This window comes from Tachyglossus aculeatus, chromosome 11, assembly GCF_015852505.1.
Source record: "Tachyglossus aculeatus isolate mTacAcu1 chromosome 11, mTacAcu1.pri, whole genome shotgun sequence".
NCBI lineage: Eukaryota > Metazoa > Chordata > Mammalia > Monotremata > Tachyglossidae > Tachyglossus > Tachyglossus aculeatus.
In genome coordinates, this window is record NC_052076.1 from 53,413,299 (window position 1) to 53,664,582 (window position 251,284).

Sequence of the window (251,284 nt, forward strand, 5' to 3'; positions counted from 1 at the left end):
TATTACTCTATTTCTTTCTTTCTTTCTTTATTTATCTTACTTGTACATATCTATTCTATTTATTTTATTTTGTTAGTACGTTTGGTTTTGTTCTCTATCTCCCCCTTCTATGTGAGCCTGCTGTTGGGTAGGGACTGTCTCTATGTGTTGCCAACTTGTACTTCCCAAGCGCTTAGTCCAGTGCTCTGCACACAGTAAGCTCTCAATAAATACGATTGATTGATTGATTGAGGTTGTCCCATGTGGGATGCACAGTCTTAATCCCCATTTTACAGATGAGGGAACTGAGGCTCAGAGAAGTTAAGTGACTTGCCCAAGGTCACACAGCAGATGTGTGGCGGAGCTGGGATTCGAACCCATGACGTCTGACTCCAAATAATAATAATAATAATAATAATAATGGCATTTATTAAACGCTTACTATGTGCAAAGCACTGTTCTAAGCGCTGGGGATGTTACAAGGTGATCAGGTTGTCCCATGTGGGGCTCACAGTCTCAATCCCCATTTTACAGATGAGGTAACTGAGGCACAGAGAAATGAAGTGACTTGCCCAAAGTCACACAGCTGACAAGTGGCGGAGCTGGGGTTTGAACCCATGACCTCTGACTCCAAAGCCCGGGCTCTTTCCACTGAGCCACGTGGCTTCCCTACAATTCATTTATTCAATCATATTTATTGAGCGCTTACTGCGTGCAGAGCACTGGACAAAGCGCTTGGGAAGTCCAAGTCGGCAACATCTAGAGACGGTCCCTACCCAACAGCGGGCTCACGGTCGAGAAGGGGGAGACAGAGAACAGAACAAAACATGTGGACAGGTGTCAAAATGGTCAGAACAGTTAGAATTAAAGCTATATGCACATCAACAAAATAAATAGTAAATATGTACAAGTAAAATAAATAGAGTAATAAATCTGTACAAGCATATATACAGGCGTGGTGGGGAGGGGAAGGAGGTAGGGCTGGGGGGGATGGGGAGGAGGAGAATCCAAAGCCCGTGCTCTTTCCACAGAGCCACACTGCTTTCTATTTGTTCTGACGACTTGACACCTGTCCACATGTTTTGTTTTGTTGTCTGTCTCCCCCTTCTAGACTGTAAGCCCATTGTAGGGTAGGGACTGTCTCTATATATTGCCAACTTGGACTTCCCAAGCGCTTAGTACAGTGCTCTGCACGCAGTAAGCGCTCAATAAATACGATTGAATGAATGAATGAATGAATGAATGAATGAATGAATGAGAGGAAAAAGGGGGCTCAGTCTGGGAAGGCCACCTGTTGAATGTTTAAGTCAGCATTGAACAGTGACATTCCCTGCCCACAGTGAACTCACAGAGTAGAGGGGGGGAGACAGACATAAATACAAATAAATAAAATTACAGATACACACATGGGGGCGGGAAGGGGCGGGGGAAGGACAAAGAGAGCAAGTCAGGGTGGCACAGAAGGGTATGGGTGATGAGGAAAGGTGGGGCTTAGTCTGGGAAGGCCTCTTGGAGGAGATGTGCCTTCAATAAGGCTTTGAAATGGGGGAGAATAATTGTCTGATGATGACACGTGGTCTAGTAGATACATATTACAAACATATTAACAAAATAAAATAAATGGAACAGATATGGACAAGTAAAATAAATAGAGTAAATAAACAGAGCAAATAAATAAATAAATAAATAAATAAATAAATAGAGTAGTGAGCCTGTTGTCGTGTAGGGACCATCTCTATCTGTTGCTGATTTGTACTTCCCAAGTATTCATTCATTCATTCAATCGTATTTATTGAGCGCTTACTGTGTGCAGAGCACTGTACTAAGCGCTTGGGAAGTACAAGTTGGGTGAATGGATGGCTTCTAGACTGGCTTCTAGACTGTGAGCCCGCTGTTGGGTAGGGACCGTCTCTATATGTTGCCAACTTGTACTTCCCAAGCGTTTAGTACAGTGCTCTGCACACAGTAAGCACTCAATGAATACGATTGAATGAATGGATGGATGGATGGATGGATGAATGAATGGATGGCTTCTAGACTGGCTTCTAGACTGTGAGCCTGCTGTTGGGTAGGGACCGTCTCTATATGTTGCCAACTTGTACTTCCCAAGCGCTTAGTACAGCGCTCTGCACGCAGTAAGCACTCAATAAATACGATTGAATGAATGAATAGATGGATGGATGGATGAATGAATGAATGAATGAATGAATGGATGAATGAATGAAGCCAGCCCCCACGGGGCCCTGCCACTTTCCAGGGCTCCTTCCCCTTCCTCTCCAGGAGGGCCACTTTCCCGCCTAAAGATTCAAATTGAAGAGGGCGGGACATCGGGCCGAGCCGTATCCAATAAGGAGAGCGGGCCTCCCCCCTTCCCGCGTGACGAGCACCCGCGCCGACCAATGGGAGGACGGCCCGGGCCGGGGCGCCGAGCGGTGTTTAGCCACGTGGCTTGGGCCGGCCAATGGGGGCGCGGCGGGAGGGGGTTGAGTGGCAGCACCCAGGGGGCGGGGCGGGGGGCTAGCTCCTCCTGGCGGTCGGTAAGGAGCGTGCGGGTGGGAGGGCGTGCGGGGCGGTAGGCCGCGCCGAAGCCTCGGACTGGGAGTAGCGGCGCGGCCGGGTTTGGTGGCGGCCGGCCGGCCTGCTCCGCCCGCGGGGCCCGGAGGCACGGCTCTCCTCCACCCATCGAGCTCGTGGAGCCCAGCCTGCGACGGCTTAAAAATTAAAGCAGGTAAAGGGATGCAGCAAGAGGGATTTCAGTTCGACTCAGGCCTGGCCGTCTCCCGGGAAACTCAGGGCTAGGCGCTCTGCTCGTAGTAAGCGCTCAATAAATGCCATTGATTGATTGTGGGCAGGGAGTGTGGCCGTTTATTGGTGTACTGGGCTTTCCCCAAGCGCTTAGTACAGTGCCCCTTGCACACAGTAAGCGCTCAATAAATACCATTGATTGATTGTGGCCGTTTATTGGCGTACTGGACTTTCCCAAGCGTTTAGTACAGTGCCCTGCGCTCAATAAATGCCATTGATTGATTACGGGCAGGGAGTGTGTCCGTTTATTGTGTACTGGACTTTTCCCAAGCGCTTAGTACAGTGCCCTGCACACAGTAAGCGCTCAGTAAATACCATTGATTGATTGTGGGCAGGGAGTGTGGCCGTTTATTGGTGTACTGGACTTTTCCCAAGCGCTTAGTACAGTGCCCCCTGCACACAGTAAGCGCTCAGTAAGTACCATTGATTGATTACGGGCAGGGAGTGTGTCCGTTTATAGGTGTACTGGACTTTCCCCAAGCGCTTAGTACAGTGCCCTGCACACAGTAAGCACTCAATAAATACCTTGGATTGATTACGGGCAGGGAGTGTGTCCGTTTATTGGTGTACTGGACTTTCCCCAAGCGCTTAGTACAGTGCCCTGCACACAGTAAGCGCTCAGTAAGTACCATTGATTGATTACGGGCAGGGAGTGTGTCCGTTTATTGGTGTACTGGACTTTCCCCAAGCGCTTAGTACAGTGCCCTGCACACAGTAAGCACTCAATAAATACCTTGGATTGATTACGGGCAGGGAGTGTGTCCGTTTATTGGTGTACTGGACTTTCCCCAAGCGCTTAGTACGGTGCCCTGCACACAGTAAGCGCTCAGTAAATACCATTGATTGATTGTGGGCAGGGAGTGTGGCCGTTTATTGGCGTACTGGACTTTTCCCAAGCGTTTAGTACAGTGCCCTGCGCTCAATAAATACCATTGGTTGATTACGGGCAGGGAGTGTGTCCGTTTATTGGTGTACTGGACTTTCCCCAAGCGCTTAGTACGGTGCCCTGCACACAGTAAGCGCTCAGTAAATACCATTGATTGTGGGCAGGGAGTGTGGCCGTTTATTGGTGTACTGGACTTTTCCTAAGTGCTTAGTACAGTGCCCTGCGCTCAATAAATACCATTGATTGATTAGGGTAGGGAGTGTGTCCGTTTATTGGTGTACTGGACTTTCCCCAAGCGCTTAGTACAGTGCCCCCTACACACAGTAAGCGCTCAATAAATACCATTGATTGATTGTGGGCAGGGAGTGTGTCCGTTTATTGGCGTACTGGACTTTCCCAAGCGTTTAGTACAGTGCCCTGCGCTCAATAAATACCATTGGTTGATTACGGCAGGGAGTGTGGCCGTTTCTTGGTGTACTGGACTTTCCCCAAGCGCTTAGTACAGTGCCCTGCGCTCAATAAATACCATTGATTGATTACGGGCAGGGAGTGTATCTGTTTATTGGTGTATTGGACTTTTCCCAGGCGCTTAGTACAGTGCCCTGCACACAGTAAGCGCTCAATAAATACCATTGATTGATTATGGGCAGGGAGTGTGGCCGTTTATTGGCGTACTGGACTTTCCCAAGCGTTTAGTACAGTGCCCTGCGCTCAATAAATACCATTGATTGATTGTGGGCAGGGAGTGTGTCCGTTTATTGGTGAACTGGACTTTCTCCAAGCGCTTAGGGCCCTGCATACAGTAAGCGCTCAGTAAATCAATCAATCAATCGTATTAATTGAGCGCTTACTATGTGCAGAGCACTGTACTAAGCGCTTGGGAAGTACAAATTGGCATCACATAGAGACAGTCCCTACCCAACAGTGGGCTCACAGTCTAAAAGGGGGAGACAGAGAACAGAACCAAACATACTAACAAAATAAAATAAATAGAATAGATATGTACAAGTAAAATAAATAAGTAGAGTAATAAATATATACAAACATATATCCATCTATACAGGTGCCGTGGGGAAGGGAAGGAGGTAAGATGGGGGGATGGAGAGGGGGGCGAGGGGGAGAGGAAAGAAGGGGCTCAGTCTGGGAATGTGTCCGTTTATTGTGTACTGGACTTTCCCAAGCGCTTAGTACAGTGCCCTGCACACAGTAAGCGCTCAGTAAATACCATTGATTGATTGTGGGCAGGGAGTGTGTCCGTTTATTAGTGTACTGGACTTTCCCAAGCGCTTAGTACAGTGCCATGCACACAGTAAGCCCTCAATATATACCATTGATTGATTACGGGCAGGGAGTGTGTCCGTTTATTGGTGCACTGGACTTTTCCTAAGCGCTTAGTACAGTGCCCTGCACACAGTAAGCACTCAATAAATACCATTGATTGATTACGGGCAGGGAGTGTGACTGTTTATTGGTGAACTGGACTTTTCCCTAGCGCTTAGTACAGTGTCCTGCACACATTAAGCACTCAGTAAATACCATTGATTGATTACGGGCAGGGAGTGTGTCCGTTTATTGGTGAACTGGACTTTCCCCAAGCGCTTAGTACAGTGCCCCTTGCACACAGTAAGCACTCAGTAAATACCGTTGATTGATAGTGGGCAGGGAGTGTGGCCGTTTATTGGTGTACTGGACTTTTCCAAAGCGCTTAGTACAGTACCCTGCGCTCAATAAATACCACTGATTGATTAGGGCAGGGAGTGTGTCCGTTTATTGGTGTACTGGACTTTCCCAAGCGCTTAGTACAGTGCCCTGCGCTCAATAAATACCATTGATTGATTAGGGCAGGGAGTGTGTCCGTTTATTGGTGTACTGGACTTTCCCCAAGCTCTTAGTACAGTGCCCCCTGCACACAGTAAGCGCTCAATAAATACCATGGATTGATTACGGGCAGGTAGTGTGTCCGTTTATTGGTGTACTGGACTTTTCTCAAGCGGTTAGTACAGTGCCCCCTGCACACAGTAAGCGCTCAATAAATTCCATGGATTGATTATAGGCGGGGAGTATGACTGTTTATTGGTGTACTGGACTTTTCCCAAGCGCCTAGTACGGTGCCGTACACAGAGTAAGCGCTCAATACATACCATTGATTGATTATGGGCAGGGAGTGTGTCCGTTTATTGGTGTACTGGACTTTTCCCAAGCGCTTAGTACAGTGCCCTGCACACAGTAAGCGCTCAATAAATACCATTGATTGATTATGGGCAGGGAGTGTGACTGTTTATTGGTGTACTGGACTTTCCCAAGCGTTCAGTACAGTGCCCTGCACACAGTAAACACTCAATAAGTCCCATTGATTGATTATGGGCAGGGAGTGTGTCCGTTTATTAGTGTACTGGACTTTCCCAAGCGCTTAGTACAGTGTCCTGCACCCAGTAAGCACTCAATAAATACCATAGATTGATTATAGGCAGGGAGTGTGACTGTTTATTGGTGCACTGGACTTTTCCCGAGCGCTTAGTACAGTGCCCTGCACACAGTAAGCGCTCAATAAATACCATTGATTGATTACGGGCAGGGAGTGTGTCCGTTTATTGGTGTACTGGACTTTTCCCAAGCGCTTAGTACGGTGCTCTGCACACAGTAAGCGCTCAGTAAATACCGTTGATTGATAGTGGGCAGGGAGTGTGGCCGTTAATTGGTGTACTGGACTTTTCCCAAGCGCTTAGTACAGTACCCTGCGCTCATTAAATACCATTGATTGATTAGGGCAGGGAGTGTGTCCGTTTATTGGTGTACTGGACTTTCCCAAGCGCTTAGTACGGTGCCCTGCACACAGTAAGCACTCAGTAAATACCATTGATTGATTACGGGCAGGGAGTGTGTCCGTTTATTGGTGTACTGGACTTTCCCCAAGCGCTTAGTACAGTGCCCTGCACACAGTAAGCACTCAATAAATACCTTGGATTGATTACGGGCAGGGAGTGTGACTGTTTATTGGTGTACTGGACTTTCCCCAAGCCCTTAGTACAGTGCCCTGCACACAGTAAGCGCTCAATAAATACCATTGATTGTGGGCAGGGAGTGTGTCCGTTTATTGGTGAACTGGATTTTCCCCAAGCGCTTAGTACAGTGCTCTGCACACAGTAAGCGTTCAGCAAGTACCGTTGACTGATAGTGGGCAGGGAGTGTGGCCGTTTATTGATGTACCGGACTTTTCCCAAGCGCTTAGTACAGTACCCTGCGCTCATTAAATACCATTGATTGATTAGGGCGGGGAGTGTGTCCGTTTATTGGTGTACTGGACTTTCCCCAAGCGCTTAGTACAGTGCCCACTGCACACAGTAAACACTCCGTAAATATCATTGATTGATTGTGGGCAGGGAGTGTGTCCGTTTATTGGTGTACTGGACTTTTCCCAAGCGCTTAGTACAGTGCCCTGCACACAGTAAGCACTCAATAAATACCTTGGATTGATTATGGGCATGGAGTGTGACTGTTTATTGGTGTACTGGACTTTTCCCTAGTGCTTAGTACAGTGCCCTGCACACAGTAAGCGCTTAATAAATACCATTGATTGTGGACAGGGAGTGTGTCCGTTTATTGGTGTACTGGACTTTTCCCAAGCGCTTAGTACAGTGCCGTGCACACAGTAAGCGCTCAATAAATGCCATTGATTGAGTATGCGCAGGTGTACTGGACTTTCCCAAGCGCTTAGTACAGTGTCCTGCACACAGTAAGCGCTCAATAAATGCCATTGATTGATTATGCGCAGGGAGTGTGTCGTGTACTGGACTTTTCCAAGCGCTTAGTACAGTACTCTGCACACAGTAAGCATTCAATAAATGCCATTGATTGATTATGGGGAGGGACTGTTTCTGTTTATTGGTGTACTGGACTTTCCCAAGCACTTAGTTCAGTGCCCTGCACACAGTAAGTGCTCAATAAAATGCCATTGATTGATTATGGGCAGGGAATGTGTCTTTTTATTGGTGTACTGGACTTTCCCAAGCGCTTAGTACAGCGCCCTGCACACAGTAAGCGCTCAATAAATGCCATTGATTATGCGCAGGGAGTGTGTCTGGTGTACTGGACTTTCCCAAGCGCTCAGTACAGTGCTCTGCACACAGTAAGCGTTCAATAAATGCCATTGATTGATTATGGGCAGGGATTGTGGCTGTTATTGGTGTAGTGGACTTTCCCAGGCGCTTAGTACAGTGCCGTGCACACAGTAAACACTTAATAAAAAAGGATTGAATGAGTGACTACCCCTGTTCTCAAAACTGGATTTCTGGCAACCGTGTTCTCCCTACCAGGAAGAATTATTGACAGTTGAATGGCTTGCTAATGAGTGATTCTTCATTCAGTTGTATTTATTGAGCGCTTCCTGTGTTCAGAGCAGTGTACTAAGCGCTTGAGAGGGTACCGTACCAAAGTAAACCCACGTTCCCAGCCCACAACAAGCGTGCGGCCTAGAGTGGTGAGACCCTCCCATCGGGAAACTTTTAAAAAGTAGCAATAGGGCTGATTCTGTATCATCAATCGTATTTATTGAGCGCTTCCTGTGGGCAGGGCACTGTACTAAGCGCTTGGGAAGTACAAATTGGCAACGTATAGAGACGGTCCCTACCCAACAGTGGGCTCACAGTCTAGAAGGGGGAGACAAAACCAAACATACTACAAAATAAAATAGATATGTACAAGTAAAATAAATAGAGTAATAGATATGTACAAACATATATACATATATACAGGTGCTCTTGGACCAAGGAGAAGGGGATACGCTATAGGTTGTGCCAAACACCCTTGTAAAAATCTGGTGATTTGCAGTGAGCGCAAGGTGATCGAAATTTATTGCTTTTTCCCTGCCTAGGAAACATTAATTCATTCATTCAATCGTATTTATTGAGCGCTTACTGTGTGCAGAGCACTGGACTAAGCGCTTGGGAAGTCCAAGTCGGCAACATATAGAAAAGGTCCCTACCCAGCAGCGGGCTCGCAGTCTAGAAGGGGGAGACGGAGAACAAAACCAAACATATTCACAAAATAAAATAAATAGAATAAATACGTACACTCTAGGTGCTCTAGGGAATTTGTGTATGTGAAAGCACTTATGGAAATGTTAATGAGAGACGCCCAGTTTACATCACAATGTGGCCTGGATTTGGGGTTTCCAAGTTCACTAATAATAATAATAATAATATAATGTTGGCATTTGTTAAGCGCTTACTATGTGCAAAGCACTGTTCTAAGCGCTTGGGGGGATACAAAGTGATCAGGTTGCCCCACGTGGGGCTCACAGTCTTAAGCCCCATTTTACAGATGAGGTAACTGAGGCTCAGAGAAGTTAAGTGACTTGCCCAAGGTCACACAGCAGACATGTGACAGAGCCAGGATTCGAACCCATGACCTCTGACTCCAAAGCCTGGGCTCTTTCCACTGAGCCACGCTGCTGCAGTGGAGTTCTGGGGAATTAGAAAGGTTTAGCTACTGGATGCCTTTTCACAAGATCCAAGTTTCATTAAAAATGCGTTGGGTAGCCTTAGTTTAGTTCGGTGTGTATTAATAATAATAAAATAATAATAATGACGGCATTTATTAAGGGCTTACTATGTGCAAAGCACTGTCCTAAGCGCTGAGGAGGTTACAAGGTGATGAGAAGCAGCATGGCTCAGTGGAAAGAACACGGGCTTGGGAGTCAGGTCATGGGTTCGAATCCCGCTCCGCCACATGTCTGCTGTGTGACCTTGGGCAAGGCTCTTAAAGTCTCTGGGCCTCAGTTACCTCATCTGGAAAATGGGGATGAAGACTGTGAGCCCCACGTGGGACAATCTGATCACCTTGTACCCCCCCCCCCAGCACTTAGAACAGTGCTTGGCACATAGTAAGCCACTGGATAGTAATAGTAAGCTTTTAGACTGTGAGCCCACTGTTGGGTAGGGACTGTCTCTATATGTTGCCAATTTGTACTTCCCAAGCGCTTAGTACAGTGCTCTGCACAAAGTAAGCGCTCAATAAATACGATTGATGAGTAAGTGCTTAACAATTACCAACATTATTATTATTATTATTATGAGATTGTCCCACGGTGGGGCTGACAGTCTTATTCCCCATTTTACAGATGAGGGAACTGAGGCCCAGAGAAGTGAAGTGACCTGCCCAAAGTCACACAGCCGACAAGTGGCGGAGCCAGGACTTGAACCCACGCCCTCTGACTCCAAATCCCGGGCTCTTTCCACTGAGCCACGCTGTATTGGTAATGTGACTTTTTATGCCAATAGGACAGCAAGGAATGTGTCTGCTTATTGTTGTATTAGTGCTTAGTTCAGTGCTCTGCACACGGTAAGTGCTCAATAAATACGACTGAATGAATACAATCATTATTCACTAGATACCTGTAGTGGAGTTCTGGGGAATTAGAAAGGTTTAGCTACTGGACACATTTTTCACAAGATCCAAGTTTCATTAAAAATGCATTGTGTAGCCTTAGTTTGAATATATTTCGGTGTGTATTGGTAATGTGACTTTTTATGCCAATAGGACAGCAGGGAATGTGTCTGCTTATAGTTGTATTAATGCTTAGTTCAGTGCTCTGCACACAGTAAGTGCTCAATAAATACGACAATGAATACAATCATTCACTAGATATCTGTAGTGGAGTTCTGGGGGATTAGAAAAGTTTAGCTACTGGATTCATTTTCACAAGAGCCAAGTTTCATTAAAAATGCATTGTGTAGCCTTAGTTTAGTTCGGTGTGTATTGGTAATGTGACTTTTTATGCCAATAGGATAGCAAGGAATGTGTCTGCTTATTGTTGTATTAGTGCTTAGTTCAGTGCTCTGCACACAGTAAGTGCTCAATAAATACGACTGAATGAATACAATCATTATTCACTAGATATCTGTAGTGGAGTTCTGGGGAATTAGAAAGGTTTAGCTACTGGAAACATTTTTCACAAGATCCAAGTTTCATTAAAAATGCATTGTGTAGCCTTAGTTTGAATATATTTCGGTGTGTATTGGTAATGTGACTTTTTATGCCAATAGGATATCAAGGAATGTGTCTGCTTATTGTTGTATTAGTGCTTAGTTCAGTGCTCTGCACACAGTAAGTGCTCAGTAAATACGACTGAATAAATACAATCATTATTCACTAGATATCTGCAGTGGAGTTCTGGGGAATTAGGTTTAGCTACTGGATTCATTTTCACAAGGTCCAAGTTTCATTAAAAATGCATTATGTAGCCTTAGTTTAGTTCGGTGTGTATTGGTAATGTGACTTTTTATGCCAATAGGACAGCAAGGAATGTGTCTGCTTATTGTTGTATTAGTGCTTAGTTCAGTGCTCTGCACACAGTAAGTGCTCAATAAATACGACTGAATGAATACAATCATTGGTACCAAGTGCTTAGTTCAGTGCTCTGCACACAGTAAGCGCTCAATAAATACGACTGAATGAATACAGTCATTGGTACCACTAAAGTAGTGGTGGTTGGTTGGGGAGAGACAGTCCGAGTTTGATTTTTAGCAGGTTATCTTATTGGTATCCTAAAAATGAAAGGAATAGAGTTTCTTGCATTTAGGCTTAGAAATTCAGCTTTGGTGTCTGATCTATCTTAGATCTGTCCCAGCACTTAGTACCATGCATGGCCTATAAGTGCTTAATAAAAACTATTATTATTATGTTTTTTGGTGGAAGTTGAAAATCTTTCCACCCTGGCCTGACTGATCCTTTTAAACCCACTCATTTAAACCTTATAAATAAATAATAATGGCATTTGTTAAGCGCTTACTATGTGCAAAGCACTGTTCTAAGCGCTGGGGGGGATACAGGGTGATCAGGTTGTCCCACGTGGGGCTCACAGTCTTAATCCCCATTTTACAGATAAGGTAACTGAGGCTCACAGAAGTTAAGTGACTTGCCCAAGGTCACACAGCAGACGTGGTGGAGCCGGGATTCGAAACTATGACCTCTGACTCCAAAGCCCGGGCTCTTTCCACTGAGCCACGCTGCTTCTCTAATGTTCTCTTATGTTTATGCCAGGTGATTCATCATAACCCCTTTTTTAAAATAATAATAATAATGGCATTTATTAAGCGCTTACTATGTGCAAAGCACTGTTCTAAGCGCTGGGGAGGTTACAAGGTGATCAGGTTGTCCCGTGGGGGGCTCACAGTCTTAACCCCATTTTACAGATGAGGTAACTGAGGCCCAGAGAAGTGAAGTGACTTGCCCACAGTCACACAGCTGACAATGGGCAGAGCTGGGATTCGAACCCATGACCCCTGACTCCAAGGCCCGGGCTCTTTCCACTGAGCCACGCTGCTTCTCTGCTTCTTTAAATAATCTCTATGCCCAAATTGCTTGAAGTTAATTCAGGCAAGAGATACCATCTGAATTCCCTGGAATAGGCTACACTCTAACCGTCGTCTTTTGGGGGCCTTTAGACCTCATTGTGTTTTAACATTTCTATTCTCTGCAACACAGCCACTTTGTTCATCTGGAGTTCCTTGAGGTTAAACCTTATTTATGTGAAATTCTGCAACATAGTCCTCGGAAGATGACGCTATCTCTAATACACTTCCATTTTGAGCGTTAAATCTTTCGAAGGATAATAGTGGCCATGAACCTTTAAAAAAGGGGCTCAGTTGCCTTGCAGCCATGGCCCTCCCCAGGATGGCAAGCAGAGAATGTCTTGGCTTCTGCCAGTAGCGTTCATCACAGGGACACCCCAAAACGCTTGGAAGAAGGCCCTACTTCCCTTCGAGGCCCTACTGAGAGCTCACCTCCTCCGGGAGGCCTTCCCACACTGAGCCCCCTCCTTCCTCTCCCCCTCCTTCCCCTCCCCACAGCACCTGTATATATGTTTGTACGGATTTTTTACTCTATTTTATTTGTACTTATTTATTCTATTTATTTTATTTGGTTAATTTGTTTTGTTCTCTGTCTCTCCCTTCTAGACTGTGAGCCCACTGTTGGGTAGGGACCGTCTCTAGATGTTGCCAACTTGGACTTCCCAAGCGCTTAGTCCTGTGCTCTGCACACAGTAAGCGCTCAATAAATACGATTTAAATGAATGAATGAAAGAATGGAAAACTCGTTCACAGTCTAGAAGGGAAATCAATCATGGTCCCTGACTGGGACAGTTGGGGGTCGGGAGGGGCTCCCGATCTAAAATCTGAAGTTCCTCGGCGGCTTTACTAATCATTTCGTCCCTCCCTTCCCCCCTTCTCTTGTCTGTGCGGCGTAGCTCAGTGGAAAGAGCCCGGGCTTTGGAGTCAGAAGTCATGGGTTCAAATCCTGGGTCCGCCAATTGTCAGCTGTGTGACTTTGGGCAAGTCACTTCACTTCTCTGTGCCTCAGTTCCCTCATCTGTAAAATGGGGATTAATACTGTGAGCCCCCTGTGGGACAACCTGATCACCCCAGCGCTTAGAACAGGGCTTTGTACATAGTAAGCGCTTAATAAATGCCATCAAATAAAAAACAACCCTCTGCTTTGTTTTTCTAGTCATCCAAGGTGAATCTGCCCATCACTGCGGATACAAATAACAGAAGTAGGGCAGAAGCTCAGCTCCCCTCCCAGCCAGAGAAACAGCTGGACTAGCGGATAGAGCACAGGCCTGAGAGTCAAAAGGACATGGGTTATAATCCTCCCTCCGCCACTTGTCGGCTGTGTGGACTTAGGCAAGTCACTTCACTTCTCTGTGCCTCAGTTACCTTATCTATAAAATAGGGATTAAGATGGTGAGCTCCATGTGGGACAGGGACTGTGTCCAACCTGATTAGCTTGTATCTACCCCAGCGCTTAGTAGAGTGCCTGACACGTAGTAAATACATAACAAATACCATACGTAAAATGAAAACTCTGCCACCTGTGCCTGCCTCGTCCAGAATATTTTCTTGGTGTTTGGTTTAGTGCCTGTTTTCGGCTCTTTGCTATCTCATCAATCGGTTGTATTTATTGAGTGCTTTCTGTGTGCAGAATACAATATAACAGAGTTGGTAGGCACATTCCCTGCCCACAGCGAGCTTTACAGTCTGAAGGGGGAGACGGACAGTTGTAGAAATTAATTTTGGATATGTACGTAGTGCTGTGGGGCTGAGGGAAGGGTGAATAAAGGGAGCAAATCAGGGTGATGCAGAAGGGGGTGGAAAAGAAGAGATGAGGCCTTAGGGAATCAGTCAATCGTATTTATTGAGCACTTACCATGTGCAGAGCAGGGAAGCCCTCTTGGAGGAGATAGGTCTTCAATATGGCTTTAAAGGTGGGGAGAGTAATTGTCAGATATGAAGAGGGAGTGTGTTCCAGGCCAGAGGCGGGACGTAGGCGATAGGTCGGTGCAGAGATAGATGAGATCAAAGTGCAGTGAAAACGTTGGCGTTAGAGGAGCTAAGTGTGCTCTGTGTTGTAGGAGAGCAGCGAATTGAGGTCGGAGGGGGCAAGGGGATTGACCGCTTTAAAGCCGACTGTAAGGAGTTTCTGTTTTGTTGGGCAACCACTGTCTGATGGGAGGTGGGTGGGCAAACCACTGGAGGTTCTTGAGGAGTGAAGAAATATGAACTGAATGTTTTTGTAGAAAACTGATCCGGGCAGCGGAGTGAAATACGAACTGGAGTGGGGAGAGATAGGAGGCAGGTAGGTCAGGAAGGAGGCTGATTCAGTAATCAAAGCAGGATAGAATAAGTGCTTATCTTCCCTTGGTAGCAGTTTGGATGCCTGCATCATTTCAGTGTACGTTAGGTTTCATTCTCCGGTCAATTTGGGGAATTGTTTCGTTAAACCGTGTTATTTAAAATGACTTTTCCGTGGAGGATATTGAGATTGCAGTGTTGAAAAGCCTGTTTTCTGGAGCAGTGAGGAGCTTTACATATTTTAACAGGGATGTCGTAGATTGTTGAATCGTAACTAATTGTCGTTTGTAATTTCATTCTTAGTGTTTCTCTGTGTCCAATCTAATTATCTTGTATCTGTGACGATTTTGACACCTGTCTCCATGTTTTTGTCTTGTTGTCTGTGTCCCCCTTCTAGACTGTGAGCCCATTGTTGGGTAGGGACCGTCTCTATGTGTTGCCAACTTGTACTCCCCAAGCGCTTAGTACAGTGCTCTGCACACAGTAAGCGCTCAATAAATATGATTGAATGAATGAATGAATACCCCAGCACTTAACACTTAATCAGTCCATCCTTCAAATCATATTTATTGAGTGCTTACTGTGTGCAGAGCACTGTATTGTGCTGCCTGGATTCATTCATTCATTGTCGTATTTATTGAGTGCTTAATATGTGCAAAGCGCTGTACCATGTGCTTGGAGGAATATAATGCAACAGACACATTCCCTGCCCACAACAAGCTCACATCATTTCTCTAAACAAGCACTCAGTCCTTGTTCCCCCCCCGCTTCAAGATTTTTCAGTGGTTGCCTATACAGCTCCACATGAAACAGAAGGTCCTTACCTTTGGCTTTAAAGCACTCAATAACCTTGCCCCTCCCATCTTACCTTGCTGATTTCCTCCTGCAACCCAGTCCTCACTCTTCGATCCTCTAACGCCAACCCAGCACTGTGCCTCGATTTTTGTGCATCTCGCCGCCGACTCCTGGCCCGCGTCCTCCCTCTGCCCTGGAACTCCCTCCCTTTACATATCGGACAGCCCACCCCTCTCCCTACCTCCCTACATCTCCTCCAAGGGGCCTTCCCCGACTAACCCCTCATTTCCCCTACTCCTTCTCCCTCCTGCGTCGCCCTTGCACTTGGATCTGTACCCTTTATTCACCCCACCCACAAGCACATATGTTCTTCTCCGTAATTTATGCCAGGTGCTTTGGTCGAGCTGCTGATTTCCAAGGTGGCGATGTAAAGAACAATCTGAAATGGGCCTTAACCTCAAACGTCAGATCAATCAATCAGTCATATTTATTGAGTGCTTACTTTGTGCAGAGCACTGTACTAAGTGCTTGGGAAGTACAAGATGGCAACATATAGAGACAGTCTCTACCCAACAGTGGGCACATTTGTTAACAGGTTTCCCCTCCATTTGTTCATTCATTCATTGCCGTACTTATTGAGCGCTTACTGTGTGCAGAGCACTGTACTAAGCGCTTGGGAAGTACAAGTCGGCAACATATACCTACCCAACAACGGGCTCACGGTCTAGAAGGGGGAGACAGACAACAAAACAAAACATGTAGACAGGTGTTGAAATCATCAGAACAAATAGAATTAGAGCCATGTGCACATCATTAACAAAATGATTAAGGGGATTAAGACTGTGAGCCCCATGTGGGACAACCTGATCACCTTGTATCCACCCCCAGCGCTTAGAACAGTGCTCTGCACATAGTAAGTGCTTAACAAATGCCATTATTATTATTATTATTATTATTATTATTAAAATAAATAGGATAGTAAATATGGACAAGTAAAATAGAGTAATAAATCTATACAAGTGCTGTGGGGAGGGGAAGGAGGTAGGGTGGGGGCGATGGGGGGGAGGAGAAGAAAAAGGGGGCTCAGTGTGGGAAGGCCTCCTGGAGGAGGTGAGCTCTCAGTAGGGCTTTGAAGGGAGGAAGATGTGCGGAGGGAGGGCATTCCAGGCCAGGCGAAGGAAGTGGGCCGGGGGTCGACGGCGGGACAGGCGAGAGCGAGGCACAGAGAGGAGATTAGCGGCAGTGACGTGATGTTTGGTTTTTTGCTTTTTGTTCCTTCCCCACTTATGTCCCTTGTTCTCCCACTGTCTTCTCAGAAATGGCCCAAGATGCAATGGATGTAGATGTTCACCTAGACGCAGATCACGCTCCAGAAAGCCCCGAGGTTGGCCCTGCTGAAGCCACCGGTAGTCAATCTGGGCCGCCCCCCTTGCCCGCTCCTCAGGAACCCCGGGAAGTAGCCGAGGAAATAGTCGTGCTCTCTGGTCCTGAGGATGAAGATCCAGGCCCCGGAGCGGCAGGAGAGGAGGCGGCGGACGGAGCGACTGCATATCCCATTCTCCAGGATTCTGCTCTGAGCTCCTTGAACACTTTTATTGATGGATTACAAAGGCTGCAAGGGGCCCTCGGACTACTGAGGCAGCAACCCGCCGGGCAAGTGGCCCGGCAACCGAGGACGAGGAGGGCTAGCCGCCGGCAGTTGAGACCACGAGCATCTCAGGGGCCAGCCACCAACAGGTAACGGGAGGCGTGAGGGAGCAGGAAGGGAAGGAAACGGGGATCCCTGGATCCCAAGTGCCTCCTACTGCCAGATCTACCCCGATCTAAATGAAATAAATGCCGGCAGTTGATAAACAGCATATTTGAAATTGCCTGAGGAGGTATGATCCTTCTGGGTATTTCAATTCCCTCAAGGTTCGTATTTGCATTTGTGAAGAAAAGCTGTGGATTTCTCCTTTGGGGAAAAGCGACGCCTGGCATCCGAATCGCTAGCCATAATATCTAGCTGAGGAGCAGCATGGCCTTGTGGATGGAGCACGGGCCTGGGAGTTAAAAGGACCTGGGTTCTAATTCCGGCTCTGCCACTTGTCTGCGGTGTGATCGTGGACAAGTCACTTCGTTTCTCTGTGCCTGTTACCTCATCCATAAAATGGGGATTAAGATTGTAAGCCCCAGATAATAATAATAATAATAGTATTTGTTAAGTGCTTACTATGTGCAAAGCACTGTTCTAAGCACTGAGGAGATACAAGGTGATCAGGTTGTCCCACGTCTCACAGTCTTAATCCCCATTTTACAGATGAGGGAACTGAAGCACAGAGAAGTTAAGTGACTTGTCCAAAGTCATACAGCTGACAATTGGCGGAGCTAGAATTTGAACCCATGACCTCTGACTCCAAAGTCCATGCTCTTTCTACTGAGCCATATGAGACATGGACTGTGTTTGACCTCATTGGCTTGCCAGCGCTTAGTACAGTACCTGGCACTTAGTAAGCACTTCACCAATTCCTTAAAAAAAATCGGCCTGCCCTACTCATTCATTCATTCATTGTCGTATTTATTGAGCGCTTACTGTGTGCAGAGCACTGTACTAAGTGCTTGGGAAGTACAAATCGGCAACATATAGAGCTGGTCCCTACCCAGCAACGGGATATGTTTCCCAAGTCTTTTGAAATCTGAAGTAAACTCAGTTCTTTGTGCCTTAGACTGTGTTTTCAGTCTGCATTTTGGCTAGGGCATTTGGGGCTTTGGAAAATGTCCTTCCACTGACATGATGCTGATTTGGCTCGATGGCCTAGATTACCATGCACACAGCCCCGTGGCATCCAAATAGTCGAGCATGAGTTTTCCTTAGTGTGGTGCTTTGCAAGTATGCCATCCTTGCCCACCAGAACTGCGTGTATTGTTTCATACATATGTATTGTTTCCTCCCTTCAAATCCCTACTGAGAGATCACCTCCTCCAGGAGGCCTTCCCAGACTGAGCCCCCTCCTCATCCCACCTGCCTTACCTCCTTCCCCTCCCCACAGCACCTCTATATATGTATATATGTTTGTACGAATTTATTACTCTATTTTATTTGTACGTATTCTATTTATTTTATTTTATTAATATGTTTTGTTTTGTTCTCTGTCTCCCCCGTCTAGACTGTGAGCCCACTGTTGGGTAGGGACCATCTCTATATGTTGCCAACTTGAACTTCCCAAGTGCTTAGTACAGTGCTCTGCACACAGTAAGTGCTCAATAAATATGATTGAATGAATGAATGAATGAATGAACATAGGCTGGTGGCTTTCATGGAAGCTCCAAATGCTACTTTTCCATTGGCATGAGAAAATAAAAATAATAATAAATGGATGTTTAAGCACTTATGTGACAAGCATAATAATAATAATGATGATGGCATTTGTTAATTGCTTACTATGTGCAAAGCACTGTTCTAAGCACTGGGGGAATACAAGGTGATCAGGTTGTCACACGTGGGGATCACAGTCTTAGTCCCCATTTTACCGATGAGGTAACTGAGGCTCAGAGAAGTTAAGTGACTTGCCCAAGGTCACACAGCAGACGTGGCGGAGCCGGGATTCGAACCCATCACCTCTGACTCCAAAGTCCGTGCTCTTTCCACTGAGCCATGCTGCTGCACTGGCATAGCTACAAGAGAACCAGTTTAAACACAATCCCTGACCCACAACAGGCTCACAGTAGAAGCAGGTGGGAAGATAGGTATTTCACCCCCATTTTACGGATGAAGAAAACGAGACACAGAGAAGCTAAGTGAATTGCCGAAATCATCCAGCAGGCAAGTAGTGGAGCCGGAATTAGAACCCAAATCCTTTGACTCCCAAGGCTGTGCTCTTTCCACTAGGCCATGCTGCTTTGATCCAGGTCGCAAGAGAAGGGCTGAATTCACGTCGACCATTAATTTGGATTAAAAACTTCAAATAAATATCCTCAATCAGTCAATCAGTCAGCGTGTATTGAGTGTTTACTGTGTGCAGAGCACGGTCCTAAGCACTAAGTACCCTGGGCGAGTACCCTGAACATACGTGCAAGATTTTGGGGGTGAGAAGCATGGCATTAAAGTGAGATGGCTAATATCTCATTTTAATTGTTCCCGCTGTCGAAGTCCACTGACTGTTTTCTGGTGGCTGAAATAGAGTAATGAGATAAATCCCTAGGTATCCTTCATTGTGCCGCTTTCAGCTCACCCATCTGTTCCATCCAGAGAAAGCATTTGTTCTCTGTTGGAGCCACCCAGGCTCAACTTTCCTTCTGAGAATCATTCTTTCGGAGTTCCCTAGATGAACTGCTGTCAAACCAGCTATTAAAACTAAAAAATCGGTAGCCTTTCAAATTGCTCAAAGCATTCTAGATTAATCGATCGTATTTTATGGAGCACTTAATATGTGCAGAGCACTGTACCAAATGCTTGAGACAGTACACTGTTACAGCGTTGGTAGACACAGTCCCTGCCCATGTGAGTTTACAGCCTGGAAGGGGAGACGGACATTAATAGAACTAAGTTTCGGATATGTCTGCTTTAAAGCCGAAGGAGGGCTGAATAAAGGGAGCAAATCACGGGGACTCAGAAGGGAGTGGGAGAAGAGGAGATGAGGCTTTAGTCAGGGAAGGCCTTTTGGAGGAGATTTGACTTCAGTAAGGTTTTGAAGGTGGGGAGAGTAATTATTTGTCAGATATGAAATAGAGGGCATTCCAAGCTAGAGGCAGGACGTTGGTGAGATGGACGTCGGGGGCGAGATAGACGAAATCAAGGTACAGTGAGTAGATTGGTGTTAGAAGAGCAAAGTTTGCGGGCTGGGTTGTTGTGGGAGAATAATGAGGTGATAGGGTCAAGATGAGGTATGGAGAGGTGGCCGGACAACCACTGGAGTTTTCTTGAGGAGTGGAGAAATGTGAATGGAACGCTTTTGTAGAAAAATGATCTGGGCAGCAGAGTGAAATATGGACTGGAGTGGGGAGAGACAGGAGGCAGGGAGGTCAGCAAGGAGGCAGATACAGTAATCAAGTGCTTGGATTAATGTAGCAGTTTGGGCATGTGCGTTATCTCGGTTTACATTATGTTGCGGGATTGTTTCGTTAAAACACGTAAGCTAAATGGCTATTTTCCATAGAGAGTATTGAGATTCCAGTGTTGAAAAGTATATGGTTTTTGCTTTTAACTCGACAAACGCTCATCTTGGATTGCCGCTGATTGTCTTGAGAAACTTTGGGTTTGGGCTAAAAGTGTCAGTATTTTGTTAAAAATAGAACCGTGTGGTTTCAGTAAGCAGCCCTCTTTGGAAACATTTCTTTATGTGGCTAGGACTCCTTTGGCTAAGGAGGCAGGACTAGAAGTATTTGTAATTAGAAGGTCTGGGGATTTATGTGAGTTCATGTTTGAGGATTATGTAGGGGAATGCCATCACCCTTACGAGTTCTTGGCTTGGGAAAAAAGGCCATATTTGCTCCTGAAAACTAGACTGTGCCAGAAAGAACTGGAACAGAACTGTTTACCTACTTATTTTAACAGGGGTATCGGAGAAGCAGCACGGCCTATTGGATTGAACCAAAGGACCTGGGTTCTAATCCTGGCTCTGCCACTTGCCTGCTGTGTGACCTTGGGGAAGTCACTTCACTTCTCTGTGACTCAGTTACCTCATCTGTTAAATGGGGATGAAGACTGTGAGCCCCATCTGGGACAGGGACTGTGTCCAACGTCATTAGCTTGTATCTTCCCCAGTGCTTGACGCATAGTAAATGCATAACAAATACCACATGCTTATTGAATGCTGTAGGGCTGAGGGAGGGGTGAATAAAGGGTCCAAATAGATGCCCCATTTATCTCCTCAGTTCTGTCCTAAGGCCTTGCTTAGTAATCCGCATGGCGGGAGTTAAGAGGTCATGGGTTCTAATCCCCGCTCCGCCACTTGTCTGCTGTGTGGCCTCGGGCAAGCCATTTCACTTTTGTGCCTCAGTTACCTCATCTGTAAAATGGGGATGAAGACTGTGAGTCCCATGCCGGACAGGGACCGTATCCAACACAATTTGTTTGTATCCACCCCAGCACTTAGTACAGTACCTGGCACATAGTAAGCGCTTAAATACCATAATAATAATTATTAGTATTATTATTAGCGGAAATGGAGGCACAGTTCTGTCGTGACCTGTCAGCTCAGGCAAGAGGCCTAAATGTCAGACTTCACTTCTTCTTTGTCAGCTGCTTTCTTTGCACTCTGCTATACTTCCCGTCTGATGTTGAATTTGAGTTTCAGCATAGGGCCTCGGGGGGGAAAATAAAATCTGGTCCAAAAATAAAGGATAGGCTCTTGGCTGAAGTCAGACTTGGTATTTCTCCTTGCAGAATTTTTTGTCTCGCAGTCTCAGTGGGAGAACGTGGAGCAGCTTGTTTCATTCGTTCTCCGGCCCAGCTGGTTCTTCCTCCCAAGACTCAGTGTGGACACATTTGCTCAGCTTGAAAAGGTTTAACAGCGGAGCTCTCTGAGGGCCCATTAAAGAGCTCGAAGACAGCCAGGTTGCATTTGATCCCACCTGCAGAACACACATTTTGTAGTTTCTTGTCCAGTGGTTCCATCTTCCGGGGCCTGGCTCTAATGAGGTCGCTGAGAATTTCATCAGTCAGTTAGTGGTATTTATGGAGAGCTCAGTTGGTGCCCTTGGGCGAGTACGGTACGATTGGTCTAATCCCCGCCCCCGAGGAGCGTACACTTCAGACTCTTTATCCGTGTTATAATATGATTTCGCCTCCTTTCGGAACAGATCCAGAGCACCGCTGGACAGTTATTTTCAGATCAGCAGGACTCAGCAACCTTCCTCGGCCCGCTCCCGTCCTGACTCTGAAAGTGTCCAGGAGCTGAGCAGCTTAGACAGTGACAGCTCCACCACTGAAGAGGAGGAAGAGGAGCAGCAGCCAACCCCACGACCTGCTCCCACCGGATTAGGAGGTTGGTGCTTTTCAGAATTAACACACATCACAGAATCCTTTATACTACACTTCTCACTTCATCTTGGGGTTTTATGACCAGAAGGAGACAGCCTGCCCACTCTCAAAGGTACTTGGGGATTCCTCTTCTCCTCCTTCCCGCCCCCACCCCATCATCCAGCGGCCAGGAGCCCCATTCAAGACGCAGGGCTGGGCAGAAACCCATCCCTCCAAACTACTTCGGGCCTGAATGCCGCCAAGACCCGGCACTTTAGATGGACCCAAAGGCCTCAGCTTCTTCCCCCTCCCCACCCCTGGCACCTCACTCCAGGAAAGAGCCAAGGGTGCCAGAATAATAATAATATTTTTATTATTAAATTATTTATTTATTAATTAAATTATTTATTTATTGTGAATTATTTATTTATTTTACTTGTACATATCTATTCTATTTATTTTATTTTGTTAGTATGTTTGGTTTTGTTCTCTGTCTCCCCCTTTTAGACTGTGAGCCCACTGTTGGGTAGGGACTGTCTCTGTATGTTGCCAACTTCTACTTCCCAAGTGCTCTGCACACAGTAAGCGCTCAATAAATACGATTGATGATGATGATGATAATAATAATAATAATGGTATTTGTTAAGCACTTACTATGCGCAAAGCACTGTTTTAAGCGCTGGGGAGGTTACAAGGTGATCAGGTTGTCCCACGGGGGGCTCACAGTTTTAGTCCCCATTTTACAGCTGAGGTAACTGAGGCACAGAGAAGTGAAGTGACTTAACCAGAGTCACACAGCTAACAGTTGGTGGAGTCAGGATTTGAACCCATGACCTCTGACCCCAAAGCCCGTGTTCTTTCCACTGAGCCACACTGCTTCCCAACGGATGCCACACGACCCATCTGCCTGAAATTTCTCGTTGGGCACGTGCATGCCCAACCTTAGCTAAAAAGTAGTCATTTCTGGTCATTTTCCTCTATTTACTGCCGAAGGGTAAATGTACAGATATCGATGGTCATTATTTTTTAGGCTACTTGGGTAAATGGACAGTAATGACAGGATATTTAGTATGTCGGGATAGACTCTTCCTTTCCCCCCTCCCCCCAACCCGGAGAACCCCCAGAGTCTGGTGTTTGAAAATTCATCGAGGCAATACCGCTCCTCATCTGCCATTGTTCATTTCTGAAACGTACCAGTTAAAAGCAGAAAAAAGCATTCGGGTCAGTCCCATCTCTCCGCAGGCTGTCAGGTCAGCCCCAAATAAAAATCCTCCCTTTTATTTATCCGTCGTACAGCGTCTGGCGCTATCCCAGCGGATCCTCCCGGGGAGTCTTCAGTGGGAGCATCTGCAGCTGGAGCAGAGGCCCAACCAAAAGTGGTAAAGTGGTGTCTTTCTTAGAAAGAGGAAACTGGGTGGGCAGATGTACAGGGACTCTGACTGAGTGTGCTTCTTACATTCAGCCCTCTCCAGTGAAGCCTGATCCGCCGTCTCCTTCTGCCGCCGTTTCCACCGTCCCTTTAGATGAGGAAGAAGGGGACACTTGCACCATCTGCTTTGAACAGTGGACCAACGCCGGGCCTCACCGGCTCTCAGCGTTACGCTGCGGGCATCTTTTTGGATACACTTGCATCGCTAAGTGGCTTAAGGGACAGGCGGGAAAATGTCCCCAGGTAAAGAGCACCATTCCCTGTAACTATTCTTTTGTTTATGGTATTTGTTAAGCACCTACTATGTGCCAGGTACTGTTCTAAGCACTGGATTAGGTACAAGTTTAGTCTCTGTCCCGCATGGGGTTCACAGTCTATAAAGGAGGGAGGGTAGGTATCTCCATTTTACAGTTGAGGAAACTGAGGCACAGAGAAGGCAAGTGACTTGCCCATGGTCACGCAGCAAGCCATTGGAAGAGCCAGGGCTAGAACCCAAGTTCTTCCAACTCCCAGGCCCGTGCTCATTCCACTAGGACTCACTGTTTCTCCATTTCTCCTTGCAAATTTGTCATCAAGAGGAATGATTGGGGGCCCACTTCTTTCAGAGCATTGCTGTAGGCCCTGGGAAAGTTATAAATCCCCTTAACTCACAGTCCTTGGGTCTCTTTTGGGGCCTCCTAAAATCCCATCCCCTCCCCTAAATCTCACGGACTGCTTAGTCCTCGCTGCCACCGCAGTGATTCTCATATAATAATAATTATTGTGGTATTTGTTAATTGCTTACTATGTGATTCTTATATAATAATAATTATTGTGGTATTTGTTAAGCGCTTACTATGTGCCAAGCCTTGTACTAAGCACTGGGGTAGATATAAATTAATCTCACAGGCTAAGGAGGAGGGAGAACAGGGCTCGAATCCCCATTTTATAGATGAGGAACCTGAGACCCAGAGAAGTTATATCCAGCAGTCCCCGGCATTCCAAAACTTGGACTGCTTGTCAATACGGTTTAAATTTTTGGCATTCTTCTTCTGTCTGTTATGCAGTGCGCCCAAAACCTTCCCCCAGTCATGGCAGGGGAGTAGACTACGGTTGCATCAAACAGAGCCCCGGGTGAGGAGTTAGGACTGTTAGGACTTGCCTAGCCCAAACCGGCAGAAGAGAGCGTCAGTAAAGAGATGAAAAAATCCAGAAGAGGTATAAAACCTGCGGACCCACCCAGTTCTAGAATGTGAGGGTTGTGTTCTCATAAAAACCTCACGTGGAAGGAAGACATCCGTTCCAGTCCTGCGTGCACGCATGTGTATGGTTTTTCCCAGTGATGCAACACGCCAAGGCCCAGCCGGCTCTCGTTTTCTGCAGAATACCCGCCCTAAGCAGTACTCTAGCCAAAAACACATTCTGAAAATATGATGCAGGCCAACTGTGGACTCTGGATTTAATAGAACAGTTGAGCTGTTCATGAAGAGGAACTTTGAGATACTGAAAATGTCCCACCTTTCTCTTTAGTGTAACAAAAAAGCCAAGCGCTCCGACATCGTGGTCCTCTACGCCCGAACTCTGAAAGCCCTGGACACCAGTGAACAGGAGCAGCTGAAAAGGTAGTGTTCATTCCCGGCTTGTGGTCCCTCATTTCCCACAGGTGTATGTTCCCCTGAGGCAAGCAGCTGCTGAACCATCTTGAGTTTTTCCAGCTAGCCCTCTGCCCTGCCCTGAGACTAAATGCTGACCTCTGGGGTTGTCCTGCAGCCTCATAAAAGATTTTTGGCATGTTAACCCCATATGCTGTTTCATTATCTTTTTTTTTTCTTTTTCTTTCCATCGCTCCAAGCCATCCTTCAGCAATCTGCTTTCTAGTCTTAAATGCTGGGAATATGGCTCCAGACAGAAAATACTGTAAACATTTCTGATCATTTCCCTCCGAGAGGATTGTAATGACACGACAGCTCCTGCTGTAGCCTGTACTGTAGCCCTCCAGGGCCGCCGGTTCAGTTCCATTTGCTAACATTAATTTCCTCTTCGAGGTTAAAAAAACAAAACACAGAAAACAACCTTATGAAACAGGCTTTGACCTTCTCTTGCTAGAGAAGACTGAATTCAGATGTCACATTTAAAGGGACCAGTTTAGCTCTTGAATGAGCGTTTGAGAAACTTAAATACTTGGGGGGGAAAGGTGTGGTAGGATTTTGAGGAACCGTGAGAGGTCTGAGACTCGTTCTGAGGCTTGCTGAGTACGTGGACGAGTAACACTTCGAGAAGCTCGAGGCTGCCTGGAAGGCGAGATCCTGCCGTGGCAAAGAAGGACGGGAATCCCAGTGCTGAACTGCAGCAGACAGTTCTAGGGGTTGTGCTAAACATTTTAATGACTTTAAACGTGAGTGTTGTCCCAAAAGTACAGCGGGCTGCAGCTCGACGGGAGATCTTATCTCCCTTGCTTTTATGTGGCTGCTATGTCTCTGCAGTTCTTTAGAGAAGGAGCAGATGCTGAGGAAACAGGCGGAGTTAGAATCAGCCCAGTGCCGACTCCAGATGCAGTTCTTGTCTGATGAGTGTACTAAACTGCGCAATCAGGTGCAGGTATGTATACTAAAAAACCCCTCGGGTTTTAGACGGTAAGCCTGTTGGGGGCAAGGAGTGTATCTGTTATACTGTTAAATTGTAGTCTCCCAAGAATTTAGTATAGTGCTCTGCATGCAGTAAATGTGATTGATTCATTAATTCAATAGCATTTATTGAGTGCTTACTATGTGCACAGCAATCAGTCAATCGTATTTATTGAGGGCTTACTGTGTGCAGAGCACCATACTAAGCACTTGGGAGAGTACAGTGAAACGATAATAACAATAAACAGACACATTCCTTCCTCCCTTCAAGGCCCTACTGAGAGCTCACCTACTCCAGGAGGCCTTCCCAGACTGAGCCCCTTCCTTCCTCTCCCCCTCATCCCCCCTCCATCCCCCCCATCTTCTTCCCTTCCCCACAGCACCTGTATATATGTATATATGTTTGTACATATTTGTTACTCTATTTATTTTACTTGTACATATCTATTCTATTTATTTTATTTTGTTAGTATGTTTGGTTTTGTTCTCTGTCTCCCCCTTTTAGACTGTGAGCCCACTGTTGGGTAGGGACTGTCTCTGTATGTTGTCAACTTGTACTTCCCAAGCGCTTAGTACAGTGCTCTGCACACAGTAAGCGCTCAATAAAAACGATTGATGATGATTGAACTGGGCGGAGAGATGTATTTTGGAAATTGTTCACAGCTGGGTCTAGCGGTCGGGCTTTGCACGGCCACGCTGGCTTCTGGAACAGAACAGGGCCACTCCACCCGGCTATTGGGTCAGCAAACTCAGACCTCTGGTGGGGAAAAGAACACTTGACTGATCCATTGAAAGCTCCGGGCCGTGCCGCTGCCAGGCACCAAGTGAAACAGCGTGGCTCAGTGGAAAGAGTCAAGGGTTCAAATCCTCGCTCTGCCGATTGTCAGCTGTGTGACTTTGGGCAAGTCACTTAACTTCTCTGTGCCCCCGTTACCTCATCTGGAAAATGGGGATGAAGACTGTGAGCCCCACGTGGGACAACCCGATCACCATGTAACCTCCCCTGCTCTTAGAACAGTACTTTGCACATAGTAAGCGCTTAATAAATGCCATCATTAAGTATGATGTCTATTGTATTGTCCTCTCCCAAATGCTCAGAACGGTGCTCTGCACGCAGTAAGTATACATATATGCCTGTATATATGTTTGTATATATTTATTACTCTATTTATTTATTTATTTTATTTATTTAACTTGTCCATATCTATTCCATTTATTTTATTTTGTTAATTTGTTTATTTATTTATGTATTCATCTTGTACATATCTATTCTATTTATTTTATTTTGTTACTATATTTATTTATTCATCTTGTACATATCTATTCTATTTATTTTATTTTGTTGCTATATTTATTTATTCATCTTGTACATATCTATTCTATTTTATTTTGTTAATATGCTTATTTATTTATTTATTTTATTTGTCTTGTACATATCTATTCTATTTATTTTATTTTGTTAATATGCTTGGTTTTGTTCTCCGTCTCCCCCCTTCTAGACTGTGAGCCCACGATTGGGTAGGGACCCTCTCTATATGTTGCCAACTTGGACTTCCCAAGCGCCTAGTCCAGTGCTGTGCACACAGTAAGCGCTCAATAAATACGATTGATTGATTGAAAAGGGCTCGATAGAGCCCACGGACTGATCGTCACCCATCCAGCCAACTGGGACGGGTAGACTGTGGGCTTAGTGTAGGGGAGCTAGCTACACTAAGAGGACTTTTTGCATAAAGCGGCGCTCTTTGGCTTTTCAGGAACTGAAGATGCTCTTGGCCCAGCACGGACCCAGTGGTTCTCAGCAGGCCGGCAGCTCCCGAGCCTGTTTCCCCAGCTGCCTGACCTCCAGTCAGAGTCAGCACCAGTATCAGCTGGAGAAGTCCTTCATCATATCTCAGGCAGGAAACTGCCGGGTGATGGCCTACTGTGATTCTCTGAGCTGTCTGGTGGTGTCTCAGCCCTCTCCGCAGTCTACCTTCGTTCCGGGTAAGAGCCTCAAATCTCGCCGTGTTCAGGATTTATAGAGCAGGCGCTTCTATTACAGGCTGCAGACTGTGTGATTTGTCATTTCCCGCCCCGTTACATGCTAATGTTGGTGTTCCTTGCCTGTCTTGGGAGTGGAAAATAATAATAATAATGGCATTTATTAAGCACTTACTATGTGCAAAGCACTGTTCTAAGCGCTGGGGATGTTACAAGGTGATCAGGTTGTCCCACGTGGGGCTCACAGTCTCAATCCCCATTTTACAGATGAGGTAACTGAGGCACAGAGAAGTTGTGACTTGCCCAAAGTCACACAGCTGACAATTGGCAGAGCCGGGGCTTGAACCCATGACCTCTGACTCCAAAGCCCGTGCTCTTCTCCACTGAGCCACGCTGCTTCTCTAGAAGCCTCTTGTAGGTCTCGGATGAAATTAGTAAATCCAGCAAGTCAGTTCTCTTTCTACTGCGTTTGATGTGCTGAGGGACTTCTCCTGGCTTCATAATCATCCTCATTGACACGATTTTCTTATGCTCCCACCCCTGTCTGAAGGCACTGTTACCAGGGCTCAGAGAATGTAGTGTTGTCTTTTTTAAAAACACGTGTTTAGACGGCTGTGTTGAACTGAAGACTCTATGAAGGGCCCTGGGCTCAGACTAGCTTCTGTAGTCTTTGCAAAGTCTAGAACATGGTGGAGACTAAAGATAAAAACTTCAAAATAATGAGTCTATAAAATTCCAAAACCCACTTGTCCTAAGGTCTTAGTTACGGCAGTAGTAGAGTACGCACTTACTGTGTACAAAGCACTGGAAGCCCCCCAGTGGGGCTCACAATCTAAAAAATCGAAGGTGGGGAGAGGGGACTGCCAACAGATACATTAGGAGAGATGAAGCAAAAGTAGTAAGACAGCATGATGACAGAGATCAGTAGTTTGGGGTGGCAGAAGGAGCAGAATTTTAGACTCCTCACGGCTCAGCGCCCGCAGTTTTAGCCAAAGGTTATGCAGGTCAGGCAAGTTAATATTGAGATTCCACCTTTCGGAGTAATTTACCACCAGATGTTCTCCAAAGCACCTTGAACTCTGGGTTTGACAAGTATACGGTCACCAGAAAAATTGCATATTATTGCACCAGCTCACCTCCGTCTGTCACACCTCACCGCCTCCACCCATCCGATCTACAGTCATCAGGGGTCTTTGAGCCAGACCGGGGCCCACTCCAGGAAACCCACCTTTTTTCCATTTGTCTCTTTCACACCCTGCAGTTAAGCGTCAAAGGTTGGGGCCTGAATTGCTGTTCAAGAAGAAATTGGCTTTGAACTTGGGTGATTTTTTTATTTTTCTTTCAGTGGTTAAGCTTCTGCTTTCATTTTTCTCCTCACCAGGCTGTGGCGTTAAGATGATGAGCGCAGCCAACATGAAAAGCAGCCAGTACATTCCAATCCACAGCAAGCAGATTCGGGGCTTGGCCTTCAACAACCAGGGAAATGGTCTGCTGCTGTCTGCTGCTCTGGACAACACGATCAAATTGACGAGGTACATTCTCGGAAAACAACTTCTGATTTTTCTTTTGAGCTGTGTGGTATTGGGCCCTACCTGTCTTGGAAGGGACGATCGTACATTTTCTCTTGAACTCAAACCACTCCTGAATCCCGCAGATTTGAAGTTAATCACTCCATTTCCGCATCTCTTTGATTGCTTCGGTTTACCTTTTAACTTTCTGGATATCGGCTAGGAAAGATGGGGAACCGGTATGCAGAAGAACTCTAATGGGCATTGTGGCTTGGAAAGGAGGGGGAAACAGAGCAATCTAGAACAGATCGGCACCATTTTGGTCAGCTTGCCAGGGAAATGGGTGGGGGAGAATAGGAATGTTAATCAGTGAAAGGTAAATTACAGATGAAATTGCATCACGACAAGTTCATTAGATATTGAAGTTACCTAATTGTGGAAATTTAGTGGTTCTAGTACCAGGATCTGCTTCTTTGGGGCTCTTGTCCTGGGCCTGTGGTACCCAGAAACCAATCAATCAGTGGTATTTATTGAGCACTTACTACATGAAGAACACTGTCCTAAGCACTGAGGATGATGATGATGGCATTTATTCATTCATTCATTCATTCAATCGTATTTATTGAGCGCTCACTGTGTGCAGAGCACTGGACTAAGCTCTTGGGAAGTACAAGTTAGCAACATATAGAGACGGTCCCTACCCAACAGTGGGCTCACAGTCTAGGAGGGGGAGACAGATAGCAAAACAAAACATGTAGACAGGTGTCAAAATCGTCAGAACGAATAGAATTAAAGCTATATGCACATCATTAACAAAATAATAATAATGGCATTTGTTAAGCGCTTACTATGTGCAAAGCACTGTTCTAAGCACTGGGGGGATACAAGGTGATTAGGTTGTCCACATGGGGCTCACAGACTTAATCCCCATTTTACAGATGAGGTAACAGGCATCGAGAGGTTAAGTGACTTGCCCAAGTCACACAGCTGACAATTGGCAGAGCCGGGATTTGAACCCATGACCTCTGACTCCAAAGCCTGGGCTCTTTCCACTGAGCCACGCTGCTCCTACTGTACTGCTCCTTAGGAGAGTACAGTATAACAGTTGGTAGCCACATCCCCAACCCTCACCACCAAGGCTTGCAAAACAAGACCGCAAGGGAAGTCTCCCAGCCTCTCCTGGACCGTGGCAACCCTCGGCCAACTGGGGGTGCTTTTTGGGGCTCCATTGGAGAGAATGAATTACCTCTTGTCAGTCAGGGTGGGCACATTCTCACTGCTTCCCTTGGTCATCAGTCTCTGGACGTGAGAAAAGGGACCACTAGGGCAAAGCAGTAGCCCTAGCACCCTCTCCGCTGGCTAGGAATTCCCCCAAATGGAACCACCACAGGCAGGGCTGCCGGAGTTCTCCTGCCAGACCGTTTCATCCACCTTCCTCAGCGGATGAGGTCCCCTCTTCAAGGAGGCCGTGTGGGCAGTGCCGTTAATTTCACCCTTGCAGCTTTGTGGATCGGGTGGGCCACCCCACTTAGCCCCCCCCGCCCCGTCAGAGTCGGAAGAGGACCCGAAATAGGCGTGAGGGGAACAGCTTGGGCCTGGCCCCAGTGCCTAGTGAAGACTCTCTCCCCCTTTCAGACTGTGAGCCCACTGTTGGGTAGGAACTGTCTCTATGTGTTGCCAACTTGTACTTCCCAAGAGCTTAGTACAGTGCTCTGCACACAGTAAGCGCTCAATAAATACGATTGATTGATTGATTGACTAGAGGGGCAGGGCTGGAGGAGGAGCAAGAGAAGGCACTTTGAACCTTGAGCTTCCTCCTCTTTTTCCCCCCTTCTCCTCTTTTTTCCCCCCTTTTTCCTTTCCCTTTCTCCTCTTTTTGCTCCTTTTCTCTTTCCATATCTCCTCTTTTGGCTCCTTTTCTCTTTCTCCTTTTTCCCCCTTTTCTCCCTTTCCCCTTCCCCTCCAAGGTTGTCCCCATGTTCTAAATGAAAAGTCATTACTCCTGCTGAAGGCAGTGCAAGATGTCCTTGTAACTTTGCTATAATAATAATGGGTGAATGACAAAAGTAAAATTAAAAAAAAATCTCGTTCCCCACCAGTCTGGCGACGAATACTGTGGTCCAGACGTACAACACTGGTCGCCCTGTCTGGAGCTGCTGCTGGTGCCTTGATGATACCAACTACATTTACGCCGGGTTGATCAATGGTTCCGTCCTGGTGTACGATTTGAGGGACACAAGCTCGTATGTCCAGGAATTAGTGCCTCAGGGATCCAGGTAGGCTGGAGGGGAGGAACACAGTTCCTTTCCCTCACCTTCTTGTTCTCTCTTGAACTGCCTGAATCGTGTTCTTTGTCCCCGGGACCCAGCAAACTCCACAGCAGACTAGCAGAAGCTGAACTCGTCAGGCCCACTGGAGGCTTAGTTGTGAGCGTTGTTCCTTGTGGTGTTGTCCAGCTCCCTGTAACCAGAGGCTGTTTTGTACGCCCGTGTGTGTGTCCAGTAGATATTACGTGGATGTGTTGCTTGATGTACTTCTTTTGAGCCTCAGGACAACTCTGGTTTTCCAAGTCTCACAAAATGAGTGCAAGTAAAGCCACCGGTCCCTTCTCCAGTTTTGTTTTGTGGGGCGGGGTGACAAGGGTTTATGGTCCAAGGGAAACTGGAGGGCTCCTGGAGGTGAAATAAAGTTGAGATGAAGCTGGAGAAAGCAGCAGAAGGAACAGTGTGGATGTCAGAACTTGGGAGACTCACTTACCACTTCTCTGCAGGTGTCCAATGGTGTCTCTGTCGTACCTACCCCGAATGGCCTCAGCTGCATTTCCATACGGTGGAGTACTCGCTGGGAACTTAGAAGGTGCCTGCTTTTGGGAGCAGAAGGCCAGCAATGTCTACTGTCCTCACATCCTGCCTCTCGAGCCAGGGGGCTGCATTGACATCCAGACAGAGAGCAGCACTCGGCACTGCCTTGCAACGTACAGACCCAGTAAGTGTTTTGTTTTTTGATGTGTGTGTGTGTGTGTGTGTGTGTACGTGAGTCTCTTCCCCACCGCCATGTGGCCCTCTGCTATTCGGCCTCTAGCTCCTGAAATCAGGTAGTGGGAAAATTCTCTGTGCTCTTGCTTGAAGCCAGGAGAGCCGGTGGCAGTCCTCTCCAAAATCATGTCCTCCACACTTAATACTCATAATGGAACTCTTCCTTTGCTCATCTCTTCTGATTTAGTAGTGAAGCAGCCGGGAGCTAACAGTTGTTGCTACTTAGTGGCAGTAATAGTAGTGGTAGTATCTGTATCTATAATTATATGTAATATCTATAATTCTGTTTATTTATATTGATGCTATTAATGCCTGTTTACTTTTTTTGATGTCCCGCTCTCCCCTTCTAGACTGTAAGCCTGTTGTGGGCAGGGATTGTCTCTGTTGCTGAATTGTACTTTCCAAGCGCTTAATACAGTGCGCTGCACAAAGTAAGCACTCAATAAATGCGATTGAAAGAATGTGAAGTGTTTATTAAGCACTAACTGTGTGTACGGCACTTGTCTTAGTTCTGGGCAAGAACACACAAGCAGGAATTAGACACTGTCCCTGGGCCTCAGGAGGCTCACAGGCTAAGCAAGGAAAGTGAATGGTGACAAACCCAAAAGCAATCATCAATTAAAACACTAAGACAATATAGGAGACAAGGACAGATACACAAAATAAAACCAAAAAGCAGTACTGTGGCTAGAGGAGCTGAATTTCAGGTACCTCACAGCTCAAGAGTCAAGCAGTCCCAACCGAAGCCAACTTGAGTGCTACAACAGCCGCCACAGCCTCCCCCAGCTTTTGTAAAGACCTGCTGCACCTGCTTTTCTCCTTCCCGCCGGGGTGATGCAAGGAAGGTTGAAATGGGGGTTTCTGGAGGCCGCGTGGCTGTCGGATAGAGGGGGACCCCAAGGCCCGGGGTGGGGGTCTTGGTGGGAAAGCGGTAAGGTACCCGGAATGTTAGCCAGGCCACACAGTGATGGGAAAGGTGAGCGGAAGTCAGGAACCTGGCAGTGGCTCTGAAGAACCTCAGAAGAGACAGGGCAGTCTTCCCTTGTGTTAAAATTTGGGGGTGGAACCAGAGAGCGGCACCTGAACCCCTATATGATCCTGCTGCCCTAACAATAGACCCCAAGAAACTTTTTATACTCATCATCAACCTCAATGGAATTTGAGTGCATGCTACCTGCAGAGCACTGTACTAAACGCTTGGGAGATTACAAAACAATGAGTAGATAGACATGTTCCCTGCCTACAGGCTGCGAGCTTAGAGTTGAGATGGGGAGACAGATATTAATATCAATAAATAATGTATGATATTTGTCATTTACATTTTATATTGCATATAATTTATAATACTCCAGGAAGTAACTTTTCCATTGAGGAAATTTAGCCCTGAATATTGGTCAGGGATGAAAAACTCACTCTTTTTCTTCTTCTTCAAATCCCTCAACTACTGCTAATTAGGGCAAGCTCATGCTCCAGTGCACTGGAAAGCTTCTTTAGCCGCCCTCATGTTACCTGTATTGCTGTGGAACCCTTAGCCTAATAGCCACACTGTAATCAGTGTGTAAAGCCCAAACAGGCCAACCTAAGTGTGAGGTGGTAGCTTGGGAAGTCTTGCATTTACTCTCTAGGTCTTTATTCTTCAGTAAAACCTTAAGTTTCCCCCATCCTGACTTATCTAGACTTATATCAACTTGAGGTGGAAGTTGGGAATGAAGATTGAGGGTAAGCCTTCCCGTTGGAAATCCTAAGAAGGCCTCAAGAGACAAAAATCCCTGTGCCAAAATTTGACGAGAGCTTTAGGCTCATGCTAGAACAGGAATTCCCCAATGCAAGGCTGCTTTCTCTCTAAATGGAGGCCTGCCTGGGCCTTCAAATGCTGACTGTCTTCACCCCAGCTTATCCCAGGGCTTTGCTTCACACCTTTCAAATCCTCTATTTGATCCTGGGGATAAACTGCATTTTCTGCTTTAGAATCAAAGCTTTTGAGGGCGGGAAGCTGTGCCTGCTTTGATGTCCGGTAGAATGCCTAGCGCTCCGAACAATCTGCCTGTTGACACATAGTAAGAGAATTTGATTTTTTCTCCCTCCTCATAGACAAAAACCACCATTCCCTACGCTGCGTGCTGATGGAATTATCATATGTCCCGGACTCGGCCGGAAACCCGATTTGCACCTGTCAGCCCATCCAGACTTTCACCGGTGGGCCAACCTGCAAGCTGTTGACCAAAACAGCCATCTTTCCCCATCCAGAGGAAGACACTAGCATCTTGGTTTGTGCCGGGGATGAGGCTTCCAACTCTGCCATGGTAAGCCACTTCTCAAGTGACAAGCGAGCCAGAGAAACCCTACGGCTGGCACTAGAAAGTGGTTTTAGTGCTTTTAAAACCAGTTCTCAAGTAAGAGACCTTCAGACTGGAATGGGAGATCTGTAGGCCTTTGTTTTCTCATCATTCCCCTGTGAGGCTAATTAGCTCTGTAGGTTGGCATTGCTAAGCTAGCAAACAAGCCTGGGGCAGCATTCAGTCTCCCGTGCTTAAGCACTTCTCAATTCAGAAGGTTGATATCTTTCTAAGATGTACATTTTTCACTTCTGGGACCGTTGATTTTAAATTCTTAACAAGTTGGAAGCCACCGGATGCCCCCACTCTTTCAGGAATGGCTGCCCCTTTCTTAGATGAGTGACCTAAAGGGAAACTAAAATTTCTGTGGCATTAGAGATTTTCCTCCTGAACTATCTGGGACTGAGAGGAAAGGAGCCAAATTCTTAGATTTTTTTTTTCTTCTCATTCATTCATTCATTCAATTGTATTTATTGAGTGCTTACTGTGTGCAGAGCACCGTACTAAGAGCTTGGGAAGTACAAGTCGGCAACATATAGAGACGGTCCCTACCTAGCAATGGGCTCACAGTCTAGAAGGGGGAGACAGACAACAAAATGAAACGTGTAGACAGGTGTCAGAATCGTCAGAACAAATAGAATTAAAGCTATATACAGGTGCTCTGGGGATGGGGAGGAGGAGAGGACAAGGGGGGCTCAGTGTGGGAAGGCCTCCTGGAGGAGGTGAGCTCTCAGTAGGGCTTTGAAGGGAGGAAGATATGCGGAGGGAGGGCATTCCAGGCCAGGGGGAGGACGTGGGCCAGGGGTTGACGGTGGGACAGGCGAGAACGAGGCCCAGTGAGGAGGCTAGTGGTGGCAGAGGAGCGGAGGGTGCGGGCTGGGCTGGGGAAGGACAGAAGGGAGGGGAGGGAGGAGGGGGCCAGGGGATGGACAGCCTGGAAGCCCAGGGTGAGGAGTTTTTGCTTGATTCGTAGGTTGACAGGCAGCCACTGGAGATTTTTGAGGAGAGAAGTAACATGCCCAGAGCGTTTCTGCACAGAGATGATCTGGGCAGCAGAGTGAAGTATAGACTGAAGTGGGGAGAGGCAGGACGATGGGAGATCAGAGAGGAGTAATCCAGTCGGGATAGGTTGAGAGATTGAACCAGCAAGGTAGCGGTTTGGATAGAGAGGAAAGGGCGGATCTTGGCAATGTTGCGGAGGTGAGACCGGCAGGTTTTGGTGACGGGTTGGATGTGTGGGGTGAACGAGCAGGTTTTTTAAAACCCAATAAATAATTTTAGCAATCAGTGGTATTTATTGAGCGCTTACTCTGTGCAGAGCGCTGTATTAAGCGCTTGGAAGAATACAACTGAATTAGCAGGCACTGTTCCCTGCCAATAACGAGTTTACAATCTAGAGAGGAGCTTACAGTCACTTAGTGATAAGCTTGTTGTGGGCAGGGACTGTCTTCCAACTCTGTTAGGTTGAACTCTCCCAAGCGCTTAGTACAGTGCTCTGAACAATCAGTTGTATTTATTGAGAACTTACTATGTGCAGAGCACTCTGTTAAGCGCTTGGGAGATTATGGTATAACAGAGTTGGCAGACACATTCCCTGCCCACGACAAGCTTACAGACTTGAGGGGGAGACAGTAATGGGAATGAATAAATTACGTATAGGTACAGAGGTGCCGTGGGGCTACATACAGTAAGCGCCCAATAAATACGATTGACCGATTGCGTTGGTCGCTATCACATGCGTGAGTGCCCCACAATCTGAAGCCACCTCAGGTTCTAGAGGGCCCCAGAGTGAAACCCTTATGCTTTTCCCATCCTCTTTGCTGAGGGTCTTGGGTTTTGAAATCTGCAGTCAATCCCTCATCTCAATGGTGACACCGACGTGTTAATTCAGTGGGGCCAGAAAGAAGGGAAGCACGAAGCCAACTGGTTGTTCAGGGCCCAAGTTTTCTTATCGCCAAGTCCAGGTTTCCTTTCCCCTTTTAATGAGGTTGCAATCACCATTTCTGCTCTTTTTCCAACGGAGTGTCCCCCTCAAGATGCTCTTAAGAAGGTAATGCAGGGTGCATCTATTGAGAAAGGGGATTAGGTAGAGATTTCATAGCCCCGGGCAGTCAGGAAAGAGCCTGGGAACTAATTTATAAAGGGATGCTGGTTTCAGCACTTCATCCCTAGAATCTGATGGGCGGCCTCAGACTGTGGAGTTGCCGGAGGGTGAACCCCTGGAAGCAGGTGAAGATCCCCCTGCTGTCCCGCCCTTGTGTCTGGGAAGGGAAATAGTTCTCTCGAATTATCAGGATAATGTTTTCCTCAGGGAGCCGTGGGATAAATTGCCTTTCAGAAGTGAAGTACAGTCATTTAGAAACCAGATATTACCGGAGAGCGGGAGAGGAAGAAACAGCGGAGCTATTAATTGTCTTTCTGACCTTTGCCATTAGCTGTGGGATGCTGGGAGTGGCTCCTTGCTGCAGAAGCTCAAGGCCAGCGAACCTGTGCTGGACATCTGCCCCTTTGAAGTGAACCAGCACAACTACCTGGCTACCCTGACGGAGAAGATGGTGAAGATCTACAAATGGGGATGAAAGCCATTCCGAATCTTCCAAAATGACGCTGCTAGTGAACTACTGAACTTGGGAGCTGCTTGGCATCCGGTGGCCCTGAGAGCCCCATTCGGGTACTGCTTCCCAGTTACAGAGATTCTCACACGCCTTGGATGGGTAACGACCAACACGTCTCGGGTTTTTCTGACTCTTGGGGCTTGGAGAGCTTGCCACTGAAATGGGGAGAGAGAGGATGGATGTCTGATGCCTAGAAATCATTCCATATCCTTTTTATTTCTTTGTAAATCTATGCGTGTCCTCATCCCCCCCCGCCCCCCCCGGCTCTGCTCTTTATTCTAGTTTCAATCCGACTCCCAAACCTTGTAAAATAATGCTCTCAAGTGTTGGTCCTGATGACACTAGGGCTCATCGACCGTCTTATCAGTTAAGCTACAGGGAATGGGAGTATGTAATTTGAAGGACTCAGGAAAAGGGGTTGATTAATAATGTTGGGTTCCTTAGCCCTGCCCTCCTGTGTTTGGATTTTAATGAACCGTCACCGTGGTTTCTCTCAGCAGATACAAGGGGGTGCTAGGGAATCATAGGAGCGTCTCTGATTAAACAAGCGACCTGAGGGGAACCTCATAAAAATCAAATATTTCACTCTCTTCTCTCCCTACCTCCCGCAAAATTTCCATTTTGCCCAACTACCAAATTACTTTCTGGCATTGGATCTTCATCTGTCCAGATTATGACCTACAGTTTCATCGCAAGGGCCTCACAGTTGCTATGTGATTGATAGACACATCCCACCTGGGCCAGCGTGGACCACGGGTGATATCCCACTGCTCTGGCGTGGCTGTGCAGGTGAATTATGCAGCCTGCCTTGGGCAAGAAATCTGAGTTGGCAGGGAGCAGGGAAGACATTCCTTGTCACTTTGGTTGTATTATCCTAGCACAAGTTGCTTATCTTCTGACTGATGCAAGCTGTAATTATCACATTCATGAGGGAAAAGTGAGAAAGAAATGGGTGAAGTATAATGGACAATTATTGGGTCTCAACCTGCAGCAAACCCCAGGAACAAGTAGTTAACCAGCTGAACTCGTAAGAGAAAAATCCAGGTTTTTCTGCACAAGCTGGAGGGGCCTATCACCAAAACAAAAAGAGTTTTTGAGTTTACTTTTAGCAGAAGAATCCCAGTCCCTTCTTCTAGGTACAGATCTTTGCTTAGGGACGAGAGAGTGATCTTCTGATTATTTAAAAACAGCAAGACGTAATATTGGCGTCTGTCTAGGTTTAGGAAAGCCTTTCTCTTTTGAAAACTAAAGTTAGATTCTGAGTTCACCTTAATCCTTGAGTCCTTCTGCTCCCTAAAAGTATTTTGCTAGCGGAGACATTTATAAAACTGAGCAAGTTCTCTTTGAGAAGTGGCGCTCTGGGTAATAAACATTTTTGTAGCCAGTAAGAATTCCAGCTTCACTCCATAAATTCTCATTCCCAAAAGAAGTTTTTTAAAACTGCTGACTTTTCTCTCCAGCAGGTGAATTTTTCAACTGTTTATCCCCTTAACAGACAGCCTTGAGCCTAAGAAACTGATAAGGCATTCCAGGGAACAAATGAGATAGCAGAAAAGGCTTCTTCAAGTTCTAGCTGTGGGGGTGTTATCAGCTGGAATTAGAAGCAAAATGACCAGCTTGGTGATTTTTCTTCTTTTTTTTTTTCTTGTTATTGAAGTTCTCTGGTCCAGAGCCCTTTTTCTACTGTCTGGGGGTACGGTGGGGAGCAGGGGTCTGTCCCACTCTCAAAGATTTGTTGCAATCCCAGTTCTTCCCCCTCTCCCATTCCTTTCACGCTGTTTTTTGGTACTTTCACCCAGTTTGGGGGTGAGTAAGTTGAGTGGCCTTTCTCCAAATCAGCGTCCATTTACCTCTTGCTAGGGGGAGAGGAAGCATCCCTCTTGTTTTTAGTCAGTATTTTTTGGCTTTTCTTTCACTTATCTCTTTCTTCCTTGTCTAAAAGGTGTCCCATACACCCCCTGGGGACATTTTTTAAATCCCAGCTTCCTAGCTGTCATGGAAGGCCCCCTTTTATCCAGAGAATGGGCTCCAGTGACCCTTGAGTTGATTATCTGCTCTTGGCTGAGGCTCAGGGGGCAAAAAGAAATTGAACTGAAGACCTCACCTGGGCTTCCAACAGGCAACAAAGTCTATGCTTGGCTTTCTTTTTTTTTTTTTCCAGCAATCTAGGATACTTGGCTCCTGAAGCTGCACTCCTATCGTCGGAGTAGTTTACTCCTCCTTCTAGGTAAAGAATTTAAGATGCCTCTAGGAAAGGTGGAGGTGGGTGGTCTGTTTTCTTTAGTATATTGCAGATCCTAGATTACTGAAGCAACTATTGGGTTTCACTTTCTGACCCAGGGTTTGAGATGCACGTTTGCGAAAGAGAGCACAGAAAAGTTATGGAAATCAAGCGAGAAAGCCTTCATGTATTATTGGGACTCAGCATTTCTAGACCCATCAGCAACCAGTGTCAATGGCAGTTTTTTTGTGTTGCTAAGCACCAGAAGGGTAGCTAGAGTTGAAGTCAGTTAAATTCTTTTCTCCCAACTTAAGAATTTAACATGTCCTATGAGCTGTCGGTCCTTGCTTTGAAAACCCAATTGTAAAATAATGCTCCTCTATTTAATTCTCTTTTTGTATATATGCCTTATTTCTCCATTTTTATGCAAAGTGAAGAATAAAGAATTTATAGTTAAAAGTAGGCTACGTCTGTAAGTCTTTTGTATGTTCAAGCCTTAAAAATATATCTTGGAGGGATTTCCCCTCTCCCCCCATCCCCCTTATGTGAAGTTTAATCTCCACATGGGGGATTTCTCTTTTTTTTTTCAATTTTAGGTTCTGGAAGCTCTCATCGGGAGGAATAAATCTTACTGTATATTGACCTTGGCAGTATTGAAGTAAAACACTTGTAACACTATAACTAAGGTGGCATATGAGGCTGTTCCTGGTAGTGCCCATCTTACAATAACCTAGCGCCAGCCTTTCTATTCTTCTCAATAACCCAAAGCTATTCCTTAGGGACTTCTCGAAAAAAGGCCCGGGAAATCGTGGAAGGTGTCGGTTATTCTGGAAAGTTGGTCTTGGAGGAACTGAAGGCGAACTGAAGCCGTGACTTGGCAAAGTAGGAAGTGCAAAACCCAGGTGCTGAGGCTGGAGGTGGCTAGCTAGTGTCAGTCTTAGCCGGCCAAGATTTCCACACCGCGCTGGAAGCTCTGGTCTCTATATGTTACCAACTTGTACTTCCCAAGCGCTTAGTTCAGTGCTCTGCACACAGTAAGCTCTCAATAAATACGATTGATGATGATGGTCTGGCGGCAGTCTTGCTTAGCTTCCTGTACCTTAGACGTTCCTTCTGTTCCAGCTTTTGATTAGGACTGCTTCAACCTTGCGGCTTGCTTCACGATAAGGCCGAGGGTGACCGGGGTTAGGCAGGGAGGGCTAAAAAATACTCTCCGGCTGAACAGCAAGTGCAGTATACTGCACGCGGTGGGGACTTAATCCAGAGTAACTCAGTGATCCCTTAATTTATCAATCTTCGGGACACAGAATAGACTGCCCTGGGCAGAAAGGAGACCCCCTGGGTGGCTTTCAAGCAAAGTGCAGGAGGAGTGAGATTTGAGAAGTAAACCTTGATCTTCAGAGCACCCAAACTTCGGAAGAATGTATTTTAAAGAAAAACAATGAATCTCCTCTAGTACAAGAGTATGGTACCTTTGAATGGAAACACTGAAGAAAGCACAAGGGCCGTGCTGACTGCGATTTTGGTCTTCTCGTGCCCCCTGAGGGTCTCATGTTAGGATGGGCGAATATGTGTAGGAATACCATTCAATGGTATTTATTGAGCGCTTACTGTGTGCAGAGCATTGTACTAAGCGCTTGGGAAGTCCAAGTTGGCAACATATAGAGACGGTCCCTACCCAACAGTGGGCTCACAGTCTAGCAGCAGATTGGGGACAGGTGGGCAGATCACATAGCAAAACCCTGGTGAGATAAGGTGGAGTGGGGCTGGTGTTTGGTGATCAGCTCGGAGGCTTGTCCCTCCCCTTACTGTGGGAGGTTAAAGAAGCGGCAGGGTTTCGAGGGGTGGTTTCCAAAGGACCTTATTAAAAAAACATGAGATCTCATCATCTTGTATCTACCCTGTGCTTAGAACAGTGCTTTGCACGTAGTAAGCGCTTAATAAATGCCATCATTATTGTTATTATTATTACCCAAGTGTTCAGTGCAGTGCTTGACTCATAGAAAACGCTTAATACCACAATGATTATTCATTCATTCAATCGTATTTATTGAGCACTTACTGTGTGCAGAGCACTGGACTAAGCGCTTGGGAAGTCCAAGTTGGCAACATCTAGAGATGGTCCCTACCCAACAGTGGGCTCACAGTCTAGAAGGGGGAGATTATATTGTGAAGTATGCACTTAGGATATTTTTATGTGCCAGACCCATTTATGGCCAATGGGACCATGGTTCATTCATTCTTTCAATCATTTATTGAGCGCTTACTGTGTGCAGAGCACTGTACTAAGTGCTTGGGCAATTACAAGAATAAACAGACACATTCCCTGCCCACAACAAACTTGCAGTCTAGAGGAGGGGAGACAGACATTACAAATAAATAAATTAGAGATACATACGTATCTAGACTGCGAGCCCACTTTCTAGACTGTGAGCCCACTGTTGGGTAGGGACCGTCTCTATATGTTGCCAACTTGTACTTCCCAAGCGCTTAGTACAGTGCTCTGCACACAGTAAGCACTCAATAAATACGATTGATTGATAAGTGTCATGGGGTGGGAGGGAGGAAGAACAAAGGGAGCAAGCCAGGGCAATGCAGAAGGGAGCAGGAGAAGAGGAAAGGAGGGGTTTAGTCTGGAAAGGCCTCTTGGAGGAGATGTGCTGTGACTAAGTAGTTCTGAAGTGCCATGACACACACACCCCGCCGTAGCTGTTACTATCAGTGGTACCATCATGGAATTTAAAAATGGATGTACAAGTATAAATATTCCATATATATTAATATCAAAAGATGTCCCAGAAGCACTCCACACGTATATGGAATTTTTCTGGGGCGTCTCAATTTAGAAACTCAGCCACGCAAGAGAACTGTCTATGGTTCCTCCCTCCGCAGAAGGATATTTCTTCCCACTACATTAGTACTGGGATTGGTGGGAGTGGTACTAATAGTCTAGGGGGCAACTCCATGGGGAGCGTTTTCTCCTCACCGTACCTTGTTCTCGCCTGTCCCGCCATCGACCCCCAGCCCACGTCATCCCCCGGGCCTGGAATGCCCTCCCTCTGCCCATCCGCCAAGCTAGCTCTCTTCCTCCCTTCAAGGCCCTACTGAGAGCTCACCTCCTCCAGGAGGCCTTCCCAGACTGAGCCCCTTCCTTCCTCTCCCCCTCGCCCCCCTCTCCATCCCCCATCTTACCTCCTTCCCTTCCCCACACCACCTGTATATATGTATATATGTTTGTACATATTTATTACTCTATTTTACTTGTACATATGTATTCTATTTATTTTATTTTGTTAGTATGTTTGGTTTTGTTCTCTGTCTGCCCCTTTTAGACTGTGAGCCCACTGTTGGGTAGGGACTGTCTCTATGTGTTGCCAACTTGTACTTCCCAAGCGCTTAGTACAGTGCTCTGCGCACAGTAAGCGCTCAATAAATACGATTGATGATGATGATGATGAGCGTTTGCCTCTGTGGGCATCCACCTGTGTGGGCCAAGTCACTTTTGATCCCACAACCGTGTGGTCCACTTGTAAGTAAAGTGAAGACCGAGCAATTAGCAAGCAACAGACAGTGCCTCGCTAAAGGGAAGTTAGAGAAGCTGTATATCTAGTGGACTGATCTTTTTTTTAAGGTATTTGCTAAGCGCTTACTATGTGCCAGGCACTGTTCTAAGCACTGGGGAAGATACAAGCTAATAAGGTCGGACAGAGTCCATGTCCCACAAGGGGCTCATGGTCTTAATCCCCATTTTACAGATGAGGGAACTGAGGCACAGAGAAGTTAAGTAATTCGCCCAGTCACCCAGCAGGCAGGCAGCGTGGAGCCAGGATTAGAACCCAGGTCCTGACTCGCAGGCCGGTGCCCTCTCTGCTTCTCTGTGAATCTGTGAATTTAGAAGGTCTATGAAGTGTTTTCCCTCCTGTGCCTCTCCCTTGCTCTAGGGTACCAGCCAGGTAACAGGAATGTTCTGAGGGTTTTTAACAAATAAATCACTGTCATGCTCTTGGCAAGGGCTAAAAGCCATAATACCAACAAGAAGCCCATTCATCTCCAAGGGACACAGGGCGGTATCGGCGGATCCATCTCCTGTGAAATCTGCTTGGGTCTTTTGGGTTCCCTGGGGTAACAAGTTTGCGTTTCTCACAGCAAGGGCACCTGGAATAGCATGGGATTTGGGAATAGTTTTCAAGAAAAAGCATACTGCCCCATGTTCCCTTCCTCTCCCTCTCTTGCCAAGAATGTCTTAGCCACTGGCTTTGCGGTGTCTGTTCTTCCTCTCTGCCTTTGGAAACTCCCTGGCATCGCTCGGTGGAAAGAGCCCGGGCTTGGGAGTCAGAGGTCATGGGTTATAATAATAATAATAATAATAATAGCCTCAGTTACTCCATCTGTAAAATGGGGATTGAGACTGTGAGCCCACTGTTGGGTAGGGACTGTCTCTCTATGTTGCCAACTTGTACTTCCCAAGCGCTTAATACAGTGCTCTGCACACAGTAAGCGCTCAATAAATACGATTGATTACCTTGTATCTACCCCAGTGCTTAGAACATTCATTCATTCATTCAATCGTATTTATTGAGCGCTTACTGTGTGCAGAGCACTGTACTAAGCGCTTGGGAAGTCCAAGTTGGCAACATCGAGAGATGGTCCCTACCCAACAGTGGGCTCACAGTCTAGAAGGGGGAGACAGAACAAAACAAACCATATTAACAGAATAAAATAAATAGAATAAATATGTACAAGAAAAATAAATTAATAGAGTAATAAATACGTACAAACATATATACATGGCACACAGTAAGTGCTTAACAAATACCATTATTGTTATTAATAATTCAAATGCATCAGAAACATTAATAAAAAAGGACTCTTCTCCAGTTAAACATTTCCTTGCATAGGTTAGAATCCATCCCCACCTGTCAGCATGACTGGAAACAACCAACCTGCTTGTTGCTGTCTATAGTAACAGTAATAATAATGGCATTTATTAAGCGCTTACTATGTGCAAAGCACTGTTCTAAGCACTGGGGAGGTTACAAGATGATCAGGTTGTCCCATGGCGGGGCTCACCGTCTTGATCCCCATTTTACAGATGCGGTAACTGAGGCCCAGAGAAGTGAAGTGACTTGCCCAAAGTCACACAGCTGACAATTGGCGGAGCCGGGGTTTGAACCCATGCCCTCTGACTCCAAAGTCCAGGCTCTTTCCACTGAGCCACGCTGCTTCTGATCCCAGCTCCGCCACTTGTCAGCTGTGTGACTTTGGGCAAGTCACTTCACTTCTCTGTGCCGCAGTTCCCTCATCTTGTAAAATGGGGATGAAGACTGTGAGCCCCCTGTGGGACAACCTGATGACCTTGTATCCCACCTCAGCGCTTAGAACAGTGCTTGGCACATAGTACGCGCTTAGCAAATACCATTATTATTATTGTTACTACAGACAGCAAGAAGCAGGTTGGTTGTTTCCAGTCATGCTGGCAGGTGGGGATGGATTCTAACCCATGCAAGGAAATGTTTAAGTGGAGAAGAGTCCTTTTTTGTTTACGTTTCTGATGCATTTGAAGTAATAATAATAATGGCAGTATTTGTTAGGCGCTTACTGTGTGCCAAGCACTGGGGTAGATACAAGGTAATCCCACGTGGGGTTCACAGTCTCAATCCCCATTTTACAGATGGAGTAACCGAGGCACAAAGAAGTTGTGACGTTCCCGAGGTCACACAGTAGTAAAAATCCCTTCTGTTCCCAACACCCTCTCCCACTCCCCCTACTCCAGTCCCTTTTAAGTGGTCTGTGTGGTTAGGAATTCCCATTTACGAAAACCACACGTTCAAGCTTTTCCTTTTGTTCAAGCTTTTCAAGGGCAACTTTAACTTTGGTATGGGGCCCAGTGTGTTCAGTTACACTTTGTTCTTGACCTAAAACCCTGTTTGGCGGTCCACCTGTTGATGGCATCTCTTCAGATCCATCTCCCGTCACGAGTGTCCTGAAATAAGATCGTGTTCTGGTCCACATCCTGCTCAACCAGTTTCATGTTGATATAGTGGATGGCCAACGAGGCACTTGGATCGTGGAGAGAAGATTCATTTTCTCTCCGGAGGCTCTTTGGCTTGAGCAGATCCAGCTTGTTGTCCAGGGGAGACGCAGGCTGAAGCAAATGCAGCGGCCTCCTGTTTTGGGATTCGAGTTACGACGCTTCCAGATCTGGGGCAAAACTATTAAAAGTGAAGTCTTTGGACTCCAGGTTTGTACCTCCCTCCTACACAACTGGATTTGAACCTAGTGCATGCTGCTTGCACAAGCCGTAGTACTGTGTGCAGAGCATTGTGCTAAGTGCTAGGAAAGAATACACAGGTGGTAATTACAATTAATAATAACAATAATAATCATCATCATCATCAATCGTATTTATCGAGTGCTTACTGTGTGCAGAGCACTGTACTAAGTGCTTGGGAAGTACAATCAATCAATCAATCGTATTTATTGAGCACTTACTATGTGCAGAGCACTGTACTAAGCGCTTGGGAAGTACAAATTGGCAACAGTCCCTACCCAACAGTGGGCTCACAGTCTAAAAGGGGGAGACAAAACCAAACATACTAACAAAATAAAATAAATAGAATAGATATGCACAAGTAAAATAAATAAATAAATAGATAATAATGGCATTTATTAAGCGCTTACTATGTGCAGAGCACTGTTCTAAGCACCGAGGAGGTTACAAGGTGATTGGGTTGTCCCATGGCGGGCTCACAGTCAATTCCTACCTCGTCTGTAAAATGGGGATGGAGACTGTGAGCCCTCCCGTGGGACAACCTGATCATCTTGTAACCTCTCCGGCGCTTAGAACAGTGCTTTGCACATAGTAAGTGCTTAATAAATGCCATTAAGAAAAAAATCCCCATTTTACAGATGAGGGAACTGAGGCATAGAGAAGTGAAGTGACTTGCCCAAAGCCACACAGCTGACAATTGGCAGAGCCGGGAGTTGAACCCACGATCACTGACTCCAAAGCCCGGGCTCTTTCCACTGAGCCCCGCTGCTTCTCTTTTCCCACTCCTCCTGAATTCGCCTCTGTGGCAAGAGCGACTTCTACTGAAAACTGGCAGACTCCCAGCAAGATGTGCCCTTTTCATATGCCTGCCTGTCTCACCCCTTCTTCCCCAAGTTTTTCCTCACTCTAAGAAGAGGGAAGGGTCTTCATAATAATAATAATGTTGGCATTTGTTAAGCGCTTACTATGTGCAAAGCACTGTTCTAAGCGCTTGAGGGGATACAAAGTGATCAGATTGTCCCACATGGGGCTCACAGTCTTAATCCCCATTTTACAGATGAGGTAACGGAGGCTCAGAGAAGTTAAGTGACTTGCCCAAGGTCACACAGCAGACATGTGGCGGAGCAGGGATTCGAACCCATGACCTCTGACTCCAAAGCCCGTGCTCTTTCCATTGAGCCACGTTACATGAGGGGTCTTGTCTTATGCTGTGGAGTTGTTTCTGACCCATAACGACTGCATGCACACATAATAATAATAATAATAATCAATCAATCAATCAATCGTATTTATTGAGCGCTTACTATGTGCAGAGCACTGTACTAAGCGCTTGGGAAGTACAAATTGGCAACACATAGAGACAGTCCCTACCCAACAGTGGGCTCACAGTCTAAAAGGGGGAGACAGAGAACAGAACCAAACATACCAACAAAATAAAATAAATAGGATAGAAATGTACAAGTAAAATAAATAAATAAATAAATAAATAGAGTAATAAATATGTACAACCATATATACATATATAAGCATATATGGTTATATGCTATATATGCTATATAAGCAAATAATAGCATTTGTTAAGCACTTACTATGTTCAGAGCACTGTTCTAAGCGCTGGGGGGGGGGGGTTACAAGGTGATCAGGTGGTCCCATGGCAGGCTCACAGTCTTAATCCCCATTTTCCAGATGAGGTCTCACCCCTTCTCCCCCAAGTTTTTCCTCACTCTCAGAAGCGGGAAGGGTCTTCATGAGAGGTCTTGTCTTGTCTTAATGCTGTGGAGTTGTTTCTGACCCATAACGCCTGCATGCGCACATAATAATAATAATAATAGCATTTGTTAAGCGCTTACTATGTGCAGAGCGCTGTTCTAAGCGCTGGGGAGGTTACAAGGTGATCAGGTGGTCCCATGGCGGGCTCACAGTCTTAATCCCCATTTTCCAGATGAGGTCTCACCCCTTCTCCCCAAAGTTTTTCCTCACTCTCAGAAGCGGGAAGGGTCTTCATGAGAGGTCTTGTCTTAATGCTGTGGAGTTGTTTCTGACCCATAACGCCTGCATGCGCACATAATAATAATAATAATAATAATAATAATAATAATAATAATAGCATTTGTTAAGCGCTTACTATGTGCAGAGCGCTGTTCTAAGCGCTGGGGAGGTTACAAGGTGATCAGGTGGTCCCATGGCGGGCTCACAGTCTTAATCCCCATTTTACAGATGAGCTAACTGAGGCACAGAGAAGTGAAGTGACTTGCCCAAAGTCACACAGCTGACAGTTGGCGGAGCCGGGATTTGAACCCACGACCTCTGACTCCAAAGCCCGTGCTCTTTCCACTGAGCCAAGCTGCTTCTTTTTAATAATAATAATAATGATGGTATTTGTTAAGTGCTTACTATGTGCAAAGCACCGTTCTAAGCGCTGGGGAGGTTACAAGGTGAACAGGTTGTCCCATTGGGGGCTCGCAGTTTTAATCCCCATTTTCCAGATGAGGTAACTGAGGCCCAGAGAAGTGAAGTGACTTGCCCAAAGTCACACAGTTGACAGTTGGCGGAGCCGGGATTTGAACCCATGACCTCGGACTCCAAAGCCCGGGGTCTTTCCACTGAGCCACGCTGCTTCTTTTTAACAATAATAATAATAATAATGATGATGGTATTTAAGTCCTTACTATGTGCAAAGCACTGTTCTAAGCGCTGGGGAGGTTACAAGGTGAACAGGTTGTCCCACGGGGGGCTCACAGTTTTAATCCCCATTTTCCAGATGAGGTAACTGAGGCCCAGAGAAGTGAAGTGACTTGCCCAGAGTCACACAGCTGACAGTTGGCGGAGCGGAATTTGAACCCATGACCTCTGACTCCAAAGCCCGGGCTCTTTCCACTGAGCCACGCTGCTTCTTTTTAAGCAGCAGATTCTGGGACATCTGTCCCAGAACGCCCCACCTCCATCTGCAATGGTTCTGGTAGTGTATCCATAGAGTTTTCTTGGTAAAAATACGGAAATGGTTTACCGTTGCCGCCTTCCACGCAGTAAACCTGAGCCTCTGCCCTCGAGTCTCTGGTGTCGCAGCTGCCCCGCACAGGTGAGTTTTGACTTGAGGCAGGTTGCCTTTTATCATCATCATCATCATCATCAATCGTATTTATTGAGCGCTTACTGTGTGCAGAGCACTGTACTAAGCGCTAGGGAAGTACAAGTTGGCAACATATAGAGACAGTCCCTACCCAACAGTGGGCTCACAGTCTAAAAGGGGGAGACAGAGAACAAAACCAAACATACTAACAAAATAAAATAAATAGAATAGATATGTACAAGTAAAATAAATAAATAGAGTAATAAATATGTACAAACATATATACAGGTGCTGTGGGGAAGGGAAGGAGGTAAGATGGGGGGGATGGAGAGGGGGACGAGGGGGAGAGGAAGGAAGGGGCTCAGTCTGGGCAGGCCTCCTGGAGGAGGTGAGCTCTCAGTAGGGCCGTGAAGGGAGGAAGAGAGCTAGCGTGGCGGAGGGGCAGAGGGAGGGCATTCCAGGCCCGGGGGAGGACGTGGACCGGGGGTTGATGGCGGGACAGGCGAGAACGAGGTACGGTGAGGAGATTAGCGGCGGAGGAGCGGAGGGTGCGGGCTGGGCTGGAGAAGGAGAGAAGGGAGGTGAGGTAGGAGGGGGCGAGGGGATGGACAGCCTGGAAGCCCAGGGTGAGGAGTTTCTGCCTGATGCGCAGATTGATTGGTAGCCACTGGAGATTTTTGACTTTTACTCGCTAGCCACTGCCCAGTTAGGAATGGAATGGGTATACCTCTGCTTGACTCTCTCCCTGCCGTAGCCGAGGGTTAGGAAACTCCAGGTGCGACCCTGAGAGGGGTCACGAGAGGTAGCGGGGTCTAGAAATGGGAGAGCCTGGGAATGAGAACCAAGAGATCCAAGTTCTAGTTCTATATCTGCCCCTGGATTGCTGTGGGAATTTGGGCAAGTCACAACTTCTCTGGACCTCGGTTTCCTCATCTGTAAAATGGGACCAATATCAGAGAAGCAGCGTGGCTCAGTGGAAAGAGCATGGGCTTTGGAGTCAGAGGTCGTGAGTTCAAATCCTGGCTCCGCCAACTGTCAGCTGTGTGACTTTGGGCAAGTCACTTGGCTTCTCTGGGCCTCAGTTCCCTCATCTGTAAAATGGGGATTAAAACTGTGAGCCCCACTGTGGGACCACCTGATCACCTTGTAACCTCCCCAGCGCTTAGAACGGTGCTTTGCACATAGTAAGCGCTTAATAAATGCCATTTTTATTATTATTATTATTATCACCCATCTCTCCTTACTTCACGAGATACTGTGAGAATAAGATGAGAAAGCACTTTAGAAATCAAAATGTGCCCTACAAAAAGCAAAGTATTATTATTACTTGATGACGATGGTATTTGTTAAGCGCTTACTATGTGCCAAGCACTGTTCTAGGCGCTGGGGTTGATGCAAGGTAATCAGGTTGGCCCACATGGGGCTCACAGTCTTAATCCCCATTTTTCCAGATGAGGTAACTGAGGCACAGAGGTGGCTTGCCCAAGGTCACGCAGCAGACAAGTGGTGGAGCCAGGATTAGAACATTTGTCCTCTGACTCCAAAGCCCAGGCGCTTTCCACTAAGCCACGCTGCTTCTCTATTTGTTAAGCGCCTACTGTGTGCCAGGCACTGTACTCTGCACTGTACTTTACTGCGTGGAAGGCGGCAACGGTAAACCATTTCCGTATTTTTACCAAGAAAACTCTGTGGATACACTACCAGAACCATTGCAGATGGAGGTGGGGCATTCTGGGACAGATGTCCCAGACTCTGCTGCTTAAAAAGAAGCAGCGTGGCTCAGTGGAAAGAGCCCGGGCTTTGGAGTCAGAGGTCGTGGGTTCAAATCCCAGCTCTGCCAATTGTCAGCTGTGTGACTTTGGGCAAGTCACTTCTCTGGGCCTCAGTTACCTCATCTGGAAAATGGGGATTAAGACTGTGAGCCCGCCATGGGACCACCTGATCCCCTTGTAACCTCCCCAGCGCTTAGAACAGTGCTCTGCACATAGTAAGCGCTTAACAAATACCATCATTATTATTATTAAAAAGAAGCAGCGTGGCTCAGTGGAAAGAGCCCGGGCTTTGGAGTCAGAGGTCGTGGGTTCAAATCCCGGCTCTGCCAATTGTCAGCCGTGTGACTTTTGGCAAGTCACTTCACTTCTCTGGGCCTCAGTTACCTCATCTGGAAAATGGGGATTAAGACTGTGAGCCTGCCATGGGACCACCTGATCACCTTGTAACCTCCCCAGCGCTTAGAACAGTGCTCTGCACATAGTAAGCGCTTAACAAATGCTATTATTATTATTATGTGCACACAATTGGGTTGGACACAGTCCCTGTCCCACATGAGGCTCTCAGTCTTCATCCATTCATTCATTCATTCATTCAATCGTATTTATTGAGCGCTTGCCATGTGCAGAGCACTGTACTAAGCGTTTCTTAATCCCCTAAATCTTAATCCCCTTTTTATAGATGAGGGAACTGGGGCACAGAGAAGTGAAGCAACTTACCCGAGGTCACACAGCAGGCAAGTGGCAGAGCAGGGATTAGAACCCACAACCTTTTAATTCCAGACCCATGCTCTATCCAAAATGCCATACTCCATTCCTTCCCTCTGCGGAGCCCAAGGCCCCAGCTCCGCACACACCTTTCCTTCCCCGCTTTTGTGGTTTCACCGTGGAGGACCTGTCAGAGGATGCGGCTGAACAGTCCGCTCAGGTGGTCCTCGATGACTTTAGGGGGTACGTTTGGGGCCCTGTCATCTGGGGGTTCTGGGCCAGTGACCAGTTTTCCAATAGGAGAGGATGCTCTTGGAGGGCTGGGGGGCGAGCTCTAGTCAGGCAGTCGAAGGCAAAGACAACAGCAACAAAAAAGCCAAACACAGACACTTGCTTTTTTTAGCTACTTTTCCGTGACATTTTACATCCTCAGAATCCAGACGGAATTCTCCAGCCACATCAAATGGAGAGCTGGCTGAGTCACTCGTTTGGAGTCAAACAAAGGAAATGGAAATGCTTTTGCTGACACCAACATTGGTCAATGGTTCAAAGCCATTGGAGAATAAATCTCCCGCCTGCCGGGCAAGGACCTTCCTTTCTCTATGTCCTGTGGCCCTCACAGCAACATTAATTAGCCAACAGGAAGACCTGGGATTTGCCTGGGGCAGAGGAGCATTGTCCTTTCCCTCTTACTCTTCCCTGCTCTCTTTTCCTTTCCTCTTCTGGAATTTCCCTCCACCGTTCCCCCTCCTCTCCTCCTCTTTGTCCTTCAAATCTTGTGGTGGTCTTTGTCAGTTTCTTCCTCTCTGCTAACCTGTCTCTGTCCTTCCTCTCTGCCCTTACCTATAATCCTATCTCTCGACTCTGTGACTTTTGTCACCTCTTGACAAAATGCCTCTCCTAATTCCCCCTGCTCATTCTGTTCTGTCACTCCTCTTCTGATACCCTTTCCTTTCTGTCTCTTTGTTCCTGGGATCTTTAACCCTCTCCATAGCCTCTCCTCTTCTCCTCTCTCCTCTTTTTAATTGCATAGTAGCCTCTCTTCTTTCTGCCCTCCCCCCTTGAGCTGTGCCCTGCCCCTTCCATCCTGCGCTGCCCTTACATTTAGATTTGTACCCTTTATTCACCCCTTCTCAGCCCCTCAGCACTTAAGTCCATATCTGTAATTTATTTGTATGAATGTCTGACTCCCGCTCTACACTGTAAACTCGCTGTGGGGAGGGGACACGTCTACCAACTCATCTCCCACTCCCTTCTGCATCACCCTGACTTGCTCCCTTTGCTCTTCCCACCCACCCGGCCCCACAGCACATCAATCAATCAATCAATCGTATTCATCGAGCGCTTACTGTGTGCAGAGCACTGTACTAAGCGCTTGGGAAGTACAAGTTGGCAACATATAGAGACAGTCCCTGCCCAACAGTGGGCTCACAGTCTAAAGGACTGTCTAAAAGCACATATGTATCTGTAATTTTATTTATTTGTATCGATGTCTGTCTCTCCCGTCTATACTTGAGCTCGTTGTGGGCAGGGAATGTCACTGTTTATTGTTATATTGTTCTTTCCCAAGCACTTAGTACAGTGCTCTGCACACAGTAAGCGCTTAATATATATGATTGAATGAATGAACTCTGTTGTAGTTTACTCTTCCAAGGGTTTAGTTCAGTGGTCTGCACATAGTAAGTGCTCAATAAATACGATTGATTGATCCCCTGAACTGCAAGCCAGCTCAACTCACACATTTAGCACTGCGTATCGTTTCCGAACACTTCCCAGGCACCAAGCTCCTGTTGCCTGTGCCCCATGTTAACGATGGTGGGTTACTCTACTGGTGAGTTAACAACATTCCCTCCAATGGACATTCAGTGCTTTGGAGTCAGAGGTCATGGGTTCGAATCGCAACTCCGCCACATGTCTGCTGTGTGACTTTGGGCAAGTCACCTCACTTCTCTGAGCCTCAGTTACCTCATCTGTAAAATGGGGATTAAGACTGTGAGCCCCACGTGGGGCAACCTGATCACCTTGTATCCTCCCCAGCGCTTAGAACAGTGCTTTGCATATAGTAAGCGCTTAACAAATGCCATTATTATTATTATTATTATTCAATCCCTGCCAGAGGCCTCTCTGGGAGATACACTCAGTTGTATGGGGCATCTCTGGAAAAGAGTTGGACATCAGCTTCCTGGTGATTGCCCAGCTCCTCTTCAGTATAATAACCTTGGAGAAGCAGTGAGGCCTAGTGGATAGAGCACCATTCACTAATTCATTCGATCGTATTTATTGAGCACTCACTATGTGCAAAGCACTGTACTAAACACTTGGAAGAGTACAATATCACAACAAGCAGACACATTCCCTGCCCACAACTAGCTCACAGTCTAGAGAACCATGACATAGTGGATAAAACACAGGCCTAGGAGTGAGAAGGTCATTAATAATAATAATGATGGCATTTATTAAGCGCTTACTATGTGCGAAGCACTAATGCTGGCTCTGCCACTTGTCTGCTGTGTGACCATGGGTAAGTCACTTTACTTCTCTTTGTCTCAGTTACCTCGCCTGTAAAATGGGGATTGAGGTTGTGAGCCCCATGTAGGACAGGGACTGTGTCCAACCAGATTTGCTTGTATCCACCCTAATGCTTAGTACAGTGCCTGGCATATTGTAAGCACTTAACAAATACCACTGTTATTATTATTATTATTATTATTATTATTATTATTATTATTGTTACAGCATGGACGTGGACTTGGCAGTCAGAAGGACCGAGGTTCTAATTTTGGTTCTGCCACATCTGCTGTGGGAATTTAGGTAGGTCACTTCACTTCCCTGTGCCTCAGTTACTTCATCTGTAAAATGGGGATTAAGACTGAGCCCCATTTGGAACATGGACCGTGTCCAACCTGTATTAGTTTATATTTACCCATATTTAGACTGTGAGCCCACTTTTTAGACTGTGAGCCCACTGTTGGGTAGGGACTGTCTCTATATGTTGCCAATTTGTACTTCCCAAGCGCTTAGTACAGTGCTCTGCACATAGTAAGCGCTCAATAAATACGATTGATGATGATTTACCCCAGCACTTAGTGCAGTGCCTAGCATATAGTAGGCACTTAACAAATACCATCAAAAAAAAACATGGCTCGCTTTCTTTAGGACTCTGGAGTGGTGACCACTTGGTAGCCTTTTGAGATGTTAAAAGTGGCTGGGCTTTTGCATTGCATTGTGATTCTGGGTTTCAAGGGTGTTAACAACAAAAGTTGCTAAACAAAGCCTCAAGCAACCTGCACTTCCCATTCCTTTATTGCCTTCTTTATTGTCTATTGAAAAGAGCGGTTTCTGTTTCCCCAAGACACCTATCCACCCATCTTCACAGTCTGAGAAGCTCACCTCAAGTCTGTTCTAGGCCAACAACTTCCTTCTGGATCACTAAATTCGTTTCTAATTCTGCTGTTTAGTTGGCATAATAGCCTTAATTAGAAAGAATGAAAAATATCGGCTAGAAAAGCCATCTGAATTGATCAACAAGAGGCAGATTTTTGTTAACCCGATTCCAGATTAGGCATTTTTACATTACATTTTTACATTACATTACATTCCTCTCTTCCCCTTCTCCATCTCCCCCCCACCTTACCTCCTTCCCCTCCCCACAGCACCTGTATATGTGTATATATGTTTGTATGTATTTATTACTCTATTTTATTTGTACATATTCTATTCATTTTATTTTGTTAATATGTTTTGTTTTGTTCTCTGTGTCCCCCTCCTAGACTGTTAGCCCACTGTTGGGTAGGGACCGTCTCTATGTGTTGCCAACTTGTACTTCCCAAGCGCTTAGCACAGTGCTCTGCACACAATAAGCACTCAGTAAATACGATTGAATGAATGAATGAATACGGGAAATGCTGGTGTAATTCTGAATACAATCACCCCCACCTCAACCAACCATAATATAGACTGTTTCAGCTATTAGGTGGTTTCTAGTTCACTGTGGGCAGAAGACATGTCTACCAACTCTGTTATAGTCTCCTCAGCGCTTAGCCCAGTGCTCTGTACATGGTAAGTGCTCAGTAAATACCACTGATTAACACTAATGAAAAGTTCCCGAATTGCTAATAATGACTAACTCTTTTATTCTAGACTGCAGAAAGGAAGTTCAAGCAGACCGTTTTCATTCAGTCCATTAATCAATCCATCATATTTATTGATGATGATGGTGTTTGTTAAGTGCTTACTATGTGCAAAGCACCGTTCTAAGCGCTGGATGATGGTATTTGTTAAGCGCTTACTATGTGCAAAGCACTGTTCTAAGCGCTGGGGGGTTACAAGGTGATCAGGTTGTCCCACATGGTTGTCTCACAGTCTTAATCCCCATTTTACAGATGAGGGAACTGAGGCCCAGAGAAGTGAAGTGACTTGCCCAAAGTCACACAGCTGACAATTGGCGGAGTCGGGATTTGAACCCATGAGCTCTGACTCCAAAGCCCGGGCTCTTTCCACTGAGCCAAATGCTTACTGCTTGCAGAGTACTGAACTAAGCACTGAGGAGAGTACACTAAAACAGATTTGGTAGCCATGTTCCCTGCCCACAAGGAGCTTCCAGTCTTTCTACTGGAAAGTGTCAGAACAGTATTCTGTCACTGACTTTTCCCTTCATCTCGGTCTCCTGAAAGGAACGTCTCTGTGTTTTCTCTTTTGTACTAGTAGTGGTAGTAGCAGTATTTATTATTTGTTTAATAAATACTTAGGCCTCTGTCTAAGGCCTAAACAGAGCTGGGGCCTCACTGACCACAGTCCTTGAGGATCATTCCTTACTGGCACAGTGTTTTTTTTTACCACTCCCCAGGAACAAACTGACCGAATCTTCTAGGGGACTAGAGGTATTTTGAAGTGCTTTGTCAGGGGACTAGAACTAGGTTCCAGTTTTCTTCTTCTGAAGTATTTTCTTTGGAAAAATAGCAAGTCCCTTCAGACAGGGGCTCCTTTTTTCTGTCCAAACACTGCCATCTCTGTCCAAGTGTTTTGGATTCAGCTGCTCAGGCAATTTCGGGAGAGTACGGAAATGAGCTGAAGAGGGCCTGCCTTAGGGACCCCGGGGATGGAGTTGTGAAGAACTGGAGATGGAGAACAACTTGACTGGAATTCATTCATTCATTCAAACAATCGTATTTATTGAGCACTTACTGTGTGCAGAGCACTGTGCTAAGCGCTTGGAAAGTGCAATTCAGACAATCTGCCCACAACGGGCTCACAGTCTAGAAGAGGGGAGACAGAAATCAAAACAAGTAAACAGGCATTGGTAGCATCATTATAAATAAATAGAATTATAGATATATACACATCGTTAATAAAAATAAATAGTATTATAATTATAAATATGTACACAGATACACAATCCAGGAATCCAGGATGTAGGGACATAGCATGGTTGAAGGTCAGTCAGTGTGAAGAAGGGAGTCTTGTTGTTTTCCTAGATTCTGCATTTTGACATGCAGATCAACCTAAGATGCCAGGTATGCCAAGCATTAGGTTGTAAACATCTTGAGGGCAGGGAATAGTACCTTCATTCATTCCTTCAATTGTATTTATTGAGCGCTTACAGAGCACTGTACTAAGTGCTCTTATGCAGAGCACTGTACTAAGTGCTTGGAAGGTAAAATACAGCAATAAAGTGTTAATGTTCCCAAGGACTTAAAACAGTGCTTGGTATAAATGAGGAAGAAAACCAGAGATATGGGGATTGCCCCCAGACTTTTGATGCTGAGCTGAGTGATATTCATGGGTTCACACTACACAGAGTGACTGAAGAGGCAAGATGGCTCTGCCCTCATCTTGGACAGGGAGAGTATTTTGGAGATAAGGCAGCAAACCCGTAACAATATCCTTAACAAACCCCCGCAGCTGTCGGCTGTCTTAGCTTCTTACTAATAGGAAGAACCTACCAAGATACTTCCCGTGAACTTCACTCCAACCTCCAAAGAATGCTGCGGTAATAGCTTCTGTTTTAGTCCATCTATTTTATGCATCTTTGCATGGGGAAACAACAAGAAAACTGGAAGCTAGTTCTAGTCCCCTGAGAAATTCTTAGTCAGTAGACCATGAGCATCATTAAAAGTCCTTGAGGAAGTCCTCCAGGAACTGCCGCTGCTGGAAATGCATGCACAAGCAGATATTCAAGAGACCACGGATCACTTTGCAAAGTAAGGTGAGTAAAATACTAACGACCGATAGTGCGAAGGAAACCAAGGTCATACATCATCAAGGGAACGCTATACCCATTCAAAGAGCTTCCATGGAGATTCATATCAGAAAGCTGAATTCTGTTACCCTGGCAGATGCAGTCGGATAACAATGTGCTGATAGATCTGATAACTGGATCAAGAAGATCAAGAAGCTGAAAAGCCAGTTCCAGCTTATCCTTTGGGAAGACCAACTGGCAATATAATACCTCTAAATTACTTTGAAGTCCACAGATTATGTCCAACCATGTATGTGGCTTGAAGTCTTGAATTTTGCTTCCATTTCTCTCCTTCGACGGTCTGCAATCTGAATTTTGCCCGCTCCACTTTTCCGAGGCCATGTTCACCAGTAACTTCCTTCTGGATAAATTTAATGGGTTCTATTCTGTCCTAATCCCCCTTTACCTCTTTGCTATTTTTGACACGTTATCCATCTCTCTCTAACTTTAGCTTAGCACTCTTCTGGTTCTCTTATTACCTCTCTGACCTCTTCTTGGTTTCCTTTGTTGGCTCTGTATCGCCTCCCGACCCCCTTCCTTAATTGTGAGTGACCCACAATGGTCAGTCCTGGGTCCTCTCCTCTTTGATGTTCTACCTTCAGATATCACCTCTTCAGGGTTGTTCTCCAAATTTACATCTTTAGCTCGACCTCTCAGTTGTTTATCCATCTCAACCTGAGAGTCCATTACCACCTGAAGTTCAATATATCCAAAATTGAACTCCTTCTCTTCCTCCTCCTTCTCCTCCTCCTCTTCAGTTGTGTTTATTAAGTACTGACTACACGCAGTATGGACCACGCTGTGGTCTCTTTGGCCATAAATAGGTCCTACAGATGACAAAAAGGCTTCTTGATCTCAGCATGTTCAAAGCTATATTTGTGGTGACTCAGTTCTGGTAGCCTGACATAGCAGAAGATGAAAGAGTGCCAGGATAGCCAAAGGGCTTGTGTGTGGTGAGCATAATAATAATAATAATAATAATAATGGCATTTATTAAGCACTATGTGCAAAGCACTGTTCTAAGCGCTAGATAAGAAGGTAAAAGAAAGAAAATGAAAAGTTGCAGAAGAACTTTGAGATCTGCACTATAGATATTGACCTTTGGGAAGCAAGAGCAACAGACAGCTCGAAGTGGTTTGTAAATATTCCGAAAGAGGCTGGTTGAATTGGAGAACGTATGTCATTTAACCTGTGAAGCTGAGGCAGAGAGAAAACAAAAACTGGCCTCGCAAAGAGAGGCAATAGCTGAATCAGTGGACACCCTATACAAAGGGCCAGTATACCAAACTGGGAGGGTGGTCACACATTGAACTTTAAAATCCAACGTACAGCAGTAGCCACAGCCTGGTATACAGCGATCAAGAAGGGTCTGATGCAAAACCTTTATTTCCGCTGCTCTTCCCGAACTCCCTCAACATCATCAGTGGTATTAATTGATTGATGGATGTATGTATTTAGGGTATTTGTTAAATCACTGTGCTAAAATGGATTCCGCATGGGGCTCACCTTCTTAATCCCCTTTTTACAGATGAGGTACTTGAGGCAGAGAGAAGTTAAATGACTTGTCCAAATTCACCCAGCAGGTAAGTGGCGGAGCTGGGATTAGAACCCAGGTCCTTTTGACTCACAAATCCATGCTGTACCCACTAGACCATGCTACTGTGTGCAGAGCCCTGTACTAAGCACATGGGAGAGTACAATACAGCAGAGTTGCTAGACACATCCTCTACCCATAACAAGCTTACAGTCTAGAGGAGATACAGTCTACAGTTACTTGAGAAGCAGCGTGGCTCAATCAATCAATCGTATTTATTGAGCGCTTACTGTGTGCAGAGCACTGTACTAAGTGCTTGGGAAGTACAGGTTGGCAACATATAGAGACGGTCCCTACCCAACAGTGGGCTCACAGTCTAGAAGGAAAGAGTGGAAAGAGCACGGGCTTTGAAGTAAGAGGTCAATCAATCCATCAATTGTATTTATTGAGCGCTTACAGTGTGCAGAGCACTGTACTAAGCACTTGGGAAGTACAAATTGGCAACATATAGAGATAGTCCCTACCCAACAGTGGGCTCACAGTCTAGAAGGAAAGAGTGGAAAGAGCACGGGCTTTGGAGTCAGAGGTCAATCAATCAATCAGTCGTATTTATTGAGCGCTCACTGTGTGCAGAGCACTGGACTAAGCGCTTGGGAAGTATAAATTGGCAACATATAGAGGCAGTCCCTACCCAACAGTGGGCTCACAGTCTAGAAGGGGGAGACAGAGAACAAAACCAAACATACTAACGAAATAAAATAAATAGAATAGATATGTGCAAGTAAAATAAACAGAGTAATAAATATATACAAACATATACATATATACAGGTCATGAGTTCAAACCCCTGCTCTGCCAACTGTCAGCTGGGTGACTGGGCAAGTCATTTAACTTCTCTGTGCCTCAGTTACCTCACCTGGAAAATGGGGATGAAGACTGTGAGCCCCCCATGGGACAACCTGATAATAATAATAATAATAATGATGGTATTTGTTAAGCGCTTACTCTGTGCAAAGCACTGTTCTAAGCGCTGTGAACGAGAGGGGGGAAAAAAAACCTGATCACCTTGTAACCTCCCCAGCGCTCAGAACAGTGCTTTGCACATAGTAAGGGCTTAATAAATGCCATCATTATTATTATTATTATTATTCTGCCTAAAGATATTTTCGGGAACTGGATTAGTGAATGCACAAGGGGCACAGGGGTAAACTTGCTGTTAAGAGGGTTTAGGGGGGGACAATGAAAGCAGAAAAAATAACCCCCTAAAAAGAGAAGGACAGGAATAAGTAAGATGGAAACTAGAGCACAGTGTGACTAAATGGAGAGGTTCGTGTTCCCCACTGCCCAGGCCGGGTGGCTTAGATCCTGGCAGTCACAGCCAGCCTAACCTCAACATTTGAGAAATGCAGGAGGGATTGTCCTTGCCCTAGCCCTGCCGCAGCGAAGAGCACAATCAATCAATCAATCGTATTTATTGAGCGCTTACTATGTGCAGAGCACTGTACTAAGCGCTTGGGAAGTACAAATTGGCAACATATAGAGACGGTCCCTACCCAACAGTGGGCTCACAGTCTAAAAGACTGGGTGGGCCCTGGTGTCGAGGGGAGTTGTCTTCTGGGCGGTGGGTCGACGGTCCAGTAGCAGGGGAGCGGCTGGACTTGATCAATCAATCAATCAATCGTATTTATTGAGTGCTTACTGTGTGCAGAGCACTGTACTAAGCGCTTGGGAAGTACAAGTTGGCAACATCTAGAGACAGTCCCTACCCAACATTGGGCTCCCAGTCTAAAAGACTGGGTGGGCCCTGTCGAGGGGAGTTGTCTTCTGGGCGGTGGGTTGACGGTCCAGTAGCAGGGGAGCGGCTGGACTTGATCAATCAATCAATCAATCAATCGTATTTATTGAGTGCTTACTATGTGCAGAGCACTGTACTAAGCGCTTGGGAAGTACAAATTGGCAACATATAGAGACAGTCCCTACCCAACATTGGGCTCACAGTCTAAAAGACTGGGTGGGCCCTGGTGTCGAGGGGAGTTGTCTTCTGGGCGGTGGGTCGACGGTCCAGTAGCAGGGGAGCGGCCGGACTTGATCAATCAATCAATCGTATTTATTGAGCGCTTACTGTGTGCAGAGCACTGTACTAAGCGCTTGGGAAGTACAAGCTGGCAACATCTAGAGACAGTCCCTACCCAACAGTGGGCTCACAGTCTAAAAGACTGGGTGGGCCCTGGTGTCGAGGGGAGTTGTCTTCTGGGCGGTGGGTCGACGGTCCAGTAGCAGGGGAGCAGCCGGACTTGATCAATCAATCAATCAATCGTATTTATTGAGCGCTCACTGTGTGCAGAGCACTGTACCAAGCGCTTGGGAAGTACAAGCTGGCAACATCTAGAGACAGTCCCTACCCAACAGTGGGCTCACAGTCTAGAAGGGGGAAGACAGAGAACAAAACCAATCATACTAACAAAATAAAATAGAATAGATAGGTACAAGTAAAATCAATCAATAAATAGAGTAATACTGGTAATAGGAATATCTCACAATTCCTCTTCATCCTACCAGGGTGGAGAGAGTGGGATGGACTCAGTGTCCGCTGGTCAGTGTCTGCGGGGCGTCTTCTGGGCTGTGGGGCTTTCACACAATCTGGACATTGTGGAGCGGAATGAGGCCGGAGGCCGCTCCAACATTATATATGTATATATGTATGAACATATTTATTACTCTATTTATTTATTTATTTTTCTTGTACCTATCTATTCTATTTATTTTATTTTGTTAGTATGTTTGGTTTTGTTCTCTGTCTCCCCCTTCTAGACTGTGAGCCCACTGTTGGGTAGGGACTGTCTCTATATGTTGCCAACTTGTACTTCCCAAGCGCTTAGTACAGTGCTCTGCACACAGTAAGCGCTCAATAAATACGATTGATGATGATGATGATGAACATTTCCTTGAGAAGCAGCGTGGCCTAGCAGGGCCTTGGAGTCACAGGACCTGGGTTCTAATAATACCAGTTCTGTCCTTCCCTTCCCCACAGCACCTGTATATCTGTATATATGTTTGTGCATATTTGTTACTCTATTTATTTATTTTACTTGTACATATCTAGTCTATTTATTTTATTTTGTTAGTATGTTTGGTTTTGTTCCCTGTCTCCCCCTCTTAGCCTGTGAGCCCACTGTTGGGTAGGGACTGTCTCTCTATGTTGCCAACTTGTACTTCCCAACCGCTTAGTCCAGTGCTCTGCACACAGTAAGCGCTCAATAAATACGATTGATTGATAATACTATACAATGTAGCACATACAATCTCATAATATATAACATAAATATAATACATAGCATAACATAGTACTATACAATGTATCATATACAATATTATCACATATAATACAAATATAATATATAACGTAACATAACACTATATAATGTATCATATACAGTATTATAATATAGAATATAAATATATAACAATACAATACTATACAATGTATTATATACAATATTATAATATATAACATAAATATAATATATAACATAATATAATATACAATGTATTGCATACAATACTATGATATATAATATAAACATAACATATAACATAATACAATACTATATAATGTATTATATGCAATATTATAATATACGATATAAATACAATATATAGCATAATATAACAATATATTATTGTTATTTATTATTATTGCCAATATATGACGCACCACATACAACATTACAATGTATAATATAAACATAATATGTAATATAATATAATCATATAATATTGCATGCAATATATAATAATATATAATATTGCATGCAATATATAATATAAATATAATATATAAAACAATATAATATTCAATGTATTGCATGCAATATCATAATATATAATAAGAATATAATATATAACACAGCATAATAATATATAACCTATTGTATGCAATATTATAATATATAGTATAAATATAACATATAACACAATATAATAGATAACACATTGCATGCAATATTATAATATATAATATAAATATAACAAATAACACAATATAATAATATTTAATGTATTGTATACAATATCATAGTATAGAATATAAATATGATACATAACACATAATAATATATAACGTATCATATGCACTATTATAATATATAATACAAATATAACACAATATAATATTTAATGCATTGCATACAATCTTATAATATATGATATAAATACAATATATAACACAATATGATAATGTATAATGTATACAACCTTATAATATATAATAAAAATACAATATATAACACAATACAATAATGTATAATGTATTGTATACAATATGAATATAATAGATAACATAATATAATAATATACAATGTATTGCATGCAATATCATAATATAGAATATAAGTATGATATATAACAAATATAATAATATGCAATGTATTGCATGTAATATAAACATAATATATAACATAATATAACAGTATACAATGTATTGCATGCAATATCATAATATATAAGTATGATATATAATATAATAATATGCAATGTATTCATGTGATATAAACATACTATATAACATAATATAATAATATACAATGTATTGCATGCAATATCATAATATATAATATAAGTATGATATATAACATAATATAATAACATGCAATGTATTGCATGTAATATAAACAATATATAACATAATATAACAATATACAATGTATTGCATGCAATATCATAATATATAATATAAGTATGATATATAACATTATATAATAATATACAATGTATTGCATGTAACATAAACATAATATGTAATATGAGCATGATATATGACATAATATAATAATATGCAATGTATTGCATGTAATATAAACATAATATATAACATAATATAATAACGTACAATGTATTGCATGCAATATTATAATATATGATACAAATATAATAGATAACATAATATAATCATATACAATGTATTGCATGCAATATTATAATATATAACATAAATATAATAGATAACATAATATAATAATATACAATGTATTGCATGCAATATCGTAATATATAATATAAGTATGATATATAACATAATATAATAATATGCAATGCATTGCATGTAATATAAACATAATATATAACATAATACAATATACAATGTATTGCATGCAATATGATAATATATAATATAAATATGATAGATAACATAATATAATAATATACAATGCATTGCATGCAATATCATAATATATAATGTAAGTATGATATATAACATAATATAATAATATGCAATGCATTGCATGTAATATAAACATAATATATAACATAATATAATAATATACAATGTATTGCACGCAATATTATAATATATAACATAAATATAATAGATAACATAATATAATAATATACAACGTATTGCACGCAATATCATAATATATAATATAAGTATGATATATAACATGATATAATAATATGCAATGCATTGCATGTAATATAAACATAATATATAACATAATATAATAATATACAACGTATTGCACGCAATATTATAATATTTAATATAAATATAATGTATAGCATAATATAATAATATACAATATATTGTGTGCAATATAATACAGATGTAATATATAACACAATATAATAATATATAATGCATTATACACAATATTATAGTATGTAATATAAATATAATATATAATAATAACACTAATAATAATGTAGGGAAAGGGCAGAACCCTACCGGTATGTAATATAAATATAATATATAATAACACTAATAATAATGTAGGGAAAGTGCAGAACCCTGCCGGTATGTAATATAAATATAATATATAATAATAACACTAATAATAATGTAGGGAAAGGGCAGAACCCTACCGGCATGTAATATAAATATAATATATAATAATAACACTAATAATAATGTAGGGAAAGGGCAGAACCCTACCGGTATGTAATATAAATATAATATATAATAACACTAATAATAATGTAGGGAAAGTGCAGAACCCTACCGGCATGTAATATAAATATAATATATAATAATAACACTAATAATAATGTAGGGAAAGGGCAGAACCCTACCGGCATGTAATATAAATATAATATATAATAATAACACTAATAATAATGTAGGGAAAGGGCAGAACCCTGCCGGTATGTAATATAAATATAATATATAATAACACTAATAATAATGTAGGGAAAGTGCAGAACCCTACCGGTATGTAATATAAATATAATATATAATAATAACACTAATAATAATGTAGGGAAAGTGCAGAACCCTGCCGGTATGTAATATAAATATAATATATAATAATAACACTAATAATAATGTAGGGAAAGGGCAGAACCCTACCGGCATGTAATATAAATATAATATATAATAATAACACTAATAATAATGTAGGGAAAGGGCAGAACCCTACCGGCATGTAATATAAATATAATATATAATAATAACACTAATAATAATGTAGGGAAAGTGCAGAACCCTACCGGAATGTAATATAAATATAATATATAATAATAACACTAATAATAATGTAGGGAAAGTGCAGAACCCTGCCGGTATGTAATATAAATATAATATATAATAATAACACTAATAATAATGTAGGGAAAGGGCAGAACCCTACCGGCATGTAATATAAATCTAATATACAATAATAACACTAATAATAATGTAGGGAAAGGGCAGAACCCTACCGGCATGTAATATAAATATAATATATAATAATAACACTAATAATAATGTAGGGAAAGTGCAGAACCCTACCGGCATGTAATATAAATATAATATATAATAATAACACTAATAATAATGTAGGGAAAGTGCAGAACCCTACCGTCATGTAATATAAATATAATATATAATAATAACACTAATAATAACGTAGGGAAAGGGCAGAACCCTACCGGTATGTAATATAAATATAATATATAATAATAACACTAATAATAATGTAGGGAAAGGGCAGAACCCTACCGGTATGTAATATAAATATAATATATAATAACACTAATAATAATGTAGGGAAAGTGCAGAACCCTACCGGCATGTAATATAAATATAATATATAATAATAACACTAATAATAATGTAGGGAAAGTGCAGAACCCTGCCGGTATGTAATATAAATATAATATATAATAATAACACTAATAATAATGTAGGGAAAGGGCAGAACCCTACCGGTATGTAATATAAATATAATATATAATAATAACACTAATAATAATGTAGGGAAAGTGCAGAACCCTACCGGTATGTAATATAAATATAATATATAATAATAACACTAGTAATAATGTAGGGAAAGTGCAGAACCCTACCGGTATGTAATATAAATATAATATATAACAATAACACTAATAATAATGTAGGGAAAGTGCAGAACCCTGCCGGTATGTAATATAAATATAATATATAATAATAACACTAATAATAATGTAGGGAAAGTGCAGAACCCTACCGGCATGTAATATAAATATAATATATAATAACACTAATAATAATGTAGGGAAAGTGCAGAACCCTACCGGCATGTAATATAAATATAATATATAATAATAACACTAATAATAATGTAGGGAAAGGGCAGAACCCTACCGGCATGTAATATAAATATAATATATAATAATAACACTAATAATAATGTAGGGAAAGGGCAGAACCCTGCCGGTATGTAATATAAATATAATAATAACACTAATAATAATGTAGGGAAAGTGCAGAACCCTACCGGTATGTAATATAAATATAATATATAATAATAACACTAATAATAATGTAGGGAAAGGGCAGAACCCTACCGGTATGTAATATAAATATAATATATAATAATAACACTAGTAATAATGTAGGGAAAGGGCAGAACCCTACCGGTATGTAATATAAATATAATATATAATAATAACACTAATAATAATGTAGGGAAAGGGCAGAACCCTGCCGGTATGTAATATAAATATAATAATAACACTAATAATAATGTAGGGAAAGTGCAAAACCCTACCGGTATGTAATATAAATCTAATATATAATAATAACACTAATAATAATGTAGGGAAAGGGCAGAACCCTACCGGCATGTAATATAAATATAATATATAATAATAACACTAATAATAATGTAGGGAAAGGGCAGAACCCTACCGGTATGTAATATAAATATAATATATAATAATAACACTAATAATAATGTAGGGAAACTGCAGAACCCTAGCGGGGAATGCCCCGACTGAAGAGACCCCAGGCTTTCTCCTGTCGATGTCGCCTTTTGTGAGGGAGGTTGGTTGAATAAAGCTCGTTGAGTTTGAATAAGGAGGCCTCGCTGGGGGCCATTTTGGGAGTGGCGACCTTGACCCTTCTCTCCCCTTTTTCTCTTAAACGGTGCCGTGGGGCGCCTTTATTCCGCCCCCGACCGGAAGAAAACCCTCCCCTGATGTTTCTGGGACGAGAAGGGGGGGAATCCTCTCAGCTGGTCACTCCTTCTCCGTAATCGGATTCAGCGTCTAGCAGGAAGGGTCGGCCATCTTGAGCGTGGCGCGGCGGGCGGAGCGACGTGGACACGCCCCCTCCTCATTTGAATACGTGAGGACGTCGGGTGCGTCGAGGGGGCAAGATGGCGGCGTGTGGACGTGTCCGGAGGATGCTGCTCCTGCTCCTTCTCGCCGCCGCCGCCCGCGCCGACATGGCCCTCAACGCGGCGCCCGTGCAGCAGCAGCAGCCTCAGTTGCAACCTCAGTTGCAGCCTCAGTTGCAACAGCTGCAGCAGCAGCAGCAGCTGGCCCCCGCTGGGGGTCCGTCCTCTCGGCGGGGCGGCGGCGGCGGGTGGAAGCTGTCGGAGGAAGAGCTGTGCCGCGAAGACGTCACCCGGGTCTGCCCCAAGCACACCTGGACCAACAACCTGGCCGTGCTCGAGTGCCTGCAGGACGTGCGGGAGGTGAGGGCCGGGACGGACGACGGGGACGGAGGACCCAACCCACCGGGGCCCTCAAAAACACAGCCTCCTCCTCCTCCTCCTCCTTACAGTCCTATTGACTGAGCGCCCGCTGTGTGCAGAGCACTGGACTAAGCGTTTGGAAAGTCCATTTGGGCGACAGAGAGGGACAGTCCCTGCCCACAATGGGCTCACACGCTAGAAGGGGTGGGGGTGGAGGCAGACATCAAAACCTCGTGTTCCTCCTCCCTCCCGTCTTCTTTCTCCTCCTCTTCTTTCCCCTCTTCCTCCTCCTCCTCCTCCTCCTCCCAGTCCTATTGACTGAGCGCCCGCTGTGTGCAGAGCACTGGACTAAGCGTTTGGAAAGTCCAGTTGGGCGACAGAGAGGGACAGTCCCTGCCCACAACGGGCTCACACGCTAGAAGGGGTCGGGGTGGAGACAGACATCGAAACCTCTTCTTCCGCCTCCCTCCCTTCTTCTTTCTCCTCTTCCTCCTCTTCTTTCTCCTCTTCCCCCCTCCTCCTCTTCTTCTTCAGCTCATTCCAGTCCTATTGATTGAGCAATTGCTGTGTGCAGAGCCCTGGACTAAGCGTTCGGAAAGTCCAGTTGGGAGACAGAGAGGGACAGTCCCTGCCCACAACGGGCTCACACGCTAGAAGGGGTGGGGAGGGGAGACAGACATCAAAACCTCTTCTTCCGCCTCCCTCCCGTCTTCTTTCTCCTCTTCTTCTTTCTCCTCTTCCTCCTCTTCTTTCTCCTCTTCCCCCCTCCTCCTCTTCTTCTTCAGCTCATTACAGTCCTATTGACTGAGCGCCCGCTGTGTGCAGAGCCCTGGACTAAGCGTTTGGAAAGTCCAGTTGGGCGACAGAGAGGGACAGTCCCTGCCCACAACGGGCTCACACGCTAGAAGGGGTGGGGAGGGGAGACAGACATCAAAACCTCTTCTTCCGCCTCCCTTCCGTCTTCTTTCTCCTCCTCTTCTTTCTCCTCTTCTTCTTTCTCCTCTTCCTCCTCCTCCTCCTCTTCTTTCTCCTCTTCCCCTCTTCCTCCTCCTCTTCAGCTCATTCCAATCGTACTGATTGAGCGCCTACTGTGTGCAGAGCACTGGACTAAGCGTTTGGAAAGTCCAACTGGGCGACAGAGAGGGACAGTCCCTGCCCACAACGGGCTCACACGCTAGAAGGGGTCGGGGTGGAGACAGACATCAAAACCTCTTGTTCCTCCTCCCTCCCGTCTTCTTCCTCCTCCTCTTCCTCCTTCTCCTCCTCCCCCTCCCCCTCTCCCTCCCCCTCCCGTTACAGTCCTATTGATTGAGCACCTGCTGTGTGCAGAGCACTGGACTAAGCGTTTGGAAAGTCCAGTTGGGCGACAGAGAGGGACAGTCCCTGCCCACAACGGGCTCACACGCTAGAAGGGGTGGGGGTGGAGGCAGACATCAAAACCTCTTGTTCCTCCTCCCTCCCGTCTTCTTTCTCCTCCTCTTCTTTCCCCTCTTCCTCCTCCTCCTCCTCAGCTCGTTACAGTCCTATTGATGATTGAGCGCCTGCTGTGTGCAGAGCCCTGGACTAAGCGTTTGGAAAAAGTCCAGTTGGGCGACAGAGAAGGATAATCCTTGCCCACAACGGGCTCACACGCTAGAAGGAGTGGGGGTGGAGACAGACATCAAAACCTCTTGTTCCTCCTCCCTCCCGTCTTCTTTCTCCTCCTCTTCTTTCCCCTCTTCCTCCTCCTCCTTACAGTCCTATTGATGATTGAGCGCCTGCTGTGTGCAGAGCCCTGGACTAAGCGTTTGGAAAGTCCAGTTGGGCGACAGAGAGGGACAGTCCCTGCCCACAACGGGCTCACACGCTAGAAGGAGTTGGGGGGGAGACAGTCATCAAAACCTCTTCTTCCGCCTCCCTCCCTTCTTCTTTCTCCTCTTCTTCTTTCTCCTCTTCCTCCTCTTCTTTCTCCTCTTCCCCCCTCTTCCTCTTCTTCTTCAGCTCATTACAGTCCTATTGATTGAGCACCCGCTGTGTGCAGAGCACTGGACTAAGCGTTTGGAAAGTCCAGTTGGGCGACAGAGAGGGACAGTCCCTGCCCACAATGGGCTCACACGCTAGAAGGAGTTGGGGGGGAGACAGTCATCAAAACCTCTTCTTCCGCCTCCCTCCCTTCTTCTTTCTCCTCTTCTTCTTTCTCCTCTTCCTCCTCTTCTTTCTCCTCTTCCCCCCTCTTCCTCTTCTTCTTCAGCTCATTACAGTCCTATTGATTGAGCACCCGCTGTGTGCAGAGCACTGGACTAAGCGTTTGGAAAGTCCAGTTGGGCGACAGAGAGGGACAGTCCCTGCCCACAACGGGCTCACACGCTAGAAGGGGTTGGGGGGGAGACAGACATCAAAACCTCTTCTTCCGCCTCCCTCCCGTCTTCTTTCTCCTCTTCTTCTTTCTCCTCTTCTTTCTCCTCCTCTTCCTCCTTCTCCCCCTCCCGTTACAGTCCTATTGATTGAGCGCCTGCTGTGTGCAGAGCCCTGGACTAAGCGTTTGGAAAGTCCAATTGGGCGACAGAGAGGGACAGTCCCTGCCCACAACGGGCTCACGCGCTAGAAAGGGGGGGGGGGGGGGGGGCAGACATCGAAACCTCTTCTTCTGCCTCCCTCCCGTCTTCTTTCTCCTCCTCTTCTTTCTCCTCTTCTTCTTTCTCCTCTTCCTCTCCTCCTCCTCCTCTTCAGCTCATTCCAATCGTATTGACTGAGCGCCTACTGTGTGCAGAGCACTGGACTAAGCGTTTGGAAAGTCCAACTGGGCGACAGAGAGGGACAATCCCTGCCCACAACGGGCTCACACGCTAGAAGGGGTCGGGGCGGGAGACAGACATCAAAACCTCTTGTTCCTCCTCCCTCCCGTCTTCTTTCTCCTCTTCTTCTTTCTCCTTCTCTTCTTTCTCCTCTTCTTCCTCCTCCTCTTCCTCCTTCTCCTCCTCCCCCTCCCGTTACAGTCCTATTGACTGAGCGCCTGCTGTGTGCAGAGCCCTGGACTAAGCGTTTGGAAAGTCCAGTTGGGCGACAGAGAGGGACAGTCCCTGCCCACAGCGGGCTCACACTCTAGAAGGGGTCGCGGTGGTGGTGGTGGTGGTGGGGAGACAGACATCAAAACCTCTTGTTCCGCCTCCCTCCCGTCTTTTTTCTCCTCCTCTTCCTTCTCCTCTTCCTCCTCCTCCTCTTCATCTTCTTCAGCTCCTTACAATCCTATTGATTGAGCGCCTGCTGTGTGCAGAGCACTGGACTAAGCGTTTGGAAAAAGTCCAGTTGGGCGACAGAGAAGGATAATCCTTGCCCACAACGGGCTCACACGCTAGAAGGGGTGGGGGTGGAGACAGACATCAAAACCTCTTGTTCCTCCTCCCTCCCGTCTTCTTTCTCCTCCTCTTCTTTCTCCTCTTCCTCCTCCTCCCCTCCTCCTCCTCCTCTTCAGCTCGTTACAGTCCTATTGATTGAGCACCCGCCGTGTGCCGAGCACTGGACTAAGCGTTTGGAAAGTCCAGTTGGGCGACGGAGAGGGACAATCCCTGCCCACAACGGGCTCACACGCTAGAAGGAGTTGGGGGGAGACAGTCATCAAAACCTCTTCTTCCGCCTCCCTCCCATCTTCTTTCTCTTCTTCTTTCTCCTCTTCTTTCTCATCTTTCTTCTCTTTTTTCTCCTCTTCTCCTTTTCCTCCTCTTCAGCTCAGTCCAATCGTATTGATTGAGCGCCTGCTGTGTGCAGAGCACTGGACTAAGCGTTTGGATAGTCCAGTTGGGCAACAGAGAGGGACAATCCCTGCCCACAACGGGCTCACACGCTAGAAGGGGTGGGGGTGAGGGGGAGACAGACATCAAAACCTCTTGTTCCTCCTCCCTCCTGTCTTCTTTCTCCTCCTCTTCTTTCTCCTCTCTTCTTCTCTCTTCTTCCCTCTTCTTCCTCCTCCTCTTCTTTCTCCTCTTCTCCTCCTCCTCCTCCTCCTCTTCAGCTCATTCCAGTCCTATTGATTGAGCGCCTACTGTGTGCAGAGCACTGGACTAAGCGTTTGGAAAGTCCAATTGGGCGACAGAGAGGGACAATCCCTGCCCACAACGGGCTCACACGCTAGAAGGGGTTGGGGTGGAGACAGACATCGAAACCTCTTGTTCCTACTCCCTCCCGTCTTCTTTCTCTTCTTCTTCTTTCTCCTCTTCTTCTTTTTCCTCCTCTTCTTTCTCCTCCTCTTCGTTCTCCTCTTCTTCCTCCTCCTCTTCCTCCTTCTCCTTCTCCTCCTCTTCCTCCTTCTCCTTCTCCTCCTCCTCCTCCTCCTCCTCCCCCTCCCGTTACAGTCCTATTGATTGAGCGCCTGCTGTGTGCAGAGCACTGGACTAAGCGTTTGGAAAGTCCATTTGGGCGACAGAGAGGGACAGTCCCTGCCCACAACGGGCTCACACGCTAGAAGGGGTGGGGGTGGAGACAGACATCAAAACCTCTTGTTCCTCCTCCCTCCCGTCTTCTTTCTCCTCCTCTTCTTTCCCCTCTTCCTCCTCCACCTCCTCAGCTCGTTACAGTCCTATTGATGATTGAGCGCCTGCTGTGTGCAGAGCACTGGACTAAGCGTTTGGAAAGTCCAGTTGGGCGACAGGGAGGGACAATCCCTGCCCACAACGGGCTCACACGCTAGAAGGGGTGGGGCGGGAGACAGATATAAAAGCCTCTTCTTCCGCCTCCTCCCGTCTTTTCTCCTCTTCTTCTTTCTTCTCTTCTTTTTCCTCTTCTCCTCCTCCTCTTCAGCTCATTCCAGGCCTATTGATTGAGTGCCTGCTGTGTGCAGAGCCCTGGACTAAGCGTTTGGAAAGTCCAGTTGGGCGACAGAGAGGGACAATCCCTGCCCACAACGGGCTCACAGGCTAGAAGGGGTTGGGGGGGGAGACAGACATCAAAACCTCTTCTTCCGCCTCCCTCCCGTCGTCTTTCTCCTCTTCATTCCCCTCTTCTTTCTCATCTTCCTCCTCTTCTTTCTTCTCTTCAGCTCAATCCAGTCGTACTGATTGAGCTCTTACTGTGTGCAGAGCACTGGACTAAGCATTTGGGAAGTCCAATTGGGCAACAGAGACAGACAGTCCCTGCCCACAGCGGGCTCATACGCTAGAAGGGGTTGTGGGGGAGACAGACATCAAAACCTCTTCTTCCTCCTCCCTCCCGTCTTCTTTCTCTTCTTCTTTCTCCTCCTCTTCTTCTTTCTCCTCTTCTTCTTTCTCCTCTTCTCCTCCTCCTCCTCTTCAACTCAATCCAGTCGTGTTGATTGAGTGCTCACTGTGTGCAGAGCACTGGACTAAGCGTTTGGAAAGTCCAATTGGGCAACAGAGAGAGACAATCCCTGCCCACAACAGGCGCACAGGCTAGAAGGGGCTGAGGGGGAGACAGCCACGAAAATCTCTTCTTATTCCTCCTTCCCATCTTCTTTCTCTTTTTCTTTCTCATCTTCATTCTCCTCTTCTTCTTTCTCATCTTCCTCCTCTTCTTTCTTCTCTTTTTTCTCCTCTTCTTTCTCCTCTTCTTCTCCTCCGCCTCTTCAGCTCAATCCAATCATATTGAGTGAGCGCGTACTGTGTGCAGAGCACTGGACTAAGCGTTTGGAAAGTCCAGTTGGGCAACAGAGAGAGACAGTCCCTGTCCACAACAGGCTCACACGCTAGAAGGTGTGTGTGTGTGTGTGTGTGTGTGTGTGTGTGTGTGTGTGTGTGTGAGACAAACATCAAAACCTCTTCTTCCTCCTCCCTCCCGTTTTGTTTCTCCTCCTCTTCTTTCTCCTCCTCTTCTTTCTCCTCTTCTTCTTTCTCCTCTTCTTCTCCTCTTCTTCTTTATCCTCTTCTTCTTTCTCCTCTTCTACTTTCTCCTCTTCTTCTTTCTCCTCTTTTTCTTTCTCCTCTTCTTCTTTCTCCCCTTCTTCTTTCTCCCCTTCATCTTTCTCCTCTTCTTTCTCATCTTCTTCCTCTTCTCCTTTTCCTCCTCTTCAGCTCATTTCAATCGTATTGATTGAGCGCTTAATGTGTGCAGAGCACTGGGCTAAGCGTTTGGAAAGTCCAGTTGGGCGAAAGAGACAATCCCTGCCCACAAACCTCTTCTTCCTCCTCTTCTTCCTCCTCCCTCCCAACTTCTTTCTCCTCTTCTTCTTTCTCGTCTTCTTCTTCCTCCCCTCCTTCCTCCTGTCGTCTTCTTCCTCTTCCTCCACCTCTTCCTCTTCTTCCTTCTCCTCTTCCTCCCCACCACCATGGCGGAGGTCAGAGGGACCTTTGTGATGACTCCCATTGCAGCTGCCTGGGAGCCAGGGGGTGACAGGGGGAGCTCAGGAGGAGCGCACTCATTCTTATTTATTAAGAGGTTACTGTGTGCAGAGCACTGTACTAAGCACTTGGAAAAGTACAATACAATAATGAGTGACATTCATTCTGTTGTATTTATTGAGCACTTCCTGTGTGCAGAGCACTTGGGAAACTACAATAGAGCAATAAAGAGAGACAATCCTTGCCCATAGCGAGCTGTGGATCTGTGGGGGTCAAGAGAGAGCCCTGTCCCGTTCTCCCCCAGAAAGGGAAGAAGGGTCATGGTCGGTATTAATAATAATGGTATTTATTAAGAGCTTTTGTGCCAAGCACTGTTCCTAGCCCTGAGTTAGATACAAGGTAATCAGGTTGGACACAGTCCCTGTCCCTCGTGGGGCTCACGGTCTTCACCCCCATCTTACAGGTGAGGGAACCGAGGCAGAAGTGAAGTGACTTGCCCAAAGTCACACAGCAGACAAATGGCAAAGCCGGGTTTGGAACCCATGGCGTCTGGCTCCCGAGCCTGCGCTCTTGCCACAAGGGCATGTCCGGAAAACATCAGGAACCTCAATCAATCAATCGCGTTTATTGAGCGTTTACTGCGAGCAGAGCACTGCGAGAGAGTACAGTATCACAGAGTTGGTAGAAACGTTCCCTGCCCACACTGAGCGTACAGTCTAAAGGGTAGACACTTCCCTTGCTGCCTTTCTAGGGAGATCATCATCTCCTCTTGCACCCCTTTCACACCTCAGCCTCTCGGTGGCTGGGGGTGGGATGCAATGAGAGGGAAGAGGGGGTGGTCAGCAAAGGCTCGGGGGGAAATTGGGGTGATGCCCCTTCATAGGGCTTGCAGTACGCATCCTCCTACCTGCTTTGGTCTTTACAACTACCCCCGACCCTCGTTGCCAACTCTGCGAAATCTTTTAAACATCACTTAGCGAACAGAACGATCTGCCGATTAGCCAGGAGTACTGTCTGTTTCTGTGACACAGATTAAATTCTCTGTCCATCCCATCCGAGTTGTAAAGAGCCGTCGGATTCACCAGTTCATTGAGGGCCAGGAACTTCTCTACCAACTCTGTTGTATAGTACTCTCCCAAGCGCTTAGTACAGTGGTCTGCACACAGTAAGCGCTCAATAAATATCTCTGATGATGGTGAAACTGTACCGGTCCTTTTTGGCTATCCAGTATAAAGTTGGATGAAACCCTTTCGGTGGCTTGGGAGTAAATCTCACATTCAGAATCATTTTCCCAGAGGCCAGAATTCCTTCAAGATTACAAAAGCGTGAAATGTTTGGACAGAATGTAAAGGTGAGTCTTACAGCTCACCTTTGGGAATGGCGAGCCCTCATTCAACGGATGGCTTCAGAGGGCTCAATATGTGAGCTCCCTGGGTGTCCGACCATAATTTAAACAGTAGTACTTGCTTTAGTTAAATTTGGCAACGTTGAGAAATTTTTCACTCCGTGTCCTGTAGATATATTGAATGGGCCTCATTTCCTCAGTAAAGCTAAAGAGAGGAAAATCTAGGAAGGATGCTTTTCCCCAAGTTAACCTGGATTCTTTCCTGATGAGTTGCTCAATCGTCTAGTCCAGTGCGCCCCACTAACGTTTTCCAAAGACAATCTATAAGTGACTTTGCCTTTCACCAATGCAGATGCCATCATTATCTTATCAGGCAGTTTTCGGGTTAAAATCATATGACTCTTCTAACATTGCCTTTCGCTCGATTTTTTTTTTCATGCTGTTGCATTCATTGACGCAAATCTTTAAGCCAAAAGTGTATAGTGGGGCAGATTTGTAATCAATGGGAGGTCGAGAGGTATAAGTAACAACGGCCCCTAGATACTTTTGAAAAGGTTTCAGATGGTCTAGTGGCCATAGCTTTGATAACAGTGTAATTTAGAGATGATTATCCAGTCCCCTTCTTTAGACATCAATTTGTCCTCACTGCAGCCTTTTGTAATGTTAGGTTTTCTTTCCTTCTGCTAAAGCACGTGGTATAATTGGGGTTTCTCAAATCATGGTTTATAAATTTATCAGTGATCTGTGAAAGATCTTTGTGGTCTTCAGAAGCCGTCTCCGCAATGCAGGGTGGTTTTTCTAGAAGTGAGGAAACCAGGGGAAAACAGAACAGGGCCCCATTTACAGAATTTTAATTCTTTCGCACTCAGTATCAGACTGATATCTGCGAACTACTTGGGGAAAATGGCCCAATGATAGGCCCAAAACACATGGGGCTGCCGCTAATGAAAATCTGTGGCCAGTGTTGCGAAGAGCAGGCCCAAGATAACGAAGCTTGGGGTAATGCCAGTTTGCGTTTAGGTGGATTCCAAGAAGATTTCTAAACAAAGGAGGACAAGCCAGAGCTGTTACAAATAGTGTAATTCAGTCCAGAAGATTACAAGTTCTAGCGAAGCTTAGTGGATTCAGAGACCTCAGTTCTAGCTCAGTTCACTCTAACTCTTTCGGTTCAGTTTTTTTTTTCCGTGATAAGATAGTGAAAGCTCTTCTAGTCAGCTGCCTAGGGTTGTTGAGAGCAGGGAACATATCAGCGCTTAGAACAGTGCTTTGCACATAGTAAGAGCTTAACAAATACCATTATTATTATTATTATCATGTCTTGTACACTCAGCTCTCCCATAATGTGTGCTTCCCCCCCCTCACTGACTGTGAGCTCGTTGTAGGCAGGGATTGCCACTCTTTATTGTTGTAGTGTACTTTCCCAAGTGCTTAGTACAGTGCTCTGCACACAGTAAGCACTTAATAAATACGATTGAATGAATGAATGAAAGGGATCAGGTGATTTTTTTTCAACAGTCTGGATAGAACACGATGTCATAGTGGAAGAAATGGTTTTGTGCACATGGGCTTTATTGGTCAGGGGGACTGTCAAGAAGGCGGCGTTTGTCAAACACACAGCCCTTGCATTTTAGTAGAATTGAGGCGTCCTCTTCCTACTGTGCCACTTAATTTTCTCAGCCCCAGGTGGCTGGGAAATTGGAGCCTGTGGTGAGAGGGTGGAGTGCTTTTGGTTTATATCTGGATGAAAATAGGAGTTTGACCAAAAGTGTGATATAAATTCCAGAGGGTGGTATTCTTACCACATTTTTTTAAGGCAACTCCTGGGACTGTTATTTTCTTCAGAGTTCCAATTGAACAAATCAGATTTACACACTTGAAGGATAGGAAATAAACCTAAATCATTTAGGATTTGAAGTTTATTTTGCTCTGTGTTTTCCAGTGAGGAGGGGTCTCTGGCAAGCAAGTTCTTAGCTCATTTCTTTTATTCCTTTTGGCTACGAATCTTGAAGGAAATCTTTCTGTGTCTGCACCCAGGTTGGCCACCAGAATGCATGTCTTCTCCCCCCAATCCCCGCACTGTAGGTTGCCCTTGGCATCAGAAGACATGGCTTGGTGCCAACCTCATGTGTGTGTCGTCAGAGATCATGAGTATGGCAGTGCAAGTTTTCTTAAGTGTGGGGTTTTGTGAGAATACAACCGTTATGTTTCAGGAAAAATGGATGCACTTGTTATAAGACCGTTGAAAGGACAGATCAGAAATTTAGGAATGTTTAATGGCGACGTGGAATAGCTGATTAAAGTGCCTGGCACATAATAAACGCTTAACAAATACCATAATTATTATTAAGTATGCAGTCTTCACCTCGGATTTGGTTACGGCTACATTATTTCATTCATTCAATCGTATTGAGCGCTCACTGTGTGCAGAGCACTGTACTAAGCACTTGGAAAGTACAATTCAGCAACAAAGAGAGACAATCCCTGCCCACAGCAGGTTCACAGTCTAGAAGGGGGGAGTCAATGTGATTGTAAACTCGTTATGGGCAGGGAGTGTGTCAGCTCATTCTGCAATAGCGTACTCTCCCAAGCACTTAGAACAGTGCTCTGCACATTAGTAAGTGCTCAATAAATGCCATTGATTGATTGGATATGTCCAAAGTTCAAACTGGAGTAAGGTTTTTTTAAGTTTTTTTTTAAGTTGGGAGTTAAAAATTTATGTAGAGGCTCACGTTACCAAATGAATTTAAAGGTAATGATTAATACCAGTGATGTAGACTGCTATGTAGAGTCACTTTTCAGATTTGCCTTACGAATTGTTTGGTGCCGATAACTTTGGCATCTTTACATGAACTGTAAGGAGTTCTCTCTGTATTCAGGATTCTGTCCGTGTTGCTGTTTTTCTTAGTTAACGGCTTTCTCAGCTGGTTTTAGTCGTGACTTCTAACTCCTTAGATGCTTTTGAGAATGTTTAGACTATATTCAGTCAGGCACAGTTTCTATTGTGAGTGGAAATGCTAAAGAAGGTGTTGGATTGCCATCCTGAAAATCCAAGTCTTTTCTCCTGAGGGAGGATAAACCGGGCAAATTTATTGGGCTTCCCCAGTATAAAGTTGATAGGAGAAGCTTCCCTTAAGATCGGAAGGGCAAATCGTTTCCACATTGCCTACGGCTTCTTTGCTGATTGCGTGTGTAGATTCTAATGGTTAGAATTGGTCTTGGCTTAGATGTGGACATTTCCCCCTGGTTTTTGTGTTTCCTTCTATTTTTATTTTTGTTTGTTAGGTGATTCCCGGCTTTTGCATTTGATAAAAATGCCACTCGGGATTTGTATCTGGTTTGTATTTAGTCCTCTGCTGCCGTTTTGCTCTGGGTATCTGTGCTCATCTGTGAAGCTTAAAGTGTATCCCCGGGAGGGCTGAGACCGTAGTTTCTTTGATTCTCTCTCTCTCTTGCCACAGGCCCTACCCAAGTAGACACTTGCTATTTGTTTATAGTTAATGGAATTGGCAAGTCTTCCATTGAAAAAATATTTCCCAATCTAATATGGGCCTGCTCTCACCCCACCTCTCTTCTCTCCTCAGGAAGTAAGAAAAGGTTACTAGGGAAAGGAGAAAGCTTTAAATGAGAAAGCTGGTAACGGTCACATGGAGTTGAAGTTGTGGTCTAGCACCAACTTTGGTTCACCCACCTTGAAAAAAGGGTTTGAACAATGCGGGAGAGGCTGTTTTTCCAGTCACTGGAAATTTCTGACCTTGGGCTTCAAGTCCAGCTAATAACTTGCTCCCTCTTATCTCATTCTCCCCCCACCCTCCCAAAACTACGTGGCACACCACATATTTTGATCTGCCCAAGGAAACCTGTCAACGGTCCCTAAACAAACAAAGTAACAAAACTCTCAGGCCACTGAGTACACATTCCCTACCACCCCCTCCCCGCCAACACCTTCCCTTCTCTGCTCTACTTGCCCTTTCTTTTGTTCATTCATTTCAGTCAGTCATATTTATTGAATGCTTACTATGTGCAGAGCACTGTACTAAGCCCTGGGAGAATACACCTTTCTCTCCTTCAGCCCAGCTCTTTCAGGATTCCTTCCCAGATTAATTCCCCAAGACGTTTGGGCATGCCTCTCCTCCCCCAACTACCCCAGCCCTTTTGCATATCCTTGCAAGTCTCCCTCTGACTTCTGTTGTTTGTGTTCTTAAGGTTTATGGCCCTGGCAGTTGCCCTTTGAGATGTAATTGTAGGTCTGTGTTGTATATTTGTTCGGTGAACTCCTTAGCCTCGAGGAGCACGTTGTCTTCTTCCTTTGTACTTCCCCACAGCGTCTAGTTCAGTGCTCCAGCAAACACTGAATGCTTTGCGAAGGCTGACGATGGGTTTAATGTTTGTAGCTGTCCTCCCTGATCAAAGATGAGACTTCTCCTAGGCGGGTCAACAAGCTGTTCCTTCCTCATCATGCTCAGTCAGTCAGGAGTGTTGGTTGAGCATCTGCTGTGTGCAGAGCACTGTCCTAAGTGCTTGGGAGAGCACAGTAGAATTCATAGTCGTGATCCCTGCCCTCACTGAGCAGGCACTGTATTTGACACTGCCTACTTTAGCCACTGTCAAATGCTATTTGTTCAGCTCCCAAGTTGTGGCTGCCTAAAAGGGTAACATTCCCGTTCACCACTAATAGATGCATTTCTTTTGAAATCTGGGAAAACAACCATTAGGGATGCAGAGAGATGGAAAGAAGCCTTCATTGGCTCTCACCCTTGCATTCTGCCGGTGCGTAGTTGGCGCTCTTCGACTCGCCTATAGGAAGCCTGGATCCGAAGCTTAGATTTTTAATAAACTGGATTTAATCACATTCTCCATGGCAGGAGTGTGCATCTCATCTTAGGCAGGCTTTGCCTGCAAGTGGAACTGAAGGTTGCTGACACTGAATTTGCAGCAGCGCTGGTGTAACGTGTGTAACGTGGTGGTTGGGGGTGGGGAGGGCGACAATAGGTGGCAAAGGGTTCTCGCGTTCCAGAAATGTAAAATTGGAGGCAAGGCTCCAAGTCCATAGTCTGGACAAAGTCCTTGTGGCAATGAGGGCATTTGAATTCCAATTAAGGAGCAATAACTCTCGAGGCACCAGTTAGCACGAGGCATATGTTTCCTCTGTGTTTATAGCTCTGCTGCAGTTGGAAAACATTTTTAGAGTGGGAGAGCTGAATTTGCCCTGGTTTTCGGCTTCGTTTATTACGGCCTGAAGAAGTGGACCGGAAGCCAAGTTGTATAATACCAGTTCTGAGAAGGCATTCGAGGGAGAAATGGCCATGCCATTTGAACTTTCTCGGGTCCCTAAGTCCATGAAATGGAAAACAGCCCTGGACTTAAAAAGCCTCCCACCAGCCGAAGAGCCTAATCCTGGAATTTCAGAAACTCCCACTTAGAGCCGGGAGGAAGTTCTGGAATTCTGGGGTTGAAAATGGAATGGCTCAAATTCTATAAGATCACCACCTTAAAATAGACCTGAGGCTGTCCTTTAAATGGATCCTGCTTGGAAGGCACCAGGACATTCGGAAGACGGGAGGAAGGCGGCTCACTCTCTGAAAAACTGAAGAATGGGCGTTGACAGTGTCTGTGTGTTCCAAGAGGGGATGGATATAAGAACACTGCAGATTTTTTGAAAGACTTGGGTCGGAATTTTGCTAAACAGGAGTAATAGTGGTAGAGAGCCTTAATCTTTCTGGCGTTGTGGCACAGATTAGGTTTTCTCGCCACTGATGTAACATAACTAAATTTAGCATTTTGAGTTTGAGTCAGAATATCACAAAGAACTCTGAAGTAAACAATTTCAGGCTCACTGTAGTTACAGATATAGCATAGGGACAGTTGAAATTGTGCTAAAAGATTGAAGGTCATTTAGCAGAAATCGATTGAATTTATCACTAAATGTGTTGGCCCTGAGATCCTAGAAATGCATTGTTCAGCACCAAGAATGTGCAGGGACCTTATCCTTTATCTCCATTGAACTCTCTGAAATTCATCATTTGATCAAATTTATTGAGCACTTACTCAGTGCAGAACACTGTACTAAGCGCTTGGGAGAGTACAGTGTAACAATAGACAGAGGCATTCCGTGTCCACAACGAGCTTACGGTCTAGAGGGAAGGTGTTTCTGTCCGTTTTCAAGCCACGGACCTTTTGCGTGTTAGGTGAATGTGATAACCATATGCTACAGAAACTAAGTGTATAGAGCAGTGCTTTGCCCACAGTAGGCATCGATAAATATCAATTATTATCGATTATTATAATATGATGAGAAGCAGCGTGGCTCAGTGGAAAGAGCCCGGGCTTTGGAGTCAGAGGTCATGGGTTCAAATCCCGGCTCCGCCAATTGTCAGCTGTGTGACTTTGGGCAAGTCACTTCACTTCTCTGGGCTTCAGTTACCTTATCTGTAAAATGGGGATTAAGACTGTGAGCCCCCCATGGGATAACCTGATCGCTTTGTAACCTCCCCAGCGCTTAGAACAGTGCTTTGAATATAATAAGCGCTTAATAAATGTTATGGTTATTATTATTATTATTATTATTATTATTATTATTATTATTATTATTATTGACTGAGTGTTGTTTTCAGTGGTATGGGTGGCATTGGTGATAGACCCTGGAGGAAAAGAGAGCTATCATTACAGTTTATCCATGTGGGGATCCCCCCACCCTGCCGTGAGCCTGCTGGATCATTCAGATCATATGGAGAGCTCTCTCCCTCCGTTATCTCTTTGCCGGACTGCAGCCCTGGCTTGCCTGATTGGTGTTTTTGTTTTTTAAAGATGCAGGGAATCTCTGCTTTCCCCATCTGTCCCTGCAGAGAGGGAGTAAGGATATATACTCACTCCTGGTACCATTGGAAAACATCAGTCGGGTTGTCAGAAAGCAGTCCAGCCTCGGAACTGAAAATCATCCAGGGAGCAAGGGCCTGGGACTCAGGACTTGGGTTGTAATCCCAGTTCCACTCCTTGTCTGCTGCGTGACCTTGGGCAAGTCACTTAACTTCTCTGGGCCTCAAATACCTCATCTGTAAAATGGGGATTAAAACTATGAGCTCCATGTGGAACCTGGACCGTAGCCAACCAAATTATCCTAAATCTCCTTCAGTGCTTAGAACTGTGCCTGACACATAGTAAGCACTTCGCAAAAAGCATAAAAAAAATAAGCCAGCATGTTCCTGATGGTGTCAAATTGACAATGAAGTGAAAAGTAACATCCCAAATAGGCTTTGCACAGAAGGTGTGACCAAAGACAGGTTTGTTGTAACAGAAGGTGAACAAATACAAATGAATGTACTTTACCAACGAAAATGCAAAGGGACCAGCTTGAGATTTTAGAGCAGGACATTCCATAATGCTGTTATTTAGTCTTCACAAATTGGAGTTCACTCTGGAGTGAAGATGGGGTGTCCAGATGTCCCCTTGATTGTTTCCATGAGCTTGTTTAGGTGGCTGATGAACAAAAGACTTTCTGTTACTTTTTTTTTCTTGCTCCTCTGTGGGGAATCTGTTGGGTTGTAATTCATGCAATATGTGCAGCACCCCTTTTTTCTTCCAGGATGACTCCATCCCTCTCCCTCACCCTCTTTTCCTCCTCCCGCTCACTGTTACAATTCTTAATTCCTTCTTTTGGAATTGCTAGTTGGGCCAAAGGTGGTACTTTGCGATCTTTAGCAACTGCAAAGATGAGAGTCAGTATCAGGTAAGCGCATGGTGATTGGAAAAAGGGAGAGTTAGAATAAGTAAAACATTCATAGGTACCAACTAATTTTATGGACTGGTTTCCACCCCCTCCCCGCACCCCAAGAGTCTCGGGGAGGAGCAGAAGTCGGGTTGTCATCTTTCCGTTTCCTTGCTCACACTCTCGGAGATATTAAAGACCTGAAAACGGGCAGCAGAAAGGTAGAGGGCAAGAAACTAGGTAGTTCACAGAATGGCTGAGCAGCACCTGAACAATCTGGAAATGAATGTGGGAGTTAGCTTTGGGAATTCCACGGAAGGCTGGCTGTGTGGGCTGTAGTGTTTCACACAGTTCAATACTAATCATGATTTTTTGGTCCTACATCACTGCAGATCTTTGTGGTTGATGGCAGATATAATTGGCTTAGGAGTTCCTGGTCCCAAATGGGAGCAGGTGAAGATCTAGTTAGAGGTCTTGAGAATGGGAAGAATTGAGCAGGCAGAGGAAGTGGAGAGAAAACACGGCACTGCATTGTGCCACCCCGACAGAACAGACTGAATTGTAAGGGATGCTGTCATGTGTCTTAAAAAAGTACAGTCTTAATAATAGCTGTGGTATTCGTTAAGCGCTTACTATGTGCCAGGCACTGTACTAAGCACTGGGGTGGATACAAGGATGTCAGGTCGGACACAATCCCTGTCCCACATGGGCTCACCGTCTTAATCCCCATTTTACGGATGAGGTTACTGAGGCACAGTGAAGTGACTTGCCCAAGGCCACACAGTAGAAAAGTGGCAAAGACAGGATTAGAACCCATGACCTTCTGACCCCCGGCCTGCCGTTTTGTCATAGTACCGTTCTTCTGTTGTTTACCAGGGATTAAGTGAACACAGATTGGTTCTCAGTTAACTAGAATAAGGCAGATTAATGTCACAGTGAGTAATTATGACTTACACAGTCTATCAGTCAAAATATTATCACTATATATAGAAGCTGTAATTGAAACATTGTTTGACGATTGATCTCTCATTGAAAATTTTTGAGCCTGGCCAGAGCTTTACAGTTCTTAAAGTTTGCCTCTTCATTTATGTATGTCAACTTAGTCCCCACAAAGTAGCTAAAATAGTTATAAATGTAAGAGTCATAATTACTCATTGTGACATTAATCTGCCTCATTTTAGTTAACTGAGGACCAATCTGTGTTCACTTAACCCATGGTAAACAACAGAAGAACAGAATTATGACAAAACAGCATGGCCTAGTGGAAAGAGCCCGGGCCTGGGTTCTAATCCCAGAGCTGCCATTTGTCTGCTGTGTGGCCTTGGGCAAGTCACTTAACTTCTCTCTCAGTACCTCATCCCTAAAATTAGGATTAAGACTGAGCCCAATGTGGGACAGGCACTTGGTCCAATCTGATTATGTTGAATCTACCCCAGCACTTAATACGGTAACTGGTACAAAGTAAGAACTTAAAAAATACCATTTTTTTTTAAAAAAGATACCATAGGGTGCCTCTTCTAAGGAGGTGAGGAAAACAGTGAGGGGACCATTTGGGGTGAATCTCAGATGGTAGTGGAAGGGGTCTCTGAACCACTCTGGCTCCTGGTGAGGGCCTGCCATTTTCCCTGTTCCCTTCCCCTGGGTTCCTGTTCAGAATGCCACAGCAACAATTGTTTTGGTGTGGTAGAGGATGCTCCTTGGTTCTTAGTTGTCAATGCCTGTTTAATTTGTATAATGAAACTTTTTGGTGTTGTCTAAAGGGGGTGTTAACATACACACACACACACTCTCTTTCCGTATGATTTATTTCCATTGCATCAGTATCTCATTCATCAAGCTATCAGCCGGCGAGCAAAACAATCAGAAATCAGACTGACCTGAACTTTCTGTATCCGAATTGGAGCAGATGTACTAGAAGTGGCAGTATCCGACCTGCTTTTTCATTGACCAGATTTGATGATTCTTTGAACCCGTCTCCCGGGGAGGTATTGCTATAGAAGGTTTTCGGGAAACTAGGTAACAGCTGTGCAAACTTTGGATCAAACCTCACGTGCTGAAATGGTCTCTGAAGGCTTCAGACCGAAAGTCTTTCGGCTTCATCAGGCAGCTTCAAAGCAGAGCTTAATGCAATACCAGTTTGCGTTGCGGGGGTCGGGGGAGTGGGCTGCAGAATTCATTCCGTTAGGCTGCCGTCAAATGTGCATTCAGGCCGGTGAAATGCTGCCCATTCTCCTAGCAGACGTGGAGTTTTAGATGTAGTGAAAGTAATGGCAAGAATCAGTAGTGTAGTGTTCTGGGAAAGAACAGTCCTCCACCACTCAAAGTAACTTCTCGGTGACTTTATCAATCAGCCAAATTATTGCTCCCTTAGGTTTTCATTCCTTCTGTTTCCCAAGACATTTGAAGGGAGGGCAGCACCGTAGCCTTGGGATTGGGTCGAGAGTAGGATTTGGAGACGGAGCTTGAATACTACACCGCTCCGGCTTTTGTTTTCAGGTTGCCGAAGGGAGGATAGTTCTGCTGACTTGGACCCAAGATGGGGCCTGGGCACCCCAGTTCTGTTGTAGGCAACACCACCGACTAAACTAAGAGTCGCAGGCTCATTAATCGGGGACAGGCTATTTTGGCTGGGGGTTTTGTCCAAAGGTTGGGGTGACAAATGGACTGTTTTTCATGGAGTTGAAAAATACTTGTGGTTTCAGTGCACTTTCGACTACAGGATGGGCCGAAAATAGTAACCTGAGGGAAAGTTAACCCCAAACCATGTGACTGAACAGTTGTCACATTTGAACAGAATCAGTAAATATTTTATTGAAAAAGAGCCTTTTCCATTAGAATGCTTCGGTCTGCCCAGTTTGAACACATTAAATTCACCTTTTACGTGAAAGTTGTTCAAGAGGCTTCGATATCCACGTAGTTAAACCACATGTTTCAGGCTGACAGAACATTTAAATGGTAATAGTAACAGTATTTACCAATTTAGCCAAACACCTTTATCATTTTTGGCACACCCTGCAGTAAGCATGAGCTTGATTTCAAGGTCTGCATCTGATTTGGCCTGGAGCGGGAGAGATTTAATGGTAAGGAAGGATCTTTTTTTTTTTATGGTCTATGTTAAGTGGTTACTATATGCCAGGCACTGTACTAAAGCACTGGGGTAGGTACAAGCTAATCAGGTGGGACACAGTCCATGTCCCACATGGGGCTCACAGTCTTAATCCCTATTTTGCAGATGAGGGAAATGAGGCACAGAGAAATTAAGTGACTTTCCCAAGGTCACACAGCAGACACGTGGCAGAGCTGGGATTAGAACCTCTTGACACCCAGGCTTATGCTCTTTTCACTTAGCCATGCTGCTCGACAAGACCTTGAATCTTCAGTGTTGTGGTGGGACTGTCATTATGGGCAGTTTGCAAACTGCACTTCTGATTTAGTGATAGACACATTCATCAGTGTGAATGTGAGCTCATTATGGACAGGGAGCGTGTCTGCTAATTCTGTTGTATTGTACACTCCCCAGTGCTTAGTACAGTGCTCTGCACATAGTAATCATTCAGCAAATATGATTGATTGGGACATTTTCTGTTTTTCACTGTTTGGATTTTAGTGGGTTTGGATTGTAGCAGCTTTACAGAATAAATTCCAGAACCCATTTTTCTCCCATTTGACATTCAGCACACAGATACCAAACGGTTGGGGTCCATGCCTTTGGAAAATCTAATTGGCCCACAGAGTGCAGCGTGTGAATTCTAGTGGGCTTTTCATGTGTTTCAGAGTGAGGAAGTAAAATTGTTCCTAAAAGATCTTTCAGAAAACTTCTAAGGGGCAGAGTTTCAAAGACAGCTATGTCATTAGCAGCCGTAGAGTTCAAAAATTCAAGCCTGGTTAGATCATAAACCAAGCCTTGCCAGTGTGTGGCAAGGCTGACCAGGGTTTAGCCCTGGTCCCTTTGGGCAGAACCCATTTTCTCTCAATTGTAAGAGGGCACCACAGGGCTTATAATAATAATAATAATAGTAGTAGTATTTGTTAAGCACTTACTATGTGCCAAGCACTGTTCTAAGCATTGGGCTTATGCAGGCTTAGACCTGTGACTGTATTCCTCTCCCCAAAATAGAGGCTCTTTCCCGTCTCAAACAGCACCCAATCGAGCCTTCTGACTGGAAAAAAAACTTCACTTCAGGGCAGATAAAAGGAAGAGTTATTATTGGCGTGCCCTCTGACCCCTCTCCCAGTACAAAGAGCAGTGAGGCCTAGTGGAAAGAGCCCGGGCTTGAGAGTCAGAGAACCTGGGTTTTAATCCCTGCTCTGCCACTTGTCCGCTGTGTGACGATGGGCAAGTCATCTACCTTTTCTGTGCCTCACCTATAAAATGGGCATCCAATACCCGTTCTCCTTTCTACATACATTGTGAGCCTAATGTGGGACAGAGACTGTATTCAATCTGATTTTGTATCCACCTGAGGTATTAGAATAGTGCTTCACACACAGTAAGTGCTTAAACAATTATAACAATAATAATAATAATACAAACGACATACTGGGGATGGCCAGTTCTTAAGATCTTTGCAGGTAGGGATCATGTTTTCTGCTCTCCCAAGCGCCTAGCACAATGCTCAACCCATAGTAGGTGCTCAGTAAAATTTTCTTTTTCTAAGGTTAGTGAACATTTCTGACCCTTCAGTGGTATGGTGCCTTTTCCAATGGTGCCTTACTTCTCTGATCCCTATATCTCCCAAGCAGTAGTCTGGTTTCAGTAGTTTGCCTTGCTTTTCCAGTCAAGAAACCCTCTGGATTGAGAGATGTCATCAGGTTCTGGAGAGGACACTTTCAAAAATGGTGAATGCTTCAAAACTATGACCCTCAGAAAGCCTGGCAGCATTTCCTTCTCTCTAGCTAAATGATGTGTACAGTTTCCCTGGAAACTGCCACCGTTCTTTCCGGTAGGAGGCCCAGCCTGAAGATTTAGAAGAGGAGTATGGGAATGAAGAGACATAAGAGACCCTGTTGTATTAAATAATGTGTCCTGTAGGTAACCATCCAATTTTTCGAAACCATTCGAAAGGCCCCTGGGTTTCCATCCAGTCAGGTAGTCTGTTAGACAGCATATCGTCCCTGGCAGCTTTTTTGTGTGTTTCATAGAAAATCATCTTTTTGAAGAAGAATTCTTGGTAATGGGATTTTCATGGATATAGAGAAAGGGAGCTGGGTCCTTTTGACAATTAGTGGACCTTCACCTTATGAAATAGAAGAATTGTGAGGGTAGACATTCATTTAGTCCTTTTTATTCTGTGTCAAGCCTGTGTAAGTTAGTTGGTGTGTTTTCTGTAAGGTAACCTGTTAAGAACAGCTGCTCTCCATCCTTGGTGATGGGCTTTTGGGGAAAGGAAAGTTCCGTCTAATTAACTCTTCTGAGAGTAGCAGAAGTATTGGTCAGTAAATACTCCACTGCCTGGATCATCACCCTAAGATGCCAAACGGTACTATGCTTTGCACACAGTAAGCACTCAATAAATACCATTGAATGACTCACCCCCATCCTCAAAAATCTTCCTGTCTCGTCACAACTGAGAGACTCCCCTGCCCTTTGGATTTCAGGTGTGAAAGCAGGACGCTCGAAGGTAAGGTTATGGTAAGATCTGGTACCTTAAACGTCAAAGTGGGGCACCCTTGTTTCTCTACCTGAAAAAGCAGCCTAGAGTCAGCTTGCGTTGATGTTGATATTTACTGAAACTGCACCAAGGGACTTAAACAGTGCTCTTTGAAATTGCCGCACTATGGTGGATATTGGCTTGTAGCTCTTGATTTCTGTAGAGGAATGATTGTACGACCTCATGGAAATAGGCAGGCTAGTTTAGGTTGGCGTGATTTAAGAGCCCATTCTGTTTTATAAGCTTGTCCTGGGTCCCATAAAGAAGTTTCCCGTTAAGTGAACACTCCGCCGTCTTTCAGGTATCGGTAATATTGTTAATGGTTACTGCTGCTCCAGTGCTGCCCTGCAAGTCCTGGCCTGTGTGGGGATTTGAGTGAACGTTCTTTTCTTCGGTTACTTAAAATTGCAGGCTGGAAGGATCTATTAGGGATGTGGGAAACCCTGTTGGCCATGATAATTGGGCAGGGGGGCAAGAGTAACCATGGTGATGAATGTTGCATGACTGCCTTTAGGGTGGAGCCAAACAATTGGGGCTTTATGCCCCACAAATGTTTAGTAAGCCTTGAAGCCTTTTTAGGGAAGATGGCCAGAAATGGCTAAACACCTCCCTGAAGAAACAGAACCCAAACAGTTGGGAAATATACCAAATACCTACCGGGTGGAGGAGTTATAACTTGCAGTGGGCCGTTGGTAGCTTCTGGAATGCAACCGGGCCAAAGTTGGAAGAAGAGCGTGCCTGGTAAGGTTTCTGGATGGAGAGGAGGTATAATTCTGGGTGCCCCCACTGAGGGATGCAGCCAGAGGGGTCCAGGGGAGAGCTGGGGTAGTGTGCATTGAGGAAACTGCTGGGCGAACCAAGAATTTCAGTGACGTTACTCTTCCTGTTTTCATTGGAATTTGGAATCCGGGCTCTTTCTGGAGCAGGGGTCAACGCCGGCGGAGTCTCCTGTCGGGAACGACGGGCGAGCCTCAAGTCCGAGACTTCATCATCAATCGTATTTATTGAGCGCTTACTATGTGCAGAGCACTGTACTAAGAGCTTGGGAAGTACAAATTGGCAACATATAGAGACAGTCCCTACCCAACATTGGGCTCACAGTCTAAAAGGGGGAGACAGAGAACAAAACCAAAGATACTAACAAAATAATAGAATAGATATGTACAAGTAAAATAAATACATAAATAGAGTAATAAATATGTACAAACATATATACAGGTGCTGTGGGGAAGGGAAGGAGGTAAGATGGGGGGATGGAGAGGGGGACGAGGGGGAGAGGAAGGAAGGGGCTCAGTGTGGGAAGGCCTCCTGGAGGAGGTGAGCTCTCAGCAGGGCCTTGAAGGGAGGAAGAGAGCTAGCTTGGCGGATGGGCAGAGGGAGGGCATTCCAGGCTTCATGCCTGAGAACCCACTCGAAGGAGTCGATTCTGGTGAAGCAGCGTGGCCTAGTGGAAAGAGCGCGAGCCAGGAAGTTAGAAGACGTGAGTTCCAATCCCGGCTCCACCACGTGTCTGCTGTGTGACCTTGGACAAGTCACTTCACTTCTCTGTACCTCAGTCACCTCATCTGTCAAAGGGGGAGTAAGACTGTGAGTCCCGTGTGGGACAGGGACTGTATCCAGCTGATTACCTTGTACCTACCCCAGTGCTTAGAACAGTGTTTGGCACGTAGTAAGCGTTCAGTACCAAAATGATTATTAATAGTAAGTGCCAGTTTTTATTATTATTAATGACTGTGCTCTGCACAGGGCCAGAGAAGTGAAGTGACTTGACCAAGGTCACACAGCAGACAAGTGGCAGAGCCAGGATTAGAACCCAGGCCTGTGTTCTTTCCACTAGGACATGCTGCTTCCCAGTTGCAACTGAAGTGGCCATAGCAGGGTCTCATTAGATGTGTTGGAGTGCCATAGCCCGGCAAGTAGTTGTCTTGGTAGCCGCCGCCGCCGCTACTGGACCAGACCAGTGGCAAAACTGGGTTTTTATTTGGTTTCCCCTGCATGCCCTTCCCGATTATTTTCTTAATGGAATATTATACAACTACACCTGCCCCAGAGCACGACCTCTTGCGAAGTAATTCTGCTCTGAGCTGAACTTGCATCACAGCACAGCGAACAGTAAAAAGGGAATTTTAAGGCGCTTTCAGACCGTTGCCAAGACCCATCTTGTATTGCTGCGCTCTTCAAATTGTATATTTATTCTACGATTTTATCAAGTTCAGTTTCTCCAGCATCAGTGAGTACAAGAGCCCTCACTCCCTCCACCCCACCCCTTGTACATTTATACTTTTTCGTGTGCTCGAGTGGGACTGATGTGCAAATTATGGCATAAAAAAGCCGTTTGGATTACCCAAAGGGCTGCTACTGGGAAGCATAGCCAACTAGAAGTTTACCTGACTGAACCGGTGGAAAAGTAGACTAGGGAACACGCCATCATCCCAGCATATTCGAGTCTAAGTTCATTTACAAAAATTCCTTGAGACTCAAGAAAAAAAATCATTTGTATTGAATTTGTTAAAACTTAAGCGCACCAAGATATTCCTGAGACAGTAGTGTGGCGGGGGTTGGTGCAGCATCCTACAGCTGCATGCATTTGGATCATTTCCAAATGATCTTGTCTTGGGATTCAGTGACATCACACATGCTAATCATCAGTTTTGTTTTTGGTCAGGACTAGGATGGGAAAATCCTCCCAACATTGCATTCCCAGCTCCTCAGTTGAGCACTTCCTTATAACTACTAGGTTAGTATCTCAAAGTATTGCTAGTAAGGAGTGCAGTGTTGGATCTTGGATCTCATTTAAAGAGATCAAACTTTTTAGAGTTTAAAGATTCCTTTAAACTTCCTTTCTGAGTTGTGGTCTTTTGATAGTCTTCCAGATGGGATTGTTTTCCTCTCTGCACTGAGCATTCCGCCTCAGATGCATTTTATATTGTCTCAACTCTACCGATCCCCTAGTTCTTGGGGCCCTTTCTGGACATGAGGATGGATCCCAAGGTGAGGAGCTGGCCACACCTGGTTCAGGACTTGGCCAAGGGGCCCAGAAAGGGATGGGGAAAAATGTGATAGGAATAGAGAAGCAGCGTGGCCTCGTGGAAAGAGCCCGGGCTTGGGAGTCAGCAGCCGTGGATTCCGGCACTTGTCAGCTGTGTGACGCTGGGCAAGTCTCTTCACTTCTTGGTGCCTCAGTTACCTCATCTGTAAAATGGAGATGAAGACTGTGAGCCCCACGTGGGACAACCTGATTACCTTGTGTCTACCCCAGCACTTAAGAACAGTGCTTGGCACATAGTAAGCCCTTAAAAAATACCATCATCATCATTATTATTATCTGGGGGACAGTGATGCCATGGCAACAGCGATCCTACAGAAGTATTAAGGACAACAGCCTGTTGGGTAACACTGATGTGTGAAACAGGATCTGTACCTTAGGTGTGCGCACTTACAATCCAGCGAGACTTCATTTTGTCATAGATTAGGCCTTCCTAACTCCCCACCCCCACAAAAAAACCAAACAACCAACAAAAACCCAACTCAAATCCAAGAACTTTTGCCTGAGTTTGAAAATTAAACCTCCATTCTCTCATTCATAGTGGCATACCTAACGAGCGGGACCCAACCTGATTATTTTATACCCGCCCCAGTGTTGGCACACAGTGCTGAACAAATACTCTATAATAATGCAGTTATAACTTATAAATGCACATTTATTTTATACAATAATAATGATGATGGAATGTAACTGTCTAAAGGCAGCAGGGAAGAGGACAAGAAGCAGGAGAAATAAAGGACTTGGATGATCCTTGGATAATCACAGAATAAATTAGATTATTTTCTGATCTTTTGAAGTTGATTATTTCACTCAGAGTCTTGTCATTTTTGTTGTAGATTAGTGTCAACTCAGATTAATCACTGGTGCACAAATATTTCCCTAACTCAGTTTTAAATTTTCCCATCTAGGAATGTGTAAACCTGGGTAGAACGCAGGTGGAATCATATAAAATTAATTTTCATCCATTGTACTTCCCTGAAGCCAATATAACAGAAGGCATTTGGGTGACAAATGTTGGATGTTGTTAGTTACATCAGTTCCATGCCACTAATAGGGCAATTGATTAGATAACACATCTGTCGTTTAACCAAAAATAATTGGGTAATAGATCCTCCTTTCTCCCCCACCCTCTAGCCAGTGTTTTAATTTATTCATGCAAGATCTTAAAATAGTTGAGGGTATAGGCACACATTCTCCGCAGTGAGCCAATCATTGAGGCTTCAGTCTGTTGGGCCATAATTAACTGCAATAGTGACTTTAGTGTCACGACTTAAATTGTCACTGTTAGAAATAATGGCTTCAGAAAACTAATGATTAATAGACTATTAAAGGCTGCTGAATTTTGTAAAAAGTAGCAGAAATAAAGTGTAATTTTGGAATTTCAGGTTCGGAGTGTAGACAGGTTTAAGAAGAATTTTGATTAGTTTTGTTAAAATCTGTTTTGAGATCTAAACCTTCCACCTTCAAAGCCTAAGGTCACATCTGTGACCTTATACGTTGCCAACTTGTACTTCCCAAGCGCTTAGTACAGTGCTTTGCACACAGTAAGCGCTCAATAAATACGATTGATGATGATGCCTTCCCTGATTAAGCCCTATTTGCCCCAGCTCACTCCCCTTTCTGTGTAGTTCTGTGCACTTCCATCTGTGATCTTTGGACAGTTGATATTTGCCCCAACCCCACAGCACTTATGTACATATCTTTAAAGCATATATTATAAATTACTTATATTAATATCTGCCTCCCCCTCAAGCCTGCAAGCTCCTTGTAAGCAGGAAACATGTCTGCTAATTCTGTTGTACATGCTCTCCCAAGTGCTTAGTATAGTACTCTGCGCATAGTAAGCACTCAGTAAATATGATTGATTGATAAACCATAAAGGAAGATGATAGAGACGCTTTTCACGTATTAACAAAGTAAAATAACCCGTGTTTAGATTCTGCCGATTTGCCGCCAAAATTCACTTATCTAGCACAACTGTATTCACAGCCAGCGTACATTCTTAACTGGTTGTTCCAAAGGACTCAGTTAAGGACGATACTGATGAAAAGCATTGTGACCTGGGTTCTAATTCTGACTCCACCACTTGTCTGCCGTGTGACTTTGGACAAGCACTTAGTTCTTTATGCCTCAGTTACCTCAGCTGTAAAATGGGGATTAAGAGTGTGAGCCCTGTGTGGGACAGGAACCATGTCCAACCCAATTATCTTATTTAGTGCAGTGCCTGGCATGTATCAGCTGTGTGACTTTGGGCAAGTCACTTAACTTCTCTGTGCCTGTTACCTCATCTGTGAAATGGGGATTAAGAGTGTGAGACCCACGTGGGACAACCTGATCACCTTGTAAACTCCCCAGCGCTTAGAACAGTGCTTTGCACATAGTAAGCGCTTAATAAATACCATTATTATTATTATTAGTAGTAAGCACTTAACAAATACCATAAAAGAAAAAGAAACACGGACATCTTAACATGCTTTAGAGGCAGCTTGAGTCAAAATAATAGTCTTTTTATAGAGTGCTTCTAAATCATGAGTTCAGCACGGTACATAATTGTCTAGCCATATTCAGTTCTTTTTACAACATTTTTCACTTTCCCGAGGTAACCCACATTCTGTAACATGAGAAATAGCATAGTCTAATGGAGAGCACATAGATCTGGGAGCAGGAAGACCTGGATTCGAATCCTGACTCCACCACTAGTCTGCTGTGCGACTTTGGACAAATCACATAGTTTCCCTATGCCTCAGTTATCTCATCTGTAAAATGGGGATTAAGACTGTGAACCTCATGTAGGACATGGACTGTGTCCACCTGATTTCCTTGCATCTGCACCAGTACAGTGTCACATAGTAAGCAGTCCACAAATGCCATTTAAAACAAAACACAAGAGGGTTGTGTTCTTACTAAACCTCGCACTGTGGAAAATTCTGGTTGAAATGATAATGCTTAATATTACTATTAATATTAGCATTTACTGTGTAGAAAACACCAAACTAAGCACCAGGGAAGAAGGATTCACAAGTGCGTAGTTTTTAAGGATAATTTCATCATTTTAATTTTGGGGCTTTAATGAGTTGCTGAAATGGATAGGGGTGTTAGAGAGGCATCTGCAGATTTTAAACTGCTTGGAGGAAATTTTGAAATACCTTATACTACACCTTGAGGGCAACTGTAAAGTTGAGTAATTTGCTTTAAAAAAGCTTTTTTGAGTTGGCTTTTCAAGTTAAAAAGGCAGTTTAGCAATGAAAAGAGTCTGTCCTGAAAAATAGTGTTTAGTGTGAATGTTTGCATGTGAACTGACTTTTCATTTTCATCCATGAATGCACATTTCTAGAATTAGAAAATACTTTTTCGGGTTTTATATAGATTTTTGTTTCCTGCCTCGTGTGCTAAAAATATTTCTAGTGTGTCTATTAAAGTACCCTGTGAGTGGTTATCGTTACTTGATGCTTTTTCAAGATTTGGAATTTGTCATCTCTACTTTAAGAAGCAATGTTTACACTTAAAAAAACCAATATTCCAAAACAATTTGGTGATCCTAGGAAAACAATTTCATGAACATTTAAAAATTTTAAATCCAAGGTTAACTTTGGGTAGTGGACTAGAAATGATCACTGTTAATTGTTCCTACGCCTGGGTATGTCTTATTCCCCCAAAGAGGCCCTCCCACCGCTGGCATTGAGAAATTTAGAGATTTCAGCAAGTGACTTTTTCTTTATTTTAAAGAGTCTCGTACTTACACTACTAAGTTCTTTGGCCAAATTGGAAGAACTGGATTGGAAATAGATTTCATTCAGTTGGGCTTGGGCCCTGTCCAGAATTCAGTTGGTAAATTCCTGATGCCATCAGATGTGGATTCATGTTGTCTCTTAGGAGCGTAGGGTAGGGAAGTTTTGTGGCATTGGAGAGTCCATCTTACTTTCCTGCTTCTCATTTTTTACTCTGTGTTCTTAATTTTCAAATTGCTGCCACCTTAGGGAAGATAGTCTCCGCTGAAAAAAATTGCAGTGGTTTTCGAAGAAGTTGAAGCTTGTAGGGATATGACCGTATTTTCTAGATATAGTGAGGTCAAAAAGAAAGAACAAGGAAGTGTCACGAGAGAAAGGAAGGGAAAGAAACAGGCCCACACACGGAATGAGGTGAGGCCCACTGAGGATGGGCAGGGAGTGCACAGGGAATTAGGAAGAATAGAGGGGAGGAGAATAATAATAATGATGATGATGGCATTTGTTAAGCGCTTACTATGTGCAAAGCACTGTTCTAAGCGCTGGGGAGGATACAGGGTGATCAGGTTGTCCCAAGTGGGGCAGTCTTAATCCCCATTTTATAGATGAAGTAATTGAGAGGCACAGAGAAGTTTAGTGACTTGCCCAAAGTCACACAGCTGACAAGTGGCAGAGCTGGGATTTGAACCCATGACCTCTGACCCCCACATTCTAGTCACCGGTAAGGGGACTTTGGGGATGACATTCAAATAGTGTTTTGGTGGGCAAAAAGGGTACCTTAAAATTAAAAGATTATTAGGTAGGTATTCTACTTTGTGAAGCTATTTAGGGTTAAGGAAAACTCACTAAGTCATGCTTTGTAATTTTACTAAATTCAGGCCTATTGATCAGTTACGGGAATCTGTTTTTTTTTTTTTTTTTTTTAAACAGCATGATTTTGAAAGCGGTCTTCCTTTTCCTCTCACTTGCCAGATATTTTCTAGTCAAAATTGGTTAGTTTGGAATTCCTGTGGGCTAAAAGTTTACTTAAGGATAAGAATGCAAATGTTTTCCTTTTCTGCAGTGAAAATTTGTGTGGGGACTTTTATTTGTATACTGCTTGCTAGTCGAGTGTTAAGAACCACCCATATCGAGTCAGCAGGACAGTTTGGGATTACAAATGTTTAACACAAATACACCCAGATTTCAGTGGAACAGTAACTTAACGTCTAACTGGTTAACAGATGGCCGGCAGCCATAGCCCTTTAAATGGAGTTGGTTTGTCAAAATCTGTGCAAACCAAGAAAATTAGCCAGAAAATCTGTTAGCCGGAGTTGGTTTGGACGGAGCCTTCTTGTTCATGTGGCTAGTGAGTGCACTGGGAGTTTCAGGCTCCTGCAGGCTAGGGCGGTCACAGCTGTGGCTGTAATAATAATAATAATAATAATAATAATAATAATAATAATAGCATTTATTAAGCACTTACTATGTGCAAAGCACTGTTCTAAGCGCTGGGGAGGTTACAAGGTGATCAGGTTGTCCCACAGGAGGCTCACAGTCTTCACCCCCATTTTACAGATGAGGTAACTGAGGCACGGAGAAGTTAAGTGACTTGCCCAAAGTCAGACAACTGACAATTGGCAGAGTGGGATTTGAACCCACGACCTCTGACTCCAGAGCCCGTGCTCTTTCCACTGAGCCATGCTGCTTCTCAAGGCTTTTGTTTGGCTATACTCAGTACATAGACACGGCGGCAGCCTTCACAGCGTCCTGAAAGTTGAGCTAATCCCGGCTGTACCTCTTGTCTGCTGTGTGACCTTGGGCAAGTCACTTTAATTCTCTATGCCTGATACCTCATCTTTAAAAATGGGGATTGAGACTGGGAGCCCCATGTGGGACAGGGGTGCTTAACAAATGTCACAGTTATTATTTATTATGGAGGCAACCTCATTGGGCTTGCTGCCACCTCACCCTAAGAGTCTCTTTGGTTTTGGGGCGTGGGGAAGGGGCTCCTCCCCGCAGGAGTCTCCAGTGGCCTGGGATCAGGGGACCTTTGGAGAAAAAGGGACAGATGGAAGTCTCCCACAGGTCATCATCATCATCAATCGTATTTATTGAGCGCTTACTATGTGCAGAGCACTGTACTAAGCGCTTGGGAAGTATAAATTGGCAACATATAGAGACAGTCCCTACCCAACAGTGGGCTCACAGTCTAAAAGGTCCTGGGAGCCGCAGTGGAAAGGTGTCAGCGGTTCCGGGACTTTTGTTTGGCAGTTGGTGGGAAGAGAAGCCTAGGGGTACGCCACCCAGCACATTGCACAGTGCTTTGCACATAGTAAGCGCTTAACAAATGCCATCATCATTATTATTATTATTACTGCGATTTAAATCCACCCCCACCGACCCCATAAGCACAGGGCATGTCGGACCGTGAGGCTGTGGCGACGGCAAGGGTTGCCGGTCATTTTGCTCAGCAGTCATTCAAAGCGGCCCTCTCAAACAGCATCTTTAAGCTCCCGATAAGTACACCAGGAGTTTTGAAAGACTCCACATCAGGATTCCCACCCAGAGCCTCCACCTCCTAAGAGAACATCGCCAATTCTGTGGTCTAATGCTTTATCTTCTTGGAATGACCGGAGAAGGGGAGGTCTCCAGCTTAGGTAGAAAAAAATCCCGCTTCATCGGCCCTGCCCAGCAGAGAGGCCGGAAATGACCTGACAGGGATATGTCTATCCTGTTGAACCCTCCCAAGTGCTTAGCACAGTGCCCTTGCCAAAGCACAGACTCCACAAATCCCAGTGGTCAAGACCAGGGCCGAAGCAGAACTCTCCTTCGAGGGCGAGTTCTCTCCTTCCCACTTGGGGACCAAACCTCTGCCGCTCTGACTTGAAGGGGTGGCCCACTCCCATCCACAGGCATGGCATCGAAGCACTCCTTCCCTGCCACTCTGGCCACGGTCAAACACAGCCATTTGGGTGGTCTCCCAGGTTCATTTTAATAATAATAATAATAATGGCATTTATTAAGTGCTTACTATGCGCAAAGCACTGGGGAAGTTACAGGGTGATCAGGTTGTCCCATGTGGGGCTCACAGTTTTAATCCCCATTTTACAGATGAGGGAACTGAGGCCCAGAGAAGGTAAGTGACTTGCCCAAAGTCACACAGCTGAGAAGTGGCAGAGCGGGGATTTGAACCCCTGATCTCTGACTCCAAAGCCCGGGCTCTTTTAACTGAGCTATGCTGCTTTTCTATTTTCCCGTAGATGCTTGTTTCCATCCCCATCGGTTAATGTTCTGGCTCTTTTCTGAGGTTTGCCAGTAAGCCGATCAAGGAACAGCTGTAATATGCCAGTTCGGGACATTTTAGATTGGTTGTCCAAATAATCAATACAGGTAGATACATTTTGTCTCGTCTTGTGTGTCCGACCCATAGCGATTCCATGGACACATCTCTCTCAAAACACCCCATCTCCATCTGCAGTTGTTCTGGAAGTGTATCCTTAGAGTTTTCTTGGTAAAAATATGGAAGTGGTTTACCATTGCCGCCTTCTGCACAGTAAACTTGAGTCTCTGCTTTCGACTCTCTCCCATGCTGTGGTGTCCGACCCGTAGCGATTCCGTGGACACATCTCTCTCAAAATGCCCCAAGAGAAGCAGCGTGGCTCAGTGGAAAGAGCCCGGGCTTTGGAGTCAGAGGGCATGGGTTCGAATCCCGGCTCCATCACATGTCTGCTGTGTGACGTTGGGCAAGTCACTTAACTTCTCTGGGCCTCAGTGACCTCATCTGTAAAATGGGGAGGATGACTGTGAGCACCACGCGGGACAACCTGATCAACTTGTATCCCCCAGCGCTTAGAACAGTGCTTTGCACATAGTAAGCGCTTAACAAATGCCATTATTATTATTATCTCCATCTGCGGTCGTTCTGGAAGCGTATCAATAGAGTTTTCTTGGTTTAAAAAGTGGTTTACCATTGCCTTCTTCTGCCCAGTAAACTTGAGTCTCTGCTTTCGACTCTCTCCCATGCTGCTGCTATCCAGCACGGGGGTGGTTTGACTTGTTGCAGGTGGCCTTCCACTCACTAGCCACTGCCCAAGCTAGGGTGGAATGGGTATCATCATCAGTCGTATTTATTGAGTGCCTACTATGTGCAGAGCACTGTACTAAGCGCTTGGGAAGTACAAATCGGCAACACACAGAGACAGTCCCTACCCAACGGTGGGCTCACAGTCTAAAAGAGGGAGACAGAGAACAAAACCAAACATGCTAACAAAATAAAATAAATAGAATAGATATGTAGAAGTAAAATAAATAAATAAATACATTGCTTGACTCTCCCTCCCATAGCCGAGACCGGTAGAGTACTGGAAACTCTCCAGGTGCGATCTTGAGAGGGGAGGTACATCTTACAAAGCAAATTTTGTCTAGGGTGGCTGTCGGCGGGACACTTTTGGGGTGGAGTTGAACTGCAGTCCAGGTTAGTCTGTAGTAGAATTGGGCCAACTTGAGGTGGTGCAAAACTGAACATCTTAGAATAAGATGGGAAATAAGAGTCACGTTTTGATGCGACCAACTCTTCAGAGCAAAGATTAAGCTTTTGCTGTCCTAAGTTCCTGAAAACCAGGTCCTCCCACATTGTGCCAAGTCATCACCAGTTTAGTTCTAGAATATAATTATCTTCCTTTTGGGTTGTCGACAAAGTCTTTTGGCTTGTCAGCCGAGAGAACAAGCCTCTCTGCAGTTCGTAGTTAGTGGCAGCCCCCCTCAGGATCACGATGCAGGTCTTCATCTATCTGGACCATCCAGAATGAAAAACATTTTATTTTTAGTGACCATGTAAACCCCGTCCCACGCACAGCCATACCCCACCCCAAGTGATTTGCTGTGGTGGTAAAATGATCTATTCCTGTCTTCTTCCATTTAGCCTCCCAGCGTGCTGTATCCTTGAGCTGATAGTAAGAATCTAATACTAACATTCTAGACTGTGAGCCCGTTGTTGGGTAGGGACCGTCTCTATATGTTGCCGACTTGTACTTCCCAAGCGCCTAGTACGGTGCTCTGCACACAGTAAGCGCTCAATAAATACGATTGAATGAATGGATGAATTTTATTTAGCTGAGCACTTACCCTCTTCCACTGTAGACTAGATTTCAGATAAGCAGTTGAAACTTGAGAGCTTCCACTTAGTTCTCTGGAAGTCTAAGGCGATCTAAGAGACTTAACAAAGGAAATTTAGCATTGTGTGCAGGTTACTCTTTTTTGGTTTCTTCTTGGCTTCGTGGCTTCATATGTAGGGGTTTTTCTAACCCCTGGTGGGATTTACTCCCATAGGCAATTTTCGTGTCATAGGTCCCTTTTCCACTTAGTCACCTAGCCCCACTGTAAGTTTGGTTTGAAATATTTTTTTAAGCATGTCTTGTATGGACACCGTGGTTGCTTTTAATTCCTTGAAATTTCTGTCTGGCACCGAAAGCAAAAGCAACATATTACTAGAGCAAAGCAAAGTGTTATACCTCTTTTTTGGGGGGTGGGGGGGAATGAAGGGGAGGTAGAGAGGTGTGTATGGAGCAGGGTGGGCTTCCAATCACATTAGATCTTAGCTGCAAGTTTACCCTGGAGGTGCAAGAATGAGCTTGGCGCCACTTAAGCCGAGTCCTTGGCCTTATTGTTTTTGATGGTCAGTCCATTAAATATCCGATTTGAACGAGTCCAGGACAGTTTTTAAAGTGGCTTTAAAGTCATTCTTAGTACAGTGCTTTGCCCATAGTAAGTGCTCAATAAATATGATTGAATGAATGTATTGGATAAACAGCCGCAGAGTTAAAATAGAATTGGAAGCAGGATGATGAAAATTATGAGCTTCCAGTTCATCAAAACTGGAATTGGATTTTTGGATGAACATATAGCCCATGTTTTCTTGGGTTTTGGTGGTTTTGGGGTAGCTCTTATTGCTGGTTAGAAATATATTTTTATATGCTTTTATTGAGAATTAAAACTCAATATTAGGAGCTCAACAGTATTCACAATCTTATACTCAAAATCACAGAACATTATGAGTTTAAGAATTGCAGCCAAGAAATTAGAATTGCTTGAACAAAGATTGTTAGAACTAGTCCTTTCAAATTATTAAACAAAAAGGTAGTCTTTGGGGGATTATTCAGGTAGTGTTGAAAAAGTCAGCCATGTATGCAGGGAGAGTCCTGGGAGGAAAAGAATAAATATGTTATCATTGTTCAGGAAAAAAAAGAGAGAGATATTCTGGCTATTATTATCCACAAAAGTGCATTTCAGCCATATCACTGGAACAAATAAATATCTATCTTCACCCGACTGCCTCTTAGCTAACTGCCTTCTCAGATTGCATTTTCTAGAGCAGCTAAGCAAAGTGGCTTACTGGTTCTTACACAAGGCTCTCATACCTCCGAGATTATTCACACAATACGCCCACCACAAATGCTCTAATAGTAATTAAAATAATAATAATAATTGTGGTATTTGTTAAATGATTACCATGGGCAAAGCACTGCATTAAGCACTGGGACAGGTACAAGATAATCAGGTCGGACACAGTCTGTGTCTCACTTGGGGCTCTCATTCCCCAAGTAAGAGGGAGGACTGGAATTGAATCCCCTTTTTAAAGGTGAGAAAAGTGAGGTGCAGAAGTTGTGACTTTCCCAAGGTCTTATAGCAGACAAGTGGCAGAGCTGGGATTAGAACCGAGGTCCTCTGGCTTGGACTTTTTCCATTAGGCCACACTGCTTATCTCTGGCACCTAGCGCTTAACGAATACCATTTTTAAAAAAATCTGTTTTTACCAAACTGCCAATCTCCTCTCCTTTAAATTCAGTTTAAATTTCATATTCTTCAGGACGCCTTTCTGGATCTTCACCTCACTATCATCCTTCAATGTCTACTCAAGCATTATTTTGTGATAGTGTACTACAAAAACACAATTGGATGATATGAAAAGCTTGCTATATAAGACTGGCATATTCACCGAAATCAAATGGAAACTCCTTGACTTAGCCTAGCCTTTCACATCTTAAATTGGTATGAGACCCCCAAGTGGGGGCTACCGAAGCAGAGTTCTCTTGCCTCCTTCAGAACCAGACAGACAATTCACCAACTTTGCAAAAGCCAACTTTATGCCTTACTGTACCATGCCAGATGTGGGGAAGGTGCAGGAAACTCAGGTGGCTTCCTGTGAGCACAGAATGCAGGAATTAATCAATCAATCGTATTTATTGAGCTCTTACTCTATGCAGAGCAGTGTACTAAGCGCTTGGGAAGTACAAGTTGGCAACATATAGAGACGGTCCCTACCCAACAGGAATGAAGCTGCTCTCAGTAATTGGACATGTTGCTTTCAGTGAACGAAATTCAGTACTGTATGGCATTAAATATGACTTCAGTATATTTCAATGCTAAAACAGTATTTCAGATAAAAATTTGTGCAATAAAATGCTAAAACAGGATTTCAGATAAAATAATTTGTGCAATCCTGGGAAACTCTTTAAACTGGTATTTTGTGAAAGTTCTCTAGAGCCCAGTCTTCTAGTTTTCCATTGAGTCAATGACCTATACCTTGGCTTAACGTTTTCCAAGAATGCAAAAAGAGTGTTATCACTCAGTGGTATTTATTGAGCACTTACTGTGTGCAGAGCACTGTAATAAGCATTTAAGGCTTTTACTGAATGTCCCGGAATCTGGTTTATCTTCTTCTGTTCCTTTTATTAAGCTTTAGTCTCCTGGCACGTGATCATTTGGATTGGGTTTTGTTTTTACTCCCTCACAAGATTGTCAGCTCCTCTTTTTTTCAGTGAAGGCCCCAAAGTGCTTCTAAGTGTGATTGACAGTCTTCATCTGGAGAAAATAGAATCAGGACACTAAACACACTGTTGGGTTAGCGTGCAAATATAGGTTGCTTTTTATTAAAGCCCTGATGTGTCAATCTTAAAAATGAATTTATATTGATTTAGATATAAGCACTGTCCCATGGATATGAAGGTAACTGATGAAACTGTGACCAAAATGTTTAATAATGTAAAGGTTTTGTCTTAATTACAATGTGTATTGGTTAAACAGTCTATCTGATATGATTAGAAGGGTTAAATTAGAGGAGGAAGCTAGGGTGTGTGAATGAACTCCAGATTGCATAGGAGGCTTACTCACAGCACAACACAAAGTACTGGGGAAAGAAGCTGGAAATCAGGAGTACTGAAAGGTTTTAAGTTTGGTGATAGGCATTAGGGTTTACAAAACACTGAGGCAGTCAGAAAAGAGACCACTTGAGATACTCTTATGCTAACCTCACTGTGTCTCGATCCCACCGTCTCGCTGCCAATTCCTAGCCCACAACCTGCCTCTGGCCTGGAATGCCCTCCCTCCTCAAATCGGACAGACAATTACTCTCCCCCCCTTCAAAACCTTACTGAAGAAATATCTCTTCTGCTTCTCCCTGACTTGCTCCCTTGGCCCCCACCCCTACCTCCCAAGCCCCACAGCACTTACGTACCTGTCTGTAAACTTATTTATGTGTACTGAGGTCTGTCTCCCCACCTCTAGACTGTTAGCTCGTTGCGGGCAGGAAATATCTGTTTATTGTTATAGTGTGCTCTCCCAAGCGCTTACAGCAGTGCTGTGCACACAGAAAGCGCTCAATAAATATGAATGAATGAACGATGGTGTTTGTTAAGCACTTACTATGTGCAAAGCACTGTTCTAAGTGCTGGGAAGGTTACAAAGTAATCAGGTTGTCCCACGGGGGGCTCACAGTTTTAATCCCTATTTTGCAGATGAGGTAACTGAGGCACAGAGAAGTGAAGTGACTTGCCCAAAGTCACACAGCTGACAGTTGGCGGAGCCGGAATTTGAACCCAGGACCTCTGACTCCAAAGCCCGGCTCTTTCCACTGAGCCATGCTGAATGATACTCCCTTTTCTCTGGAGTTAAGCAGCAGGTGATGAAATAGAAATGATATGCAAAGCCTGGAGTGCAGCTCTCATTTAGCAGCCTTCTATCCTATAAGCTGCCTAAATTCAGGCACAAGGGTACTTACCCATTCTGCTCTACTCTTCCTTCCTCTGCCCCTCTTCACTTTTGCTTCTTTCCTCTCTCATTTCATCTTTTTCATTTTACCCTTTTAGACTGTGGCTTGTCTCCAGAGTTAATTTAAGCTGCTTGCCCTTGTCTACCTCCACAAATCCACAACAGATTTGTGCTACGCGTGACAGTGTTAAGGAGGCTTCAGTTGGTTTTAATTATTCCTGTATATATTATAAATTATTTATGTTAAGGGCTGTCTCCCCCCTAGACTATAAGCTCGTTGTGGACAGGGAATGTCTGCCGACTTTGTTGTATTGTACTCTTCCAAGTGCTTAGTGCGGTGCTTAGCATACAGTAAGTGCTCAAGTACCTTCATTTATTCATTCATTCGTATTTATTGAGCGCTTACTGTGTGCAGAGCACTGTACTAAGCGCTTGGGAAGTACAAGTTGGCAACATATAGAGACAGTGCTTTGCACATAGTAAGCGCTTAATAAATGCCATTATTATTATTATATAGAAACAGTCCCTACCCAACAATGGGCTCACTTTTAACGATGATAAGGTTGCCATTGGTTTATTAGGTTCAGTGATGTGCCTAGGTCTTGTTTTTATGTGCATCAGTGTCAGTGTGTCGACAGCTTCTTATGTTAGGCTTTCATGTGTCCTGACTTAATCCCAGACCACGGCAATTACAAGCAATTTAAAAAATATATGCTAACGTTTAGAATTGGGACTCTCCCAGCTAAGTTGGTCATCCTACCCTGCACCAAGCCCTCCTTGCTCACTTTAAATACTTGGTCATGCATGCTGTGGCTACAGCAAGCTCAGCCTGTGCTCGTGCTCAGTTGAGGTCCCACCATGTCCAGGACTTGCATTACAAAGTGCCCCGAGAATTCAAAGGAGCTAACACCAGCCTTCCGGTCACTGAGAGAGAAGAGGGAAGACATAGTAGCTTGGGAGGTGTGGTTTCAATACAAAACCATAAGGGGTAGCTTGTTTATACCTGACACAGGGCTTGGCACAAGTCTTTGAAGGTGGAAAAGTCAGGTTGACTAACTGAGATGGCAGTTCTGCCAATCAGAATAGTTGTTAAAATTAGAGACGTTTAAAACCACCCAGGAACTGATTTTGCAGCTAGATTCCACATTGGACCTTGGAGAATGATTTGATAATCTCCATCATCTGTTCATTCAGCCCCCAACTACCACTTTGATTCAAGGCATCCCTTTATTTGAACTGTTACCACCTCCCTGCAGCATACTTACTGTACACCAGAAACATGCTGATTGTTATATACTAATTACTTAGCCTGTCAGCACCATATAAGACAAGGGACTGTGCCCAACCTGACTAACTTTTGTCTACCCCAACACTTAGAACAGTGCTTGATACAGAGTGAGTGCTTGACCAGTACAAATGGTACTAATACCAATACTAATACCAATGCAAATCCAATAAGGACTAGGACTCAGGGCGTGTCTAAGTAGTCTTGGATGCCATTTGGAAGTTCCCCTGGGGGAATTTTTAATACTGGCATCCCGAGAGCTTCAATTTGTCTCTGCTCTGCCCAAGACCCAAGCACTTAGTGTTCCATTAAGATTTAGGAACGAAAAGAGGAAACCACCGTAGTAACTTTGAAATTCCATTTGTGAACAAAACTGGGCTGCCAGTTTGAAAGGACAAAAGTCCTCCTTCCTGATTTTATCTTCACACAATGGACCGCAAATCCTCCTCCCACCCAATTATACAGAACTTGAATGTTCCTGTGCTGGGCGAAGGTAAGCACAGTAATTATGTCCATTTAAAGCTGTTTGGATCAGAGTTGCCGTGGTCTGCCTCCACAAGTTCACCACAGACTTGTCCTTAGTGTGACAGTATTAAGACTTCCATCAGTTTTAATGACTACAAATCCCGATGGCCTCAGGCTTATTAACTCAATTTAGATATGTTCTCTGTGGCCGCCTAAATCCTCTCTTGAAAGTTTGGCTGGGGAAGTAGGTAAAAGTTGCTGTACCATTGTGGCCATGAAAGCCAAGACGGGTTTGGCCTGACTGGAGAGGGGTGTTGCACAAAAACAAGACCGCCAGTGGTCAAGGACTCTCTCACTGGGAAAACTGCTTTCCCAGAGACTAAAGTCGTTGTGCAGTAAGACCAGCGGGAGTTGAAGATGTGAGGGGGGAGAACTGACTGATTCCAGGAAGCCGTGATATCGAGTCCCGGCCTGCCCCTTGGGATGTAGCACGGTGAAACTGGATCAGGCTGGCAAAATGCTGAGCCTATAACGGGTAGCTGCTGAGTCCTTGGCTGCCACAGGGCTTTCTTTGATGCATTTCCCTTCAGGAGAGCTGCTGCCAAGGTGGCAAAGATGTTACTGTGCACGTGCAGTTCTTCCAGCAGGTTATTGGAACGCCTCACATGTTTCGCTACTGCCAGCCAGGATTGAGGGTTGGATGCAGTTTTTGTGGTCTTTGTAAGTGGCCCAGGGAGGGGTTGCAAAATTGCGACCTGTATAGGGCTCATTTGAGGTGTGCCATGAGTGTCCACACCTCTGTCCATCACCTCGCCCCCTCCTACCTCACCTCCCTTCTCTCCTTCTCCAGCCCAGCCCGCACCCTCCGCTCCTCCACCGCTAATCTCCTCACCGTACCTCGTTCTCGCCTGTCCCGCCATCGACCCCCGGCCCACGTCATCCACCGGGCCTGGGATGCCCTCCCTCTGCCCATCCACCAAGCTAGCTCTCTTCCTCCCTTCAAGGCCCTGCTGAGAGCTCACCTCCTCCAGGAGGCCTTCCCAGACTGAGCCCCTTCCTTCCTCTCCCCCTCGTCCCCCACTCCATCCCCCCATCTTACCTCCTTCCCTTCCCCACAGCACCTGTATATATGTATATGTTTGTACATATTTATTACTCTGTTTATTTATTTTACTTGTACATATCTATTCTATTTATTTTATTTTGTTAATATGTTTGGTTTTGTTCTCTGTCTCCCCCTTTTAGACTGTGAGCCCACTGTTGGGTAGGGACTGTCTCTATATGTTGCCAATTTGTACTTCCCAAGCGCTTAGTACAGTGCTCTGCACACAGTAAGCGCTCAATAAATACGATTGATGATGATGATGAGTGCATCCTTGCCCCGTTAGGCACTGAAGCTCTTTTGCACCTAGAGTTTGCTTCGTAGTAATAATAATAATTATGGTACTTGTTAAGCGCTTACTATGTTCCAAGCACCGCTCTGAGCACTGGGGTAGATGCAAGTTAATCAGGTTGGACCCAGTCCCTACCTAACAAAGTGCTCATGCTCTTAATTCCCATTTTCCAGATGAGGTAACAGGCACAGAGAAGTGAAGTGACCTGCATACAGTGTGGCTTAGCAGAAAGAGCACGGACTTGGGAGTCAGAGGTCATGGGTTCTAATCTCGGCTTTGCCACTTGTCAGCTGTGTGACTTTGGGCAAGTCACTTAACTTCTCTTTGCCTCAGTTACTTCATCTGTAAAATGGGAATTAAGACTGTGAGCCCCATGTGGGACAACCTGATTTCTTTGTATCTCCCCCCAGTGCTTAGTATAGCTCTTGGTACATAGTAAATGCTTAACAAATACCATCATTATTATTATTATTATTATGTCGTGGAGCCAGGATTATTACTGTTATTTATTAATAATAAATAATTAAGGTATTTGTTGAGGCCTTACTGTGTGCCAGGCACTGTACTAAGCGCTGGGATGGATTCTAGACTGTGAGCCCACTGTTGGGTAGGAACCGTCTCTATATGTTGCCAACTTGTACGTCCCAAGCACTTAGTACAGTGCTCTGCACACAGTAAGCGCTCAGTAAATATGATTGAATGAACAAATACAAGCAAATCGGGTTGGACACAGTCCCTGTCCCACATGGGGCTCACAGTCTCAATCCCCATTATCCAGATGAGGTAACTGAGGCCCAGAGAAGCGAAGTGACTTGCCGAAGGCCACACAGCAGACAAGTGGCAGAGCCAGGATTAGAACCCACGTCCTTCTCCCTCCCAGGCCTGTACCCTATTCACTAGGCCACGCTGCATCATGCATGACTGGGGACTGGCAGTGGCTCCCCACGGGCCTAACAGGGAAGGGAGACGTAGATTAAGGCCTTAGCTTGTGAACCTCAACAGGTTTTTGCCGCCTTGTTCCTGGCTGTGCGGCTTGCCCTCTCTCTGCCTTTAAATCCGTAGCTTCCTATGCCCTCTTTCTTCCTGGTGCACCTGAGAGGGAATAGGGAAACGTAATCTGTTTCATTCTGTTTTTTCGTTTGGGAACAAGAGCGGGGTAAAGCTCATTAATCCAGAGCAATACAGAACCAGGTACTTTCTGGATAGCGGGCTTCTTCTGGATAGAGAGACTCTCTAGATTGACTGCGGAGCTGCCTTTTCTGAGCAGCTGACAGCCCTGTACCCCGTGCTTGAGCCCCGCCTGACTTGTAACCCAGCCTCTTCAATTCTGGGAATAGAGAGATGAGATCAGCCAGTGTGGAAGCCAGTAGAGAACCCGGTGGTGACCGTGGAGATAGATTCCCGAAGAAAAAGTGCTCGGGACAAAAAAGATTTGATTTTTTCCTAAGGAGCAACACAAAAAAATTTGGCCATTAAAACAGATTTTTTTCCCCACACCCCCAGCCTACATAGGAGAAACGGAATCTATTTGCAGTTTATGCCTTTTACACCAGTGAATGATGATCTGATCAGCACCAATCCAAAATTGCACTAATGAATCAGCCTCTTTCTAGGACCGTGGATTGTTTGGAGTAATATAGTATGTTCTCTTCTTGGTAGATGCTGCAGCACCTTCAAGAAGGATGAAGATGCTTTGTAGCAAGCAGATTTCCTGCTGTAATTTGTTGCCGTGCATTCCAAATGACTTTTGCTTGCATATCGTCACAATTTTGAGAGCCCGCAGGGAAGGAACATTGCGAAATAAAGGGTTGTGGTATGGTCAGTGAAAGCACAGAGGGATTTAGCATGGGGAATGATCAGTTGGCTTAGCAGGCAGCAGGAGCTCCTAAAGAGCCAGCCACAAGAGGTGCATGCCCTGTTCAGAATGAGTTTCAGGGGATCCTTAGGAATCAATCAATCAATCAGTCGTATTTATTGAGCGCTTACTATGTGCAGAGCACTGCACTAAGCGCTTGGGAAGTACAAATTGGCAACATATAGAGACAGTCCCTACCCAACAGTGGGCTCACAGTCTAAAAGGGGAAGACAGAGAACAAAACCAAACATACTAACAAAATAAAATAAATAGAATAGACATGTACAAGTAAAATAAATAAATAAATAGAGTAATAAATATGTACAAACATATATACATATATACAGGTGCTGTGGGGAAGGGAAGGAGGTAAGAAGGGGGGGATGGAGAGGGGGACGAGGGGGAGAGGAAGGAAAGAGCTCAGTCTGGGAAGGCCTCCTAAAGGAAGATGTAAAACAGCACAAAGAAATACATTTTGATAAAGCGACACAGGAATTGAGCAGTAGAGAGATTTTCTTGGCTCTTGCCAGCCTTGCTGCTAAAATGATTCTCAAAACTGAGGTTCAGAAAGATTTTTAACTTTGTTTTTTATTGGGGTAGAGTGGAAGGCAAAACGTTCACCACCTTTCTTTGCCCACCTCCGTCTTCTTTGATTTGGATTCTTAAAGACATTTTGGGTTGACCCGAAAGAAATGGCTGTGTCATGCGTTGAAAGAATGAGCATTCTGCTCCAAATGTATTTCATTAGGAAAATGATTTACTTCCCTTCGTGTAAAACATCTTAAGATCAGTGGGAGGTCTCTGGAAGGATTTTCTGATAACTTTAAAAAGCGAAGGTATTAATTTACTACTTGGTTCAAGATGATGTGGGTTGGAAGTGCTATGCGTCGATGTGTTTTTCTGGAAAATCCGTAGAATACTTACTCAGCCTTAGCACATATTCTGAGGATTTTGGAGGCTTGTTTTGGTGTGTCTGCTGCAGGCCTTATTTTCAGATCAGTAATGACATCAGTGTTACCGGGCACAAAAGAACACAAAAAACCATGGTTGAATGTGAATTTAAAGCATTAGTTTATCAGTATTCATCAGTTGACAAGGGAATTTTGAGAATCTGTGTAGTTTTTAAAATAATATTTGTAAGAATTAAATCTTAAAGCACAAAGAATAATTTTTTTTTATTCCCCAAAAGAGCAATTTCAAAGGTTAAGTAATTTCAGTTCCTTGTGGGCAGGTGGCACACATGGCTTAGTGGTTAGAGTTTGGGCCTGAGTCAGAAGACCAAGACTGAACTCCTTATCTTCCCTCCCAAACCCTGCCCTCTCCCTGAATTTCCCATCACTGTTGACGGCACTACCATCCTTCCCGTCTCACAAGCCCGCAACCTTGGTGTCATCCTCGACTCTGCTCTCTCATTCACCCCTCACGTCCAAGCTGTCACCAAAAACTGCCGGTCTCACACCTGCAACATAGCCAAGATCCGCCCTTTCCTCTTCATCCAAACAGCTACCCTGCTGGTTCAATCTCTCATCCTATCCCAACTGGATTACTGCATCAGCCTCCTCTCTGGTCTCCCATCCTCCTGTCTCTCCCCACTTCAATCTATACTTCATGCTGCTGCCCGGATCATCTTTGTGCAGAAACGCTCTGGGCATGTTACTCCCCTCCTCAAAAATCTCCAGTCAACCTATGAAACTCCTCACTCTCGGCTTCAAGGCTGTCCATCATCTCGCCTCCTCCTACCACACCTCCCTTCTTTCCTTCTCCAGCCCAGCCCGCACCTTCCACTCCTCTGCCGCTAACCTCCTCACTGGGCCTCGTTCTCGCCTGTCCCGCCGTCGACCCCCAGCCCACGTCCTCCCCCTGGCCTGGAATGCCCTCCCTCCGCACCTCTTCCTCCCTTCAAAGCCCTACTGAGAGCTCACCTCCTCCAGGAGGCCTTCCCACACTGAGCCCCCTCCTTCCTCTCCCCCTCTCCATCCCCCCACCCTACCTCCTTCCCCTCCCCACAGCGACTATATATATGTTTGTACAGATTTATTACTCTGTTTATTTTACTTGTACATATTTACTATTCTATTTATTTTATTTTGTTAATATATTTTGTTTTGTTGTCTGTCTCCCCCTCCTAGACTGTGAGCCCATTGTTGGGTAGGGACCGTCTCTAGATGTTGCCAGCTTGTACTTCCCAAGCGCTTTCTGCACACAGTAAGCTCTCAATAAACGCGATTGATTGAATGAATGAACCTGTGTTCTGATTCTGGCTCTGCCATTTGCCTGTTGTCGAACCTTGGGCAAGTCACTTCACTTACTGTGCCTCAGTTACCTCATGTGGAAAATGGGGATTAAGACTGTGAACCTCATTAATTCAGTCTTACTTATTGAGCCATTACTGTGTGGAGAGCCCCATACCAAGTGCTTAGGGAAAGTACAAAACAATAATAGAGTGTCATTCCTTGCCCACAGTGAGCTTGCGGTATTGGGGGGAGGGGAGTGGAAGACAGATATCAATACAAATAAATAAAATTACAGATATGTACTTAAGTGCTGTGGGGCTGGGAGCGGGAAGAAGAGCAAGGGAACAAGTCAGGGTGATGCAGAAGTGGGAGGTGAGGAAAAGTGGGTCTTAGTCTGGGGCGGCCTCTTGGAGAAGATGTGCCATCAATAAATCTTTGCAGGAGGGGAGAGTAATCATCTGTCAGATTTGAGGAGGGAGGGCATGCCAGGCCAAAAGCCGGACATGGGCTGGGGGTCGGCGGCGAGACAGGCGAGTTCGAGGCACAGTGAGAAGATTAGCACCAGAGGAGTGACGTGTTTGGACTGGGTTGTAAAAGGAGACAAGCAAGATGAGGTAGGAGGGGACAAGGTGATGGACTGCTTTAAAGCCAGTGGTGAGGAGTTTTTGTTTGGATGGGCTGAAGGTTTGAGGGACAGGGACTGAGTCTATCTGGATTTTCTTGTATTCACCCCGATGCTCGGTAGAGTGCCTGGCACGTAGTAAGTGCTTAACAAATACCACAGTTATTATTATTATTACTCTCCCAAGTGCTAAGTGCAGTGCTGTGCACACAGTAAGTGCTCAATAAATCCCACTGATTTATTAGGTTTATGTTGTGAACTCCTATGTCTACCAAGAAAGTGCAGTAACCAAAATTTTTAAAGCTGTAAATTCCAGGTTAAGAGCAATTTTGCAGATAGGTACAAACATTTTCTTCCCACATATATTTACCAGGTTCCCATCACCGCCCATCATTCATTCCCATCCACGGCAGGCCTATGGACACTGTCTCTCTGATCTCTCCTTTTCACTTTTCGGCAGTCTCTACAGGAAAACAACAATATGATAGTAGATTTAAAACTGCTGAAACTTTGGGAATTTTTGAGAGTCAAGGAAAGCCAAGAGAAATGTAGACTATGAATATTGACTCACTCTCTGGTTACAGATACTTACTAGAGCAAATCAAGTAAATGAATTTGTAGGGGAATTTTGAAGGGATTGTTCAAAGGGAGGGGTTTGCCGCTAACTTTCTGTGACCATGTTCCACTACTATCCCTCTCGCTCAATTTCCCCATCTCTGAAATGGGAACAACAGTATTAACTGTCCTCCTCAAGTATTGATTGCTAAAATCAAATGCCCAAAGTTCTCTGTAAGCAATGCCGTACAGAAACGAACAATATTTCTGAATGTTGACTATTTGATTAGTAGTATAGGGCAACAAATTAAGTGGACCATACTTGATCTGGGGATATCGTGGCTCCCTTTCCCCTTCCCTTCCCCCTTTTAGACTCTGAGCCCCCTGTGAACCATCAACCCTGGGTCTTTCCCCAGCACAGCGCTCTGCACAAAATAAGTACCCAAAGTACAGTAACTAAATTTTAGATCCACCCTGAGCAATGTGAAGGTTAACTCTGTTACAGTCTTTGCTTATTCCATTTGTAAATAGTTTTAGGTCTGTCTCTCCCGTTAGCTCGTTTTGGGCAGAGAATGTGTCTTGTTTCTTGTCGTAGTGTACTCTCCCAAGCGCTTGGTACAGTGCTGTGCACACAGTAAGCGCTCAGTAAGTATGATTGACTGACCATTAGTGTAATGTGCTTCCCGAGCAACTTAATACAGTGAATACATACCGTTGCTACTAGTACTAATAGTAATGGGGAGGAGTGTTAATTTTCTTTTGTCGCCTCTGTCCCAGTTTTTCTCACGCCTTAATCCTCACCATTGCTACATCCTAAACAAGCACCTTAAAGCCCATTAACCAAAGTGTATTACCTGATCTGATCAAAGGCAAGAATGAATGGTTGTTAAATGGCAGCTCCTTATTGAATTTGATTTTGACATACCGAGTTGCATGATATGGCCCTGGTGAAAATTTTACAGTGAGTTTTCCACTTAGCAACACAATATTTTTTGAATGTACTCCTCCCCTGTTTTGCTTAGCGGCGTTGGGGAAGAGCCTCAACTTCTGTTTCTCAGTCTAAAATATAAATATAAGATGAGAAAAGAATGAGTTGCTTCTTAAAAGGGAAACTTGTGAATTACTTGTTGTCTCCTGTGGTGAAAAATGCTGGAAAATGTTTCTCTTGTTCTAATGCTAAAGTTATTCTTAAATTCTTCTGTTTCTCACATTTAAGAATCAAGTCCAGAATTTGGGGAAAAAATAATAATTTAGTTTCCTATTGCAGTTTTTCAGGGGCTAATGAAATATTTTACAGGACAGAATATTCAGTATTGTGGCACAAATAATTCATATAACTTGGGTGATAATGGCCAAGTCACCAGGCCTTCTGAAAGTCTCTTAGTTTTCATGCTTTCATTTGTAATCTCTTTCAAGGCTAGAATTGTTTTTAAGATCCTGCATGACTGATGGGAAATTTGGATGAATTAAAAGACAGGAAGTTGACAGCAATCTGCTGTGCTTATCTGGCCTAGAACTATCTGTCAACTGGATTACTTCTTCTTTTCTTTGAAATCTTTCAGTTAAGTGCTTAAATTTCCATGACTACTTGATTAAAATGCTATTACTTAACACAAAGTGAGCGTAACGGCAAACTTATTTTTTCCAAGCTTCTCTATTTGAGAAAGTTTGCATCTTTTTGCATTACCATCTTATTTTCTCTTGGATATTTATTAGCATGGATAAATATGAAGTGACAAACAGTAACACAATTGAATGTTCAAATTAAAGAAATTAATTTTAAGAAAAAACTTTGGTCAGAAGGCAATTTCACGCATACAGTTTTCCAAAGCCCTGGTTCATAGCAGAGGTCTTTTCCTGACTGTTCAGTCTAATAACCACTGATAATGCGAACTTTAATCAGTTCAATGAGCCACACATTATCAGCAGAATTTTGGTTAGAGTTCAAGCAAGTTGGAGAGGCAAAAATGGGAGGTATTTTTTGAGGAAAGTGTGGAGACAACGCCTTTCTTTGGAAAAACTCGCTTTCCAATTCTTTCTGAGGTGGAGTAATATTACTCTGGGCATCACCTGCAGATTACAATTTAGAGTTATCTTTGAAACCAGATTACATTGTATTCTTGAAGTTTTCATTGTGGGAACTCAAATCAAACTATGCACATATTTTTGTAAGGGCTTCTGTTATGCTTTAATGTTTTGATGTTTTTACATGCAAAATAGACGTCTCATCCAATGCCAGCTATTTGAAGATTTTGCTGTCTCAAACTTTGAATGACAAACAATATTGCAGCAGTTCTCAGACTTAAATAACGTGGAATCTATTTTTCGGTCAAGTTTCTCATGCGCTGAACCACCCCAACACTCCCTGACCATCAGCAACCCCAACAACCTCATCCATTAGTTCTCCAAAATGAAGTTAAATGAAGTTTAATTCAACTAATCATTCAGTGGTATTTATTGAGCGCTGACTATGTGCAGAGCAGTGTTCTAAGCAGCTTGGGAGAGTTCAATTCAGCAGAGTTAGCAGACAGGTTCCCTCCCCATAATGAGCTTAAAGTCTAGAGGATTGATATCAGATAATTTTTTGGGGAGCTGACAGCCTACCAGGGAAATAGGGGAACAGATACTAACACTCCCTCTCCCCACCCTCCCCACTTTTCATGGTGGACACTTACCCAAAGGGTCAAACGGCCTGTGGGCCATAATAATCGCCCATTTCTGCTCTAGGTGCTCTTTCCTTTAGACTCTCTGAGCTTGGCATTCCCTTGAGGTGCTGTCTTGCCACTGCTCTTCCCAAGCCCGTGCATTTCCTGGCTCCCTGCTGTTTCCCAGTTTTTCAGTGGAAAAAGAGAATTGGTGACTCCCATCTAATAGCTTTAAATTGGCAAGAAGCTATATCTCTGGAACGGAGTTATTTTTCCTGCTAAATGAGGTCACTTGTGATGCAATGGCAGCATCTATTCGCCGCACATACTGTGTGGAATTGAGAAGGGAGCTGAAGAGAGTAAATATTGGAATTATTGTGGGATTTTAAAGCAGAGGGCAGTGGCCTAAGTTGAAGTCTCCCTAGGTATCAAGCATCTTGGGGAATGTTCTAGAAGGATGTCTTTTATTGGGTTCTAGAGAGGTGGAAGCTACTGAACTGGTTCAAATTAGGAAGTAGTCCATTTTTTGATGCAAGAAGAAGGATTTCTAGTATTTTGGTTCTTCAGCTTCAGATAGGCAACATAACTAAGTGATGTGAGTAACTTCTTTGCAGCTTTGTATAACAGATCATTATTATTGAATCTAAATGCTTACCGTGTGTCAAGCTCTGTAAGCTCTGGGGTAGATACAGGTTAATCAGGTCAGACAAAGTCATCTTATATGGGGCTCATAGCCCAAGTAGGAGGAAGAACAGGCAGAGAACTCCCATTTTACAGATCAGGAAACTGAGGCCCAGAGAAGTGAACTGACGTGCTCAAGATCACAGCAGGCCTGTGGCAGAGCCAGGATTAAAACCCAGGTCTTTTGATTTTTCGGGCCCGTGCTCTTTCCATTGCCCACTTCCCTCCATGGCAGTAAGAATCCTTCTTAAGCAGTATCTCTGATAGTGCCTCGCCGTACTCCCATACCAGTAAGGTCAAACACCCGAGGAAAAATTGCAAGTAACTGGAATTACTTGTGCCATTCTCAGTAGCACTTTTGTCTTTCACTTGCATGCTGACAGACAGGCTTATCTGGTCAGGGCCGGAGGTAGGCTTGCGCTCCAGCCTGGTATTTTTTTGTAACACTGATCTTTAGGAATGTCCACCTCAGCTGTTTGCCAGTGACTTGTAATAAGGTGGAATAGTTGTGGACTGAACTGCTAACTGTTCCTCATCCTGCTGCTGAAGGAAGCCTTTGCAAACTTTCTGGGAAGGTACCATGGGCTGTAATTTTGACCATGAGTAATTCAGTTGCATTGATTAAATTATTTCCAGTTTGGAGGTAGAGAGCAAGTTGCCCCAAACATTAAATCGGGAATGCCTTATGGAACAGGGACAGTGTCTGAACTGTTTATTTGAAGCTAGCCCAATGCTCAGCACAGAGTAAGCATATAGTATGTTCCAAAACTGGTGAGCCAAACTGATCTTGGCTCTTAGCTGTATATTTGTTTTCTGAAGCATTTCTTCAACAGGAATTTGAGCAACTTTCTTTACCAGAATTCATTTTTCCCAGTGAGCATTCATTTGTACAATAATTATCTGAGTACCTACTCTATGCAAAGCCTTGTTCACCAAGTCTGGAAAAGGGTGCCGCCTTAGTTAGGTTTGCTGCTGTCCCTGGCACTCAGGAGGCTCACACTTTAAAAATGGGGGGCTGGGAGATTGGTGACAAGCTTGTAAGGAAAGCCCAATGTAATGGACAAAATAAAATACAAACACCCGTAAAATAGCACAGAAAAGCTGCAGAACTGGGCCACTAACGGGACCGATTTCAGATCCCTTACAGATACTCAAACCGAGGCGGCCAGAGTCCAACATTCCCAGCAACCACATCTGCCCCACCTTCAGCTGGGTAGCTTAATGGATAGAGCACGGGCCTGGGAGCTAGAAGACCTGAGTTTGAATCCCAGCTCCACCACTTGTCTGCTGTGGGACTTTGGACAAATCACTTAGTCTCTCTATACCTGTGACCTCATCGGTAAAATGGGGATTAAGTCTGAATTCCACGTGGGACAGGGACTGTGTCCAACCAGATTAACTTGTATCTACCCCCAAAGCTTTGAACAGTGCCCGGCACATAGTAAGTGCTTAGGAAAAACCATAAACAAACGAACAATCACCTTTAAAGTGAGTTTCAGGCCTGCTGCTTTCGGTCCTACTCAAGTACAGCAGGTTGGGGATCCTTTGGCGGCAAGGGGGTGGGAGTGGGGATGGGGGCTGAGACGCCTGTCCCAACAGGTGGCCGGCGGCTTTCCGCTGCCAGGATCGTGCACTGCGGCCGCTTCAGCCTCAACTGAACCTTCAGGAGGTCTTTAACGTGCCAGTCTAGTGTAAATGGTTAATTTAGCCAACAGCGGTGGAAGCTAACTTAAAAATACAGAGGAGTCTGTTTTCAGCTGACCCAGGAGAAGAAACAGAGGTTTTTCACAAAACAGCCTTTGCTCTAAAGGAGACAGGAGAAAGGATCTGATGAAGATTTAAGCCCATCAGAGAATTGTTAATTTCCCGTAGACTACCGTGTTGAAGCGAAATTCCAGTAGTCTTAGAAACAAGCCCAAAACATGGCCTGCATTTTTTGCCAGCCCACAACCTTGAAGGTCACAAAATGTATTCCTTCATGAATATGTCAATTACCAATCCTAAGGGAACAGGTTACAGGCAGCCCAGGAATCTCAAGGACCTGACTGTGCCTCAGGGATGCTAGTGGGGTGGGAAAGAACTGAGGAAAGAGCAGCCCAGAGAAACAGTCCAGCCTAGTGGTTAGCACACAGGCCTGGGGGTCAGAAGGATCTGGGTTCTAATGTCAGCACCCCCACTTGTCTGCTGGGTGACCTTGGGCAAGTCACTTCACTCCTCTGGTCCTCAGTTCCCTCATCTGCCAACTGGGGATTCAATACCTATTCTCCCTCCTACTTGAATTGTGAGCTCCCTGTGGGACCTGATTAGCTTGCAGCTACCGCAGCGCTTAGTACAATCCTTAGCCCATAGTAAGCGCTTAACAAATACCACTATTATCATCACCATCATCAATAATAAAATTTAACCCACGCCTTTAGAACAGGATTTTGTATTTTTGTCCATATTTCTGTGGCCACTTAACTGTTTAGTATACTAGTTACAGCTCTTAAGTATTTGTGGAAAATCCTAAGGTATAAGAGCTTAAGGTTTCCCACAGATAGAAGGACCAATCACTTCATTGAATTAGTGGTACATTTTTTTTCCACATGAGAAGTCTCTCGAGTATTGTATCACTAAAGAATTGAAATTCCAGTTTTGTGCCAGAAATCAAACTTTAACTGGGCATTTTGCTCCTCAGAAATGATTTGTAGTAATGGTACATGGTTTGGCTAGTACTTGGAAAGTGTTAATTATTTAATTTACTGTCATGGAGCTGGTTCCTTGGTATTTCTGTTACTCTTCTCACTTTGATCTAACAGAAAACGTGAATATTCCTTCAACATATATTTAACCTTATTTCTGGTCTGTGAATACTCAAGACAGATTTTCCCCCAAAAGGGCAAGAAATTGTGCATTTCCCATCCTGATTTTGAAGGACAAAACCATTACTCCAGTTGTTCTGTGCTTACTGAGCCAATAGTTTCATACTCTTTCTTCCCAGAATAGCCACTCCAGCCAAACTACTGGCCACTAGGATATTGACAGTTTAAAAAAGAGACAGGTTAGAGACAAAAGGATTAATTCTGTCATCTCTGTTCTGTAGAGAAGCTTCAGAATGGTGATTCTCATGCTGTCTCTTTTATGCAGAGAAAGAGAAAGGGGAAAAGGATCCATCCATCATCCTTCCTTTGGGAACTAAGTTTGGGAATTTGAGAACAGGACTGGTTATTTTGGCTTTTATTAGCGCTATTCCATTTTATTTCTAACTTGTGATTTTATTTTTAAACTGGGGAAATGACCCGCCTGTGAAACCCACCTCTCCCACCCCCAAACACGTGCATGGACACACACACCTCCTCTCTCCTTCACACCCCCAAGCACTCCCCTCCAGAACTCCATCACCGTTCTTGTGGTGGAGTGGAGTGGCTGCTAAGAATAGAAATCAGTCCCTGGCACCGTCTCCAAGAGATTGGTTTTCTTTGTTGCTCCAACTACTCCACTGCTTTAGGGGGTTTTCCCCAACAAATCAATCAGCAGTACTTATGAGACACTTACTGTGTGTGAAAGGCACTGTACTAAACACTTGGGAGAGTGCACTAGAATTGATATTCATTCACCCTGCCCACACCAGGTTTACAGTCTAGAAAGGGGAAGACAGACATCAAAACACGTAAACAGGCATCGATATAAATAAATAGAATTATAAATATATACATATGTACAAAAGTGCCATGGAGTGGGGAGGGAAGAGCAAAGGGAGAGATTCCCGGTGACGCGGAAGAGAGGGGGAGCTGAGGAAAAGGTGGGGTGGGCTTAGTCACAGTTCCTGTCCTCGAGCTTACAATCTAGTGGGGGAGATGTATACATTACACATAGGGGAAACAGCAGAATATAAGGCTATGCACATAAGTGCTCTGTGAATGAGGGTGGATTGAATATAGCAATGCATAGAGGTGTGAACTTCAGTGCACAGGTGATGCAGAAGGGAGGGAGAATAGGGTCAGGGAGTTGAGACATTAATTAGGGATGGGTCCTGGAGCTGTTGTGATTTTCGTAGGCTTTGAAGATGGGGGAGAATGGTAGTCTGTTGGATATAAAAGGGTAGGGAGTTCCAGGCATGGGGGAGGTGTGTGAACAAAGGAGTGGGAAACAGATGAGACAAGATCAAACAATCGATCCTATGTATTAAGTGATTGCTTTGTACAGAACACTGTACGAAGTGCTTGGATTGAGGCTCAGTAAGTAGGTTGGTGTTAGAGGATCAAAGTGTGTGGCTGGGTTGCAGTGGGAGAGGAGCAAGGACATTTGGAAGAGAGAGAGAAATGGAGAGCCTTAAAACCATGGGGAGGAGTTTCTTTTGGTTGTAGAAATAGATGGGCAACCACTGGAAGGTTTTTGAAGTGAAGAAAGTGCAGAATGATTTTGTAGAAAAATGACCCAGGCAGCAGAGTGAAGGATGGACTGGATCGGGGAGGGGCTGGAGGGAGGGAGATCATGAGCAGGCTGATGCAGTAGCCAAAACGGAATATAACAAAGTGCTTGGACCAGCCTGGTAAGCAGTTTGGCTGGAGAGGAAAGGGTGGATTATAGAGATGCTGGGGAGATAGAATCAGTAAGATGTGGTGACTGACTGACTGTGCGAGGTAAAGGAGAGAGGTGAGTCGAGGGTAATGCCAAAGTTACAGTAGGGTTGAGAAGCAGCGTGGCTCAGCGGAAAGAGCAGGGGCTTGGGAGTCAGAGGTCATGGGTTTGAATTCTGGTTCTGCCAATTGTCAGCTGTGTGACTTTGGGCAACTCATTTCACTTCTCTGTGCCTCAGTTACCTCATCTGTAAAATGGGGATGAAGACCGTGAGCCCCTCGTGGGATGACTGGATCACCTTGTAACCTCCCCAGTGCTTAGAACAGTGCTTTGCACATAGTAAGCACTTAATAAATGCCATTAAAAAAAAACCAGAAAAAATGATGAGAAAGTTGAGAGGGCAGGATCTGGGTGGGAAGATGAGAAGTTCTGTTTTGGGTATGTTAAGTTTGAGGTGTTGGTGAGACATCCACGAAGAGATGTCTCGAAGGCAGAAGCATATGTGAGATTGCACCTGAAGCAGGAACTCTAGAAAGCCGGGATAGACGAGGCCGGTTTCTGTTCTTAGCTGCTTCAACTATGGCTGTTTTGCTTTGTGGCCAAATTCTTTGCCTGAGGAAGAAGCAGATAAGTCAGTCAATCAATCCCATTTATTGAGAGCATCCTCTGTACAGAGCATAATTCCAAGTGCTTGTCGGAGTACAATAGAGTTAGCAGGTCAGCACAGGAGCCGGCTAGAAGAGAAGCCCCTGGCAACGTGGACATAGTAATAATAATAATAGTAATGGCATTTATTAAGAGCTTACTATGTGCAAAGCACTGTTCTAGGCGCTGGGGAGGTTACAAGGTGATCAGGTTGTCCCACGGGGGCTCACAGTCTTTTCCCCCATTTTACAGATGAGGGAACTGAGGCCCAGTGAAGTGACTTGCCCAAAGTCACACAGCTGACAATTGGCGGAGCTGGGATTTGAACCCATGACCTCTGACTCCAAAGCCTGGGCTCTTTTCCACTGAGCCATGCTGCTTTTCTGCTTCTCTCTTAGGAAGATAGCAGCTCATCTTCCTTGGTGCCTTTTTCCTCCAAACTAAAAGTTGGGAGATCCTAATTTGAAAATTAAGTTGAAACGGACACTGTTCCGCACTAGTGTAGGAGAAGAGGCTAAAGGTCAAAACTCAGTAGACTCAGCATGATTTTCTTCCCCCCTCCCTGACCTGCAGGGGAACATACCAAATTACTTTACCCTTTACCTCAGATGCCGTTTGTTCCCCTGAATTTTCTTTTCTTTATTCTTTTCTCTTTTTTTGTGGTATCCGTTACACACGTACTATGCACCAGGTATTGTACTAAGTACTGGGGTAGATACAAGCTTATCAGATTGGACATACTCCATGTCCCACACAGGCTTATCCCCATTTTACAAATAAGGAAACTGAGGCCCCGAGAAGTTGTGATTCGTCCAAGATCACATGGCAGACGAGTGGCTGAGCTGGGATTAGAACCCAGGTCCTTCTGACTCCCAAGTTTGTGCTGTATCCACTAGGCCATTGCTTCTTCCTTGGAGAATCGTTTCCCCCTCACCCGTTCCAGCATTTCTCCTTTGAGTATTACAGCAGCCTAAGGAGTGTCCTTTCCTGGGGATTTTTTGTGGCTTCTGCAGGCTGATTGTAGCTCATAGGTGAGTTATGCAAGCACACCAATTTTTTCTGTCCATGCCAGCGAAGCTTCATACACACAAAAGGGCTCATGGTATAAAGCTTTTGGCCTGCTCTCTCATCAGAGAGGTGGACAGAAGAAATGCCAAATTTACTCCTTAGCTCTTAAAAAGTCATAAGGACAACTCATTCTTCTGGCTCCCACCCTCTAATACAATTTTACATGACTTTGTATTTCCATTAACATAGAAAAATGTCACTCAAAATCGAACATCTGGATGCTGAATAAACTTCTTTGCTGCTCTTGAGCTGACATCTTTATTTAAAGAAGAGCAAATGTATTCCAATTTGAGGATAGGGCAAAAGCCCCCCAGAGTAGGGAAAATATCCGGAGATATGCTAGATATTCCTTCCTAATTGCAACAAATTATCGAAATCCTGGTGTCCCATATCTCGTGTGGGGGAAGGTTTGTTTGCTTTTTAAATATTTAGGCACTTACTATATGCCAGGCACTGTACCAAGTGCTGGGGCAGGTACAGGATAATCAGGTTGGACACAATCCATGTCCCACACAGGGCTCATAGTCTCAATCCCCATTTTATAGATGAGGTAGCTGAGGCACAGTGTAGTGACTTGCCTAGAGTCATACAGTAGACACGTAGTGGAGCCGGGATTAGAACCCAGGTCCTCTTACTCCCAGGCATATATGTCACGCTGCTTTCCAAGGTGGTTTTAGTTTCCAGTAGTTGGATTAACTGCTGGACAATCAAATTCCTCTGAAATAACAGATCAGCCAGCTAGTCTCTCACAGCAGTGTTGTGAACTCCACTGTGCTGGGCACTTTTGGGGCATTTTTCCTACTTCCAAAGGTTGCACTGTGAGAGGGAGAGTGGGAGAGAGGGGGAAAGAAAGATTGAATTGTGAGTGCCTGTGCAGATTTTTATTCCTCTCTTTTTTTCTTAATGGTATTTAAGTGTATGCTAGGTGCCAGGCACTGTACTAACCACTGGGGTAGTTAGAAGCTCATCAGGTTGGACACAATCCATGTTCCACGTGGGGCTCACAGTCTTAACCCCCATTTTGCAGATGAGGTAACTGAAGCCCAGAGAAGTCAAGCGACTTTCCCATGGTCACATAGCAGACAAATGGCAGAGCCGGGATTAGAACCCAGGTCCTCTGACTCCCATGTGCTCTTTTCGTGCTCTCTTCTCTTCTACCCTGAAGTGAGAAGTTTCTCCCTCGACCTGAGGGAAGCAGGTTAACGCAAATATTCCTTGGGCAAACATGTCTAAATTGCAGTTCACCTGTTGATCAGTGCTTCTGTTCTTAGGGACCGAGGCTGGGGAGACTGCTACACCAGTCACAGCAAAAAAACCTCCCACTGGTTGATTATTAGCAACACAGTATAAGGTTATTTCTAAGGAGAGAGCTGGCTTCATTCACCTCCTGGGTTTCACGTCCAGTCCACTCCATTCTTTCTCTGTCATTCAGGTTCGCCGAGCTGTAATTCAGTAACATTGATTTGGTGCTCCCAGGGGGCAAAGTGTGTTTCTAAGCATTGGGGGAGAGAAAACACATAGTTATTAATTCAGATCCCACCTCTGGTCCACAAAGGAAGACTGATGGAGAGGAAAACAACAAAAACTACAACTTGAGGCTAAATGCAAGGACTTCAGAAGTAGAGGGGAAAAAAAATGTAACCAACCATTCATTCCTGTTTGGAGGAGATGGGCAGTGAGTGAACTTCTCACCGCTGCAGGGGAGATAGGGTGTGTCTCTTATATTGTGTTGTGTTCTCCCAACTGCTTAGTACAGTGTCCTGCACGTATTAAGTGCTCAATAAATATGATAGATCTTCCCTCCATTGGGTGTGAGTCAGGAGGGAGAGTGTTGTCTTGGCAAGAGGGGCCCAAGCCAAAAGTGTGTGTGATGTTTTCTGGGGGGGAGGTTTTCTGTGTTGGGATTTTTTTAATGTAGAAAAGTAAAGGGTGCCGCTTGTCGTAGGAAATGAGAGCTTTAGGGGATAGTGGGCTCAAAGTGTTTGCTGTAGTTTCAGCTCTGCAGGTAGACTGTGAGCCCACTGTTGGGTAGGGACTGTCTCTATATGTTGCCAACTTGTACTTCTCAAGCGCTTAGTAAAGTGCTCTGCACAAAGTAAGCACTCAATAAATACGATTGATTGATTGTTGGTTGCTCAATTCAGTGTACGTTTTGTCAGGAGGGCGTTAGACCTCACAGCCTAACTCTATGAAGTTCTTGCTTTGTAAAGCCCATTTTTGAAAAAGCCAAATCACTTCTGCCAACCCAGGCAGATGAAAGGCTATTTTTACTACCTATACTCAGGCTAATTCAAGGAAAAGGAACCAGACATGCTTGGGACAAGATCCAGAACTAACCAAGTCTTTTCAGATATTGTTTCCTGAAATGCATTATGCTTTTGAAAATACCGTTTTTAGAATTCTGGCTGGAAGCTCCGTAAAGAAAGGTTAGGTTGCCAGACTTGAATAATTTGAGGTACACTATTTAAGTTTGTTTGTTTTTTTTTTCAAGCTGCTTGTTTGTTTGTTTTTTGAGGAAGGGGAAAAATTGGGTGAGATTTGGAGAAATGGCAAATTGTGAACTTCGGTGTTTTCTCTTTTCCCTATTCCTAAAGCTCATATGAAGTTTGGTTTGTTTTTGGAATTCTGCATTCCCAAAGCTATTTCTGTAAATCACACTCTTCTATTTATAGGGCAATCTTTAGTGGTCTCATTTACATTCCTAAAAAAATAAAGCAAGAAAACGTGTGCTGGGTTTATCCTCCATCTGTTGACTTTTGTCTGGATCTTTGTCTCATTTCTAAAAACTGTTGGCACATCACTAGGCAACTTCACAATGCACCACACATTGGGGTGTGGGGGGGGGGAATGTGTTGAAATGCTCACTAATTTCAGGGTTTTTTAGAATTTTCTTTCACCTTTGTGTTTTAAAATACTAATGTAAGTTTAAAGTTTTCACATTTTGCAGTTGAGACAATTAGTCAACTTCAGGGTTCCTTTACCGGGCCAGTGGGAATGAAAACCATGCCTCACAACAAGGATGGTGTTATTCATTCGATTGCATTTATTGAGCACTTACTGTGTTATGCTAGAACAACTACTTTAGAACTATTGTGTATATATATGGAAATATCCTGGAATTTTTCTACTAAACAGGGACTGTAGGTGAGGAGTGTCTTTTCCAGTTTTAAAAATGGATATTTAGAATATGGAGCTTACACCCTAGAATGAAGAGGAACTATTGCTCACCACCAGGGAAAACTACCTGCTGGTAGGAATTCAGGGTGCTGGAAATGTCCACCCCAAACCTCAGGCTCTTTGAATTATGGGGAATGAATCCCTCCTCCTTCTCCCCCTTCAGTTAGGACAGCTTAATTGTGCACACTGTTTGGACACTACCCTCCTTCAGATTTCCTCTTTGTATTTAGGAACAGCCAGTAAACCTCCAGATTTGCTTCAGCCTACACCAGATAAGGCATGGATATACTCTGTTTTGAGCTTGTGACTTGTTTCAAATCTGGTTGTCATCACGAACTAGCCACGTTCTATGTTTTACAACTTGGACTGGTTTTATTTTGGGACACCGCAGTTTTCCTGAGCTTGCTTAACTTAATCAACTGCCATTTAGACATTACTGAAATTCATTCATTCAGTCGTACTTATTGAGCGCTTACTGTGTGCAGAGAACTGTACTAAGCATTTAATGAACCCTGACACTTTGGAGTAACAAAATGGCAGAAAGTTGAGACTCAATGGAAGACTGTTCCTGCTCGTCTAGTGCCTTCATTCCTTCTTGGCTTTTTCCTCATTCAGTTTCAAATAGGTCTCTTCTACTTTCCCAGACCATTAACCAGAGTAACCATTGCTTAGTTATAAACCACCACACTTTTTCTACATAGTACATGTAAGAAATTAACATAGGGAACTTTCTGAAAACTCTGTCCCCCTTTCAGAATGCTTAAACAACCCGACTACAAGAAAGTAGGGTGGAAGCTCGGAGTAGTATTTTGAAAATTTGACCTAGATATTCTTTGGATTTTTGCTGCTCCTTCAGTGGCACCAAATTTCCGTAAATTGAATATTGTATAATAGTACTTCTCTACAAGAGAAATGGTCCCTTTTATCTCCCACATGGTAATACTTTAAAATGTGGACCATTTACATGTAGCTGGTTACACTGATTTTTGTAACACATTACAACTAACGTTTATTGCATGCAAATCCAAACACTGAAGGATGGGTTCACCAAACAGAACCTTTTTTAGTTTGTTTTGACAAAGCTCATGTTGAAAACAGGGCCTAGGTCAAAGGGGTGAAACTCACCTTGTACTGAGGCAGTAATAATAATAGTAATAATGGTATTTGCTAAGCACTTACTATGTGACAAGCACTGTTATAAGAGCTGGAATTAATACAAGCTAAGCAGTTTGGACGCAGCCCCTGTCCCACATGGAGATCGCAGTCTTAATCCCCATTTTGCAGATGAGGTAACTGAGGCACAGAGAAGTCAAGTGACTTACCCAAGGTCACACAGCAGACAAGTGGCAGAGCCAGAATTAGAACCCAGGTCCTTCTGACTCCCATGCCCGTGCTCTATCTACGAGGCCATGCTGTACTAGTATTTATTAAGCACTTTCTGTGTGCAGAGAACTGTAGTAAACACAGAATAAAAACTACAAAGATGGGAATTAGACATGGTCCCTGACCCTCAAGGAGCTCGCAAGTTAAAAATAAAAAGGGGGAGAAGGGACTGGCCACAGACAATTAAGGAGAAATGAAACAAAACCCTGACAACATAAAGACTAAAAGAAAGACCAGTACGGTACTGTGGCTAGAGGAGCGGAATTTCAGAGTCCCCAGTCACAACCGTAGCCGCCCTGAGGTTCTGTGGAGGTGACCTTTTGCACGTATTTATTACTCTATTTATTTATTTCTTTTACTTGTACATATTTATTCTATTTATTTTATTTTGTTAATATGTTCTGTTATGTAGTCTGTCTCCCCCGTCTAGACTGTGAGCCCACTGTTGGGTAGGGACCGTCTCTATACGTTGCCAACTTGTACTACCCAAGCACTTAGTACAGTGCCCTGCACACAGTAAGCGCTCAATAAATACGATTGATTGATTGATTGAACTCAGACTGTGGCTGTAGGAGGCTGATTGAGATGAGGGTTCCTTGGCAAAAAGGAGAAGAGAGTCTTTCATTCAGTCGTATCTGCGGAGGCGACCCCAGGCTGCGGCTGCTCTTCTCATTCCCAACGGGGTGGTGTGAGGCAGGTTGGGGTGAAGGTTCCTCGGTAAAGTGGAGAAGAGAGCCATTCATTCAATTGTATTTATTGAGCGCTTACTGTGTGCAGAGCACTGTATTAAGCACTTAGGAAGTCCAAGTTGGCAACATCTAGAGACAGTCCCTACCCAACAGCAGGCTCACAGTCTAGAAGGGGGAGACAGACAAGACAGAACATATTAACAAAATAAAATAAATAGAATAAATGTGTACAAATAAAATAGAGTAATAACTACGTACAAACATATATACAGGTGCTGTGAGGAGGGGGAGCCTGTAAAGCAACAAAAAAAAATATGCTCCTCTTCTCAAACAGCCCCAAGAAACACTGCCTGAGGGACTGAGTGCAGCAGTATCAGGGCTACGGGCCTATGGCTCCCAGCGCTGCTAGAGGCATTAGGTCCCAGAAGTACCCAAGGCTTCTCAGCTACTTCTCCCACAGCACCTGTATATACGTATATATGTTTGTACGTATTTATTACTCTATTTATTTATTTTACTTGTACACATCTATTCTATTTATTTTATTTTGTTAGTATGTTTGGTTTTGTTCTCTGTCTCCCCCTTCTAGACTGTGAGCCCACTGTTGGGTAGGGACCGTTTCTCTATGTTGCCAACTTGGACTTCCCAAGTGCTTAGTACAGTGTTCTGCACACAGTAAGCGCTCAATAAAGACGATTGATTGATTGATTCTCCTCTGGGCTTCAGGACTCCTCCTCTGGCAGCTCTTACTCCTAGGACTAGGGCCAGGCTTACAGAGTCACCTGGTATTACTGCACCGCTCCTCCAGGCCGGAACAGTTTCCCTGTTGTGTTCTGTTCTGCTTGCCCCTTAGCTCATGAACCCCCAAGCCTGTGGTGAACAGTGAATCCCTGGGCTAGAAGCAGTTGGTTTTTCACATCTAATATGAAGGCTAATTTTTCATCATCTTCAATTTTTTTTTTAATTAGAAAGGAATTTGAAAAGGCGAGCTGACCAAATGCTATTCTTAGGACCGTAGTCTTTGTATTGTAGCTGAAAGACCAACTCCGGGGTCCACTATTCGAAATGAATTGCTAATGATGCAGCTGCGGGAGAGTTTCTGCAAAACCTTTCGACATTCAATAACACTGCCATGGAGTCTATATGAGAACAGTTTTTAATCAGAATTAGTAATGGAGAGTCCCTGGTTGTAGCTGCGTATAATGCCTCAAGCATCCAGAGGGACCGTTTATAGGGACTCGGCTTTATTTACAGCAAGGTTCTGCAAAAGAAAGCAAGACTATTCTTCCCCAAATATATACCGTTCCTATATACTTTATTACTTGGCTGAGTTCCAGTTTAGTCAACCGGTGGTGTTTATTGAATGCTCACTTTGTGCAAACCACTGTTAATAATGGTGGTATTTGTTAAGTACTGTGTGCCAGAAATCAAACTAAGCACTGGGGTGAGTACAAGTAAATTGGGTTGGGCACAGTCTCTGTCCACCTTGGGGCTCACAGTCTCAATCCCCATTTTACAGATGAGATAGCTGAGGTCCAGTGAAGTGACTTGCCCAAGGTCACACAGCAGACAAGTGGCTGAGCCAGGAGTAGAACCCATGACCTTGTGACTCTCAGGCTGATGTACTGTCCACTTAGCTAAGCATTTGGGAGAGTAAAAAAGAACGAGTTAAACTAATCCCTGCTCTCAGGGAGTTTACAGTCTAGCAAGGGAGCCCGACACTAAAATCAGGCAGAGAGGAGGCAGGCGAAGATGTGCGTAAGTTGTGCTTAAGCTATTAGGGTCTGGAAGATGTATTAAACTGCCACAGGTTAGGAATACTTCAATCAATCAATCAATCAGTCAATCAATCAATCGTATTGAGCGCTTACAGTGTGCAGAGCACTGTCCTAAGCGCTTGGGAAGTACAAGTTGGCAACATATAGAGACAGTCCCTACCCAACAGTGGGCTCACAGTCTAAAAGGGGGAGACAGAGAACAAAACCAAATATACTAACAAAATAAAATAAATAGAATAGATATGCACAAGCAAAATAAATAAATAAATAAATGGAGTAATAAATATGTACAAACATATATACATATATACAGGTAAGAGCTTCAGAGCTCAGATGATGCAGAAGTGCTGAAGAGCAGGGGAGAGTGTTTAGTTCTCCATCACTCCATCACTCAAGTTGATTGATAGATAGCAAGCCTTAACAGTTTAACTACTCCTTTACCTTAAAGCGACTTAATGGATATCTAAAGCAGTATCCTGGCAAGCTAATCAAACATCACCCATCTGTCCATCACTCAGTGACATTTATTGAGGGTATGCTATGTGCAGAGAACTGTACTAAATGCAGAAGCAGCTGTGCTAAGTGTATAACTAACTGCACACTAGCTGTACACTGTGTACACTAACTGTCCTAAGTGCAGAAGCACGAGAAGCAGCGTGGCTCAGTGGAAAGAGCCCGGGCTTTGGAGTCAGAGGTTATGGGTTCAAATGCCGGCTCTGCCAAATGTCAGCTGTGTGAGTTTGGGCAAGTCACCTAACTTCTCTGTGCCTCAGTTACCTCATCTGTAAAATGGGGATGAAGACTGAGAGCCCCCTGTGGGACAACCTGATTGCCTTGTAACCTCCCCAGTGCTTAGAACAGTGCTCTGCACATAGTAACTGCTTAATAAATGACATCATTATTGCTACTAAGTGCTTGGGAGAATACAGTACAACCCCATGCTATAGATAATATGCCCCCCTTCTAGACTGTGAGCCCGCTGTTGGGTAGGGACCATCTCTATTTGTTGCCAGTTTGTACTTCCCAAGCGCTTAGTCCAGTGCTCTGCACACAGTAAGTGGTCAGTAAATACGATTGAATAAATGAATGAATGAATGAATGAATATTGAAAAAGCACTGGTTTGGCTATGAATGTTTCTCCCGATACCTTAGAGCCTGTTGTTCTGCCACTCCTTGTTCTTTTCCTTTGTCAGATTGGTATTGGTGCTGGGTGCAGAACAAATAGTAGTCATTTAAGTCAACATGGCATTAATGTACAGACTCAGTCAGCTAACTTCACAGGAAGTTCTAGCTCTTAAAAGTAGAAGTTAAAGCCGGCCAGTTTCAGATCAGTTAATTCCCCAGAAAATCAGAGGCACTTGGCATTTACTCAGAATGTAGGCCACCATCATTAATTTTGAGTAACTTGGACTAGTCACATTACATTAAAAATTCAATGAAAGACATTTGAGATGAGTACCCTTATGCAATGCAGGAAACACAGATAGGAAAAGTTGTAATGAGAGTACTGTACTCATTTTGGAGGGAAAAATGGATTCCAGAGGAAATAGCTAATTTAGCACCAGGTAGGGAGTTGCTCAAGTTCAAAGGGAGTGTCAAATATTGAGCCTGGGGTCTACAGAGTAGAATTTTAGAGTTTAAAAAGTCAAGTGTAAACATTTTTTCCAGATTTGAATGTCACCTTGGTTTTTCAGTGTTTCCTATCACCAGGAAGGTTTTAATGGAAAATGATGTTGCAGTCTATTTGAGGATGACTCAGTATTTTAGAATTGATTCAGATGCCTCTGCTGGTAAACATCTTTGGATGTGATTCTCTCTGCAACACTAATTTTTCCTTGTAGCATCCGTGAGGAAAATCATGGTTTAAGCCATCTGCTGTTGAACATATATGGCTTCGCTCTGTGGGAATGCATACTAGGGAAGCAGCGTGGCCTAGTGGAAAGAGCCCATGCCTGGGAGTCTGGGAACCTGGGTTCTAGTCCCAGCTCTGTTGCTTATGTGTTGGGTGACCTTGGTCAAGTCACATAACTTCTCCGTGCCTTAGTTACTTCACCATTAAAATAGGGATTAAATCTTCTTCCCTTCTTCTTAGATTGTGAGGTCCACATGGGACAGGAAATATGTCCAACCTGATTATCTTGTGTCTAGCCCAGCGCTTAGTACAGTGCGTGGTTCATAGTGCTTAGTAAATACCATTTTATGCGTGTGTATTTGTGTGTGTGTGTAAGAGAGAGAGAATGAGAGAGAGAGAGAGAATGAATGAGAGTGAGAATATATATCTTTTCTGAATGATGGTCTGACTAGTGATAGATAAACTGATTGCATTCATAAGGGTGGGTACTCCACATAGTTTCATTCAATCGTATTTATTGAGAGCTTACTGTGTGCAGAGCACTGTACTAAGCGCTTAGCGTATTTGCCACTTCTGGTTTGCCACAGATTTTAGTTTCACCATCCTGCATTGCACTAAGCCTGATTACAGCTTTAGACCTCTGACATCATCGGTTTGGAAGATGCAGTAGCTGAGACCAGATGTTTGAAGCCAATGTTGCCAGCTGTAAAACTAGATTTTTCAATATTTTCGTTCAGAATTCTTAAGAAACCCATCATGATCTTAGAAGCAACATATCTCATTGGCATTCTTCTTCTGAATTAAGTTTTTTCTGTCTTCAGGCCTTTTGGCTATTTTGGATGGAAGTGGTCTCATTTGTGATTTTTAAGAAAATCTTCAGTGGATCCTGTTGAATTGATCTTGGTTCTTTTGGGCATAATTTTCCACTGGTTTGCCATTGGCCCTGTTATAGTAGCACCAGAGGGCATTCCACAGTTTCATTAACAAATTGAGCATAATGTGGTCTTTTTTTTTTTTTGTTTGGAAAAAAAAGTGTTAGTCCAAATTGTGGTTTGACTAGGTGCTAGCAGATTTTTGACCAAAAAGGAGTTTCCAATGCAGCACACTGAATTGGATTTTCCCTGTTTGGAACAAAAGAATATCAAGAATCCAAAGCCACCCTGGAGTTGAACTATGTCCAAGTCGTAAGAAATTGAGATAACTGAACGCCATTGGGAGAAATACCCATCTGCAAAAGGGCCTGCCTTTTCGGATGCCTTCAAACTTGCAGTTACTTCTGCTGGAAATTGGACTCTTTTTCACAGCGGGGTGTATACGTTTAGAGAGGAAAAGGGTACATTTTGTCCAGACAGATTCAATCAGTGATATTTATTGGGTGCTTACTGGGTGCAGAGCACTGTCGTGAGTGCCTTGGAAAGTACAGTGCAACAGAGTTGGTAGACACGTTCCTTGCCCAGAGGAGTTTACAGTCTTAGAGGAGGAGCTCAGTCTAGCGGGAAGAAAAGGATACCAAAAGGAAGAGAAACTGAACAAGCATTTGTTTTCATAAGTTTCCTGAAGTGCTGTCAGAACCCATGCCAATTACCTAAATATTTGAAGGCATTTATAACAAAAAAAAAAGAAATACCGATATAGTAGAAGTGAAAACAGCAAATGACAAGCATTAGAATCCGACTCAGTTACAGAGTAGTGGACTTTCTTTAGGCCCTTGGAGATTGAGGGCCTTTGTCTTTGAGAGCTGGTTGTCTTTGTCCTTTTTCCCTTTGTCCCTGTAAGGATTCTTTCCCCCTGTTGGTTTCTGTTTGTTTTGCTGCCTTTGGAAACAAGGGAAAAGCATTCATAGAAGGACCCCACTCAGTTTTCATGCACCAGAAACTAGAAAAATCTCCAGGGGCCATCAATCAATCAGTGGTATCAAACAGATACTCCCCAGCTCACATACTTCAATCCTTCCAAGCTCACCTGTCAACTGTACTTTGTTCTTGACTCTTCCACCTCCCTCCCATCAATCACTCTAGGTCCTGATGTAGAACTCCCTCCCCTTCCAGATTTGCTCAGAGATATCCCCTCCCCATTTTCAAAGCCTTCCAAACCCACCCCCAAGGAACCCCCCCCAATCTCCTCCAGGAAGCCATCCCTGATTAGCTCACAGCACTCCAGTTGAGTCACCCCATCTAAGGGTGGTCCCTCAGCACTTATATATTTTATTCCATATATATGTATTTTAATTTTTATTTGCCCATTCGGTTATTCAGCCTTTTGACCCTGATAACATTTGCACAATTTTATGTTATTTTATTCTTCTTGGTCTTAATATCTGTCGATGATTTGTAACTGCCCACTCCCGAGTGTCATGATTTTGTGTCTTGCATCAAATCTTAATATCTGTAGATGATTTGTAACTGCCCACTCCCGAGTGTCATGATTTTGTGTCTTGCATCAAATCCAACAGAGAATTACTCTCCACCTCTCAAAACTTTTCTGAAGGAACATCTCCTCCAAGACACCTTCCCAGACTAAGCCCCACTTTTCCTCATCTCCCTCTCCCTTCTGGTCGCCTTGACTTGCTCCCTTTGCTCGTCACCTCTCCCAGTCCCACGACACTTATCATCATCATCATCAATCGTATTTATTGAGCGCTTACTATGTGCAGAGCACTGTACTAAGCGCTTGGGAGGTACAAATTGGCAACATATAGAGCCAGTCTCTACCCAACATTGGGCTCACAGTCTAAAAGGGGGAGACAGAGAACAAAACCAAACATACTAACAAAATATAATAAATAGAATAGATATGTACAAGTAAAATAAATAAATAGAGTAATAAATATGTACAAACACATATACATATATACAGGTGCTGTGGGGTCTGTAATTTTATTTATTTGTATTGATGTTTTTCTCCCCCGACTCTAGACCGTAAGCTTGTTGTGGGCAGGGAATGTCACTATTGTTGTATTGTATTTCCCAAGCGCTTAGTATAGTAGTCTACACACAGTAAGTGCTCAGTAAATGCGATTGATTGAATGAATGATGAACATTCCTAAGCATTCATTTACTCTGTAGCTTCTTACGTAGGGGTCATCATTGATGATCGTGATGGTGACATTTTCATTTGTGTTCCTAATGTAACCCTTCATCCATTCCACCGATGCCTCTATGCAGTCGAAAAGGGGAAGAGTATGAAGACACATCTTTTCCTGGGTCCAGGAAAGGAGATTGTAATGGCTCGGCAGGTGAGAAGTGAAGCAATAATGGGAAATAAGCTTGTAAGCTCTTTTAACTAGAGAGAGCCTGTCAGCGGGCAGGTAGAGGCACCAGGCTTGTCTTTCTGACTGACCTTTCCTTTCTCTCCATCCCACTACACCCTGCAGGTCCTCCAACTTTTCCCTCATAACTCTCACAAAATTTATAAAACTCCAAGTGAAAGTTGCCACTTTTTGAAATGGAAAATTAGTCCCCAGCCTTCAGTTATTTTACCTCAACCATGCATTGTCTCGCTCAGGCTTTCTGGAAAACCCGAAAAAAATGTGTTTTTGAAGAGGGCTTAAAGAAATTGGACAGTTTGTTGTCACAAAGCGACCACCGTGCCCCAAAGTTCATTCAGTGGTTGCCTCGGTTTACAGAGTTGGTCTGGAAGTGTCTTACTCATTTAGGTTCCTTTTTTCTTGATCAAATGACATTTCTAAACACTTCATTTCAGGGCTGAGCAGTTTCTGCTGAGGGAGGTGGATTTAAATGAGGAGCAGTGATGAAATCTATTCAGAGACTACTGGAATGTCTTTCCTGATAACTTTTGATTTCTCCCCCACCCTAGTGGTTTTCTACCAGGAGTGGCTTTCATTTATATAGTTCTCATTCAAAAAAAAGTCTGTCTTTATTCCTTTCCTATGTGGCTGGGTACTAAATTCCCAAATTATGCCTGAGTATGTTATGGATCATAGGGCTGATTTGGAAACCAAAGCAGTTAGGGTATTGGTAAGATCAGAGGATGCTAAGAAAAATAGCACGGCCTAATGGAAAGATAAGGGTCTGGGAATCAGAAGACCTGGGTTCTAATCCCAGCTCTGCCAGTTGTGTGCTGTGTGATTTCGGGCAAGTAACTTCTCTATGCCATAGTTCCCTCAACTGAAAAATGGGGGTTAATACCTGTTCTTCCTCCTACTTAGTGTGTGAGCCCCATGTGGGATGGGGACTGTGTCCAACCTGATAAACTTGAGTCTGCCCCAGTGCTTAGAACATTGCTTGACACGTAGTAAGCGGCTTAACAAAAGCCATAAAACAGGAGGGTGCCATGGGGGAAGGATGAAGGATACAGTAGTTGACAGTCAAAGCCCGTAGCATCCATCACAGTGCACGTGGGCCACTTGCTGCCCATCAGATTGCTCTGAATAGCCAGTTGTGGTATGAGTGGCCTGTCTTCCACCACCATTAACCCGGATCTTATAGGCTATTCTGCCACCCTCCTGCCCAACTCACTGCCATCCAGCTGATGGTGGGGCTGAGTCTGTTTTTGTTTCCAAAGCAACATGGCATGACTCCACCTCAGCTTGCAGGTGGGTATTGGGAAAAGCCAGGGGATGGGGTCCAGTAGAGGATAGGACACTGGAAGTTGCGTGTCTCGTCAGCCCCCATCTCCATCCCCCCTCTTCTTCCTGCATTCTTCCTATTCCGAGCACATGTCCTGAGATGGTCCACCCTGATCTAAGCCATTGTGCTCTTCTGGCCAAGTTAGACTACGCCTGGCAGTTAAAGAATATTACTGCACTCTGAATACTAATGACAAACCATGCCATCTGTACTAGGGATGGCATAAAAACTGGACAAACCCATAGAGCCTTAAGCCCAGATGTATATTTTGAAGGCGATTTAGGGCATGGCCAACAATGAAAATTTTCACTGAATCCCTCTATCCTAGAATTTTCAACTACAGCCCCCAAATTGTTATGTCTGGACATTTTAGATTTTCAAGGAGCAGAAGCAAAGAGATGGTCACAAGTTCTTCCCCGTGTCCAAAGCCCTGCCCCTTGTTCTCAGTTTTGAACAATGTCAACAGCATTCAGTGAACACCTACTCCAGCAGTGTGCTCTACTGGTGCTTGGAAACCGAAAATAGACGTATAAGACAGTCGTCGCCCTTGAGGAACAATATCAGGCTCTCAAATTGATGATGGCTTTTTGCCGGTACCTATGATGTTTAAACAGAATTCAACGGATTACTCTCACTTTCTGAAAAAAGCGATGGCAAGGAAATAATGAATTAGCATTTTCTTATTTGGTTTCTGGTCATTAAAAATGCCACATCCTGTTTGCTGTGACGTACGTGTCTGAGTGGGAAGAAGAAAATAATGGCACTGTTAACTTCGGAGAACTGGCTGTGCATCAGTTGCATTCCTCCTTTTTTCTACAGTAGTTTTTAAAATCTAATTCCAGAGAAAGTGATGAAGCTATAATTATGTAACATTCATCTCCAGTAGCTATGGTAGCATAAAATCTAGCAACAGTTCAGAAGCAGAGGCCAATTTTCCACTATGACCTGCCACATCCACTAGGAATTTTACCAAACAAAAAAAAGGGTCTGACCTTCTTTCTGACATAATAGAGCACAAACAGAGATTGAAAGGGCCCCCCAAAAAGCTCTGTATGCTTTAAATAAATAGAAGGCAAGGTAATCTGTCACCATCAACCACCATGATTTCTGACAAAGCTTTGGGAAGGTGAGATTCACTTAATTGGTAGGGGTTATAAGACCTCGTCTGTGCTAATCTTTCTCCATCAGGGACAGCCCCAAGTGGGTCCCTAAAAGAATTCTCTTTTTCTGAGGTAATGTCTTTTGACTTTTTCACCTGTTAATTTCAGGTTGAAATTATGTTGGCAGTATTGCGCATCAGTGCTATTCATACCTGTACAAGATACTCATCCAGCGAGGCTTCCATTTTTATTGTCAAATGGTTTTGTGCACCTGTCCGAGAACTGGAAGCTTAATTCGGTTGATTTGCTGCTCTAGAAATTCACAATCCAGTGAAATTCAAGCCTCGATACCAATTTGTAAATGATGACCGGGCCAATTTTTAAACTCCCTCCTTCCGCTGTACAAAAACCATCTACCTCAAGAACACCATGCTAATATGAATTTCAAGATCATTTTCAAATTTTTCCTTGTTCACCCAATGTACTTCAGAGCTCCTTTTGCATTAATGATATAGTTAGGTAGGTTTAGCTTCAGTCCTGTCCTTAAAGATCTTGGAATTATGGACATTGATTGAATTGAATCCTATTGCGAACCTCCAAGTTGAGAAGAAAAACCCAACCTCTACTAATGTTTTTCCTGTTATGGTGAGTGAAGATACTGGATTTCAAGTCTGAAAGACTTCATTTCCTATAAGATTCAAAGGGGAAACTGCTCATTACTGACTTATCAAGCTGTTATAGGTGTATTCATTATCAGCAATTGGAATATTTTTAATGAAAAATCAGCAGTTCATGAGAACCTTTTTGAACATCGGAACAACCATTGAGGAATAGTTTTGTCAGAGTGCAGTGGAAAATACTGACAATATATGGATATTGATTTTTTTAAAGAATGTAAGAAGTAGAATAAGCAAAAAGAAAAATACCTTCCATATATTTGACATTGAAGTCCTGTATTAAATAAGTTAAAATGGTTAAGTATTTTTCTTGTATTTCTTTTCCTCTGACTTTTGCGGCTGAAATAATCTGATAATTAAAAGCTACTTTTATCACTGCGGATTCAACTTTCACATCTCGATAGACACCACCATCCTCTTCCGAACACCGAAAGACCTCTAATTTGAGGCCCTGCAGTCTTAATAGGCAGTCTCCCAAATGTAGAATTAAACTCTAGTGGCAGGTGGTGAATATGGCCCTAATAATTTACTTGTGTGTTCTCTATTGTGTTCCATTTAAGACATTTATCTGTTAAAAACTAACTTAGCTTTTGTCAAAAATTTGAATTTAAATTTCTCCCCGTAGCTCAGATTAGGATTTCTTACCCTGTTATTATTCTGCTACTGCAAATAGTAGGGCGGGGGTACTAAAAAATAGTTCCTTTTCTGCTGAACATTTGCAAAGAACTGGAATCTAGATTGCTGTCCGTGAAGGTTGGCCTCTGCTTTTCGCTGAACTCCCTTAGGATGGAGCCAGTCGAGGATACAGAAACGATCTGGAATCAGGCAGCAGATTGACTCAAATCGTTGGAATAATTGCTATTAAGGGCTCACAACTAGCTCTTTGCCGCCAGAAAACGTGCCTACCAACTCTGTAGTGTACTCTCCCAAGCACTTAGTACACTGCTCTTCACACAGACGCTCAATAAATACAATTGTTGCATGATGATACCTACCCATTAACAGTATCTGTGGTTGATTTGGGCGTGGGTCTTGGGAGTTAGCTGCATATACACTCCGTTCCTTGGCTTGCATCTGCTGTCCTGTTGATGAGTTCCCTCTGAATTGTAAGCTCATTGTGCATAGGGAAAATGTCTGGTAACTCTTGTTGTAGTCTCCCAAATGCTTACTTAGTACAGTGCTCTGCACAGAGTAAACGCTCAGTAAATACAATTGATTGATTATGTCATTCATTGCATTTCCATTCCGGCCCCTTTTTACAGGTCTCATCTTCAGGCCAACTAGCTAGCAAACCTCCAATCGTGGATTTATAAGATATTTGGAAAATCTCCAGATGCTTAATTGAGAGTACTCTGGGAAATTACCGTAATTGCACCTAATTTAGGTTATTTGAGGTGATAAATCCCAGTGGATGGCATTTAGCAGTATTGGACTACTAGGACCTAGGCTTGTGTTTTTCCACAACTTGGGGGATTTTAGCAGGACTCAGTAAGTGCCCTGACAATGAGTGTCAAGCAGCATTTGCTTTCACAGAACAAATCAACTTTGTGTTTGCACTGATGATGGACACAGGCTGGCTGCCTTGGCTGAGAGCTGGTTGCCCACCTACTCAACTGTACCTCGATCTCGTCTATTTCGCCACTGACCTCTCACCCACGTCCTGCCTCTGACCTGGAATACCTTCCCTCTTCATACCCAACAGACAATTACTCTCTCCACCTTCAAAGCCTTCAATGAAGGCACATCTCCTCCAAGAGGCCTTCCCTGACTAAGCCCTCCTTTCTTTTTCTTCCATTCTTACCTGCGTCACCCAGACCTGTTCCCTTCATTCACCACCCTCGTCCCCAGCCCCACAGCACTTAAGTACATATCTGTAATTTATTTATATTAATGTCTGTCTCTCCCTATGGCTGTAAACTTGTTGTGGGGAGAGAATGTTTCTGTTAAATTGTACTCTCCCAAGCACTTAGTTCAGTGCTCTGCAAAGTGCTCAATAAGTGCAGTTGATTGATTTCCCAAGGGATACTTCCGAAAGGGTCCAGAGAAGAATGAAACCATGGACTTTGCATATTCAGGCTCTGAACAGCTGAACAGTTTGATGAACAGCTGAACAGTTTGACGGTTGCTTCAGAACATTAAAGGAACTCTGCGGCTTTGAAGCATATGGTGTAAAACTAAGGCTACCAGACTTTCTCCATCACTGTTTACTCAATACAAGGACAGAAAAGAAATTCAAATATGGCATATGAATCAGGATTTAAATGTGAGTAATAGGATGGCATTTTTCTCAGAGAAAAAAAATCAACAGAGCTGAGGGCAGTTAAAGCAAAAAGAATGGTTGTAATCTCTCTTCCAGCTCTCTGTAGTGTACTGAAATAGATACCGGCTTCGGGCTCTGAATCTAGGTGCCTCGGCAAAGCTGCTTTGTGGAATTTTGGAATAGAAAATTATTCTTCCCGTTTAAGATTTATGCTTAGACTAGTGCCCTTGGTACCCAGCATAATGCCTGTGTGCTTTAAGTGTTTTGTGAATTCTTGGAAATATGCAGGGCAATTTTACTTACAGTGGCGGGAGTGGAAATGGCATCTCTTTCCCTAGGAAGCCCTAACTGCATTACTTGGTAAATCCTTTCTGAACTAGAAAATGATTTGCCTTGAATGGAAGGCCTGGAGCTGTTCCTTTGAGTTTCTTCCCATCTGCCTTTCCACCAGTGTATACTTTTCCTCCTAAAGGAGTAGTCCAGGATTTGCAAATAATTCCCTCCTTCCATTGAACTTTCCAACATTTACTAATTTCCCAGGTGACTTGTTGGAAGCCTTAGGGATTGGTGACTTGGTTAAGGTCACACCATGAATCAGAGGCTCAGCTGGAGCCCAGTAGACAGGGCCAGCCCTTCTGTCTCTGGGTCCTTTGTGTTTTACCTTTTAGATGGAAAACAGTTGTATAATGGAAAATCACCGCTTTAAAGGCACACTTGGATTTGGAAGAATGATTCTCATAAAATGTCCCACTTCCATGAATGTTTGCATTGGCTTCTTGAAATGTTTTCTTCTAAATCCCATTGGAAACCGTTCATCTTATTCGAAAACAATTATAGCAGGAACCAGACCTATCAAAAGCAGTCGTGCTGACAAGCTATTTCCATGCAATTAATTTCATTTTTCTTTAAATATTTCCTAGTTCAGTTTGGTTTAATTCTTCCCACCAGAGCAATTAAAGTTTAAAATAGTGGCATTTATCAAAGTATTCCTAGGGAGCACCTTTCTAGAGCAACTGAACTTTTCTTAAAATTTCAAATCCTTCCTCAAAACTTCCCTTTTTAGATTATTCCAGTCGTTTACACCTCTAATTTATTGAGCATAAAAAAGCAGTCAAATAGTCTCAAGAAGAGACAATATAAAGAAAATACAGAGTTTATTATTTGTCCTAAAACAGTCCCGCAAGTCATTGACAAGTTATTCAGACTCATATTTTATAATCCCTTGAAATTTTTGATCGGCTTTTAACTGCCTGTCTGGTGTCATAGAGATGATCTATTTGATGTAAGCATTAACAGCTAAAAATATTTCTGACTACCTCTTTAGGTAGCATTCTCGCTTTTTAATGAGATCTTTGCTCCCCCAGCATGATTTCTTTAGGCGTAATCTGTGGCCTCTAGGGCCATGGGCTGCTCTTAGTTGCATGGCCAAAATTAAAGTATGACAGGTTGGAGCCTGGAGGAAAAAAATACATTTAATTTCTTCATGCTTCAAATGACATTAGGGCTTAAGGGTATTTGCTTTTCACCGTATCAAAGTCCTAAAATCGTAGATCCGCAAGGGACCTCCTCCCTCCTCTGCTTCTTCCCCCTCTTCCCCGAATCCCGAGGGTGGATCTGGGCATCTGGATGGCACCAGGATGGCGGAAAACAGGAAGAGGGTTGACTAGCTGATTTTTGCTTCCCTGTAGCGAGGCCCCGCCGCTGGACAACTCCGGGTGCCTTGCCACGAGTCAGAGAGCTACCCTGCAGACTAAAGCAAATCTGTCTACATCCACAACCAGGAGGAGTAGCAGTTCTGGAACCTGGAATTCTTGACCCTTCAAAGGGAACTTTACATCCTGCATGCCCAGAACAGCATGGTGAAGTGGATAGAGCATGGACCTGGGAGTGTGAAGGTCGTGGGTTCTAATCCTGGCTCTGCCACTTATCTGTTGTGTGGCCTTGGACAAGTCACGTCACTTCTCAGTGCCTTAGTTACCTCATCTGTAAAATGGGGATTAAGACATGAGGTACAGGGACTGTGTCCAACTCGATTCGTTTATATCCACCCCAGTGCTTAGTACAGTGCTTGACACATAGTAAGTGCGTAACAAACATCACAGTGATTATTATTAGCATTTTCTGTGTATGTTTGGGCCATCAGAGCAGATTGCTGTCAGAACACTGTTTCAGCATCCCAGCCAGAAATGCCCCCTCTTCACTACCGCAATTCCTCCTCAGCTTTGCTCCCAACTTCCTTGGTTCCACATCATCCTCTTCCCTGCTTCAGCTGTCCCTCATATCGGAAGCCACGAGAGGAAAAAATCGCCTTCTGGCATCCATCCAGATCCAGAGCCATGCAGGCCTGCCTTAACATCGATACCTGTTCTCCCTTCTGCTTAATCTGGGAGACCCAGGTGGAGCAGGGACTGTGTCCAGGCTGATTATCCTGTATCTACCCCAGCGCTTAGTTGAGTGCTTGACATAGAGTAAGCACTTAACAAATGCAGTAATAATAATAATAACCTCCCCAAAGCTCAGTGAATCCCACTGAGTGAAGTTTTCCGGGCAGCTACATGTTTTTCTGTCAGCGAAGAACTCTTGCTTTTCTCAACTTTTCCACATTCCATGCATTTATGTGTAAAGCATTTCAGGGAGTCATGAGTTTTTCCTTCTGTTTTCCTCCTTGTTACCTTGGACCCATACTGGAATCTCCCAAGCCTTGGAACAGTTCAGTTTTCCCATTCCTTGGAGTTTTATTGATCTATCCCCACCCGACCTTAAAGCTCTCCTCACCAGCCGAGGCAGTTCAGTTCCACAAAGATGTCTTTCCTTGTCTGGGTGAGATGAAACCCTTTCAAGCTCAGCAAACAGTCTTCTCCGAGAATCATGTCTTCGTCGGGGAGACAGAAGCTTTCTGTGCCATCCCCATTCTTGCAGCCCTGCATTCATATTCAGTATGTGTTTGTCCTTATGCGAATCCTTTGCCTCAACTGAAAGAATTGACAAGAACACCCCTGGAGTCTCTGCCACTTCCACTCTCGAGTCTTATAATCACTTTTCTGGAAGATGCTGTGCAGTGTCATTCTTCACTAAATAAATGGAGCAATAGTTGTGCCTGCCTAAAATCAGGGCCAAACCGTCTGGGCTTAGTGAAGGACTGGAAATTTGCTACCTCTTTCCCACACAGGCAGGATAATGATAATAATTATTATTGTGGTATTTAAGTGCTTACTAGGAGCCAGGCACTATGCTAAGCACTGAGGTAGATACAAGCAAATCAGGTTGGACACAGTCACTGTCCCATTTGGGGCTCACATTCTCAGTCCCCAGGAGGGAACTGAGGCACAGAGAAGTAAAGTGACTTGCCCAAGGTCATGCAGCAGACAAGTGGCAGAGCCAGAATTAGAACCCATGACCTTCCGACTAGCAGGTCCCTGCTAGTGCTCTGCACACAGTAAGCGCTCAGTAAATACGATTGATTGATTGTATCCACTATGCCATTATGCTTCTCAAGGATTTCAGCTACCTTTCCCTTCTGGGGCCTGCTAGGATCAGGTGTCCGACCTGGTGTCTTTATTTCTTCTGAAGAGAGGATGAGCAGCAGCATGGCCTAGTGGTTAGAGCACGGGGCTGGGAGTCAGAAGGACTTGGGTAGCGTGACTTATTCATTCAATCGTATTTATTGAGCGCTTACTGTGTGCAGAGCACTGTACTAAGCACTTGGGACTTAGTGGAAAGAGCCCGGGCTTGGGAGTCAGGTCATGGGTTCTAATTCCGATTCCGCCACTTGTCAGCTGTGTGACTTTGGGCAAGTCACTTAACTTCTCTGGGCCTCAGTTACCTTATCTGTAAAGTGGGGAATAAGACTGTGAACCCACTTGGGACAACCTGATTACCTTATATCTACCCCAGCACTTAGAACAGTGCTTGGTACATAGTAAGCACTTAACAAATACCATTATTATTATATTATCCCAGCTCTACCTCTTGTCTGCTGTGCGATCTTGGGCAAGTCATTTAACTTCTCTGTGCCTCAGTTCCCTCATCTGTAAAGTGGAGATTAAGACTGAGAGCCCTGTGTGGAGCAGGGTCTATATCCAACCTGATAATCTTGTATCTACCCCAGTGCTTAGAACAGTGCCTGGAACACAGGCAGCCCTTAAATACCACAAATAGTGTTGTTATTATTGTTAGAAAGGGAACGGTTGTTATTTCTCCCTTTCTGTGGGGCCAGTAGTTTTTCTGTTCAGAGGAGTTGGGACCCAAATAGCGGGGCATACGGGCTTGGAGGGAGCCAGTGGCTAGCTGCCTTATGACTGGAGTAGCGGGTGGTTTTGAAGGTGAGGATTAAATAAACCTGACAGAATGGGAGTAGGAAGAGAATGTTGTTTGTTTTGCATATCCGTGTATACTGGTTTGCCCTCTAGCCAGACACTTTTCATTTACTGAATTCATTTCAGACATTGCAGCTTGGTCATTGCTTAGAAAACATTCTCTGCCGGTTCGTTCCTGGGGATGTAGCCCGTGATTTGGGTATTGAAATCACCCCAAATCACCCTTTCAATAAGCATAAAATAGCTGTCTTGAAATACCTAGTCAGGTGGGGCAGGCCCACTATTCTGATTGCTATTCTTTCCATGGGAGCATGTTTTTCTCGTCCAGTGCTCAATCCGGTTTCTGTTTTTAAAAGTTAAAGCACTGTTGTTAATTTCCACATAGTGGTGTGCTTTCTAGCAATCTGAGGCCTTTGTGACTGGTCTCCCGAAATACCCTATGTTGTCTTGTGGAACAAGATTTGGGGTTTGAATTTTACCAAGATATTTTAAGCAGTCTTCAGTGTGGAGACTAATTTTGGTATCGCTTTTATACCTAAACTATGCTGTAGCTCTGAAAAGCAGAAGCAAAGATGCAGTTAGCTAGGAATCCCAAAGTGCTTTCCAAATATACTAGCTGGCTCATCTTATATAGCAGTCTCCTCTCAACAGAAAGAATCATCCCCCTTTTCCTCCCCCCACCCCCAACCAAAAAGCAAAACAAAACCTTGGTGAAAGTGTTTTAAATAAAAACCACAGTAACCCATTTTTCATTCTGAAGAATGGTTTAAAGTGTGCCTGGCTCTCTGCCTTTCTAAAATGAAGTCTAGCTGTTAACACATTTTCAATCAATAATATTTATTGAGCATCTGTGTGCAGAGCACTGTATTAAACATTTGGGAGAGTACAGTGGAATTGGTGGCTGAGATCCCAGCCATCCAGGAGTTTACAATCTATCCTAGGAGATAGACACTAAATTGTAGGTGGGAGGAAACAATAGAGTAGAAAGACCTTTACATAATTTGTGTGTGTACCTGTGTATGTGTTTTGAGGGGTGGGGGGCAAATCAGGAAAAGCCTCTTGGAGGAAGATGTGATTTCAAAAGGTCTTTGAAGCCGGGAAGAACGGTGATCTGTCAGCTGGGAAGGGGGAGGGAGTGTGAGCCCTTTGCTAGACTGTGAGCCTGTTGTTGGGTAGGGACCATCTCTATATGTTGCCAACTTGTACTTCCCAAGTGCTTAGTGTAGTGCTCTGCACACAGTAAGCATTCAGTAAATATGATTGAATGAATGAATGAGTTCCAGGCAAGGGGGCCGTGGTTGGAGAGATGGGAAGCAGTGCACAGTGGGCAGGTTAGCTTGAGAGAATTCACAGTATGCAGTTAATACCCTAACATTAAAATTCCTGGAAATTCTTGAAATGAACATTGTCTTTTGAGCAAATATCCACCCTTAAGCATCCTTATGAGTTTCTACCTCTAAAGATTGATGGTAGCAATTGCCAATGCTTTGGATTTTTGGGTACTTTTCCAGGGACTTGGGGTGGAGTGGGTGGAGGAGGTTTTGGGAACTAAGCCTTTTTGTAGGACAATATTTGAGCTTGATTTTGTGGGTGTTATGAAACAATTCACCAAGCAATCTGCTTGGGGATGCCTAGCTCTCCCACTACAGCTTTCTCTTGAAGACAACTTTGATTTTTTAAATTTTTTTTTTTCTGGCACACCAGTTAGGCCCCTGTTTTATAGCTCTGCTGTTGGACACAGACTACTAAACGTGCTCATTTGGCAGTTCTGACGCTTGCTCCTGCTCAGCACTACTTCCAGGGACAAAGCTCCTGGTATTGGGGGTGGATCTCTTTGTCAGTATCTTTGACTGCATTCCCCTCTTCTTGGGTTTGCCTCCATTTTCACACATCTTCCTCTTCTCACAACGCGTCCCCCTCCCTGCCTCCAAATTTTTTAATCCGCCATTCCTTAAAATGCCAACGTAAGACACAGGTTTTAGTACCAAACTATTTCTACAATGTTTTTAAATGTTTCCTGGAGAATGGGTAATACATTTTATGGTAAAACAGAAGGGAAAATGAAAATTCGCTGTTGAATCTTCATCCCAATAATTTGGAAGTTAAAAGGAGGTATGGCCTATAGACTGTAAGCACCTTGTTGGCAGAGATCACATTTACCAATTTAGTGGGTTGGACTTTCCCACTCGCTTAGTCCAGTGCTCTGTTGCATAGTAAGCACTCAGTAAATACCATTGATTGATGGCCACAGAGCTTATTAAACATTCTGCCTGAGATCACTAAAAATGAAAAGTGGGAATTAGTATTATTTTAGGATTGTGCTTTATAAAGTAAGTTTTTTAGAAGAGCCTGCAGCAGGAAGGATCAGTTTAGGCCTTTAGTGCGGGAGAGAGTGAAACCGAATGTAGGTTTGGGCGGTGTGGGGGTTTGTGTGTTTGTGTATATGTAAATGAACTCATTTCCAGGAAGTTAAGGGAAAATCAATTAATGATATTTATTGAGCATTTACTGTGTGCAGAGCACTGTGCTCCGTGGGAGAGTAAATGCAACGGAGTTGGTAGACACGTCCCCTGTCCACAACAAGCCGTACAGGGATAAAACTAGTGATTGAAGAGTCCTGTCATCAAGAAACAGGAACTGCCTGGAAAGTGGAGGCGGAAGGTGATGTTTCAGGCGACCAGCAGTCATTAGGGTAATTTATATCATGATGTAGTTTTGATTGTCTGCCAGCTACTCAGTGTTTTTTATGCCTAGTCATTTTGAGAAACATTCAGAAGTTGGGATGTGGCAGCATGATGTGAAGAATTCAAATATCTACATGTGGACATCTTTACCTGGACGACCACCATCACCTCAAACTAAACATGTCCAAAACAGGAATCCGAATCTTCCCACCAAAGCCCTGACCATCCCATGCCTTTCCTGTCTCTTCCCCGCTCCCAGGCCCAAAGCACTTACGTACATATCTGTAATTTTATTTATTTATATTGATGTCTGTCTCCCCTGCTCCAGACTGTGAGCTTGTGGGCAGGAAATATCACAGTTTTTGTTGTATTGTACTTTCCCAGATGCTTGGTACAATGCTCTACACACAGTAAGTGCTCAGTAAGTGCAACTGAATGAATGAATGTAGACAACACCACTATCCTTACTGAATCTCACAAGCCTGTTACCTGTGAATTATCTCACCTCTTGTGAGCTCACTGTTGGGTAGGGACTGTCTCTACATGTTGCCAATTTGTACTTCCCAAGCGCTTAGTACAGTGCTCTGCACATAGTAAGCGCTCAATAAATAACGATTGATGATGATGATGAAATACGATTGATTGATTGGTTCATCTTTCTCATTCAACCCACAAATGCAATCTGTCACCATATCCTGTCAGTTGTACCTTCACATTACTAAAATCCACCCTTTCTGCTCCATCCCAACTGCTACTATGCTGAGCCAAGCACTTGTCACGTCCCACCTTGACTACTGCAGCAGCCTTCTTGCTGACCTCCCCGCCTCCTGTTCATTCATTCATTCAATCCTGTCTCTCCTCACTGCAGTCCATACTTCACTCTGCTGTCTTTCAAAAGAACCATTCAGTCCACATCTCCCCACTCCTCAAGAACCTCCTCCAGTGGTTGCTCATCCACCTCCACGTCAAACAGAAGCTCCTTACCATTGGGTTTAAAGCATCGTCAGCTCACCCCCGTCTACTGATTTCCTGTTACAGCCCAGTCCACCCACTTTGCTCTTCAAACACCATCTTATTCACAGTACCTCGATTTTTGTCTGTCCACTGACCCCTTGCCCTTCCGACCTGAACCTCCCTCCCCTTTCCACATACAACAGACCACCATTCTCCACCTTCAAAGCTCAGTTAAATCCGATCTCCTCCAAGAGACCTTCCCAAATGAAGCCCTCTTTTCCCCTACTCCCTCTCCTCTTGGTATTCCCCCCTCTAGACTGTGAGCCCGCTGTTGGGTAGGGACCGTCTCTATATGTTGCTAATTTGTACTTCCCAAGCGCTTAGTACAGTGCTGTGCACACAGTATTCACTCAATAAATACGATTGAATGAATGAATATTCCCGATGCACCTAGTTCTGTACTCTGTAAGCACTTGATGTTCACCCCACCCTCAGCCCCACAGCACTTACGTACATATCCGTCATTTATTTTCATGTAAATACAATTGATTGGACAATTCTTGGGCTTTTATCTCCCCGTAAAAGCAGTGGGCCACCTTTGCAGGAGCAGGAGAGCAGAAAACTGAAGCTGCTGTCCATCGGCCAGGGTTTCTGTTTCACCAGAGCCCTAGCTTGCAGGAAGCTATCATCCCAGCTTTGGGAAGTTTGGAAGTTTTGTGTTTTTTTATGGCATTTGTTAAGCGCTTTCTATGTGCCAGGTGCTGAAGTAGATACAAACTAATCAGGTTGGACACAGCCCCCATCCCACACGGGGCACACAAACTTAATCCCCATTTTACAGATGAGGTAACTGAGGCGCAGAGAAATTAAGTGACTTGCCCAAGGTCACATAGCAGATGAGTGGCAAAGCCAGGATTAGAATCCAGGGCCTTCTGACCCCCAGGCCTGGTATGTACCTATCAGGTAGGCCACCCTGCTTCTCTAACGGTTGCACTTAGCTGTCCCTTCCTAGGAGTGCTCAATAAATACGATTGAATGAATGAATGAGTGGTGAGAAGCCTGGAAACTACCCCTTCAGCAAAAATGTACTGCAGCTTTTATTGTTTTGTAGGGTGTCAGTTTTTTTGTTCCTTTTTTTAACTTAGCCCATTGATACTTTCCCTATTATGTCTGTTCTTAGTTTCCTCCTGTTAACTTGCGATTCACTCACTGGGAGCAGAACCTCGTGGAAAGTAATATGCTTGTACTTTTCCCCAGCCCTTTGTACAGTTGTCTGGCACATAGTAAGTGCTCAACAGATGCAGTAGGGACCAAACTAATAAAGCTGTCAATCCCTGGGCTCCAGGGATGCTCAAGCCAAAGATCTATAGGAAGTGAAGGGGTGTGCTGTCAATCAATCAATCGTATTTATTGAGCACTTACTGTGTGCAGAGCACTGTATTAAGCGCTTAGGAAGTACAAGTTGGCAGGGTCGGCTGTTTGATGGATGAGGCATCTGAGTCATTCTGCTGCTCCCTGGCTGAGCCCTTTTAGTTTTATTTTTTTCTTCCCCTGGGCCCACTGGCCCATTCGGTGATTGTCTCTAAGGGAGAAGTTCATTAAACAAAGCCCAGGGCCCAGACTTTCACTCCTTAATTTTCTCCCTTTTCCAGTCCATCTTTTTGTTTCCTTTCCTCCCCCTCCACCAAAAAAAAACAGTCACAGAAAGTTAGGACAATTAAGTGACACATCCATAACTGATGATTGATAGCAAAGAAGACACCCAGTTCCTCTAAACAGCCTTTGTTGTCATTGCCGAGACCAGATTTAGATCATCCTGATTATTCCATGACAGGAGCTCTACCCGATCCACATTTCCTCTGATAAAATGAGGGATACGCAGTATTATGAGAACTCTGAGTCTTAGGAGGTGTCTGAGTATCTTAACGTTTCTGCTTCTTTTAAATCAATTGAAAAATAAACAAATGTCCTTAGCCTGTGAAGGTGAAGCTTTCTATTTTAAACTAAGAAATGAATTAGTTTCTTTAATTTGAGGAAAATGTTGGCATAGTCAACTTCTCTCCCATCAGGGTTCCACCTTAGGATAAAGAGTGTTGGAATCAGAGCAGACACATTTGGTCATCTGTATCTTTAGCTACCAAAATATCTGGCCCAGTTTGGTCTTCTGAATCTTTAGCTACCAAGATATTTCCAATACCTCTTTGTATTGTTTGCTTTATCAGATCTGTGTGGAAAGCCTCCCTCTGTATCTACCATTCTGATGTGATAGCTGCCTCTCATCTTCTCAAAGGAGTAAAATGTATTATTTTCTAGAAGGTGCCCAGAAGAATTCGTAGTCTCATACTTTACATATTACTAATATAGCATCTTCTGGAAAGCTCAGAACATTCTAGCAAAATGTAATTTCCACAACACTCCTCCCAGAAGGGAAAGATAAGCTGAACCTGTCTTTTGGAACGATAAACTGATTAGTATGCTAAGAGGTTAAGGTAATAAAACTAACAGAAAATCAGCTCTTACAGCTGTGTGCATCATCTTTTAAAACTGCTGATTGGAATACCTCTCTTCCCATTTCAGGAATCTCTAAAGGCTCCTCAGTGATTTCTCCAATGAAGCAGTTTTCCTGATGGGAGGCTTCCTGCCATTCCTAGTTTATTTCTCATCCCATTCCCCCTCGTTGGAATGCTTTCCCAACGTCAGCTTCACCAAACCACAGCCCTTCCTTCCCTCCCTCCCTCCCTCCCTCCTTCCCTCCCTCCCTCCTTTATTTCCTTCCTTCCTTCCTTCCTTCCTTCCTTCCTTCCTTCCTTCCTTCCTTCCTCTTTGAAGCCGAGAGTGAGGAGTTTTTGCTCAATTCAAAGGTTGATAGGCAACCCATGGAGATTTTTGAGGAGGGGAGTGGCATGCCCAGAGCGTTTCCATAGGAAGATAATCCGGGCAGCAGAGTGAAGTATAGACTGAAGCAAGGAGAGACAGGAGGATGGGAGATCAGAGAGGAGGCTGATGCAGTAATCCATTTGGGATAGGATGAAAGATTGAACCAGGAAGGTAGCAGTTTGGATGGAGAAGAAGGGGCGGATCTTGGCGATGATGTGGAGGTGAGACTGGCAGGTTTTGGTGATGGATTGGATGTGTGGGGTGAATGAGGGAGTGGAGTCAAGGATGACACCAAGGTTGCAGGCTTGTGAGACGGGAAGGATCAGTCAAAGCCTTCCTAAAAAGTCACCTTGTCAAGAAGACGTGCATGTCATGACTTGCAGAAAGCCCCACTTTCCTGGTCTTGCCATCCTCTCAGCCATCTGAAGATCTATGGTTTTTTAATTCACTTTGTGACATATTTTTAAGTGTGACGTATTCATCAATGACATCTTCTGTCTCTCCCCTTAAAGTTGTCTGCTCCTCTAGAGCCAGGATCATGTTTTTTTTATTCTTTCGTATGTTTCTCCTAGTGCTGGTTCAGTGCTCTGTTGGAAGAGCAGCATGGCCTAGTAAATAGAGCATGGACTGGGGGTCAGAAGGACCTGGGTTCTAATCCTGATTTCACCACATCTGCTGGATAACGTTGGGCAGTCACGTCTCTGTGCTTCCGTTACCTGATCTGGAAAATGGGCATTAAGGCCATGAGTCCCGCATGGGACACGGATTGTGTCCAAACTGATTAGCTTGTATCTACCCCAGTGCTTAAAACGATGCCTGATACGTAGTGAGTGCTTAACAAATATGATTTTTTTTAAAAAAAAAGGTACTCAGTGAATATGGCAGATATTAATACTGAGCATGGGGTAAGGAAAATCAGTTGGAAGTAATAATAATAATAATTTTGGTATTTAAGTGCTTACCATGTACCAGGCACTGTACTAAGCGCTGGGGTGGAGACAAGCAAATTGGGTTGGACTCAGTCCCCGTCCCACATAGGGCTCACAGTCTTAATCCCCATTTTGCAGTGAGCTGAGAGTAGCAGTCGTCCTGCACATTCTCTGTCTCTGCGCCCCTTCTATATCTCTGCCTGATGTTAGAGGAGATAAATGAAAAGGAAAAATATTTGTATTACTAAAAAAAAAAAAAAAAGAGGGTGGGCGTGTGGAAACTGAACTCTTAAGCCCCGGGCTATGCTTGTGAAATGATAGTTACAGGGATACATTTTTAGGTTGCACTCGGGCAACCGGCTCAAATAGGTGGCTTATGTTCGGAAGGGACTATTTTTATTAAAAAAGGGTAAAAAAAAAAAAAAAGAGGATAATGCGTACTTAACTCTTTTGATTGCCTAGCAACCAAATTTGTCAGACCTAACAAAAGCATTTTGCATTCAGTAAGATTGCATATTGGTATTAATGCTTAAATCCTAAAGAGGAGTCAAATGGACCCCATGGGGACCTTTTCTCCCTGACAGTATGGTAGTGGGGGTTCCTGTTTGCCTTACTCCCTAAACTAATTCTCTCCTTGTCTCTTCTCGGCCACAGAGGAAAGGCCTTATTTTGAACTTGACATTTCAAACCTGAATTAGTGATATTTTTCAAAGAAAGTGTCGCTCTTTCTGGATATTATGTTGCTCTGAGACACGTTAGATGAATTCCATCCATGGAATTGGTACTCTGATAGAGATTTTGTAAAGGCCTGAAGGTGGACATGCATATTCTGTTTTTAAGTCCTGGGGCAGTTGGTTTGCTCCAGGATCAGAGATGTTTGGACATTTTCAGTCTGAAGTCAAGTGACATCTGGCTTCTTGACTTTGTTCAGATCATGCATTTAAAACTGTAAATTCAATTTTTGCATAATCGCACCACAGTTTTTCTGGTCTGAATGTTGGCTCATCTCTCCCAAAGTATGGCTAGCATTCTCTTAGCTCACCATGAAAGAGGATCCCCCTGCAGATGCCAAGAGGATTTGACTCAGAGAGGGATACTCTTTCATGGTATGCTGACAAAAACCATCCACTTTGGGGAGCAAGGGTTACAGGTAAATGACCTGAGATTTTCTATTTCCCCTCATCCTCCTTGGTACATTCCCTCCTTACAGGGCACAAGGTTTAAAAAGCTTCATTGACATCCTTTTTCACATTGTGGAATATTCATTTCTAAAACAAACAATCTGGCCTGTTCCTTTTGTGACACCATTTTAACACCTTTTTTTTTTTCTCTTTTCTTCTAGCCGGACAATGAAATTTCTTCCGACTGCAATCATGTAAGTATGGAATTTGCATATTTCCAGCTCTGTGTTAAGTTTACGTATAGAATGATTTTTATTCTGTATTCCACAGAGTTCTAGTTGCTATAGTTGGGCCCTTTAACACAGCGCAAGCTTAATTTTTGTAAAACAAATACATTTATTTGTAAATGCTCTCCCCATTTCAGGCAACCCTCAGTTTTGGCAAGCCAGGCTATCCTTAAGGTAAATTGATTCACCCAGGATTTAGTCCTGTTATCAACCAGGACCATTGATAATTTATGGGAATCTAATAGTAGAGTGCTGAATTTATTTCTAGAATTCTCTCTGAAGAATAATGACCTATCAAAAACAGGCCAGATTGTTTTTCAGATTTGGTCTTCCAATATCTTAGTTGTTACCAAGCATGTTATTCTAATATTTAGGTTGTGGTTAATGCATGCTGAAGACAATTTCCACCCAGGGCTTTTGGTTTCTGACTAATTTATTTTAGCGTGGAGGCTTGTCAATGCAAATACAAGCCCCTACTAACCATGCTTCAACCCGAATGGGGGAACTGTGTACAGAGGTTTTTGTCTTGGCTCATCTCCGCTTTCAGGGGAAGCAGTGTGGCCTAGTGGAAAGAGCATGGGCCTGGGAATCAGAAGGACCTGAATTCTAATCCTGGTTCTGCCAATTGTCTGCTCTGTGACCTTGGGCAAGTCACCTAATGTCTTGGTGCCTCAGTTCTCTCATCTGTGAAATGGGGACTAGGACTGGGAGCCCCATCTGGGACAGGGACTGTGTCCAACCTGATTAATTTGTGTCTACCGTAGTGCTGCCTGGCAAATAGTGAGCACTTAACAAGCATCTTAAAAAAAGGCAGCGGGGTGGGTGGAAATAGCTGAGTTTGCTAACTATGGATAACCGCTCTGACTTGCCCCCAGAAGGTTGAGAAGCCAGTGAAACACTGTGCACAGTTGGACTTGGAATTCAAAGAAAGCCAAGAAATTTTCACTGTATTAATAATAATAATAATATCATTTATTAAGCGCTTACTATGTGCAAAGCACTGTTCTAAGCTCTGGGGAGATTACAAGGTGAACAGGTTGTCCCACGTGGGGCTCGCAGTCTTCATTCCCATTTTCCAGATGAGGGAACTGAGGCCCAGAGAAGTGAAGTGACTTGCCCAAAGTCACCCAGCTGACAAGTGGCGGAGCCAGGATTCGAACCCATGACCTTGGACTCCAAAGCCCGGGCTCTTCCCGCTGAGCCACACTGCTTCAAGTCACAAGGAATGTTGTGGATGGGCAAAGAAAAGGCCGCCTCCTTTCATAAATGTGTATTTCTTCTCCTCCTTAGCTATCAACCTCAGAGCCCTTCAAGTTTAAGTTTTCTGTTGAATTTTTTCTAGGAACACTTAGAAAAATGTAAATATCCTTGTTATGCTTGCCCTGCAAAATCCTTCCCAAAGTAGCCCGCCAACAAGAACAGCACAGGCAAAGCAGGCAAAAATGTCTCATTATTAGAGGAGCAGTTTGGTCTGGAGGTAAGAGCATGAATTTGAGAATTAGAGGACTTGGGTTCTAATTCTTGCTCTGCAGTTTGCCTGCTGTGTGACCTAAGGCGAGTCACTTCACTTTTCAGTGCCTCAGTTTCCTCAACTGTAAAATCAATGCCTGTTCTCCCTCCTAGTTAGACTGTGAGCCCCACGCGGGACAGGGACTGTGTCCGAGCTGATTAACTTGTATCTCCCCTGGTGCTTAGAAGAGTGCTTGACACGTACTAAGTGCTTAATAAATGCCATCATTATTATTATTATTAACCAATGCTATAATAACAACTATAATACTGAACCAAGATGAGAGTAAGCCCAAGAATTAGACTATTTTTAGACAGGCCGAATGACTGTTGTGAGCCCCCTGCCAGTCACAGGGGTCTGCTAGCACTTCCGAGGGATTTGGGGTGGGCTGCGGTAAGCTGGTTCAGAAAGTGCTGAGAGCATGCACTTTCTCTTCTGTCTTTCAAACAATTAATTATTGCACTGCGCTAAGCACTGGGGTGATACAAGCAAATCAGGCTGGACACAGTCCCTGTCCCCTGTGGGGCTCACAGTCTCATGCTCATTTTATAGATGAGATAACTGAGGCAGGGAGAAGTGAAGTGACTTGCCCAGGGTCACACAACAGACAAGTGGTGGAGCTGGAATTAGAACCCATGACCTTCTGACTCCCAGGGCCACTCTCCATCCACTAAGCCAAGCTGCTTCCAAGCACACTCCCACACCACCAACCCACAACTGGTTCTTTCCCTTGGGTGCAGTTCTCCTGCATTCTTGCCTTCCAACAATACCAGCCGGAAATCAGAAAGGTTCATTTTTTTTTTGTTTCTTTGTTTAACGGTATCTGTTAAGCGCTTACTATGTGCCAGGCACTGTACTAAGCCCTGGAGTAAGGAGAAGGAGAGGACACAGTCCCTGTCCTACATGTAGGGCTCACAGTCTTAATAAATACCATTGATTGATTGATTAATCCCCATTTTACAGATAAGGGTGCCGAGGCACAGGGAAGTTAAGTGACTTGGCCGAGATCACACGACAAGCTAGTGGCAGAGCCTGGATTAGAATCCAGGTCCTTTAACTCCCAAACCCGGACTCTTTCCACTAGGCCACACTGCTTCCCCTTCCTTCCCCTCAGTGTATTGGACCCTACTATAATGCCCTGCAGAGCTCTGCGTAGGAAGATCATTTCAAGAACTTAGTTATTGTTCCTGGCTTCATCCAGTCAATTTCTCTTCACTTGAAGAACAAAATTTTCATTGTTAAACTTCATCCCCAAAGTTCTTTGGTCTTAGAGAGGTGGAGCCGGAGAAGAAGCCCAGGAAAAGTATCTCTGTCAGGTCCCAAATTTATCCGGGATCTCAAACCAGCAGGTTTCTAAAGTAGGCCTAATCCTTCCTTGGAACAACAAGAACAACTTTTTATACGTAGAAAATCAAACAGCCTGTGGACCCAATGGCCAACAATCCCCTTAAAGCTTTTTCAGGAAGAGAAGGACTAGTGTTCTTATTTTATTCTTTTGAGGGTAAGCGCCTCGTGTTTCCTGCAGAATTCGCAGTTTCCCAAATAAGAGGAAGCATGTTGGAAGAAATTTGCCCCGAAAGCCTGCACATTTGGGGAAGAAAAGTCTGGTGATTTGTTCAGATACCCTGCCCCTCCTTTCCGGGCTATTTTCAAGAGTAATCAGGGGACGGAGCCTAATGCACTGCTCTTCTCTCCCACTGAGCTGTAGAAGCTAGAGAACTTAGTGCCTGCGGGACCCTCTTATGTCTCAGTATTTTTGAGGCAAGTGTGAGAAGTCCTTGGAAACTTCTGCCCCTTTGCTCCTTCTAAGACAATCAGTCTGAGCTCTTCTCGCTAGCACTGTGTTGGGATAAATTCCCCCCCAAAACGGGACTTGATGTTTTCCACTCATTTGAATCTCTGCTCTGCTGCTTTTTTATGCAGCAGCTTCATTTGACAATACCCTCTACCTCCTCTCTCACCCCACCCCCCGGAGACAAAAAAATGCCGAAGTGGTGGCCCACATACAGAGATGATGCTACTGCTTTTCTGGGTTAAGAATAGAGAGCGGCAACAATTACCTGAATTTGGATCTTGCGGGGTTTGAGAGGAAAGGAGGAGAAAATTACGTTTGATAACAAGACTTCAGTATGTGCTGCTTCCCCTGAGTAAAACCGACCTAATCAGATATTATTTTTATCACTGAAGACGGTCCTGAAATCAGAGAATCAATTTGACTTTATACAAAGATTCACTAGGCCAAGCCGTATACTTTCCCCAAAAACGCCTTTTATGAGAAAGATGATTTAAATTTACACGGTTGAAATTTTTTTCTGAACTTTTCAATGACCTTGAGTCCATAGCTTTTTAAAAACCAAAGTAGTGTTTATTGGAAACAGCCTTACAGGGTGGCAGATATGAGTGATGATGCTTTTGTTGTTGTCTAACATCTTATGTCTGAGAACCAGTGGCTTCCCTTCTCAATTGTTGCTTCCCTCTGAGGTTTAACTCTCTCTATCTTACAATAGGCTCTTGCCATTTCCAGACATGCCAGCTATTGATAATAAGAAATGTCACACTATAAATAATAAATGTCAAACCTTTGTTTTTTCTTTGACGCAGTTGTTGTGGAATTATAAACTGAACCTGACTACAGACCCCAAGTTTGAATCAGTGGCCAGAGAGGTCTGCAAATCCACTATTTCAGAGGTAATTGGCAAAGGAGAATGGTGCGTTGCGCGTGACTTATGTGAAGACACTTTTCTTTGACACCAACTTAAATTTTTCAAAGGTTGGATACAACTTTAGTGATTTCCCATTTTAGGAAGTAGTAGTGAGAGGGGAATGGGTTGGTGGAAGGTCGAAACTTGTCAGGCCATCTGGCTGCAGATATTTTTTAGAATTTTCTTAGCAGACTTCTCCTTTTTCCCCTAGGTTAAGTAAGGTTGTCCACTGCTCAGAATTGACCCTAGGCCCAGACAGACCCAGTCAGATGGGAATTCAGTGATTGCTGGGACCCTAAGAGACTTCTACAAAGGCCACTATCGGTTTCACCACTGCTGGGTTCCCAGAGGTTTTGCCTTTCTGCAAAACTATCCTAAGATACGCTGGACAGCTGAAAGTCTACCCTGTTTTATAATGTAGTGGAACAATCTTGAATTTGAACACTTGCCTAACTCTCCCTATTTGACAATACCGGAGGTGCTATCAGTTGAGGTTACATCATCAATCATCATCATCATCAATCGTATTTATTGAGCGCTAACTATGTGCAGAGCACTGTACTAAGCGCTTGGGAAGTACAAATTGGCAACATATACAGTCCCTACCCAAAGTGGGCTTACAGTCTAAAAGGGGAAGACAGAGAACAAAACCAAACATACTAACAAAATAAAATAAATAGAACATCCCATTTGCACCTCCATGTTTAAATCCTGAATCTGTCTGTTCACACGTCTCATTGTTGGTTTTTGCCAGTTTCTGCCCATTTGCCTTCTGGAAATTGAATTGGGCCTGTTCGTATAGTCTCAAAAATGATTTTACTCAGTACATTAGTTTGGTTCTCCTGGAATGCACTTGAAATTAACGATGGTTCCTCTATGGGCTTTAGGAGTACTCTTTTTTGGGAAGCGAAGCAGAAGTGAGGGTGTTTTTATTTTTTTTTCCCCTCTTGGGTATCAATTTAATACAGGGGTATAGAAAATTAAATATCAGGAGGAACAGAGCTTGTTAGCTATGCTCGTAATACCACTGTTCCCAATTACTTCCACACTTGGTTCTGGGCTCCCAAGTGTCAAGTAGCACCACCTGAATATCTACGTGCTACAAACTTAAAATTCGCTCTAAACTGTTTAGCTAAAGGCTGCTCATTTCCCCACCTCTGGTTTCACTAATGGAGCTGCTGCCGCATTTTTATAAGTGCGTGTTTTGAGGATGTTCCCCAATCACAGCAGAGCTCATTTCCCATCATAGTCTTTGATTGCCTAGCACTATTGTAAACATCTTGCTCTAAGTCTTAGAGGTTTACTGACAGAAATAGAATCTATTAAGTGCAGTAGAGGGGGAAAGAAACATGAGATTCTAACTGAACATTAATGACTACTTTCATTTAAAATCGGCAGTGAATTAAAGCACAGAATGTTCCTACCTGTGTCATTTAATAAAAACTCTGATGATTCAGGACAAGTGTGCACATGCAACGTCTTACTTGACATAGAACCAACAAGATGTGCTCTTGGTTTTGTACTAAGTGATTAAACTGTTGGTTACTAAATATTCGGGAATGGTGTACCGCATATCTTTCCTTGAAAGGGCCTTGGCTTAATTTTTAAAGACATATTTTGTACCTCAAATCTAGCGTATTTAAAGGATGTTTTCTATTGCTAGATCCCAAGTGCTGGGATTCTAAAACATCTTTTCCTCTTGTTACCTCGTGAAGCCTATCTCTTAGTTTGGATCAATCAAGCCTCTTCATGACAGTACAGTGCTCTGCACACAGTAAGCGCTCAATAAATACGATTGAACGACAGTACGTTTTATTGATAGCTTTCCTTTTAAGCATCACAGAGGATATTCAAGGTTAAGTTGAAAAAGTTGCATTCATCTTAACGATTGAAAGATCAAGATTATCTATGAAAATCACTGCAACTTGTGTGAATTCTTTAACTTGCTTCTCTCAAGACGCAAGCATAATTTCAAGTTTCAGGTTCATTGTGGCCATAGAATAGATATGGTGGGATGTGGAGGCAGGTAAGAAGAAAAGTCTGTTTCATGAAAGGCTAATGAGGGGAAAAGAAAATAGATCGAAACTAACAGTTCCCTTTCTTTTTTATCTTTTTCGATAGAGTGGATTCTGTTTTTTGGGCTTTATCCTGCATTTTAAAGCTATTAGGAGGAGGTGAAGAAATCTCAGTGCACTTGAGAATAATGAAATGCTCATTGGCCATCATAAGTTAAAATGTATATTTGACATTTCACACGTGCAGTAGTTTTCCTTTGTTCCAAAGTGCATAGGATATTTTAACAGCCTTAGCTCTCTGCCTGCATAAACCAAGTCTATTGCCCAGGCAGTTGTAGCCAAGAATGGTTACCATGCCATTTTCTATTGGAGGCTGGATAAGAGCCACGAATACTTAAAAGCCAAGGGCTCTCAGGTTGCCATATCTGAGATTCAGCGGCATTCCTAAGCCTCTTCGCCTCCCTCCACTCTGCCAAAGGACATCCCTGGGAGCCTGGAACCCAGACAGGCCTTGGGAGTGGTGATCCAAAGTCTGAAACAGTGGCACAGCTAATTTTGTACCTTCTGCCACCCAGCTCAGCCAAGCCTCTGCTCATGCTTCCAGCTTTGGGTTTCTATTTTTGAGATTTGTACCTTGGACCGAAGTTCTCCTTGGTGCTTTTGCCATCTAAGGGAATAGAGTGAGGTCAAGGGCACTGGGAGCAGTGGCGGTCTGGGGCCTCCCTCATTGGCCGTGGAGTCCCTGTAGCAAGAAACTTGCACAGCAGTCCTAATGCCACAGCCCCTCCCCGACCCCAAAACCAGTTGGCACATTTCAAGTTTTATGCTTAACCCACAGTATTTGTTGGCTTGTTCGTGTTGAGTAGCAGTTGTGGTTTTGGATAACTTGGATAAATAACTTTGGATAAGGAAAACCAAACCATATGGAACCACTCTACACTGAGTGACATTTTGTTTTTCATTTCCGCAGTACTGCGGTGCAGCCTTGCCATGAGTCCCAAGGTTGGGTCCTCTCTGATATCGAGTGCACCGCGCACACACCAGCACCTCCCTATCGTAACTTTCTCTGGGGCACAATTTTACTAGTGTTCAGAACACTGGTTTGAATCCCACGATTGTCCCGGACCAGTTTGTCACTGGTGCTTGTTTTCCATTAGATTGGAAGACATTCATCCACCTGCAATTGGTGCAAAGCACATTACTACCATGTCAAACAGTAAGATAATGCCTTTTCTTCCACTGGGCCTTGCGGGTGCCGTACATTAGCAGACATCTTCCCCTTTAGCGAAATTGCAGGAGTTGAAGATGAGGCTGAGACCACCACCTCTGCCCCTGCCACGGGGTCTTCAGAATCCCCTGATTGCATTTTGACCACCATACTTTGGTCCTCACTCAGGGGATTTCTCCTCCAAACTTACCCTCTGTAGAAGCGAATACTCCCAAAGCCTTTGTGGACCCCTGATTTATTGTCCAACTGCTTTCCTCCACAAGTAGCCATTGGTTTTTGTTATAATAATAGCAGGCCATCATGGGAGAGTTACACCAAGCACACCACTCTCCTTCAAAGAAAATTACTAGGTGTCAGTGGTGATATTAAAGGATAACCTTCTTTTGAACAGATTAAAGAATGTGCTGACGAGCCAGTGGGAAAAGGCTACTTGGTCTCCTGCTTGGTGGATCATAGAGGAAACATCACCGAATACCAGTGTCATCAGTACATCACCAAGATGACTGCTATCATCTTTAGTGATTACCGTCTGATCTGTGGCTTCATGGATGAATGCAAAAATGATATCAATATCTTGAAGTGCGGCAGCATTCGACTTGGAGAAAAGGTATCTACCACACTCAAAGGTTTATTGGCTGAAATGGCCTTTCGGAGAGCCTTAATAGGGTTGGAAATCCAACAGGCAAGGGAGAGAGGCAACTGGTTGATAATCAGTAACAGTCGGTGTTTGAGGTGGCTTCCTCACCTGACGAGGTCTTGGAAGACTGAGTTCGTTGTGGGCAGGGATTGTGTTGGCTTGTTGTTATTTTGTACTCTTCCAAGCACTTAGTACAGTGCTTTGCACACAGTAAGCGCTCAGTAAATACAGTTGAAAGAAAAGGCCCTTGTGTTCTTATAGGAACTAAATAATCTAATGAAATAGGTTGTTGGATTTGTCCATAGCTTAATAATCAGTCAAGCAACCATTTATTGAGTGCTTGCAGTGCGCAGAACTCTGTACTAAGTGCTAGGGAGAGTACAATACCATTTATATTAATGTCTGTCTCTCCCTCTAGACTGTAAGCTCTCTGTGGGCAGGGAGCACATCTACCAACTCTAGTATATTGTCCTCTCCAAAGCACTTAGTACACTGCTCTGCAAGGGATAGCGCTTAGTAAATATGATTGATTGATGTGCCAAGCATTGTGTCAAGCACTGGGGTAGATTCAGATAACCAAGTTAGTCATAGTACGTGATGCACTTGAGGCTCACACTTGTCAGATAATATGATATAGTAGAGTGGCGGGCCCACCCTACATCTGGCTTCCCCTTTGTAATCCTCTGCGGCGTTGGTTACATAATGTTCTTCCAACGTGGGTAGTGTGCTTGCTCTTCTCCCATTCCCTTCTCACCCCTCAAAATTCTGCATGGGGATCCCTGCACAAACTTAATGCCACCCCCATTCTCTCCCTACTCCAGGGACAGAATTGAGCCTGTCCATTTGGAAGTTAACCAAGTTGTTTCATTCTGACAGCACGTGGAGATAGATTTTCCAGTAAAATCTTGAGCAAATGAAAAGGCAAGTTCTCAATCTTGGAATTAAGAATGGGCCTCCGGCACATAACGGCCACTCTGTTTAACGCATACCTAGAGGAGGTCCTGCTTTGAAATTAATTTCTGTACACATAGTACTTTTGCACTGTTGCGCCTTTGTCGTTGACTTTGATTTTCTCCGTCTCTGTGAAAAGTCCCAGGTGGGACTCCCCTTTTAAGTCAGAAATAGATGGAGGAAGGCACAGTCAGGGTCAGAAGAGTTCCTGCCTCCTGTTTGGAGCTCAGCATTACCTCCTCTTCACTATCTCTTGTAGAATAGGAGGCAATGGAGGAGAGGTGGAGGAGGTGGGGAAGAAAAGATGTTACCTTTTCCACTATTAGACCCCAGTTCATACCGAGAATTCCCCAGTGTGATCAGTTTTCACATATGCCATAATCTGGCTTGATAGGAAAGTATTTTCAAATGCAGACAGTTTCTGTACAGGTTTACACTTGTAAGCTTCTCCCTTTTCTAGTCAACTAATTAGTTGTATCAGTCAATCACTGGTAATTGCTGAGCACTTATTGTGTGCAGAGCACTATACTTGGTAAGCACTTGGGAAAGTACAGTACAACAGAGTTGGTAGACACATTCCCTGGTCACAAACAGGCTCACAGTCTAGAAGGGGAGACAGACATTGATATAAATAAATTACGGATATGTAGTGCTGTGGGACGGAGGGATGTGTGGCTATCAAGTTCTTAAAATCCCGGAGGTTGTATAACTGGAAGCCCGAGAGGATTTTAATAATAATACTGGTATTTAAGTACTTACTATGTGACACGCGTTGTTCTAAACGCTGGGGTAGCCACAAGATAATCAGGTCCCACATGGGGCTCACGTTCTAAGTAGGAGGAAGCACAGGTGTATTGAATCCCCATTTTGCAGATGAGGGAACTGAGGCACAGAGAAGCGCAGCCCAAAGTCCCACAGCAGACAGGTGACAGAGCTGGGATTAGAACCCAGGTCCTCTGACTCCCAAACCTGTGCTTCTCTAGGAATGGCCCCTGGGTACACCCAGGAGGCATATGAACTGCAGCTTCAGGGGCCCTCAAAGGGATCATCTTTTCTTTATACAATGCCAGTGCTGAGTCAGTTTGTTGTTGGTGGTGAACTCCCAAGCCAGCGCTGCTTTCCATGCTGTCATTTCAGCATAATTCCCTTTGCCACCCCCACATTCCCCACAGTTTCCAGAACCGCTTTTTCCCACCTCTTTTTCTAAACCTTGGGCTCAACTGCAGATAAAGTGGCCCGTGTCCCTCCCACGGCTTGATCATCGGTTATGCCCCTAATTAAATATGCAGAGCAGGAAATTTATAGCCAGAGAAGTTCCATAAAAAATGCACCTTAAGGTCAACTCGATAGGGGACGTAGAATTGGAGCCTCCAAATGGGGCATCATTGCAAAAGTCTTCCCTCTGTTCTCTTGGGTCACTCAGAGTGGAAAGTCAGTGCTAGAGGGCAGGAATTAGGTCTTTATTTATTAAGGACAGGACTACTGTTACCCAGAAAGCATTCAGTAAGTAGTTTGGAGCGGATGGACAATGCCAAGAGCGTGCTTTAGCGGTTTTGGTCAAGCTGAAGACACCTCAGCATTTGAAGGTCGTCGTTTGGTTTTCAGCGACTGCGAAGTGACTATTCGGAACTCTCATTGTTTGCTGCCCGGTCGAAAGGTTGGGGAAATCGTACGTCTGATTTATCCTTCTTTTTCCTCTGCTGTATCCTTATTTAAATTCCCTAATAAGTTACCGCTCACCAGTCATAATGATCAGATTTTCATGTTATGGGAAAGGCAGTCACTGAATTTTTTATTGAAGGTTCTATTTTCACTTTGGATAGCAGAAAAAGAACTGTTACTTGCCCATCAGACTGTGAGCCCACTGTTGGGTAGGGACTGTGTCTATATTTTGCCAACTTGTACTTCCCAAGCGCTTAGTACAGTGCTCTGCACACAGTAATCGCTCAATAAATACGATTGATTGATTGATTGGAAAAGAGAGGAGCTTCTGGTGACACAGTGCCCTGCTGTCCAGCCTCTTGGGTTGCAGTGCGTAAGACATTTTCCTTCCCTATTTCGCCTGACTCTCCGATGCCTGATCCTCCAGACACGTAACATTCTGTTTAGTGAGGATTGAAATTCAGCTGTATTTGTAATAGTACTAGGCACCTGGGAGAGTACAGTACCATAATAAACGGACACATTCCCTGCCCTCAATGAGCTTAGAGTCTTGAGGGGCAGATAGACAATATGACTAAATAAATAAATAAATTACAGCTGTAAACACAAGTGCTGTGGGGCTGGGAGCAAGTCAGTGATGCAAAAGGCAGTGGGAAAAGACAAAAGGAGGGCTTAGTCAATGAAATGTCACAGACAACTTTTCGAGAGCCGCCTGTTCCTCTGTGTCCGGGAAAGGCGTACTCTGCTTATGTCTAACCTTCAAGCTCCACTGAACTTTTTGTATGCAAGTAATAGTGATAATGATGGAGGCATTGTATTGTACTGTTCCAAACACCAAGTGCTCTACACACAGTATGCTCTCAGGGAATAATATTGATTTAGTCTCCCAGTGCACTCAACGGGCAAACCGTGATCCAGTCGTAAAGGCATCAGGACTGAGAAACTGAGTAAAGGACTTGATTATAGTGCCTTTCTGGCATGGCAGTCCTCTACCTGCTGGGGCCCAGGAGTGCAGCGTGATGATGATGATGATGGTACTAAGGAGTCAGAAGGACATGGGTTCCAGTCTTGGCTCCGCCACTTGTCGGCAGCATGACCTTGGGCAAGTCACTTCACTTCTCTGTGCCTCAGTTATCTCATCTGTACAATGGGGATTAATGCTATCAGCCCCATGTGGGTCTAACCTGATTAGCTTGTATCTACCCCAGCGCTTAGAGCAGTGCTTGACACATGGTAAGCGCTTAATACCATCATTACTATCACCACGCTGCACTCATGGGCCACAGCAGGTATAGGACTGCCGGAAAGGCACTGCAATCAAGTCCTTTACTCAGTTTCTCAGTCCTGATGCCTTCACGACTTGTCAAACTTGTCATCATCATCATCATCATCAATCATATTTATTGAGCGCTTACCGTGTGCAGAGCACTGTACTAAGCACTTGGGAAGTACAAGTTGGCAACATACAGAGACAGTCCCTACCCAACAGTGGGCTCACAGTCTTCAAACTTAATGCCATTTTCAGGAACCAGCTATGTTTTTTAGTCCATAACCTGCTTGTATATTCCATTCCTCTTTTGGGCAAAGAACAGTGCAAGGCCTTCCCGGTACTGTGCTGGCTGAAGGAGTGTCCGGTGACCTCTAATGCGCTGTCACTATCCTAGTCTGACCTCCCCATCCCTTATCTCCCTTTACACAGTCCCATTATTCCCTCTTCCTCTTATCGTTCCAAGATGGCCCAATTCCCATCCCTTTTGCTTTCCTGGAAGGACCGAAGCAAAGGCGAACTGAAATAACTTCTCATACATCGCAGTGGTAGCCTCCAACAAATGGAATACATTCTCCAGCTGAACGGCAGCCCAGCGGCCTTTGGTATAGCACTCTGAGCCCTCACTCATCCTCTGAAAGGGAGACCTATTGAAAGCAAATTGGCCTCTGTGTGAATTTCGTTGCAAACACCCACTGTGCTTTGGTTGAAGAAATTTTTTGTGCCTGGCACTACTGCTTTGTCAGCTTTTTCGAAATATTCGCACATTTTTTTTTTCCACACATCATCCTGCCTCCAGGCTAGAACAAAGGAGAGCAAGATGGCACAACTCGTATTTTGCTTCCCCCTCTTTCCCACTTAGATTTCAAGTCCAGCTTAGAAACCGTTTGGTTCCAAAGGACCAGTAGCGGGAGGGAGTCGCTCTCCAATAAAAGCCTTCAGAGTTCCTGGAACCTGTCCTGTTGTCATTCTCTGAAACTCAGCTTGCCAGAGTTGTGAGGCTTCTTTGGAGCTGTGGCTTTTAAGCCGACCTTGCATTTTAACATGGTAATGGCATGGATTAAGTGCTTACTATATGCTAAGCATTGATAATAATAAGTATTGTGTTTTGTGTTTTTATTCAGCACTCTTGTGTTTCCTAAACACTTTCATGTCAATTGTCTCATTTTATTCTTTGTCAACCAGGTGAGGTAGGGAGAGGCATGTATTTTTTTCCCCCATTTTTACAGATGAAACTGAGGTCCAGAGGGGTTAAGCGACTTACCTCAGCTCCCACAGCAGGCCAAGGTAGAGCTCAGACTAGAACCCAGTTCTCCTGACTTCTAGTCCCTCACTCTTTCCACTAGACCACACTGTCTCTGCTCCTCTTCCAGAGTAATATTAAGGCCATATGAGGGCCCTCTTCTAAACGATTCCAGTGGCCGTGCTGCCCCACATCCTCACTCCTCCCCCCGCAGAGATGATGCCCACACCCTTCTCCCCCGCATCCTGCATGAAGCATATTTAGCCTCAGAAGAATGGCCATGGTGAAAGGACGTGTTGGCGAGGGGAAGAATTAGGCTGTGAGGCCAGCCACGTTATGTGGCTGATTGGACTCTGTCTCCCCTGAAATGTTGGGTCCTGCTTTAAGTGAGGGAGGCAGTTGCCCTGGCTCCATCACACCCACTTCCCCTTGGCTTTGACTCCACACCTGAGAAAAAAAGATGCAGGGTCGTCGTGCCTGGAAGCAGGAACCTGGACCAGTGGACGGGAGAGTAGTCTAAACACTCCTGAGAGAAGGCCATACAAATGTCATCTTGTTGTTTTCCCCTGCCCTCAAGGCTGGTTCAGTCCCAGGCCTCCTAACGAATCCAGTCTGGATTACCGCGTCAGTCTCCTCGCCGACCTCCAGCGTCTCCCCACTCCAGTCCATATTCCGCTCAGCTTCCCGGATCATTTTTCTAAACAACCGCTCACATCTCTCCACTCCCCATAAACCTCTAATGGTTGTCCATCCACTTCCACCTCCTCACCATCGGCTTTAAAGCACTCAAATCAGCTCTTCCCCTCCCACCATACCTCACTGATCTCCCACCTGCATTCTTCACTCCTCTAACCCTAACCTACTCACTGTACCTCGAGCTCATCTGCCTTGCCTCGGAGCCCTGGACCACGTTCTCCCTGTGGCTGGGCATTCCCTTCCCCTTTAAATCCACTAGACCATCACTCTCCCCATCTTCAAAGCCTTATTAAAATCACATCTCCTCCAAGACGCCTTCCCCGACTAAGCCCTGATTTCCCCTATTTGCCCTTCCTCCTGCCCTGCCTTTGCACTCGGTTCCGTACTCCCTAAATATTTTGATATTCATCCTAGTCTACAACATTTAAATACATGTCCATCTGTAATTCATTTTAATGTCTGTCTCCCCCTCTAGTCTGTAAGCTCCTTGAGGGTAGGGATCATGTCAGAGAAGCAGCGTGGCTCAGTGGAAAGAGCACGGGCTTGGGAGTCAGAGGTCTTGGGTTCTAATCCCAGATCCACCACATGTCTGCTGTGTGACCTTGAGCAAGTCACTTAACTTCTCTGAGCCTGTTACCTCATCTGTAAAATGAGGATTAAGACTGTGAGCCCCATGTGGGACAACCTGATCACCTTGTATCACCCCCAGCGCTTAGAACGGTGCTTTGCACATAGTAAGTGCTTAATAAATGCCATCGTTATTATTATTACTCTGTTGTATTGTACTTTCCCGAAGAGCTTATTGCAGGACTCTGCACACAGTGAGAGCTCAATAAATACCATTATGACCACCTGAGGGTATTGCATCTGCTTTAGAGACTTCCCAACAAGAGCAGGCCCTTAGGCTGGTGACTTAACCAACCTTTTTATTCTCCCCACTCAGGATTCGTTGCAGTGCCGCTCATGGGAGCGAAGGAAGATTAGTTTGGCTTCTTGATGGTAGAACTCATACTACACTTAGAGCCCATAGCTTCCCCGCCCTGATACTAATCAAATCTATTGGTTTATAATAATAATAATGGTATTTGTTAAGCGCTTACTATGTGCAAAGCACTGTTCTAAGCACTGGGGAGGTTACAAGGTGATCAGGTTGTCCCACGGGGGGCTCACAGTTTAAACCCCCATTTTACAGATGAGGTAACTGAGGCCCAGAGAAGGGAAATGACTTGCCCAAAGTCACACAGCTGACAGTTGGCAGAGCCAGCATTTGAACCCATGACCTCTGACTCCAAAGCCCGTGCTCTTTCCACTGAGCCACGCTGCTTCTCTTTAGGTATGCGATAGGCTGTCTTTTGAAAAGTGGTACCTGAAATGTCAACCAGGACTGCCTAGAGATGTGTAAAGTAACTATAAGACAAGGAATTTTAGCTTAACTCGTTCTAAAGGGTCAACTGGGAAAGGGGTAGGTCGGTTTTGTGATTCAAACTTAACTAGATCGGGAATTTTCCAAGCCATATGGAGAAATGAAGAGAAAGGGAGGGGCGAAGGGGTTCTCCAGGGAATTGCCCAAACTTCAATTGTAGCGGCTCCCAGTCGGTCATCTTTGTATCTCACCTCCTGCCGGGCACCCCTTTCATCTTAAAGCCGCCTGTTGTTTTAGAAGGGAAACCGTGAGGAATTAGTGTCAGCATTCCTTGCCCTTTCTGAGAAAGGAGATAGGGAATGTAGAAATAGGTTCCCAGCAATTATTAGCAGACTACGCCCCATTAAAGTGGCCAAGATTGATTTTATAAAAGCGTCTTCCTCCTCAGTGTGGTCTCCAGAGACCCCAAGAGATCAGGGCATTGCTAGTAAACATGTGACCTAACGCTTCTCTGTCAGGCAGCAACAGCAAGGTCGGGGCTGACTGAGGTGGGGCTGTTAGGTTCATTTTGTGGTGGAGGGCTCCAACTCCTGCCTTCCGTTTGAGCCGCCTTATTTCCCTGCCTTCCAAAGATGCCTCAGTGCTTAGGCTAGCAGCGTCTCCCACCTAGGAGGCTCTCAGTCAACAAATACCTTTGGGTGGTGACACCGAACAGCTCCCTGTGTGGCTCTCCTGTTCAGGAAAGATGGACGCTGCCGTCTGCAGGCTTTGGACACCATCCGTTGTGTGCTAAGGAGCCCTCTGTTTCTTTTCAAGCCAGCCCCTTGTCTACCATCTCTGACTTCCATCCCTTTTGCGCCACAGAAACTGCCCTCTCAAAGGTCACAGATGGTTTCTTCCAAATCCAGTGGCCTCTACCCCATCCTAACCCTCCTTGACCTCTCATCTGCCTTGGACAATGTGGACCACCCCCTCTTCTGGAAACGTTATCCAGCGTCAGCTTCACTGACTCTGTCCTCTTCTGGTTCTCCTCCTATCTCTCTGGCCACTCATTCTCGGTCTCTCTTGCAGGCGCCTCCTCTGCCTCCCACCCCATAGCTTTCGGGGTCCCTCAAGGTTCAGCTCTAAGTCCCCTTCTCCCTTGTGGCTTCAGCTATCACTTCTATGCTGATGGTACCCAAATCTTCATCTCCTGACTTGCTCTCTGTCCCCCTCTGCAATCTCCCATTTCCTCCTGCCTTCAAGACACCTCTACTGGGATGTCCTGCCGTTACCTCAAACTTAACATGTCCAAAACAGAACCCACTTTCTGCACACTCTCCCACTTTTATGCCCCCTGGAACCCCCACCCCCTTCCATGTTTTGGTAAAAAAAATCTGGTCACTGAAATGATTCTCTATATGTTGCCAACTTGTACTTCCCAAGCGCTTAGTACAGTGCTCTGCACACAGTAAGCGCTCAATAAATACGATTGGATGAATGAATGAATGATTCAGATTCCCTCCATTGGAATATGCAATTTTGAAGATCGCTCCTGGGGTTCATTCTGTCTTTCCCAGCACCCTCCACCAGGAAAGACACAAAGAGTGATCGGAAGAGAAAGAGAGAGCTTAGGAAGTCCCAGAACGCAGAACGACACCAGTGCCACCACCCTTCTTAAAATGTCAAGCCAGACCTGAGACATTTCTCTCTATCTCTCCCTCCCTTTCTTCCCCCCCTCCCTTTCTGTGTTTCTCTCTCAAATTGTATTTCATAAGGACAGGAACCTGAATTTTCTAGTACCCGTTGGGTTGAGCTAGACTGTAAAAATTTAGGTTTCTGCAAAGCTCTAGCAAGGATAATTGGCTCTGTGACCTGACCAGAGGCCAGCTCAACTGGGAAGTTCCTCTCTGAGTTTTCCCCCACACCCAGCTGTCCAGTAGTACAGGGGTGGTGGTGTTGCAGACCTCTCGTTAAGGAAAAGTTGCCCTGTAGCACTGACCCCAGGTCTAATGCTGTGTTCATGCTGTATCCAGACAGAATCCTGTCAGAAAAATGTTCCCCAATTCTGCCATTATTCCACGGAAAATGCATAATGAAAAGGAGATGTTCTGGTGCAGCTGGAGTCGTCTCTGTGTGGACAGGGACTCCTGAACAGATCATTTTGAAAAAATCTCCCCCAGCCCAGCAATACCGCTTGTCCTGGATGGCCAACCCTCTCATCTCTCCAAAGTTAGTGAGAAACAATACTGAGACTTGCTATTGCCATGGTGATTAAATGGCATCTGATTAAAATGGTAAAGCGGTTTAAATGGTGAGTTTTGTTAAATCCTGTTGAAACAAAACCAGCATTTAGGAGGGAGTTCTTGCTCAGAGCCTTGAATGCTTAACCAAATGCTGATTTGAGTAGTTAAAAAAAAAAAAGGGAAATGGGATTCTGCTGCATCTCTTTTCTTGTTTGATTTTTTTTTTAAACACTGGCCGAGAGCACCAAGATTTGAGAGCAAACTTCTTCAAAGATCAGTGAACAGAGATTTCCAGGCCGTGATATTGCTGACATGTTTTACCGTTTCCCCAGCAGCACTTTCCTTCCTAAGGTCTCAGAGTGCCTTCACCCAGCTCTTCGGCATTCAGAGCCTTTATAGTTTAAGGCAACAGTCTTTCTGCCAGCACATCACCCCAAGTTAACGATGAACAGTCTAACACTGTTTTCAGTACAGCAGGGCCTAGTGGAAATAGCACAGGACTGTGAGTCAGGAGACCTGAGTTCTAATCCCAGCTGCGCCATCATTTATCTGCTGTGTGTCCTTAGCCAAGTCACTTAACTTCTCTGTGCTTCAGTTTCTTCATCTGTAAAATGGGGATTCAGTTCCCATTCTCCCTCCACCATGGGGTGCAGGTGCTATGTCTCATCTGATTGTATCGTGTCTACCCCAGTGCATAGCACATATTAAACGCTTAACACATACCCCATATTATTATTGTTATTGTTTGTTCCGAGTCTGTTGTATTTTTAAGGATAGTTTCAAAAAACAGATAAAGGAAGTGGATGCAGAATAAACGGAGCCCCCCAAATATCCATTACTGAATATTGATTGTTTCTGCCTGGCATCTGTACTGTTTCTTAGGATGCACATTCACAAGGAGAAGTAGTGTCCTGCTTGGAGAAGGGTCTGGTAAAGGAGGCAGAGGAGAATGACCCCAGGATTCAGGTCTCTGACCACTGCAAAAAAGCCATCCTGAGGGTGGCTGAGCTGTCCTCCGATGATTTCCACCTGGACCGACATCTGTACTTTGCTTGTCGAGACGATCGAGAGCGCTTCTGTGAAAATGTGAGTCAGTTCCATCTTTCCAGTCTCTTTCCACAGCCCCAAATTTAAAAAAAAATCAGAAATATCGATGCAGGGGGACTTTTAAAAACCGAAAAGATCCAACTCAAAGTGGAATTGGGAGAAAGTGAAAAAAATTAATCGGTTTATGGTTGATCTTTTGGAGGTGGGGTGGGCAACAATCCCAAGAAACTCTGTTTGAGGAAACATAGCTAGTGGAAAAAGTCTTCTGCCAGGAGGTAAGACCTGGCTTGGTGGTTTACTTTTGTCTTGTTCAAGGTCACCAAGAAAGAAAGGCAGAGTCATGTACCTTTCTAGGCCTCAATTTCCTCATTTGTAAAATGGGGATAATAAAACCTGCCCTTCCCTACAGTGGCCTTGTGAGCACAGCGGAGATGATTAGTGTCAAAAAGACTATCATTACCTTGATACATAGACATTAGATGTGTGCATCTCCATCAGAGCTGTGCTAATTCACACTTTCTGGAGCATGAGGACCAACAGCCCAGGTAGTTTTTTAGCCCAAGGAAGCAGCACAACCTGCATTTTCCCAGAAGCTGTGGAAGGTGAATGTCAGTCCTGTGTTTTCACTTCAGCTGTTAGAAGTGATCCCCAACCACAGCCATAATAGTAGGTGTATTTAATAGTGTCTGGAAGTATTGTGAGGGAGGCTGGGAGCCTTGCAGAAATGACAGAAGGTAGACTGAAGGATCAATTGATCCTGAAGTTTTTCTGGGTTTTAATTAGCAGAGGCTCTGTGGAAACCTACCAGAGCGATTTCCTGACTGTCCCTCCGGTGACCCAGCATGGACCATCCCTGAGTCATCCTCAGTCACCCAGTGCTGATCATCCAACACCCCTAACCCTCCTGTTTCCATCTCCTGTCTTCCCTTCTAGAATATAAACCCGGTGTGGGCAGGGATTGTCTCTCTTTACTGCTGAATTGTGCTATCTGAGCGCTTAGTACAGTGCTGTGCACACAGTAAGCGCTCAAAAATTTGATTGAAAGAATGAATGATTGCTGATGGAGGTGAGGCGTTCTGGGAGAGATGTATGTATGGCGTCTCTCTGGGTCGGAGACAACTCTACTGCATAAGACAAGGCTCTGAACAACTGGCAGTATTCAAGAATTGCAGGAATAGCCAGCCTCTCCGCTGACTGTGTTGGGACCAAGGTTGCTAAATTGTATAAGAGACTGAGCTATTTGGCCAAGTGCACATTCCATTTTGGAAGCTAAAACACGGGCCTCCAATTGAAGCAGACCGGCATTGTGATCCCAGGCTGGAAGAGCTATCTGGTTTATATATTAGCCTCATGTACAGTCATCAACAATGTGAGCGTTTCATTTTGCAGACTCAAGCTGGAGAGGGCAGAGTCTACAAGTGCCTCTTTAACCACAAGTTTGAGGAATCGATGAGTGAGAAGGTGAGCATTAATGTTAAGTGGCTGTTTGGTCTTGAGTATAATCTCGTGAGTCCTTCCCCCCTTAACACAATTTTAGCCGCCCTCTCCCCTCCCCTCTCCTCTGTTCTCCTGGGATTTAAGCATGGGGACATACCTGGGAAAGGGGAGTAAGGCTGGGGGAAAAGTGAGAAAGATTCCCTCAGGGCCGGGGGATAAATAGTGTTAGGTGCCCCAGTCCAGAAGTCAGGCAGGTTCTGGAGAGCCACCCTCCCCAGCCCCCGACTAAAGTCGGGTCAAAAACCCTAGGCCTTGTTGAGCCCCCAGGTCCCATCCTACTCCACGGGGGCAGCTATCTTGCCTTTTGGGATGCAATTAATGGCTCCCCACACACAGACTCAAGTCCACGGGTGAAGGAGCAACAGGGAACAGGCCCCCCTGACTCCTCCCGGCCTTGAGTATTGGAAGGCTTGGAGTAACTGACCACTATCTGAGCAACTGTATATTTCATTCTGGGGCCTTATATTAGTCTCAGCTCTTGTCCTTTGGTTTTGTATAAGACCAGCCCTTGGAGTCAAAGTACCAATCCTGCTGAAGCATCCTGCCCAGTAATGCTAATGGACCACGACAGTAGTTAGGCACATATTTGTTGGGTTCGTTGTCCTTGACTTCCAGGACACTTAGACTTGGAAAAAGCAGACTGCAGTACCTGTCCTTACCCTATCATTTTCTTTTTTCCCAGCATCGTCTCAACCTACAGTTGTTCCCTCTGTTGTTTGCTGTCAAGTCCCTGAGTAAATTTTTATAAAGAGCATTATGTAGGTTTGAAAGTGATCATTTGGGGTTTCTGGGTCCCTGGTTGATGCACCTGTTCTGCTTGCAAAGGATTTTCACGGCAGGATGTATTTGTGGACCACTGAGCCTAGCTGTAGCCAGCTCCACTGATCAAGAAGAGCAGTGGTTAGACTTCCCAGATTATCTCCTTACCCCAGCAGGACAGTTGCAGTTTGGATTCTGAGGAGGCCTTCACCAGAGCAGCTCTGTCGAATGGAAAATGGAGCGTTTATTGGATTTCCCCACAACCCATAGTATTTTAGCCCTGCAGTGAATGCAACAGCGAACCCTGGCTTAGCATTTGAACTAATGAATAGGCCTCTATAATTCAACGTGGTGACATAACCTTCACATTGATTTTTAGTTAAAGTGAATAAGAGTGGTTGATTTTGTAATGGCTCCGGTTTTGGCACTGCTGCACGCCTGTTTGCCTGTGCTAGATGGAATGTGTGTCCAGCGGAGCCCCGGTGACTCAGCTCTCTTCCCACCCTCTTTCCTCAGTGTCGTGATGCACTGACAACAAGGCAGAAGCTAATTGCCCAAGATTACAAAGTCAGTTATTCATTAGCAAAGTCTTGTAAGAGCGACCTGAAGAAATACCGGTGCAACGTGGAAAATCTTCCCCGGTCCAGGGAAGCCCGGCTGTCATACCTGTTGATGTGCCTAGAATCAGCCGTTCACAGAGGTAAGAATTCATTTCTCCTCCCACTTGGCCGCACTTCAAGAACGACAGAGATCGAAAGGATTAGAGAGGCACCTGAAGTGCCAAAGGAGAGCCACCTGTAAATATTGGTTATTTCCTAATTTTGCCTAGGTTTTTGCCACCAGGATTCCTCCCTGACACCTACTGGGGAAAGGTAGTCAAGGGTTTGACATTCATATGCAAGGGGCAAAGTTACTTCTGGCTACTTGGTGGAACGATACTGGGAGGAGTTGAAGTGAAGAAAATACATTGCCATGTGCAAAAAAGGATGGACCCTTTTTCCGTATATAAGCCCTCCCTCTCCCCCTCCTAGACTGTGAGCCCGTTGTTGGGTAGGGACCGTCTCTATATGTTGCCAACTTGTACTTCCCAAGCGCTTAGTCCAGTGCTCTGCACACAGTAAGCGCTCAATAAATACGATTGAATGAATGAATGAAAAGCCATCTTGACATTATTTGTCACAAAATGGCGACAGTTCCCTACGTTCTGACTGGATTATTCTAAGCATTTGAAAGCACGTAGTTTTTAGAAAGTGGAGACGTCAGACTTATTCCTGTGGACAGGCGGCTCTTGCGGGCCATATTGTTAAAAAGTGCAAAGAATCGATACATTCCTGGAGCTTAATTAACAACTCAGTATATTATTAAATGGAACGAAAGGAAATTAAATTGGCGAGTCAAATGATCACCCCTCCCTCTGCTGACCGCCATTCTTGAAGGTATAGTTGTTATTGCCGCAGTTACCGTTGGAGCCAGAGGCTACTTCCCGGATTTCAATCAATCAATCGTATTTATTGAGCGCTTACTGTGTGCAGAGCACTGTACTAAGTGCTTGGGAAGTACAAGTTGGCAACATATAGAGACAGTCCCTACCCAACAGTGGGCTCACAGTCTAGAAGGGGGAGACAGAGAACAAAACCAAACATACTAACAAAATAAAATAAATAGAATAGATATGTACATGTGAAATAAATAAATAAATAGAGTAATAAATATGTACAAACATATATACATATATACAGGTGCTGTGGAGGGACAGTGTTCTGCAGAACAGAAGCCCTGGAGGAGAGGCCAGAGTACTTCAGTTGACAGCACAGCTCTTAGCTTTCTGCCCTCTCTGTGCCCATATGTTTGATGTGCCCATCTTACAACTTGTACTAATCCGGTTGATGGGGAGCTCAATATATGTGTAAGATAATACCCCGTCAAAATATTAATATGGTCCTCTCTTAAAGTGGGGCTATCCGTCTTCACCATCCAGTTGTCGTGCACATCCAGTCATAGACCATACAAGGTTTCATTCCCTGACCTTGAGAGGAAGCTTGAGGCTCAGTTGAAAAAGTGTTCTCTTCAAACTGTGGTAATTTGAGGCTCTTAGATGCTACTGTGGTCCTCAATATTCAACGTGGCTTTAGCTGAAATAGTAATAATTGCGGTATTTGTTAATCGCTTACTGGTTGTCAAGCCCTGTTCTAAACGCCGGGGTAGATACAAGCTAGTCAGATTGGGCACAGTATTTAATCCCCATTTTACACATGAGGAAACTGAGGCACAGAGAAGTTAAGTGACTTGTCCAAGGTTATAGAGCAGGCAGTTTGCAGGGTCGGGGTTAGAACCCAGTGTCCTCTGACCCTCAGGCTGTGCTCTTTCCAGTAGGCCATGCTCCTTCCCCATGAAATGTGTACAAGATTTTTTTTTCTGAAGCTTCCCATCTTTCCCTTTTGCTTCTCATGTTCCTTCTCTTCCCAGTTATTGTCCAGTTTTCCACATTCTGTCTATTTTCTTGTATTCTCCCATTTTATGCACCTGTCTCCCCAGCTCCCCTGCTGACTTTGTGCCCATCTGATAGGACATCTCTGTAGAGTTTTCAGTGTCACTGTATGTGGGGCTCGGTGTTTGGCTCTCCCTCACTGTTCTAAGTAGCTGTCCGATGGGGTTCCTCCTGTTTGTGTCCCAGGGTGTGCATATGTGAGTGTTGGAGTTTTTCTGTTTCCCTGAGGTATCTGTGGGTGTATTTGAGGCAGCTACAGAAGGGATATGATCAGAGGTGAGCCGGAGGCCTTAGTTTAAGACATCTCCATGAATCAGTCATCTTCTGCATCAACCTCGGTCCTCCTGTGCCTTACCCCGGCATCATCGGCCCCTGGCCGGTCAGGGCGGCTGTTACTCTAATTGTCTCTGGGTTCGGTCCGTGGTGGCAACTTTCGTAGTGCCAGGGGCAGCATTGACTCATAAATTCCCCAGGAAGAGCCTTGCGGGGAACTGTAATCTTCCCTGAGGGTGGGCGGAAGCTCTCTCCCTGCTTCCCTTCGTGCTCCTTTCCATGTCTGCCTTATCCTTGGAGGCAAGTCTGCACCAGTCTTTATGCCCAGTAGAAAGAACTAGACCGGTGAGATTGCGACTCCCATTTAGACCTCTCTAGATTTTCAGGAAGGGGTGAGTGTGTATGTAAATGTATTGTTTTCCATAAAGGCACAGAACAGCTGACAACCACTTCTTTTAAAACTTAATCAGATTTTTAAGTTCCAGAGACAAGAGAGTGTCAGCTGAAGCTGCCGTTGGCCTGATGTCTAAGGCCCGGAGGCCTCATCGCAGAAGTAATGGGGCCAGATAATTTCTAAATCACTGAACGGGGTTGCACAAGATTGGTGTAAATGCCAAGGGAGGAAGGACAGCACTTAACCCTGAAAAGTTTGTGTTCTCAAACCATCTTGGAAAGTGTCCCCGAGAATAAATCAAGGCTCGGGGAGGGATCTGCCAAAGCTTGTTCGAGTTTCTGGTTCCAGCTCTCTGTTCAGAGCTCTTACTGTTCACCCCAAAACCTAGGTCTTTGTTTCTGGTTGGCTTCTCCTGAATCAGTCTTTGCTTCTTGGAAGGAAAATGGGTTAAATAAGGATCAGGTGAAAGATTTTGAGTCTCTCCTGCCCTATTATGTTCCCTCCTTTTTGGTAACCAATGGCCATTAGGCTTCTCCCTGGTTTTTCTCATTGGAAGACAACCCTCAATGGCTAGAAAATTTATTATTATTTTTAATAATTCACTCATTCATTCAATCATATTTATTGAGCCCTTACTGTGTGCAGAGCACTATACTAAGCACTTGGGAAGTACAAATCGGCAACACATAGTGACGGTCCCTACCCAACAACGGGCTCGCAGTCTAATGATACTACATTATCTATAAAATGATAATTCATTTGTATTGTTCTGGGAGTCTGTCGTCCTCCACTTAGGTTGTAAATCTGTGGTGGATCAGGGTCTGTCTTGCATGTACCCGAAAGAGTGCTTGGCACAGTATTTGTTACTCAGTAAGCACTGAGTAAATAACATGACCAAGTAAATCAGGGCACCAGGAGGATTCTGGTGTTTAGCACCCTACTTATTCAGTATACTCTAGGACTCTGTTGTATTGTACTATCCCAAGTGCTTTGTACAGTGCTTTCTACATGGTAAGCGCTCAGTAAATCCCACTGATTGATTGATTGTGTTTGCCAAGATGGGAACAAGTCTGTCTGTTTCAGTTGAATGACAGGAGAGAATTTCAAATGGCTCTCAAGTGGAATGCTACCATTTTCTTTAAATTTAAATTTTATGTACAGAAATGCTTGAGACCCTACTTAGCTAGGTAGGTTTATGCTTTATTTCATCTTCAAGTCCAATGATGACCTTGCCAGTCCTGCTTGCTTCCAGCACACATGAGCGTGTTCTGGGTAACGTCCCAGATCTATTCTAGCCTCAACACAATAACCATGTGAGGCATCCCTAAAGCTGCTCTCTGGCAACTCAACACTGTGCATCGTCGGCCAGAGACCAAGGTCCTTTTGTGTAGCTTCAGAGATTACACTGCTCCAAAGGTGGATACGTCGCCACAATGAAATGGATGGTAGGGACGTAAAAGAGAGTGAAAGATAAGAACATGTGTTGTACAAGATTAGAATTCCTTTGAGGGGGTCCAGCCAACCCAGGATAAGGAGTAGAGCCGACTGTCGGTTTAAAGATTGACGCTACTGGCTGCAAGATTGTATCCGTGGGCTGGAGTGTTACTCCGAAGTCAGTTCAGGAATACTGGAAATTCAGTCTCACAGCTCTAGAACAGACATTTACCAGGCAGCCAAGCCGATCTAAAAATAATCCTCAAGTTGGGCCTTTTCTAGGCAACATGCCATTTCCAAGCACATACCAACAATGATGATTTGCTTTTCTAGTGTTGCCCCCTTAGATCACCTGATCTGATTAGTCAACCTGCCAGTGACGCAGCGTTGATACATAACTTCAGAACTGTACAGCCAGAAGAAGTACATATGGAATAATAATAATTATGTTAAGTGCTTACTATGTGCCAAGCACTGTACTAAGTGCTGGGGTAAAAATACAAGATAACCAGGTCTTCCGTGGGGCTTGCAGCCCAAGTAGGAGGGAGAACAGGTACTGAGTCTGCATTCTGCAGATGAGGGAACTGAGGAACAGAGAAGTTAAAGCAACTTGCCCCAGGTCACACAGCAAACAAGTGGCGGAGCCGGGAGTAGAACTTTATACTTGAAGGCTTTGACCAAGATGAAAACTTTTAAATCTTGATAACAGGAATGACCTAGATGGTTTTGTCCTGGAAGACTGTGTACTGTTAATCTGTGAGTTGGCTCCCAACCCTGTTGCCCCACCGTTAACTCTTTGTCATCTTTTTGGGCAGGGAACTTAACTGTTTTTCTATGCACAAAGAGATTTCTCTAACATTGTTTAGTCCATAGCCATCTACAAGCATTTATTAAGTCCAAGCTGCCTTGAGATTCATTCATTCATTCAGCTGTATCTATTGAGTGCTTACTGTGTGCCAAGCACTGGACTAAGCGCTTGGGAAGTACAAGCTGGCAACATACAGAAACGGTCCCTACCCAACAACAGGCTCAGAGATGCAGCGTGGCCTAGTGGAAAGAGCACAGGCCTGGGAATCAGAGGCCCTGGGTTCTAATCCCGGCTCCGCCACGTGTCTGCTGGGTGACCTTGGGCAAGTCACTTCACTTGTCTGTGAAGATCCAGTTCCTTCATCTGTAAAATGGGGACTCAATCCTTTTCCCTCCTACTTAAACTGTGAGCCTCATGTGGGACAGGGGTTGTGTCCAATCTGAGTAACTTGTTACCTACCCCAGCATGGAGTAAGTGCTTAACAAGTGTAATATTAATAACCATAACGTGTCTACTGTATTGTACTCTCCCAAGCACCTAGTACAGTGCACGTCACATAGAACTCAATAAATACCAGTGACTGAGTGTCATGTTATCCTTCCCTTGGCCCAGGTCGACAGGTGAGCAGCGAGTGCCAGGGGGAGATGCTGGATTATCGGCGCATGCTGATGGAAGACTTCTCGCTGAGCCCTGAGATCATCTTGAGCTGTCGGGGTGAAATAGAGCACCACTGCTCCGGGTTGCATCGAAAAGGCCGCACACTGCACTGTCTAATGAAAGTCGTGCGTGGGGAGAAGGGCAACGTTGGAATGAATTGCCAGCAGGCGGTAAGTGGAACACTGCCCCACATCCCTATTTTGTCATCTGTGGAGCGAGACCCCCTCCCTCGCTCCCATCCCGCTTTAAACTAAGGGGCGTCAACTGACTTTCAAGACTTCAAGTTAAATCTGGTAACCAGTGTAAATATTGAATCAAGAAAGACTCTTTAAGCATTTAGTAAGAACATGAAATGTGCTGGTAGTTCGAAAAGCGGGAGTTTTCATTTACAATTAGTAAGGAAAGCCAGAACCATTTAATAAAGTAGGTGAAAAATATTAATTGTGAGGTGTTAAAGGAAACGGTAACTTTCTAAGGGCAACACACCAAAGCCAGCTTCTCTACCGAAGATGGAAGAGAGTCTGCTAGTGAAAGAGAATAGATGTATCTTAGATGCTTTATCAACCGGTTCAGTCAAAGCTGGGAGGGATGAAGGACTCATCTCAGGGCCTGAAATCTTATCACGAAGATATCCAGTAAGTGTTTCTGTAAACAGATCGGCAGAGTGACCTTCTGGAGTGCTAGGCCAGAAAAGCAAGCAGTGCGCGATTCCTGAGAAAACAGGGTTTCCAAAACAGCAACTTACTTGCTTGCCTGCCTGTTGGAATAAGCTTGCTGGGTTTATTTCCCACCTTTCAGTTTTTCCATCACCTCCATGTAGGTGTCTTTCAAACTCCAGAACCTGTCTTAAACTGGTGGCATCAGAGTCAAATTCATCATTTTTAAATATGCAGCTCTCATAAACCCCAAGGATCCCATCATCGTGAATCCAGAGTAAAACAGAGCCCTGTACACACAGTATCCCTACCTATTTTATCTCGGTTTGCTGCTTTTCTTCATATCATTTTTGCTAGAGACTCTTTTGTTCAATTGAGATTTCCAACTATATTGTTGTAACCCCGCGGATGTATTTTTTTCGTTCAGAGAACATGGAGTACAGAATTAAGCTTATCATCCTCAACTTACGTGAGCCGAAGAGCCGGCTTCTCGAGGAAACTTTTATAAACCGCAATCAATCTTTTTATTTGTTTCTTTAGTGACATGTTTATTAAAAACCGAATATTACTTTGATTTTATTTCCCAGCGGAAGTCAGGAATTTTATGACCTTAATTCATTGTGAGGAAAATGACTATTGACTCCAGATGACGAATAGAACCAGTTATCGGGCCTCATTTTTCACTCCCCCCTCTAGTAGCCAGAAAACCCAGTTGCCTTCCAGCCAGGCGGTTCCATGAAGTGCTGTGAAAAACAGCTCTCTGCTTGGGGTAGTAATTGGAAAAAAACACCCCTGCCTCCTTTCCAGAGCCTCCAGGTAGGCTCCCAGGGAAATATTTGGAATTGTCTCTGATTTTCCATCGTTTGCTTGGGATAGTTCTCTCATTTGAACTGGCTCTGGATGGCCTGGGGAGACCTGAGCTCCAGGACATTGTCTGTGTCTGTGAAGAATCAGCACCAGTCTCAGATGCCCTGGTAGAAATCTGGCATTTGTGGATCCATCCTTAATGACAGGGAGAGAGGGGGCGGTGAGGGGAAGTGGTTAATCCAATTCTGAAGGATCAGCAAAATGAGGTGCTTCATTTATCTAGGTACTTAGATGCTCTAGTCGACGAGTAGAGCCAAGAACTGGCTATTTCTAGGTACCTCATTTCTCCAGAAGGCAGGGATGGTTGCGTTTTTCTTTTTGGCATTCAGCTCATTTAAAGAACTGGTGATTCAAGTTGAAAGCAAACTGCCCCCCCATGCCCCATGTGGATTTTTAAAAGACAGACCCCTTACAGGACAGTCAAAGCATCAGATGCCCTAGGAAGGGGTGACTGTTTTAGGCTTCGGTCTCTTAAAGCTTAATTATAGATGTTTTCCTTCATGTGTGCTAATCAAGGGAGAAAATAATGCTCTTCTATGGAGGTTTGGAGGCTACCAGACTCTCCCTGTACTATTCATTTGAGCAAAGAGCGCCTCAGAAAGAGAGGGGCTTTTCACATGTCACCACTTCATTTTTCAAGGTTTGAGGTACTGAGGAATGTGTAGAAGAGGTCAATCAGAGTGTTACCCACTCTTAATTTTTTTTAATACTGTGGTGCAGTCATTAAAATTTGCTTCCTCACTTGCCTGCCATTCCTAGATATTCAAGGTTCGTGCAAGGATGCCTGAACTTTGGAATAGATGTGGAATACACAATCTTCTAGACTGTGAGCCTGTTGTGGGGTAGAGACCATCTCTATATGTTGCCGACTTGTACTTCCCAAGCGCCTAGTACAGTGCTCTGCACACAGCAAGCGCTCAATAAGTACGATTGAATGAATGAATACATGTGCAAAGCTTGCTATCTGGGGAAACGAGTGGTCTTGTAGCGTCAGATTTTTCTGGTTTTTGTCAGTCGTCATAAAGTTAACATTGGCTGCAATCTTTGGCGTTTTATGCTGCCATTGCCACCTGTTTAGAAGCTAAGAGCAGGATAATTAACTTCCAGCCAAAAACAGATTTATTGGACATCTTTTGTGCCCCACCCCCAGGCAACGTAAGGCTTCCTTCCTTGATTATGAACTTCCTATTGGATAAATAGAAGCAGCTTTTTCCCTTCATTTCCTCTGATCTGTGTTCCCTGGTAATTGTGCGATGGTGCCAGGGCTCCGATTCCTCTGTTTATTTACCTGAAGGCATTTGAGTAAAATTGTGAAAAGGAGCAGGGGAAATGAAGGAGTCAACTTTCTAGATGAGGAAAATCTATCACAAAATGGACATTGAGATCCAAAACAGAGGATGGTCGGACCCTGACATAAAACTGGTTCTAATGTGTAGATTTCAAGATTCCTTGAATTTATAGCATGGTTTTATTTTTCCAGTGATCTCATTTTAGCCTCAGAACCTCCATCTGAAGTAGAGAAAGGCAAGTGTTATCACAGTGAGGTTAAATGACTTGCCTGCGGCCTCACGATGAATCAGTGGCAGAACTGGGTCTAGTAGAAGTAGTAGTAGTAGCACGTATTGAGTGTCCAGTGGTGTGGTGCACTATAGAGTAGGCATTTGGGAAGTTCAGAATAAAAGACTCACCCAGTCCCTGCCCATAATGAGCTTATGTTCTAGGACAAAATCCAGGCACAGGCTGTTTCCCCAAAGCCCTCCAACTTCAAAGCGTAAATGCACAAAGTCATTTTTCCTACATATCGTGATGCAGAGAGAAACTGGCAGAGAGTAGGTCCTGGCTTCCTCTTGATTCTCACCATGATGGTTGGAGAGAAAACAGGAGAGTTAGCGTATCACCGCCTCAGTTGAATTTCTCAATTCTAATGTGCAAATTTAGTGTTCCCCATATATTCCAACTAGGGAGCGTCTGCCCTGATAGATTTGTTCCGCTGCACTCTGGTTAAAAACGAGACACGTGGACAGAGAGGCAACCTTCTGCCTATCTAAAGGTCGCTTCATCTTATTTAGCCCAGAATTTGATTTTGGAGCTTCCTTGCTGAAAATGAGACCGTCACAGGCCCTTCCTGTCCTTGAAGGTGAAAAAGCCTGCATGAGTGGGATTATACCAGTTGCCAAAAAAATCTCAGAGGAGGTGGGGAGGTGACTGGCACAGGATGGAGTCTTTAGCAACACAACTTGCCATTGTGGGATCTTCACATTGAGTGACAACAGTCTCTTTAGTCTGCAACCTGCCTACTGGCTAAATTCCACTTTTCTCCTCTCCGATTTCCCCTCGTCTAGCTTCAAACTCTGATTCAAGAGACCGACCCCGGAGCAGATTACCGCATTGACCGAGCTCTGAATGAAGCTTGTGAATCTGTAATACAGACCGCCTGCAAACACATAAGATCTGGAGACCCAATGTGAGTGCTTTATTAGGTTGGCAACGTGAGCCTGGAGTGGACGTGCAGATGACTTGTGTAGACCTGTCTGGTCTAGGCTGTTAAGGAGCATGCACCAGCATCGTCTGAAATGAGTGTGGGTGGGGAGATAAGTCTCTTAAAGCCACTGTATTCCTGCCCTATGTGGCATTCACACACCAACAGTAAGTTAAAGAAGCTCCCTGGCAGTAAGCAATATTTGGTTCGTAGCCTGGACCAGATTGGGCCTCTGACTTTAACCTCGAGTCGTATGGTGGGATGAAAGCCACAAAGAGCTTTTCAGTTGCCAAGCCCCAGAGATAGAAAGGCCCCATAAAGATAGGTTGGCAATGCTTCTGTATGTTTGGAAGGGTAATGCCCTGTATTGTTTGCTACCAGACTTACAGCAGGCTGTAGGTTAATTATTATCTGTTCAGATATGGAAAATAGAGTATGAAGTACCCCAAAGAAGTACACATTAATAATACTTAACCCGTAAGAAGTTCCAGTTTTATTCCATATGAAAAACCAACTGAGCCTCCCTAAAAATAGGCTTGGCTTGAATTCGTATTTGCAGACAAGTACAGGAGATAGACCAACCCTTACAGCCCCTCTCACGGCTGTACAAATGGATTGCAAAATGAACTGTGTTCATATCTTTCACTGCTGGATTTAATAATAATAATTATTATGATATTTGTTAAGCGCTTACTATGTGCCAGGCCCTGAACTAAGCACTGGAGTGGATACAAGCAAATTGGGTTGGACGTAGTCCCTATCCCACATGGGGCTCACGACCTCAGTCCCATTTTACAAATGATGTAACTGAGGCACAACAGAGGGAAGTGACTTGCCCAAGGTGATGCAGCAGACAAGTGGCGGAGCCCGGATTAGAACCCGTAACCTGTGGCTCAGTGAAAAGAGCCCGGGCTTGGGAGTTAGAGGTCGTGGGTTCTAATCCCGGCATTGCCACTTGTCAGCTGCGTGACTTTGGGCAAGTCACTTCAGTTTTCTGTGCCTCAGTTCCCTCATCTGTAAAATGGGGATTAAGACTGTGAGCCCCAGGTGGGACAACCTGATTACCTTGAATTCCCCCAATGCTTAGAACAGTGCTTGGCGCATAATAAGCGCTTAACAAATGCCATCATTATTATTCCAGGCCCATGCTCTATCCACTCACTGCACCATGCTTCTTCCTGTGAACCCTGCTTTGCCCTGGCTGGAATCGCCAGCAAGACTTTTACGGCAGCCCAGTGGGAGCTGCAGGTGCATTATCAGAGCGTATTTCTCACCCTCTCCTTAAATCTGTGCCGTCAACCTTTCCCTTCCCTATTTGCAGGATCCTCTCGTGCCTAATGGAACATTTGTACACGGAGAAGATGGTAGAGGACTGCGAGCACAGGCTCTTGGAGCTCCAGTACTTCATCTCCCGAGACTGGAAGTGAGTAGGGGTTAGCAGGGATGGATGAGTACCCTTTGCGGCCCACCGGTTCTTGAGCTGGGCCTACCTTATCGTACTAAGGTGAATATCTCCGTCCCTGGAGGCCTGGCCTCTGATTGCTTTCCAGTTTGCCGTTTGGAAAGCTGAATCCGCTGCTGGTCGGTCAGCGGGCAGTACCGACTCGACCACCGAATTCCACCATATGTCTTTTCTTTGGGACTGCGTCTGTTTATTTTTATATTGTACTCCCCTATGTGCTTATTACAGTGCTTTACGCACAGTAAGCGCTCAATAAATGCAATTGAATGAATGAGAACTTGGGAACCCTCTGGGGTGTCCCCAGGTTATCTTTAAACAGATGACTGAGCGCGTTGCTTTCATTGTTTCACACAGTCGATGGGAATTGGCTTTTATTTCCTTAAACTATTCCGAGTGGTAGGAGTTCTTCTTGTATTACTAGTGGGGAGAGTCCAGTGGTGTCATTTCATGAGGCCTTGCAGTGCCGCAGAACCACCACTCCTCATTGGATCCAACATGTCCCTTCATCTTTCCAGTTCTGTCTTCCCTCCCCACCCCCAAAAGCCCACATAATAGAGTGTGCTGCGCCTCCCCTTTTATAAACAGTGATTCAGCTGAAAGACATGTCCTTGGAAAAGTCCTATACTTTCTCCTGGAGACTCTCCTGGAGATTTTTTTTTCCTTCAGAGAACTAGAACAAAGATCGTATTCAGACATCTTGCTTTTAAACCCTTGTTTCTCAAAACTTGCTGACCAGAAAACTATAGCAGTCCATTCCTAGGTGGTCCTGGCAGTTTCTTTGTCGCCATGCTGGCTTTCCCAAATCAAGCAGCCAAAAGGTGGCAAAGGAATTGCCTCCATAACAACGTGAGGTGTTACCCTCCTTTTTCCTCCTCATCCTCCTCCTTTCATTCCCCATATGCCAAGAAGTGGCAGAAAGACCTGCGACTGCCTCTACATCCCCACCTCAAGAAGTGGAAGTTATAATTTGAGTAAAATGAATACTTTCCTGGTTGGCAAAGTGCCTAATGGGGGAAAAAAACAGGTTTTAAGCCTTTCTTTTATCCCCTTTCCCAAAGTCAGATTACAGGCAAGGTTACTGAAATTAATGGGCATAATTTTAAATCCAGGATTTTTAGAGTAGAACTGTCCATGGACCGTTAAGGCATTTTCTGAAATGGGGGACGGGGGGTAAAGTGGAGTGCGAGGCCTTCAGTCTCCCTTTTTATTATTGTGAAACCCGTGTTTTGCTCCTCCCTTGTGTTAGCTAATTAAGTCAAGAATGCCACCTGGGGTTGGTTAATTATGTTGGATCGTTGTTTGGAGAAGTGTTTGGGATGAGAAGATACCTGCCGTAAACTCTGAGTTTGCTAGCATTGGGTGTCTAAGGGCCCCCTTTTAGGTGAGACCCCAAACTCAGTTTGTAAAATGTAGATTTTAGGCCCACCCAGGGTCCCAGGCAGATTTGAGAGTGGCTCATTCCATTTTGTAGTTTATTAGGGACAGCATCCGCTGTGGGGCTTCTGATCTACTCCCGTCCCTTAGTCCAGAAGCAAACATGTGGGAAGCAGCCCCTTTTGTGGGTACCTTTAGAAAATAATAATTAATAATAACTATGGTATTTTTTAAGCACTGTACTAGGCTCTGGGGCGGATACAAGGGAATCGGGTTGGACACGGTCCCTGTCCCACATGGGGCTCACGCTCACAGAGAAGCAGCATGGCGTTATTGGCTAGAACCTAGGACTGGGAGTCAAAAGGTCATGGGTTCTAATCCCTGCTCTGCCACTTGTCTGCCGTGTGACCCGGGCAAGTCACTTCACTCCTCGGGGCCTCAGTTACCTTATCTGTAAAATGGGGACGGAGACTGTGAGCCCACACTGGCGCTTAGTACAGTGCCTGGCGCAAAGTAAGCACTTAACAAATACCGACATTATTATTATTCCCCATTTTCCAGATGAAGTAACTATTCTATTTACTATTCTATTTATTTTGTCAATGATGTGCATCTAGCTTTACTTCTATTTATTCTGATGACTTGACACCTGACCAGATGTTTTGTTTTGTTGTCTGTCTCCCCCTTCTAGACTGTGAGCCCGTTGTTGGGTAGGGGACGTCTCTATATGTTGCCAACTTGGACTTCCCAAGCGCTTAGTCCAGTGCTCTGCACACAGTAAGCGCTCAATAAATACGATTGAATGAAAGCAACTGAGGCACTGAGAAGTGCTCACCTCCTCCAGGAGGCCTTCCCAGACTGAGCACCCTCCTTCCTCTCCCCCTCTTCCCCCTTCCCATCCCCCCGCCTTACCTCCTTCCCCTCCCCACAGTATCTGTATATATGTATATATGTTTGTATGTATTTATTACTCTATTTTATTTGTACATATTTATTCTATTTATTTTATTTTGTTAATACGTTTTGTTTTGTTCTCTGTCTCCCCCTTCTAGACTGTGAGCCCACTGTTGGGTAGGGACCGTCTCTAGATGTTGCCAACTTGTACTTCCCAAGCTCTTAGTACAGTGCTCTGCACACAGTAAGCGATCAATAAATACGATTGAATGAATGAAAAAGTGAAGTGACTTGCCCAAAGTCACACAGCAGACAGGGAGTGGAACCGGGGTTAGAACCCACGACCCTCTGACTCCCGGGCCTGCGATCCATCTGCTACGCCACGGCGGAAACAGCACTTAACGATTTTTGCCTTTCCTTTACAGATTGGACCCCGTTCTGTACCGTAAGTGCCAGGGAGATGCTTCTCGGCTATGCCATACCCATGGCTGGAATGAGACCAGCGAGCTCATGCCTCCCGGAGCCGTGTTCTCCTGCTTATACAGACATGCCTACCGCACCGAGGAACAGGGGAGGAGGGTATGGAGTGAACGTTGACTCTCTCATTCCCCATACCATAAATTGCTCAATATAGTTTGAGTCCAACCGATGGTCAGATGGAATTAGAGTTGGGGAAGAATGGAAATATGTAGGGCTGGGGTAGATACAAGTTACAGGTTGTCCCACGTGGGGCTCACCGTCTTAATCCCCATTTTACAGATGAGGTAACTGAGGCCCAGAGAAGTGAAGTGGCTTGCCCAAGATCACAAAGCAGACAAGTAGTGGTACCAGGGGTAGAACCCACGTCCTCTGACCCCCAAGCGCGTGCTTTTCCCCATAAGCCACGCTGCTTCTCAGTGCTTCTTTTCGGTCCAAAGCACAACCGCCTTCCTCCCCCTGGAAATCGCCAGATCCGGTATCAGGCCTGAGGTCGAGCAAAAAAAACGGACATGTGATAAACGTCCCTTCCCACCTGTCTCTCAGGAAAAGATGGGGGAGGAGGAGGATGGGAATCCTCACAGCTGCTCTTCTCACAGTTACCGAGATCAGAGTCCCAAATGCACATTTCCATACCGCTTCTGTACCTTCCTTTGGCTGAAGTGATCCATTAACAAGCTGTTAGGCGTGACATAAACATCCCTTCAACTCCTTGCAGTAAAAGGCGCGGTGCACGTATTAATGAGTCTCCTTTGACAAATGCACCACAATGAACAGAAACCTCTGGTTGCCACCCTCCAGGTTTATCTTATAATTCACTTCTCGTTATACATCTGCCTCAATTCCTCTAGCTGTTGAGCCTGAGTGTTTATTGCCTTGGCTGTTCGGCAGAGCTTGCTACCCTCTAGTGCTTCCTGGGCACTGCTGAGCTGCTCAGGGAACCTTTCTGAGCCCCAGCCATCCTTCTCTGCCAGTGGTACTTTCACATTCCCGCATTTAATTCCAGGAAGCCGAGCTGGAATTACGTGGCAAAACCAGTTTGCAAATAAGCCCTCTGGAGCTTGATGAAAATACGTTTTTTGCTGGAGAATCCACATGCTGAATTCGAGGGTCCCATGTAGGGGAAGTGTTTTTCAGCTGCCAAATCCTACCGAAATCACACCTAACTCCGATGTAGCAGAGTGTGTGTGTGTTCGTCCTTCTCAGTGTTTTTCATTCTGTTTTTCTCTACATAATCGTGATAACTGTGAGGACTCTGCTCGGAGGCCCCAGCAGTACATAAATGGAGCAGATGCTACATATGCCGGGCCTTTGAGGGTGTCCCCAACTCCCCGCTGCTGTGGAGCTGGGAGCACACACAAGGGGTAGGGCCTGTGTCTGAGACAGCGGGATACAGTGGGGCCTGCTGCTCTCGAGAGCCACCCTTCCCTTTCAGCCCCCTGCCAGACATGACAGTATGTCAAATATGACGGTCAAAAATGCACACCAAGGATAAAGCTTGGCACGCTTGGGAGGGGGCAGAAGATGCCGGAATGAGAGCAGCAACTCTTTCTGATCCAGAGTGGGCAACTGCTCAGTTGGGCGGCTCAGGAATGAAAATAGAACTGTGGTGTGGGAGGGAGGGAGAGGAGGAAGAAAAATGCGATCAGGCTGATCGCAGAAGCGCAAATGCCGGAACCCAGCCCTGAGGTGGAAGACACATGTAGACACACGTGAATGGCCTGATTTGGGAAGGCGGACAGGGTCGGCAACCTGGGTGATTTGTCGTGTCTAGGAGAGGGGGGCTGGCGAACTTGGGAGAGGCATCTGAATTGCAGCCGCGGGCAGGGCAAACTTTGGCTCATTTCTTCCAAAGCACAACTTTCCACCTACCTCCCCCAGCTAATTCCAACTCCCTCCTTCCCGCACACAACACATCCAGAACAGCTTAGCTCTGACCCGTAGTAACCTTGCTCGCCTGCTATTTTAGGCCTCATTCTCTCCTGCAGTAAGAGAGTTGCAACGAATGGAGCTAGGGTATAAGATAAAATTCATTGGGGCCAGCAGCTCTTCAACTTGCCCAAATATCAACTCCAAATTTCCGCTTTTTCTGGGCAAAACTTTTTTTTCCCCAGAGCTTGGCCAGATGATGTTTACTCGTAGGCTTCTTTTGGCAGCCGTCAGGCAAATAAGCTTCCTCCAAAAGAAGCGAAGTTCTTCCCTTGACCCTTAAAGTTCAGTATTGGTTCACCAATGTCACTGTGGTTCAGGAAAGAGCCTGACATTCCAAGCACTTTTAGAAAAGCGTGAAGGTAAAATCGGGTTTTCCCTCTTTCTCCCTCCTCCCATTTCCCCCTGACTCCAAAAGAAAGGTCAGGAGCCCTCATGGAGCTCCATTACCTGCAGGTGAATTTTCCATTTGGAGCAGTGTGGCCTAGTAGATAGATTACAAGCCTTGAAGTCAGAAGGTACTAGATTCCAATGTCGGCTTTGACACGTGTGCTGTGTGACCTTGGGTAAGTCACTTCTCTGGGCCTCAGTTACCTCATCTGTAAATTGAGGATTAAGACCATAAGCCCTATGTGGGACATGGGACTGCATCCAACCTGTTTAACGTGTATCTACCCCAGTGCCTAGTACAGTACTTGGCACATAGTAAGTGCTTAGTAAATATTATTAAAAAAAATTATCTGTGGCAGATTTCTAAGCAATTCTGCTCTCCCGCCCACCATCTGCTGTGCTGCCCAATAGTGTGCCGCGATTCATTCATTCATTCAATTGTGCTTATTGAGTGCTTACTGTGTGCAGAGCACTGTACTAAGCGCTTGGGAGGTACAAGTTAGCAACAGGTTCTGTTGACCCTGAGCAGCCTCCCCTCATTGGCCCAACAGATACAGGGCTCTGTCTCCCCAACTTCCACCCCGATATTATTCTATCCACCGCCTTGTAACTGGATAGACTGTGAGCCCACTGTTGGGTAGGGACTGTCTGTATATGTTGCCAACTTGTACTTCCCAAGTGCTTAGTACAGTGCTGTGCACACAGTAAGCGCTCAATAAATACGACTGATTGATTGATTGGATCCTCTGACCAGAGTCCCTTCAGTTTTCCCTCCATTTGCCGATAGCTGAGACTTGCCTAGAGAAGCAGCGTGGCTCAGTGGAAAGAGCCCGGGCTTTGGAGTCAGAAGTCCTGGGTTCAAATCCTGGCTCTGCCAGTTGTCAGCTGTGTAACTTTGGGCAAGTCACTCAACTTCTCTGTGCCTCAGTTACCTCATCTGTAAAATGGCAATGAAGACTGTGAGCCTCCGTGGGACAACCTGATCACCTTGTAAACTCCCCAGAGCTTAGAACAGTGCTTGCACTTAATACATGCCATCATTATTATTATTATTATTATCAGAATAAATATAGTACTTAGAATATGCTTCTTTCATCCTCCTCCTGCACCTCTCCTCGCCCCCTCCCTGAGTCAAAAAGTATAAGCGAATCCTCCAACAGTTTGAAAAGCAGCATTGTCCAATGGAAAGAGTATGGGCCTGGGACAGATGCCCTGGATTCTAATCTCGGTTCTGCCGCTCGCCTGCTGCGTGACCCTGGGCAAGTCACTTAATTTCTCTGTGCCTCAGTTTTCTCATCTGCCAAATGGGGATGAAGTATCTGTTCTCCCCATTACCTAATCTGTGAGTCCCAAGTGGGACAAGGGCTGTGTCCAATCTGATTATCTTGTATCTAGCAGCGTGCTTGGCAAATACCACAGTTATTGGTATTATTAGTTTGGAAGCAGCAGCAGCGTGGCTCGGTGGTAAGAGCACGGGCTTGGGAGCCAGAGGTCTTGGGTTCAAATCCCGGCTCCGCCACTTGTCAGCTGTGTGACTTTGGGCAAGTCACTTAACTTCTCTGGGCCTCGGTTACCTCATCTGTAAGATGGGGATTAAGACTGTGAGCCCCACGTGGGACGACCTGATCACCTTGTATCTCCCCCAGCGCTTAGCACAGTGCTTGGCACGTAGTAAGTGCTTAACAAATACCAAAATTATTATTATTAGTGGAAAGAGCACTGGCCTGAACTGACATGAGTTCTAATCCCCATCTCTGTACCTCAGTTCCCTCATCTGCAAAATGTGATTCAATGCCTGTTCTTCCTCCTACTTAGACTGTAAGCCCCATGTAGGACCTAATTATTCAGCGCTTAGAACAGTGCTCAGCGCTTAGAACAGTGCTTTGCACATAGTAAGCGCTTAATAAATGCCATTATTATTATTACCTTCTTAGGACAGTGCTTGGTACATATCAGGCCTCCACTTAACAAGTACCGTTATTATTTGGAAGCTGCAGATTAGCTGCGGGGGCTAATCTTGGAACCAGTTAGTTCACGGTGCTAACATTCCTTTGAAACATTTCCTTTGGTTTTGACCCTCTGCCGTGTAGCTATCCCGAGAATGTCGAGCTGAAGTGCAACGGATCCTGCACCAGCGAGCCATGGATGTGAAGCTCGACCCTGCCCTGCAAGACAAGTGCCTGATCGACTTGGGGAAGTGGTGCAGTGAGAAGACCGAGACTGGACAGGTACTCAACCCATCTCTCGGCCCCCCTTTCTCCTCAGAAAAGGCAGTGGGGAAACGGAAATCCTGCTGAAATCCTGATCGTGGGGGATGAATACTCCTCTTTGTCCCCCCGGCGTTTTTCATCTATTGCAGAGTCGCCCCTCGGTACTCCCGGAGGTACCAGTTCACATCAGGGAAACCAGGGTGGGGAAAGGAAAAGGACTCATCCAGAGTCATCTAGTACTGCTCCCAGAGCTGGACTTGGGCTGGTCTTCCAAGCTAGTTTGATCCAATGTGGAGCATCAGCCAAAGGAGTAAAATCCCAAACATTCAGGGATTTGTTGCCTGGGCGGGGGGCGGAGGGGAAAAGCGAGAGAGAGAGAGTGTGTGTGTGTGTGTGTGTGTGTGTGTGTTGTGTGTTAAGCGCTTAGTACAGTGCTCTGCACACAGTAAGCGCTCAATAAATACGATTGATTGATTGTGTCTTGGATCTATGCCCTCACTTTCTACAAGATGCTCCCCAAGGCTGCTGCTCTTATTTGGAGGGTATTATTGAAAATACCCGCAGTTCAGCCTTCTGCTGCCTCACAGTCCAGTGAAAATTGAAGCAGCGCTCCCTGATTATGTCCATTCACCCCCACTGGAAAAGTAGCTGTTAGGGTGCTGTAGCGTAATATAGCTTAGGAATATGGGTGTACCAGCGCTTAGAACAGTGCTTTGCACATAGTAAGCGCTTAATAAATGCCATGATTATTATCGGAGGCACTGCCTTACTGAGGGATTGGTCTGTAAGGATTCTCAGTCAATCAGCGGTATTGAGTACTTACTGTGTGCAAAGCACTGTTCGTAAGGAGTTGGAAGAGTACAGTACAACAGAGTTGGTAGGTACATTCGCTGCCCATGACAAGCTTATAGTCTAGAGCCTAGGATCTCACTTTTCTAGAGTATTTTTCTGCCAGTTTTGTCATATTCAGCGCTTACTGTGTGCAGAGCACTGTACTAAGCGCTTTCTAGATGCTCATAAGCGTTTGCGTGCATGCTCGTTCTACCATTGTGCCCTTCCCATTGATCCCTTTGGTCTCCTGCTCACAATTGGCCCATTGGACAGAGCTCTGGTTAACATCTGTTCAAAACCAGAACCTCAGCAGAGGGCTGTTGCCATAGAATACACCTAATCCACCAGGCCTCCCTTGTATCAGTGTAGTTTAGGAGAAGCCTAAGCCTCAAGTGTTATCTAATGTCACTGTCCTCTAACAACCTCATCAGCTTGGACCTTGAAGCTTACTTATTGGGCGGGCAGCGGAGCGATCAGACAAACCAGAAGAGCAAAAGATCCCCACAAGTCCAGGTTGATGGAGGGCCTAATAGCTGGTAGAGAGGAAAGCTCATCAGCGATGGTGGCTTTCTGGACAGGGCCTGGGCTGTCCCCCTTGAAGCAGACTGCAACACTAAGTTGTCCTGAGCCTCCCCGGTTTTCACTTCAGTTGCTCATTCCTGGGGATTTTCCAATAACAAAGATCCCCAGAGCTGCCTTGTCCCTCTGACTCAGACCTAGCGGATGAAGTTATTGTTTTTTCATCAGTCTAGTTCCCAGGGCCCCAGGGAAATTCTAGTGCTGTGTAAGAATGTCAGAGAAATAACACAAGAATCTAAGCTCCAGGAAAGAGATAGTGACATACCCCGAATACAACTGATCACCTTGCAACCAGGTGACCTGGTTTTCTTTTTTTTTTTTTTGATCTGTAGGAGCTAGAGTGCCTTCAGGACCATCTCGATGACCTGGTTGTTGAATGCAGAGACATTGTTGGAAACCTGACAGAATTAGAATCAGAGGTAAGCAATTTGCAACATAAAAGATGAAAATGCCCCCGGGAAATTGCTTCTGTAGGGAAATAATTTGTTTTCCTCAGCATCCTTATATCGAATAAGTCTTTGCTTGTTGGTCATTTACTGTGTTTTTAAACCAAACAAAGCAAGTTGCAGAAGTTTTCTTTATTGGGGTTTTTTCTCCCCCTCTCTCAGATTATTCTTCCTATACTTGATTTTGCCAGTGCAATATAAACCTGAGAAGGAACAACTCCAACTCTTTAAAAACCCTTCTCTGGTTCCTTGAGTGATGATTTTTGCTTTTTGATTGGTAGTCCTAGTGAAGAGAGCCACTGCATTTAGCACTCACCATGAAGATGTGACCTAGCCCAGTAACACCACCAACTTCTCCGATCCGAAGTTTAGGTGTCACCGGCCCAGCAAGAAGCTGCTTAAGAAATTTCAGTTATTTGGGGGCTTGGTTCACTCTCTCTCATTCATTTATTGATTGATTGATTGATGTATTTATTTATTTATGTATTTCTTGAGTGCTTTATGTGGAGCACCGTACTAAGCAATTGAAAAGTGCAGTTCAAAGTACTCTCGTGGGCTCATTCAGGAAGCCCCACCCAAAGCATTTCTAGACCCGATGGGAGGGAGAAGTGACTAAAAGACTCCTGGTCCTCTCAAACCTCATCACCCCAAGGTCTCCAGGCTCTTCAAGGATCAGCCAGAACTGGCACGGCCTCAGAGTTGTGATGAATCGAAAGACCATTCAACTCGCTATACAGTCCTCTCCCTGCCGCACTTCCTGTTTCAGAAATAGGGTTTAAATCTAGAACTGAAATCTGTTTCTGAGAAAATGAACCTGGATTTTGGCAGATGGGATTACCTTTGTGTAAGTCTATAAGCAGTTTACATCCAGAAAAGCTCCTGGCTGTTACATACCCAAATTTCTTTATTAATAATAATAATAATAATAATAATAATGGCATTTATTAAGCGCAGCACTGTTCTAAGCACTGGGGAGGTGCTTATCACAGGATGATCAGGTTGTCCCATGGGGGGCTCACAGTCTTAATCCCCATTTTACAGCTGAGGGAACTGAGGCCCAGAGAAGTTAAGTGACTTACCCAAAGCCACACAGCTGACAGTTGGCAGAGCCGGGATTTGAACCCATGACCTCTGACTCCGCAGCCCATGCTCTTTCCACTGAGCCACGCTGCTTCTCTAGGCTTCTATAAAACTGCCTCTCCTAATTCCCCACCATCGCCACACATGTGCTTATGTTTGTTTGTTTTTTTAACGTGAATTTTTGTGCAGGGTAGGAAGTTTGGCCCTGTCCCCATCAACATTAACCCTGGCCTTGTTCTGAACTGCCAGGCATTAGTAGTCCTAGCCACAAGCTGAGGCTTTCTGACTTAAGTACCAAAATAGTTTTCATTTGTGTGGGTAGCTTATGTCCCCTAACCCCTTGATTTGGAAGCCTTCCCTAGCATCCACCCTGAGTTTGGCTATGGATGACGCCTACCACGACTGCCAATGCCAGAGTGAGAAGCCATCTGGATTTAATTTGTATTCAAAGCTAGAAACTCACATGGACAGTTTGCCCATCAAATACTTACTGACCTTTTCAGGTGGACCAAACCCTGCTGCTTAGAGCTATTTATGGGGTGGAACCGGTAATATCTTTGTCTTCTGCAGGATATTCAGATCGAAGCTTTACTGATGAGAGCGTGCGAGCCCATCATTCAGAACTTCTGCCACGTAAGTGATTTCTGGGAAAACAGGAGTCTGGCCCGGGCCAGATCTTAGGCTCACTGTAGAAACAAGCAGGTTGGAGTCATCCTCATACTCAACATTTATTCCTCTCAAATAAAACCGCTGTTGAAAACTCAGATAATTTCCCATAGGAGCCAAGCAGATCAGGAAGTACTAAACCAGAAGAAAAACTCCTGCGCTGTAGTCAGAGCTCATCCAGCCATCCTTTAGACAGTATTTTTTCAATAGGAGTTTTGATTTTCGTTTTTAATGGTATTTGTTAAGCACTTACTATTTGTCAGGCACCGTTCTAAGTGCTAGGGTAGATACGAGCTAATCAGGTTGGACACAGTCCATGTCTATGTGGGGCTCACAGTCTTAATCCCCATTTTTTTCAATGAAGTGTTGGGCAGAATCACTCAATCGTTGATATTTATTGAGTGCTTACTCAGTGCAGAATGCTTACTAATCACTTGGGAGAGCACAATACAGAAGAGTAGGTATAGACGATCCCTACCCAGAAGAAGCTAATAGACTAAATGGGAAGACTGGTGTTACCATAAATTACAGGTAGGAATGTACATAAGTGCTGTGGGGCTAGGGGAGGAGTGAATATTTAAGTGCTTAAAGGGAACAGGCCCAAGGGCAGAGGCAACCCAGAAAGGAAGCTATGACACGGAAGTGAGGGCTTAGTTAGGGAAGGCCTCTTGGAGTTGTGATTTTTGTAGGGCTTAACACGATGTCATCCTTCTTTCGCATTCCCATGGTTCCCTTCCCGAATTCCTCCCCACCCAGATTATCTCCTCTTTCAGAGAGGACTTCGAATTTACCCGGTTGACTGCGGCAACTTCCCAGATCATGAGTGCAGAGCCCCTCTTGGGTTACGAGGGACTGGAGTGGGGAGGCTTACAATTCCCCGACCTCTTAGAATAGTTCCAGCAGACAGGTGTTCTGTCATGACATGAACAGAGACATTGGCTGATTTGCCACAATTCTGTGTTGGAGTTTCAAGCCGAGGGACTTGAAGAGTAAATTTCTCTCAACTGAAGTCTTACTCCTTCAGGCTCCTCCTCCTGCTTGTTGTAGTAACTGCTAATCATATGCTCTGCACGGACCTTAGGAGGTGGCCCCCTGTGTACGTTTCTTTGACTGGGAGAGTTTTGGGGGTGTTTTGCTTTGTTTTTACAAATGGAGGATAAATGTGCATCCCTTCCCTTCAGGATATGGCAGATAACCAGATTGACTCTGGGGACTTAATGGAGTGCCTGATCCAGAACAAACACCAGAAGGAGATGAACGAAAAGTGTGCCATTGGAGTCACTCACTTCCAGCTGGTGAGATGCCCGTAGCCTCTCACTTTTCTGCTGCAGCTCCTCAACAGTCTGTTTATCACCCTCCCCTCCTAAGTGAGACCAGATCACTTCCCACTCTGGAAACCTCCATTTGGCTGCCTGTATCAGTACTTGCCACAGTCTGCCCCTTAAAGAACCTCAGCCCCTCTTTAAGTGCCTTGGAGGCCAACACCTCGGTCCTCTTCTCTCACGTGTGAATTCTGATTTGTGGCATTATTGCACAGGTTCCTCTCAGTCAATGGTATGTATGGGGTGCCTGCTGTGTACACAGCACCGTACTAAGTGCCTGGGAGAGTACAGTACAACAAAGTGGGTAGACACAGTCCCTGCCCACTGGGAGCTTTCAGTATACCTTAAGGTTGTACGGCTCTTGATTATTTGTCCAGTCTAAAGTCCGATGGGTGTGATCCATCCTGCCCTCATCTACTAGGTGAGCCCCTTTTTTGCCCTTCAGGTATCTCCTTCCCCAAAAGTTGACCTTGGACACCAGGGTTGAATTGGCCAGAAAGGACGGACATCCCCCCCCCCCACCCCCCCAACAAGACTTCTGGGCCAGAATTTGAGCCTCCGTCGAGTGGATTAGCTACACCTTTCTGGCTCCTGTACATTTGTTTTGATAAAATGTCTGCCACCCCAGCTGACCAGGTATTGATTTGTGAGTCTCTTCCGCCTCTTCATCTTTCAGGTTCAGATGAAAGATTTTCGATTCTCCTACAAATTTAAAATGGCCTGCAAGGAGGATGTACTGAAACTCTGCCCAAACATCAAGAAAAAGTATGTAGCCTTTAAGTGACTGGTAGCATACCCTTGCCTTATCACAGGAACTGCTTTCCCCAAGGTATCCTTAGCGCCTACATTTCTGAAAGGCAAGACAACCTATCAGGATGGCCAATTCTCATACAGGCATAACTGAAGATGTGGGGCTGAAGGCAGGAAATGGGGAAATGATTTAATGTCATGTGGGCACTGATTTAGAATCAGTTCTTCGCTATCCTTAACCTAGTTGCTCGTTTTTTGAATTACATATCCATGATTTGGGATAGTGGTCTTTGATCCCCTGAATCTGAAACTTGATTTTCAGCTATTTTGACCAAAGTAGAGGTCTCTGCATGGAAATACAGTTCCCCGGGGGACCTTGAATTTGCAAGTTGTTGCATGTGCTAATAGGTTAGTGAAGGAGATTAACTGGGTTTCTCTCAGTAAGGCTTCATTCCTTCAGGAAGAAACAGGAGCTGAGATGAGATGTCTGGTGTAAGAACGAAAGGCTGTTTTGATTTAAGAATTCTTATTAAAGATAGTGGTCATTTTTCCTGGGGTAGGTACCCAGGCCTGTTGCCTGTTGCTGGTCCCCTCTCTCCCACCTTTATTCTTTGAATGTGAGCCCCTTGAGGGCCACGGTCCGAGTTAAATTCCCACCTGCATTTTCTTTCCCAGGGTTTAGTACAGTGCTTTGCCCACAAAAGGAGTTAAATTAATAGTACTGATACCTCTATATGAGACACTCTGCTAATAGGCTGGATGAGCTATCTCAGCAAAGCCCTGTCTTTGGTAACATCTGGATCAGCATTGCATCCTTATTTCTGGTTTTCTTGTCCTGGAAATCACTTTTCAGCCAATAGAAAGCTCAGCATCGGGTTAATAGCCAAGTCAGTCCTGGGCATATGCTTTTGAAAGAATAAATCTTCAAGTGCCCAGCCTCGTCTCCAGACTGCCGTGTTCCCCGCACGCAGATTGCTGAAGAGCTGCCATGATTTGTTGGCCCCCGGGATGGATTGGTAGCTCTTTTGAGCAGCCTCTACGGCACTTCAGAGAAAATTTGAAAGCCTGGGAGAAGGGGGTATAGTGATCTATCAATAGTGTTTATCGAGCGCTTACTGTATGCAGAGCACTGTGTGAAGTGCTTGATTGGGTCTGAGTGTTCCAAGCAAGTGAAACCTCCTCCCCCCTCTAAGTGTTGCCCCCTCCCCCCAGTAACTACAAGTGTTAGATCTATCAATCAATCAGCGGTATTTACTGAGCACTATGTGGAGAGCCCTGTACTAAGCACTTGGGAGAGACCAGTGCAATAGAATGGGCAGGGAGCATGTCTGTGTACAGTCTAGAGTTTTCAGATTTAGAAAGGAGCTTCTGCTTGTGTCGCAGCGCCCCACCCAGCCCCGGCTCTTCTCCTTTGTCCGGCAGAGTGGACGTGGTGATCTGCCTGAGCACCACTGTGCGCAACGACACGCTGCAGGACGCCAAGGAGCACAGGGTGTCACTGAAATGCCGCAAGCAGCTGCGTGTCGAGGAGCTGGAGATGGTAATGCAACACACCCCCGAACTAGGGGCGGGGGGTGGTCCCCACTTTCCCCTTCCACGGGACTGCCTGTGTGTTTAAACAAGGAGGGCTGGCTGGAAGATTTGAGCCTGAACTGGGGCTGAGGGCCTGCCAGCCCCTGTCTGGCCTGGTTCAACCCTTCCTTTCTCCTATTCTGTAAGGTTTGGGATTATCAAGCTAGGGAATGAGACAAGGTTACAGACCCTTCAGGCAAGCACCCCTGGAGAGCACATTATCAGATCTTGACCTTGAGCAAGGGCCAGTGATCTTGGCTTGTCCCTTGAGGGAAAGCCTCCTCCACTGTTCAGCCGGCCTCGGTACTGGGCAGAGAACCGAAGGTGCCAGAGATTTATGCTCTGACCTGTTCATTCACCTGGACCCTGTGAACCCTGCTTCCTCGCTCCCCCCTCCACCCCTGGATTCATCTAATTCCACCCTGCCCGTTTCCAAGGCTAGAGGTTGATGCCCCGAGCGAAACTTTTCCATTGAGTCTGAACTGACAGCTTCTCTTTGGCTCCCGCTGGGGTATAGACCGAAGATATCCGCCTGGAACCCGAGCTCTACGAGGCCTGCAAGAGTGACATCAAGAGCCACTGTCAAACTGTGCCTTATGGCAATGCTCAGGTGATCCTTCGCTAATTATTAACTCCTAGTACTTCCCTGTCAGCACACCCCGGGGACCATTTTCTGGGGCAGTCAGGAGCGCCCAGGACCGGAATGAACAAGAAAACAGATTTGCATTCTTTACCAGTCCTTCCTCCCACTCCTTTCTTGGCCCTACTGAGGTTAAAAAAAAAAAAAAAGTTTTGCATATCAAAGCCTGGGCTGATCAGGCCTCTTTGCTTGCGGGCCATTGCTCATCCTTGTTGTTTGTGCCTCACTTTTAAATCCTCTGGTGTAGGTAGATCTCAGCCATCCCTCTTAGGAGGGAGAGTTAAGTCGGACAACCTCAGCCCCTGCTGCCTGGGAGCTTGAAACCGAGAGGCCAAGAGCTAAACAGCCAGCAGTCGTTAAGGAAAGGAAAGCAACTTCATGCTCACCATCTCTGCTATTCACCACACCTCTTCTGTTGTAGATTATCGAGTGCCTGAAAGAAAATAAGAAGCAGCTAAGCGCACGGTGCCATCAGAAAGTATTTAAGCTACAGGAGACGGAGATGATGGACCCAGAACTAGACTATACACTCATGAGAGTTTGCAAACAAATGATCAAGGTATGGAAAGAAGGAACCCATGGGCAACACTGCCCTGGCCTGAATCTGGGACTCAGGGTTCAAGACTAGAAGTCCGGGACTAGGCGAACAACAAGAATCCCGTTCAAACGGCTATCCAAGATCCGTGCAGCGTATTGCAGCAAGCCAGCATAATGCGGGCTGCAGTGCCAAAAATGGTATCCGAGAAGTCTGGAAGAGTTGATGCTGCTCTCAGAGTGCCTAGTTTAATGCCAGGGAACAACCGGGCACTGGGAAAGGTTCCCTTTTTCCCCTGTCCTTGAGGCGACCTTCTCTATGCAGTGAGGTGTTGCAGCCTCTGCGCGCATTCCCAGAGAGAGCCTATTCCTGCTGCTGGGGGTGAGTTTGGCACCACAGTTCAGTTTTGCGACCTGGCAGGAATGAAAAGTGCAGGAAGTTTGTCATCTCCTGGGTTAAAGTCCCGGCACCCTGCTCCAGCTTTCAGCTCTTACCCTTTTAGGTCACGTGCTTTTATTTGCTGTATTGAAACAAATTCTGTAGATGGCTTTGAAAATTTGAAACGTAAGCAGCTTGAGCTGTACTGTTGATTGGGCTGTATGTAAAAGCAAAAATGCCAGGCTGTATTTTGAGAGAGCTTTGTAAGGTTTTGATGACCTTTAAGAAATCGTCTTGCAGTCCAAGTCCCAGGATTAAACAGCAGACTTCATCAAAAGGTTATAAACAGTGCTCCAGAGAATGATTTCCAGACGCTAAATGAAAACACAGAATGGTCTAGTATCTGGATCCCAGAGCAGGGAGGGGCTTGACACTTAAGTAGTACCACGTTACAACAAGAGCTCGCCTTGCGCTCCCTGACGTTTGTAGTTCTGCAGTTAGCTGCTGGTTGGAATTGGGAAATCGAGGCAAAGGGGTGGGTGACAGAGAGGAGGGAGGCCCATCAGCGTGGTTTGTGCCATTGTAACCTTTGATGGGATGTGCCCGAGAGTCAGTCTTCCATGTTGGAGCAGCGTGTCTGTTGCGATTTCCCCTCGGAGCTGGAATGAGGCCCTTAGAAGCCCTCATGAAACTGTGAAACAGGGCTCACACATGAGTAAAGAGAGAAATTCCCTCCTGCACAGCTCCCATTGGGCGGGGCTTTGGTTCCAAATCGTCCACCAGGCCTACATGGGGGGCCTGGGTGGGAATTCAACACAGTACAAAATGGGAGACAACAGGCTGAGGGGCAAGACTGGGAGGAATGAGCTGAAATTGTTTGCTCAGAGTGCAGTGAGAAAACTCACACCCGCTATGCACCAGTGTAGAGATGGGAGGTGAATTTACGGTGCACGTAGTACAGTGGCTGGTGAGTTAGGGGTCCAGTCTTGATGTGTTTGTGCAGGTGACTGATCTATGACTTCCTTGCAGAGATTCTGCCCAGAAGCTGATTCCAAGAATATGTTACAGTGCTTGAAACAAAATAAGAACAGTGAACTGATGGACCCCAAATGCAAACAGATGATTACCAAGCGGCAGATTACCCAAAACACAGGTATGTGACCGCATTCCTGAGCCCTCTGAGGGTCTAATCTCGTTTGGGAAGAGTTGGAGTAGGGTTTGAGGGAATAGGGATGGGCTACAGATCGAGTGGAGCAAATGTCCGCGTGACCAACCAGCACTGAAGTTTATCAGAAGGATGAAGTGGGGGCAGAAAGTGCTTTTCTTCTTTTGGGAGAGATTCCAGCAGTGAGTACTAAAAATATTTAGAAGTGTGGAAAAGAAGGACTGCTAAGTGTGTTTCGGGAACCAGAGCGTAGAAGTGAAAGCAAAAATGTGACATAATAGTCTTTCAGCATCTGAAAGCCCATTGTGCCAAATGCTTTTTGTCTCTGCTGAGTTCAGGACGAGAGAACAGACTTTAATTATAGAACGAAGGATTTAGGTAAAACATGAGGAAGTGCTTTGGATTATAACGGTTGCCAGGTGTCAGAATTATCTTCTGGATAATGTCTTTTTAGACCTGCCCAGAGGCTGGTTGCTGGTTCAGATGCCTCTGGGGTCTCACCCTCTCTGTCAACCTCTGGTTGTTGGCTGTGAGTGTTGCGGCATGACAAATTTGACTGAAACGGCAGGTTTCTATGACTAAGGAGATGTAACCTGGTCCCCTTGTGGGAGGTGGAAGAGTATGAGTTGTTATAGTACAGTTCTCTGCACACAGTAAGCACTCAGGACATACGATGGATTGATTGATGTAAATGAATTCTGTTCTTCTAAATGGGATAATGTCGGAATGATTTTGTAAATGCTGGATTTTCCCCCTTCCCTTTCCGCTTCAGATTATCGCTTGAACCCTGTGCTGAGGAAAGCCTGTAAGGCTGACATTCCCAAATTCTGCCAGAATATCCTCAGTAAAGCCAAGGACGACGCCGAGTTGGAAGGCCAAGTCATCTCTTGTCTCAAACTGAGATACGCAGACCAGGTGAGGCTGGGAGAGAGGCCAGCACCTCACAGAAGTTGGGGCTGGAGGGTAATGTTCCCTCAATAATGGAGGGTAATGACTCAATAAGCAGTCATGCTGTACTGCTTATTGAGGAGTTCTCTTTCTTAGAGGCAGTGTGCAGAAATTTAATGCCGATCACCGCACTGTTCTGCGTGACTCTCCCCAATTGTTCTCAGCCCTGCTCTAAATCAATCTGTGTCATGGCCGAGGGCGGGCCTCCTGATTTCGTGACTTTTCTCTTCCCTCTTGGACACAGCGCCTCTCTCCAGACTGTGAAGACCAGATCCGAGTCATAATCCAAGAATCTGCTCTGGATTACCGACTTGATCCCCAGCTTCAGATGCACTGCTCAGAAGAGGTAGGAGACACCTCCTCTTGTGACCTGCTGATTTAGCAGAAACCAACCTCAGGGGTTTAAATGGCCACGGGGACCACCCCTTTCTGCTCCCCTCCCCAACTTTCCTTTCTCCTGCCCCGCCACCCAGGTGTAGGTGTAATGGTCAGAGGTCCCTCACTAGCCTTCTAGCCTCTCCCACAGTGTGGTTCTTGGCTCAGCGCACAGAGCCCTTAATTGCACCTTTTCAAATTGACAAGTGACTTATAACAGGAAGGTGACTGTCTGGTCAGCTTTTGCAAACAGAGCAAATTCTTCTTCCCCTTCTGGTCCTCATTCCACCCCCATCAGCTGAAGATCCCTCGAAAAATTAACAGCAGTGATTTTTATTGAGAGTTGTTTAACCACAGTGAAAAACCTGAATAACAATAATAATAATAATAATAATGGTATTTATTAAGCACTTACTATGTGCAAAGCACTGTTCTAAGCGCTGGGGAGGTTACAAGGTGATCAGGTTGTCCCACGTGGGGCTCACAGTCTTAGTCCCCATTTTACAGATGAGGTAACTGAGGCACAGAGAGGTTAAGTGACTTGCCCAAAGTCACATAGCTGACAATTGTCAGAACTGGGGTTTGAACCCATGACCTCTGACTCCAAAGCCCATGCTCTTTTCCACTGAGCCATGCAAGTATTTGTGAAGATATCTTCTAGACTGTGAGCCCATTGTTGGGTAGGGACCGTCTCTATGTGTTGCCAACTTGTACTTCCCAAGCGCTTAGTACAATGCCCTGCACACAGTAAGCGCTCAATAAATACGATTGATTGATATCTGACCCCCGACCACATCAGTGTAGTCTGGTTTGATGATTTCAGTGGAGTACTTGTTAACAGAATAATCATCTGACTCGGCAGAAATCAGTAAGGAGACCAGGGGTGACAACTTGTTATTTTGAGCGTGGGGGCGAACATGGAAATGGGGCTTTGACGCGGCAGGACAGTGGGAGCAGGAGTTTCGGGGACTAGAGAAGGAAGACGGGGATAGAAAGAGAAAGAGGGTAAGGAAGACAAGGATGGAAAGAGAAAGAAGGTAAAATGGCAGGTACAGAAGGAGAAGCACCGCCGGGCACTGGGGCCGGACTCCGGCAGCTCCGTTGGCCCCTGCCCCAGAACTCTGTTCCCACTTGTCTGCCCAGTTTCACCCTCAAACCCGTCCTGTCACCTCTGGAGCCATGACACCATCGCGGCACCAGAGTCCTGACTGCCCTGCCCCCCACTCCACCGCTTGTATTTCTGAGACCCCAGCCCATGCCCACCTCCCCCTGTGATTGCGATACCCCCAGGCCTAGTTTGCATCACAGCAAACCTCAGCCTGGGTGTGTGCTACATAGTACTTTTTAGTTGTGATAGTACTTATTAAGCATTAAGCACTGGGTGCAGAGTACTGTAGTAAGCACTGGAAAAGAATATACAAGTGGGAATTAGACATGGATTAGTCCCTTGAGTGACTCCAGTCCGCATTCACTATGGGAGACCATGCCCCTTTTTGCATTGCAAGTATTCCATCCCAAATCTACCTCTTCAGCCCTCACTTCCTTCTCTGCGGTCTTACATTTCCTCATTCCTTCATGACTTCTGTACTTGGATGTCCCACCAACAGCTCAAATTTAACATGTCCAAAATAGAACCTTCAAACTTCACTCCTCTAACACCAACCTTATTCTCAGAACCTCGATCTCGTCTAGCCCGCAGCCAACCCCTTGCTTATGTTCTCTCTCAGGCCTGGAACTCATTCATTCAGTCGTATTCATTGAGCGCTTACTGTGTGCAGAGCACTGTACTAAGCGCTTGGGAAGTACAAGTTGGCAACATAACTCCCTGCCTGACAGTCCATGTGTAACAGTCCACCACTCTCTCCACCTTCAAAACCCTCCTAAAATGGCATCTCCAAGAAGTCTTCCCAGTTTCAGACCCTTATTTCCCCTATCCACCCTCCCCTCTACATGGACAATAAACTTGGCTGTGTCCCCTTTAAGCACTTTGCTACCAACTTCAGCCCCACAGTACTTAGGTAAATGTTTTTCTATTCTACTTCCCCTACCCCAGTCTATATGAATGTCTGTCTCCCCTGTTGACCGTAAGCTCCTGTAGGCTGGAATTGCTTCTCCCAACTCTGTTGTATTGTACTTTCCCAAGTGCTTAGTACAGTGCTCAATAAATACCAGTGATTGATCCAGCACCAGTGAGGACTCCAGGCCCAGTGAGAGGGGGCAAGAAGCATCAGAGCGAGCTTGTTGTGCTACCCTTTCTACCTGAGTAACTGTGGGCAAAGTTCACGGTGTTGCCCCCACCATGCCAAGCCCAGGGCTGTGCCTCCAGGGAGCATTTTAGAGCACTTCTTCTCAATGCTCGGTGCGGGCGTGATCCGTGTCCCCTGAACTATGTGATTTGACTTTTAGCATTTAGATGCCCCTCCCCACCCTTCCGACCTTGCCTCTTCAGAATCCGAGTTGTCCATGGTCGATGTAGCTCTCACAGCTGTTCATTTGCTGTTTAAAGGCCCTGGGCTGCTCTGTGGGAACACCCGAAAGGGAGCAGATCTATTGGGGAAGGAAGGCTTATTCTGCTTCCCATTATCCTGAGAGGAAAGAAGAGGTATTGGCCACTGGAGCTGGGGAGGCTCCAGAAAAGCATGATTCAGATTGATTAATGGGCTGAGTCACAGTTCTGAGCTGAGCAGAGTTTAGCTGTCCCCTAATTGTACAATTGCTCATGAGGTGTGGCCCAGCCCAACCACTGCAGAGGCTTTTCAGTTTGAAAAAGGAACCCTTTTAGGCCAGAATTTCTACAGGCTGTTCCATTTTTGTTCTGGTGGCCCACCCTCTATATCTGTTGGCGTGTCTGTGTGCGTAAAACAGATTTCCAACCTGTGTGCCGAGGAAGCCGCAGCCCAGGAGCAGACGGGCCAGGTGGAAGAGTGTCTAAAAGTTAACCTGCTCAAAATTAAAACAGAAATGTGTAAAAAGGTAAGTGCCACACACTTCTCCCTGTCTTCCTCAACCTCCCTCCCCATCTCTGTTCCTCTTCCTTCCCCCCCCCATGCCCCATCTGTCCCGAAACTGGTCCAGCCCCAGATGTACTTGTGGGGTAGAGAGCTTGAGCCTTGGTTTGCTGCAGCTGGAGCTAGGACCAGAGGCCTAAGCTACACCCCGCAATTGCTTATTCAAAACTAGGCCTCTTGATTTCCTGCGAAAGCTTCTCCAAAGTTTTACCTTTGTGATTATTCCCATGCTGCGATGGATTTGGCCAGCAATGTGTAACTGCTCGGTGATTTTCTGGACCGAGAGGGCACTGGCTGGACATCAGCGGATGTGCAGTTGATGGAGTGATTGAGTCTCTTACAACGCAGGAGTCATTTTCACACAGAAATCCCACATCAAGGGTCAGGCATCCAAGCAGGCTCTCGTTGTCAGGCAAACTCTCCCAGTTCTAGCCAAAATGCATGGTGAAAATGCATGCTTCGACTCTACCTTTTCGCCCAGCCCACAGCAGCTTGTATTCTGGCATTCCAAAGGGTGTGTAGTCCTCCGTCCTCTGGTTCTGTGAGAAGTTATTTTGTGGAATCGGGTCTCCTGACGATGTTTCTGTGCAATGGCCTTTCCTCTTCAGGAAGTTCTGAATATGTTGAAGGAAAGCAAAGCAGACATCTTTGTGGATCCGGTTCTCCACACAGCCTGTGCTTTGGACATCAAACATCACTGCGCTGCCATTCCACCTGGCCGAGGGCGTCGTAAGTAGCCCAACTCTGGACTGGAAACTCCCATTCCTCTAGTGCTTGTGGATGTGCTATCCCAACTCAATAATAATAATATGGAACTTGTTAGGCGTGTACTGAGCGGCAAGTACTGTAATAACTGCTGGGGTAGATACAGGGTAATTAGGTTGTACACAGTCCCTCATCCCACCAGGGGCTCATAGTCTATGCAGACTGTAAGCTCACACTGGGCAGAGAACATGTCTGCCAACTTTGTTGTATTGTACTTTCCCAAGCGCTTAGTACAGTGTTCTGCATACAGTAAGCTTTCAATAAATACCGTTGATTGATTATGTAAGAAGGAACAGGCTTTAATCCCCATTTTACAGATGGGGAAATTGAGGCACCGAGGCATTTAAGTGACTTGTCACTTAATAGCAGAGCCGGGATTAGAACCCGGGTCATCTGACTCCCAGGCATGTGCTCCTTCACCTAGGCCACTCTGCTTTCCAAAAAAAAGTTCCTCCTAAGAAAGAGCAGGGACTCAGTGAAAGTAGGGCCTCAGTTACACTTCCCACCAGGATTGCAAACTTGGTGAAATGGAAACAACGACCATTTGGCTCCTACTATGGCCTCTATCTTCCTTGAATGAGAACAGAGGAAAACCATAGGTTTGCTTCCATTTCCCTTAACTTTCCGAGGGCAAAGACTTTAACCTCCTCCAAGTCGGGGATTGCAACATTTGCTTCCACATTCGGGACCTGTCTGGGCAGGTCATTCCTGTTCAAGCCCCTTAATCAAGTTGTTTACTCCTGTTGCCTCTAGTTTCTCTCCTCCAACTCCCTCCTTGACCCTCTACATTTTGGGTTTTGGCCACTTCACTCCACTGAGACTGCTTTTTTTTTCCACGTTTCTTTGGGTGTTTTTTAATGGTATTCTTAAGCACTTAACTAAGTGCCAAGCACTGTTCTAAGCCATGGGTTAGATACAACATAATCGGGTTGGTCATAGTTCCTGTCCCTCACTGGGCTCGTAGTCTAAGAGGAGGAAGAGCAGGTATTTCTGTGTGACTTTGGGCAAGTCACTTAACTTCTCTGGGCCTCAGTTACCTCATCTGTAAAATGGGGACGAAGACTATGAGCCCCAAGTGGGGCAACCTGATCACCCTGTATCCTCCCCAGTGCCTAGAACAGTGCTTTGCACGTAGTAAGCGCTTAACAAATGCCATCATTATTATTATTACTATTCAATCCCCATTTTACAGATGGGAAAATTGAGGCACCAAAAAAATTAAGTGGCTTTCCCTAGGTTACAGAACAGGCAGGTGGCGGACCGGGACTGCTTTCTCCCCAAGTTCACTATTGGCCCCCGTCTTTCTGCCAGTTCTCTTCCCTCTACTAATCATTCAATCAGTGGTATTTATTGAGCACTTATTTATTGTATGCAGAGCTCTGCAGTAAGCATGGGGAAGTATAGTATAACAGTATTGGCAGGCACGATCCCTGCCCACAGCGAGCTTATAGTCCTTACTCTTCTACTCCATCCCAGTTCACACACCCGCTTCCTCTCTGGCCAATTTATTCCTTGTGCCTTGTTCTCATCTTGCCCACCACCTACCTTTTACTGTCACCCTCCCTTCTGCCAGGACTCCCACCCCCTTCATATTGGAGTCAGAGGTCATGGGTTCTAATCCTGGCTCTGCCACTTGTCAGCTGTGTGGCTTTGGGCAAGTCACTTCACTTCTCTGAGCCTCAGTTACCTCATCTGTAAAATGGGGATTAATACGGTGAGCTCCCCATGAGGCAACCTGATCACCTTGTAACTTCCCCAGCGCTTAGAACAGTGCTTTGCACATAGTAAGCGCTTAATAAATGCCATCATTATTATTATTATCTGGCAAAGCACGGCCCTCTCCGTCTTCAAAGCCCTTCTAACCTCGCATCTCCTCCTGGAGGCCTTCCATGTTAAACTTCTCATCTCTCTACCCTGTTTCCCCCAAACTGCCGCTTTAGAGAAGCAGCGTGGCTCAGCGGAAAGAGCACGGGCTTTGGAGTCAGAGGTCATGGGTTCGAATTCCAGCTCCGCCACATGTCTGCTGTGTGACCTTGGGCAAGTCACTTAAACTTCCCTGAGCCTCAGTTACCTCATCTGTAAAATGGGGATTAAGACTGTGAGCCCCACGTGGGACAACCTGATCACTTTGTACCCCCCCGGTGCTTAGAACAGTGCTTTGCACATAGTAAGCGCTTAACAAATGCCAACATTATTATTATTATTATTATTATTTAGCACTTCTGTGCCAGCTAAGCCTTCGGGTCCGTATGCCCTCTGTAGCGCTTATGGGCACGTATCTTTATTCTCTCTTCCTTCCTCCTACCTTTAATTCATTTCAGGACGGGTCTTTCCCACCAGACTATCCATTCCTTAAGGGCAGGGATCGGGTCTGCTTTCTCTGTTGCACCGTCCCAAGGGCCCAGTGTTCTCCGCACATAAGCAGTCAAGTACCATTGATGGATCGATTCCCCTCCATGGCGGTCTGAGGGCTGGCTTTCCCAGTAGGCATTAGAGGAGGGCGTAACTTGCTCGTGGGTTTGAATTCCTTGAGGACGTGAAGCTGAACTGTTGCTGCGAACTGCCCAGCCCACTCTGTGATTCCTCCTTCTCTTTGCAGAAATGTCTTGCCTCATGGAAGCCCTGGAAGATAAACGGGTTAGGTTACAGCCCGAGTGCAAGAAACGCCTCAACGATCGGATTGAGATGTGGAGTTACGCTGCAAAGGTAGAGGCCAGAGGGGCGTGGGGCTTTCTCCAAAACAATTGGCTTCCTATTTTGACTTGGGGTTTTCACTCTGAGGTTCACCACTTGGGATGTCTTCTTTGGTGAAGCTGACGCCTCGTTCTCGCGGCTCAGCCTCTTTAAGTGGAAATCTGAAGACGAACCGGGTTTCGGTGCTATAAAAAAGACCACTTTTGAGCTCAATTGAAAGGGAAGCAAAAAGCCCGATGGGACCTTTAAAGAACCTAGAGCTGTGAATGTCCTACAGTGGCACAGTGATTAACCAGGCTACAAAAGTGAGCTAAGGCCACATCTCTGTCCTTGAATAGGGGGTTGAAAAAATAGTGGGAAGGGAAGATGAGACTTGCCCCCCACGCCCTGCCTAATTAGGTGCCCTCCCACTGGTTTTCTGAAAGCCTCAAGTCCACAGTAAAGAAAAAGGAAATAAATCCTGGTTTTCCTCTCTTGTTGTCACTTGTCAAATTCCTCTAGAAGTTTGCAGGAGTACAGTGGGTGAGGTTGAGTGTGGGCCTCAAGTTAACCCTGGGCTGAGTTTCTCTAAGTGGGTGTCAGGGCCTGTTGGAAAATGGCAGGGAAGCTTTAGGCAGGTCACAGTGACAGGAGGGGCTTGGCTCTCTCCCCTTCTTAGCAGGATGGGATTGCCACCATCCTTGGCTTTATCTGGTGGAAGGCAAGCCAGGAGCGCGAGGCAGATGTGAGATCTGTCGGGAGGCCGCAGCATATGAGAAGAACTGGACCGATGATAGAGCAGGAGGGAAAACTGAGCAAAAGGCAAGGCGTCTGCAGAAATTGCTGGGGCTACTGAAATTCCTGCCCAGAAGTGGCAACCCTGATGTTAACAACCCCTGGGTGACAAGGTTAACCTTAGCTTACCGTCCACCTGTTGTGCCAAACCTCAAGGTAACCGAGGCCCAGAGAAGTGCAGTGACTTGCCAAAGAGAAGTGAAATGACGTGGCTCTTTCCACCGAGCCGCACTGGTCGCATTGGTTACCGGGCCAGCCAACGGTGCACTTTTATTTAATGGTACCTACACCTGAAGGGAGGCTCATGAGGACAGGTTAGAAGGAAACCCAGGCATTCCCTACATCAGGGCCCAAGCCCAGCATGAGGCTTACTTGGAGCTGAACGAGGAGGAGGAGAAGGACGTCATGTGTCCGTCCTGACAGCACAATTACAATCCTCTTTTTAAAGAGTACAGGACTGAAGTGGCTGGAGTGAACAAACGAAACCTTTTTGCCAGGCGAGTGGTGGGTTATCAGGCGGCAGTGGCCTTCTCCCAAAGGGTCGCCTGCTAGGGCCTGTGGAAGCTAAGTGGTCACCGCTTGCCTCCTTCGCTCCTTCCCCGCAGGTGGCCCCAGCGGAAGGCTTCTCCGATCTTGCCATGCAAGTGATGACGTCACCGTCCAAGAACTACATCCTGTCCGTGATCACGGTGGGCATCTGTGTACTGTTCCTGGTTGGTCTGGTGTGCGGACGCATCACCAAGCGGGTGACACGGGAGCTGAAGGACAGGTAGAGTCTGGATTGGCCACCAAAGGAACCGCCTGCCCAGTGCCCAGTTTGTACAGCCCTCCTGTATAGTCTCCCCTACCCACCTCACTCTTCTGAAAGGAGAAACAAACAAAACATAAATTAGAACAGCAGCAGGTATCAGCTCCATTGTCCCATCTCGGATCGCGCCCATGGCACCATGGCACCCTCAGCACCCTAGGAAAGAGTGTGTGCAGCGTCAAGCCAGCAGCTTTTGTTCCCCTTTTGTTAGCAGGCACCTGCTTACCCACCCGTAGACCAGTGTCTCTCGTATCATCGGAACTGCCTTCGCTCCCAGAATCAGACTGACTCAACCTGCAGAACCATTTTTAAGTAACAGGAAAACATTTTTAAAGAAAGAAGGGGGGGGGACGTCTATACATATAGATCTATGCATCTATATCTGTGTCTATATATAAATCTATATGTATACACATGTATACACATGTATACATATAGATTTAGATATATAGCCTCCAGGTGTGATTTGGGCCATGGTTCGTACTGGGTTGTGTTCATTCGCTGCGCCCGGGTTTTAGTTGAGACAGGGTGTCAGCGGGGAATACATTTCCCATCACAGTGGAACGCGGTTCCTCGGATTTCTCGCTCACCTCGTAAGTGTCTCAAGGGCAACTTGGGCCCCAGTGAGCGGCACGGCCACCCCTCTGTCCAGCCGGCCGCCCTGCTATGGCTCCCAGGCATTTCCGCTGAACCAGCAACCCTTCCCAGCCCCCGGCCTTCACCCCGGCTCCCGTACGTAGACGAACCACCGTTGGCCAAGGTCCCGGGCCGGCGAGGGTCTTGGCCAACCGCATGCACTCGGAGGAGGTTGTGCCTCCCGGGGGTGTGGGAAGGCGAGGAGGGGAGGACTGTGCCGTCCAAGAGCTGGTCCATCCTAAGTATCGCACTGACCGTCGGCCGTCAGACCGGTCTCCAGTTAGCCTCCAGCCCACCACCTTTCCTCCCACAGTCAACACAGCCACCGCTCCTTTTTGCCTAGGGAGTGCCCGCAAATTGGCCACACTAAGAGGCAGGCCCAGTTAGCAACCCTCCGTTTGATCTGGAGACTTGGGTTGGAATGGGATGGAAAGACTCCTTTGGGGTGGAATCGTTGGTGGATTATTTGGGGTTGGTTTATTGAGTGCAAACAAGGGCCAGAGTCTGCAGAGGCTCTTCAGGGTCTCGTGCAATCCAGCAGTGACATGGGCTGCCGCCAAGCCAGCCGTTCAAAGCAGGGAGAAGGCAGGGAGGCCTCCCAGACTGCGGCGGGGACCCTGGCTGGAGTTGGCCTGCACTGTAGCAGTGTGGAGCCCCACTGGCTCAGAGCGGGAGAGTATTCAGTGAAAGGGGAAAGTCTTTCTAGGACTTGTCTCTTGTCCCATTCACCATCCGACCTTCAGCCCTTGCAGACGGTGGATGCCTGGGGGGCGTTCAGAATCCAGTCTCCGTCCCCGCTGCTGGGTCCAAAAGGAAACAGTCTTGCAGAATGACCCCCTCATTTTCCTCATTTTCCGTGGTGAAGAAGCAAGAGCTGTCCAGGTATAACATCCTGTCCCGGAACCCTCTAGGTTGTGCACTGGGCGGGAAGAGTCACGGTGGTTGCACGAGAGGCAGGGTGTACAGTAGGAGAGAGATCTATTATATATAATATATATTTTATTAACCCGTTAGATGTGTCCACTTGTTGCGTGCTGGAGTATTATCAATCATGTGCCTAAACCATCCAGTAGGCTAAAGCTGATTCATAACTAACTTCACTCCTTTCCCCCTTTCATCTTCCCCCTCTCCCTCCCCCCCCCCCCCCCCACTTGTCCTTCAGTTGCCTGCTGTGGCATTGCTAGGTATTGTCTGATGTCTCCAAAACACAATTCAATATGAGATGGGACATATCTGATTGTGGACCAGATGATCCGAATAACGCCGATTGTACAGACTGGTGTGTATATGAATACTGTGATTTCTTTGGTTACCCTTCCAGACTCCCAGAGAGGGTACAAAGATAGACTTTAGGTAAACATACCTCTGCTAGACCTTCCTTCTTCTCGTCGCCCACCTTTGCCAGCCCCTTCATCCCCTTTATCCCTGTCCCCGAGCCGGAGGAGAAACGATCCAAGTCTTATTTCATTAACACTGGCAGGGTAGAAAAGGGTCGTTCAGGTCTGGGATTGTAAAGTGCCAGCAAGGAGAGAGGAGGAGACTACGGTGGGAACTCAGTAGGCGGAGAAAGCTACAGAGACCAGCTGTGTTTCTGGCCTTCTCGGAATGCTGTAGGCGCCCAAGGGGAGGGGTGGGAGTTATTCTTCGATTTTGCACAGAAGGGTGGCTGATGGCTGACTTCCACCCACCCAGCAGCCCTGCTCACTCGCTGTCCCTTTCTCCACAAAAATCAGCCGTCACCTGGCCCATCCGGGCTCTTCTCTAGTCCTCTGTTTTTACAAAACATCTGTTGTTCCTAGAGATGTGCCAGCCCCATGTCTCTGTCGCGTGTCAACTCCGTCCGTGCCCGTAGAAGTGCCCTAACTGGGACCCTTTGACAGATTGAAGACCGGAATTCGGAAAGTTTTGAGGGGCCCGGTGATTGTTCCCGTTTGGGTGGCCGAGATTGATCACGTGTCAGGAACCCGGGCCTGGCGGACAGAGCGGCCAACTTGGGGGTGTCTCTACCTTCCCGGTTTTCTGGGTATTCGAGAATACCTTCACACAATGTGAATGGTAATGACCAAGGGAATCTTAATGTACGTTCTAGTATTTTGGAGTACACGCTAGCATTTTCGTGTCCGAGCACGCCTTCCGAGTGAGGACGGGCCGAGACTGACGGGGTGAACCACTCTGAACAGTACTGAATTTCAACTGAATTAAACATTAAAGCGAGCATTTTGCTTGGGAACTTCATCTTTTTGAAATCTTCAGACTTTTCAGGGCTCGGGTGAGGGTGACTGAAGAAGATCGGTGCTTTTGCTGGAACAGGTTCTTGTAGAGATGCAGTCCTACGTGATGGCTGCTGAGCGAGGCGTAAACAGAAAAGATGCTGGAGTCAGGTGGGAAGGGCGGGTCATGCTCCAGTGGGAGGCCTGTTGGAGCAGTTTAGCTGCCTCAGAGGAGTTTGAAACTGACATTCCGCATTCGAGCCCCTCCTATGTCCCTCTTTATGGTTTCTAGGGGTCAGCCCTCCAGAGTGGCCTTCCCCAGTTTGGCCCATTGGGGTTGGGAAAAGGAAATCCCAGGGGCCGTTCAGGGAGCCCCAGTGTCCAGACCCATTCTGTTCCCTCACTGCTTAGAAGCTGGCTCTCTCTGGCCAAGCCCTGCCCCAAACCACTAGCAGGAGTCTCGGAAATCCACCCTGGCCGACGGTGTAGCTGATTCGGAGACGCCCCAGATCAGTCAGGATGGTTCTGGGGGCTAATTAATCTACCAGTCAGTGGTATTTCTTCAGTGCTCACTTTGTACAGAGCACAGACCTAAGCACTTGGGTCACTTAGTACGCTTAGTACAGTGCAATCAGGTGTCTTCTGGGAAGCAGTCAATCGTATTGAGTTCTTGGTGTAGGGCACTCTTCTAAGCACTTGGGAGAGTACAGTACAACAGAGTTGGTAGACCCTGTTCCCTGCCCACAAGGAGTTTTCAGTCCAGAGGATGGGACCCCGAAGTGTTCGGTGCCTGTGATGCATCTGGAACCCAAAGCTTCATTGACTTTGCAACTCAGGGGCTAAAAAAAAGCTCTACTCCCCATTCCTTCCCCTGGCAAGTCTGCTGTCTTTCCCCTAGACAGAGCCAACATGCACCTCCCGCAGCAGGGGGGATAGAGCAAGAGCTCTATTCTGTAAGCTCCTTGTGGACAAGGAACCCTGTTGTATTGTTCTCTCCCAGTGCTTAGTACAGAGCTCTGCCCACAGTAGCGCACAGTGAATACCATCGATTGAATGTGCTCACCTGACAGGGGAGATGGAGGGGAGCCCTAGTCTGTAAACTCCTCACGGACAAGGAACCCTGTTGTACTCTCCCGAACGCTTCGTACAGAGCTCTGCCCAGAAAAAGCACTCAGTAAATACTATTGATTGAGGGAGTGCTCGCCCGGCAGAGACGATTGAAGGGAAAGGTGACTGGTGAAGGAGGCTCATGGGAGCAGATCAGTAAGTGGCTCTTTTCTTAAAAAGTCGAATGTGTGGCTTGTGCATTTTAGGCCCTTTTCCCCAGAGCTCACCATGAGCTGCCTGTCTGTGGTTTCCTGCGAGGAGCTTTGCTGTAGTTCTTATCAGTTGAGACAGAGTCAAGCAGATCTTTCATTTGGCTTTGTGTCGATGTGGCAGCTGGGTGCCTTTTCCCCTGGGGATATCCACTACTTCCACCGGCCCTCCATCTTCTGCACTTGAACGGACCCTCCCTGAAAATTGTAAGGCTCCTCTGAGTAGGAAAGCAGAGGCACATGTATCCCGGGAGCTCAACTGATGAGCCTGGGTGAGCCACTCTCGTGGAGGTGGTGACCCAGGTAAAAACAGCACCAGCCCCCTGCCGCGAGGGTATGTCTGCAAACCACATCCACCTTCCGGAGGAGTGGGACTGTCCAGAGCCCCAAACTCCTCCTCCTTCACCACCTCCTGCCACATTACTCCCTGACGGTCTTGTTCAGAGAGGACCATGAGCCCCATCAGCCAAATGATCCTCTACAGCAGAGTAAGGAGAGCTGACAGTTGCGGGGTGGAAGAGGGAGGAACCCTTGCTGCACCCTTGCTGAACTGCACACAGTGGACATCTTAACGATTCCTAGACGTGGTTGATACAGAGGCAGAAAGAAAAAAATCGCTTTTTTGACCACGGAAGTATTCGACGTGCTTCGTGAGAGTTCTCTTTATACGTAAAGTAGAACCCAGAGGCCAGAACCCCATAACCTCCCCACTTCTCTTCCCCTCTTCCTTCCTTTTGAGTCTTACATAAATAGGTGTATTAAAAATGGGAGTTCTGGTACACTGACTATAAATGGCTTTTGGCGTGGCTTCCTCTCTTCCCCCTCCATGCCCTTGGTCTTCAGTACTTTGTAAGGCGCGGCGTTAGTGAGATTGACACTGGCTCTTCCCATCTCCATCCCTCGTGGAACACTGGTCCTCACTGCCCCACACCAGCCTCCCCTCCCAGGTGCACAGCAGGGCTACTGGAGCTCATGGGTGATTTAGACCAAACGCCCAACCGTTCGGCAACCCCCTTGGCTGACGGCACAGCCCACGGGGGCTTGATCTGATCAATGATGGTTTGCCCCCTGAGGCCCCTGGGCTGGCTTTGGGGTTTCCCCAGATCCTTGCCTGCCACTTGGTCGGTGTTGAGTCTTTGAGTGTGCACTGCTAGGAATCAGAGTTGAGAGAGGCTGGTTCTCCCGTTCATCAAACCCAAGGATCATCAGTTCCACGGAACAGATCCCCACCCTCCACAGGGAGGATAAGTCCACTCCTCTTCCCCTTTTCCTCCCCTCCCAGTGCGTTAGGAAGGCAGATGGGGCAGAACTAAAGGAGAAATCCGAGGGAGGGAGGAGAATCGTATTTGGAAACCGGATTGATGGGGAGCTCAAATCGAGATGCGACTGACCATCTGAAAGGTTCCCCAGCCGAGGTGCAGCGCGCCGACCAGAATGCCAGGGGCGGGTTCGTTTGCACCTATCAGAGCAGCGGGCAGGGATGTGATGTTGCTGCACTTCCCAAGTGCAATGTTCCCAACTCAATCCAAGCAGGAAAACAGACTGTACAGCAAATGCTGTGTGATCTTAGTCCTTTTTTAAAAGAGAAAAAGCAAAATTAGCGACTCTTTTGTAAATCGTTTTCCTTTCTGTGTATAAAAGCCCTGGCCGTTCCTTGTTTTTACATGTTCATGCTGTGTAATTTTGAGATGTTACTGAAATTCTGAACATAATGTGCATTTTTTTCTGTACAGATGAAATGGGAGAATTTAATAAAAAAGAGTCTGCAGGTTTTTACTTGTTACATCCTTTTGTCTGTGGTAAATGGGAAGTTCCATCCAGCCGCCTCCTGGAGCGGAACACGAGTCAATCAATCAATCGTATTTATTGAGCGCTTACTGTGTGCAGAGCACTGTACTAAGCACTTGAGAAGTAGAAGTTGGCAACATATAGAGACAGTCCCTACCCAACAGTGGGCTCACAGTCTAAAAGAAAGCCACTCTAACTAGCTGCCCCTAGTCAGGCCTCAGAAACGAAGAGAAGGTGTTTCTGAGGTGGCTGGCAACAAGCGGACTCCTGTTTGTCCTTTCAAAACAGAGATCGTCAAGCCCCACGGGTCGAGTGGGGTCCGGTTTTGATATCACCGCCCCGGGAGGGGAGGCCTCCTTCCTCTGTATGGGGAAGAGTTTCTGTTTCTGGTCAGTCAGTTACCCGGGCCAAAGACGGGCAGAGCTGCTGCCCTGAGACTGGAGGACAGGGAGAGAATGGAGCCCAAGGGAAAACTGGCTTCAGGGAAGCCTCATCTCCCCCTTGACAGGCCAAGGCAACCAGGGAGGAAATATCCGGCTGCTCCGGGAGCCCGCAACATCCTGGATTCCCAAGGACCACCTCTTAATCACGCCTCCTTGCTGCACCCCATTTAGGCAGTACTGACCTGTTTGTGTATACTGGAGATTAGTTTCAGAAGGGGAAACCGAGGCCCAGGACAGAGATAGGGTGCCCGTTTTACAGAAGGGAAAACTGAGGCCCGGGCAGGTAGGATGCCCGTTTTACAGAAGGGGAAACTGAGGCCCAGGGCAGATAGGATGCCCTTTTTACAAAAGGGGAAACTGAAGCCCGGGGCAGCAGTGGGATGCCCATTTTTCACTAGAGGAAACAGGCTCGGAGCTGACATTAGTTTCAGAAGGGAAAACTGAGGCCCAGGGCCTTTTTTTTCCTCCCCCTTCTAGACTGTGAGCCCACTGTTGGGTAGGGACCGTCTCTATATGTTGCCAACTTGTACTTCCCAAGCGCTTAGTACAGTGCTCTGCACACAGCGCTCAATAAATACGATTGATTGAATGAATGGAGACCTACTGTGTGCAGAGCACTGGACTGAATGTTTGGGAGAGTACAATAGCGTTAAAAGACATGGATCCCTGCCCTAAAGGAGTTTAATAATGATATTTTTGGTATTTGTTAAGCACTTACTATGTGCAAAGCTCTGTTCTAAGCGCTGGGGAGGATACAAGGTGATCAGGTTGTCCCATGTGGGGCTCACAATCTTAATCCCCATTTTACAGATGAGGTAACAGGCACAGAGAAGTTAAGTGACTTGCCCAAAGTCACACAGCTGACAAGCGGCAGAGCCGAGATTGGAACCCGTTACCTCTGACTCCCAAGCCCGTGTTCTTTCCACTGAGCCACGCTGCTTCTCAGCGTTTACAATCCAAAAGGGAAGACGCGGAAACTGCAGATGGGAGTAGGAGGAAGAAATGGTGTTTTTATGAATTAGTGTTTAAATCGATAAATACCCGTGTCACTGGTGGTGGTGAGTATACGAATGCATAGCTAGGGCAGCAGTGGTGGTTGGGGGAACACGATCTGGGAAGTCTTCCTGGAGGGGATAATAATAAAAATTATGGTATTTAAGTGATTACTATGTGCAAGGCACTGTAGTAAGTGCTTTAGATACAGCCCCTTTTCCCATGTGGGGTTCACAGTCTCAATCTCCATTTAACAGATGAGATAACTGAGTGGGGGAGTTACTATGTGCCAGGCACTGTAGTAAGTGCTTTGGATACAGCCCCTTTTCCCATGTGAGGTTCACAGTCTCAATCTCCATTTTACAGATGAGATAACTGAGTGGGGGAGTGTGGCGAAGGACGGGGATGGCAGGGTTTTTGTTTTCTTTTTTTCTGCTTGGGCTATATCCAGGTTCTCACGATGGGGCTGGGGGATCCTACCGGAACACCTGGGGCCTCCCTGGTGTTAGATATAATAATAAAAATAATAATAATGGCATTTATTAAGCGCTTACTATGTGCAAATCACTGTTGTAAGCGCTGGGGGGGATACAAGGTGATCAGGTTGTCCCACGTGGCGCTCACTATCTTAATCCCCTTTTCCCATATGAGGTAACTGAGGCCCAGAGAAGTTAAATACTATGTGCGAAGCACTGTTCTAAGCGCTGGGGGGATACAAGGTGATCAGGTCCCATGTGGGGATCAATCTCTTAATTCCCTTTTCCCATATGAGGTAATTGAGCCCCAGAGAAGTTAAATACTATGTGCAAAGCACTGTTCTAAGCGTTGGGGGGGATACAAGGGGATCAGGTTGTCCCATGTGGGGCTCACTGTCTTAATCCCCTTTTCCCATATGAAGTAACTGAGGCCCAAAGAAGTTAATATGTGCAAAGCACTGTTCTAAGCGCTGGGGTGGGGGGATATAAGGGGATCAGGTTGTCCCACTTGGGGCTCACTGTCTTAATCCCCTTTTCCCATACGAGGTAACTGAGGCCCAGAGAAGTTAATATGTGCAAAGCACTGTTCTAAGCGCTGGAGGGGATACAAGGTGATCAGGTTGTCCCACGTGGGGCTCACTGTCTTAAGCCCCTTTTCCCATATGAGGTAACTGAGGCCCAGAGAGGTGAAGTGACTTGCCCAAAGTCACACAGCTGACAAGTGGTGGAGCCGGCTCTGATTCCACAGCCCATGCTCTTTCCACTGAGCCACACTGCTTCTCCAAGATCCCCAAAGGGCTGGGCTGACCTGTAGAGCCTGCCTTGGGAAGGAGGGGGCTGAGGTTACCCCAGGTGCAGGTTGGCAGCCAGAAAGCAACAGAGCTGAGCCCACCCCGCCTGGACAACGAAAGGGTGGGAAGCTCATGGTGTGTGGACGGAGAGCAGGTGCGAGGGGGTAGAGGGCATCTCACCCAGGGTCACCTGGGAATAGAAGAGATGTCTTCCTCCTGGAGAACTGTGGCAAAACGGTCCTGCCCCATTTCTGCCTCTAGGAAGACGACCTGAGCAGCAGGGCTCAGTGGAAAGAGCCCGGGCTTTGGAGTCAGAGGTCATGGGTTCAAATCCTGGCTCCACCACTTGTCAGCCATGTAGCTTTGGGCAAGTCACTTAACTTCTCTGGGCCTCAGTTACCTCATCTGTAAATTGGGGATTAAGACTGTGAGCCCCACGTGGGACAACCTGATCACCTTGTAACCTCCCCAGCGCTTAGAACAGTGCTTTGCACATAGAAAGCGCTTAATAAATGCCATTAAGGAAAAAAAAGAGGACCTAACTAGGAGGAGGACCTTCAAACCCTCCTTGCTACCGGCTGGACTCGAGAAAACCCCAAGCACCATTTCATTCATTCATTCATTCATTCATTCATTCATTCAATCGTATTTATTGAGCACTTACCGTGTGCAGAGCACTGGACTAAGCGCTTGGGAAGTCCAAGTTGGCAACATCTAGAGACGGTCCCTACCCAACAGTGGGCTCACAGTCTAGAAGGGGGAGACAGAGAACAAAACAAAACATATGAACAGAATAAAATAAATAGAATAAATATGTGCAAGTAAAATAAATCAATAAATAGAGTAATAAATCCGTACAAACATATATATATATATATACAGGTGCTGTGGGGAAGGGAAGGAGGTAAGGTGGAGGCGGGGGGATGGAGAGGGATGGATGGAGAGCATCAACTCTGTCCCTCGGGCCGCTCCTGGGGGGCTGCAGCTCCTTGGCTGCCTGTCTAAGGGTCTGGAGGAGGAGAAGGAGAAGAGCAGCGTGGCTCAGTGGAAAGAGCCCGGGCTTTGGAGTCAGAGGTCATGGGTTCAAATCCTGGCTCCGCCACTTTTCAGGTATGTGACTTCACTTCTCTGCGCCTCAGTTCCCTCATCTGTAAAATAGAGATTAAAACTGTGAGCCCCCGATGGGACAACCTGATTACCTTGTATCATCCCCAGTGCTTAGAACAGTGCTTTGCACATAGTGCTTTAAGAGAAGCAGCGTAGCTCAGTGGAAAAGAGCCCGGGCTTTGGAGTCAGAGGTCGTGGGTTCAAATCCCAGCTCCACCAATTGTCAGCTGTGTGACTTTGGGCAAGTCACTTAACTTCTCTATGCCTCAATTACCTCATCTGTAAAATGGGGTTATGACTGTGAGCCCCCCACGGGACAACCTGATCACCTTGTAACCTCCCCAGTGCTTAGAACAGTGCTTTGCACATGGTAAGTGCTTAATAAATGCCATCATTAAAAAAACGAATACCATCATTATTATTATTATTAATAATAATAATTTTGGTATTTGTTAAGCACTTACTATGTGGCAAGCACTGTTCTAAGCGCTAAATCTAGCCTAGTCTAGCTAAATCTACTATTCCCCCCAGCGCTTAGAACAGTGTTTGGCAGGGCAGTAAGCGCTTAAGAAGCAGCGTGGCTCAGTGGAAAGAGCCCGTGCTTTGGAGTCAGAGGTCATGGGTTCAAATCCCGGCTCCACCAATTGTCAGCTGTGTGACTTTGGGCAAGTCACTTAACTTCTCTGTGCCTCAGTTACCTCATCTGTAAAATGGGGATTAAGACTGTGAGCCCCCCGAGGGACAACCTGATCACCTTGTGACCTCCTCAGCGCTTAGAACAGTGCTTTGCACATAGTAAGTGCTTAATCAATCAATCAATCGTATTTATTGAGCGCTTACTGTGTGCAGAGCACTGGACTAAGCGCTTGGGAAGTACAAGTTGGCATGTAAATGCCATCATTAAAAAAAAACCGCATACCATCATTATTATTATTATTACTAAGAGGGGGCCTTGCCCCGGACAGCCCTGGGGAAAGAAGGACCACTCCCCTAGCTTCCCCTGACCACCGCTGGAAAACTCTTCCTCGAGTCTCATCTGCATCCCTCTAACTGCAGGGGGTGTCCCTGCCCCAGGGGGTCCCTCAAAGGGGACCCCCCCCCCCCCCACCCACCTCAACCCTCCAGGGGCCAGACAGGAGTCTTCCTCTAGGAAGACAACCTGAACAGCATGGCTCAGTGGAAAGAGCACGGGCTTTGGAGTCAGAGGTCATGGGTTCAAATCCTGACTCCACCACTTGTCAGCCATGTAGCTTTGGGCAAGTCACTTAACTTCTCTGGGCCTCAGTTACCTCATCTGTAAATTGGGGATTAAGACTGTGAGCCCCCCGTGGGACAAGACAGGAGTCTACCCCTCTGTAGAGAAGCGAACAGGCCAGTTCACAGCAAGTGCAAGCCTGAGAGGGCAGGGAAGAGGGGGGAAATGGAGGGAATTGACCTCACCCACAACCCGCAGGCCCAGGCTGGAGAGCTGGAAACCCTGGCCAGCCTAGCCAAGTGTGCTGCTAGCTATTCATTCATTCAATCGTATTTATTGAGCGCTTACTGTGTGCAGAGCACTGGACTAAGCGCTTGGGAAGTCCAAGTCGGCAACATCTAGAGACGGTCCCTACCCAACAGCGGGCTCACAGTCTAGAAGGGGGAGGCAGACAACAAAACAAAACATATTAACAATCAATCAATCAATCAATCGTATTAATTGAGCACTTACTGTGTGCAGAGCACTGTACTAAGCGCTTGAGAAGTCCAAGTTGGCAACATCTAGAGCCGGTCCCTACCCAACAGTGGGCTCACAGTCTAGAAGGGGGAGATAGAGAACAAAACCAAACATACTAACAAAGTAAAATAAATAGAATAGATATGTATAAGTAAAATAAATAAATAAATAGAGTAGTAAATACGTACAAACACATATACATATATACAGGTGCTGAGGGGAAGGGAAGGAGGTAAGATGGGTGGAATGGAGAGGGGGACGAGGGGGAGAGGAAGGAGGGGGCTCAGTCTGGGAATTAACTTGTATCTACCCCAGAATGTAGAACAGTGTTTGGTACGTAGTAAGGGCTTAACAAGTACAATTATTATTGTAATATTACTATTCTCCTCCATGGTAAACATGCGGAACCCATTCTCACAGGTAGACAGGCCTCAGAATAAGAAGCCGCGGGGTCTAGCGGTAAGAACCCGAGCCCAGAAGTCAGAGGAGCTGGGTTCTGACCCTTTCTGTACCCCCTGTCTGCTGTGTGATATTGGGCAAGTCACCTACGTTCGCTATGCCTGGTCCTCAAATGGCTCCCCACCTCCCCCCCCAAAAGTGCTCCGTGTGCCCCAGAGAGCCGGCATCTCAGAGAAGCAGCGTGGCTTAGTGGCTAAAACAAGGGCCTGGGGGTCAGACGGACCTGGATTCTAATTCTGATTCTGCCACTTGTCTGCTGAGTGACCTTGGCCAAGTCACTTTACTTTCCTGTGCCTCAGACACCTCATCCGTAAAATAGGGATTAAGACTGTGAACCCCACATGGGACAGAGCCCTTCAAAGCCCTACTGAGCCCTACTGAGAGCTCACCTCCTCCAGGAGGCCTTCCCAGACTGAGCCCGCTCCTTCCTCTCCCCTTCCTCCCCCTCCCCATCCCCCCGCCTTAATAATAATAATAATAATAATAATAATAATAATAATGTTGGCATTTATTAATCTATCAATCAATCAATCATTTATTGAGCACTTACTGTGTGCAGAGCACTGTACTAAGCGCTTGGGAAGTACAAGTTAGCAACGTATAGAGACAGTCCCTACCCAACAGTGGGCTCACAGTCTAAAAGGGGGAGACAGAGAACAAAACCAAACATACTAACAAAATAAAATAGAATAGATATGTGCAAGTAAAATAAATAAATAAATAGAGTAATAAATATGTACAGACATAAATACATATATACAGGTTCTGTGGGGCAGGGAAGGAGGTAAGATGGGGAGATGGAGAGGGGGACAAGGGGGAGATTAAGCACTTACTATGTGCAAAGCACTGTTCTAAGCACTGGGGAGGTAACAAGGTGATCAGGTTGTCCCACGGGGGGGCTCCCAGTCTTAATCCCCATTTTACACATGAGGGAACTGAGGCCCAGAGAAGTGAAGTGACTTGCCCAAAGTCACACAGCTGACAATTGGCAGAGCTGGGATTTGAACCCATGACCTCTGACTCCAAAGCCCGGGCTCTTTCCACTGAGCCACACTGCTTCGCATACCTTACGCCTTACCTCCTTCCCCTCCCCACAACACCTGTATATATGTAAATATGTTTGTACGTATGTATTACTCTATTTTATTTGTACATATTTATTCTATTTATTTTATTTTGTTAATATGTTTTGTTGTCTGTCTCCCCCTTCTAGACTGTGAGCCTGCTGTTGGGTAGGGATCGTCTCTATATGTTGCCAACTTGTCCTTCCCAAGCGCTTAGTACAGTGCTCGGCACACAGTAAGCGCTCAACAACTACGATTGAATGAATGAATGAATGACATGGAACTGTGTCCAAACTGATTATCTTGTATTAATAATAATAACGGTATTTGTTAAGCGCTTACTGTGTGCCAAGCACTGTTCTAAGCGCTGGGGGTAGATACAAGACAATCAGGTTGCCCCACGTGGGGCTCATAGTCTTCAGCCCCATCTTACAGATGAGGTAACTGAGTACAGAAAAGTGAAGTGACTTGCCCAAAGTCACAGAGCTGATAAGTGGTGGAGCCAGGATTAGAACCCACAACCTCTGACTCTCAATAATAATAATAATAATTATTATGGTATTTGTTATATGCTTACTATGTGCAAAGCACTGTTCTAAGTGCTGGGGCAGATAAAAGACAATCAGGTTGCCCCACGTGGGGCTCATAGTCTTCATCCCCATTTTACAGATGAGGTAACTGAGGTACAGAGAAGTGAAGTGACTTGTCCAAAGTCACAGAGCTGATAAGTGGTGGAGCGAGGATTAGAACCCACGGCCTCTGACTCCCAATAAGAATAATAATAATAATGGTATTTGTTAAGCGCTTACTGTGTGCAAAACACTGTTCTAAGCACAGGGGGGATACAATAATAAGAAGAAGAATAACGGTATTTATTAGTAGCACTGTTCTAAGCCCTGGGGAGGCTACAAGGTGATCAGGTTGTCCCACGTGGGGCTTACAGTCTTAATCCCCATTTTCCAGAAAAGGGAACTGAGGCACAGAGAAGTGACTTGCCCAAGGTCACACAGCTGACAAATGGCAGAACCAGGATTAGAACCCATGATCTCTGACTTCCAAGCCCGGGCTCTTTCCACTGAGCCATGCTGCTTGTATTTACCCAGTGGCAAGAGCCCGGGCTTGGGAGTCAGAGGCCATGGGTTCTAATCCCACTCCACCACTTTTTGGCTGTGTGACCCTGGGCAAGTCACTTCACATCTCTGTGCCTCAGTTACCTTACCTGTAAAGTAGGGATTAAGGCTGTGAGCCCCACATGGGACAACTTGATAATTTTGTATCTACCCCAGTGCTTAGAACAGACACCTCCTCCAGGAGGCCTTCCCAGACTGAGCCCCCTCCTTCCTCTCCCCCTCCTCCCCCTCCCCATTCCCCCTGCCTTACCTCCTTCCCCTCCCCACAGCACCTGGATATATGTATATATGTTTGTACGGATTTATTACTCCATTTATTTATTTATTTTATTTGTACATATTTATTCTATTTAATTTATTTTGTTAATATGTTTTGTTTTGTTTTCCATCTCCTCCTTCTAGACTGTGAGCCCGCTGTTGGGTAGGGACCGTCTCTAGATGTTGCCAACTTGGACTTCCCAAGCGCTCTGCACACAGTAAGTGCTCAATAAATTGAATGAATGAATGAATGAACAGTGCTTGGCACATAGTAAGCACTTAACAAATGCCATCATTATTATTATTATTATCCCAGTGCTCAGTACAGTGTCTGGCACATAATAAATGTGCTTAATAAATATTAAAAAAAACAAACACAGCCCCAGCCACGACGGAGAATGATGGAGGGAGAGGCTGGTGCCCCTCTCTTGGCCCCTCTCTCAGGGCCTCCCACCCTCTGTTTACGATTGATTGATCAAATACGATTGATTAAATACGATTGATTGATTGCAAGTGCTTAGTACAGTGCTCTGCACACAGTAAGCCCTCAATAAATACGATTGATTGATTTACCCACATTGAACGAGGAGGGAGCTTAAAGAAAAAGTCCACTGGAGATCAAGAAGCTAACGGGCCGGCTAACACACAGCTCTTTCTCACCTATTTAGCTAGCGCCTCTTCACCTGTTTAGCTAGACCTGTCCAGGAGGCCCAGGAAGGATGGGGGAGTGAGGTGAAGTGAGGTTAAGGTCAAATCCTCTCGCTGGAATTAATTTGTAATGTTGTAAAAGACATGTATTGTATTCTCCGAGGCGCTTAGTACAGTGCTCCGCACACAGCGAGCGCTCAATTAATAATAATAATGGTATTTGTTAAGCACTTACTAGGTGCCAAGCACTCTTCTAAGCGCTGGGGTTGACACAAAGTTATCAGGTTGTCCCACGTGGGGCTCACAGTCTTAATCTGTATATATGTTTGTACATATTTATTACTCTATTTATTTATTTATTTTACTTGTACTTATCTATTGTATTTATTTTATTTTGTTAATATGTTTGGTTTTGTTCTCTGTCACCCCCTTCTAGACTGTGAGCCCACTGTTGGGTAGGGACTGTCTCTATATGTTGCCAACTTGTACTTCCCAAGCGCTTAGTACAGTGCTCTGCACACAGTAAGCGCTCAATAAATACGATTGATGATGATGATACGTTGCCAACTTGTACTTCCCAAGTGCTTAGTACAGTGCTCTGCACACAGTAAGCACTCAATAAATATGATTGATGGATTGATTGATTAATCCCCATTTTACAGTTGAGGGAACTGAGGCCCAGAGAAGTGACTTGCCCAAAGTCACACACCTAGTAAGTGGTGGGGCCGGAATTAGAAACCTCGACCTCTGACTCCCAAGCCCGGTCTCTTTCCACTAACGTTCGCGCAACCTGGTCCAGTGCGATCCATCCCTCTTGGCCGAAAGGGACACAGTCCTCCTCCCCCATAATAATAATAATGATGGCATTTATTAAGCGCTTACTACGCGCAAAGCACTGTTGAGGTTACAAAGTGATCAGGTTGTCCCACGGGGGGCTCACAGTCGTAATCCCCGTTTTCCAGGTGAGGTAACTGAGGCACAGAGAAGTGAAGTGACTTGCCCAAAGTCAGAAAGCTGACAAATGGCAGAGCTGGGATTTGAACCCATGACCTCTGACTCCAAAGCCCGGGATCTTTTCCACTGAGCCACGCTTGCTTCTCTAATGGAGACCGGAGGCCGCTCCTAAGGCCCGTGGCCGGACTGGAGCTAGAACCCGGGAATCCTGCGCTCACGGTCCGGTCCAGGGGTCACCGGAGCAGGGAGGGGGAAAGCCGCTACCAGCGGATCTCCAAACCACCAAGTGTCTCGGCCCTCCTGGCCTGGCAGAGAGGGAGGAGTCCCCCAGAGCCCTGACCTCCAGACTTCCTGACGTGTCCCCACCCTCCTCGCCCGAAGCCCTCGGAGGACAGTTGTGTTAACAGGCCTCAAAGCTGAGAACCAGGGCAGGGCCCATCCACAAGGGTGTGAAGAGGCTCCAAGGTCTCTATAAATAATACTAGCAGCTCTCGCAGGCCATCCATTGGGTTGAGAAGCTCAGCGGAGACTCGCCATCCATCCCCTTGACCTCAGGGAGCATCGGCAGGACCGCCACTAGCTCCCCTTCCAGCAGAAGCACCTCTAGCTCTTCGATACTGCCTCCATCAGCAGCAGAACCTCCAGCATTACCAGTAGCACCAGTATCACCTCCAGAATCAGCACCGGCACGACCTCAAGCACCAATGGCACCAGTTCCATCCACACCAGCCATTACCACTGCCATCAGGAAGCCACTGCCACCGCCCAGAAGAGGTAAGTGAGAGGGATTGACTTGAGCTTTTCTCTCCCAAAGTGGCAGTCTCCCTGCTCTCCTCAGGACACTGAGCCTGGGTGGGACACTGATGGGAACTGGGCTTTTTTTCCTTACTTCCTCCAGGCGTGTTGTCTGAAATGGCCCCTCGGTTTCAATCAATGAGGAAGCTTCCCGTGGCCCAAAGGAGGGATAACAGTCAAAATAATCAGCATCCGAAGCCACGCTCCTCAGGTGCTTCCTCCCCACCTCCCTCCTTCCTTCCACCCTTCCCTCCTTCCCTGATTCCTCCTGCAGGGCATTCCAGGCTCCACAGAGGAATGGCCTTGTAGGAACTGGGTCATTTAGGAGAGTACAGAAGCAGCGTGGCTCAGTGGAAAGATCCCGGGCTTTGGAGTCAGAGGTCATGGGTTCAAATCCCGGCTCCGCCTTCTGTCAGCTGGGTGACTTTGGGCAAGTCACTTCACTTCGTGCCTCAGTTACCTCATTTGGAAAATGGGGATTAAGACTGCGAGCCCCCCGTGGGACAACCTGATCACCTTGTAACCTCCCCAGCGCTTAGAATAGTGCTTTGCACATAGTAAGCACTTAATAAATGCCATCATTATTATTATTACAAGGCTGTTGCCCCCTGTGATGTCCGTCCAAACTCCTTGAGGCATCAGTGGGCTTTTTCATGGAACACAGAAATGTTCCCCTCAGGGGTTTCTGTCTCCCACAGTCTCCCTGGGGTCAGGCAACCAGCACTAGTGAAGCAGTGTTTCCTAGTGGATTAAAGCAAAATCCTGGGATTCAGAAGACCTGGGTTCTAATCCTAGCTCCTCCTCTTGGTGTTTATTGAGTGCTTATTATGGAAGAGGACTGTTCTAAGCGCTTGGGAGGGTACAATCCAACAGAATTAGTCAACAGTCTGGAGTGGGAGGCTGACATTAACTTGCTCCCTTCTAGTCCCCTCACCTCTTTCTGGTGTCTTTTATAGGCCAGCGCCCAGGGCCGAGGACTCTGGCATCCCGTCCCAGGAAGGACCTGTGGACACCTGAGAACATCCGCATCCTGCTCTCCGTTTGGAACTCCCCGGAAGTCCAGGCCAAGGCAGAAGCCCGGAAGAGCATTCGCAGCATTTACCAGACCGTCGCCCGCCTCCTGGAAGCCCATGGCATACGGTGTATCTGGCAAGAGTGTTGCTCCATCATGTCATCCCTGCAGGACTTGTACTGGGAAATCCAGGAGGCCAATAGGCGGCCACGGGCCGAACCCCTGCCGTGCCCGTTCCAGAAGGAGCTGGACGCGATCCTGGGCAGTGCAGCCGCCCCTGAGGAAGTGCCGGTGTTGTGGCTCCCACCCTTGCCAGGTTACTAATCCCCTCCCACCTGTGGGGCCCTGGGGAAACGGTGCGCGGGAGCCCCATGGGCTGCTCCTGGAGAGAGTCCCCTGGTCAGTCCGGTGCCACCCTGCTGATCTTCCTGCCTTTAGGCTGTGGGTTGGAAAGTCCCTCACTTCTCTCCTTTTGCTTTCACAGGTCACCGTGTGCCAGCAGAGCTGCAGGAATGGGACCAGCCGTGGACTGGACAGTACCAGGTGCCGGCCCGGGAGATCCAGTGGGCCTTCCCGATGGCTTCTCCTGTCCAGGAAGCGGTGCAAAATGGAGAGGGTCTCCCGTGGGGCCCTTGGATCGGGCCAGATCACTGTGTATACTCCGTTCAGCCCCAACCCGTTTATCTGGGTCCCCAGCCCTACTGTATCCCCCCTCCGTTCCAAGGAGTGTACCCCCATCCCTTCCCGATGTGCCAGCAAGTGTCTCCACAGGCCCTCCCGATGGCAGCTTATGATGAAAATATTGGTGTCTCTGGAGGACTAGTCCCCCAGGGTTGGAATGGAAATTGCCCTCTGGAGTCTGAGCAAGCTCAGGGCATGGAGCTCCTGGGCTGGGAGCAGATCCCTTCCTGTGGGCTCCCAGCTCCCCGCTAGACCCTGTAGAGGAAGCTTTCCTCCAGTCATCCACCCCCTCTCTACATCCCCTTTCCCGTATCCCCCTCCCCACCCTTTTTCAAACCCCATCCCCCACAGCCCCTATCACAACTCCTTTCTTTCCCCATGTGTCTTTCCACCCCTTTTCTGGCCCATATTCCTGCTGTTCATAGTAATTCCAAAATAAAAATTCGAAAACTTGTGGATGACAGAGTCACAATGCTAGGAGTGGGGAAGGGGGATGTTGGAGAGGTAGGGGTTTATAGCCCAAACACAGATTCAGGTGAGTCTGGATCTTTCAGGCTAGCTGTGTGTCCACCTTCTTGGGAAGATTCAGAAAATGGTTTCAGCACTTTTATATCCAAAAACTTCTTCCTTAGTCTAAGGACTGCAAGCATGCCCTCAGAAATGTGAGGGGGGAAAAACAACCTCGGATAAACCTTACTCAGAACGAAAAGAATGAGCAGACTTTGGCTTTTTAGACTTGTGAAATGCAGGGCATTCTCCTGGTACCTTCTTCTGGGTTTTGATCTCTGTGGTGATTCAGAGGAGGGTTGAACCCCGACTTCTTAGATTTCCGTGCCCCCTCATGTAGGCTTACCTGGAAATGGATGATATGGTCGCAGTAGCCCTCACCTCCCTCTCAGAGAAGGCCATTTTTTGTGCAGCAGGGTCTCTCACCCCAGAGGCTGATGGATATTCACAGCCAACAGGCCTGCCTTGGATCCTGGCTGGTTCCTGATGGCTACTAGTCAGGCCCAGGGAGAATGGACCCCCTGAGGCCTGTCCACTATCTCCTGGGCCTATAGGAGGGCATCTCACTGCTCTAATAGGACCAGTGGTTCCTCAGGACTTGCAGTCTCCTCTGTTGATGTAGCACTGAGTCCTCTAACCTCCCTCCCCAGATCCAGAAACTGGCTTTTCTCCTTCTTATCTACCATGGTCTTAACCAACCAGTCATCAGCACTTAGTACAGTGCCTGGCACATAGCAATTTAAAAAATGCCATCAGAGAAGGTTATGGGTAACTGGTAAAAAGGGCAGGAATGAAAGCAGCTAAAATGTTTCCGCCGTCTCCTCCCAAGCACCTGGCCAACCCCTCCTCCTTCCAGCAGAGATCAGAGTGGCCCACTGATTAGCACCTTCACCTTGGGGTGGGCGCCCTTCCGGGAGAAAGAAGAGAGCTTGCTAAGGGGGCAGCCGCTACAGTGTTTGATTGCCAGTTCTCAGGTGCTGGAATGAAGGGTCCACCTTCCCTCATCCCGGTTTGGAGGTCGGGGGACTCTCAGTTTGCAGAGAACACAGAATGAGGCACAAAGCAGTTCCTCCAGTGCTTGATTGGCTTGGGACGTAGGCGTTACTTCACTCGTGCTCACTCCACCAGGCCCGCACAGACGATGCAGACCGTGGACTCTCCCAGCCTCTTAGTACAGTACTCTGCACCTAGTAAGCACTCAATACCATAGATTGATCGACCGATTGACTGATTGATTGATCATCAAGTTTATTTTGGTTCACCGAGCGCCGAGGGAGCAGGGGGGCCAGTCTCAAAGCCCATGTAGGCTGGGGTGAGTAGGCCAGGTGTTCATGTTCGGAGTGGGGAGGGGGTGAGGGCGGTGGGGAGTGGGGGAAGCCAGGGCAGGAGGGCCGGTTCTAGGAAGAGCGGGCAGAAAGGCCGCCTCGCTGTACCCTGGAGCGGTTGTTGTGGGGGTGGGTCTTGTTGGCCCATTTCTGGCGTCTGGGGGGCCCAGCGATGGGTTGAGCAGGGTGACGGTGGCTGTGGCCTCGGGCCCCAAGGAGGCTGACCAGGAGCAGAGCGGAGAGCACGGCCACCCCCAGCAGCCCCAAGTAGATGGAAACGGCACCTGACAGGATTGATTCCAGCTGGGCTGTCAGAGAAGAAGCAGAGGATCATCGGAGGGGCAAGGAGGACCGCTGAGCTGCTACCCTCTCCTCAGCCACCCTCTCCTCTACCTTCTCTTCCCTCCCCCTTCCTGACTCCTTCTCCCCCATCCTCTCCCACCACAGACCAGCTGGGATTTGGGCTGAGGGTCTGGGCTATGCCATTCTCAAGCCAACAGAATTGCTTGGGTGGTCTCAATTTTGAGAAGCAGTGTGGCCTCCTGGAGAGAGCCTAGGCCCAGGATTCAGAGAAACTGGGTCCTAGTCCTGGTTCTGCCACTTGCCTGCCGTGTGAGTTGGGACAAGTTCTCCCTCCGCTGTGATCCATGTAGGATGGGTACTACTTCTGACCTGAGGAACCTGTATCTATTTCAAGGCTTAGTATAGTGCTTGACACACATAGTGAGTGTTTAGCAAATACCGCAAGTATTACAAATTGAGATGAATTGGATGGGGAGTCCATACCCATCTGCAAGACGCTGCTGCCCTCCTGAGTCCCATTCCAGGGATGCTCCGGGATTTCCTTGCAGCCTAGGAAAGAAGGAGAGTTGGAAGAGAAGGGGGGAGCAGGAAGGCTCAGGAGCTGAGCTTCCCTCCCCAAGTCAATCCTCCACTGCAGGCTGGATTCTGGACTTCTGGGAGGGAAGCGCAGGCCCTGGAGAAGTGGGGTGCGGGGGCCACAGCCGGAGGATACTGAGGTCTGGAGAGCTGGAGACTCGTACCATGGTTTGGGTCAGATGGCAGTTTCACCCTGACTTCCATGGTCTTGCTTTCATGCTCCGCCCTGCATGTCACGGTGACCTCCCCAGGCCCTCTGGGCCCTTTGAGCGGGAACAGTGCGCTGACCACAGTGTTCTCCGTGTCCCCGGACAGCTTCTCCACCTCATCTCCATCCAGGACCTTGTCCCCTAAGATCCAGGAAATCCTCAAGGGGGCCGGATAGTGGCCACGAGCCATGCAGAGCAGTGGAGGAGGTGACCCCAAGGTTGGGGTCAGCAGGAGCAGCTGCGGTGGCTTCAGGGGAGGGAGTGGCTTCTTAGCTGTCCAGGATGGAGAGGGAAGAGCAGGGAGTCACTACAAAGACACTGCTCCTGCCTCCCTCCCCTCCCATCTTACTCCCCTTCCTCTCCTCTCCCTCTCCAGCCTCAGATCTTTCCAACTCCTGGTTCTTGCCCAGGCTCCCTGCAGCAGGTCAGCTCTCCTCTCAGCCAGAGAAGCAGCATCACCTTGTGGGAAGAGCACGGGCCCGAACATCAGAAGATCCGGGTTCCGATCTCGGCTCTGTCACTTGTCTGCTGAGTGACCTTGGGCAAGTCCCACTTCACTTCTCTGGGCCTCAGTTACCTTGTCTGAAAATGGGGATTAAGACTGTGAGCCCTGTTCAGGACAGGGACTGTGTCCAACTCGATTATCTTGTATCTTCCCCATTCATTCAATCGTATTTATTGAGCTCTTACTGTGTGCAGAGCACTGTACTAAGCGCTTGGGAAGTACAAGTTGGCAACGTATAGAGATGGTCCCTACTCAGCAGTGGGCTCACAGTCTAGAAGAATAATAATGATAGCATTTATTAAGTGCTTACTATGTGCCAGGCACTGTTCTAAGCACTGGGGAGCTTACAAAGTGATCAGGTTGTCCCACGGGGGGCTCACAGTCTTAATCCCTGCTTTACAGATTAGGTAACTGAGGCCCAGAGAAGTGAAGTGACTTGCCCAAAGTCACACAGCTGGCAATTGGCAGAGCCGGGATTTGAACCCATGACCTCTGACTCCAAAGCCCGGGCTCTTTCCACTGAGCCACGCTGCTTCTCTCCAGCACGTAGAAAGCGCTTAACAAATACCCTAAAAACCATCTTCCGGTGTTTGGGGCCCTGAGCCCTTCATTTCCTCAGCTCCTAGCCTGGTACTGCCCTCCCCTGTTTCCCCACAGGCCTCACCCTGGTAGATGAACTGGGTCCCGTCTCCAAAAATATATTGACCGCCGTGCCACAGGGCGCAGTAGTAGATGCCGGCATCTCTGGGGCCAACGTTGCCCAGGGTGAGCTGGATCGTGTTCCTGTCCGCGTCCAGCGCAGCCAGAAAGCGGTCGGACACCCCGGTGCCGTAGGTGGGGGTGGTTCCCTCCCGTTGGCTCAGCAGGAAGGTCGGGCCCATCCCCGGCCGCTGGTGGTACCACGAGAGGACGTAGACTCTGGCGTCGCCGCCCACTACGCGACACTGGATCTGTGGGTTGCCCTGGCCACTCACCACGGAGGGCTGGGGCTGATGCAGGGAAGGTGGCGGAAGGGCCAGGAGGGCTGGAGGATAAAAGCGTCAGCCCCGGGGGTGATGGAGCTTCTTCCCCCACTGATTCAGTTCCCTTCCGTTCCTGCTCCTCTTTGTCCCCTTCCCATCTTCTCCCTCCTTCTGCCCCCAACAGAACCTGGAGATATCCATCCAGGGGCATTCTCTGGCTCTTTCTCCTCCACCTTGGCCTTTCCCTCAGGCCTCCCCCCACCTCAAATCTTCTTCTCTCCCCTCACCCCCACCCCAAGTCGCTTCCTGTCGTTAGTGGCGGGGAGGGCTCAGCGGAAAGTCCCTGAGGAGGTCATGGCTGTTTCCTCGAGGGAGACCCCAGCACAGGGCCCGTTCCCCCCTGTAGCCGCAGATCGAGGCGACGGCAAACTGGGGGGCAGGGGCATGGCGCTTACCAGGAAGGGGGAACAGGATCAGACAGAGCCGAGAAGCCATGATTGATGGCGCCGGCCGGGAGGATGAGTCTTGGGTTTGGGGGGTTCTCGTCGCTGGTTTGGAGGGGCGCCTTGATCTCACACCTCTCGGCCGTCCTGGCGGGCTCCGACTGAGCAGGTGCCTGGGGTTCCGGAGGGCGGAGGGTGCTTCCTGCTGTCGGGAGGATGTGGGGCGCAGGCGTGACATGGGGAGGACTGGGGTGATGGCCTGGGGGAGGTGGGAGGGAAGGAAGGGAAGCTCATCTTGACTCTGCTTTCCCCTGCCCCAGGGAAACCCCCAGGCCTGGGGGCCTGCAGAGGAGCCAGGAGCCAGGAAGGGCCCTCGGGGGCCTGGGAGGCTGGGAATTCCTCTGCCAGGTAGGTGGGATGCTCAGGGAAAAGCCAGAACAGGGAAAATCTGGTCCATCATCCTGGTTCGTCAAGAACTTTATGGTCCACCCATTCCGGACCACTAGGATTTGCTCCCTTTAGTCACTCCCCCCTCAGCCCCACAGTAATTTATTGATTTCTATTAATGTCTGTCTCCCCCTCTAAACTCTAAGCTTCTTGTGCTTAGAACAGTGCTTTGCACATAGTAAGCGCTTAATAAATGCCATTATTATTATTATTATTGTGGGCAGGGAAAATGTCTGCCACCTCCATTGTACTGTATTCTCCCAGAAGAAGCAGTGTGGCTTAGTGGATAGAGCATGGGCCTGACCAGGGTCCTAGTTCTGGCTCTAATTCTGGCTGTGTGACTTTGAGCCAATCACTTAAGCTCTCTGTGCCTCAGTTCCCTCATCTGTAAAATGGGGATTAAGAAGACTGTGAGCCCTGGGAGGGACACGGACTGCATCCAACCTGATTAGCGTGTACCTATCACAGCATTTAGAACAGCGCTCGGCACAAAGTAAGCACTTAACAAATGCCATTAAAAAAAAAAGTTCCAGTTGAGCCCATGGTGTTCACCCCAAGATTGAGAGGAAGAAGATTGAGAGACTCAACTGTGATGTGGGGCTTCTAGAGGGGAAGGGACTCTTTCACCTTCTTCTTTTCCTGCTTCTCCTTGACGTAAGGAGAAAGCACAAAGGAATGAGAATCAGGAGACCTGGATTTGAGTCCCAGCTCATAGCTGGCCTCCTGCATGAGCTTGGGTAAATCACTTCACCCCTCTATGATCCTGTTTCCTCATCTGGAATATGGGGCTAAAATTCATTCATTCATTCATTCAATCGCATTTATTAAGTGCTTACTGTGTGCATAGCACTGTACTAAGCGCTTGGGAAGTACAAGTTGGCAACATATAGAGACGGTCCCTACCCAACAGTGGGCTCACTATACCTGCCCTCCATGCCTCTTAGATTATGAGCCCCATGTGGGACAGGAGCTGTGTCTGATCCCATCATCTTGTGTCTATCCCAGCACTTAGCACCTAATAATAATAATTATTATTATATCAGTTGGTCCAGTGCTCTGGGAATCAGGACATCTGTTTCTAGCCCTGTTTCTACCTAAAGACAACTGATGTTGGCAAAGACCGCATGTGAACTTCACAGGGCGCTGTACTCCTGCCCCCTTACTTGCTCATACCCCAGGCAGCCAGAGACAAGTAACTTAAGTGCTTTGGAAAAATAAGCCACCCTACTAGTTCAAGGTATTCACAAAAATCTCAAAAAAGGCGATTCCTTCAGCTTTTCTCCTCCCGTCCACCAATAGGCCAGTAGGTAGGGAAGCAGCATGGCCTAGTGGAAAGAGCGCGGGCCTAGGACTCAGGGGCCTGGGGTTCTAATCCTATCTCTGCCATGTACCTGCTGCTTGACCTTGGGCAAATCATTTCACTTCTCTGTTCCTTAGTGACCTCATCTGTAAAATGGGGATTAACACTGTGAGCCCCACATGGGACATGGACTGTGTCCAGCCTGATTAGACTGAATCTACCCCAGACCTTAGTAAGTGCTTAACAAATGCCAAACAAAAACAAGAGGAAGAAGTAATTTATTGCAGTTGCTGCTCTGGAGGAAAGCTCTCTGGTAATACACTTAAGTCATCCTGAGCTTCCTGCGTGGAACTGCTATCAGCAGCTAGTTTGATGAGGCTGGGCTCCCTATCTCAACTGAGACTTGAAAAAGTTAGAAAATTCCGCTGTCCTCTGGCCTGTTTAGGCCCTCCCCCTAAACAAGGAGCTGGAAACAGCAAGGGATAAAGGGATTCTCGACTGTAAGCTTGTCGTGAGCAGGGAATGTGTCCGTTGTATTGTTTTACTGTACTCACCTAAAGGCTTAGTGCAGTGCTCTGCACACAGTAAACACTCAATGAATAAGATTGACAGACTTGACAACTCTAAAAAGTGAGGACGGCAGCTCTGTCAGAGCTCCAGAGAGAAGGGGGAGTCTGGACACTGACTACAAACAGATTGAGCAAAAATCTTGTTTTTAACCTCTGGCAGGAGAACTGGGTTCTAATCCTGCCTCTGCCATTTGCTTGCTATGTGACCTTGGACAAGTCACTTAACTGCTCTGCGCTTCAGTTTCCTCATCTGTAAAATGGGGATTCAACACCTGTACTCTCCCTTGCTTAATCCGTGAGCCCCCATGTGGGAGAGGGACTGTGTCTGAGCTGATTGAATTGTATCTAACCCAATACTTGGCATAGTGCTCGGCATCATGTGTGCTTAACAGATACCACAATTACTATTGTTATATTATTATTAATATTATTAAAATTTTAAATGTCCATTTGGCTTCTTTGTCTGAAGGACCTCAAGGAGAGATGGGAAGAATCCTGAGGTAATGACTGCACAGCTTTATGGGAACATCTCCAGGGGAAGGAGTGCCGTTAACACCACGACATTTATTAAAGAGATTCTCTCAGAACCTTTCAGCAACTCAGAGTGAGCAGGCACCTAGTTGAGGAAGGGAGGGGAGCAGAGGTACAGGACCTTAAATGGGTGAAGCTGGAATAATTATGAAATAACTCAGCACAGGAAGAAAAACCAGCGGTGAACTGAGCCTGTACCTGTGGTTTCCTTAGCGTCCATTTAAGCTCCTCTCGGCCTGGCAACTTCAGGTTAAATGGAGTCTCTTCCCTTTTCTACCTGTTAAACTCCCCTTGTTAAAAGTAAGATGAAGCACAGCCAGTATCTTTGGTTTTCACTCTTCTGCGGCATTTAGGCGGCCTTGAGGTTTCGGGTCTCGTCTCTGCTCACACCCCATTCAGATAATAAAGTAGTTTGGCTCTCCCTTGTGACCCCAGTCACAGGGACTGGGTCAGGAGGTGGTGGCTTCATGATGGCTTCCCTCCATCAGAGGTGCTCTTTGTTTTGGGAGGAAGGAGGGGGAGGGAAGGGAATGGTGCTGTGGGCTCCATAGGCTCAACTAATCATCATCATCAATCGTATTTATTGAGCGCTTACTATGTGCAGAGCACTGTACTAAGCGCTTGGGAAGTACAAATTGGCAACATATAGAGACAGTCCCTACCCAACAGTGGGCTCACAGTCTAAAAGGGGGAGACAGAGAACAAAACCAAACATACTAACAAAATAAAATAAATAGAATAGATATGTACAAGTAAAATAAATAAATAGAGTAATAAATATGTACAAACATATATACATATATACAGGTGCTGTGGGGAAGGGAAGGAGGTAAGATGGGGGGGGATGGAGAGGGGGACGAGGGGGAGAGGAAGGAAGGGGCTCAGTCTGGGGCTCAACTAATGTTAAAAAAGAAACCTAACAACGCCAGAGGTGAGTGAGCGGGTTTTCAGTGTGAAGGAAGGAGGGAATGGGGGAAGACTGCCACCACTCCCCTGCCTTCCTCCCTCCTCAGCCGCGTTGGATCAGTTAGCCCACCTATTTTCTCACACCTTATGCAACTTCCAGCCAGTTCCAACTTCTGACTTCCAGCCCTGCGCCCTGAGTTGTCCCTAGGGCTAACTAAATTCAACAGTTTTGGGGCAGGGCCTCATGGATAATTCACACCCTGTCTTGCCTGATGGCACCCTGGAATAGAAGGGAGCTCTGAGGCAGAATCCAGGAGTTTTCCCAGGCCTCCAATGGCAGCAGTTTGGACGGTGAGGAAAAGGTGAATTTTAGCAATGTTATGAAGGTAGAACAGAGAATTTGGTGACAGACTGGATCTGTGGATGGAATGAGAGTGACGAGTCGAGGACGATGCCAAGGTTATGGACTTGTGAGATAGGGAAGATAGTGGTGTTCTCTACAGTGATGGGAAAGACGGGGAGATAGGGTTTGGGTGGGAAGTTAGGAGTTCAGTTCTAGACATGTTTAATTTGAGGCTTCAGCAGGACATCCAGGTAGAGATGTCTTGAAGGCAGGAGGAAATGTCAGATCGCAGGGAAGGAGAGTGGTCAGGGCTGGAGATTTGGGAATCACCCACATTGAATTGGTAATCAAAGCCATGGGAGCGAATGAGTTCTCCAAGGGAATGAAGAATGGGGAGGGACTTAGAACTGAACCTCGAGGGACCCCGGTGACAGAGGGTGGGAGGCAGAGGAAGAGCCAACAGAAGAAACTGAGAAGGAGCCATCAGAGATAGGAGGAGAACCGAGAGAGGACAGTGTCAGTGAATCCAAGGCTGGATAAAGTTTCGGGGAGGGGGTGGGTCTAGAGCATCTAGTGGTCTGTGAAGCACCATTCGTACTATCATGTCCCCCCTGGGGCCCAGTGGGAACGAGTAGAAAGAGTAGGCAGGCAGAAGTGTAACACACTGTGACGTGCCTATCAAGGTTTGTGGCTCAGTGGAAAGAGCTTTGGAGTCAGAGGTCATGGGTTCAAATTCTGGCTCCGCCCGTGGTCAGCTGTGTGACTTTGGGCAAGTCACTTAACTTCTCTGTGCCTCAGTGACCTCATCTGTAAAATGGGGATTAAGACTGTAAACCCCACATGGGACCACCTGATCACCTTGTAACCTCCCCAGCGCTTAGAACAGTGCTTGGCACATAGTAAGCGCTTAATAAATGCCATCATTATTATAATTATTATGTGTGGGATCCATTTCAGGTGATTTACAGCAGCGTAGTGCAGATGCTGTGCCGCGGTGCCCTTGGAAGGCTGATGCTTTGGTAGCCTCCTGGGTCTTTACCATCCACCCTAACTAGCCACTTTTCGGGATTCCTGCTGGGCAAGTCCACTAGCTCACATACCTTCCCCACAGCTGGCATAGTCAGGACCGGCTAGAATCCAGGGCCTCTAAATTCTCAGAGCCAGCTTTCCGCTGACACGATAGCTAGGCTACTGTGCAGGTTTTGTGTTCTGACCTTGGGAAAGGACTTGAGTTTGGGAAATATTGGAATCTGTACATTTAAAGTCAGAGTAATGGGAATTTCTCAAGTCCTCTATTTGGCTCTTCCGCAGGAGACAGCCACTTCAGACTCCGACAACTTAGTCACCGCGCAGTCCAACTTTAAAAATAAGAACGGAATAATAGAAGCAGTGTGGCCTGGTGGAAAGAGCATGGGCCCAGAAGTTAGAAGAACCTGGGTTCTAATCCTAGCCCTGCCACTAAAGTCACTTTACTTCTCTGTGCTTCAATTTCCTCCTCTGTAAATTGGGCATTAAGACCGTGAGCCCCATGTGGGGCACTGACTTTCTAACCTAACTGTTGCGCATCTACCCCAGTGCTCAGATACGTAACACGTAGTAAGTGCTTTACAAATAACATTTATTTTACTTGTACATATTTATTCTATTTATTTTATTTGGCTTATATGTTTTGTTTTGTTGTCTGTCTCCCCCTTCTAGACTGTGAGCCCGCTTTTGGGTAGGGACCATCTCTATATGTTGCAAACTTCTACTTCCCAAGCTCTTAGTACAGTGCTCTGCACACAGTAAGTGCTCAATAAATACGATTGAATGAATGAATGAACACCTAGTAAGTGCTTTACAAATACCATTTATTTTACTTGTACATATTTATTCTATTTATTTTATTTTGTTAATATGTTTTGTTTTGTTGTCTGTCTCCCCCTTCTAGACTGTGAGCCTGCTGTTGGGCAGGGACCGTCTCTATATGTTGCCAACTTCTACTTCCCAAGCGCTTAGTACAGTGCTCTGCACACAGTAAGTGCTCAATAAATACGATTGAATGAATGAATGAACACCTAGTAAGTGCTTTACAAATACCATTTATTTTACTTGTACATATTTATTCTATTTATTTTATTTTGTTAATATGTTTTGTTTTGTTGTCTGTCTCCCCCTCCTAGACTGTGAGCCCGCTGTTGGGTAGGGACCGTCTCTATATGTTGCCAACTTCTACTTCCCAAGCGCTTAGTACAGTGCTCTGCACACAGTAAGTGCTCAATAAATACGATTGAATGAATGAATGAACACCTAGTAAGTGCTTTACAAATACCATTTATTTTACTTGTACATATTTATTCTATTTATTTTATTTTGTTAATATGTTTTGTTTTGTTCTCTGTCTCCCCCTTCTAGACTGTGAGCCCGCTGTTGGGCAGGGACCGTCTCTATATGTTGCCAACTTGCACTTCCCAAGCGCTTAGTACAGTGCTCTGCACAGAGTAAGTGCTCAATAAATATGATTGAATGAATGAATGATTTTTTTAAAAAAAGAATGATCTCGGCCAGTAATGAGAATCTAAAAGAAAAAAACATTCTCTGTTGCTGAATTGTACTTTCCAAGCGCTTAGTACAGGGCTCCGCACAGTGAGTGCTCAATAAATACGAATGAACGAAGGAATCCTCCTCCCCTCTCCATCGCACCCACTCCCTTCCTCTGCCTTACCCCCTTCCCCTCCCCACAGCAATTGTGTATATTTGTACATATTTATTACTCTATTTATTTTATTAATGATGTGTATGTACCTATAGCGTGGCTCAGTGGAAAGAGCGTGGGCTTTGGAATCAGAGGTCATGGGTTCGAATCCCGGCTCCGCCACATGTCTGCTGTGTGACCTTGGGCAAGTCACTTAACTTCTCTTAGGTTCTAGACTGTGAGCCCACTGTTGGGTAGGGACCGTCTCTATATGTTGCCAACTTGTACTTCCCAAGTGCTTAGTACAGTGCTCTGCACACAGTAAGTGCTCAATAAATACAATTGATTGATTGATTGATTCTCTGAGCCTCAATGACCTCATTAGTAAAATGGGGATGAAGACTGTGAGCCCCACGTGGGACAACTTGATCACCTTGTATTCCCCCCCAGTGCTTAGAACAGTGCTTTGCACATAGTAAGCACCTAACAAATGCCATTATTATTATTATTATTATTATTATTCTATTTATCTATTCTGATGGCATTGACACCTGTCCATTCATTCATTCATTCATTCAATCGTATTTATTGAGCACTTACTGTGTGCAGAGCACTGAACTAAGCACTTGGGAAGTACAAGTTGGCAACATCTAGAGACGGTCCCTACCCAACAGCGGGCTCACAGTCTAGAAGGGGGAGACAGACAACAAAACAAAACATATTAACAAAATAAAATAAATAGAATAAATATGTACAAGTAAAATAAATAGAGTAATAAAAACGTACAAACGTATATACATATATACAGGTGCTGTGCGGAGGGGAAGGAGGTAAGGTTGGGGGGGCTCAGTCTGGGAAGGTCTCCTGGGGGAGGTGAGCTCTCAGTAGGGTTTTGGGTTCAAATCCCACTCAGCCACTTGGCTGTGTGACCTTGGGCAAGCCATCTCACTTCTCTGGGCCTCGGCTCCCTCATCTGGAAAATGGGGTGAAGACTGTGAGCCCCACGTGGGGCAACCTGATCACCTGGTATCTCCCCCAGCGCTTAGAACAGTGCTTCACACATAGTAAGCACTTAACAAATACCATCAATCAATCAATCAATCAATCGTATTTATTGAGCGCTTACTGTGTGCAGAGCACTGTACTAAGCGCTTGGGAAGTACAAGTTGGCAACATCTAGAGACAGTCCCTACCCAACAGTGGGCTCACAGTCTAAAAGGGGGAGACAGAGAACAAAACCAAACATACTAACAAAATAAAATAAATAGAATAGATATGTACAAGTAAAATAAATAAATAAGTAAATAGAGTAATAAATATGTAGAAACATATATCCATATATACAGGTGCTGTGGGGAAGGCATTATTATTATCTACCCGAGTGCTTAGAACAGTGCTGGCACATAGTGAGTGCTTAACAAATACCAACATTAATAATAATTGGTATTGTTGGTGTTTGTTAAGCGTTTATTATGTGCCAAGCACTGTTCTAAGCACTGGGGGGGATGCAAGGTAATCAAGATTGTCCCACGTGGCACTCACAATCTCCATCCCCTTTTTACAGATGAGGGAACTGAGACCCAGAGAAGTGAAGTGACTTGCCCAAAGTCACCCAGCTGACAAGTGGAGGAGCCGGGATTAGAACCCACAACCTCCGACTCCCAAGCCCAGGCCCTTGCCACTGAGCCACGCTACTGTGAGCCCCAGGTAGGACAACCTGATTTCCTTGTATCCCCCCCGCAGCGCTTAGAACAGTGCTTCGCACATAGTAAGTGCTGAACATACGCCATCAGTGAACAGTGCTTCGCACACAGTAAGCGCTGAACAAATGCCATTAGTATTATTATTATTAAAAGCCCGTTTCTAGCCTGTGAGCCCGTTGTTGGGTAGGGACCGTCTCTAGATGTTGCCGACTTGGACTTCCCAAGTGCTTATTTCGTATTTCATTCATTCATTCAATCGTATTTATTGAGCACTTACTGTGTGCATATTTATTCTATTACTGGTACATATTTATTCTATTTGTTTTATCTTGTTAATGTGTGTTGTTTTGTTGTCTGTCTCTCCCTTCTAGACTGTGAGCCCACTGTTGGGTAGGGACCGTCTCTAGATGTTGCCAACTTGGACTTCCCAAGCGCTTAGTCCAGCGCTCTGCAATCAATCAATCAATCGTATTTATTGAGCGCTTACTGTGTGCAGAGCACTGTACACAGTAAGCACACAGTAAGCGTTCAATAAATAAGCGCCCTTCAAAGCCCTACTTCCCTTCAAAGCCCTACTGAGAGCTCACCTCCTCCAGGAGGCCTTCCCAGTCTAAGCCCCCTCCTCCATCCCCCCCACCCCCTCACCCTACCTCCTTCCCCTCCCCACAGCGCCTCTATATACGTTTGTACAGATTTATTACTCTATTTTACTTGTACATATTTAGTATTCTATTTATTTTATTTTGTTAATATGTGCTGTTTTGTTATCTGTATCCCCCTTCTAGACTGTGAGCCCGCTGTTGGGTAGGGACCGTCTCTAGATGTTACCAACTTGTACTTCCCAAGCGCTTAGTTCAGTGCTCTGCATTCATTCATTCATTCAATCGTATTTATTGAGCGCTTACTGTGTGCAGAGCACTGTACTAAGCGCTTGGGAAGTACAAGTTGGCAACATATAGAGATGGTCCCTACCCAACAGCGGGCTCACAGTCTAGAAGGGGGAGACAGACAACAAAACAGCACATATTAACAAGATAAAATAAATAGAATAAATATGTACAAGTAATAGAATAAGTATGCACACAGTAAGCGCTCAATAAATACGATTGAATGAATGAAATACGATTGAATGAATGGATGAATAGATGAATGGATGAATTCATTCAATCGTATTTATTGAGAGAAGCCTCGTGGCCCAGTGGAAAGAGCACGGGCTTTGGAGTCAGAGGTCATGGGTTTGAATCCCGCTCTGCCACATGTATGCTGTGTGACCTTGGGCAAGTCACTTCACTTCTCTGAGCCTCAGTTACCTCATCTGTAAAATGGGGATTAAAACTGTGAGCCCCCCATGGGACAACATGATCACCTTGTAACCTCCCCAGTGCTTAGAACAGTGCTTTGCACATAGCAAGCGCTTAACAAATACCATCTTTATTGTTATTATTATTATTTATTGAGTGCTTACTGTGTGCAGAGCATTATACTAAGCGCTTGAATGAATGAATGAATGAATGAATGAATGAATGAATGAATGGATGAATGGATGGATGGATGGATGAATGGATGGATGGATGGATGGATGGATGGATGGATGGATGGATGAATGGATGAATGAATGCATGAATGAATGGAGAGAAGCAGCATGGCTTTGTGGAAAGAGCCCGGGTTGGGAGTCAGAGGTCGTGGGTTCTAATCCCGACTCCGCCACTTGTCTGCTGTGTGACTTTGGGCAAGTCACTTCACTTCTCTGAGTCTCAGTTCCCTCATCTGTAAAAAGGGGATGGAGACTGTGAGCGCCACGTGGGACAATCTTGATTACCTTGTATCCCCCCAGCGCTTAGAACAGTGCTTTGCACATAGTAAGCGCTTAACAAATACCATTATTATTATTATTATTTATTGAGTGCTTACTGTGTGCAGAGCACTGTACTAAGTGCTTGAATGAATGAACGAATGAATGAATGGATGAATGGATGAATGAATGGATGGATGGATGGATGGATGGATAAATGAATGGATGAATGAATGAATGGATGGATGGATGGATGAATGGATGGATGGATGGATGGATGAATTAATGCATATTAACAAGATAAAATAAATAGAAGAAATATGTACAAGTAATAGAATAAATATGCACACAGTAAGCACTCAATAAATACGATTGAATGAATGAATGAAATACGATTGAATGAATGGATGGATGAATGAATGAAAGAATGGATGGATGGATGAATGAAGGGATGAATGGATGGATAAATGAATGGATGGATGAATGGATGGATGGATGAATGAATGAATGAATGAATGAATGAATGAATGAATGGATGGGCCGGGGGCGGGAAAGCCGCCCACGTGGTCTCCCTGCCCGGAACCGAAATAGCCCCACGTGCCGGGAGGGGGCGGGCTCCCGCGCACGCGCGCGAGCTGAGACGTCACGCGCCGCGCGCGAGGGCGTGCCCTTGCTGGGAGCCGTAAAGCGCGGAAGGTCGGAGCGGTTGGCGTCGCCCCGCCCCCTCTCAGGCCCCGCCCCCTTCCCAGGCCCCGCCCCTTCCCTCCTCAGCCCAGGGGGCCCCACCGCCTCGGCCCACTCCGGGCCGGACTCAGGTAAGGAACGGGTCACCCCCGCACCCCCCCCCCCCACGTTTTGGTTTCGCCCTGCTCCGGCCCCCCCCCCCCGCCCTCGCTGCCCCTTGGGCCCGCCCGGCCCGCTCCTCCTCCTCGCCCCCCCTCCTCCCCTCAGCCCGCCCTGCCTTTGATAATGATCATAATAAGGGCATTTATTAAGCGCTTACTATGTGCCAACCACTGTTCTAAGCGCTGGGGAGGTTACAGGGTGATCAGGTGGGCCCACAGGGGGCTCACAATTTTAATCCCCATATTCCAGATGAGGTGACTGAGGCCCAGAGAAGTGACTTGTCCAAAATCACACACCTAATTGGTGGACCCGAAATTTGAACCCCTGGCATCTGACTCCAAAGCCTGGGCTCTTTCCATTGAGCCATGGGTGCGATGACCGTTTGAATAGCGCTTACTATGTGCCAAGCACTGTGCTGAGGGCTGGGGAGGTTACAAGGCGATCAGGTGGGCCCACAGGGCTCGCAATTTTAATCCCCATATTGCAGATGCGGTGACTGAGGCCCAGAGAAGTGACTTGCCCAAAGTCACACACCTGACTAATTGGTGGACCCGGGATTTGAACCCCTGGCCTCTGACTCCAAAGCCCGGGCACTTTCCATTGAGCCATGGGTGCGATGACCGTTTGAATAGCGCTTACTATGTGCCAAGCACTGTGCTCAGCGCTGGGGAGGTTACAAGGCGATCAGGTGGTCCCACGGGGGGCTCACAGTTTTAATCCCCATATTCCAGATGAGGTGACTGAGGCCCCAAGAAGTGACTTGCCCAAAGTCACACACCTGACTAATTGGTGGACCCGAAATTTGAACCCCTGGCCTCTGACTCCAAAGCCCGGGCTCTTTCCATTGAGCCATGGGTGCGATGACCGTTTGAATAGCGCTTACTATGTGCCAAGCACTGTTCTGAGCGCTGGGGAGGTTACAAGGTGATCAGGTGGGCCCACAGGGGGCTCACAATTTTAATCCCCATATTACAGATGAGGTGACTGAGGCCCAGAGAAGTGACTTGCCCAAAGTCACACACCTGACTAATTGGTGGACCCGAGATTTGAACCCCTGGCATCTGACTCCAAAGCCTGGGCTCTTTCCATTGAGCCATGGGTGCGATGACCGTTTGAATAGTGCTTACTATGTGCCAAGCACTGTGCTGAGCGCTGGGGAGGTTACAAGGCGATTAGTTGGTCCCACGGGGCTCACAATTTTAATCCCCATATTACAGATGAGGGGACTGAGGCCCAGAGAAGTGACTTGCCCACAGTCACACACCTGACTAATTGGTGGACCCGAAATTTGAACCCCTGGCCTCTGACTCCAAAGTCTGGGCTCTTTCCACTGAGCCATGGGGTTTGTGTAGTGCTTACTATGTGCCAAGCACGGTTCTGAGCGCTGGGGAGGTTACAAGGCGATCAGGTGGGCCCACGGGGCTCACAGTTTTAATCCCCATATTACAGATGAGGTGACTGAGGCCCAGAGAAGTGACTTGCCCACAGTCACATACCTAATTGGTGGACCCGAAATTTGAACCCCTGGCCTCTGACTCCAAAGCCCGGGCTCTTTCCATTGAGCCACGGGTTCGATGACCGTTTGATGGCGTTCGTGTAGCGCTTACTATGTGCCAAGCACTGTGCTGAGCGCTGGGGAGGTTACAAGGCGATCAGGTGGTCCCACAGGGCTCACAGTTATAATCCCCATATTACAGATGAGGGAACTGAGGCCCAGAGAAGTGAAGTGACTTGCCCAAAGTCACACACCTGACAATTGGTGGACCGGAGATTTGAACCCCTGGCCTCTGACTCCAAAGCCCAGGCTCTTTCCATTGAGCCACGGGTTCGATGACTGTGAAATGAGTTTGTGTAGCGCTTACTCTGTGCCAAGCACTGGTCTACCTACAAGTGAATCAGGTTGGACCCCATCCCTGTCCCACTTGGGGCTCACAGTCTTAATCCTCACTTTACAGATGATGAGGGAACTGAGACACAGAGAGGGAAGGAACTTGCCCAAGGAACTCGTATTTAAGCGCATACTCTGTGCCAAGCACTGTTCTAAGCCCTGGGCAAGATACTAGGATATCAGGTTGGACCCAATCCTTGTCCCACTTGAGGCTCACAGTCTTAATCCCCATTTTACAGATGTTGAGGGAACTGAGGAGGCACAGAGAGTGAAGGGATTTGCCCAAGGAACTCATATTTGTTATTACTCTGTGCCAAGCACTGTTCTAAACGCTGGGCAAGATACTAGGATATCAGGTTGGACCCAATCCTTGTCCCACTTGAAGCTCACAGTCTTAATCCTCATTTTACAGATAATGAGGGAACTGAGGCACAGAGAGGGAAGGGACCTGCCCAAGGAACTCGTATTTAAGCACTTACTCTGTGCCAAGCACTGTTCTAAACCCTGGGCAAGATACTAGGATATCAGGTTGGACCCAATCCTTGTTTTACTTGAGGCTCACAGTCTTAATCCCCATTTTACAGATGATGAGGGAACTGAGGAGGCACAGAGAGTGAAGGGAGTCGCCCAAGAAACTCATATTTGTTAAGCGTTTATGATGTACCAGGCACTGTACTAAGCGCTGGGGTACCCACAAACGAATCAGGTTGGATCCAATCCCGGTCCCACTTGGGGATCACAGTCTTATCCCCATTTTACAGATGATGAGGGAACTGAGGAGGCACAGAGCGTGAAGGGACTTGCCCAGGTAACTCGTATTTAAGTGCTTACTCTGTGCCAAACACTGTTCTAAGCGCTGGGCAAGATACTGGGATATCAGGTTGGATCCAATCCTTGTCCCACTTGAGGCTCACAGTCTTAATCCCCATTTTACAGATGTTTAGGGAACTGAGGAGGCACAGAGAGTGAAGGGATTTGCCCAAGGAACTCGTATTAAGCGTTTTCGATGTACCAGGCTCTGTACTAAGCATTGGGGTACTCACAAACGAATCAGGTTGGACCCAATCCCTGTCCCACTTGGGGCTCACAGTCTTAATCCCCATTTTACAGATGATGAGGGAACTGAGGAGGCACAGCGAGTGAAGGGACTTGCCCAAGGAACTCGTATTTGTTAAGCGCTTACTCTGTGCCAAGCACTGTTCTAAGCCCTGGGCAAGATACAAGGATATCAGGTTGGACCCAATCCCTGTCCCACTTGGGGCTCATAGTCTTCATCCCCATTTTACAGATGAGGGAACTGAGGCCCAGGGAGTGAAGGGACTTGCCCAAGTAACTCGTACTTGTTAAGCATTTACGATGTGCCAGGCACTGTACTAAGCGCTGGGGTACCCACAAGCGAATCTGGTTGGACGTAGTCCCTGTCCCACGTGAGGCTCACATTTTAATCCTCATTTTACAGATGAGGTAACTGAGGCACAGGGAAGTCAAGTGACTTGCCGAAGGTCACACAGCAGGCAAGTGGCAGAGTCAGAATTAGAACTCAGGTCCTCCAACTATCAGGCTCTGGGCTCTTTGCACTGGGCCACACTGCTTCTTCTCCCTCCATTCATTCATTCAATCGTATTTATTGAGCGCTTACGGTGTGCAGAGCACTGTACTAAGCGCTTGGGAAGTACAAGTTGGCAACATATAGAGACGGTCGCTGCCCAACAGGCAGCTTTTGCCCCTGGTCTGCCCAGGCAAGGGGGTCACGGAGGGTGCGGATGCCAGCCAGGGAAGCAGTAAAATTTTATGGGATTTTTTTGGAAAGCTAATTCCAGGGTTTGGGATTATGACTGAGCCTAGGTTTTCTGTAATGCTGCCAACTTTATAATGCACACATGTTAAACCCTTTTTGAGAGGGTTTACTGGATAGGTTTTAAAAAAAAAGAATAAAGCAGTCCAAAGACATCCATTCTCTCAGGAAATGTAGTTTTCTATTTATTCATTTTGTACAGCTGTAAATGTTTCAATACACCTTGAAAGATGCTGTGACTTTTCATTAAGAAATGCCCGTGCTGTATTTTTCTGGTGATTGAACAGCAGTTCTAAGCCTCCTTTGGTTTTAGGAAATTTAAGGAGACTTCTGACTTTGAGATTTGGTGTAGAAAAATATTTATAAGGAAAGGAGGGAATAATGGATTTCTCCATTCTCAAATCTGGTGTTCACTGTTGTTACATTTATAATGAAACTTGAAAGTTTTAGGTCAGGAATTTCGTAGAAAGAAGTACTCTGCTAGCCAAGTCTGCAAGAAAAGCCAATTTCCTTTTTTGATTA

At 45.7% G+C, this 251,284-nt stretch overlaps 2 protein-coding genes across 2 annotated transcripts; both read left to right on the top strand.

Moving 5' to 3' along the window:
• The first annotated feature begins 2,676 nt into the window (after window positions 1-2,676).
• On the top strand, window positions 2,677-40,184 carry RFWD3 (ring finger and WD repeat domain 3). Its single transcript, XM_038754799.1, has 13 exons — window positions 2,677-2,707; window positions 16,413-16,833; window positions 21,877-22,061; window positions 23,333-23,415; window positions 23,499-23,708; window positions 24,975-25,066; window positions 25,928-26,042; window positions 27,823-28,051; window positions 29,430-29,580; window positions 31,656-31,832; window positions 32,327-32,541; window positions 34,683-34,894; window positions 37,363-40,184. The coding sequence occupies exons 2-13, from the start codon at window positions 16,415-16,417 to the stop codon at window positions 37,504-37,506; spliced, it is 2,232 nt and encodes a 743-aa protein (XP_038610727.1). The 5' UTR covers window positions 2,677-2,707; window positions 16,413-16,414; the 3' UTR covers window positions 37,507-40,184.
• A 27,784-nt stretch (window positions 40,185-67,968) lies between these two features.
• On the top strand, window positions 67,969-212,759 carry GLG1 (golgi glycoprotein 1). The gene is made up of 26 exons (XM_038753357.1): window positions 67,969-68,289; window positions 153,668-153,700; window positions 157,845-157,931; window positions 161,580-161,795; window positions 172,115-172,318; window positions 173,669-173,740; window positions 175,052-175,235; window positions 180,545-180,759; window positions 184,455-184,576; window positions 185,913-186,014; window positions 188,747-188,900; window positions 193,208-193,345; window positions 195,070-195,156; window positions 196,834-196,896; window positions 198,111-198,224; window positions 198,928-199,016; window positions 200,424-200,541; window positions 201,091-201,183; window positions 201,635-201,772; window positions 203,156-203,279; window positions 204,064-204,206; window positions 204,484-204,585; window positions 207,480-207,587; window positions 208,231-208,351; window positions 210,987-211,093; window positions 212,461-212,759. The coding sequence occupies exons 1-26, from the start codon at window positions 67,969-67,971 to the stop codon at window positions 212,626-212,628; spliced, it is 3,423 nt and encodes a 1,140-aa protein (XP_038609285.1). The 3' UTR covers window positions 212,629-212,759.
• Window positions 212,760-251,284: the final 38,525 nt, after the last annotated feature.

Excerpts from the sequence above, each read along its gene's own strand:
- RFWD3 (XM_038754799.1), top strand. The coding sequence starts at position 16,415 with ATGGCCCAAGATGCAATGGATGTAGATGTTCACCTAGACGCAGATCAC. Across the intron at positions 25,067-25,927 it reads GAACAGGAGCAGCTGAAAAG|TTCTTTAGAGAAGGAGCAGA; the intron begins GTAGTGTTCATT and ends ATGTCTCTGCAG. Across the intron at positions 34,895-37,362 it reads AGGCTTCCAACTCTGCCATG|CTGTGGGATGCTGGGAGTGG; the intron begins GTAAGCCACTTC and ends CTTTGCCATTAG.
- GLG1 (XM_038753357.1), top strand. The coding sequence starts at position 67,969 with ATGGCGGCGTGTGGACGTGTCCGGAGGATGCTGCTCCTGCTCCTTCTC. Across the intron at positions 184,577-185,912 it reads ATAAGATCTGGAGACCCAAT|GATCCTCTCGTGCCTAATGG; the intron begins GTGAGTGCTTTA and ends CCCTATTTGCAG. Across the intron at positions 188,901-193,207 it reads CCGAGGAACAGGGGAGGAGG|CTATCCCGAGAATGTCGAGC; the intron begins GTATGGAGTGAA and ends TCTGCCGTGTAG.